The sequence below is a fragment of the Lepidochelys kempii genome, chromosome 9, assembly GCF_965140285.1.
Source record: "Lepidochelys kempii isolate rLepKem1 chromosome 9, rLepKem1.hap1, whole genome shotgun sequence".
Lineage (NCBI taxonomy): Eukaryota > Metazoa > Chordata > Testudines > Cheloniidae > Lepidochelys > Lepidochelys kempii.
This window is the reverse complement of record NC_136388.1, coordinates 91,626,219-91,840,663: the sequence shown is the minus strand read 5'-3', so window position 1 is coordinate 91,840,663 and position 214,445 is coordinate 91,626,219. Positions and strand designations below refer to the sequence as shown.

The window sequence follows — 214,445 nt, the reverse complement described above, 5'->3', positions numbered from 1 at the left end:
AGTGCCTATACACAAATGCAAGAAGCCTGGGAAACAAGCAGGGAGAACTGGAAGTCCTGGCACAGTCAGGGAATTATGATGTGATTGGAACAACAGAGACTTGGTGGGATCACTCACATGACTGAAGTACTGTCATGGATGGGTTCAGGAAGGACAGGCAGGGCAGAAAATGTGGGTATGTGTGGGGGTGCTGAAGTCAGGGATGGGGTTGTGGGGGGTGCAGGGCAGAGGGCTGGGAGTGTGTGTGTGGGGGTGCAGCGATCAGGGACGGAGTGTGTGGTAGGGTGTAAGTGTCAGGGCAGAGGGCTGGGGGTGTGGGGTAGGGTCGTGGGGGTGCTCCCAGCCCCCTGCCCAGAGCGGCTCACGGCAGGGGGCTGGAGGAGATATGCCCCGATTCCACCCCCCTTCCCCAAGGCCTCCTCCCCAGAGCAGCGAGTGCGCTGTGGCTGGCTTCTCCCCCTCCCTTGCAAAGGCCATCAGCTGATCCGGGGCAGGGAGGGAGAGGAGGAGGGGCAGGAACCCAGCACGCTGGGGGAAGAGGCAGGGGAGGGAGGAGCTTGCCTGCCCTGCAGCAGCAGCTGGCAGGACCAAGCTTCTTCATCCTGCCCCCGTGGTAGTGGTGCGGGGGCAGGATTTTTAATGGCGTGCTGCTGCCTGCTGGGGTCCCGGCCCTGCTCAGCCCACTGCCGGCCTGGGTTCGGCAGCTGGCTGAGCGGGGCCGGCAGCTGGGACCCGGCAGGCAGCAGCGTGCCATTAAAAATCGGCTTGTGTGCCGTCTTTGGTACACGGGCCATAGGTTGCCAACCCCGATCTAGACTGTTCTCAGTGGTAGCAGATGACAGAACAAGGAGTAATGGTCTCAAGTTGCAGTGGGTGAGATTTAGGTTGGATATTAGGAAAAAGTTTTTCACAAGGAGGGTGGTAAAGCACTGGAATGCGTTACCTAGGGAGGTGGTGGAATCTCCTTCCTTTGAGGTTTTTAAGGTCAGGCTTGACAAAGCCCTGGCTGGGATGATTTAGTTGGCAATCGGTCCTGCTTTGAGCAGGGGGTTGGAATAGATGACCTCCTGAGGTCCCTTCCAACCCTGATATTCTATGATTCACACTACCTTTTCCTTATTCAAAACTCTTCTAAAAATTCACTTTTTACCCTTGTTGCACATTCTCTGCATCCCAACATCACAATACAGGTACACTGATTATAAACTAACTCCCTCATTGCTGTCTTCTCTGAACCTGTCTTTTAGACTGCTAACTCTTCAAGGCAGAGTCTTGCTTTTGTTTTGTACAGCACTGAGGATATTGGCATTGCTCAGCAAAACATTGATATTTTGAAAATGTAGAGTTTTTAGCTGCTTTGTAAATGGCAAAATTGTTACAGTTCAGACTTATCAGATTGGGTCTCTAGCACACTATAATTCTTCATAATTGAGTGACTTGTAAAAGAGCATAAAATCCAGCTGCATGTATATGAGTAAAAGAAAAAGATGTCAGTATAAAAACCCGACTTCAACATCTGATTAAACCTATCTTGTTAGAGGGTTTTTTAAATACTTTACTCAAATATTGGAATGCTTTTCAATTGGTTTGGTCTCGGCATATTTGAACTAGCATATTTGCTAATTACTAAAGATGCTATTGCTTAAACATGTGTGCTTCTTAAAAATCTGTGTAAAAAGTATGAGAGCATCTCAAACTCCAGTTAAAGTTTATAAGCCTTGTTCTTTTTTTCTTTTCATTTGGCAGGCTACTTGGAACAAATGTTATGCAATCAGACTTTTTAACCAGATTCCTTAGAGTTCTTACTAAATTAAATCTACCACTGCCATTAGTGAAAATCTTTGATATCAACCCTACTTCCTCTTTACAGGAAGAGCTTGCTGCTCCAGTATCATCTTGTAATCTGATTGATAATAAAAGCTATGCCACCAGTTACAGAACAGAAGATCAATATACTTAGCGCAGTATACTCTTCCCCTCTTTCAAAACTGGCCATGTTATCAAAAGGATCAAAGTAAAAAATCTGTATTATTTAGACTCAGTCATCCAGTAGTAACTTCAACACACTTCAAACTTCCCATAGTTTAAACTCCCTGAAATTTTGGGCATAGGCTACATTTGACATTTAAAGAAAAATTAAACCTGTTGAATCACTTTAATTAGCAGGTTAGTACCATAACTAAACAACCCTTTCATTAAAGTGAGATAAATGAGCTCCTCCAAGCTCTATTTAATAGAATCATAGTATATCAGGGTTGGAAGGGACCTCAGGAGGTCATCTAGTCCAACCCCCTGCTCAAAACAGGACCAATCCCCAATTAAATCATCCCAGCCAGGGCTTTGTCAAGCCTGACCTTAAAAACTTCTAAGGAAGGAGATTCTACCACCTCCCTAGGTAATGCATTCCAGTGTTTCACCACCCTCCTAGTGAAAGTTTTTCCTAATATCCAACCTAAACCTCCCCCACTGCAACTTGAGACCATTACTCCTTGTCCTATCCTCTTCTACCACTGAGAATAGTCTAGAACCTTCCTCTCTGGAACCACCTCTCAGGTAGTTGAAAGCAGCTATCAAATCCCCCCTCATTCTTCTCTTCTGCAGACTAAACAATCCCAGTTCCCTCAGCCTCTCCTCGTAAGTCATGTGTTCCAGACCCCTAATCATTTTTGTTGCCCTTTGCTGGACTCTCTCCAATTTATCCACATCCTTCTTGTAGTGTGGGGTCCAAAACTGGACACAGTACTCCAGATGAGGCCTCACCAATGTCGAATAGAGGGGAACGATCACGTCCCTCGATCTGCTCGCTATGCCCCTACTTATACATCCTAAAGTGCCATTGGCCTTCTTGGCAACAAGGGCACACTGCTGACTCATATCCAGCTTCTCGTCCACTGTCCTTTTCCGCAGAACTGCTGCCTAGCCATTCGGTCCCTAGTCTGTAGCGGTGCATTGGGTTCTTCCATCCTAAATGCAGGACCCTACACTTATCCTTATTGAACCTCATCAGATTTCTTTTGGCCCCATCCTCCAATTTGTCTAGGTCCCTCTGTATCCTATCCCTGCCCTCCAGCGTATCTACCACTCCTCCTAGTTTAGTATCATCCGCAAATTTGCTGAGAGTGCAATCCACACCATCCTCCAGATCATTTATGAAGATATTGAATAAAACCGGCCCCAGGACCGACCCCTGGGACACTCTACTTGACACCGGCTGCCAACTAGACATGGAGCCATTGATCACTACCCGTTGACCCCGACAATCTAGCCAACTTTCTACCCACCTTATCATCCATTCATCCAGTCCCTACTTCTTTAACTTGCTGACAAGAATACTGTGGGAGACCGTGTCAAAAGCTTTGCTAAAGTCAAGAAACAATACCTCCACTGCTTTCCCTTCATCCACAGAACCAGTAATCTCATCATAGAAGGCGATTAGATTAGTCAGGCATGACCTTCCCTTGGTGAATCCATGCTGACTGTTCCTGATCACTTTCCTCTCATGTAAGTGCTTTAGGATTGATTCTTTGAGGACCTGCTCCATGATTTTTCCGGGACTGAGGTGAGGCTGACTGGCCTGTAGTTCCCAGGATCCTCCTCCTTCCCTTTTTTAAAGATTGGCACTACATTAGCCTTTTTCCAGTCATCTGGGACTTCCCCCATTCGCCATGAGTTTTCAAAGATAATGGCCAGTGGCTCTGTAATCACAGCCGCCAGTTCCTTTAGCGCTCTCGGATGCAACTCGTCCGGCCCCATGGACTTGTGCACGTCCAGCTTTTCTAAATAGTCCCTAACCACCTCTTTCTCCACAGAGGGCTGGCCATCTACTCCCCATGCTGTGATGCAGCAGTCTGGGAGCTGACCTTGTTAGTGAAGACAGAGGCAAAAAAAAGCATTGAGTACATTAGCTTTTTCCACATCCTCTGTCACTAGGTTGCCTCCCTCATTCAGTAAGGGGCCCACACTTCCCTTGGCTTTCTTCTTGTTGCCAACATACCTGAAGAAACCTTTCTTGTTACTCTTGACATTTCCTCTTAATGTAATCTCAACATTAATAAAGAAAATGCAGCTCACTTCATCGGATGCAGGTGACTAAGGTGACTGGCAGTGTGACAACTAGGGACGGGGGTGAGGGGTAATCGGAGCCTATATAAGAAAAAGACCCCAACGTCAGGCCTGTCCCTAATTGAAACAGCTGTGATCCCCAGCGCGCTCAGCTTTACCAGGCAAGCTGGCGGGGGGCAGGCAGGCTTGGTGCACAGAGGGGAGCGCAGGGGCCGAGGGCGCTATGGGCGGGTGACCCCCTGGCCCCTTTGCAGACCCCCCCGGCCCTGGGCTGTGGGAAGCTCTTCCCCTGCCCCTCGCTGTGACGGACACAGGAGCGTCTCCCCCGCTGCGTGAGAGGGGCGAGCGGCGCGGCTCGGCCCGGCCCGGCCCAGCCCCGCTCAGGGGCGCTGCCTGGCCGCCCGCTCCCCGCCCTCTCGGCGCCGCGGAGGCCTGTGGGTAAGCGCCGCCGCCAGGTGACAGTTCCTGCCGCCGCCGGGGCCGGGCTGGCGGAGTGAGGCCCGGCGGGAAACCGGCAAATCCCGGCCGGAAGGATGGAGCGGGCGCCGGGGCCGGCTCTGGAGGGCGGCGGCGGCGGGGCCCGCAGATCCGTGCGGCCGACAGGGCTGGGGGGCGCCGCCGCCGCCGCGGGCTCCCGGCAGCCCAGCGTGGAGACCTTGGACAGGTGAGCAGCCCGCCCTCCGTCCCGGGGTCGCTCCCAGTCCCGCTCTCCCTGGCGGGCGCTGCGGGGCAAGTCCCCCCCACACTCCCCCCCCAGCCCGGCCGCCGGGGCTCGTCCCGCTTCGCGGGCTCCGGGTCCCCCGGGCACTAGTGCGGGGCCTGGATCAGCCGCCCGGCGGGGCGAGGGCAAGTCCCAGCCGTGCGCGGGGCCGCGCTCTGCCCTGAGGAGACCCGCAGGCGGCGGCGGCGGCGGCAGGAAGGCGGAGACCGGCGGGGGGACGGGGCCCGGGCCTGTGGGGAGCCAGCGCCCCCTTCCCCAGCCGGGCCCCCCTTCGTGGGCTGACCATCTCTGGGAGGAACATAACGGGCAGCCCTCGCTTGCGGTATGGATAGCCGAGGGGGAGAGGGTACAGGTGAAGGAAAAGTAACTTCCCCGTGAGTTAGTGCAGAAAGTTTGGGACTGTTGTTGTCCACCCCGCGGTGCCCTGTAGCTGACGGTGCAGCTCAAGCAAGGATGCGTTTGTGACATAAATCTGGAGATGGGCATCGTCACCTCACAAACAAATGCAAAACCATCCAGTTTGAGGGATGTACTTGACATCTTAAAAATGGGGAAAAGATTTATTCCCTAACTTACCTTCCTTAAGTGGTATCTGAGAGAGCGTTTAAAAGCTTCTAATACCTATGTATGTTACGTCAACAAAAACAAATCTAATATGCACAAACTGATGGATAATATGGGGGGAATGTGAGCAGCTGGAATCAAGCAAAAAGTGCACCAAAATAGTAATAGCATTGGGCTTCATATTAGCTTTAGACTGTGGTATCAGGGTAGTCTCTCCCCCCTTTTTTTTCTCCTCCCACCCTGACACACATTTAATGGGCTTGGAATGATAGGAAAGAATGATTTCTGGATAATATACTATAGCGGATGTTGCTTGATATCAAACTACTTTGTGAAAAGCATGTTGTTAAACTAGCAGTATTTATTTATATAAGGGAAGTGAGGAGCCACTTTCAGTCTTGTTTTCAGACATTTATACATTTCTGCCCAATACCTTTTTGGGATGAAGCTCCTCCTGCTCGTACCTTTCCAAAAGAGAATTTTCTTGCAAGTTCAGTAACATTTCCATTAGCTGTTAGAGTTATCAGAGCATGTGAGGAGAGTATCTTTTCAGTGGTTAAGATGGAAATTTGGAATTTAGATAATTAAAGAGTTGGTTATTTTAAAAATATTTTACCTGTAGTGTTCAAAATATTTTTGTTCAGAAATTGGAAGGGAATAGTATTCCTTTGATACCAGTGGTAGGCTGGGGAGAGGGCATGCTATGCATATGTGAGGAACAGTACCATGGTACCAATAGTGAACCTTGCAGCTCCTGGCACAAAGAGGAAAGATTTTTATGTGCAGCTGCTGCAACATCAAAGCAAGCCTAGCCTGTGCATGAAGTGTGTCTCCTTCCTCCTATGATATTGACATTCATCATTGCTGTGATTCATAAGAACGGTCATACTAGATCAGACCAATGGTCTGTCTAGCCCAGTATCCTGTCCTCCAACAGTGGCCAGTGCCAGGTGCTTCAGAGGGAAAGAACAGAACAGGTTATCATCACGTGATCCATCCCTTGCCACCCATTCCCAGCTTCTGGCAAATAGAGGCTAGGGACACTTCAGAGCAGGGTTTTGCATCCCTGCCCATCCTGGCTAATAGCCATTGATGGACCTATCCTTCATTAACTTATCTGATTCTTTTTTCAACCCTGTTATAGTCTTGGCCTTCACAACATCCTCTGGCAAAGAGTTCCACAGGTTGACTGTGTGTTGTGTGATAAGGAGAGGGCCAGTAAGTAAGATCAAAGAGACAGGTGAGCAAAAGAGAGAGAAATACTATCATTAACTGGACTTGTAGCTAAAAATTCATACACTTCCTCTGTTCCCCAAAATGTGGGTAGAGGTCTCTGCAAAAGACGCAAGTGAAACTAAAATCCAGTTCAAGACTAACTATGGTAAAAGCGACTTCTCTGAAGCAGGAATGTAATTGATTTTTAATAATGAAACCATATATTAAGAAGTGGTGCTATGTAAAGTTTATGCAGCAAGGGAGAGAACTAATAAAATCCATGACTAAAAATTACTTGATGGTCTTCCACTTCAGATATGTAGCTGCTGCAGTGCTCACCACGCTTATCTTCAGCCAGCACCTCTTGAAACCCTATGCTGTTTCTCATTATGGCACAGTGCAATTAGTGTGTGAAAGGCCTCTGAAGTGGTATCTTGTGCTCTTGATGAACAATCTGCCACGCCCCCTCAAATCCCAGTTTTACCTGTTTGTGCTATGTACATTTGTGATTTATTAGTCATTCACTTATACCATTCTGGGAGTATCCCAGAATTCAAAATTAGCGTGTGTGTTTGTTCATTATATACTATTTTTAAAATGTATTGTACTTTCTGTTCCTGACTTCAATTAAAACACTATGTATACAGAAGAACCTCACCTCACTAAAATTCATTAAATTGTTGAAGCGCAATCTGAGATTATACTGCTGTGCTTGGAGCAGGGACAGCAGGGCAATGGGGAGCATCCTGTTACCCCCCCCATCCTCTCATCTGACACTGAAATGTACTGAAATAGACCTAGGGCACTTAAAAGTGGCTGGTGTCCAATTACAGTGGATCCTCCCCAGTCTCCATATTTGTTAGTCTCTGAATTTCACCAATCTGCACTGTCCCAGTCTCACTCACACATTAGTCCAGATGAGTGAAATTCTGCTGTAGACTTGCCTGATGCAGTATCTTTCGGGGGGGTCTTGTGTGCTTGCTAAACTACAAGGTTCAGTAATGTGAAATGGGTCTCCCTGTCGTTAGCAAATGCAAAAAAGAAGATACAGCTAGGTAGAAAATTCCCTTGAGGAAGAGTTATACATATCTTTTCTTATTGTTTTAGAGGTGTTCCCTTAGAGAATATCTAATTTCTTTTTAAATGGCAGTGTTAGAATAGCTTTCTATCTCTTAGGCCTTATTTGAATAATAGTGTCACATATATGAAATTCTTGAAAGCACTTAGGTCCTGGAAGCACTTGCTCAAAATAAATTATTTTTTATGGCCTTAAAGAGAAATATATGAATAGTTTTAACAATATCTGATAAGGGAATCAGGAGCTTCATGTCCCCAGGGCCCTGAACATTTTTGTAGATTAACAGTTGCACGTCTGAATCAAAATGAATGGCAAATTCCAGCAAAATTGAATTCTTCTCTGTAATCTGCTCAGCAAAAAGGTTGTACTCTGTTCTTAAAGAGTATAATGTCATTAGTGTTTGTGTAATTGTTTGTTGGTTGTATTCATGTGGGGTATAATTAAATGTTCTCAGCACTTCCTCAGTGTAAAGTAGTAATCATTGCTAAATACTCTGAAATATTTATTTTGTTCTTGTAGCCCTACAGGATCCCATGTTGAATGGTGTAAACAGCTCATAGCTGCTACCATTTCTAGTCAGATTTCAGGTTCTGTGCCATCAGACAGTGTATCCAGAGATTACAGGGTAAGTGACATCTATCATTTGCGGAATACAAAAATAGTTGTTCAGTCTGTTGAAACGGGTGGGCAGGAAACTTCTTGCTACTTTGATTTATCTACATGGCAAACACTTGAGTGGATCATTGCCCATCTGAGAGTCAAATGTCAGTTAACAGCGAATAGAGAGGTGCAAAGATTTTCTTTGTATTTTCTCTCTCATTTAGAGTAACTTCACTGAGTTCTACAGAACAAAAGGTAGGTAGAAAAAGAAAGGAAACTTTGAAGGTGGTATTTTACAGTCATGGTGTGATTTTCTTCTTTCCTTTGATTTTTGTCTAGAATTTTCTGGAAATTGGTTTCTTTAATTATAGGAATGAAACATTTGTTTCTTGGTTTGGAATCTTGTCTATGCACCATGCACTCAGGAGAAAGAATTGAGCTATGTGGATTTCACAAAAATTAAATATAATTAGCCTTGGTGAATATTAAATGAGCATATCTTCTCCAGGTGTGAAAAGAACATTTACCTATTTTTACTTTTCTTCCTTTGTTTTGATGTGACATGTCACTATTTGTGGAACGATGTCCCTTTATAAATCAGAACAGACTTTCTCTTGTTTGTTTTTTCTCATCCAACAATATAGATGTCATTGAGACAATGATTATGCAATGTCTTAGCTCTGATTAGAATCTTTGGGTTTTTTCCTCCCTCCCTTTTCATGCTCTCTTCTGTTTCCCTACATAGAATCATAGGACTGGAAGAGACCTCAAGAGGTTATATAGTTCAGTCCCCTGTGCTCCTGGCAGGACTAAGTATTATCAGGAGCAGTGTGTATTAAATCTCTCTTGCACTGCAAATTGACACAAGTGTTATCTCTGTTTCCAGTCCCCATAAAAGTCCAAAGTTGCTGTTAAGTTCAGGTCTTCCATGTGCTTTATATTCTCTTTCTTCCCTGGAATTAAAACAAAATTGTGTGTTCTGGATGCAAAGTGTCTAAATAAAGATTTTATCTTGTTTGCTTTAAACTGGAGTTTAAAATAGTCTACCAATGCTTTCTGGGTTTAAAAGGCCTTGAATGCTCTGTACAAACAGCATATTTCCTTAACTTCTGTGACTGCAGGTCAAATTCAGCGTGAGCTTGAAGATGAAGTTACTAACTGTATTTGATCTTAGTCTATTTAAAACTTCACCTCACAGAGTTTGTCACTATGTTGGCACAGTCAGCAACTTGTACTCAGAAAAAGCTTAGCTCTTCTATACTCTGGCAGCTGAATTGCAAATGCTCGCTCTGGGTCAAGGCTGATGTCTTTGATAAAGCATTGTGGGAAACCTTGCATTACAACTGTCTGTTGTATTTGCCCTGTAGATCAAGGACTTCATTTTAGCAGAATCCAAGTCTGCGAGTTTAGTGTTCAATTCACCATTTGAGTTATTATGCATTCCTCCAGAGGAGAACCAGTTTTTTAATCTAAATAGTCTGGTTCTCTATTCCAGACTGATCTTGCACATTACTTAAAAGGGAGAAATATTTTGAGGCCTAATGAGCAGCATTTAAATCCATCTCATTCTCTGTCTGTTACAAATAAAAAAAAATTAAACCTTTCTATGCTCAAAATCCCCCTTGTTTATAAATTGTATTTAACATTACATGTCTATGACAGGATAGAATGAACTAAACTCCCACATTTGCAAATCACATTGCAGAGTTTCTAATCATAAAATTTTATTTACCTATCCTAAATAATAATGCATATTTTTTTTAAAAGCTAAGAAGCTACTATATGGTGTTTTCCAAGTGCTGCTTTGGAAAAGGGCCTCCTTTGCATTATAACCTCTCTTTCAGATACTTAGTTCTACTGTCCTATTGCCTCCTGATTGCCATGGAATATCCAAGGTTTTACGTATTTCCGGAAAATCAGTTGACTACTGCATACACAATATGTTTTAAATGTCACAATTTGTTTTTAAAGTGGGTGAATTTAATGTATGTGTAAGTGAGAAACTTTGTATAGCAGCAACTAAAATCAAGAGCAACATGGGCAGATGCTGTGCAAACTTCTCCACACAGTTGTCAAAGCATCTGAGTCTTTAATTGCAACCTTCCTATTCTGGTCTTGGGTAAATCATGCCAAATAGCACTAATTTTTGTATGGCTTTCTTTAAGGATGAGGTCGCCATGCTTGCTTCCTCCTATGATCCAAGTAAAGTATCCAGAGATACCTCACACACTTTTCATCACAATTTTGATATGCATCTGCATTAGCATTTCTCATTTTGAAAATGGACACGGTACCTTTTAACTAATACAAAGTTAATTAAGTTTAGGCAATAGAATATGTATTGACTTGTGCATTTATCCAATAAATTTAACTTACCATATTTACACAATAGATTGTAATGGTTGTGAAGTAATCTTTCAAGTTGATCAGCTAGAATGTCCGTGTAAAACTGGCCAACATATTAAATGAAAAAGTTGTTATAGATGAGTAAATGGCAAACAAAAGAGAATCCATATGATTATAATATAATAGTGCCTATAAAGCTTTCCATCTGTTGATATCACAGTGCTTTTTGAAGGTGGGTGAACCTCATTAGCCTCCTCTTACAGATGAGGAAGCTGCGGTGTAGAATGGCTAAAAGACTTTCACAAGGTCACCCAGTCAGCAAAGGAAAGCCAGTTTCTAGACTCGCAGACTGGTACCCTCTCCATTGAACCACACTGCATTCAGTGCCTTTTAAAATCTTGATTGGCATTTAAAGAACGTAACACATCAAAGAAACCATATAGGTAGCTGACTTCTAAATTTGTGTTCAGAGTTGTTTGCGTGCGCAAATTGGGTACTTAGTCTGTCTTCCCAATTTGTGAGCAGATTTTTGATTATACAAATGTAAAGGCAGTTTTGAAAATGTGCCCCTAAGTTTTTTGATTTAAATTTCTAGTACAAAAACTGAGACTTAAAGCAGGAATATAGTCCTGAATTGCAGTGCACTGTTACAGAACTTCTGTCTTCAAGGCTGAATAAAACTGTGAGCAAGAGAGAGCAAATATACTCCTTTCTGAATTTCATTCAGTCTTGCTAATTAAAGTTCAGAAGAAGCTTTGAGATGGATACTTGCTCTTCATGATTAGTTTAAAAATATACAGTTTGGGGCCATTGTCGATGTGGATTGCTCAGAATACAACTTGCCTTCATTACAAAAGCAAGCAATTGCTAGACCTGGTTGATCAGGAGGTGCTGTTGAGTCATCTGTGGGAATGAATGCGATAGCTTAAACTGTTCATGTTCAGGTCTAATGGGTAGAGTCTAGTGGCTTATAATTCTTGCTCTTCCTGAGGGTTCTTGCATCACGGTCTCAATACGAAGGTTCTCTTCTGTCATTCCTTCTGCTCAACATGTGTGTGAGATCACTAGGGGCAACAATTCCCCTTTTTGATTGAATCTACATCTTTTAGTCTGCTTGCTTTCCCAGTGTCTGGCCTACTTAGCCGTGGGTGAAAGCTAACTAGCTGGCTTAAGTTCAGCCCAAAAAAATCAGAGGCGAAGTTGTAGTGAAAGCATATCTAGGAATAAGTGTAATGATGGGGTGGGGGAGGATTATTATTGTATCCTTCCTTGAGGGGCTATTCCACCCTTGGTCTTGTCAATATGCACACTCAGGAGTCTCTTTGCTCATTGCTGAATTCATAGGTAACAGGATGCTGCAAAATGCATTCTGCCCTAGCTAAAACTTCTGAGTCACTCTGATGCAGACCTCACCACGATTATCTGTGACTTGGTCACTCTGGTCTGGGCTATTTTAAAGTGCTGTACCCTTGGAAACTGCCTACCTCTTTAGCTAGACAGGCAGATTTGAATACATAACATCAGTTTTCTTGACAGGTTTCAGAGTAACAGCCGTGTTAGTCTGTATTCGCAAAAGGAAAAGGAGTACTTGTGCCACCTTAGAGATTAACCAATTTATTTGAGCATAAGCTTTCGTGAGCTACAGCTCACTTCATCGGATGCATACAAGCATTCTTACAACTACAATACCCACCTGTGGAAGTGAAGAAACAGATTGATAGAGCCAGAAGAGTTCCCAGAAGTCACCTACTACAGGACAGGCCTAACAAAGAAAATAACAGAACGGCCACTAGCTGTCACCTTCAGCCCCCAACTAAAACCCCTCCAACGCATTATTAAGGATCTACAACCTATCCTGAAGGATGACCCAACACTCTCACAAATCTTGGGAGACAGGCCAGTCCTTGCCTACAGACAGCCCCCCAACCTGAAGCAAATACTCACCAGCAACCACATGCCACACAACAGAACCACTAACCCAGGAACCTATCCTTGCAACAAAGCCCGTTGCCAACTGTGCCCACATATCTATTCAGCGGACACCATCACAGGGCCTAATAACATCAGCCACACTATCAGAGGCTTGTTCACCTGCGCATCCACCAATGTGATATATGCCAGCATGTGCCAGCAATGCCCCTCTGCCATGTACATTGGTCAAACTGGACAGTCTCTACGTAAAAGAATAAATGGACACAAATCAGATGTCAAGAATTATAACATTCATAAACCAGTCGGAGAACACTTCAATCTCTCTGGTCACGCAATTACAGACATGAAAGTTGCGATATTACAACAAAAAAACTTCAAATCCAGACTCCAGCGAGAAACTGCTGAATTGGAATTCATTTGCAAATTGGATACAATTAACTTAGGCTTGAATAGAGACTGGGAGTGGCTAAGTCATTATGCAAGGTAACCTATTTCCCCTTGTTTTTTCCTACCCCCCCCCCCTCAGATGTTCCTATTAAACCCTGGATTTGTGCTGGAAATGGCCCACCTTGATTATCATACACATTGTAAGGAGAGTGATCACTCTAGATAAGCTATTACCAGCAGGAGAGTGGGGTGGAGGGAGGTATTTTTTCATGCTTTGTGTATATAAAAAGATCTTCTACACTTTCCACAGTATGCATCCAATGAAGTGAGCTGTAGCTCACGAAAGCTTATGCTCAGATAAATTGGTTAGTCTCTAAGGTGCCACAAGTACTCCTCATCAGTTTTCTTGGCTTTCAGATGGCTCCCCATCAGCTTGTGCACTTCAGATTGAATGATTATCTATTTTTTGTTTCTTAAAATGTCTGTTGGTATGTCCCTGAATCCATATACACAAAAGCAACACATACAGTTGTTAAAAAATTCTGAGTATCATGGCTCCCTCTCCTCTGTGTTCCATGGTGGGAGTTTCACTCCACCACAAAGCTTTTGCAAAAATACAAAGGTCAGGAGGGAACATATTGTGCTGCAAAGGGGAATGTGGAATTTGAAGCATGTTGAGCTTGCTTTTTCTTGTTAGACTTGTACTAATGTGCCATACACAAGCAGCATACTTGGTTTTGGGGGCAATCTAACTCTCTAAATTCATAGTTTCTTATGTAAATCTCACCTGACTGAAAACTTAGTAATAACGTGGTGGCCTTGAATGAGGTGGCATTAGTGGAAAGCACTTAGATAATAATGGCTGCCTAGAAAGTTTTGGAAGTAAGTTAGGGAAAAGTTAGAGCTAACTACACTCCGGTGTTTGACTCAGAAATGTAGGGCCATCATTTGTCATAGCTATTATTGTGGGCTTACTATATACTATCCAAAAGGATTACTAAATTCTTCAATTTTTCACTAGTATGTTGTCACTGAATAAAAAGATGCTTAGGACCTGATTTCAAGAGCTTGACTCCCATGTAGACATTAAAATGAAGTGTCCAGATTTTTAAAAGTGCTCAGCACGCTTTGTTGAATGCATAGGGAGCAGCTGTGTATTGTGCAGTTTTGAAAATCTTGCTACTAATTTAAGTACCAGAGTGGGAGTTGAGCTCTTCTGAAAATCTGATCTGCTGCCTGATGTCGTCTCTGTCACAAAGCAACATCTGAATGCACATTTTGTTGGATAACATTTTGTATTTTAACTAACAGGTATACAAGAGGCCTGATATACGGGTAAGAATACATTTGGCTATTGGCAAAACAGCCTCCTACCTGTTTGTCTTTTGTGCTGTGTTGAGAACTTAGCGTGCCTAGTATTCTTTTTTATGTCATTAATGTTTTTTATGAACCAATCAGACCATTTTGCTATGCAGCTCAACAGCTTGTTTGCCATTGCAATCTTTTCATGAGCAGTAAAAGCCAATGTGTGAGAGAGCCGTATATTTAAGTTATGTTACAAATGTGCAGTGCAAACTTCAGTTTTATTATATTAACTCCGACAAAACGGATGCTCATGACTGATGCTTACATGGTTTGGACTACAGAGCACTGTATTAGTGAGTTTAATGTGTTATCTATGCTAAAGAATTTCAGTAGTAGTTTGTGGAAAAACAGTAAGTCTTTGTTTATTCTATTTAAATAAGATTTCAATTCATGTTTGCATTCATACATGTTTTACCTTAATTGATACAGCCCTTGAGCAAAATAGAAAGTTGGGATTGAAGTTAGATGCAATGACCTACATCTTTTTGATGATAATTTTAGAGGCTGGGTTTTATCCAGTGTTTAATGATATAAAAATTCATAGCTTTCTCTTTCACTTTGGAACATTAATCAATTGAGAAAAGAGAGGGTTAATAGTCTGATTTTATTCTCTAAATATTTTAACCCTGTCATTCAAACAAGGGTTTGCATTTATTAAAAAAATCAGTTAAGCCTGATCCCCTGGTTTGAGATGAATCAATTATTTTCACATCTGAAAGCTACTTGGATTTGTATAATAATTGTAATACACAAAGATCAATATTTTCAAGGGCAAATCTATCAGAAATTGGAATGAAATAACACAAGAAAATATGTTAAAATAATAAAACTTGATTGTTTTCTTTGGTTTTTCACCTTTATCAGTAAATGTTCAAGGATGAAAAACCATCTTCAGTGCCTGTGCATACTTTCTGTCATCCGTAATCTGTCGGTTTAGAGCTCAATTGCCTTTCTTCCAGTTTTTCCTTTTCCTGGGATTCTAGCATCCACCTTTCTTTGGATTTTAAATATAGAAACAGTCTTCAGCCATTTCTCTGGCCTAAGCTTTAAATAACTACTATATTCACTTTAATAAGGTCTAAATGTTGGGAATCCTGTGTCATTTGAAAGTGGTGACTGTTGCACTGTAAATTTTTTTAGAAGGATGTAAAAACAATGGAACCTATGTTTTCTACAAATGTAACCCCTTCTGTTAATTTGTTTTCTTTTGGGGGTTTCATAGAAGTGATTAAAATTATATTTATCAAAGCAGATATAAACTGTCTTTCTTTCAGATTTAAGACAAGAAGTGTTATCTGTTAAACGAGAAGTTTTTGTATTTGTGAATTGGGATTGATCTGGAATGTAATCCAACTCTTTGAAAGATGATGGTGGTTTCATTCCAGTTAATTTTGGAATCAGACTGAAGAATAATTTTGGCTGAAAGTAGTAAAAAACAAAACAAAAAACTTGCATATGACCCAATGACCTTTTGTGTTCTTGCCTGTAACACACAGGGATCTTTTTATGATGTAATTTATATAGTAAAAGAGATCCCAATATGATACAACAAGTGTAAGTACATAGAGATGTGAATCTTTTGGCTAATAGATGTAATTTGTGTATATTTTTAACAGATGTTTTTGATAGTAACATTTAAACATGTGATCTACACAATACAACAGTTCCTTAGATTATCTGAATACTAATGGATATGGAAAATATTTAATTGTTTTCTACAATAAAAAACGCATGAATTTTCCCTTTATACTACTACAACAAGCAATACTCAATTTCTTCTATTTTTAAGCATGTGGCATACATAATTTATATTCTGCATTTTCTCTGCTATAAGGTTGCTTGTTTTAAAAAGACAGTACATACTTTGTGTTCTTTGATACCTGCACTGACTCTTTTCGTGAGACTGCAAATAAATATTCCATTTCATATTGTGTCATAGCTGGGCCTAATAGCTGTGAGTAGTTTATGCAAAGAGTGGAAGGTGTTGAATAAATAAGTTGATGTTGAAGTATCTACTGTCTCTTTAAAAAGTGTGATTCTGTCCTTTCACCTGTTGTCTGCATGTTTTTTTCTTATTACCCCTCTTTTGCCCTACTGCTGTCTCATGCAATGCAGGAGATTCAGGATGGACACAATGGCTATCATTCTGAAGCAGAAGCTGATCAGGTGGCAAGTTTTACTCCTCGTTTGTTCATTAACTGTGTAGTAAATTACTGTATAATAGCCCCATCTACAGTATGTAGAAATCCTCCATTGTTAAGTTCTGGGGAGCAATAGAGAATTTCAGAATATTACCTCTAAACTCCTATCATTACAAACAAACAAACTACACCCAAAAAACTAGAAACAGCCCTCTCCCACAAGCAGAATTTTTAACCCCAGAAGGGAGAAGTGCCAGAGATATCATGAAGACCATCAGGGACTTGGCAACATGCATTGCTTCTGAAGCTCTTTTCTTCGGATTCAGGGTTTATTAAAAGTTTATTGCACCTTAATTTAATAATATTAATGGGTAGCTATAAAAAACCCTGTTTTCTAATACTACGTTTTTAAGGCTCTGAACAAATAACGTGCATAAGAATCTAAAATGGTGGCAACATTACCTCCCAAAAGCTTAGCTATGAATATATTCTTTGTGAGGGTGGGGGAGAAAGCTTCTGCTGAAAATAAACTGTGATTCTAAATGTTTTTAGACAATCAGCTGTGAGAAAACTACTTGGACAGTAATGTGGTTGAACTCTGACTTTAAATAGAATTTAAAGGAAAGCCCCCTCTTAAAATGTAGAACTTCTGATAAATGAAAAGCAAAATACAATGCTTAACTGCTAAAACAATAGAATTTGGTTTTTGGCATACCAGATTGTGTATGAAATAATGTGTTGAAGTTCTTATAAAGATTTGGTTAAAAATTCCTAGTCTTACCTGCATGCATCTCCCCTAATTCATTAAGATTTTCTGCAGATTTTCTGCACTTCAAGAGAAAAGTGACCCTGTGTGGGACTGAGTAGGTGAAGTGTCTTTACAGTAAATTATAAGGATATTTTTGCTTTCATTCAAAAGATGTCTTCTGTGTACTATACAGAAAACATTATACATATTGGTATGTCTAAAAATGTTTGGTTATATCGGGAAATATAAATATAAATGTTGTTCCTACTCTTTATTTTATACTGGACACGTGCATTGATAAATAAATTCTTTAATAAAGAGTACATAAATTATTATATATCTGGGCCTAAGGTAAATTATGTACTTCCAATTTATGCAACTTCTTGCTTAAGCAACTTATTTGCTTCTGAACTCAACAACCACTGTGTTACATTTGGTTGAGATATAGTGCTCTTTCTTAGAGACAAATGTGTCAGGAATTTTTAAAACATAATTTGATAACGATCAGTCAGGACTGGCATTTCCTAATGAAATTAATACATCTTTAAATTACACATACCATAATGATTTTCAAAAATATTTTACTTTGATGTCATTTTTCAAATTAAAAGTTATGTTTCTGACAATGAAGGAGGAATTATATTCTGTCTGGTGCAGGAAGGAAACCCCATTTGCCTAGGTAGCGCTTTTGTGACTGTATAAGAGGTCATGAAATATAAATTATAACACTGCACTTGGACCCCAGTCTAGCAGAGCACTTAAGCATGTGCTTACCTTCAAGCACCTGAGTAGTTCCATTGACTACTACACTACACCCTGTTCCATGATAGAGCTTAGATACCAAATTCTGCTAGTTTCAGACAAAATTAAAAACAAAAAGCCCATATGAATGTATGCTAAGAAAACAATTTAATGTTAAAGGTTTGTGTTTAAAAATATAAAATATCTGATAATCTTATTTCCTTGCTTGCAAGTCAGAAATTTGTTACAAGGGATGAGTATCTGTATATGTTTCTATATACTATGAAACTAGCTCACTGTTTATACTCTTCTAATGTAAAATATTCCAACTTTTACACCAAACACTTAAAATGGAAATCCTAAACTCTCACCAAAACATCCTGTGTTGTCAGCTCCTTTATATGGTCATTAAAAATTTTGTAAACCCTTAAGTTCTCCACTAAAATCTTCTTCAAAACGTTACAAACATCAGCAGAAAACTAAAGGCCCCTTGTTGCAGTATTTAAGGAGGAAGCCATTCACCTGAACATTAGCTTTAAAATCAATCCCTGAATTTATATTGACCGGCTTTTGAGACTCTCTGGAAAACAATGTGACATCAAGCTATAATCTGAATTCTTAGTTCTATCATCTCTATAAAATATCTCCGTCAGACCAAGTGGTGCTTACGACAATGGTACCTTGTCAAGTAGGGTATAGTAGAATGTGTCTGTCTGTCTGATATATATATATATATATATTTACATATAATGTGATTTGATTTTATTTAATGCTAAATAATTAAACTTCTCATACTATTCTCTTTGATAATTAAATGTTAGCTATTTTAATAAGGTGTCGAGAAATAAAGAATATAAATGCTTTTAAATAAACACTTCTAAATCTTCTTGAGTAGATGATAACCTAAAAACACAAAGATTAGCCTAATTTTTTTGGCCTAATTTTGGGCAAATGGTATTGCTTACGTTTTTGTGCACTATATATGTAGCTGGCACGTTAAATTAATCGTGTAAGTGGTTTGTTACTAATATTTAAATGTCTGCATAATAAATACTTTGTTACCTACGATATCAAGCCCTGTTTTCTAATGCAGCATTGTTTAACACAGTTGTGCTTTGGAAAAAGGATACACATTCTCATGCTCCCATAACCTCTTAGCAAAAGCACTTTGCAGCAAAGTGTATCGATGGTGTGCAGATGGAATGTGAGATTTACTCATGGTTTTGGATTTCTGCCAGGCACTGAGGGATGGAAACAAGCTGGCACAGATGGAAGAGGCGCCACTTTTCCCTGGAGAATCAATCAAAGCGATTGGTATGTGTAGTTTTGAATTTATAGTATTAAATCATTACTTTATGAATAAAGATAAAATCAAATGGTTTCTGTATTGGTTTTGTTCTTTCTTCTTGTAGTTTATAATTCTACCTTGAATGATCAAATTTGCTACGGATTTTCTTAGTTATTCAAACCCTAACGCTATGCTATAAGTAAATCAGTTCAACATAGTGTAAACAGATCTGTGTGGTATTTTATTTCAACAAGCAGCTGATCGACATAGACAAATTAGCAAGGTTGGGGGGAGGGTGCATCTGTGCTCAAAATTTCCCCATAGGTCATAAATTCATTCCCGAGTTTCAAGCACTTCAGGATTTAGCCCGGAAAGAAAATGAAAATGTGGTGTTGACTGTCCCATTTTAATTAGATCTTTTGCAGTCAAATGACCTGCTGTGGAAAGTTGTGTGGTGGAATTAGTTTGTAGGGACCACAAAAAGATCACTGACTACCAGAATGGAGATTGTAACCCAGTCTGTAGTGGCAAAAGGTACACAGTCACTCATTCTACTATCAAGAGCTCTAATTGGATACAGTCTTAATGCCAGATTTTTCAAACTGCTCCAAAAACCTGAAATAATCTGTGGAAATCTGATAGCTATATATAAATCCTCTCTGTTTAAGTGTGCAAAATAGAAGGCCTTAGGTTTTAGTTTTTGTGAAGTAACATAGTTTGATCTTGGGGTGTTTTGTTGGATGCAAGTAGAACAGTTATGTGAAACCAGGTTGCTAAACTGTCACTGTTTGTTCTACTGAAATGTAGAAATTATTTTTAAAAAGGTATGCAAAACCCAGATTTGGACATAATCTTTGCTCAGACACATTACTTGAGCAGCTAACTTGAGCATTAGTTTCAGGATGACTGTTGCTTGCCACATGAGCCTTCCCATCTGACTAATGTAAGGTGCAACAAGGGCAGAGAATGCTGTTGTGATTGTCAGAAAAAGGGAGATATGGTGTAGCCTGGTATTTTTGCAATATGAAGACTTTGGGACTCCTCGAATTCTGATTTGAAGTCGATGAAATGTGCACAGAACTCACATATGGATGGTGACAGGACAAATAGCTATTATTCCAAGCCACTCTGGTTTTCTTAAATATAAGATACAACAAACTGGCAACTTTGGAGAAAGGCAAAAGGCTATTTCTCATGTTACATAAAATATTTGTATGCCATTTCATGGACTCCCCACAAAAACATTCTGTATAGTATAGCTCCAATAAGGAGTAATGCTTCATGTCACATCACCATTCTCTTAGGCTGGTTTATGGTGGGGATTTAGCACGTATTGCTTAGAACTGAAGAATTTGATCATTCTCTTTGTAAATACCTTTTTAAAAATGCAGAGGACTTTTTCTTTCAAATCAAAATTTGAGAGTAGAAGGTCAGTTATAGTGGCTTTGAAATAGTTTCATATAGAAGTCTCAAAGATCTCTAGTACATTGGAACTGTAGGAGGTTTCTTGTATACAATTTTTGGTTTTCTATAAAGAGCTTCTTATAGCACAAATGCCTACAATAATAAAATGGAACTTTCATTTCTGTCTTTTTCCAGCTAAAGATGTCATGTATATCTGTCCATTTATGGGAGCAGTCAGTGGTACACTGACAGTGACGGACTTCAAAATGTATTTCAAAAATGTTGAGAGGGTGAGACTTTAAGATCTATGTGCATATTTCTTCCAGCTAGAATCTGAAGTAGATTTTCAGAAGGTGACAAACTTAGTTTAAATTAAATGTAAAGTAGTTCCACAGCAATCAATTCAAAAGGAACTATAAAAAGACTAGTAGAACACACAATTTGACATGAATTATACTAGATTACATATACTTCCCAAGGCAATTAAAAATGTTTTTATCTTATTTTTTTAATCCGAATTTCAGGATCCACATTTTGTTCTTGATGTTCCCCTTGGAGTAATAAGTAGAGTTGAAAAGATTGGAGTGCAGAGCCATGGAGACAACTCCTGTGGTATAGAAATTGTTTGCAAGGTACAGAATGAATTCCTAGGAAATGCAGTGGATGCCTATCTATTACTGTTTAATTGCATTAATTTCATTTTTGTATTAAGGGGAACCTGCACCCACAATGCCTTGTGCTATTGTTCTATCTGATCCCATAAGCATGCTGGGTTTGGTTGGAATTTGGATGGGAAACTTGCAAGAAATGTTTCACCTCATTGGTGAATTCTAGGGTATAATGCCTACTTCAGTGGCATATTGAGACCTTCCTGATTTTTCCAGTAGTCTCATTTTAGAACAGAATTTTGTTAACGACTAGGAGAGTTAGAAAATGTGACTTGCCTTAATGTCAGTAGCCAGTGCTTAGTTTCAGTCAGCTTTGTAACTGCATCTATTTTTTTTTTTTAATTTATCAAAGTGTAAGAGAGTTTGACTTATTTTCTGACAGGATATGAGAAACTTGCGGCTTGCCTATAAACAGGAAGAACAGAGCAGACTGGAGATATTTGAAAACCTCGTAACTCAAGCATTTCCTCTTTCTAATGGGCTGGTAAGTACTAAAATGGGGAAAGGACTGCCTGCCTCTGTTTGTCTTCTTCTTGGAAGTGTAGGGAAATAAGCAAATACTGCATAACAAATATATTAATTTGTTGATTCTAGATATCATGAAGCATTCAGATTACTCTGGCTTGACTTCTTTATTTCAGTAATTTACAGAACTGAGAGCCAGGTGCTGCTACCAGTGAAAACAGTGACTTTATTGGTTTCAGGGTTTGTTGACTTTCATTATAAGCATTTGTCTATAATAAATAATTGGGGAATTTCAGAATGAAGGATAAAGGAGTTTGGTGCTTAAGGCCCAGTTTGGGGACTGTGATGCACAAAACTCCCACTGAACCCTGTAGGTGCCTAATCTCACTCAGTCCCTAGGCACCTATGTTTCTGCCTCTGGGCATGCACCCTGCTTCCTTCCTCTGGACAGCAGGTGGCTTATCTCTCACCTAAACCTCAGACATTCACAAACTGGGGAAGATAGTTGTTCGACCACCTAAGTCTTGTGTTAGACCTGATCCAGTAGGTACCCTCTGAGCACAGCTACCTGATTTGGCTCCTTAGGGGAGTTCAGACAAAACAATTGGAGAGTGGGGAATTATTGGAACTCCCTCATAACTTTTAGCCCAGTGATCACTTGTGATGTGGGAGACTCCTGGTTCAAGTCCCCCCTCTTTCTGAATGGGAACAGGGATCTGCCAACTTTTCAGGGCAGTGCTCTAACCATTGGGCTGTGGGTTTTTCTCAGTCTCTTCTGTTTAACTCTGGATAAATAATTAGTCATTCTGGCCAGAGAAAGAGAGTGCATACAAGGGTGAGTGACTCCATAGCTTGATGGGAGATCCAGGATCCAGTCCTACCGCTCCAGTGACTCTTTAATTATTTATCCAGAGTGGAACAGCTTCAACAGGAGAGGCTGAAGGAGCCCCACATCAGAATATTCCATAGCCCAGTTGTTCCCATCCTCCCAACCCCAGGGCTTCTTGCAAACTCTGAAGAGAATTCCTGGCTGTGACTTGCTAGCAGAGATAGGTGCTTCTCTACCGCCTGGACTTAGGCACATATCATGGTGAGAGGGACACACAACCGCTACTTGGCATCTCCCATTGGCTAGCTTAGGTAGCTCCCTGCCAACCGGGCTGGCTTTTGTGAATTGCAGCCTGTTTATTTACAGGGCAATAAAAAAAAACACCCCATGCCCCAAGTTTCAGAGACCGGGACAATTGACTTGGGCTCGCAGGCTAGGGCTGTAGGGCTAAAAATGTCAGTGTAGACACTCGGGCTGGAGCCCAGGTTCTGAAACCCATTCCCCTTGCAGGGTTTCAGAACCTGGTCTCCAGTCCAAGCCTGAATGTCTACAATGCAATTTTTAGCCCCACAGCCTAAGCCCCGTGAGCCCAAGTCAACAGACACAGGTCAGCCGTGCTCATGTTGTGGGTCTTTTATTGCAGACATATTTTCAGGCGGATCTCTCTCCTCATTCATTGTATAGGGAACCTAAGTGCCTAACTCAGGCTTTGTGAATTGCAGCGATTTTCTAGGGGCCTAAAAGTTTGGCGTTGTGATGCTCAGCGTCAGAATGCCTAACTCCTCTTGTGCATCCAGGCCAAAGTGCTTTCCCGAATTCAATGTCCAGATAACAATAGCTAGGCACAAGTTGCCTTGTTTAGCTTTAGCTATACAATTTCAGTATCATATTAGTATACAATTTCAGTATCGTCCAATGGGTAGGGTACTGGACTGAGAGTGATGGGGCTTGAATTCTATTCATGGCCTTACTGCTGACCTGTGTGACCACGGGCTAGTCATTTTACCTTTCTGTTTCCTTTGCTATCTGAATTGACAAGACACACAATCTCTTTGGGGAAGGAACTGTCTCTTCTTTTGTGTTTGAACAATCACTAGTACAGTGAAGCCCAGTCTTGACTGGGGCCTCTAGGCACTACTGTAAAACAAATGTTGTATATAAGATTTTGTCTTTTGGAAACTAATTGAATCAGCTTTTGTGGCTTTTATTTTCAGAGCTCACCATGTTTACAGGAATTCTAGTTTACTAAATGGCTAAATACTGCATAGTAATTTGTGTTTTAACATTGTTGCTTTCAGCCACTTTTTGCATTCAGCTATAAAGAAAAATTTTCTGTTAATGGTTGGAAAGTTTATGATCCAATGGCAGAATATAAGCGGCAGGTAGGTTATACAAGTAATCCCCTTTTCATTTTGTTTTGGTAGCCTTCTGAACCTAATTTACCTTTTTTTAGAAATGTTCACAGACAATTTGCAAACCTGAGTAACTAAACTTACTCTCTTAAATCCACATTTAGACATCTAAATGCAAGTCACCTGATTTTCAGTAGTGTTAGGCGCCCACAAATCCCATTGAAATCAATTGGGATTATAGGTGAGGAAGTCTCTTGGCAGTTATATAAGGACCTAAATCCGTATTTGGAGACTTAATTTTAAGCACCAGTTCTGAAAAGGTAGTCTGCTCATTTAAAAACAAATATGACCAGCAGTTACACAGAGGAATAATTTTAGTTTGGTCTCCTTAATCCATCAATTTCCTGGTGTAAAATAATTTCTTTCTATTTCACTATAGGCCCATTTTTTACTTTAGTGCAAACCCATCCAAATCACTGTTGCTTTTTAAATTATCTATAGGCTTTGGGGCTTCATACTGCCCCATATCTTTAACCAAAATATTGAGAAATGCTTCTGCTCACATAACCTTTGAAACACTGTGCAGAACAATGTGGGTATGGTTTTTTTAAAAAAAACATGTAATGGATCGTTCTTTTTTGGAGTCACTATACAACACACACATGTAAAGATCTAACTTTTTTAAAACATTGGATAAATGTTTTGCCTCTGCACAGGGTTTACCTAATGAGAGTTGGAAAATATCCAAAGTTAACAGCACCTATGAACTTTGTGATACATATCCTACTATCTTTGTTGTGCCAACCAGTGTGAAAGATGATGACCTCTCAAAAGTGGCAGCATTTAGAGCAAAAGGCAGAATTCCAGTAAGTAAGGCCTCTAATATTCATTATGAATTCTCTCTGTATTTGTAATATAGCTTCCTGAAGAAGAAATGTATTTGTAATGCATCTTATAAGAGATGCCCTTAGGGTTTTTAAAGGCTTCTGAGACAGCTATCCAGCTCCCTTCTACGAGAGAGGGCGAGTATAAATGTATAGAAATACACTTACTGGCTTTGGAGCTGGAGGAAATTTTTAAAAAATTAATGAAGATAGTTATCACAGGGTTAGTGCAATTGTCCAGTGGCTTACTGCTGTGTACTGATCTTTAGTTCAAAGATAGCGTCCGACGCTAGTGGGGAACTGAAAGTGTCCGGTTGTGCTCCCCCTTGCTCCCATGGTGAGTGAGGTTTGGGGGTGAGATGGAACGTGTGTGGTATCATTCTGACACCACATTGTGAGCTTCCTGAGAATGGCAATGTGTTCTTGGTAGAGATTATCCTACTCAGCTGCTCATATAGAGGGCTGTAAATGCAGCCATATTATACATGGGGAGGGTAAACTTTAGAAAAGAAATGACAACCCCAGGAGGGAGAAAGAAAGTGAGGAATTTTAATGTGATGTCATCTTGCAGTAGTTCCTGCCTGGGGCAGGAAGGAATGAGATATGTTCATGCTTGACTGCATAGACCTCCATACAGACGTAGCTTCCCGTTCTCCCCACCACAAAACCCTCTTACTGTATTTAAGCCCGTAGAAAGTATGTAGAAAGTAAAAGTTAAGGCTGTTTCTGAATGCTACGGAGAATAAAGTCATCGTTGTTTAGAACTACTTCACGTTTCAATCTAACTAAATTTGGGAACAGTGATACCATGTCTTTTACAGCCATGCTATTAATCTGCTATTTTCTCATCATCCCACTTTTGAATGTATGTGGTATGAATTATTCTTACTGAAATTTACATTCTCTCTCCCACTGGGAAGTTGTACCATGGCTTATTATGACTGACCAATTGCTCTAAGGACTGTCAATTTGATGCTGGTGCACTATCCTGAAACTAACTTTTTTTTAAACGCAGGTGTTGTCTTGGATTCACCCCGAGAGCCAGGCAACTATAACGCGCTGCAGCCAGCCACTGGTAGGCCCGAATGACAAACGTTGCAAAGAAGATGAAAAATACTTACAAACAATAATGGATGCCAATGCTCAGTCGCACAAGCTTATCATCTTTGATGCCAGACAAAACAGTGTTGCTGATACAAACAAGGTAGGTTGTCATTTGTTAAAATGGAGATTACTTTGCCCATGTACTGAGAAATAAACTTTATTCTGATATTTTCCATAGAAGTTCACTTCTCATAATAAAGTAATATATGTGTAAGCCCCTTGATAGTATCAAAGCGTTTTGTCAGCGTTAACTAATTCTTGCAGCAGCCCTGTGAATTATTGCTATCTCCAGTTTAAAGTTGGGTGGAGACTGAGGCAGAGATTGACTTGATTGCAGTCACAAGTGTTGTCAGAACCAAGATTTGAACTTATTGGTTCCTAGCTCCTTGTCCTGTATTGTAAAAGAATCCTTCTGTCGAGATAGTAATTTACTGAAGAAGTACTTCAATGGCCTGGACATGGGCCAATTGAGTTTATTACAGTTTGAGTCAGTTTTGCAAATAGAAGAAAGCTGTAGGAAGTAGAGATGTGCTGGTAATGATTATGGTGGGAGGAGAGGGGAAAAAGCCTACATGGAGTCCCCTGATTTATTTCTTATGTATATGGCATCAATTACCGAAGTAACTGTGCACTGAAATAGAGTACTTAAAAATAAATAGGGGTGGGGAAGGAACGTAGTAGTCCAAATTAACCCTAACCAGGTGCTTCAGAGGGAATGAACAGAATAGGCAATCATCAAGTGATCCATCCCCTGTCGTCCATTCCCAGCTTCTGGGCAGGGCCGTCCTTATCTGGGCAGGGCCGTCCTTGCCCATACACAAACTATGCTGCGTGCTGCTCCAGCGGCCAGCCTGATCCCCGGCCGGCTGAGCTAGCCAGGAAAGCAGCCCCAGCCCGTGCTCTGCCTCTTTCCCAAAGCCTCCGCCCCGCCTCTTCCCACCCTTGCTCCACCCCAGCCCCACCCCTGCTACATCCCGGGGGACTGCAGCAGGGGTAGCGCACGCCCTGTACTCACCGGGCAGTGGGAAGTGGAGTGACCCAGCCCCAGCCTGCTCTGCTCCACCGGTTCCCAGTTGCGCCGCTGGTGAGTGCTGGGGAGTGGTTCCCCCATCTCCCCAAGTCCCAAGACTGGGATCTAGGGGAGCAGAGAGGGCTGGGGCCAGGTCACTCCACTTCCCACCACACCGTGAGTGCGGGAGGAAGTGGAGGAAGTGCAGCGACCCTGCCCCAATCCACTCCGCTCTGCCGACTCGTGCTGGGGGGTGGTTTTACCCCTGCCCCCCCAAGCCTGCTTCTGCCCCCCCTGCGGAGGCCTGGGGCCAGTCCCTCCCCCCCTCACAGGCCTGGGGCACCAAAATGTCTAGGGACGGCCCTGCTTCTGGGAGTAGTTAAACATCAGTGTTTATTTTTCTTAAAATGTGTTTTCATTTGTTCTAAAATAACCGCCTCTAAAACTCCCTAGAAAGCAAAAATAACCCTCAGGATCTTATCAGAAACTCCTGTACTCTTTAAAATTTTAAATGACAGGCAAAAGGTGGAGGATATGAAAGTGAAAGTGCCTACCCAAATGCTGAGCTGGTCTTTTTGGAAATACATAACGTACATGTGATGAGGGAATCATTGCGGAAGCTGAAAGAAATAGTTTATCCTTCGATTGATGAGGCACGGTGGTTGTCCAATGTGGATTCAACGCACTGGTTGGAATACATAAGGGTAAGAGACTATAGATGTTAAAGACATTGCATGCTTTTTGCTTTTTAAAGCAATGTATTTGCTTGAATTTCAATATACCACACTAGAAATCCTTTCTCTGTGTTTATCATGTCTTTGGTCAGGATAATCCTAAAAAGTAACCCTTTTTACAAGTTTTATTTAGAACACAGTATTTCAGATCAGATAGAATATAAATATATGCCATACTGCATATTATGTATTTCATACTGTAGGTTTTAGGAAGTAGTCAATTAAATCCTGATAATGTAGGATCACATTCAGTTCTGGACAGCACTTAGTTTTCATGAGAGTGTGAATGTTGGCCGGGATACCAGGATTATCCCTGCTTTTTGGAAAAGTGCCATGGGAAATTCAAATTCCACTTAGACAACTACCAGCGGGACTTCATTTTTAAACACCACAGCCCTCCTCATCCTGCCATTCTATGCCATTAATGAAGCATTTGTGGACATGTATATTTCAGTGGGCCTGACTTCAGTGGAAGATGGATTGGTCCCTGTTACCATATGGATTACAGTCTCCTTTTATTATTTAACACTGCATTAAAATAAGTCAGTCCATATCATGTTTAAATTTACTAAGTGTTTTATTAACCTCTAAGAAGCTTTTAGAATGGATGATTTCTCTGCTATTTTCCCTTCTTTTTGGTGGTAAATATTGATGGAATGGCATTTAATGTGGAATTTGCTTTATACAACTTCAAATCAAATGTCACTCATGCAAAGCATTTTTGGATTGTGCACAAAATTATTCATATAATCTTAGCTCTGGTAATTCAGTTTAACTGCTACAGAAGAGCCAGCAGAGGGAGCAAAAATATAAAATATTTGCTATTTTGGGAAGAACTTAACTTTCTTATTTAGTTTAAAATCTTCCATTCCTATCAAACTAGTAAATATTCACAATCCAGAAGCCTTTTTCCATCCAAATTTATGAATTTGATACTTAAGTTTGACTGTCCATTTAAAAAAGAACTGGCTGTAGACCAGATAATGAGATTGAGATGTGATTAACTTCAGTGGGAGCTCTCTGCTTGAATAGGATGGCAGGATTGGACCCTGAAATCTCAATTTTGTAGTTAAGTTTAGAATAGTACCCTGAGAATGTTTAGACTGATGAAGATGGTAGTGGCTGACATATGTTTATCTCTATTTAAAAAAAATTCTGTCTGAGTACAGTCTGTGGATGATGCTCAGAATTTTTCAACTTATTTGGTGCTAGCTCAAACTGCAGCTTAATTGTAAAAGACTTTTTGGTTATGTCTACATTAAAAATGCTACAGTGGCATAGCTTCAGCAGTTCAGTGTAGGCACTAAGGGCTTGTCTATACACATAGCACTGAAGTGGTGAATCTGTATTGGTGCAGCTGTGCTGCTGTAGCACTTTAGTGAAGATGCTACTACGCGGATGGGAGAGCTTCTCCTGTTGGCATGGTTAATCCACCTCTGTAAGAGGTGGTAGCTATGTCAACAGGAAAAACTCTCCCTTTAACATAGTGTTGTCTACACCATGAGTTAGGTCAGTATAACTACCTTGCTCAGGGGTCTGGATTTTTCACACCCCTGAGTGATGTAGTTATACCAGTGTAAGTTTGTAGTGCAGACCTGGCCTCACTATAGCAACCGAAGGGGTTCTCCCATCTCTGTAGTTAATCCATCTCCCCGAGAGGCAGTAGCTAGGTCAGTGGAACAATTCTCCATTTGACCTAGCCCTGTCTACACTGAGGGTTAGGTCGGCACAGCTGTGTCTCTTAGGGGTGTGGCTTTTTCATACCTCTGGGAGACCTAGCAATGCCAATGTAAGTTTTCAGTGTAGACCAGCCCTTCGTGGTGTTTAGCTACCACAATGATAGGTAAGTTAAAAATACTGAAAGAGAAGTTAACATGTCATAAATATAAAGGGAAGGGTATACCCCTTTAAAATCCCTCCTGGCCAGAGGAAAAATCCTCTCACCTGTAAAGGGTTAAGAAGCTAGGATAACCTCGCTGGCACCTGACCAAAATGACCAATGAGGAGACAAGATACTTTCAAAAGCTGGGGGGAGGGCAAAACAAAGAGTCTGTCTGTGTGATGCTTTTGCCGGGGACAGAACAGGAATGGAGTCCTTAGAATTTAGTAAGTAATCTAGCTAGATATGTGTTAGATTATGATTTATTTAAATGGCTGAGAAATTAAGCTGTGCTGAATAGAATGGATATTCCTGTCTGTGTATCTTTTTGTAACTTAAGGTTTTGCCTAGAGGGATTCTCTATGTTTTGAATCTAATTACTCTGTAAGGTATTTACCATCCTGATTTTACAGAGGTGATTCTTTTTATTGTTACTTCTTTTTTACTGTTACTTCTATTAAAATTCTTCTTTTCAAGAATTGAATGCTTTTTTCCATTGTTCTTAAGATCCAAGGGTTTGGGTCTGTGGTCACCTATGCAAACTGGTGAAGATTTTTATCAAACCTTCCCCAGGAAGTGGGGTGCAAGGGTTGGGAGGATTTTGGGGGGAAAGACGTTTCCAAACAACACTTTCCTAATAAAATAAACCCAGATAAACGTTTGGTGGTGGCAGTGGAAGTCCAAGGGCAAAGGGTAAAATAGTTTGTACCTTGGGGAAGTTTTAACCTATGCCTGTAAAAGTAAGCTTAGGAGGTTTTCATGCAGGTCCCCACATCTGTACCCTAGAGTTCAGAGTGGGGAAGGAACCTTGACAATAAATTATTTTATGGAAAAAATAAAATTTAGTTTCTTTAAAATTTTTACAAATGAACCATTTGTCCAAAGTGGAATAAAATGCCCCACCTCATTCCACAAGATGTTGCTAAACTAATACTACCTAGCTTTTGTTCCTTCTCCCATTTTCTATTCACTGCCTGCATCTACTCTTTCTGCAGTAATGCTTGACTGGCATGAGTACCACTCTCAGTGATCTTTCTAGGACATAGAGTGCTGCTATACTTATGTCACATGAATTGTCTTTTTTCATTCCTTTTCAAAGATCATAGAATCATAGAATATCAGGGTTGGAAGGGACCCCAGAAGGTCATCTAGTCTAACCCCCTGCTCAAAGCAGGACCAATTCCCAGTTAAATCATCCCAGCCAGGGCTTTGTCAAGCCTGACCTTAAAAACCTCTAAGGAAGGAAGGAGGGAAGGAAGGAAGATCCAACAACATAAGATGACTTTTTGTAATATTTATAATTTTTCAGTGCAGTAATGCATTGTCTGTGACTTAATAAACATGTGAGAGCTTTAGGACTAACCAGATCAAATTGCACGCCTTTTAATTTACTAACTCAATCTTTAACATTGACCTACAGTAGTTACATCCTTGCATCCTTCAGTTTAACCATAAAAGAACAAAATCTGTGTAGCTTTGTCTCAGAAGCCTGAATGGCTTTCAAGATTGTGTCCTGTGAAAGCAAAGTTGCTCCAGTGGATGCAGGCTTTCCAGCTTTGGAAGTGTCTTTGCATGCCTTGGAAGAGAGAGATCTCAAATGTCTCATTAGATTGTCTTTACTGACGTCAGAGTTGGCTTTGCTGAGGTCAGAATCCGAAGTCCGGAGCCCTTCCAACGGCCCTAGTTCTAGCTGCTTCTCACGTAGTTGTCAGTGCTATCAGGAATCATGTTGTGGACACATCTGTGCCGGAGAGAATACTCCAAGTTAAACAACTGAAGAGCTGCCAAACATGACTGAGGAAATCAATAGAAGGAGTTTCATTGGAAAAAAATAAGTGTAATGCTCTTATGAGTTGCTACCGTCTTGTGCCACTCTGACTTCTGATCCAAGTTATTACTAGTAGAAATAAAGACCCGTTCCCTATATGAACATCATGTATACTCCATGCACCAACAAATCAGGGCAAGTGATCAGCAAGCAAGCACACCCCTTTTCTTGTCTGGGCTTCCCAATAATCTGCTATAGGGTTTGATTAGCTGCACTCCCCCCCTGTACATACTGTTTGAAAACTGAATGCTGAGGAAGAAAGATGATAATAGTTTGCGGGATACCTGAATTTATTAAAAGGATTGATCTTATTCTGTAGTCTTTTGAGTAATCTTTCTACTGAATAGTCTACAGTATATCTGAGTGTTTTCTTTATGAACAGATTTTCAGGAGATTCTAATGTTAATTTACAGTAATTTTGGACACATAATTGGGTTTGAATTCTAATTTTAAAATATAGCATTCTAGGACTAATTGCTACTTTACTACAAGAGGTTGGCTTGATGTGACATTTTAACATGCTACTTTCTTTTTTTTAAAAGATTCTTCTTGCTGGAGCAGTAAGAATTGCTGATAAAATTGAATCTGGTAAAACATCAGTTGTTGTACACTGCAGTGACGGCTGGGATCGTACAGCCCAGCTCACATCTTTAGCCATGCTCATGTTGGACAGCTATTACAGGACTATCAAAGGATTTGAAGCTCTTATAGAAAAAGAGTGGATAAGTTTTGGACATAGGTTTGCAATGGTAAGTTGAAAGAATTAATAAAATTATCTCCTTCAAAGCTTTTTTTTTGATCAGGTGGCTTGTCACTGTATTTTGCAACATTTAGAATAATGTTCCTGCGGTATGTGAAGAAAGAGAAATATGAGTGATTTAGTGTTCCGTTGATGTGAAAATGCTTTGTGTGAACTATTAATACACAACAATTTCTAATATAAAGTTTACAAGAGGGGCAGAGTTTGAGCCAATAGCACAAGACAAATGTCGAGACATTTCTGGAGGAGGGGAGGATTGCAGAGCATGGTGAAAAACTTACAGGAACAGATCTTACTTGAGGAAAATGAAAAGGAGAAAGCTATGGCTGTCATGTAGGTAAAAATCACGGAAGTCATCATCCCACAGCCACAGTGTTTAAAGAAAGAAAAAAAAATAGCTTGAGCTGGAATATTACAAGATTGTGGTGCTGTATGTGGGCTTCTGAACTAGAGAGGTAGCTGTCGTAACATTTAGTTATGGTGAGTGGGTATGGAATAGTCATAGTTTCTGCACAGTCCTCGTAACTACCTTTCGGTTAAAGTTAGTTGATCCAGCATAATATGCCAGATTCACTGAATCCATTCTGCTGTGGAAATGAAGTGGAGGATATATCTCCTGCAGTTCTGAACTATTTATTCTTTCCTCATATATAGGAAGAAGCAGATATCCTTATGTTGAGTCTTTGAATCAACAAGATCATTTGGGGTATAATGGGATGTACACTTTAAAAATAAGTTTAATGTCACTCAGACCACTGGAAAATGTGTGAATTTCGTGGACTGGGTGCTCTTCCTATTCTGCCAGACTATAGGACTATATTTGTGAATGTATTCTGGTGGGGGTTTTTAGTTATAGGAAGGGTGGAGTTTAGCTTGAAGAAAGGTGTGCTGATCACAGTCCTTTTCAAGAACCTGCCTAAGATCTTTGCAGAACTTGTGTTATTGGTTACTGCTTTTAAATGGATTTGACTAAAATGAAAGCATCTGTTTTTCAGCGAGTAGGTCATGGAGCTGATGACCATGCTGATGCAGTCAGGTCTCCCATTTTCCTTCAGTTCCTTGATTGTGTTTGGCAAATGACGAAGCAGGTAAGAAAATTTAATCGGATGTTCATGGGGATGTCTTCCTCCTCTTTATTGAAACTCTGATCCATAGGGGAGGCCCTGTTTTCCTTAAATGTGCACAATTTTAAATTTTGGTTAAAGAATTTTAACTGTGGGTAGGCTACTGAATACACTGGAGGAAGAACAAACCCATTAATTCATGCACAGTTAGTACTGCTTTTTCATGTAGAAGAGATGTGAGATGGGCTAGTGTAGAAATACCGACGTGAAGCCAATGGCCAGGCATTTCTTTGTGTTCTGAATAGACTGTTTAACGTGCATTTCTGCAAATTGAAGCACTGAATTGTCTCAAAGCATTTTAAATTGAAAAATGAATAAGATTAATGACTTTCTTTTTTGAACCTATCCTCCTTAAAGTTTAGTTTTTCCAGTGGTTAGAAACAGATGTGACTAGACCACTGTATATTATGTAGGGTCTTGCAAGCTGAGCATTCAGTTTATTAGTAAGCAGAGATGTAATTCTGTAAATTGTGTTTAAAGTGAAAACTAATATAGAGTCAAATGGCTTTTTACCCAGCTGTTTTTAACCTAATTAAATAAGCAGTGATGACAAATTCAAAAGTTAGATTTTCTTTAAATAAATAAATATGCACAGTGGTCTACCCTGACAGTTCAGTGAAAGTAGAGAGATTCTAGAAGAAAATCTTTCTCAGAATTCTTTGATTAAAGTCAGAAGTAATAGGACAAAGTACCTTTGTTGCTGTTTCACCAATCATTCGGTGTATGTTCACAAGAGATTATCTGTATTTTAAAAATGGCACAAATACAATCTGATTGTGAATCAGGGAGGACTACTTTTCTAGTTGTCTCAAAAACATGCTTGCATAGTTAAGTGTGTGTAATAATATTTCCTAATTTACATATACTCCAATATTTACCTGCTCAAATATGCTTTCCTCCTTCCACCACTAGCTTTAGATCACAGTTGGGAGAAGATCCTTTTTGAAGGGGGTAGTACTTAGGGTATCAAAATGTGACGGTCCTCACAAAATTTTACAGGTTCATTATCGTGAAGACCTATCATAGGCCTAGTTTTCCTCTTACTTACACTTCCATGGGAAATAAATTTTAATATAGAATCTCTTGTAGGATCTTCCATTCTTCTATTCTGCTGGGCTTGACTGGGGCTGCTAAATCAAGTTGTCCAAACTAAGGCCTTGCTTCCAAGTAAATCTAAAATGTTTTACCCCTGAAGTATAGTAGACATCTGCCTCTCTTTCCTCCTGTAACAATACTCTACAAAGAAACTGTTCCTGCAAGACCACCTTCTGGAACATATGGGGGGTGGGGACGCGCGGGAGTGTAAGGTGGAATTAAGAACTTTCTATCCCAGGAGCCCTCCTCCCCTGTCCCTTGTTCCCCCAAATCCTCCATTCCGATTCTGCTTATCTTTTTGAAAAGGCTTCTTGTAAATTCATTGGCATCAAAGTTTCATAAAATGTTTGATTAAGACTTCCTGCTAGAGAATTTCCCACTCTTTGTATACACGTATATTTCGGTATTAATATGCTATAGCAGTAGGGTTGGAAAAACATTTAAAACTTTGTCTCTGCCTCTGAGAAAAGCCAAGAGCAACTACCCAGCAGAAAAAACTCAGTTCTAAACATCTGGAAGGAACAAAAATCCTTCAGGGAGCCACTTAATTCAGAACAGCCTTCTCTATTTTTGTGATCTCCGTTGTTGCCTCCTAGTTTTTGCTATAAACTGTTTAGTTCCCCTCTAGTAAAAGGACTATGTAACAGTTTGCAAATTTACATCTGGGCAAAATCTGAATCCAGCCTGAGTTCTGAATTTCCTGAACAGCCATGGCATTGAAAAAATATTAAGGCTGTAACAGGCAAAAATGAACACATTCATAAAAAAGTCTTATTCACATATTTTTTTCCTTTCTAGTGGACTGCACCACATGTACGTTTTTGAAACATGCACTTTTGGTGAGACGAGAGAATTTCTAGTTTCCCAGTAAGATGTGAATTCCTGAATAGCTCCAGAATCTTAACAATGAACCTCAATCCTTAGCAGCTATACATTTTCCCATGTTTTCCTAGCCTTGATGACACGCAAATAGAATAATATAGAACTTGAGATAAATGATGCTGGCTCTTAATAAAGAACATATGCTTTAAATGAGGGGTTCTCAACCTTTTCCCTTCCAAGCCCCCCCCCCCCCAACACGCTATAAAAACTCCATGGCCAACCTGTGCCACAAAAACTGTTTTTCTGCATATAAAAGCCTGGGCTAGTACTATGGCGTAGCAAGCAGTGCAATTGCCCAGGGCCTGTCGCCACAGGGGGGTCCACACCCCAGAGACCCCTGCAAAGCTCAGTTGCTCAGGCTTCGGCTTCAGTCCCAGGGGGCAGGGCGGTGAAGCTTCAGCCTCCATGGGTCAGTGGAGCCTCCTGGACTCTGGTCCCCATGGGGCTCCAGGGCTTTAGTCCTGGGTCCTAGCGAGTCTGATGCTAGTCCTGCTTGGCGGAACCCCTGAAACCTCTTTGCAGCCCCCAGTTAAGAACTGCTGCTTTAAGTGATTCTAATAATCATGACTGACACAAACTTTAAATCGGAAAGTCCTCCTGTAATCTGTAGTTGTTCAAGGGAGATGAAACAACTAATACTATGAAGTAGCCTGTAAATCTGCTTGGAATCACTGCAGTTCCAATAATATCTTGCCACGTCTAATATTCAGCAGCCCAAATATAAGCAAAATACATTCAAGTGGGTATGAAGATAATGTCCCTCTATGTGGTAACAACCAGGACTTGTCTCTAGCCAGAGATGCACTTTTCATTAATCTTAACAACATACTCTCTTGGGATGTACAGTGCTCAAGCAGATTGTCTCAATCCACTTCCAGGAGAGTGAGAACTAAATCAGTTAGTGTTCCAGCTTAAAATATTACTGCAGTGCAGGGCAGGCCTATTAATCACAACATTTAACAGCAAGCTTCTTTTGTGGGCTTCAGAATCAACTTCAATTCAGCATCATCAGTCACCTTAAATTGAGAAATTTTCTGTAGCTTTCTTCACATAGCTCACTTAGTGAAATAAATAATGAAGTCCAACAGCACCAGATGACAGATTCTAATGGACTGGATATTTTCTCAGAATTAGTGGATTGGAGGGAAATGAAATTTTCACTTGGGGAATTTTTCCATCTGAATCCTCAAGCAGACACTAATGAGCTTGGGAAATTGAGAGCTAAGAATTTTTAGGTCAGTGATTTTTCGGCAACAGGAATAGAAGCTTTACAGTCTAGGTACATCAGCTTTCCAACAGAGATGGGGTTCTATCCAGAGATGGGGTTTCAATAGTACTATCACTTTTAAATAATTAGTCACAGTGCCATCACTGGCTTATGGAATTTTGAATATGCTTCACTGAATCTTACTAGCTGCCATGTCAGTATTCATCTGATTAGTATGGACCCATCACAGCTTAGAACCCTTATGTGACAGTGATGACTCTGTGATGACAGGGCTCATTAAATGCTTTCAGTTAAAGAGAATTCCTTCACGGGATGCTTTGTCTTGAAAGCTGTTTCTATATCTCACTTTGAACCTTTGCACGCTACCTTTATGCATCTGTATCTCGCTGCTGCTATGGGAAGGTGGAGACTGGGTGAGTTCAGGGAACCCGTGGATTTTATTCATGCCTCAGTTTTTCCAGACCAGTTTACTTGAGCTTTTTAAAGTTTATATCAATATTTTCTACACAACACAGCCCTATCACTAACATGGTTAAATGGAACTAGGATCTTAATTCCATTTGTTTAAAGGCAAAGCATTTCTTAAAATCCAGAGACTTCTGTTATTTATAAACCTAAATGGTCTATGTCGTCCAACTCCTCACTTTCAAAATAAATAAAAATTTTCCTTTATAAATCATAGATAAGGCTGAGAGAGTCTTTTTCGATCATTTAGTTTGTGCCCAGTCACAATTGCTGGGTTAGTCCTCTAAGCTAAATCCATAAGTGGGTAACAGACTTTGTAGTCAAGTCCAGCCCCATGCACTGGGGCAGGATAAGGAAACCAAGACCATCCCTGACAGGTGTTTGTCCAACCTGTTCTTAAAAACCTGCAATGATGATGATTCCACAGCTTCTCTTGGAAGCTGATTCCAGAGGTTAATTACCTTTCTAGTTAGAAAGCTTTTCCTAATATCTAACGTAAATCTCCCTTGCTACAGATTAAGCCAGTTATTTCTTGTCCTGCCTTCAGTGGACATGAAGAATAATTGATTACTGTCCTCTTTGTAACAGCCCTTAACATATTTGAAGACTGTTGTCAGGTCCCCACCTCGGTGGTCTTTTGTTAAGATCAAATATGTCTAGTTTTTTTAACCTTTCCCCATAGGTCAGGTTTTCTGAACCCATTTATCAGTTCAGTTGCTTTCCTCTGGGCTCTCTCCAGTTTGTTCACATCTAAAGTGTGACACCCCCCCGCCCTCCCCAAGAACTGCAGATACTGTACTGTGCCAGTTGAGTTCTCACCAGTGCTGTGTAGAGTTTGACAGTTATTTCACGTCTTATATACAATGCTCCAAATTATATTAGTCTTTTTTGCAACTGCCTCTTGTTAATTCATATTCAATTTGTGATCCACTCTAACACCCAGATCCTTTGCAGCACTACTATCAGCTAGCCAATTATTCCCCATTTTGTAATGTGTATTTGATTTTTTTCTTCCTCGATGTAGTACTTTTATCTTTTGTTGAATTTCATCTTGTTGATTTCAGAAGAATTTTCTAATTTGTCAATGTAATTTGGAATTCTAATCCTGTTCTCCAAAGTGCTTGCAACCCTTCACAACTTGGTGAACTCACAAATTTTGTAAACATATTCACCACTCCCTTATCTAAGTCACTAATGAAAATATTGAATAGTACGAGACCCAAGGCTGACCCTGGGAGACCCCTGTAGATTTGCCCTCCCTGTTTGATACTGAACCATTGATAACTACTCTTTGAATATGGTCTTTCGATCAGTTTTGCACCCACCTTATAGTAATTTAATCTGGGCCCAATTTCCCTAGTTTACTTATGAGAATGTTGAGGGACTCTGTTGAAAGCCTTACTAAAATCAAGATATATCACCTCTACTGCTTCCCCCCATCCACTAGGCCACCAACCCTGTCAAAGAAGCAAATTAGGTTAGTTTGGCATGATTTATTCTTGACAAATCTATTTTGGCTATTTCTTATAACCCTGTTGTTCTCTAAATGCTTACAAACTGATTGTTTAATAATTTGTTCCAGTATCTTTCCAGGTACCAACATTAGGCTGCCTGGTCTATAATTACCCAGGTCCCCGTTGTTCTCCTTTTTAAAGATAGGTACTACATTTTGCCTTCTTTAGTCCTCTGGGAACTCATCCATCCTTAATAAATTCTTGAAGGTAGTTGCTAACAGTTCCGAGATTGCTTCAGTTAGTTCCTTAGGTACCCTAGGATGAATTCCATCAGGCCCTGCTGACCTGAATACATCTAACTTATCTAAATATTCTTTAACTCATTCTTTCCCTATTTTGGTTTGCGTTCCTTCCCCCTTGTTGTTAATATTAATTGTGTTTGAGTATCTGGTCACCACCTTTGTAGTGAAGACTGAAGCAAAATAGACATTACACACTCAGACTTCTTGATGTTATTAGCCCTCCTTCCCTGTTAAGTAAAGGACCTACACTTCTCTTTGTCTTTCTCTTGCTACTAATGTATTTATAGGAACTTCTTATTGCCTTTGACAGCCCTTGCTAGGTGTAACTCATTTTGTGCCCTAGCCTTTCTGATTTTGTCCCTACATGCTCGTGCTGTTCTTTTGTACTCCTTAGCAATTTGCCCAGGTTTCCACTTTTTGATTCCTTTTTGATTTATAGGTCATTACAGAGCTCCTGATGGAGCCATATTTTGGCCTCTTGCTGCTCTTCCTGTCTTTCCTTTGCATTGGGATAGTTTATAGTTGTGCCTTTAAAATGTTTCTCTTTGAAACAAAAAAGGAAAAGAAACTTGGAATGTTGCTTGCTCCATGTCTTAAATACTCACTTCAGCTTCCTGCACAGTATGAAGCTAGAAAGCTACCATTTGAGACTCTGCAAAGACTTCTCATTATTGAGATGATGCTTTTTTCATAGAAGAATAAACCACTCTTTTAAAAAAAATTTTCTTCTCCTGTTTAAAAAGTATTTTCCTTTCTCTGTAATTATTTGAATCCATCCCCATACTGTCTAGGGGCAGAATTACTTTGTCCTATGGACGGGGCAGTTGTGGACAGTCACAGAATACTTAATCTGGTTATTGAGAGAATCCTTTCTCATTTGAATAAATACCAGCCTTTGTAGTTTTATTTATTATTTCAATTTGTAGGGCTCCTAAAATTGCAGGTGTCTTGGATTTTTGTTTCATAATTCTTAAACTTTCTGTAATTTTATACGCATACATACATATATGGTTGTTGGTACTTTAAAACCTCTAGTTAGTTATGAAGAAAGTATGTAATGGTGAATATTGACATAATACTACTTTCATTCCAGATGTGAGGGATTTACATTCTAATATGAAAAGGAAGATGGATTAGAGGATTATTCTACATAGTGGATAATAAACTTGAGGGAAGAATTAGGGGACAATGTAAACTGGGTGGAATGAGAAGGGAGTGTTTTTAAATACGTATTTACTATTAAACACGTTGTACATGCAACAATCTTAACTGTTCAATTTATTGTACATTAGTTTAGTAAATAAAGCTCTTAAATGCCCAAAGTGTTTGTTTTTTTAAGATGGCATCCTGTAACAAAAATAACTTGATGCAATGTTTGCAGGACACTGCCAGTCAGGGCTTCTTGGTCCTGTTGCTGGGTGTCACTGTTAACGTTAGCAGATCACTCCATACCTCTGTCTCAATTAACCTCTGTTAAAACAATAGCTATAATAATGCTTACTTTAGAATATTAGTAAAGTGTCATTAGATTTTGCAATGAAAAGCACTATCTAAGTACAATAGAGATGATCAAAATTGCTTAGCATTTCTTAAGATTGTCAATAGATGTAAACCCCACTTTTTGAAAAAATCATCCTTTTCTTGTGAATTTCTTGGTTGTTATCTTATTTATAAGGTTGCTTCTCTTTACTATGGATAACAAAAGTTTAAAATAATTCTAATACATAAAAATCTATACTTTTTTAAAGTTTCCTGCAGCCTTTGAATTCAATGAACTGTTTCTGATCACCATTTTGGATCACCTTTATAGTTGTCTCTTTGGGACTTTTTTATACAACTGTGAACAAGAACGATTGAAAGAGGTAAGTTCTACACTTGCTACTGTTTGACATGTTGATTTCATGCAGAGGTGCTTTGAGTATGAGACAAGAACATTTGAGCCTGTGTTTTAGTGGAATTTGTTGTTATCTAAACCTCTAGAGCTGGCCTGAAAATGAATTTAATGTTATAGATATGAGAAATATGTTCCAAACAGCCCCATAACCAGAAGAAGGGCCACTCTACACCATAGTTGAATTAAAACATTTTTCTAATTATGTCAGGCTCTACACCTTCCACCTCACTGTAGATCATGAACTGCTGTTCCAGATGATGTCCCAGTTCATGCACAAACCTCTAAAACACTTCTTACCAAAATCTTGGCCATCTGTAGAGGAGTTCTATGGTTGATGCAACGTTACCAGTACACTGCAGTCTGGAGCATCATTTGAAGCAGGATTTGATTATTGATGATGGAACATGAGGTTGAAGGATGGAAGAGAATTTAAAATATTTTGGTATTAGGGAGGTTAGCACTTTCACTCTGAAGCACTTTGCACCTTCTATAATATGCTTCATCCAGTCTCAAAGTATTATTACTATGCTGAAAATGTACATTTGTGGTTGGCCTTCTCCTCTCCGTCACACTTCATGCTTTCAGTAAAATAATTAACTGTCCCTTAGTGTTTGTGTTTAGCTTTGGTATTTTTCTGGGTTGGCTGTCTTATCTAGTACAACAAATTGCATGCATACACCACAAGATGGAGCTAAATAATACATTCTTAGCGAGTACGTGATTAACAGACAGTTTTCTTTCACAAATGGATAATTGGATGCAGCTCCCTTTAAAAAAAAAAAAAGAGAGAGAGAGAGCAATTTAACACACAGCTGTAGTAGAAACAGATGCTTTATAGTATTGAAAGAGTATAAAATTGCAAGATAAAACTGATAAGGTTTCAGAATATGAATTCTTGATTTTATGGTTTTATTGTGATTTTTTTTATTATTATATAGTTTTTTAAAAGTGCAGATAAAGCTAAAACTGGACACTTAATTAAAAGTACAATATTTAGATGGCTGTAAGCAGACAGTGGAAGAAATAGATGACACTCACTTTCCTCAAATACTGTTCCGGTTATTTCAAAGGATACATGCTTCTCTTCACTGATTTCTAGTTAATTTAATTTTGTCACATTTTGGGTTGGTCAGTGTGTTGTTATGAATATGACCAGCTATGGTTATCACTGCAGGGTTATAAACAGTGTAACACTGATCAGCTCAGAAAGCAAAATAGCCCCCAAATATACTAGAATCTTCATTCTGCTCCTGAACAGTTTTGTAGAGAAATGACAATCTTGCAACTATGATTAAGTCTTACAGCTGTTCAGTGACATGGATATTGGAAATGTTCTGAGCACTTACTGAATTGTAGTAAATAAAGTTGCCACTAGCTTCCCTGCCCAGTTAGTGCAGTAACTAGTCTGACTTTTTGGAAAAAAATTTTCCCCAAGGATAACAAAAGGAAATCTCAACAAATTAAATTAATGTGCCTTTAAATAAATATTGTGTATCAAATAGTTCTTGGAACAAAAGAACATTACTATGCTAAAATGTAAAGATTTTGAATTACATACATTAGAACGTCAGAGTTACAAACTGACCAGTCAACCAGACACCTCATTTAGAACTGGAAGTACACAATCAGACTGCAGCAGAGACAAAGGAAAAAAAAAAAAAGCAAATACAGTACAGTTACTGTGTTCAACATAAACTACTAAAAAAAATGAAGGGAAAAGCTGTATTAAGTCAATGTTCAGTTGTAAACTTTTGAAAAAATAATCATAACATTTCGTTCAGAGTTACGAACAACCTCCATTCCCAAGGTGTTCATAACTCTGAGGTTCTACTGTATACTAAATGGCATTCTTTTTATTTATTCAGGAGATAAGTACAAAGACTGTATCTTTATGGTCCTACATTAACAGTCAACTAGATGAATTTACTAATCCTTTCTATGTGAACTATGAAAACCACGTCCTGTATCCTGTTGCCAGTCTGAACCATTTGGAACTGTGGGTAAATTACTACGTCAGATGGAATCCAAGAATGAGGCCACAGGTATGGGTTCTTTCAGTTAGCTACTTTTGCCTTAAAGTGAACTGAGCAAACAGACTTTGAAAAGTTTTTAATTAATTAAAGTTTTTAATTTTGAATGGTCTCCTATCTGAATGATAGAGTAGTGCTCTAAAATATGAGGTGGTGGTGTTTATAAAACCTTACTGTCTCGCTGTTTTCATCAAAATCATAAGTGGAATGAACTATGGAAGAGGAGAGTTGCAGTATTCTTTTACTGAAGATTACTGATTCTTCTTTTGCTCCTGGACTGTTTTCCATGGCATGACAAATATCTCAAAATGTTCCACTTTGCTTGTTATGATGATGCTCAGGAGATTATTGCAAACACACGCACACGCAAACCTCTGTGCCTTATGTTTTCCAATATAATCATCAAAGTCCAAACATATGCAACAGCTTCTCATGTTAATAAATATAGTGGACTGCGTAATCACAATTTACCAAGATCACCTTTTCTATATTTGGTCAGTATAGTTTCAGATCCTGTTAGCCTGTCAGTAGAAAAGATCATCCCCATTTTTATTTAATGGACCTTATGTCTTCTTCAGAGATAAAAAATAAAATGTGATGTTCTTAGGGGATCACTGAAGATATTAAAAGAATGGACCTTTCCAACTACTGGTACGTTGGTTTAGTTTAGTGACTCTTCACATGATTCTTTCTTTTGTCCTGTTTTATGCTAGAATAAGAGAAAATAAAGTATTTAACATTAACAGGGAGCCCACTGAGGGGTAGTAGTTGTACAAGGCGACTTCATAAGTTCATCTATCAAACTGCAAAAAAAAATCTTCTTTAATCAAGTGGGAAATGTTTGTAGTGTTTTGGAAGTCCACTGAAAAGAGAAATGATCCAATATGTGGGTGTAATTGAGGATGAAGGCCAGCCCTTTAGCATGTGTAGGAAGGGGTGTTTGAACCCCTTGATGTGTCCATCAACTAATTAATCTTTTTGGTAAGAAGAGAAACTCACAAGAATTAAAGGGCAGTATTTGAATCAGTCAATATGTCAGTTAATGCATCTTTAGTTTTTCTGAATTACGGAGACTTGGATTTTCAAAAGGGCCTGTGGGTGTTAGGCACCTAACTTCCATTGACTTTCACTGGGAGTTGGTTATACAATTACCTTGGGCTCTTATTTGACAATTCCAGAATGAATCTGTTGTAAAATAGTAACTTTCTATAACCATTTTCTTCTTACTCCATTCTTGACCATCTCTGAATATCTGTTAATTGTCAGCTATTCTCTGCTTTGAAGCTACAGGATTCCAACTAAAGCCTGAACATATTGGAAGACAGTGCATGTTTAAAAATCACAACCAGCCAGGGTATTTAGAGTTTATAGAGATTGTGTTCTGTGAACAAGGGGCTACTTATAACTTACTATAGCAAGTGGTGGCTGAGTGCACCAAGGATTGGCAACACTAATTTGATATTATAGTAGTACCAACAACTTCAATAGTAGGATTATGGCCCCATTGTGTCAGGGTCTGTGCAGTTGGGGACAAACAGTGCCAGCCACAGAGAGTTCACAGTCTATGTGTATGACAATGCAGTGGGTGGATGGAATGGACAAATGGGGACATCTTTTGCTGGGAACCTTCTCACTAAATTGTGTTGCAGTAAGTCAGACACTTCTTTGTTCTTGAGCAAAAACCTGTTGCTCCAAATTGAAATTGGGTTGCTTTTAATCCTAAAAACAATTGATACTTCCTCATCCCAACAAAATCAGGTGGCTCATACTGCTTGGTCCTAGAACATTGAATCTGTTGATGAAGAAGAGAATTTCAGAATTATTCTTTCCTCCCTGAATTGGAAAGATTGCCATTTGTACTCAACTTGTGGGAGACCTGCTCGTACATTCTAGGTACTCTATTCTTTCTAGGCTTACCTGCTGCTTTTCACTTCCAAATGCCTCCATGCCAACCCACAATAGGTAGGATAATGCAACCTCCTGGAAAATGCTCTCAGAATTCTCCAATTGAGGTCAGGTCCCTCCTTTTTTCTACTTATTTTTATAGTACTTTTCAAATTAGCTTGGTACATTTCTGGTTTTCAGCTATCTAGCATCTGTAAGTATCCCTTTCTTGGACCCCTCTTGGCTAGATTTTTGTATTTCAGAAGACAGGGCAAATCCTTTAGAAAGACCGTTCTTCCTAGAACATGGCTTCTGTAGATGTAGTATTTCAAGGCATGAACCTTTGTCAGTCATGTCTGCAGGTCATGATTAAAGCCTTGAAACCTTTGAACTGCAAGCCCTACACTGCTGTATGAAAAAGGATTTATTTTGGTCATGAAAATTCCATAATTCCTAATTTTCTATTAGGATGTACTTTAAAGTTTCATTTTGTCACTAGCTAGTATCATCCATTTGTATTTAGGTTGTGACTGTATCTTCTCTTCCAAAAGCAGGATTTTTCTCTAAGGCCAGCTTCCTTTTATGCCTTCTACTATAGCCACCTTATCCCTCCCTCTGGGAACTGTAACAACTTTCTGAATTGTTAATATTTGTCAGCTTTACTTTTCTCGATGACTTTTCTGCAGGCTGTGTTCTTCTGGAAGCGAGGCTGTTATGAATAAAGCAGGCATCTTGAGATCCCTAAGCTATTAATTTGTTCAAATAAGTAGTTTTGCAAGTTTGTTCATCTTCTTATTTTTATTTGTTTAAGCCCTTGGTCCAAATACAAAAGTGACAGTGTTTGTAAACATAGGCATTCAAATTAGATGGTGAAATGTATACTGTGTGCTTGTTATAACAAATCTATCCCCTAGCACTTCTATACTAGAAGCATAGGAGACAGAACTAATCCAGTATGACAACTCATTTGTTCCTATCAGTATGTTTTTACTGAGAGCCCTCGATGTACTTAATTTTGTACAAAATGCAAAAGGTAACACTCTCTCTGAGAGAGAGCTTGTGTTGTAGGCAAAGCCGCTGGTGCTGCCTAAAGTCAGGATTGCCCGACACTTCCCACTATGGGAGGCTGTATTTAGTTGCTTACAGCTTTGCTAAAATGTAAACGTTTGGGCTGAAATTTCTGATATTCTGCATCTATCACCGATTGCATTTTTCCCAGTGCAACCTTTGTGTCTCTGCAGCCTTCATTTGGCCCTTTGTGGGTATGTATTATCATAGTGTGATCATATTATTAAATACTACTTTTTCTACAGCACCGTACCTCATTGAGTGCATAGGATGGACCTGCTCTGGGAATGCTCAGGGTTGTATAGTGAGAGACGGTTTGTTTGTTTGTAGGACGGCTACCTCATTTCTTACACTAGTTGAAAAGAGAAGGAGAAAGGGTGGTCTCATGGTTGAACTGGTGGAATTTTGTTGCCCTGGGGAATTTGAATCTGTCCTTGCCCCTGACGCAAACTTCCTATGTGATGCTGGGCATGTCACTTAAAATCAAACTTTTCATAGGTGGCCACTGATTATGTGTTTGTTGTTTTGTGGGCTTGATACCCCAAGATCCTATTTGCAGAAGTGTTAAGCATTTACAGCTGCAACTGAAGTCAGTGGGAGCGGGAGCAGTGTGAACACAAAGTGCTATGGAATGCTAATTACTATGAAAAATCAGGCCCTAATAGGGTGACCAGGCAGCAAATGTGAAAAATTGGGAGAGGACGTGGGGGGTAATAGGAGCCTATATAAGAAAAAGACCCAAAAATTGGGACATCTGGTCACCCTGGGTCCTAAGCATCTCAAAGTGGGCATCCAAAATTAGTGGACACATTCAGCCTTAATCACTCTGTACCTCAGTTCCCTATCTGTAAAATGGGGATAGTTATACCACCACACTTCACAGGGGTGCTGTGAAAATAAATTCATTAATATTTGTGAAGCTCTTAGATACGTAGTGATGAGCACTACAGAAAAGTACAGGAGGAAGTGAATAATTCTGCCTCCCGAGTAGGGTTTGGATAGTGTACGGTAAATAAGACCTAAAATTGAACAGTGGCAAGCAAACAAAATATTGAACAACTGCTTATTTTGTGCACTGAATGAGGCATCGGTCCTATGGGAAAAATAATATGTGGTCATATAATTAAAGATGGTCATACTGCATATGCACAAGGGGGCTAAACTACCATCTCCTAACTTCCGGATTCTTGACTTTGTGACCCTAGTGTCATTTTGTCATAGTTTGTTAGATGTCATTCTAAACAGACTGTAGATTTAATCAATGAAGTTAACTTTTAGAGCAACACTTGCACTTATGCCTGCTCATGCCACACATAGCACTGAGCAAATGGTGTGCCATCTTCACCCAGTGCTGCCAATTCATATAGGCACGCTCTGACTTGCAGCCCTCCTGCTGTTTTAGGCCCATGCCTCACTTGAGCAGACACTGTCAGTTCTAGATAACTTTGTAACTGGGCGTTAATACGTGCCCATAAAACACTGACCTACTGGTAAGTGCATTTGCACCCAGATGTGGCTCCAGAGGTGTAAGACTAATGCAGTAACACCTTCCTTCACTTGATCTTACCTTCCTTTCCATTTCTTCTTTTCTTTCCAACCGCTCCTTAAACTCTCTGCCACAGCTTTTAAATCTATACAGTAGTTTCCAAGAGCCGTATGTCAGTTTGCACAGACTAAGTTTCAGATTCACTAGTGACTACTTTTCACGTTGGCTTGGTGTAGTTGACACAACTTTATAAAAAGTCTGTTGTGTTGATTACTATTGAAAAATACTGCTCTCATCATGGTAGATGGACTTTACATGTGAGTATGTCGTTAGCGAGGATTTTAAAAGCAGCTCGATCAGACTTCCTGTTCTTTTGTGAAGAACAAAAAAATGAACTGAAAAACATTGTCTTCTTACAGCACGAAGAGTGTATTTTTGAAAAACTGACTGATATAGTCTGAATCAAGCGATGAATTTAAAGTAGTCATTTTCCTCTGCAGCCTTTCGTCCCTGTTGCTAAAATAGATAAAGTATGCTCATGGAAAGAAGAAAAAATGCATTCACAGCTGAACAATTTTCAAGTGAATGACTGTCCTTGAGCTAGTACAATAATGAACTAGATATCTATCCAATTAAGAACTGGTGGTACTGTAAGTGAATAGCTGTTATGACTTCTTTTAAACGACGCCTTGTGCTTACAAATATTGTTATCCAACAGTACTTCAAAATACTGAAGGATTTCATTTGAATGAAAAAATGAATGTCTATAAAGAAAATGGACGCAAAAACTTCAGGAGACCAAGATTTGACATGTTTAAGAAACAAAGTTCTCTTTTACATATGTACTTCAGTGGGGATGGCCCTTTGTTAACTGTGAAGTGGCTGTTCCTTTTGAGTTATTTTGTCTTCAGGACAGTAGACTCTCCTGGAGAATGTATGATGATGATTTTTTTTGAAAGGACACATGTTAATTAAAAGACAGTTAATAGAAATACCTAAATACTTTACTAATATTTTTCAATATAAGAAACAGCAGTGGAAATGAACACAGCTGTTAGTGGGATTGTGATTAGGAAGTTGGGAAGAGAGGTGGGCCACAAGACATTCTCTCTCTCTCTCTCTCTCTCTCTCTCAAGAGCGAATTCATGCTATTAAATAGTTGAAAACCCCTGGGTTAAGCAAACTTCTCCCTTATGTCGTAAGTCAAGTTTCCTTTTCCCCCTCCTACATCTTCAATGTTGCAAGTACATCCTTTGCCTTCCCCTTTGAATTGTCAGTCTGCATAGTGCTTTTAGATTTCATCGGTAACAAAGCATTTAGTACTGACATGTTATAAAGCCACTGCACGGTTGCAAGAGAAAATAGACGCACACCCCCAGGCAGGACAGCAAGAGGGAGATAATGGAACATGCGAGAAGGAAATGGAGTGGGTAGGGGGTACAGAATACTACAGGAGAAAAAGCAGCATCCTAGAGACATAGAAGGGTAGAGTAAGTCAATCATGACAGATAAGGGATATAGACAGCCTCTGAGGGCTTTGAGTGGGTGGAAGAGGAGAAATGGGAGTTAGGGAGGGGACAACAGCATACAGATTTATGACAAAAGGGCTGCCACTTGATTGCTGATGTCACATTATTGAAGGTAAAAAAAGAGCCTTCTGACTAACTTCTGTGGCTGTAGTGAAGCTTCAGGAAGTTCCCTGGACCAACCTTTATGGAGGCAATTAGCTCAATTAAGGGCTAAGGGCCAGTAGTCAATGGTGCTATGTCGACAAACACCAGCCAAAGATCTGGCCCTAAATCTCCACTACTTTGTACTGCTGGCCAACCCCTTCACATTGCCCTACTCTGCTTATCTTTTTAGATACTAAAGGTTTAATTGATGATTTTTTGGTAGTTTATCAGTTTCTAATGTTCTTTTCCTAAGAGTTTAGAATAATTCAAAAATCTGCTTTTATTTCTCATAAATGGTCAAATGAACAGTAAGTTCTTGGATCTGCTTCACACTTTGAAATATGTTAATATGTAATAAAGTAACTATGATATCTGTTAATTTCATTCTTAGTAAAATATTTTGATAAATCATGGAAGTGAAATTGAGAGTGATTTATCATTTGTTTCATCACTTGGGATATTTATTGGTACTAATGGCATTCATATATTTGTAGCTTAATCAAACTACAGAAAAAGGAAGTGCCCTCTTTTCTGCTCAAGAAGAGTTCTGGGACATCAGTCCACGGGAGATACCTTTCTTCTACCTTCGAAGAAGGATATGTTCTGTGTGTTCCCCCACAATGCCGCTGATACTGAGGGTGATGAACAAAATCAGACAGGCCTGGCCAAAGTTCTCCTAACAGTCGCTCAATCTCCCGAACGTTCCTCATCTCCTGTCACAGGATGTGGGTCGTGTGCCTCATCCCATCCTAGTGCTACTCCACCTCAGGATGTGGCTCCTTGATTGTTCATGGGGTTAGAATCCCCCTGCTCTATGGAAGAGCAACAGGAGTCACTGAATAGTAGAAAGAGGTCAACCGGTACTGCTTACCAGCAGAAATGGAAGAGATTCTTCCATTCGGGGGGTGATGTCGCTACCTCCTGCCTGATACTATGCTACTGTTACCTGCACACATTAGGGCACCCCACCTTTTCCCAGTCCATAGGGCTCCAGGCGTAACCCAGTTAATTTAGGCCCCCCCACCTTTTCCCAATTGGTAGGGCTCCAAGCGAAAAGCACCTACCCTTACCCAATCCGTAGGGCTCAGGGCCACCTGTACCCGATTCATAGGGCTCCGGGTGTAACTAACCTGGTTAATTTAAGTACCCACACCCTTTACCAATACGTAGGGCTCCGGGTGCATACTACTTCTGCAGATGTGCAGGACCTTTTACCAGTGAAAGAGCCTTACACAGTAATATCCTGATCCTCTATTAACAATTACCAAGCATACAATGAATAAACATTAAGCATACAATGCCATTCTCACCAATCCTGATCATGCAGGCGGACTTCCCCTGTTGGCCAGGCAAGATTGGTCTCGTCTGAGTCCTAGTTGCTGCATGTCAAGGTCGTGCAGAGGATTCTTAACAGCTCTGGTCTTAGGCTATGTCTTGTGGGTGAGTTCTTCTTCTTCCAGGTCTTTCCTTCTGCTTCTTCTTCTTCCCAGCTAGTCTCCTTCTTGGACCCCAGTTTATATAGTGAAACTTGTCCTGCTTAGCTATACCTTAACCAATCATTTTACTCAAATCTATCTAACATATTGTAACATAATTCTCCAACCAATTATATCCCACTACCCTAATTAACTTACACTGAGAAAAATTAATTATACAGCAGACAGAAACAATTAAACAATAGAGAAGTGGGGACCATAATGACAAAGCAATAAAGAAATGAGAATTTCACAACCACAACTATTGATAAGTGATTTCTTGACGGACAGAAACCTTTAACCAACTTAAGATCTGTTTCTTTATCTGGTGATAGTGGGTGCCATTAGGATGGGGTCTCCTTCTTAACAGCCTGGTTTAATGTAATTTAGATGAATGTGAGGATGTGACTTCTTGTTTTTCAGCTAATGGCTGCTGCTTGGGTGCTCTTTTAATCTGGCTGCAGACAAAGGCCTTATCCTTACACTACTCTCAGTTATCTTGGATTATCTGTTGGTTCTGAAGACATCAGGGGTCTCAGTTCAGTTAAGCTCCTTTTGGCCACAATATCAACCTTCCTTCTTCTTGTAAAAGGATCCTCCATTTTTGCTCACCTGGTATCAATTGGGTTTATTTAAGGGTTTGGAGAATCTCTACCCTCCACATTAGGGACCCTACCCCAATCTGGCACCTCAGGTTGGTACTCAGTTTCTTTACGTGACCTCCATTTGAACCAATGGCAGTCTGTCTTCTGCTCCATTTATATATGAAGACATTCTTTTTAGTAGCCATCACGTTGGCTTGTAGGGTTGAAGAAATGGATGCCTTGATGGCAGATCTCCCCCTTTATGTTATTCTTCAAGGACAGTGTCTTTACCTCCACACAGTGAATCCCTACCTAAGGGTCTGTCGGAATTCCACCTTCATTTTTTCCACCTCCATGTATTCATTTTCCAGTTTTCATGCCCTATATTTTAGAAGAGCACTGGACTTCTACCTAGTATTGAGAAAGTCACCTAAGTGCTTCATTTCCTTCACAGATAGATCCAAGTTGTCCTTGATCTCTGCTCAGAGACTATTGAGATGGATATCTGGATGTATTATCACTTGTTATGTGGATGCAAGCGTTCATCCTCCCCACCCCCCAAAGGTGATAGCACATTCAACCAAATCATAGGCAACATCTACAGCATTACTTAAGTATGTGCCCGTATCTGAGCTGTGTAGGGCTGCTATCTGGGCTTCAATATGTATGTTTTCAAAACATCACACCCTGATTTATGCTGCCAGATCCAATGCAACACTTGTTTCTGCAGTGGTATCTTCAGTTCTGGTCTCAATTTCGAAACTCCCTCCTCCATCTGTGGATTCTGCTTAGAAGTCACCTGAGGTGGAGCATCCAAAGGGACACTGCTCAAAGAAGTGGTAGTCACCTTGTGCAGTAACTATGGTTCTTCGAGATGTGTCCTCCTATGGGTGCTCCACGACCTGCCCTCCTTCCTCTCTGCTAGGGGACGTTTGGCAGGAGATGGAACTGAGGGCAGTTCACCCGCGCACCCCTATAAAGTCTTTGTGTCTGGCATGCGGAGGCCTGGGGTGTATGCATGGGCTGAATGGACACTGCTAACTGAAAATCTCCAATCAAGGGCTTGAGAGGCACATGTGTGCCTAGGGAGACACATTTCTAAGACCTGCAGTTACTGCACAAAGTGAGTAACCTCTTCTGCCCATTACTGGAGCACCATCCCTTCTGTGCAGTGAATGAGGCAGGAAAATATTGGTGGGGAACAGTCTGTGGTAATGTAATTAAAGACTGTATCATACTGCATATGCGAGGGGGCCACAGTACAGTTGCACAGAAAACTTTAATCCTGGCATTACCTAACTTTTGAATGCTTGACTTCGTAACCATGTTCTTTGTCCATATTTTTTTGTGTATAATGTGAATATACGGTGCCTTAAGTGATGTGTTTTAAGTTTTGTAGACTTCATTATTGTGACTTTTACGTAATTTATTAATATACCATCCTTTCAGATTGAAGCATGGAAGGGACAGGAAACTGTGCATGAGATTGTAAGGTGTTCTTTCCTAGTTTAGGTGTTGGGGAGCACAGAAAAGTAATACAGCCAGCATCCTCCCTTTTAAATGCTATACATAATGTCTGTATTCAGCAATGTTCACGCAGTGTGTCCTGCACAGATCTGTAGCAAGGTTCTACGAAGTCTGTTGTCTGAAACTGCTTTTCATGATTCTGGCTTGTTCAGTGGGACACCTAGGTGATATATGTGACAAGGTGTTCAAGTCTGTAAAAGAAAGATGTTGCACATTACAATGGTCCATGATTATGCTGTTCAGAAACCGGGCGTGCAAAGCCCCTGTGACCTAGGGCCCAGTGCAACACAACAGCTAAATCATTCTCTTATGGACCGGAGCTCTAGTGTAGGAAGAGTATCCACAAGGATGAACTCTGGTAGAACAGCAGGTTTTTTCTTATTGAAAAACGTAGTGGCCACTAGAAAAATATTCTTGCTGTCCATTAAATTGAGTTCCAATCTACATGCTGTGGTACAGCATCTCAGTGTTACTTGGCTGTGGAAGTTAATTGTTATAAATGTATTTCTAATATGCCAGGTCAAGAAACCGGTAGTGTGCAGTGACTGTCTGCCTTGTTGAAGGTTTGTGAAGACACCCTCTTTATGTTGACAGGTTTAGGTTGACATCCGATGAAGTGAGCTGTAGCTCACGAAAGCTCATGCTCAAATAAATTGGTTAGTCTCTAAGGTGCCACAAGTACTCCTTTTCCTCTTTATGTTGCAGTTGATATCCGCATGTACATGTGAGTGGAGGATGCTGACCTAGTGACTTCCAGGGTATCAGAAGTGGCATGAGCAAACTTCCTCTTTCCTGGACACAGCCCAGCTCTAGGAGTTTCATGCTTAACCCTGTAGCTCTGGAATCCTTTTTGAGCAGTAACTAGCAGTCAGGGATGAATGCCGTTCTCTCGAGCCAAACGTTTCATAGGTCTAGGCTACCCTATTACTTCTAACAGCCCTAGAGTTCCCCTCTGTTCTTCTGACAGCACTTACAGAATATCTGTCTTCCTTACTCTAGATAGTTGTAAATAGTTCACAGCTTGGTAAAGTACAGTGTAGACTAAGTCTGAAGTTTTGGCATTTTCCGGCTGTTTCATTATCGTTGTCGCACTTTGGAAGATCACCCTGGGCTTTGTCTAGGGCAGCAGATCTAGTGAGAAAAATGGGGTTAAAGGAGTGTTCCTCTTGACCAGCTGTGTTCCACTGCTTCAAACAGACATGAAACAATGCCTTTCATAACTCTAAGAAAATCACTCCGCCAAAGACAGCGATGTCTTCAAGGTTCCCTTCAGAGGCCACTGAAAGGGCAAAAGACACCACTCCTGAACCTGCTTCTGTGAAAGGCTTCTCAGTGCATGAATCTGGGAGGCCTGCACAGACAAAAGCCTTTTTTCTACCTCTGTGATGATGACTGATGCTAAATCCCAGGCTGAGAGGCGTCGAATGCTTGTAAAGCTGCCCTGTACAAAACCATGGAAATATGTTCCATTGGCAAAGGATCCAATTTCTTTGAATGGAGCCAAGGAAAACACTAAGCTGGCTGTTCTCTGGAGCAACACATTAAAAAAAGGCCTTGTGTGATCAACTTCCCTGAAATCTGGAGGTCCTGAGAGGGACAGGACCTTCTCAGACTACAGCCAGTCACTCATGTGTGCAAAGCACTATGGGGCAACTTTGAGGGATATGGCCTCTCTTTTTGTAAATTCCATCTTTGGTATTGATTTGTGGACCAGTGTTTGTATTCTGGTGCAAAATGCTTTTCATTTATTTACTTTTTATTTTTTTTTTTTTTTCAAATTCATATCACCGGAGAAGAGAGACTCCTGGTGAAGGCATTTCATACATTAATTGACAGTAATATTGGTAAAATTGATTAAAAGTACGGTATCAAAGTAACTTGCTTTTCCTTAGTCATCCTTTACTTCCCCCCCGCCCTTGTCTTTGGGTATCCCTTCAATAAATGTGTACAGCCTCCTGAATAGGGCCCCTACAAACTCAGTCATGATTGACTGGGGAGAGAGGGGAAGTTGACTAGAGTATTTATCATTTGAAATGTTAAATAAAGAAATAGTCACTCCAAATATTGAGATGTAATGAAATTTTAAGCAGCTTGGGGTTTCTTATGTCACAATAGAAGAAAATAGCAGATGTATTATTAACTGAGAAATTAAGTAATTATTATAATAAAAATAGGTCTCTTCTGTTAAACCACCAGATGCCAATTCATCAGAATCTTAAGGAGCTACTTGCCATCAGAGCTGAGCTTCAGAAGAAGGTGGAAGACTTGCAGCGTGAAGCTGCTACACGATCCATTTCTTCATCATCAGCTAGAGGGTCGTCATCTTCTCACTCAGCCTCACCGGTGCGCACTTCTGTCTGATGTGCAACAGCCATGTAAAACCATTCCTGTCAGATGATCAGCGTATATATGCTTTGAGGCGGGTGGAATATTTTCCCTGTCTCCCAAGGATTGTGAGTGACTTATAATTGCTATCAATCTACATGCCTTACTCTTTGTGTCTGTTTCTGTTATGATGAGGCCAAAAAGAGCTTCAGTAGTTGTGATGGTATTTTCTAAAGTTGGCAGTTCCCGTATGTGTTTTGACATCTCTTGCTAAATCATCAATTGTAAAATTAACTTTATTTTGAGCAACCAACAATTTAACCATCTTAAAAAGGAACCCATCTGTCAGTCAGATAATGTAAGATGCTTTTTGCTGCCTTGGGTACAGAGGCTGGTTGAGAAACCCAAATGAAATGCCATGTAATGTTTGTGCTGAATCAACATGGAGAGAAATTTACTGAATGGGAGCTCTTTATTTAATGCAGTACATTATTTTTATCTAGCGCAACTGCTAATATTCTTGGGGACATATATAAGTAATGCACTTTGAAACAGATTTTAAATTAAGTATTTTTCAGTGCAGCCAATTTTACATTTTGAGTAATTATGCCATTAAGAATGGATGGTAATGAAGGTAAACAGGATTTGCCAATTAATACACACCTACTGGTACTTGTATGATGTAATATATTTGGTAAAGCATGGATTTTAATTTTTTAATGCCTTTTTTTACAAGTTTAAATAAATCTTTTGACCGTTTATTGTCCTGTTTTACCCTCATCAATAAGGGGTAAGCTTAATCAGGTCTGTCTTGTACTCGGTAACTTGTTTTCTAGCAAGTGGTTACAATTTGGATTAGAACATCGAACCGTGTAAATTGTATAGTCTGTATAGTTCCACATATTTTAAGTGTGTCCTGTTAAATGTATACACACAAAATCCAATTTATGTACATGCATATGTGATGTTAAACATGCATACACTTGATTTGCATGTTATGGGTTCAGAAAATTGATCCAGCCTTTCCAAATGTTTTGGAAGATATAAACTGTTACAACTTTGATGTTTTTAAATAATAGGATCTTAATTGGTTTCCTTGAAATAATAAAGCCTGTTCGGTTGGGTTTTTTTTTTTTAAATGCTGCCAACATTTTCTGTTTTCAATCATTTATCCATATTGTATATAAAATCCTTATTTCTCATTTTTTTCCAATTCCCCCCCCCCCCCCAAAAAAAAACCATTGTTGTTTCAGAACCGTCTGATCAACGCCATTAGTGACATGAAGCCTTTTAAAAAACAATTCTGCAGCTGCTTTCTCAGCAGGCGTGGAAGTAAAACGTGCTTGAAATTCCCCTTTATTTTTTCCTTCCTACTTGACCAACGTTTCACAAGAATCCCAAGCTCCTCCTTTGAGTAGTCAAGATATCGTGACTTCACTTGCTGGTCTTGAACTGTATGATTCAAGTGCTGCTGGGAGGAATTAACCCTGTTTCTGAAGAATCGATTGGTTCTATGCACTAGTTGTAGTTGTTAGTGGATAGCCATTGTCCAGCTCTGCTGGAAGGAGGACAAGAGACCCTGGATGTGGTTTAGGCTGCAACTTTATTCCTCACTGTCCAGGAGTACCTGGCAGATAAAATTGTACAGTGCAGGTAATTCCATACTTGTTTACACACAACCGGGAGGTGAGGGAAGGGCTGCTGGCAGCCCTCCCCCTTTATCCATCCAGGTCCCTAGCCAACCTGCTAGCCGCTCAGTTTAAGGCACCCTGCCTATACCCTGGGACATCAGTACCCCTGCCTCGAATTAGGTGGGGAGGGGGCTATAAAGGAGCAGGGGGTTAAGTCCCTGCTATTCTAATCATCGGAGCCCTAACCTCCCTACCCTCACAGTTTCCACTCTAAATCCTGTACCAGTCCATTTTATCTGATGATGGGATCCCTTCCCTACAGAAAGAAAAGGACGACTCGGATGCATTCAGTGGCTGTAGCTCACGAAAGCTTATGCTCAAATAAATGTGCTAGTCTCTAAGGTGCCACAAGTCCTCCTTTTCTTTTTGTGGATACAGACTAACACGGCTGTTACTCTGAAACCTTCCCTACAGAGTGTCTGCACTGAACATGCACCACAAGGAGGCACCAGCAATTAGCTTGGCTGTGCAGTGGTCATTGTACTAAATATGCCGTTGTGCCACACTCCTTTTCCCCAGTTCTGTGCACTTCTGTACGTAACGATGCCATGTGTAACACAAACTGGTGAGTACTTCTTTTGCAAATGTGAGCTGTGTTGATAGAAGTTCTGTGTCCAGTCTTCTCAGTTCATTATACACAGTGTATGATGTTGCAATGTGTCCTGTTCATTTGTGATGGAAAAATTTTTATAATAGTTTATACACCTGAAGCAGAATGGTTCGAGAAGGACCAAGATGCCACATCTGTTAATCTAAATCGGGCCTTTCATAAGAGATCATTAAGATGGAAGATGGTTTTTATATAAAAACAACACTATAAAACAATATACCATCAGTGAATTTTATACAGTCAAAATATGTTGAGTTGTGAATTTAAACTCCTTGGTACTTCAAATTTAGCCTGGCGTTTTAACCGTCTACTGAAATAGAGCATGCTGTTTCTAAAATGAAACCTAAAGAAAGTAATTTGAAATTTTCTCTTTATTGGAGCTAGTGATCATGAAAGATTGTGCTCCATAATAACTGTAAAAGGGATAGTTGGAATAACTGTAGCACTTTCAGATATTAAACATTATATGCTCACAGCTACAATGTATGGATTCATTTTTATACAGAAAAGTGTCACTCATTCTTACAAATAGTCTGTATGTGCCACAGGTTTCAACATACCCAAGTGACCCTGTCATCGCAAGGATAACATGAGGGATCCTCCTGATACAATAGGAGTAATAAGCAAAATTGACTTTATGTAGACACTTAACTCAGTAGTTTTCAAACTGAGGCTTTTTTGTATTTCTGTTGGTCAAAGTGTGGTTTTGCTCTGGAAAGTGACAAAGTGAAATGATCTCTCAGCTCTGCTCCCTTTGTGAGCATTCAGCATCTTATCCTTCTAAGTGACCAAATTCATTATTACTTTTTACTCCTGTTAACACAGTAGAGCCAACGCCATTCTGTGAGAGGGAGCAAGGTTCAGTTCTGACTGGTGCATCTTCAATGGAATTGTAAACTGTGTTCCAGTAGCTGGATCAAAATCTGTCCTCTGTTACACCAGGACAAATCTACTGAAGACAAAGGAAGTGTGTACAGGCATAGGCTGGCAGATTTGACCAGCAGAATCTTTTATTGCAAATGATGACGTACGAGTCGGGAACCACGTCTCAGGAAATCCCAGAATGGGTCTGAAGCACTGCTAGGTAGTTAAATCTAAACTCACCAAATTTTTTAAGAAAAGGAGGACTTGTGGCACCTTCGAGACTAACCACTTTGTTTGAGCATAAGCTTGCGTGAGCTACAGCTCACTTCATCGGATGCATGATGTGATGAAGTGAGCTGTAGCTCACGCAAGCTCATGCTCAAACAAATTGGTTAGTCTCGAAGGTGCCACAAGTCCTCCTTTGCTTTTCGCAAATACAGACTAACGCGGCTGCTACTCTGAAACCAAATTTTTTAAGGTGTCAGGGCAATACAGAAGTCACATTTCAGAGCTGAACGACACTTTGTGAAACCTTTTTTCCCCCTTGTTGGTTAAGTTTTGTTTTTTAAACAGAATTAAACACCCTTTCATTTTTACTAAACTGATAAATATAGTCTTCTCCAACTGTTCCCACAGCCCTCCTCCCCCGCAGCTATACCCTATCTCCCAGTCAAGGAATTAAGGCTGATATGATAAATGTTTATATTTGCTTCCTTTTTATTTATTTATGTTTTATAAAAAAGCTATTCAGTCTTTCGCATGGATTTAATAAAGCCAGAATGACTGGCATTCCTAGGTGAAAATAAGGGCTAAGAGCTTTCCCAGTCCACAACTAAGACATCCAGCAGAACAGGTAAGGCAAGATGTGAAATTCAGCATATTTGTACACACCAACTTTTATATACAAATTCTAAAAGGCAGAAAAGGGTGCACCCCCATTTTTGTACGTGTCACCTTTAAACCAAAGTAAGTATTATGACTGCGCCAGAATTCTCCTGCCCATCTAATCACCTGCATTTGTTAGGGAGAATGGGCTTCTACTATTCTATATCAAAAATTACTCACAGCAAGTAGTGTCAAATGTGAAAATGGTGATATGCTGAGTCACCGTATCTGGGGCCAAAAAATTTAAGTTTAGAAATCGCCATTGCAGGGGAATTTCACATATGAGACATGGAGGTACAAATCCAAAGTCATGTATGCCAGAATTCTTTGTTCTTCAGGAAAACTCTGGATTCCAGACTGGCTACACTGAGTTGACCAGCAGAACGAGATGGGGCAGAGTTGAGGTTGTTAGCGTGACTTTACCAGTGCTTTTCCATACTCGTCAATTTTATCCTTAATTGCAAATTTTCAAGGTAATGTTTTTCTCGGACAATCAACACTGTTCTTAGTGTGAAAAAAATCCTGAACTAAAGTTGAAGTAGCTTTAGTAGGGCTTTTATGCAGGAATCTGTCTGTGTGTGTATGTATAAAATAAAAATACTTTTCCACCTTTTTCCTATTTTTGTCAAACACACGAACAAAACACACAGTACTAAAATGTCACTGTATGAGTAGTCTGTTTTATTCATAGTTTTCCAATGGTAGTTCAGCAATCAAATTCTGATTTTCCCTGTAAGCCTTATATGTACTTTAGCAAAATGAGTCTGCCTTTTCACAGCATAATACACAAATTTCATTTGGTACAGATCAATTCTGCCTTAGTAAACTGTATGCCTTGCTTTTTAAATGAAGATTTCATTCAAAGAAATAATTTACTCTTTATCTAATTTCATCCATATTGTTTCTGAACATCATTTGTCACAGAAGCAATTTTTAACAGCCGAGACTGTCTTTCCACTTCAATTCTTAATGTTTTCTTAATTTTAAATGTTTTTTCTCATGGACTAATTCCACTTTTACCACAACAAAATAAGTCATTAAGAATATGTACTATTGGGTTACATGAAAATGGGGGATTTTAATAGAGCGTCCGAAGGAGTCGTAAAAAGTGTCAAGTCAAAACCGAATGTCACAATTCTCGGGCTTGAAAGGAGAATTACAACTTTACCAAAAGAAAATGCACATCACTAATACAGTAACAAACCCAAAGCTTTATGTGACTAGAGAGGGCTTCTTGTCAAGGATCCGTTTCATGTATGTACAGAAAACTATTGGACTTTTCTCTAATTAGAAGTGGACTCAGTTAACCTACAAAAGCAGGGTGGGGTGAGCACGTGGCCACAGCCCAGGCACTATGTAACCTTCTAGCAGGGCCTCAGCTATATTTTGGACTAAAAGAAAATTAAATAATTTCACTTAGCATTGAGCCATGTCACACTTTCCCTGTATCCTACCACTTTCGACTTGCAAATATTTTTCTCCAGATACTTTAAAGGGGAATGTGGCTGAGATCATGTTTGCAGCGTTTCAGTGCAGGGCTTTTTTTTTAAGTTGTCACCTGTTTTTAATCATGAAGGTCTTTAGGAGGGAAGGAACAGCTCTATCAAATTCCCCTGGAGTATAAAGTAAAATATAACTTGCATCGTACTGGGAAGTGACAAATAAAAATTATTCAAGGTGCTGTACAAATGGTGGCTGCCCCTCCAGAGATTGAACAGACAAGCCAGAGATGAAGGATTGGGGGAAAGAATGCAACAAAAAATAGAGCGATTGTTCTTTACTTTGATATCTAGTACATCATAAGGGTCCTAGATTTGTTTGGATTTTTTGTCCAATTTGCTAACCTTTTTGAAGATAGGCCTGGGGCTAAGGCTTACCTTTTTTTAATGTAACATCAGGCGGTAGTCTCCTCTTTAAAGCCCTCCTTCTCCTAGACCCCAAATTATGCTATTGTAAACTTGGAACAGGAGTTCGGCCGTGCATATACGTACTTTTTCTGATACATTAAGGCATAACTGTTTACCAGAATCATAGAAAAGGCTGTGGGGGAAAAAGCAGCTTCTGTGCAATCTACTTCTGAGTTCTCAAATCTGGTATTCTTCTCAGAGAAACTACTTTAAAATAGAAAATTGCTCTATCTGTGAATTATTAACAGGTCTCAGATGTTCTAGTTTTTAAACACTTTCCCTGCAAGGGTTAAGTGGTCTCTCCTAAAGTAAGCAATCTTGAATACGTCAGTCCACTGTACAGTAGACACAAACAGGGAATGTACAGAGCAGTAATAGAAATGCAACAAAATATGACAATCTATACTCATCAAACCACTTTCTTTCATCAGTAAAAATGAAATATGGAATTATGTTCACTTGATCTACCCAAGAAAATGGCTCCTGGTGTTGTACCAGTGCCCTATAGTAACATTTATTTCTAATATTATCTAAAAATGCTTTTATACTACAGCTTTCAAACATGTTTGGCTAAGAAAGAAAGAAACTACACTATTTGGAAATATACAGTCATATGAATTCAGCTTTGTGGCTTCGTTAGTGTCTGGGTTTCTTTATGTGCTCTTCGAAATTCTACAAACCACATTTCCTCCATCATAAAACTACTCTAGAGTACCTAAGCAAACTTGAATGCTGTATTCCTTGTCTATTTTTCCATAGAAGCCAATAGTTAAATGAGAACTTTGGAAACCGCTTATTACATTTTGTTTTGTAATACAAACACATTTATAAAACAATACATTTCTGCCTGTAAAGCTATTATAAGGCTTTTGATATGCATGTGTCAAAAAAAACAGAGCATAAGGAATTGTACAGCTGCTGCAAAACATTTACAATGCTACTAGGTAATTTCCTTTAAATTAGATTGTTACACAAAAATGTCCCTAGGCTTATACAAATACCTACAGGCAAGGCCCCATGTAAATCCCTTCATGAAAACTGAGTTTGTACATCAAACTGAAAACTAGACACTCTTACTCAGCTGCTGCTTCCCATTCACATAATGGGGAGTTTTGCAAAACATTACAAAATGTACGCATGTCCTGATTCTATAAACACTTTGTACCTTTTTCACTTGAGAATGTGAAGAGTTTTCCTTTGTTTCAAAGCCTCCTTTTCCTAATTCAGCTAATTTTGAAAAATGTATTGGCATGTAACAGTGTCCACATGCAAGGAGCATAAAGAAAAAAAGAAGTTGTAACAAGTGATAGTCAAGATACCAGAGGCCAGAATCAATCTCAGTTACACTTCAGTTAAACAGGACCACAGAGCAGAGCACTGCTTCAGCTAGAGTACAGTGTCCTGTTAGTGGCCAGCATCCAATGCTTCAGAGGAAGGTGTAAGAAACCCCACAGGATAATTCTACATAACTACCCCGTCAGTGGCAGTTTCTTCCTAACCATTCTCGGAGGTTAGCTTATGCCCTGAAGCATGAGGCTTTATATCCCCCTTTCCCCCTGGGTAAAATAACTATGGATGTGCTCATCAGCCATAATAAATAGTTGGGTTTTTTAATTCTGCTAAGCTTTTAATGGCTATCTTGTGGCAGAGTTTCACAGGTTAATTACCTGATCTTTTTAAAAAAAAACTCAATCAGTTTTAACTTCGCTCTCTCTGAATTCAAGTGGCTCCGGTGTTAATGAGATCTGAACCTGTCCCTAAATCCATACAAGTGTGCACAGTTTTCAGTTAATCTCAGCGACTATGCAGAAGTTTGTGTTGTCATAGCCAAACCCTGGAACTCGAGGCTCAATGCCGATCTCAGACACAACCATGTATGGCAGTGTTACCTGCCAAAATCCCATACCGCAATTATCTGTACTGTTATCTGGTATCAACATCAGGTCCTTAAAGGTGGGTAGAAGCCTAGTACTTTGAGATGATGTGCACTCTCAACTCCATGACTCCAATGAGCAGAGGCATTTGTTACCCCCCCTGGCAGGGCCCCTAAATGAGGATCTACCCACAGGCACTTTATTTTTAGGTGTAGCTACTCTAAGGAGTAAAATCTACCCTCAGCTGCACACACAATTTTCATTGCTGACACTGCATGTGCCTAGCTGATAGCAGAAATTGGCTGGAAGTGATTTACAAAGGTTCTCGCATGGTTTGCTTTGGATTGTTATTTTACAGGCACTTCATCGTCCTCACACCTGTACACTCTGGCACTCTTTGAAAAAGACATTATCCCAGCTACTTGTCCCAAAAGTGAAAATCCTAACTGTCGCTTGGAAGGCTACTGAAGCACCTTTTGTTGTCTTGTACACAATGTGAAATCAATCCTACATTTTTAAATTTGATGTAAACATACAACTCTTTACAAAAAAATAAAAAGACACTGACATTCTAGCCCTACAGCCTATATCAACAAGAAGCCACTTCTAGTCTAAATACACATTAAATAGCTTGGATCCAAATTAAATAAAAAGCTGAATTACAAGCGTGTGTGTGTGTGTGTCGCTGACTGATTCTCTTCCAGCCCAAGGCCATGCTTTAGACCTTCGCATTGTCTTGTGGTGGCAGTGGCTCTGCTGACTGTGTTTCTAGGGCTGAATATTTAACTGGAGGGGGAAAGAAAGAATCACCATAAATACAACAACATACTGAAGTATCAAAATAAAAGGAGTCAATGGAGGGAGGTGCTCTATGGCCTTGGGAAAATCCTTTCACTTCTGTGCCTACGTTTTCCCATCTTTAAAACAGGGATGATGCCTTCCTTTTGTAAACTACTTTAAGAGCCATAGCTGACAAGCACTGTGGCAAAGTATTAAGGCCCATTGTTTGCAGGATCAGGCTCTGAGGCCCCTGGATTTATAAATCTCTTTCGTGAGTGCAGTAAGGGAGCAAGCACTGCTGTGGATGTTTTATGGAACGTGGCAGTGTCTTCTGTTATATTAAATGCTATGACTTGCTTAATAGAGAAAGGAAGGCCTGGCTGACATGTGAGACACTTACAATGGGAGGCATGTACTGATGTTTAGCAAGAGTTGTGAAAGCCAGCATTCAGAAAGATTAAGAGCAATGCCAAAAAAAGCTCTCACCTTGAGGTTCTTCAGTTACAACAGCTTCTGTGTTTTCTCCTTTCACGTACTCTGCGTTAAGACCCTCTGTGAAGTGATGATAAAGAGAGTCAGATGGGGAAGGAGACAGTATGGTATCTTTCTCACCAAATGCTAAATTATGCAGAGGAATGTTACCAACACGTGGGTAAAAGAAGCGGTTTAGAGCAAGCCTGTGTTATGTTTATAAAGCAAAATCGCACTTGAGGTTCCCAAACTTGTGGGAGTTGAGGCTTTAAATGCAAAAAAGTATTCAAAGTTTGCAGCAATTAGTAAGGCTCTTCGTTTCAGTAGCACATCATGCCAGGCTGGGAGCTGAGGTAGGGTGGGGAAGCCAAGCACTGTTGTGAATAAACTGAGGGAGCCAAACTCACCATTGGCAATAAGCCATTTAAATGGCCTTGACTTCAGTGGAGCTGGGCTCACTTCCACCAGTCTGGCCCAGGCTCTCCTAATTTTCAACAGGCTAGAGATACAGTATAGGGCAGAGGGGAACCAGCCATCCCAACCTGGCACTTCACAACTCTTGCCTTTCTGCCCTTTTATTCACAGTGCTTGCGTGAGTAGGTCGGAGGCATGACAGTACTGCAGCACCTACCTACAATATCAAAGGGCTCCATTGATTTCAATGGAGCATCCCCTTCAACTACCAGCAAAGAAATACCCCAGGAAGTCTAGCAGTGAAGGGGTTACTTACCGGCATATTTTCTTTAGGCCTAGTCATTCAGCTCTATAGCTATGTGTGTGTGTGTGTATATACACACGTTGTACACACACCTTACAGGATTTTGCTGTGATGTGAGACCTGCTGAGATCTTAGCTACCCACCTAGTTCTGCTCATCTTTGGTCTAAGGAAGGCACTCCTACTATTTCATCCGCCCTATCCCCCGTACTTCACGTTCAGACGGCTGATTTGCTTTTCTACTATACACAAGCTCAGTTAAGGCGCAGTCCATAAGAGCGCTGCAACAATCCCCCTGCAGCTGAATGGTGACGGTCGAACTGAGCAGCTTGCACTGGGAACAGAGTTGCAAGGGAGGAAACTGCCAAACATGCTCAGTGGGTGGGGGAACAGGGTAAAATGAGGATTTCAAGGCTTAAGCAGGAGAGCAAACTGGGCGGAGATGCAAGGCCAGCTTTACCTTGCCCCTCTGCAGCTTTGAATGACAACAAAGAAGTCTTACCACAGAACACAGCCTCTGGAACACAACTCACACAACAAGCAAAGCTACACCCTACGGCCCTGGCTGCATTATAAACTTTCACCCAGTTTGTAACCGGGCACTGCTGTCATTTGTGTTCATGCACAATATGGTCATTACATGATGTAGGCTGGGATCAGGCTGTAATGCTGGTTTTAACCATACTTATGTCACCAGTTTGGCCAGCCTTCCTCCCTCCCAGTGCTTGTGGCAGGACATCCCAGAGCACTGCTTCTTCTGCACGTCCGCTGGGCAACGCGGACCAACTCGCCATCTGGTCCCGCAATGCAGTGGTGGGGTGGATGCACAGTCATGGCTGGATATATAGTTGTGTTACTCCACCCTGTTCATTGGAACTGGATCTATGCCTGTCACACTGTGTACTTAGTGTAGACGGGGTGTCACATACAGCAACTAACAGCTTGACTCACTCACCTGGGATTCAGAGTAGGAAAATAATTCAGCGGGGCCTGCTAGGAGTGGCCGAGTCATTGCAAAGCAACAGTGAGGTCGCCCTGGTGAACGTGAAAGGCATGCCTGGGCTGCTGTTTAACAATGGTTTGAATCCACATCAGGGTTAGCCACCCTGACAACAAGGGACAGTAGATCCCGGAGGCGTGGAGTTTCGGGAAAAGTAGATTCTGGGGGCCTGTCGGACACTGTATGGGGAACTAGCTTCTTTATTGGCCTAGTTCTATTCCCCTTGTGTCATAATGAAGTTGACGTGACTACTTGTGGGGGGTCAGGAAAATGGGATTTAGCCTATTACTACAAATGGCAGAAAGCAATGGCTGCAGGGAACAGGACACACAAAAACATTTCAGTGTCTGCTGCCGGTGAGCAAGAGTACATGCTCATGGCAGTAAGAGCAGAGCAGAGCTAACATTTAAAGACCCCATAGCTCTGTTCTTCCCCAGTGCCAGACCAGACATGCAGTGGCTGCCTGGCCAATGCCTCTGAGATAAAGTCTTGTCACAGCTGAGGGCTGGATGGTTTTATGGTTAAGGCACAGGCCTGCACCATGTAGATGTGGGTTTAAGGCTGAGCTTTTCCACAGACTCCCTATGTGCGGTGGGGCGGGCAAGACATTTAGGCCCAGAATCTCTAAGGCATTTAGGCACCTAATGCTCACTGAACTCTTGTGCCTAAATCACGCTCTGCCTCAATTCTCCGTCTATAAAATGGGGATATATTACTTCTCTAGCTCACCGAGCAGGTTGCAAGGACAAATGCACCATTAGGCGTAATAGTATACCCAGCACTAAAGAAACTATACCATATTAAATGGATGTGAACGGAAATATGGCTAAAAAGGTGAAGGCATGTACACTGCAGGCGTGGGGAAGCCAAAATGCACTAACTTGGCAGATAGGATGGGACCCTTACACCTGGTCTGGTACTAAGGAAGATAGAAGTAGTTGCCAAACCAAATGGATGATCAGGTATGTGAGTTCCCTATCACTCGATGGAAAACAACTAAGGCACTCTTACCACTATGTGTGGATGTTTGTTTCTAGATTCTGTGGGAACAGTTAATTCATCGCAGGGGGCGGAGGGGTGTTCTTTTAATGCTTTTTGGGGAAAAGCAGGTCACAAGCTGTAGGAAAGGGGAACAAGAGCTACCAGCAAAGTAAACATTTTCTTCTCTGCTGCTGCAGGAGGGCTACAGAATAACACAGCACAGTGTGTAATGGGAGGTGAGTCACAGCTAAAGTCAGTACTAGCCCAAGCAGCTACATAAAAGCTCCCACAGGTGAGCAGTGGGCATTCGCTCATGGGTCAACACAGAGGCCTGGGAAACAAGACTCTTAGGTCCTTCTGTTCCTTGATCTACCCCAGCCTTGCAGTGTGATCTTAAGCCAATCAATTAATCTTCCTATGCCATAGCGTACATTGCCGGTAACAGTCACTGGCTGACAGGGTGGCTCAAAGCATGTGACACGTTTTGAGCCCTTCCCATGGAAGGTGTAATGTGATTACTGCTATTGGTGCGAATCACTAGAAAACCAATGACCAAGGGGGCTGGGGACAGGGGGCAGGGAAATAGAGTCTGAACCTGTCACTGCAGAGCAACCTCCTTTCCTCCTATTTGCTTCAATGGGAATTGCGGGCTCTCTGTCTCAGGCCCCGTGTGGACAGGAAGCTGTACAAGTGCAGTGTGCTGGCGAAAGAAAGGCCTTGCTCCAAATGGTGAAAGAGAGGGCTGCGAACAATGCAGGTGGTGCTTTTCAATGGAGCCAGGTGCCCAGCTCCCATTGGGGGTATGGCACCTAATTCCCTTAGGCTTCTTTGAAATTCCCAGCCTTACTCTCAGTCGCCTCTCGATAAGCGTGACCAGTATGTGTGGAGTTTTCCCATGTAACTGCTCAGTAGCACAGAAATACCAACATTGCTCTGCTTGACTATATCCTGTCAGAACTCTCCTAAGACATCTTGATGCGCCTAAATACCAAGGTGATGGATGTTAAAGGACAGAAAGGGGTAAAGGATATGGGGAAAACTTTGCATGAGTCATTGATAAAAACATGAGTGTATGAATGTTCCAGTCCAAATGAGATCAAAAATGCAAACTGAGCCCACCCCCCTCACCACTGGACGGGCAGAGAGACACACACAGACAAACAGCCTAGTGTTCCTTTGTGCTACCAGCACATGGTCATTCCATAGCACAGCAGCTTCCCCCAAGACATGTGTTTTGCTGGGATAACACCAAACACAATTTATGTTTTTCAATAAAACGCCAGTTCTGCCGCAGCTGACTGCTCTCAGATTTCCGTCATTCATTGCAATGCATCTAAGGCCTGACATTATCCCAGCATGCCATGTCTGATGGCTTAAATTAATCCTCCTTTATAATTATCTTTAATTTCCTGCTGCCTTTCTGGGCTTTGCTTCTTTCGGCTTCCCTTTTATCAAAGCTCCTTTTTTTATTATTTATTCTTTCCAAAATATCATTTAAATGGTGGGGGGGGGGGGACAAACAAGGGCATTTTATTCTAACACATTCATTCGACTTTTCCTGCTGATCTAATTTTCCAAAACTCTCACCTGTTTGTTGAAGCCCCAGCCAGGAAAATAGCATTGTTTCAGTATAAGTTTCTGCCCCAATAAGTGAAGGAGACACTCAAGGGATTTTAGCTGATGAATTTTAAATTAGCTTTTCTGGCTATTTATAATAACTCCTTGGAAGCCCCGGGGCAGCGAGTCCCACCCTGTGGGCTCCAGACTACCAGTGTTCAAAAGTCAGCCCACAGGTGGTTAGGCTCAGTCCAGTTGCTACATCACATTAAAGACAGCTACTAAAACTACACCAAGCACTTTCCCCAGTGCTCTTCTCTATGTACACAACTGCTGTGGGGATGTTACATGACGGAGTGGGAGAGGGAGGCGGGTCAGGGGCCGGACAGGTGCATACAAACACCCACTCCTGTGACTCACACTATGGAAGGGTTTGAGAACTGTTGCCTAGGCCAGGCTCTTGCCACCTCTTGCCTTGGATTCTGCATCTCTGTCCTTTACCATCTCCCATTCCTAGGTCTCCAGCAGCTGCAGAATGCTGCAGCTCACCCTCTCTCTCACAAACAAAGGAACTCGCCTGCCCAGCCTCAGAGACAGCTGCATCCCTTTCAGAATCCCCCACGTATTTCAATGTCCTCCATGGACCTCCCCATTCTCTCAGTGACCTTGTCTCCTCTCCTTCCTCCACCTGTGCAGTGCAAGCCCCTTCCCGACAACCTAGCTGTGCTTGGTGCAACTGCCTTCTGGACAGCAATAGCTTCTTTCCAAACCTCATTGCAAAGTTAACCTATATTCCCCTGCCCCCCACCCCAGTAGCTACATCTCGGTACGTTGCTCGCTGCTATTACTTAACTCTACAACTGTGTTAGCTAAGGAGCAGATCCTGAAAAGTCTGTCCAGATGAAGGAACTTACAGGATCAGGCCCTAATACTGTGAAGTGTTCACAATAAAGATGCTTTACAGAAACAGAAGGTGTTGAAGTGTAATCCATTTCCCCCCTGAAATCGTCTCCTTCCGCTTTGCTTTTTTTGTAGGGTTGCTTGCGACTGCTGGCTTGCTACATTTATTATTTTCCCCATGGGAAAAGAATGGAAACGTTTATTTTGAAAGGCAATCTTTACAACTGGACTATACGAACAGATGCCTGAAAGGAGGAAGAACTGGAGGCTATTAAATACAATTACGTGGCAAGCAATACTGCTATAACTACTTCCTTTATGACTCCCACTACAGGCTTTTTCCTTTTATAGGAACTTCTTTTTCCCAGCATGCCTTTCTGGGGCTAGTCCTTTAAATATGACAGAGGCCATTTTGGAATCAGCTGCTGCTTGCTGTATCTCCCTTCTCTACCTACTGGTAAGTTTTCAGTTCCAGTTATATTTACTCTTTCTTATTCCTCAGTCCATGGTATGTTCCTACGTCATTCATTGGACACTACAGTCTGGACAGATTCTACCCCAAGATAGTCTTAGACTGTAATGAAATGCTGTAGAGCCATCATTTTAAGCTGGAAGAAACTTCTGGCTGTTTGGCTTATGCTGGTATCCTGCAATTGAGTCAGGACTAATGTGTGTGCGTGTTCAGTCAATAATTCCATGTGCAGAGGCAAGGGAGCAGCTGAGTCCCCTCATTTACACTGGCGAGGGGTGTAGCTGCTGGAGGAGCTGCTACCTTTATCAAATGGTGGGTTTGAATAGTTTGGTCAATTAAATGGTTAATGTTATAAGAAAAAAACCCTTCAGATCCAGAGTTCCTGCATGGGGTGGAACAAAGCCGCCCCTTGCAAGAGCTGGAGCTGATACATGCTGTTTCAATTTAAAATGAATGCTTTATCCTTACAAAATTCCTCTGCCTGCTAGTGAGCCAGGTTTGTGGGGTGGGGAGGTGTCCTCTCCCCCTCCACAGGGATAATTTCAGACAATAATAACATTTCAGACAATAATAGTATCCAGTCTACCCCACCACTCTTCTTGTTCCTGAACTTCCCAAGGTACAGCTCGGCTCCTGATGCCATGCCACAGAGAGATTGTGGAGGAGGCCTTGGGTGTATCTCACCAATTATGCACAGAGGCTTGCTTCCTGCATAGACCCTCTCGTGTTGCCTCTGCTCCCCACTCCTGCCTTTCCCCCACCCATCTCCAGTGTAATGAGGGAAGCCCCTTCCCACAAACCCTGGGTCTTTTAGCTACCTAGCATGGAGAGCCGCAGCAGGGGCTGACAAACAATTTGGGCCTCCTGGCTAGGTACACAGCCAAGCAGCACCATCACTCCCATGAGCTGATGCTGCTGGAACTCCCGTGCAAGGTGGGTACCACAGCCCTGAGATTACTGCAGCCTCAGGGTGCGTTAACGTCTCAGAGGATTCCTAGTGGGGCTGTCCCACGGCAAATCCCTGGAGGGTTCTCCCCGGGGGCCGCAGCCCCCTTCTCTTGCACAGAAAGAGGGAGGGTCGCTGCACCCCATGTGGACCCTCAGGCGAGGTGCTCAGGACTGTCCTGAGCACCATCCCCCTCCAAGGGGCTTTCCTCCTCTTTCCCCAGCAGGCTCTGTGCTCTGCTCAGAGTGTTTGAACCACTTACGTTGTATGCTGAAGCAAAACTTCTTTTGCTGATAGGAAATGTAACTAGAGACAGCACCGATCAATGCCATGGCAAGAGCACTGGCTATTCCTGCTATTGTCCCAGTCTCGGCGGTGGTGCCTACAAAGCAGAGGAGCAGATGTGCTTAAATACGTCTCAGGGTCCAAAATGATTATCTCCCGGGTCTAGCTGTTCTCTCCCTTCCCCCAGGTCACCTGGGCTATTCTGCAGACTCTAAGACTGGCCAGGATTTATCATCCGTAGCCTCTCAAGCAAACTAGTCTGGGAAATGTGGTGGGCAGGGGGTGGGTGTTCATGCGTGTCCATCGCTCAGAGATGCTGTGGTAGCACGGTCGGTCTGGGGCTGAATGGAGCTGGGCTTCTGTGCGCCACTACCTACCTGCATCGTAGTCGCTGCCACCTGAAAGAAAGACAAGGGTCATTAGGGCTGATGCTGCCAGGATGGGATCCACATTCATTGGGGCCTGTTGGGGATCAAAGCCAACAGCAGTGCTTTTCCTCATGCGAGGGCCTCAGGTCTGCCCCCCATCACCTGACTGAATCCACTGCTGTAACCCACAGCTGCGCCCTGCAGCCTGCCCCACCCAGGGTGGGAGAAAGGTGGACTCGCTCCACTCCCCCCACACTGCAAATGCATCCTAGAGCTGCACATAAAACAGTGGCTGGGCTCTCTGAAAGCTCCCCTGTTCCGGAAGCGGCCAGCCAGCCAACGCGGCTCTTGAGTACAGACTATGCCCTGGTCTTCACTAGAGTTAGAAACTGCTTACATCAACCTAACTCTGTAAACATCTACACTAGAATTTCGCTCCCGTGGACATAACTCGCCCGCTACACTGACTTGACTCCGCCCACGAGCGGCGCCGAGTCAGTGTCTACGTAGTTAGGTCAACGACACTGCCTTGGTTACAGCCACTGTTGCTGGCTTTTAGAAGCCATCCCACAACGCCCCACGCTGAGTGCCGTCAGTGCAAGGGCTCCCGGTGAGGACCTGCACCGCCGACACACAGAGCGAAGTGTAGACACGCACAAGCGATGTAATTACTGTGGTGGCTGCATGCCGACATAGGTTAAAGCGACAATTTTGAAGCGTAGATGTGCCCTTAGAGACCCAGGACCAGACCAGTTTGCTCTTTTGTGTCCCTGTCCCCGCGGAGCCAACCCCCACCCCGAGACATGTGGACAAGAGAACCTGGGACAGAAAGACACAATGGGACAGGCAGGCGGAGTTGGGGGGAGGAGGAGAGGAGACCGAGAATGAGAGAGGAATTGAAACCAGGCTGAGAAGAATAGGCCAGGCCCAGTTGCCAGCCTGTCACCTACTTAGTCCTCGCCCTGCAGCACCAAGCCCTTTCGTGCCAGGGCAATGGGGGCAGAGTGGGCAGCAGGGTGCTCTGCTGTCACCGCAGCCCTGCTGCACTGGCTCTGGTGGACAGGCAGGTATCAGGCACTGCGGCGATGCCAGCAGCTGCTCTGGGGGGCAGATGCCTGGTGCTTGCTCCCCAGCACAAACCGCTCCCCACCCCGCCAACTGCTTGCGCTGGCTCCTCTGCTGAACCTGTGTAGCATGCATGGAGGAGACACCCCCCCACACACCCGCTCCGCCTTCTCTCAACAAACCAGCCGCTAGTGAAAGCACAGCCCACACGCAGACACAGCTACCTTGCTGTGCTACGGCTGGCAGAGCCAATGTAGGCTGTCTTCACTCTGACAAACTGTGGGAAAAGTAGCATACAGTAGTGACTTTGCTGCACAATCCTAGTGGAGACGTGGTCCTGTAGTGTTTACTGAGCGGCAGCTAGGCGAGGCTGACCTCATGGTAAAGCCACAGGTGCCATGTCTCCATTAAGGTTTTATGTGCATGAGTTGCCCTGGCTGAAAACACACCTGTCTTGGCAGTGAAGACAGTCACAGAGAGGAGAAGAGCGGGGTAGTACTTTCTTACTACCATCTCCTAGCACAGCAGGGTAAAGGGCTGCCAGCCTGGCCCAGGATCCTCAAGCTGACAGCCACCTTCATGATCCTACTGTGACTTTAATGATTTTCTCAGTGTCGGTGATGGGTGGGAGTAGGGGGTAACATTTGCAGGAAAGCTGCAGTACAGAACATGCTGTTGTATGACTGTAAACCTGCACACTAAGGTAACCCTCGTATTTAATTAAACAGCTGCTGGCTCAGTAACACTGTGTTAGGCTGTAAGTGGAATTGATTATAAATTTAGAGCTGTGCCATCAAAGGCAGGCTTTACAATTGCTTGTGGCTTCATTTATGTGTATCTGCACTTGAGTCTAGAAATCCCGGCTTCCTTTGAGACAACGCCAGGGTCACTCCAATAAAGGCTTTTTGGTGCCAGGCTGTGGGCGGGCGATGAAAGAGGGACCTGCATAATGAGAGATGCCTGCAACACACGCAGCTTGAAAATGTATACACAGGGGAAGGGGCATGCAGGAACTGATCACCCTCTGTTCTACTCCACCCCTCTGGTGACAGGCTGACTTAAAACAGTTCAGCCCATTAATCAGCCTCACACCTCTCTTTCATGGTACCTCCATTTTCTTATGTTCTGAGAACTAAGGCACTATGAGTTATGCACGTGTGCAATGCGGGTGGGAAGAGGGCAGTGTGTGTGTGATGCACATGAGTGTAATAATTACTGGCTCAGTGGGGCCAAAGTCTGACACTACACTGGGGCCGTAAATCTCTAGTCAAAGGAGAAGATCTGGCTGGAGGTATGAAGAGCTAAGTGGCTTCCCCCTTTTTCCAAGGATTAATTAGGTCCCCACACTGACATAGGTACATGCAGCAGAACCTAGTCCTACCAAGGTCTGAGTACCCTAAAGCCTCATTGCCTCCAATGGGAGCTCAGAGTGTTCAGCACCTTGCAGAATTGGGCCCATAGCAGCTGCTCAGAGATTTGACAAGCTGTATTTAGCAGGCATTTATACCAAAATGAGTAGACTCTCACATTCGTTTATTCCAGTCGGAGCCAAACCAGTGACATGATTCAGTACCCAGGCAGGAATCCTGGTGAGAATTCTCACATTCCAGCAGAGAATCCCAGCTGTGATGATCCTTGTTGTTTTATTGCATCTTCTACAAACTGTGAAGCAGTGACCTTTATTCAGGATGCACTTCGGTACAATGGGACCTGTGCCACAGACCACAGCTCAGAACCAGAACCTGGCTTGCCAGGCCTATTCATTCTTTCGCCATAAAGTGGGATCAGTTCCAGGGATTTGATGACTCTTCCTCTCCTTTCTCTTTGCTTTTGTTGTGAAGACTTAAGACATCATACATATTATCAGAGGAGCCGCCTTAAGTGGGTAGTCCTTTCTGTAGGGCAGATGAGCTCTCTATATCCTATTCCTGTACTAAGCAATGGTTTGCGAAGTGACGACAAAGGGCTGATAACTGACATGCTGTATGGAATCACACGGCACACTTGCACTGTCAATAGAAAAATGTGCAACTAAGCTCCATAATGCCAAGCAATCTCTACTTCGCCTGACACCTATTTAAACCCCCTGCTTTCCCTGGAGAAACAGGGTTAGGAGGAAAAGTTCCCTCCAAAATCTACAGTTAAATCACTCTAAATAAATCTTGAATTTATGGAAGCGGGTCAGCATAATATTAATTACTCCAATGCAGTTTGTCTTTAGCGCAGTTTGTTGACTGGGCTGGTGGTATTCATTTTTTGAATTTCCCTATTTTAATATTGTGGATCTTCACAAACATGCAGCCTGATGTCTTCATCTTAACTCTCAATAACCAGTAGTGAGTGGTAGAAAGTTGAGGGAAACTTTTATCTTTTCTACCATGAGAGGCAAAATGTCTGTATTTTCAAAATACTAGTCATGAAAGCCAATTCCCCAAACCAGTTCCCAATGCTGTGGGACTCTTGTCCTTGACTACACTAGAAGTTGGATCATTCCTCAGAGGACTTTCCAACCCATAGGTGAAACCAATACTTCCTAACTGATGAAGAAGGCCTCACCCAACACCTGCTGACATTAAGGAACATTGACTTCAACAGGAGCAAGAGCACATTCTGACAGTAGGTCATTGCTTGGGGTTCATCCTAGAAGGAAGATGCTATCTGGTAAAATGCAACTTTTGGAAGTTTAGTTGATATCCATTAAAAATAAAATAATCACTCCTCAAATAACTTAAAGCTAATTAACGAAACTAATTAGTTGGGGGCAATGGGGGAGGGGGAGCTAAGTCATAAATTGTAACTGTTTTTGGAGTTAAAGAAACCAATGGTCCAAAGGTTTTCTCCTTCCTGCCAGTGGGCTACAAGTTTGTTCCTTGCCATTTTCCTCCTCCAATGTCTCGGTGGGTAATCCAGATTCACGTTAAAAAGGCTACTCTGGAATCATGCCACAAAGGAGAGGTGGCTGAAGTGACCTGTGGACAAGCTTAGGGTGGCATCCTTTATCAGCAGAGCTGCTTTTCCCTCCTGTACTGCAATCGATGGCATCCATACAGGACACAGTGCTAATAAGGGAACAAATTCATCTGCATAGGTTTCTCTTCCTTGCATTCCTAAAACTTCCCCTGGTCTTGGAGGCCATAAAGGCTGCAGATACCCTGCGTTCCTCTCTCCTTTGCTTTGCTGGGATGAAGCTAATGTGCCTCTTTGCCAGAGCAAGCCATGGTCTTTCCCCGTGGCCATAATACAGTTCTCCTTTGGCAAATTTCCTAGCTTCAGGCTAGTTCTATTGGGAGCAGAAGATTCAAAAAGGAGTCACATGCCTTTCTGGAAAGTCTCACTGCAGAAGTTTTCAGCTTCTGAAACTACCTCCCCATCAACTTTCTATAAGCCTTGCTGGCAGTAATGCTTTTCCATCTCCGTTCCATGAAAGGCCTTAGCATGGTGCTTGATCCTAGTCTCTGTTTCCACCCACATCTCTTAGCTCAAGGACCAGGACTCGCTTGTGTTGTCTGTTAGTGATGCAAGGCTCTACTGCAGTGATTTAAGTACAAGAATTTACGCACGTGACTCCTTATCAGTCTCATTTTCCGCTCCAATTTCTCCACTGCCTTTTGCGCAGGGTGCTATACTAGATTAGCTGCTCAGATTATATTACAACTGCTTTCAGTGGAGCAAGAGAACTGGGGAAGGCTGGGGGGTGGAAGTGGGTGTGAAAGTCTTGCACCTGGATTTGGCTGCCAGCTGCTGAATGACAGATTCATCCATACTGGTAGCAGCCACATCATGGAAAACAGATGATTTGGGGACTATAACCAGACACTGCAGATGTAATTATAGGTGACTATAGCACACAGTGCAGGTAATTATATCCGGCATGAATACACCATGGTACCTGAGCATAAATTAATACCTAGGCCATTGTGTTGCTTAACATAGTAACAACAATGAAAGAACTGATAAATGAATCCATCTTATGTCTTTTGAGACTAGTTATTCTGGATTTAGATTGACTTCACTTTGTTTCTCTCACAAACAAATGAAAATGAATGCTGTAGCAATATTTAAAAGATCTATTACCGCACCTAGCACAATGGGACTCTGATCCTCATCGGCGCATGTAAACGCTACCACAATGTAAATAACGATGAAATACCAGTCTGTCCACTCACTACACCCTCTATCTCAGTTCTATCACCATTCCTAGTCTCCAAATGGAAGGGTCATACTGTGTATTAACTGACCTGGGGTATAAACAAACTATAATGGACTTGGTCAGCAGAGTGTAAAGACCTACCTTTCTTCTTATCAGGACGGTACTCCCCATCGTCCAGAACCCCAGCCAGATCGTCATCTGAAAATGCTAAAACAAACAAACAAAAAAAAAAAACCGCAAACAAGATGTGCTGACTTCCTGTAACTTAGATATTGCAATATGTTACATATTCAAGGCCTTTTATTGAGTAGTTCAGCTATATCTACTAACCCTGGTAACCAGAAAGCTCTCTGCAAAACCATCCAGAAGGGTTGCAGGTGGCACTGTTGTATTTGTAGAGAGTAGGAGAGGGTGAGAATCTGATAAGCATCAGCAATTAGACATCTTGCTGCAATGTTACTTCCCTGACAGTGCCCACATTGTGCTTTGGGACTGACAGATCTGCTGGGACATGCAAAAGGGACAGTGTCTCTTGCTTACAAATCTACCATCTACTACACAGCTATTCACTTAATGCCACATTTGACCTGCATCACTTCTATCTAGATAATATAATTTAAGTGCAGTCTGTCTTCTGAACTGAACTCCATAAGTATCCCAACTCTGAATTCAAGAAGAGCTCCCATCTGTGTGGACATCTCACCGTTTCACTGTACGCCAAGTTCAGGAATGGCAGAGATTAAGAGAGTCCCACTGGTCTATTGTCTGTTCATACTTTCTATTGGTAGTCATGCAGTACTTGCTTGGGTCTGGTACATAATTGTATTCATAGAGGGGCAGATTTTCTCATTTAACTAGTAACTGAAAATATCAATACTGGTTAGTATGAAACCACAAGACATGGGGGGCAAGCATGCAATGGGAGGACAGCTGGTCTGCCAAAAGGATTAGTTCAGCAATTTCTCTATCTACTCCCAGATGCCTTTCATTGGCTTTATCCAACTTAAGCACTAGGGCCTTATTTTTGGGCTGATCCAAAGCCCATTGAAGTCAATGGCACTGACTTCAATCACTTTGATTCAGTCCTTGCAGAAGTCTTGAGCACCTGCTGTTTGCGGGCAAGGCCAATGCTCAGCTCCTAGAAAAAGTCAGGCCCGTAGCTCTTCCGAAAGGTTCTCATTGCACTCGTATCAGCTGGTACAAAATGGGCTCTGGACCAATTCTGGTTTGTGCCACCCCTGGCTGCCTATTGAAAAAGTCTCCTATGGAGCAATGAGGAACCCACTTTCAGGCATACCAGGTCTGCATAATTTATATAGGAGAGGTGCATAAAGTCTCTCAAAAATCAATTGTAAGTGAGCTGTCTCTGAAACAGCCTCCTCATCCAAAAGTCCAGAGGGGAGTTCCCAGACCACTAGGGTGGGGATGTCTCAATCCCTTTTGCTTGAAGTTCCACTCTGTATAATTAATTCAATATTCATTGGGACAGAGAAGGACAATGAATGATTCTATAACCCAGTGGTCAGGGTACTTCCGTGGGATAGGGGACACCTAGGTTCAAATCCCTGTTCCAAACCAGACAGAATAGGGACGTGAACCCAGATCTCTTGCACTCAAGAGAAGTGCTCTAACCACTAGACTATGGAATAGAAGGGTAGCACCACCATTTTTTGTGAGCACAGACTGAATGACGGACACCGGACTCCGGGAGAGGGTTCATGGCAGTGAATCCAGTATTAGGCATTTAACTCTCTCTTGAAGGGTTGGGCTTAGGCCCCAATTCTCTCCTCCTCCTCATTTCCTATTGGCTACCTTAGGCAGCTCCCCGTTCAGTATGCTGGATTCTGTGAATTCTTTTGATAGGTGTCCAACTTCCCTGTGCATTATTTGCGGAGTCTGAGCACTTAATTTGAGATTGTGAATCTGGGTTCCTAAGGCTTTGTCTACACTACAGGGAAATTTAATCTAAGCTACGCAATTTGAGTTACATGAATAGCGTAACTCAAATCGACGTAGCTCATATCTACTGACCATGGGATCCACGCTACTTCTCAATCCGGTGGCATACAGGAGTCGATGGGAGAGCGATCTACAGTCAATTTAGCAGGTCTTCACTAGACATGATAAATCGACCGCTGATGCATCAATCGCCACACGTAGATCCCCCGGTAAGTGGTAGACAAGCTCTAAGTTAGGCGCTGCACTGTTCAGTATTACAACACCTAAATCCCCCTTGTGAATCTAGTCCTGATGGCTCCTGAAAAGTACAACATGGGAACTGGAAAACAGATGGTTTCCTCGAAGAGTTAAGAATATTACATGTAAGCTACAAGCACATACTGAGCATCCAAATTGCATCCCACAGGCTTGGCAATATTTAAGGAATATTTTCTCCCTCAAACAGGACTTAACTTCCTTGCTTGTTTCAGTTGATGATCTTTATTAAACCTCTCTTGCTTAAAAGTACCTCAACAGACAGTGTTTAATGAAAATAAATATGGAGCCAATTTTAAGGGTCACGAGGTCTGTATTTCACAACATATAGTCAGCAGACTTCATGTACAAGGGCAGCATAAAAAAGACCTTCAACCAGACTCCAGGCATTTTATTTAAGGAATAAGAGCTGGAGGCAAGAGGGAGCTTTCAGCAGGTTGTTACACTATCCCCATTCCAGCCCTGGTGGAATGCTGCTGTGTTCCTCTAGTTCTCAGCTGGTGTACAGTCCCTTAGGAACTATTGTCAACTGACATAGATTAGAACAACCCCTAGGCTGCTCTAACCAATGTGGCTGTGAAGGGCAGAGCATAACGACTCCCTGAGAGCCCCACCTCTCTCTTGTACTGAGCAGATCTTGACAGAAAAGGGTATCTGGCCTCTCATCATGGGATGTTACTACATTTGGCTTTTTTTTTTTTTTTTTTAAGTGTTACTGTAGTATCTCCAGCAGAAGGACTGTGCATGAACACATTTCTAACACAAGTAGGTGAGATAAAATCACTGAGAAAATAAGTTTAATACATGCAAAATTGAAATGGAGAACTACAAGACAGTCCTGAATTAATAGGAAAAATAGTGTAGATATTCAAACCATTAAATTCCCAATTTATTTTGCAGATAGAAGAGGAGTAACAGAAGTTTTCAGTGCTTAGTAAAGCGCGTGGCAGAAAGCTGAGATTCATAAAAGGAAAGAGGTACGGCTGGGAGCCAGTACAAGACTCCTTACCCTGTTTTCCACCTCTTGAAGGGCTACCTTTACCTTTCGAGCCTGGAACAGGATTCTCTATTCATTAACTGATCACAGAAAACAGCATTTATGGATTTAGGATTTGCAATAAGATTAAAAACAAAACTAACAAATTGAATGGAGGCCAAAATGTAAGTTGTACCAATGCTGATTAAGACTGGGTATACATTACCATGAGAGCGTCTAGCTTTTGATACTTGGTACTGACACACTGACTCTTTAAATTTTCCTGAACAAGTCTAATATATTTAAACAAACCTTGAAATCTAAGTACTTGCAAGACACCTAGCTAATAAAATCTAATTAATTACACAAGCTGTACAGTAGTATTCTATGCAAAGGCTGTGCAAGTCTTTTCTAGATTGGTGCTCAAGGAACAATAACTGCAGACAAATGAGTCTCCACCTGTAATATTTTGGGAATGGAAAGAGGCCTCCCATCCCAGTTAAGTCCAGCCCATATTCTACATTGGGCTGGGAATTAAGACTGCTCTGGATTTCTGTGTCTTGGTAATGACGAAGAGTCACAAGAGCATGTACCATTCAGCCAATAAACTATCAGGTAGAGACAACATAGCAGACCTGCCAGGAGCTCATGAGTCAGAGGGAAAATAAGAAATAAAACAAGGGGACAAATACGTAAATGTGTAAATAGCCAATGAAAAACTAGGCAAGTCCTTTAATACAAAATATATTATCTCCCTTTAATTAACTCTGCAATAACAGATGTTTCCTCTGTTATGGGCTTGATCCTTTGTTATGGACTTGATCCATTGACTTCAGTGGAGAAAGACCTGAATTTGCAGAGCCCTATTTGGTCTTCAGGTATGTGTGTGCCATTCTAAAGAGGGGGAGGGCGAGTTTGTATACTCTATCCAAGGGAATAACTTGGCCTGTCATGTTTAAGGGAATGTCAGGGAAATGCCATAAATTTACATGAGGCTAGAGGAAAAACTACTGCTTTGAAAAAGTCAATCTCCAGCTCTTGCAGCTTTAAATCTCTCCACTTCCTCCGCCTTTGTCATTTGCAGCAATTCATTGCTTAAATGAAAGGATGCACTAAACAATGAAAACTACATAGTGACTTGATGGAGGGATGGGAAGGGTTCTTCATCTAATGTAAATCAGCACAGGCTCCACCGTACTCATCTGAAAGGGAGGTGCCATCCCAGGGGGTCTATTCTGTTCTTCCCCACTGTGTTTTGCATTCCCCCGAGTCATAAGAAAAAGGATAAACAGCTTTACGCTGCAGGATCTAGAGCAGAGTAAGAAAGTTAATCTACATACCTTCACCAGGTTTTACATTTGGTTTCCCACCGCCTTTCCCATCATTCTGATCATCTAGTGCATCGGATAAGTCAAAGTCCGCAGGATCCTTTGCTATAAAATACCATAGTGGTTACTATCTTGGACCAAGCGTTCCAAGGTACTTAATTCAACACTCCTTGATCTAATCCCTTAGTTCTGACAAAGGTTCTTAAGAAAGAAAATCCTCAACCCTGTCAGACAGTGTCAACGGGAAAGATGAAGTAACTGACTTTTTTTATTTATTTTTTTTTTCAGTTTAATCATATAATATCATGGGATAGGGTGACCAGATGTCCCGATTTTATAGGGACAGTTCCGATATTTGGGACTGTATCTTATATAGGCTCCTGTTACTCCCTACCCCCTGTCCCGATTTTTCACACTTGCTGTCTGGTCACTCTATCATGGGAGATATTTGCAATTCATTTGGTTTTGTGCTCTCATGCTGGTGTTGTGATAAATGTCATGTTCTTCTTGCAGAAATTGTCTTGCATAGTGGATCAAATGCCAGGAAATCATATAAATCAAGCAGGAGAGAAAAGGGCAGAACGAAATAGACAATTCTATGTGTTCAGAGTGTGGAAATAAGGTGGAGGGGGGAATCTTAAAGGGAAAGGAAGTATTTTCTGAGATGCACCTTTTCTGACTGAAATAGTCAGTAATGGGGGAAAACACACTGCTGTATATCCTGAGAATTTAAGTTTAAACAGAGAACAGCCTCTTACTATGTTTATTAAATGACTACTGCACAAATGTAACTGAGCTAATTGAATTTCTTGACTCTTTCACTGGCGGGAAAGTAAGATTGTTCTCTCAAAGCAGAGCAAGATTTAAAATCACCAAAACTCTGCCCACATCGCCTGGCAAAATGATTAGCTAAGAAATAGTGCTTGGTGTCCATTAGGTTCCAGAGTCAACACCTCATTGAAACGCATGGGAGAAAGTCTCAGCGATAATAATGTTTCAGATTATCTGTCTAGAATCTTGAAACTAAATTCACTGCTGGAGTAACCAGGTACAACTCCACTGACGTCTCCACTGACTTCAGTGGGGCACCTGAAACAGCACTTCATTGCTTTACGGCTGGAATGTTTTCTTCACAGCAGTCAGGGCTATATACAATTTGTTAGTTTTGTTTTAAAACGCAAAGTAACTCTTCCAAAGTAGCTGGTGCTACCAGAGAAGTGCTGCTTGAGCTACCCAGCCAGGACCAGCTCAGAGTGTCCATGGGGTAAAGGTGGATACACCAGACCCCCTACTTTCCAGGACTATTGAATGAACAAAATAAAAGTAGGATGAAAATAAAAGGGGCTGGGTATAAGTGAGGCGGAAGGTGATTGCTGGGAGAGGTTGTGGCTTCCACCATTTCTCCAGTTTGTGCACTGCTAGCTTCTCCTCCTTTGGAGCTAGCTCTTGATGCCCCATGTACCACTCAAGAACTAGCACTTACCTGGATTCTTTTTGGGTGGGGCCTTGGTGGTTTTTGGCTTCTTGGTTGTGGTGGTGTGGATCACATCCCATAAACTAATATCATCTGAAGGAACAAGACCACAACAAAGTTACATTACAAAAGCCCACCACCTAGCAGGCCTTTGTAGCTCCAGCACATCAGACTGGGGGAGAGGGGTGCTAGTACAAACCATGGGCCTGTGCTACAAAGTTAGGACCCTCCCATAGCTCTAGTGCTCTGGGGTTTGCTCACTTGAGATTAGCAGACACTCCTCCCTGCAATCCGTTCTGCGGAGCTACCTTCAAGTACCCATGTGCACAGAACACACTGGTACGTATGTCTATTAGAACACATGCCATGATGGCTGTAATTGCTAAGGTCTGAGGACACTGCTGAGTATCACAGGACTGTTGTTGTTGCATACATCACTCCTTCTATGAATTCTGGGAATGGGTAAGGGAGGCTCATTTTAAACTCCAGAGGAGTTTGGCTAGTTCTAGTTTGGCTCATTAGCAATTCAGTAACTCCTCACTTAACGTTGTAGTTATGTTCCGGAAAAATGCTACTTTAAGCAAAACAATGTTAAGAGAATCCCATTTCCCCATAAGAATTAATGTAAATAGGGGAGGGTTAGGTTCCAGGGAAAAAATTTTTGCCAGACAAAAGACTATATTTTATTTATTTAAAACTTATACTCTGTGTGTGTGTGTGTGTGTGTGTATGTGTGTGTGTGTATGTATATATATATATATATATATATATATATATATAAAATTAACAATTTAATACTGTACACAGCAATGATGATTGTGAAGCTTGGTTGAGGTGGCAGAGTCAGAAGGTGGGATATTTCCCAGGGAATGCCTTTCTGCTAAATGATGAACTCAGCTGAGCCCTCAAGGGTTAACACGTTGTTAATATAGCCTCACACTCTACAAGGCAGCAAGAATGGAGGGAGGGGAGACAGCATGGCAGAGAGAGACAGAGACATACACCGTGTGTGTGTGTGAGAGAGACATGCGCATTGCCCCTTTAAGTATGCTCATGCCACTCTAAGTACACTGCCCTTTTAAGTAGATCAGCAAGTTGAGACAGCAACTGCTGCCAGCAAGCTCCCTCCGTTCTGAGCCCTGTCGTGTCCCTCCCACCCCGCTCTATGGAGATGGGATAAACGGGGGACAGGGGGGAGGGGAACATCCTGACATTAGCACCCTTCTTCTCCCCCCCCACCACCACCCCAGCTGCACAACAAGCAGGAGGCTCGGGGAGCAGCTCCAAGGCAGAGGGCAGGAGCAGCACACGGCAGAGGGGAGAGGGACAGCTGAACTGCCCAGCAATTGATAGCCTGCTGGACGGCTGCCCCACAGGGAACTTAGGGGAGCAGGGAGCTGATAGGAGGGCTGCCGGTCCACCCTGGTTCCAAGCCCCCACCAGCTAGCTCCAACGGGCTGCTTTTTCTGCAAGCAGTGGACAAAGCAGGCGGCTGCCAAACAACGTTATAAGGGAGCATTGCACAACTTTAAATGAGTGTGTTCTCTAATTGATCAGCAACGTAACAATGTTAACCGGGACGACTTTAAGTGAGGAGTTACTGTACTGTGCACTTTTGTCACCCAGAGTATAATGATGATGATTATAGTACATGGGCACTCCATCAGTAGAGATTAGATTCCAATGTGAGTTGCATTCAGTGCTGGAATATCCATTATCTTCTGCCCAATGAGGAGGGACTACCACACTTAGTTAAAAAGATTATCCAATGGTTAATATTGTGCATTACTAAATCTCTCTTGTAAGGGTGTTTTAATAGCCAGAAAGGACTCAGTCATGGCCCCAAAGCACTGTACGGACACTAAAACTAAGTCTCCATCCCCCTTCTAGGTAGGACTCTAATGCCAGCATTTTACAGATTAAGTGATAACACAATAAGTGTTTGTGCGAGCCAGGTCTCCTTGCTCTGAGTCCTGTGCTCAAAACACTAGGCAATGCTTCTTATGGTTACACTGACAAGCAGTTTCCTTCATTCACACCCCAGAGAGGAATCTTGAGCAGTGGGATGGTCTGTATGCATTCCTACAGTGCCTCAGGGAATGCGGTATTACCTGGCTTCTTTGGATAGGGTTTAGTGGTTGCCTTTCCTGGTTTTGTTGTAGTCTCCAGTGGGGTGTCAAAGTAGTCAGATAAATCGAAGTCCCCTATTTTTAAAGGGAAAAAACAAATCTCACCATTGTGTAAACAGCATGATTCTGTCAGCATGTCTCTGCTGTTGAAAAGCTTTCTGTGACTGCACCATTCAACATCAACGTGAAGCGCCTGCACTGTGCAGGTCTATTATCTGCAGAACCTTATCAATGGCCCTGAGCTCACATGTGGCCCACTCCTGTGGCCAGCCTCCCAGGAGCTCTGCAGTCTTAATTCCCTTTCTTAAAGGCAGCATTAGCAGCATTAGAACAATTACCTGTAGTGCCTGCTGGGAAACATGGGCTCATGGCTGCCTTGTCATTTCTCACACAGAGAAATTGTACATAGAGATCAGTGTATCTTAATCAGTAAGATACAAAGATTCACAATAGGTCAGCTGAGAAAAGGTGTCTAGATACCCCAGAGCTCTGCTTGTTAGAATACAATCCCATTGCAAAACTTTCAGATTAAACTGACTACAACCTAATTTGCCACCTTATCTCCTAGATCTGGACCTTTTGTGCGTCCTGGACCCATTGTACTGCAATGGGGGGAGGGTTGTCCCCTTCCTCCCACCGATGGTCTCTTACAATGGACACACAATGCTGTGAGAAGTGTTAAGGAAAATGCTTGCAGTTGTCAAGGCAATACTGGAAATGCAATACAAGGAATAACTTAATTGCATGCTTTCCCAGAAAAGGGCTTTCTTTAGAACAGAGCCATCTTGCTCATTAGAGCCAGAAATGTGGTGTGTGTGTGTGTTGTCCCGTCCCCCGCCCCTTCTAGGGTTGAGCAAGTTACATGTTATCAAATTGGAGTGAGGACAGAAAGGGATTTCAGAATCTAATCCACTAGAGAAAGCTCAGAGCACAGGACAAGCCGGAGAATGGAAATGGCACTTTAAAGGGAGGGCTGTCCAAGAACATGAAGTGCCTTGGCACATCTGCCAGGCTGTGTTCTGAGGGAATCTCTGAAGGGCAGAGCTCACTAAAGGGAATTAGTTGTAAATGCCCATCTAGCTTCTGGAACAGTGCTAAGAACCTTGGCTGTGTGAGCGATTTCACAGCAGGAAAAGCATGCGGAAGCTAGACATGGAAACTGGAAAGACTCAGGTCAGAACAAGAAATGACACCAACTGAATAAGAATACTTTTTAAAAAATGTTCTGGGGCAAAGGAGACGAGTTCAAGTTCTCAGCAAGGCATCTTGAATTAGACTTCTCTCACCAGGGACTGAATCCAGAGCAAGCACCCCGTGTCCGCATGTTAAAGGCATGTTGAGATATACAGCTGGCTGAATCCCAGTGTTCATAGTTCTTATCTACAGTGCAATTGCTATTTACAGAAGTGCACTGTATGGGAAAGCCAGATGTGAACTGTCAGCTGAATGCTAGTCAGTCTGCTAAGCGCAAATCCTACCATGCAACTAGCAGTTCCCTGCCACATATGAAAATAAAGTTGGCAGACTGCTCCTTACTACCAACCCTGCACTTGCATCCACTGACCAAAAACACGCGGATTTATGGGGTCAAATCCTAGCCACATTAAAATTAATGGAACTTTTGCCATTTACTTCAATGGGGCCAGGATTTCATACCATGGTGTCTTTTTCTAATGTGGAAAACTTACTGACTTTGAAAAATGGAACATGGTGTGACATTTCTGGATCATGCATGGCGATTTATTATGCATGCCAGGACTGGTGCTGGATCATAGGCAGGGACCAGTGATAACTGTCTATCTAGGTTCTTGTAAGGTGCCTATCACTGTAGATCTGAGCTGGCTATTGTGAGCTTCTGAACCTTCTCCTCCCATTTCCCATTAATACACGCCTTGTGCATCCGATGAAGTGAGCTGTAGCTCACGAAAGCTTATGCTCAAATAATCTTGTTCTCCCTGTATATCTCTTTGCTCACGAACAGTTAAATGCAGCTGAATTGTTCCCCTCTACGCAGTGGTTGGCTTTTGTTGGGTACTAGCTTATGGTGTAGTTCTCTTCTGGCTTTTTGTTCCTCCTTTATTTTGAATAGAGGAGAATGAAACTGAGCAGGAGCAATGGCTTCTGGCTTCCTGATCCTCCACAGGTTCTGTGCTAGCCCTGACCCTGATACATCTTAGAGCAGTGTCAGGGGCTATGGCTGCCAGAAGTCTGTCTGGGCTTCCAAGGCTTGCCAGAGCTCAGACCACACCCCAAGATACCCGTTCCACAGGGGGACATAGGAGCCAGCTATGTTGCTTTCCTGCGATTCCCTCATCCTGGGGGAACCACTAGATGGCCAGTTACGCTAGCTTTCCCATTCCTTTGCACCACCAGAATGGAGGGAAGGATCTGGCTCACAATTTTTCATTCCGATAGTTTTGATGTCCCCCATCACAAAGTTTAATCTCTTTATTCTGCTGGAGTTGTTCTTGAAGCTCAGAAATATAGTTAACACTCAGCAGATGTTACATGACATTGTTTCCACCTGGGTCTTCCTGGCATTCCTAATGAAAGCCATATTGGCCAAAGGGTTAGGTTGGGTTTGCTTTGGCTAGTGAGTGTGTTCGTTTCTGGAGCTCTCTCGCTTGCTGCAGTTTATTTTAAGCTGACGGGCTGAGCTGTTACTCAACTGGCCCGTCTACATTTCAGCTGACATTTGGCTGGAATTGAGCTGGAGAAATTGCAGATGGTAAAACTTTCACTTCATTATGAAACCAAGCAAGTTCCCTCAAATGGGTCCTGAGCAGATGCTCAAAGGTGTCTGTATCTAATCAGCAAGGGCTTTTGAAAAGGCACAGAGTGGGGGAAGTGTCTCCTCACAGCTAGTTAGAACTACACTGTTTCAACAGAGATTTCCTGTGTCAGGGATAATCAGAAACACGTACAAGAAAAATGAAACTGAGAATAGTTTGTTGTGTTTACACACGGAAGGAAAGAAAGCGGCTGTCATTCTTCGAGCAGGGAACATATGAGGCAGTAGGGCATTATTACTGTGGAAACAAAGGCACAAAACAGTTGAGAGACTTGCCCAAGGTCACAAAGGAATCAGCAGAAGGGCTGGGAACTGAACCTAGATTTCCTGAGTCCCAACCCAGGGCCTTACCCACACGTCCATCCTGTGCTACAGAAGCAGATTTCAAAAAAGCTTAGAACAGTTTTGAAAAATGGCATCTATTGCACTGTACGTTACACAGTCCCTGCCCAAAGAGCTTGCATGTTCTGTGTTTGTGCAGCACCACACACTGTGGGGTCCTGGGCCAAGACTAGGGCTTGCAGGTGCTAAGAGAACACAGATAACATAACCGCGTCCTGCTAGCACAGCTCTTCTAAACCCTTGGTAATTGTAGTCTTGATGTGTTAATGTAACAAGTCACTGAAGCCTCTGAACATGGTAGTTCCTGTCATGTGCACAGGGCTTGGGGCACATCTCTTGCATGTGCACAGTTCCTGTGGTAACTGCAACTCTGACCCCCTTCCTGGCTTGCTTGAGGGGGACTCAGGTATCAGGCCTCCAGCCTGAGACAGGAACAGGTCTGTCTCTTTCCCTCCAGATTGAGGATTTCGGCTGCAATTTCCTCCTGCTGCTCCCTCTGATCATCTAAGGGCTTGTCTACACTTACCATTTAGAGCGCTCTAACTTGCTGGCTCAGAGGTGTGAAAAATCACCCCCATGAGCGCAGCAAGTCTGAGCACTTTAAAGTGCTAGTGTAGACAGACTCCGAGCACTGGGAGCCGTGCTGCCAGCGCTCTGAGCTAATCCCCTCGTAGAGGTGGATGACCAGGAGCGCTGGGAGGGCTCTCTCCCAGCGCTCATGCGCGACCACACTCACGCTTCAAAGCGCTGCCACGGGGGCGTTCCCGCAACAGCGCTTGGAAGTTTCCAGTGTAGCCATGCCCTTAGCAAGCCTGAACTTAGGGCAGCACCTACAGTCCTGTTCTCCTGCAGAGACTAGAAGCGGGTGCCCAGCAACCACCCAGCCCTCATAAAGCAAAGGACTTATTCAGAACCAACAGCAATACAGAGAAAACATACCTTAAAAACAAACAGCTTATTCACATGGCTTACCAGATAACCTCCATCTTCCACCTGGAGCCCCTGTCAGTTCCTGGTTTGACCCTCCTCTATGTAAGACCAGCTACCTCCTACCACTCTCAGTTCTTTGCTTGCTAGGCCCCTTGAATCCACTTAAGTATATGCAATTTCACCCAGAGAGCGGTACAAGGTATGGGGAAACTGAGTCACGTATTCTTTCATAAAAAATAAATCTGAGGTTTCCTAGTTCTCCACAGCAGCGAATTAACCCATTGGTTAACATGAATGTATTCATTATTTTGTTTGAATAATAAATCAATAAGGATCCTCACCTGTTCTGCCCGATGGCTTTTTGGGCAACTTGGGAGGAGCTGTGATTTAAAAGAAAGAGGGGAAAAACTTAGTTACTAGGGTTACTTGGAAATTTGTCAACTATAACTTAGAAATAAACTACAAGAGCTTATTCATCACAGGATCCTTATGCCCCATGTGTGATGTGGAAGATTACAGGATGCTTAAACCACGTGCTTTTCAACATTAATTAAATCATGGTATGAACTGAAAACCATTGTTTTAGCTCTCTTTTATACTTCATTTGCAGACCTCACTCAGGCTCTGATCCTGCAAAAATTCATGCAGGTGCTTAACTCTAAGCATGTGAGTAATCCCACTGAAATCAACTGGACTGTGTACAGTTAAGCACCTGTACAAGATCGGGGCCCACGTGCTGTTCACACCAATGATAGCATTGCATGCACACAGTCAAATTCTGCCCTCAATTGCCCTAATGCATGCTGCTGTCCACTGTAGCAGAGAGCGGAATTTGATCCCCTGTCAAACCATGTACTTCAAACAGAGACTAGGCAAATCAACTGCTAACAGTAAGCCCACCCCGTGCCATCCTGCAAAGCCGGCTCCTGTCCCACAGGGCTAAGCCTGGCTCTCCACTCCAGGAATCGTGAGGTCGTGGTGTCACTCAGGTTTGGCCTGGGCACCCCTCTGTCATGGCATGCAGGGAAGGGGAAGAGGGGAGCCAGCCGCCAGGCCATATTTGAGTGAGTGGTGGTGTGACCTGGTATATGGGCTCTCCGCAACACTCACTCAAATTTGGCCTGGCCACCCCTTCACCCTAATGACAGAAGAGCAGGTTGGCCAAACCTGAATGGTGCTGTGACCCCCATGTGCCAGGTCACCATGCCCAGAGTGGGAAGCTGGCCCAGCCCTGTTGTGCAGGAGCTGCATCTGAGTTTATTAAATCATGGACACACCAGTCTTGGACAAAATGAAGAATCATAGTATCTGACATTTTGACCACCTCCCACTCATCGTGATTTTCCTGTCAAAACGTTACTTACGTCGCTTGGTGGGAAGGTCATCCAGTGCATCTGACAAACTGAAATCATCCAAACCATCCCCATATCCTACAGACAAAGAAGTGGTATTGGCTTTACTCGTTACGCCTGACGTACGGGCCATTAAGCAGTACAGAGCCATTTGACATCCAACCCATCTATTTTTCGCCTTCAGAATCTCCTAGGTGCATTTCTAGGGAGAGCTCTCATTTGCTCATGCTTACTCCTGTCATCCCAGAACTTCCACTCCCACCTCTCATCTGGCGTCTATGAACTCAGGATGGCAATCCTTTGTTCCTCAAGGGGTTGGCTGCCCTGGTGGTGCCTTGGAGGTTCCCCCACTGGGGAATTATAGGAAGTAACTCCCTGGTCAGATAGGCCTGGCTCCTCGCAAAGCTGCTTTTTAACCATGCAATGCTTTTAGCCACTGAGGGACCCCAAACTTTTCGCAAGCCAGAATCTTCAACCCTCCCCAGAGCCAAATTCCTTTCTATGCCCAACCTCCCTGTGGGACAGGGACTCCGGACCCCATGGCATCACCTCCAGCTCTCTGTGGGGGAGAAGGCAGAGCCTGACCCCATGCCCCACTAGGTTTGCCTTTAGTTTGCCAAATGCAGAGACTAGGTGGGTGGCGATTCCTCTCCCATCCTGTTCAGTCATTCACATTCTCACAGCCCATCAGGGGGTTACAGATGGGAGAGAATAACTTGCTTCCCCCCTTCCTGACTGTAGTCACCTCTGCAATCTCCCAAGCAGCTGTGGTGTGCTTTACTTGGGTGCTTCCCATCCTGGAGTTGGTATCATTGCTTTGGAGCTGCTCCTTAACTGCCTCAGTTTCCCTTCTTGCAGCTGGGGACTCAGTCACAACCATGCTCTGCGCTGCCTCAACTTCCTTGGTGTGGGCAGGCAAAGGGCTACCCTCCCTCCCTAGCCTGGGGGACAGGACTCAGGCACTCAGTAAGACTCGCCTCTTAGTGGGAGTGGGTGGTGGCCTCGTCTCCTCCAGGTACCTGTTTTCATACACTGGGAACCTGAGCTTAACCCTGCTTTCCCTTTGTTATAGGCAGGAGGAAGGTGACTAACCCCCACCACGCCCACCCTTCTCCCTGTCAGCTACTCTGTTTGCATTCTGGCTGATCATTTCATACACATTCTTATGTACATTCCTAGTGAATTGTACGGGTCGGATTCAGACACTCTACCATCCCAGGAGAAAGCTGGATGGGTTCTAACCAAGAAGTACGTCAAAAGGTGTTTCATTCAGGATCCCAACCAACAGCACTCCTGCCCCTTCCTGTGTCTGCACCGAAATCTGGGCTGCAGGCAGTGCAAAGGGCTTCACACCAGGAATGGTCACCCTTTCAGCCTGTGATGCGGTTTTGCTACACAGGGTTTAACCGCTATGCTCTCTGTTCCAGAATCTCTCCATCCCGTCAATGTCTCTCCATTAACTCCCACCAAGTTTCGCTCCCACTGGGAACCCAACGGATCTGCACTGAGGAGAATAGGACTCTGTGTGACTCCTTCCCTCAAGGGGCTTGTCTGAAACAGGACTATATTAACGTGAACTCAGTACCTTTAGTTCATGCTCGCAGGATCTGTGCAAGGCTTCAGTGCATTAGCAATTCACATCCCCGTAGGCTCACTGCAGGGCCATGTAGACAAGCCCTCAGCCACACAGTTATCTGCAAGGTTTAGCTACCAGTGGCTTTTCCAGGACCACACTGGGCCTCACTGGGTGCATTGGGCAATCCTGGAGGAGGTGACTCAATGCTTTTCCCCACTCACCTTGGGGTCCTTCTGAGGTGGCCTTCCTCCCACTCGAGGAGGTCTCCCAGGTGGGGGTGGATTGCTGCTTGACCCTGACCCCTTTTCCCTGGTCCCATTCCCTCCCTGTTAGATTTTTTTTTTTAATTAAACCCAAGCTATCTAGTCACATGATCAGCCAGTTTCTCACCTACACATACTTCCCTAGGATTTTTGTCTGTTAACCATGATTTCACATCCAGGGAGCAGAGTTTATAGAACTGTTCCAAACTCATTAACTCATAAGCTTCACTATCTGTGCTAATTCCCCCAACTAGCTCCCATTTTCTTATATACATCCTAATTTGGGTTGCAATATCAGCACAGTTCATACCCTCTTTTTTTTTTTTCTGAATTCCCAAAAACTTCCTTCGTCACCATGTTCAATTCACACCCAATTTCAAGAGCATTTAAAAATAAATTCATGTCAACTTCTTATCTAAAATAAGATAAGACGTTGGGGTACGTCTCTACTGCAATAAAAAAAACAGGGGCATGGCTGCGGCTGGCCCAGCTCCGGTGCCTCTGGCTTCGACTGTGGAGATGAAAATTGCAGTACAGATGTTTGCGGTCAGGCTGCAGCCCCAGCTCTGGAACCACGCAAGTGGGGTGGGTCTCAAACTGAGGCTCTAGCCCTATCTTGAATGTGTATGCTGCGATTTTTCAGCCCGGCAGGCTGAGCCCCTTGTGCCTGAGTCATCTGACCTGGGTTCTGAGACTCTGTCTAAACTTTTGTCTTGCCTTATTCCAACTACAGTGGTGTCTCCACGACTTCCTGGGCCTGCTGGACTCTGTCAGTGATCTGGGTGTCCCTGATAGTCCTGGATCATAACTCCTTTTCTGGTCTTCTAAGGCACAGCTAGTTGACCTGCTCCTGAGAGTTTAGCTGTGTCCTTCTGCATGTCTCAACCAGCTGACCTTTCTTCAACTGTTCACACCTAACCTTTTCTATTTGTCTCTCCCTATTCCTATCCTAAATAGGCTATGGGACACTCTGTGCTTTTTTCTTCAACAGTACTTGCTGTCGGGGCTGTTGGCGCTTACTGGAAATTCACCACTGTCCTTGATCCCACTTCTACTACCATATATGTCACAGATCCCAAAGTAACTGTACTGCTGATCCCTTCATGGCCTCTTTGCGGATGCCCCATTCAGGTCTCAGGCCTTTAGCCATCACCTTTCTTTGGGTAGGAACAGGCATTCTTCTCTTTTCAGACACTGGATTTATGCTGCAATTTCCTCCTGAAGCTGTGTACACCTTAGCAAGTCCAAATTTAGCTCAGCACCTTCCGTTCCCAGAAGCTATGATACGGCTCACCAGTGACCAGCCAGCCTTCATAGGCAAAGGATTTAGTCAGAGCCAAAAGAATTATAGGTTTTCTCTATCTTGGAAACCATGAACAGCTTATGTGTGCCTGTCTTACCAGGTGTCCCCATCTTCTACATAGAGCTCCTGGTAGGTTTCAAAGTCCTTCAAACCCTTTCAGGAGCATCCGTCCCTCTTGGTTACTATGTCCTGTTGGTTCTTGCTTCAGATGAGTGACACTGCCCTATATCAGACAGACCACTTCATACCACTCTCAATTCTTGGTTTTCAGGGCCTCTTGATCCCAGGCAAAACCAGTATATGCAATTTCCCCCAGGGAGCAGTACTTCCGCACACCTATTTAACTGTCTACAGATTTGCATTAATTACTCCTATAGTAATTTTAATTTTTGATAATTCATTCATGCTTTAGGTGACTTTCTCACCTTAACTCCACCGATTGTCTTGTTTCAAGAAAGAAATTAATGCCTTCATTCCCAGGATGGGTGGGTGGATGGATGTACATGTGCCAGTATGAGGTATGGGGAAACTGAGCCACGTTCTCTCAACAGTAAACCAGAAGTTTCCCAGTTCTTCACAGTAAGAGAATAACTCATTGCTCACCATAAATGTTTTCAAGAGAAACAACCCATTACTCTGAATGATAAATCAATAAGGATCCTCACCTGTTCTGCCTGATGGATTTTTGGGCAATGTGGGAGGAGCTGTGATTTAAAAGAAAGAGAAAAAAACTCAGTTACTAGTGTCACCTGGAAATTTGTCAACTATGATTTAGAAATAAACCAGAAGGGCTTATTCATCACAGAATGCTTATACTCCATATGTGACGTGGAAGATTACAGGATGCTTAAACCACATGCTTTTCAACATCAATTAAATCATGGTATGAATTGAAAACCATTGTATTCACTCTTTTATACTTCATTTGCAGAACTCACAGGCCTGATCCTGCAAAACTTCATGCAGGTGCTTAACTCTAAGCATGTGAGTAATCCCATTGAAATCAACTGGACTATGTACAGTTAAGCACCTGTGCAAGATCGGGGCCCACGTGCTGCTCACACCAATGATGGCACTGCACACACAGTCAAATTCTGCCCTCAATTACCCTAATGCATGCGGCTGTCCAGTGTGACAGAGCAGAATTTGACTCCCCTCCCTGTCAAACTATGTACTTCAAACAGACTCAGCAAAACAACTGCTAACACAACAGGACTCATTCAGCACATAAAGCAAATAATCATCCTGAGAAGATGGAGGGGCCCTAAGTTTTATTCTCACCTGCTTGGGTCTCTCAAATCAATGACATTAGAAGATCTACAGTGCACCATACCACATCAAGTAACAGATGGTTATGTTTTAAGGAAAGAATTTATCTTTCATTGATTTCTGGTCAATGAAATATCTGGTCAATGAAAATATCACAACTCCTGATACTGTCAATATTGTGGCAAGATGCCAAAGTGTGTGTGTGTGTGTGTGGGGGTGGTGGTGGGGGGAGGTTAATACTGTAAGCCACTGATGATATCTGTTAGTAGTAATGGGCCATGTTACCTTGAGTATGAATAAAATATGAACAAAAGATGTGGTTACCCTGTTCCTATTAATTTCTGCCTCTGATCTGGCAATATTTCCAATGGTGTGTCATGATTTAAGTCAGCTAGCCGCTTTCAGGTGCTTGCTTTCTGCTGCTTGATCTGTTCAAATCCAAGGACACAGTTCAAGATATGTCTTGACTTAATAGCCCTGGGATTTTGGGAGGTTTGCTCCCTTCTACCAGAACGACAGCACTCCAGGTCTCAGCGTTTAGTCTGTAGGCTGGAGCAGTGTTCTCCTGCAGCAGGTGTTAAGGGGTCATTGTGTAGAGGTCTGCAGGGATAGAAAATCACACAGGGGAGAGGTCCAGGGCTTGCTACATTCAGTCCTCGATCAGTATGTGATAAGACTTTACAGTGATCACTGGTCTAATACCTCATTATCCGTCATCTTTCTAGTGGGATGAAGTATTCATTTCTAGCCCTGGCAGATTACAGGGTATCTGATCTGAAAATTGCCCCATTCAAATTATGTGCATTTTTTCTTCCCCATGTGAATTCCAGTACAAGAAAGCAGAAGCTAAAATAAGCCCTGCTAGAGCCTGAAATCTGTTTTATGCTGTAAAGCAAGGGATTTCAAATCTTTTCATAGCTTGGATCACATCTTTAATGGGGTGTCACCAGGGCACATCACATCCCATTCACAACCACATGGACCCACCTCCCTTTCAATTCTCAGGGTGTAACACCTGCCCTCCTCTTCTCAGAGCTTGTCTACACTTGAAACACTACAGTGGCACAGCTGTGCTGCTCGAGTGCTTCAGGGTAGACCCTACCTATGCCAATGGGATGGATTCTCTTGTTGGAGTAGGTAATCCACCTCCACAAAAGGCAGTAGCTAGGTCAATGGAAGAACTCTTCTGTTGATCTAGCGCTGTCTACACAGGGATTTATGTCATCTTACTGTGCTTCTCAGGGGTGTGGATTTTTGACATCCCTGAGAATGTAGTTAACCCAGATCAGGCTCAGTCATAATGACAACTTGAGTGATTGTTTAGATGGCACAGTGATAACAGGAAGATATTTGATGTATTTTCAGCTGACTTTAGTGTGACATTGCTACAGGAAACTAGCAGAAGCAGCACCATGTGAGCAGTTAGCTGCCTCTGAATCACCAATATGTGGATCAGCAGTGGTCTAAGGACTATAATGTGGGAACCACTGCTTTAAAGCATGTGTGTGTGATGGGAAGCAACACATTAATAGGAATGCCATGATTTTGTAGTAGTCTTGTATCTGACAACTTGCCTTGGCTTGGACTAATACAGATGTTTTCAGGACTTGGGGATTTTTTTCAAGTGCTCCATCTGGAACACTGATCAGAAAGGGGAAAAAACTGACCCCTGAATTCTGGATATCTTGATGGGTTTCAAGGAGACCTCTGGTAAAAGTAGAGCGGTCTTTTCCTCTGTAGGCCAAATCCTCTGCTGGTGTGTATCTGTGTAGCTCCATTCACTTCAAAGGAGCAAACTATTCACATCAGCTGAGGACTTGGTCTACAGTTTCTGCACATCATGGGATACATTCTTGTATATTCAGGCAGTTGCTACTGAGGTCAGTGGAAGCCACACAAACCCATTCCAGGAGAGAATATGGCTCATCACAGTTGTGTTCTGAGGGCTGTACAATAATCTATGCTGGTTAAGGTATTAGATATAGACTTATTTTCTTAACATGTCCATAAATGCGTGGAGAAGAAATGAGAAGTCCTTGTAGCAGACAGGATCAGGAACACAACAGCCTTTCACGCTGTGATTGGTTCCTTGTATTTATTTATCAGGGCAAAGACTATGGTCCAGAGTCTGTTCTGGGTAAATCAGAAGTGCTTCCACTGAATACCAGAGTTGTTTTGGGGCAACACTGACCAGAATCTGTGTAACTGTCTATTCTGTGTAAAATAGTATCTAAGGATTAGCACTGTCAAACACTGTGCTCCTGCAATAGTGTCACCTAGCCATGAAAGATATTAAGCCATACCTTAACATAAAAATAATAAATGAGTTTTCTTTGACTTGTCAAGTGCTAGATAAGATCCCCCCCTCTTAGAAGTGATCTGCTCTTAATGATGAGATACAGCAAAAATAACTAAAATAGGTTATTTTCCCTAGATCCTGATTAGCAATGGTACTAATGGCTCACTGGATTTTTAAACGGGATTTGGAATCCCAAGAAAAACTTAATCTACAGAAGGAAGCTTTGCCTGTTCAGATTTTTTTTCGTGTACAAAAGATCTATGGCATGTGTCAAGGTTCCTCCCCCACTCTGAACTCTAGGGTACAGATGTGGGGACCTGCATGAAAAACCTCCTAAGCTTATCTTTACCAGCTTAGGTCAAAACTTCCCCAAGGTACAAAATATTCCACCCGTTGTCCTTGGACTGGCCGCTACCACCACCAAACTAATACTGGTTACTGGGGAAGAGCTGTTTGGACGCGTCCTTCCCCCCAAAATACTTCCCAAAACCTTGCACCCCACTTCCTGGACAAGGTTTGGTAAAAAGCCTCACCAATTTGCCTAGGTGACTACAGACCCAGACCCTTGGATCTTAAGAACAACAAACAATCCTCCCAACACTTGCACCCCCCCTTTCCTGGGAAATGTTGGATAAAAAGCCTCACCAATTTGCATAGGTGACCACAGACCCAAACCCTTGGATCTGAGAACAATGAAAAAGCATTCAGTTTTTTACAAGAAGACTTTTAATAAAAAATAGAAGTAAATAGAAATAAAGAAATCCCCCCTGTAAAATCAGGATGGTAGATATCTTACAGGGTAATTAGATTCAAAAACATAGAGAACCCCTCTAGGCAAAACCTTAAGTTACAAAAAAGATACACAGACAGAAATAGTTATTCTATTCAGCACAATTCTTTTCTCAGCCATTTAAAGAAATCATAATCTAACACATACCTAGCTAGATTACTTACTAAAAGTTCTAAGACTCCATTCCTGGTCTATCCCCGGCAAAGACCCAACATACAGACAGACACAGACCCTTTGTTTCTCTCCCTCCTCCCAGCTTTTGAAAGTATCTTGTCTCCTCATTGGTCATTTTGGTCAGGTGCCAGCGAGGTTACCTTTAGCTTCTTAACCCTTTACAGGTGAGAGGAGCTTTTCCCTGGCCAGGAGGGATTTCAAAGGGGTTTACCCTTCCCTTTATATTTATGACAGCATGAAACTACATCAAGAATATTAGAGTGCTAAGCTAGTAAAAGTACTTTGAATGCAGCCCAATTGGAGTGCTCTGTAGAGATGGTATAAATAGGGTAAGAACTTGTCACTGGATAGTGCTCTCCCACTGCTGCATAAGCTTGAGTGAAAGTGGTGCTTTTTTTGGTGACTAATTTTTTATTGATTTTAATAAAGAAACATACAATGAAAAGTACAAAAAGTAAATGACTTATGTTTCCTGTGGTACACGCAGTATTTGGATACCAAACAGAATTAGGCAATTAGGCAATTTTACAACTTGTCAAAGACCAAACACCACAAAACCAGACAATATCACACAGACATAACATGTTAGGGTGAGGTCACAGTAATAGACTAGGAGAAGTCATGGATGAATAGCCAGGAGGGAAAGAGAGATGGGGGGAAGACGGACATGGAAAGAGGCAAAGGGGTTACGTGGAATGGAGGCCTCTCATGCTTTGAGCCGTCTTAACACTTCTTTTTTTTTATCCAACTGTATCTAGAGACAGGGTCCAGACTTCTTTGAATTCATATAATTGCTCTATACAGCAATCAGCTAGTCTTTCTTTGGCTGTTAATTAAAATAAATCTGAATACTGCTGCTCTATTCTGGATATGTCTACTCTTCCATTTTTGTAATATTATGCCGTTGATCATCTATTTCAATTAATGAGACCTGGATCCTGTGACAATGTTCTAGAAAAATAGTTTTCATTATACCCAATGAGCACTATCCTCCTCTACAGCAGAGGTCCCCAAACCGTGGGGCACATCCCCCTAGGGGGGCACGGAGGAACATTCGGTGGGGTGTGGTGAGCCCCAGCTTCAGACCCCTTACTACTGTCTGCATCTCCCCAGCATAAGCCATGGCCCCATTCCTGGCCCTGGCTGGGCCGGGGGGCGGAAAGGCACAACCCTGAAAAGTTTGGGGACCACAGCTCTAGAGATTGCCTGGTGGACAGTTGTGCAATGAAATGACTCTATTGGCAGGACACTCCTTTACACTATGCAGCATGATATGGGACATGCCAATGCAACTGAGCCAGTCATGTCACATTGTTTCATCGCAACTGACTTGGAAGGGCGAGGTCATATTTTTACCTGGAATCCTTACAAAGGAAAATAATTTGTGCTTTATGCTGTTCGTTGTGAGATAAGTCTATCTGAATTATCTGGACAGAATTCAGAAGGTTGCAAAGGGGGTTAGGAATAATCAGCCAGGTGCAGAGAAAAATGTGAGGTTGAAGGCAGTATGAATATTTCTGAACACCTCTACTCTGTGAACAAGCAGAATCAGGAAAGGAGAACAGCATATCGTGTGCGCAAAATGCTTCTTCCAGCCATTCATAAATTCTCTACAACGAATGCAGCCACATAGTGTTCATGGGTGAAAAACTGACCAGAATTTGTCCCCAGGCCTATTCTGTGTAACAGAGTACCTGAGAACTGGCTGTGTTAAACAGCTGGGCTCTGCAATGTCACCTAGCCATAATAAATATTAAATAATTAAGTAATTTATACATTCTTTATTATACATCTGGCCACTTACTGTTCAAGGGAAAATCATGGGGCCATGGCAGAAAGGGAGCAGGGTTGCAGCTTCCCACTGCATATGCCAGCTTCAGGAGGGACTGGCCAATCCTCAGGGCAAACCAGGTGTGCAAAGGAGGAAGAGGGCATCTGCACCTGCTGCACATCTGGGTGCTGCAGAACTGGTTGGCTATCCACCCTCCCCAAAACACTTGGCTGTGGCCCCTAACCCGTCTTCTCTCCCAGGTCTCAGGACAGCTATGTACATTTAACAGGGCTGCAGGAACCCATGTGGCACTCATGGAGGGAAGAGGTGAGGGGCTAGTCTCCGTAGTGCTTTGGAGATAAGTGGGAGGATCTCCTAATCCCTGTTGTTTCAGGAAGGGATTAACTAGGAGCTTGCTTTGTGGTTGCAAATAGGGTATTTAGCCATTGAAATGCTCCTGGAATCAACTGTCAAAGCAAAACAATACAGGCAAGAGGGAGAGTCTTGTGAAAGTCTCAACCATGGGGTATGTCTACACACCAATTAAAAATCTGCAGCTGGCCCGAGGGGGCTCTGGCTCATGGGGCTGCCTAATTGCAGTGTAGACATTCAGGCTTGGGCTGCAGCCGGGGCTTGAATATCTACACTGCAATTAAACAGGCCTATGAGCCTGAGTCAGCTGGCCTAGGCCAGCTGCAGGCTTCTAATTGCAGTGTACATGTACCCATGGAGGGCAAGCAGAGAATGGAGAAAGGTAAGAGTCAGAACATCACAATCTCAGAAATAGTGCTCACACCTGCTGGAAGAGAAAAGCATTACACAATGCATTCCAGGCAAATATGGGAATGAATGAATGACCACACAAGTGATTAGGAACACAGAAGCATGTATTCAATACTAATAGGCTGTCAGAATGCTAAATCAATGTGACTTGCTAACCAGCATCACAACATTAAGAAACACGAGGTTAGAAACAAATTTTACAGGAGGAATGTTTATTTTAGCTGTCGACAATTAAGGAAACTGGATCTGACCAGGAAAAGATGACTGGGTCATGTAAGCCCCTCATCTTTTACCTGCGTATAATCCACACAGGTAGTTACACACACAATCGCTATTTGCTTTTTCCTGTAAACTGTACTTACGTCGCTTGGTTGGACTGTCATCAAGTGCATCTGCTAAACTGAAGTCATCAAAATCATCGCCATATCCTAGAGATAAAGAATTGGCATTGGCTTTACTCATTACTCACTGACAATGTAAAACAACTTTCAATACAGCATGGCTGGACTTGTTCCCTTAGATTGCTTTGGTTTTAGAGATTTTTAAATCTGACCCATTACCAACAATGAAGAAGACGACAGCCTTCTCAGAATTCTGTGACTGTGAAATTGCAGAGCAGTCATCTCTGGATTTTCCATTTGTCTGCTCTAATGGATTTGGTATAAATATACATGCTACACTTAAATTTGTCAAGTGGAGCCTACCAATTCATCTCTCTAGTTGCCACTCATCTGTGGATGTACTCACGATTATGTTTGCTAAACATCATAAAAATATTGGAATGGCTTAGATAATGTTTGTGCAAAACACACACACTCTCTCCACTCCGTTCCTAAAGGTACATTCAAATCGTAAAGGTTTTTATATTAAAAAATAAAATTTGCTGTTGTGCCTGCTAAACATACAACTTAACATTCACTCTGTCCAGGCAATATAAATTCTGGACATACCCATATTCAAAGAGTATACCTGACAAACAGAAGGTATATTTATTAAGGATGCCTCACGACATCTTAGCTATCTCCTATCATTTAACATCCCAATGATGCCCCTAAACTATATGCTATTCTAATGTGGTAGGTCCACTAATCCTTCTTTTCTCTGTCTTTTTGCATCACATTAATTACTGTTGACTTAGCCTAGTTCTGAATGCATTTGTCTTGATAAATTCATGCTTTTACATCTCAGAGCATGCTGAGTAATTAATATCCTTTGGGTTTGCTAAGTACTGCAGCACTGCAAGAGAACATTAAAATGGCTTTCCTCTTATTCCTACTGCTAAATGGATTTAGCTGTTGCCACCTGAGCTCCAGCTTGCTTCATGAATAAATTTAAAGCTTTACTGACAAGGACAATAACAATGAAAAGGCACTAGTCCATCAGAAAGCAGGTATCAGCATTTCAGTGAAAAACTTTTGCACACGGTGGTCACAAAGTATTATAACCCATTCAGCTCTGATTTCAGTTATTCACACATCACATCTTGTTTCATCTACCATCTATTTAAATGTAAACGTGGCAAACAAGGGAACGATTTAAATGTAGGGTCTATGGTTTTTAAGTTACTTTGTATTTCTGTACCTTCTAGGGAAGCACTCAAGAGTATTATGCTGCTGCTTGGGCGATTTATTTTTTCTTAGATCGGTCCATAGATGAATTAGAACAGACTATATCCTCCTTTGTTGTATGAGAATGGAGATGTCTATGGTGGAAAGCAAGCCGTGCGAGACAGGCAGGGTGCAATAAGGTATTAGATACAACGCCACAGATGAAGTGGAATCTTATCAACAAATCCTTTTGTTTAGAAAACTGATACCAAGGCCCTCTAGTCTGGGGGAATGGAATACAACCTCAAACTCCAATCCACATCCTTGCTCCCAGCCTACAGTGCTCCTGCTTGTACCGCACCTTCCACTGGATACAGCACATTTCTCCTCTTCCCCTCTCCTCACCCCTCCTCCCCCCGCAAAAAAATATCCTGTGCCTCCTGTGCCCTTCTACCAGTAAAGTCTCTGCAGCGTGAGACAGGAAATGCTCTCACACTCCAAGTAAATGGTACTTCAGCAGTAGAAAGCATCCATTGCTGAACACATCAGGGAACTGAGCAGCTGGAGACTGAGGGCCTAATTCATCAAGGTATACAGACAAATGCCTAACTTCAAGCAGGTGAATATTCCACTGAAGTCTAAGTGTATAAAGTGGTGTATAAAGATGATGCAAACTGAAGACCTTTGAGCATGTGACCTTTAATTCCAGAATGTTAAGGAAGAATAACTAGTCTTCAGAACTAATCTGCCATACTGGGACACAGAATGTGTTACAACTGACAGTATTATTATAGGTGGCAGTATTGGAACCACAATGTTCCCAGGACATTAGAGAGAGAGAAGGTGGGTGAGGTAATATCTTTTATTGGACCAATTTTTGTTGGTGAGAGAGAGAAGCTTTCGAGCCAAATCAAGCTCTTCCTCAGGTCTGGGAAAGGTACTCACAGAGTATGTCTACACTGCAATTAAAAACCCACAGCTGGCCTGTGCCAGCTGATTCAGGCTCAGGCTAAGGGGCTGTTTTAATTGCAGTGTAGATGCTTGGGTTGGAGCCCAGACTCTAGGATGCTGTGAGATGGGAAGGACTCAGAGCTTGAGCTGTAGCCCAAACCCCTACCGTCTACATCTCTATTAAATGGTCCCTTGTCCCAGGAGCCTGAGTCAGCTGACGCGGGCCAGCCATGGGTTTCTACACTCAAAAGGTAAATCAACCCAGCTACATTGCTCAGAGGCGTGAAAAATCCAAACCCCTTAGCAATGTAGTTAAGACGACCTAATCCCTGGTGTAGACAGTGTTAGGTCAACGGAAGAATTCCTCTCGGGGGAGGTGGATTATCTACGCTAATGGGAGAACCCGTCCCATCAGCGTAGGTAGTTTCTACGCTGAAGTGCTACAGCGACGCAGCTGCAGCAGTGTTTCAAGTGTCGACAAGCGCTAACACTGTGATTTTTACTGTCTAGCAGTTATCATCCATGAGTACTTTTCATAAAACTATCACTCCGTATCTGACCTCTCAATCCTCATCCTCAAAGGAAACCCGCACAACACCTTCAAAGCACGAGCTTGGAAGCTTCAATAAACAACTTTGCAAGACACTAAAAAGCATGGTCTTAAAGATACTGGATTTATGGTGTATTACAACAATCTGTAACCCACTAACTCTGCTGCAGACACGCCACCCGTTTTTGTTCCATGACTGCAGGGGTGTTAACGGGCCACTTCACCTTGAATGGTTCCTTAGAATGTGTTTTAACTACTTATGCTAAACAATCTATTCCACCTTGTGTTTAGCTGTGACTCTGCATACCTTTCCCAGACCTCGGTAAGAGCTCTGTATAGCTTGAAAGCTTGTCTATTTCACCAACAGAAGTTGGTCCAATGATATTACCTCACCCATCTTATTTTTAGTAATATTATAATAGCATGACGTGTGTGTGTGTGTGTGTGTGTGATCAAGGCTCCAATGTGGTAGGTACTGTACAAACAACACTGCCTGCTCCAGAAAGCTTGCGTTGTAGCTTAATGCAGAGAACATCACCGCCTTGACCTTCTATATCTTTGAGTATTGTATGGATTTGCCTTTCCCATACTGTATGTCTCTCTCTAGCCTCCATTCTGTCTACAGGGGTTCACTTCTTCCCAATGTTGCTACATAATCCTTGATGTCTGTGTTTTAAAGGAAACATACAACAAAGAGGAAAGAAAAAGGTCCATAAAAATCTCCAGAGTGACAAGGGACAAAAATGAAATGCTGCAAACCTCACCCAATGGGACTGCATCATCTTAAGGCTTATCGACATTGGCACTTTACAGCGCTGCAACTTTCTCGCTCAGGGCTGTGAAAAAACACACTCCTGAAGGCAAGCAAGTTTCAGCGCTGTGAAGTGCCAATGTAGATAGTGCACCAGTGCTGGGAGCCACGCCCCTTGTGGAGGTGGGTTTTTTTACGAGCGCTGGGAGAGTGGCAGCACTTTAATGTTGCCAGTGTAAACTAGCCCTTAGACTCTACTTGAATTCCCTTTTAACACAGCGGCACTTTGTAGTAGGTGCAAAGCTAATTGAAGGCTGGAATATGGTAGCAATACTAACATTCATATTTGTATTCCAAAAGCCTCTCCCTGCCCCTCCTTTTTTTCTTCCCCCCCCCCCCGTCCCCCCCATTCTCAGTGATTAAATAAATGTTAAGGGCACTGATTCGCTGTACACCAAGGCTGTGTAATTAACAGGTCCCGGCAGGATCTTTTGTTTTTTACATATGATAATGCAGTTGGTGAAATGTGCCATCAGAGGCAAATTGCAGCTCCTCCATCAAACTGTTACAAATACGTGGAAACACAATACCATATGTGTCCAGTTACAGCTTCCTTTTCTTTTAAAGAACATAAAGGGGCCTTACTTCCATGCAATATGCTCAGCTACCCCAGGAATGCCGAGAATAACCAAACTCCTACTGGAAGAAAAACAGCTAAAGCTAAGGAGGCATGATGCACCCTCAGGCACTGAAAACTATTTGAGAAATGTGCATATTTCCACTGAGTCTATTTCACAGCTTTTCCTTTGCAGTGTTGCCAACTCTCATGATTTTGGCATGAGTCTCATGATAATTATTGTTTTCTTTTAAAGCCCCAGCTCCTGGAGTCAAGTGGGTATGTGATGATTTCAGTCTTTGTTCTTAAAGAAAAAGTAAGTGTCTCACCCTCTTGGTTGTGAAGAAAGCTTTAAAATGTGACTCAAGTGCACCCTAAAAGCTCAAAAAGCAGAAGGCAAAAAACACCAAATCTATTAATCTCATGATTTTAAAGCCAATCGAGATTTTTGGTGAGCCTGACTCATGATTTTTTGAACATTTGGGGTTAGCAATACTGACTTTGTCTGTGATTAGGGGAAATTCTCTAGCAGAAAAAGGTGACCAGTCCCCACAAATCTTGTGGCCCTCCTATCTTTGACGCAGTTCAGCTAGTGAATCCTTGGTTAATTATTTTTGATGGCTTTTTACAAACACAAATAGGTCAATGGCCAGGAGGGCTTACAGTCTCAGCTCAGCCAACAAATGTTGGCTTTTCAAATGTCCAAATTTTAGTCTATTCAAGGGCAGTTTAATCTCTGCCTCTTCCTTTACCACCCCTTATTTTACTACAGTATTGTGGCAAAGTGATTGTGATAGACACCGATCCGTATTCCTGGGTGCCGGTAGCACTGGGGACTGTCTCAGGGTGTGTCTACACTGGCAGTTACATCGCCAGCAGTTACATTGCCACTCAGAGAGTGCTGAAGGGAAACTGCGGTTGTGCGTTCACACTGTCAGCTGCCTGCGCAACAGTGTGTTCACACTTGTGGCACTTGCAGTGGTATTCAGAGCAGTGCACTTCTGGGCAGCTATCCCACAGAGTATCTCTTCTTCTTCTGCCGCTAAGAGGAAGGGGGTGGGGGTCGTGGGGCATCCTGGGTCCTGTCCCAATGCCCCCTTATGCATTACTATGTATCCCAGTAATCCCTGTGCTTCAGTCTGCATTTGGCGCCGTCTTTCAACAGTTTGTGTACTGCGCACTCTGCCTCTTCAGTCTACAGGAATGGATCCTGTACTGTTGACCAATATGCTGCTCCCTCTCGCTAACGCGTCACGTGTGGCAGTGGAGTTATTCCTTAACCTACAAAGGCAAGAGGAGTTTGACACTGATCTCGTCACGCATACTAGCTACGACACGAGATTGCTTGTGGCATTCACGGAGGTGCTGACCACAGTGGAACACTGCTTTTGGGCTCGGGAAACAAGCACTGAGTGGTGGGATCACATCATCCTGCACGTCTGGGATGACAAGCAGTGGCTGCAGAAATTTCAGATGAGGAAAGCCACATTCATGGAACTGTGTGATGCGCTCACCCCAGCCCTGCGGCGCAAGGACATGAGAATGAGAGCAGCCCTGTCATTGGAGAAGCACGTGGTGATTGCACTGTGGGAGCTGGCTACTCCAGACTGCTACCGATCAGTCACTAATCAGTTGGGAGTGGGAATGTCTACCATTGGACTTGTGTTAACAGAAGTGTGCAGGGCTATTAATTGCATCCTGCTCTGAAAGACAGAGACTCTGGGCAACATGCATGACATTGTTTCCCTAACTGCGGAGGGGCAATAGATGGCACGCATATTCCAATTCTGGCACCAGACAACCTAGCCACTGCGTATATTAATCGGCTGTGATATTTCTCTATGGTTCTCCAGGCACTTGTGGATCACCGTGGGCATTTCACAGACATTAATGAAGGCTGGTCCGGAAAGGTGCATGACGCATGCATCTTTCGGAACACTGGCTTGTTCAGGAAGCTGAAAGCAGGGACTTTCTTCCCAGACCAGAAGATCACCCTAGGGGATGTTGAAATGCCCATTTTGATCCTGGGAGACCCTGCCTTCTCCTTAATGCCTTGGCTTATGAAGCCATACATGGGGAGCCTTGACAGCAGCAAGGAGCAGTTCAACAAAAGGCTGAGCAAGTGTAGAATGACTGTATGAGTGTGCTTTTGGCCTTTTAAAGGCCCACTGGTTCTGCCTATATGGGAGGCTGAACCTGGCCAATGACAATATTCCTATGCTTATAGCAGCATGCTGTACGCACCATATTTGTGAAGGGAAGGGTGAAAGCTTCACTGAGGCTTAGTAGCCGGAGGCTAGTGGCACCTTAGAGACTAATCAATTTATTTGAGCATGAGCTTTCGTGAGCTACAGCTCACTTCATCGGATGCATACCGTGGAAACTGCAGTAGACATTATATACACACAGAGACCATGAAACAATACCCCCTCCCGCCCCACTGTCCTGCTGGTAATAGCTTATCTAAAGTGATCATCAGGTTGGGCCATTTCCAGCACAAATCCAGGTTTTCTCAAATTCAGGTTTTGTGCTGGAAATGGCCCAACCTGATCACTTTAGATAAGCTATTACCAGCAGGACAGTGGGGCGGGAGGGGGTATTGTTTCATGGTCTCTGTGTGTATATAATGTCTACTGCAGTTTCCACGGTATGCATCCGATGAAGTGAGCTGTAGCTCACGAAAGCTCATGCTCATATAAATTGGTTAGTCTCTAAGGTGCCACAAGTACTCCTTTTCTTTTTGCAAAGACAGACTAACACGACTGTTACTCTGATACCCGGAGGCTGAATTTGAACAGCCAGAAACCAGGGCTATTGGAGGGGTGCAGCGTGGGGCCATAAGGATCAGGGATGCCTTGAGGCAGCAATTTGAAGCTGAAAGCCACTAATATTTGTTGCTATTCTTGGGAATGCCGTGCTTGTAATGCTAATGCTAGGAGGTGATTGTGATTGGTGCAGACTATACACTGTAAAGGTTTAAGAAAACTGCATGTTGTTTTGCAGGGCTCTGGTGGCTTTCAATTAATGGAATAATATTGCTTTCAAACCAAAACCATTCTTTCATTAAAAAACAACAACCAGAGGAGAGAGAGACACAAAAACTCATCAGAACTGTGGGGGAGGGGAGGGTCCCAGGATGGTTAAAGATTTCTGTATGTCCAGGTATCATATGCCACCTTGTTTTTTGGAATATAGTGCAGAGGGTACTGTACTTCAGCGGGGCTAAACTGCAGAGGGATGGGTGTTGAGTGCAGTGTGTATTGGGAGTCTGCAATGCTGGACTGTGACGGGAGAGGAGTGGAATGCTGCGGGTAGAGAGGGGAGCCAGGAGGTTGATCAGAGTGTGCTGGCGGTGTCTGGGGGGTGCATGGAAAAGAGTTTTGCAACAGCAGCTGCAGGGAAGGGCAGGAACAGAGCTACTCGGTTTGCAGTACTAGAAGCGCCTGGAGCATGTCCGTTTGGTGCTCCATAATGTTCAAGAGTCGCTCCATGTCTTCGTTCTGGCGTGCTGCATTCTCCTTTCAGTTCCTCTTCTTGCTGTCCCACCACTCCTTCAATTCTTGTTTTTCGGCCGCAGAGTGTATCATGACATCACACAGAAAGTCCTCTTCAGCTTTTCATGTCCGCTTCCTAATTCTGCGCAGCCGTTCAGCTGGCGATAACAAAGAGGGAGGCTGGACTCCCAAGGTCATATCTGTGAAGCCAAAATGCAACATTTTACAGAAGCAACACACAGACCACTGAATTAGTGATTTAAAACACAGCCATACGCCTGTCACTAACTGGCTGACCCCAGGCAAGCATTGATCCACAAGACCCCCAAAATGGTGAGTAACCAGGGGCAGGGGAAATCAGTGTTCCAGGACTGTACTGTCCACTGGGTGGCTCTTGGGGAGAGCCGGAACTGTAGGCATGGCCTTATAATCATTACTGTCTCCACATTTTCCACAGGCTGTGTTCATTATGGAAGATATCTCGCTGCTGAGGGTGAGCAGGTAATCAAGGGAGGGTCTTCTTCAAGACTGCAGCTTCCACTCTGGTCCTTGCCTGTGTGCAGCAACGGTCCCCGGCCCCCGTAGTGACAGCAGAGTGGCACGGGAAATGGGGCGAGAAACCCTTAATGGGGCAAGAAACAAAGAACCTGAGGCAGCAGATTGCCCAGTATCTCCATGAGAGTTTCGTGGAGATCTGAGGCAGATTCCCATGAAGTGAGGGAGTCAATGAACACCCCATTCCGCCGCTCAGACTAGGCATGTGGTGTTACATGCATCACACAAACACAAGCCTGCTTTCTGCAACCCTCCTGCCCCCAACAACTCGCTTCAGTGATTCCCAAAATCAAATCCACTTACCAGGGCCTCCTCTCCTCTTTGTGCTTCGCCAAGCTGTGACTGGCTAGCCTTCTCTGGGGTAGAAAAGAGCTCCTGGCTGCACGCATCTCTGACCTCCAAGTTGTCCTCTGCCTCTGGGTCCCCCTCCCTATCCTCGTCCAAGATTTCCTCCTCATGACTCAGCCCACTCTTGACTGGCACGCAAACCAACGAAGTATCCACAGGGGCCATTGCTGTGGGGGCGGGGTCACCACCGCGGATCACGTCCAGCTCTTTGTAGAACCAGCAGCTCGTGGGCGCAGCCCCGGAGCAGCAGTTTTCCTCCTGCGCCTTGTGGTAGGCGTTCCACAGCTTCTTCACTTTGACCCTGCACCGCAGTGTGTCCCAGTCATGGCCCCTTTCTGTCATGCATGGTGAAATCTGTCCGGAGGTATCATAATTCCTATGGCTGGAGCGCAGCTGGGACTGCACAGCCTCCTCTCCCCAAATGTTGCTGAGGTCCAGCAGCTCAGCATTGCTCCAAGCGGGGGAAATCGATCGCGTGGTGCATGGAGCAGGCCTGGTCACCTGGAAAGATGTGCTGAGACCACTGCACGTGTCACCAAGCAAATAGGAAGGGGACTTTCAAAATTCCCAAGGAATTTAAGGGCTCACGGAGTTCAACCGATGACCAGAGAGAGAAGAACAGCCATTGTGGAACACCTCCCGGAGGCCAATTGCAGTGCTCTGATTGACCACGCAGGGCCAGTGCAATGTTGTTTCGCACCGCAGGCGAAACTTCCACCTTGTGCCCGCCCCTCATCCCCCCGAGGCACACCCCCCCCACGGCAGCTCCCCGCCCCAGCTCACCTCTGCTCCGCCTCCTCCTGGAGCACACCACCGCTGCTTCTCCCGCCTCCCAGGCTTGCGGCGCCAATCAGCTGTTTGGTGCGCAAGCCTGGGAGGGAGAGAAGCAGAGCAGGGCGGTGCTCAGGGGAGGAGATGGAGTAGAGGTGAGCTGGGGCGGGGAGTGGTTCCCCTGTGCGCCGCCCCCTCCCCGTTACTTGCTGCAGGCGGCCCTCCCCACGCCCCCCTGCCCCAGCTCACCTCCACTCCTCCGCCTAGTTTGCCTAGTGGTTGCACCGGCCCTGTGACTAGGGTGTCTACACTGGCATCGCAGCACTGTAGCCCCAGTGCAGAAAGCTGTATGCCTCTCGTCAGGTGGTTTATTTACAGCGCTGCAACTGCACACTAAGTGGCTTTGTAGTCTGTACACCTCAAGAGTTACACCGCAGAAAGCTGTTTTACTGCACAGAAAACTTGCCAGTGTAGACAAGGCCTCAGCATCGGGCTGTACTGGGCACTCCCCAACCCTAGCATTTGCAAAGCTCAGAGTGGCAGGGGCAGAGGGAAACTGCACCTAACATGTAATAACTATGAAGAATGCCCTAGTCTCTGAAATGTCAGGGGAGGGTTTGGGGGGGAAGGGATTTCTTTAAGCAGCTGTTCCACAGCTGAAAATGGTTAGTTAAATCCAAGCCATGTCTGAGTAAGAGCCCCCCTGACCCTGCACAAAGCACCTGGACAATGTCTTTTTAAAAACAACACCTTTATATTTTCCTCGTCATCCTGTTCATTCCGGCTGGGACTTTCAAAGAGGCCTAAGGAAGTGAAGCGTCTGTTGCAGCTCCATGTGTTCTTGCCATGAGAGTTTTATTAGCATCCTCACTGCTCAAGTACTGGTTTCCAGTTAAGTGACCAAATGTTCTGGATATTGTGATTGTTTGGACACGTGCCACACACTCCATTCCCACAGCCAGGTTATCCATCATTGCAGACTGTGGAATGAAAGGAGCGATAGTCAGTGAAGTCCAGGGCAAGCATTTAAACTGTGAAAGTTAACATGCTGCCTCAGCAGGGTAGGGTCAGCCTCCCCAGGAGATCAAAGAACAGAGCATAACTGACTTGAGATGGGAATGTGGATATAAACTCTGACTGGCAAGAACCATCAGCTGAACAATGTTCATACACCTACTCAAGTTTAACTAAAGATCTGCTGCTGCACGCTTCTTGGCTGCTGCCCTAAAGCATTAATATTCTAGTAGAAACATAACCTGGTATTATACCCACCACTGAGTCCCATGCAGTAGTAACAAGCCAATGAACAATCCCGCCTTCAGAAAACCCAAACACCGAACACCCAGATGCAAAAAAATACAGCGAATAGAGAAGGTGACCCAGATAGGGAAGAAACAGCCTTTCCAAAAATGCTCCCCACCCCCCATTACAAATAAGTTTCAATTCAGGAAGGTGCTCCAGCACTTTAAACATGCCATTTACACAAACTCCCACCTATGATGGGATTAAACAGCAGGGGAGCTGTGAGCTAGTGCTGCAATCTCCAAAATCTGGAGGGCTAAGTGCCCCATTAATTGGAAGATCTGTAGTAACACTGGGCTGTGTTCGGCTATGTCTACACTACAAAGATAGGTCAACCTACGTTAGGTCTACTTACAGCCACCGCATTAATTACTGCAGTGGCTGATGTCCACACTACCTTTCTTAGGTAGGTGGTGCGTCCACCAGGAGCGCTTCCACCGACCTTGGAGGGGCACCCTCAGCTCCACTGGCAGCTCCCCAACGGGAGCCCAGCTGCCCCACAAACTCCTGGCAGGCTGCTTCCTCCCCCTCTCGCCTCCCCATTCCCCACCAGGAGTGGAGGAAGCTGCCAGCAGCTCCTCACTGCCCACCAGGAGCTGGGCAGCCTTGTCAAAATTTCACAGCTCCAGAGCCTAGTGAAAAGAGGATATCTCCATGTTGGGTGAAATTCACCCAAGGGAGATGGCTGCGTTATGGGTATAAGTGGTACATGAACCCTGCATCAGATCCTTCACTGAAGTGACAAAGAATGAAATCAGGACACTTTTTTGGTTAAAAATCAGGCTATTTTTTCCCCAAGTTTCCATGAGGATTTGGGAAGAGCCAATATATGGAATGTCTTTATTCACTGAAATCTTACCTATGAATTACTGTATTTGGCACAATCCATTTCACAGTGGTTACCCAATGCAAGTCATCAAAGATCACTTTCCAGGGCAACTTAAGCAGAGGAATTCCCTGGGTGTTGGCTAGATTAATAATACATTGCCAGTTAATTAAAGCTGACAACATCTTTGTTTCACCCAAGGAGGATAACAGAGACATATTACAACCTTATGGATCAATACGCAAGCACCTTGTCAATACACTACACACACCTGTGTGCTCACCCTAATAGATAAAAACACTACTCTCATTCTGTTATTAAACAGTAATTAACTTGGCAGTTCCCAGCCAAATGCTCAAAATCCAGCTCACACACACACATGCATATTTTTTACCTTTGCCTGGTATTTAGTGCAGGTAATTTGTACTCAGGAGAATCTGTTCTATGCCTGACTCTAACAGACTCCCTGCTGGCTGCCTCAGCATCTCCATCCACATAATGCAACTGCAGTAGTACTTCCACAAATCTGTAAAGTATAAGTTCAGATGAAAGGTGCTACATAAGCACAAAGTATTATTATATTAGAATTTGTTTCTACTCTTCAAGGAACCTTATGATATGTAGTTTTATTCCTAAGTCTTAGAAATGCTTCTGTTGGGGCCTGTCTACACTTACCAGATGATCAACGCTGCAGCAATCGATGCATCAGCGGTCAATTTAGTGAAGACCTGATAAATTGACCGCCTATCACTCTCCTGTCAGGTCCTGAACTCCACCTGATCGAGAAGAGTAAGGGGAGTTGACGGGAGACATTGCATAGAGTGGACCCCGTGGTAGGTAGACCTAAGCTACGTCGATTTGAGTTATACTATTCACGTAACTCAAATTGCATAGCTTAGATCGACTTTTCCCTTTAGTGTAGACAAGGCCTTGAGCACACACTAAATATATTTAAGCTGTTTTTCCTTTAACCATACCCCCGTTGCCCGAATTTTGTTGGTCTAAAATCTAGTTTCTCTTCCAGCTCCCTCCCTCATTGCCATTAATAGAGCTCTGTGCAGGATTCCTGATGCTAGATATTTAGGTTGCTGTCCTGCCAAAAAAAATCCAGGCCTTAGAAGCTGTGCTTGAGTGATGTTCACTGCCAATTTGTTCCTGCTTACAGCAGATTGAAGTCGTGCCCGACGCCTTTCCCCTTCAGGCGCAGTTTTATCATTTGCCGCGTGCCAGTAAAAGAAGGTTTTCCGTTGTGCCTCATCCTGTCCCCATCTAAGTCAATGGGAATACTCCAACTGAAGTCAAGGGAAGCGAAAGTGGACTTGTTAGTTTTTGCAGACACTTTGTGGCCTGCAGTACTGAAATGGAACAAGACAAATAGGCACTGCTTTGCAGAGTGGCAGAGCAAGGCTTGGAGACAGCCACAGCTATATCCTTTATTGATGTTCAAAGGCTGGTTGAAAGGGGTACAGTCCATTAGGATTTGGGGACAATTTTTATAAATTTTACACAAACCTGGTCTCCACTGATTTTTGTCCTTCTCCTTCCCTTCCCGCACCATACCAGTTCTGGAGTGTGGCTTGGTTACTAATTAATTCCATCAAGGAGATCCTTCAAACAGAACCCCGAAAGTGTTGGTGTCCATTGTATGGAAATGTTTATTCTGCTATTCGGAAGCTGTTTTTGAGCCATGTCCTTTCATCATAATCTCCTTTTTCCAACACCAAGGTTGGGTAGGTCCAACCATGCCGTATTTCTTATGCCATATCAAGGTTTTACCATAAATGGGCACCAGCCTTTACAACTGCAGTTAAATTTAAAAAGCAAAGCCTTAGATTGCAAGCACTGTGGGGCAGGGACCATCTTTCTGCCCACTGTTTGTATAGCACCTAGCACAATGGACTCCTGAGCCATGACTAGGGTGCTGGGGCTGTACTGTAAAACACCTAATAAATGTACAGCATTTAGTACAATGAGGTTCATGACTGGGTCTCCTAGGCACTACCAGGATACTACTACTACGACTAATAAACTACTTAGCACTCAGAGAGCTGGATTTATACACCAGCAGTGGCTCAGCACCTCCTGTTTGTCTATCCAGCAACCCATAACCTCAGTGCTCTCTAAGCAGGCTGACAGCACAGACTACCAGACCACAGAGGCTATTATCTGCCCTTTCACACGCATGTATGGAGTAACACAACAGAGCAGAACAGCTGCTTTAAAGCCGTTGTGGTCAGTCTTTAAATTAAAATTCTATTCTGGATCAAAAAATTCTCCCCCGCAGGAATGAACCATTGAGCCTGCCTGGCCTGGAGAGTCTGCATTTTAGTCACTCCCTTGTTCCAGAGTAACCCGATCGGCTGAATAAAAAGCATTTTAAGAAGAGCCTGAACAGGCATTTCTCCAGGAGTTTGCAATGACTTCTTCCACTCCGACAAATAGGCAAAATGAAAGACATTTTCTACACTGCTATAACAATTACAAAATCAAAGGATGCTGAACTGCAGTATTAACTCTAAGAATTCCAGGACATTTAGAGAGAAAAAGTGGGTGAGGTAGTATCTTTTACTGGACCAACTTCTGTTACTGAAAGAGACAGACTTTTGAACAACAGAGCACTGTGTAGCTCGGAAGCTTGTCTCTTTCACCAACAGAAGTTGGTCCAACACAACTACCGTAACACTGTAAAGGACATTTAGAGTTAAGGTAGCAAATCGAAGCCAACCCTGCTGTTGCAACTTAGTTAGTTTTAAAAAATACAACCAAAAGACATGAGTTAAGTCTGATTTGTCACAGTGTTTCTCTACCAGGGGTACACATACCCCTGGGGGTACACAGAGGTCTTCCAGAAGGTACACCAACTCATTTAGACATTTGTCTAGTTTTAGAACATGCTATATGAAAAGCACTAGCAAAATCAGTACAAACTAAAATTTCATACAGACAACGCCTTGTTTATACTGCTCTTATGCTATATGCTGAAATGTAAGTACAATATTCAAATTGTAATCAATTTTTTAAATAATTATATGGTAAAAATGAGACAGTCAGCAATTTTTCAGTAATAGTGTGCTGTGACACTGGTATTTTTATATGTGATTTTGTAAGCAAGTATTTTTAAGTGAGGTGAAACTTGGGGTACACAAGACAAATCAGGCTCCTGAAAGGGGTACAGTAGTAGTCTGGAAAGGTTGAGAACAACTGCTTTTGGCTTTCAGTGTGGTCTCTGATCTCCCTTGCTTTTCTACAATATTTTTAATCAGAACTCAATGCTCTTTAAAGGTGGAAGCTATTTCGTAGCTAATGCATTCTGTTCTCATTATTTTCAGTAGCAGGAGGCCTCAAACAACCAATTGTCCTAGTCAGCTTTTTTTCCCCACAATTATATATATTCTAATTAAGCACTACTATTTGACAAGGGTTGAATTATAGCATTGTAATTCACACCTAGCATATTGTTATGGGACCTATGCTACTAGGCATGAACCGTATTCTGCTATAGCCCAGGCCCTCCCATTTCAGTGACAAAGTTCCTCATCTGCCTTGGTGGGTCCTGCGCTTTTTGGTGGATTTGGTCACCTCAGAGGTTCATGGCAGCTCTCAGTTTGGCCGCTTCTGCTAGAGACTCAAACCTGCTGTTCACTCAGCTAACCTCATCACTGGCCAGCATGGGGGAAAATAGAGAACAATTCCACAGTCTCTGTTTTCCCACCTAGTGGGTCAGGGACTGGCCAGATCCCTTTCCAAATTAGACCTTCCCTTCTGGTGTTGCTCACAGATCAGGCCAACTCCTCTTGTGTCAATCAGGAGTTGGGGGGAACCCAGGCCCGCCCTCTACACCAGGTTCCAGCCTAGGGTCATGTGGATAGCAGCTGTCTACATCTCCTGTATCATCTAGGTGACAGCTACAGCTACAACTCCCTGGGCTACTTCCCCATGGCCTCCCCCCAGCACCTTCTTTATCCTCACCACAGGATCTTCCTCCTGATCACACTTGTACTCAGTCCTAGAGCAGCACACCTTCTCACTCTCTGCTCCTTACACACACTCCACTAACTGATGGGAGGTCCTTTTTAAACCAGGTGTCCTGATTAGCCTGCCTGCCATAATTGATTCTAGTATGTTCTTAATTGGCACCAGGTGTCTTAATTAGCTTGCCTGTCTTAATTGGTTCTAGCAGGTTCCTGACTGCTCTCGCGCAGCCCCTGCTCTGGTCACTCAGGGAACAGAAAACTATTCATCCAGTGGCCAGTATATTTGCCTTCGATCAGACTCCTGTACGCCACTGGGTCTTTCACAATATATAGATATATATAATATGTTCAGCTTCTTTTCAAGGGCTTTGGAATTTAATGCTTATGAAGGTACTAAATTGATGGCCCCAGAGACTGAGAGGTGCCTGCAGAATAGGTACAGAAAATGCAGAAAAAGTGCAAGCTTCCTTGCCTTGCCCACAGGTCAGTCCTCTCAGGGATGGGATGAAAGTTGTTCAGTGTTCTCTATATGGTGCTGCTCCTGCGAATAAATGCATCAGTGCAGACATCTGTGCTATGTGTAGGCACAGATACAGAGGTCCAGCTACCCCTATCTGTTTCCAGGATGGCCTACATCTTTCTGCACTGTTAGCTTCTCTGCGGACACTGCACACCAGGGAGCAAACGGGCAATGGGGACTTACACAATTTGGTCCCTTGTCCAGTAGAGACTGAAGACCAAGGTGAAAAGACCTGGCAATACAACAGTCATCCGAGAAGATGATAACTTCCAGACCTGGCACAGAACTGAACAGGTGATCTTAACATGAAAGACTCTGTATTGTATTACCAACCATTTGGGAGACTGCCAAGCCACTGTTTATAGCAGAACTGTACTAAACTCCACCTGTATCTCTCTGACACACTCTAGGTTCTCCCACTTTCTCAGCAGAGGTAAAACTGCAGCATTCTGCAAGGACCACCCATTACCAAAACATCACTCTTTTCACAGAGTGGGGTTCAAAACATTTACTAAGATATTACTGGTAAACAAGCACCAGCTCTGGCCAAGGCCATAGGCATTAGCTAAGAATTGACAAACTCATAGCTGGAAACCAAACCAGCTCACCTGTATGTTATTTTTATTCAAAATAGGTGTTTGTCTTATAAGAATGTATTCAGTGTTTAGACCGGGGTGGGCAAACTTTTTGGCCCAAGGGCCACATCTGGGTATGGAAATTCTATTGGGGGGGGGGCCATGAATGCTCACAAAATTGGGGTTGGGGTGCAGAAGGGGGTGAGGGCTCTGGCTGCGGGTGTGGGCTCTGGAGTGGGACCAGAAATGAGGAGTTCAGGGTGAGGGAGGAGACTCTGGGCTGGGGCAGGGGGTTGCGGTGAGGGCTCCAGGTGGGGATGTGGGCTTTGGGTTGGGCCTGGGGATGAGGGTGCTCTGGGCTGGAATCGAGGGGTTTGGAGAGTGGGAGGGGGATCAGGGCTGGGGCAGGGGCGCAGGACGGGCTCAGGGGTGCAGGCTCCGGGCAGCGCTTACCTCAAGCAGCTCCTGGAAGAAGCAGCATGTGCTCCTTCTGGCCCCTACACAGAGGCGCCACCAGGCACCTCTGCGCTCTGCCCCGTCTGTAGGCACTGCCCATGTAGCTCCCATTGGCCGCAGTTCCTAGCCAATGGAAGCTGTGGGGGCAGTGCTTGGGGTGGGGGCAGTGTGCAGAGCCCCCTAGCAGCCCCTAAACGTAGGAGCCGGAGGGGAGACATTCCGCTGCTTCCGAGAGCCCTGCAGCGGGATGGATTAAAGCATCTGGTGGGCCCACGCCTGGTTTAGACTCTATGAAATGCTTTTAAGTTGCTGTCTGCATTAATCTACCTTGTACTCAGCGCTATAAGGAAATATGTAAGTTTTCCTTTAAAACTTTGAAAATGTTTGCTCTGAACTTGTGACCCCAGGCACAGGAATTGTCCCCTCGCCCCATTGAGAAGGCCTATCAAGCTCAAACAGGCCATTAAAGACCATCACAATATAAGGGACAGGGCTAGTCACCAATCACACCTTGGAAATGCTACCAGCAAGGGAGCTCCTCTCATGGACTGGAAGGCCAAATGTAAAAGATAAAACGGGGTCACAAGAAGTTTTTTTCATCTCTTTGCTGTTTGAACTCTCACAGGGCCAGAGACACTAAACTAACACAGAAATCCACAGGGTCAACCTGGGTCTACCCTGAAAGACTATTTGAATTTACAGATTACTCCATCTCTGTCACCTTTTGAAACCATGGATGTTAACTTGTTTGTGTGTATGTGTGTGCTTGCTTTCACCTGTAAATAACTCTTATTTTTCTTTTTGCTAGTTAATAAACTTTAGATAGTTTATTACAGGACTAACTATGGGCACTGTCTTTGGTATAAGATCGAGGGTACCAACTGATCTGGGGTAAGTGAGTGATCTCTTGTTACTGGAAGCAACCTGAATATTTTGTGATTTTTTTTTTTTCGTTTAAGTGACCATTTATCACTGTCACATTCGTATGGGTGGCATGACAGCCTGGAGAGTCTAAAGGGACTCTCTGTGACTTCGTGGTAAGACTGTGACCCAGGAGTTCATATTTTGTTACTGGGTTGGTGAAATCTAATTATCGAATAGTTTGGGATGTCTGTCCTGCTTTTGACAGTCTGTCCTGAGGGAGGCACGCACAGTTGTGAATTCCAGACAGCGTGACAATTATGAAGTAGACTGTAAGCTTTTGGAGGCAGGGGACATCCTTTTGGGATAAGAGTGTACAGGGCCTAGCACAATGGAGCCCTGATCCATGGACCTCTATGTGCTGTCATAATATGAGTTATAATTAATAAACCCTGGACTACAACTGCCAAATACGTGTAATTTTGTGACATTCCCCTTACTTTTACTGGTGTTTGGAGTTTGCTTACTCATTTGCAAATTTTCAAAATCATGTGTTCAGTACTTCCTGACTTAGTGAGGATCTCTTCATTTGGCCTCTAACTTGTAGGGACATTCCTTTGACGGGATCTCCGCTCTTTGTTCTACCACGTCTAAGAAATATGTTTAGCCTAAGACCATGTTTTACATTCCCAAGGCCCACCTAGTTTTACAGAGTCTGTAACATGGCTGAGTTCCCACATGGGTCTCAGTCCTGTAATCTGATATGTGTAGATGAATCCCTGCACCAGCATAGAGCCCCTTTGACTTCAATGGGCCTCTACATGTGCTCACAGGACAGCCTATGCTGATCTGATTGCAGGGCTGCTGACACAGCCACGTTGCATATGGAGTAACAACCTAACTCGCAGTTTCTAACTGCGCGCCTGCACTGCGTTTGAACTCTGATCATGAGCAAGGCTGTAACATGACAGGCTATAGCTGGCTCTGCTGTACAGAAGGTCACTCTTACCTGTCTAAGAAAGTACTGGTGGGATAGCTAGTGTCATGCCTTGCAGGACATCTCTGTGCTGGACAGCAACCCTAACTGGCCGCTTCCCTAGGCACTACCAGCCGTGGTACAGTGGCTGTCAGTGGTCACCCTGGGCTTGAGACAAACACTATCAAAACTTTGGTTTTGTCAGACCCAACCAAGAAAGGATTTATCTGGCTATTTCTCTCTTGCGGTGGAGATACCCCCTGCCCCACTCCTACCCCACAGCAGCAAGCAAGGCACTGGTAGCAAACAACTGTCTCATGTCAGGCCTACCCTCCTTCAGGGAGGGTATGGCAGGCAGCAGGCTCTCAAGGATGTAGATATCTCTCCTGCCTCAGGGAGGTGCTAACCAGCAGCAGTCTCTCAAGCAGTTCCTGGCCTCAGCGAGACCTCTCGCAGAGAGCTGGTGGTCTGCTCTCCTTCCCGGTCAACCCCTAACCTGAGCTGTGCTCTCCCCTTTAACCTCTCCCTCCAAGCCTGACACCTTCTGCAAGGGAACTGGGAGGGGGGGGGCACTGTAGCTTGTTAACTCACTCCTGGGCTCCTCCCCCAGGGGGGGTTTACCTCATCACGCTGCCCAAACATTCCTGGGTGTAGGCCAGACCACAGCTTGCAGTGCAGAGGTGTGGCGAAGCTGAGGGCTTGTCTATGCTGGGAAACTCTATTCCAGAGTAAAAATCACTTTGTTCTGCAATGATTAGTGCGCTATAAAGCAGAATAATTATTCCAGAAAACCTTATTCCAAATAGTTATCCCAGCCAGCTTCTCCGCATAGCTCAGCACTGACAAGCTGATCCTGGGATGGGACGCAGAGGAGAGGAGCATGTCCGAGCCTGATAACATTTAACAGGTTCTATCTGGGCTTTTAGCCTATGGATTCTCCTCCCATATACCAGAGCTTGATGACAGTCACATACACACAGGTGAGCTCAATCCTATAATAATATAGCTATTGTATTTAGGGATGATCTTTCAACACAGTAACATGGGAAGTGTGCATGGGGGACACCTACATTCAGGAAAGCGTTGAAGGAATCAAACTTTTCGAAACATTTTTATGGTCTTCACTTCACTTGAAGTTTTCCAAATGGAGATTTGAAATGCATCTCCATTTTAAAAGCCAGAAATAAACGTGGTTTGCTTTTCCTTTTGAATTCTGGTGGATCGGTCTAATCTCAAAGAGCTGCCAAGGAAATGCAGTCCCTTAGATATAAACTACAAGCTCTTGTAACCTTTTCTAGCATTGCAGTCTTAGAGTCAGCAGCATTTTCCATTCAAATATAAATCAATAGCTGGCGGAGGAATTAATTTTTGCCCTTAGCCCCTTATGAATATATTGACCTAGTGGAGAGGGATGTATCCAATGAGTTAGATATAGGCCTGATTCTGCTCCCAATAAAATCACTGCAGGTCTTAACCATTGATGTAAATAAGAGACAGGAGGGGCCCATAGTCTATGGAATGGTACGTGCTGGGTAGAATGTGAGCTAAATCGTCTCAGATTCACGTGGCAAACTGGGATGAGTAGAACTGCCACAAAATAGAGCTGAGTAGTCGCTTTAAGGCAGGTTTCACTGTATCCAGGGAACTGGAAAAAACTGATTGTCTAGTGTAGCTGGGTCTTTAACTGGAGGACTAACACAATTGTACTGGAAACCTTGGGGTGACTTTGAGGTAGTCACTTAAGAGGGAGGTGGTGAGGAGGTGATACCTGCTAGATGTGTCCTAAAGGCTTCAACATTTCCTCCCAATCCGCAAATCATCTGCCATATTGTGAGGATACTACTATGACAAGTTATCCCCAGAAGGCCCCCAGGCACACCCTTCTTTGCACCTTCCTCTTCAAACTATTTGGGGTAGAACTGGAGAAGACCAGAGCCAAATATGTTTCTTACCTACACTGGTGTAAATCCAGACTAATCAAGGCAGTTACTCCAGATTTACACCCACATAAGAGAAAGGAGACCATTTCCAGAGGAATCTGCTTCTTCTCCAGAAAGAGATTAATTTTAAAAACTTTAGCACCAGATTAATGTGGTTTAAGAGCCTCTGACTATTTAGGGCCAAATATTCCAATCCACTAAACTTACTCTGTGCTGCTCACGTGAAGCAAAGCAGATTTAGACTGGGCAGAAAGGGACAGCAGAAAATTCCACCTGTGCAGGGGAGATATGTTGGTGGAAAGCTGGAGAAGGTTGCGAAGCTTCCCACCTCTTGTTTCTTGTAGGGGAAAGGGGCGTGCTGGAGAGAAAACATGATGCAGCAGAGCTCCTCTACATCCAATTTGCCACTGGCATAAGGTTACAGAAGGATCAGACACCAGCAGCAGCTCAGATCTGCAGTGAGGCTGGGAGGTGTGTGGTCAGGGCATCACTGTTGGCTCCTGGACAGCTCCCTCCACCCCATCAGGGAGACTAATCCAACTCCCCGCCTTGGGGTGGCGGGGGCTGTACTCCTTCGCACTGCCACGGGAACATTTGACTTCAGAAGTATTCATCAAAATTACTCTTGATTATGGCAAAAACAACCTTTGCTATAATTTTTTTATGCAATTAACAAGGGTGTATGGTAATTCCAAGCAATCTTGCTCTTGAGATTAACAGAAAAGCCTGCCAGGAAACACATGAATAAAGCTTTAAGATCAAAATTTGCATAATGAAGACTTTTTCTTCATGGATAGGATAATGGTGGTTCTGTTTCAAGCCTATTAACAGCAATGCTTAAAAGCCTGTGCTAAAGTCAGCAAACTGACAACTGGAAGCTGTGACCTAGACAGTCTCCGTGACCTTTGGATTCTCCTCCAGTCTACCAGCTAAAGAGCACAGCCTGGGTTTGAGTTGCTGAGCCATGTTTAATGAATCGTAGCTGTGAAAATACATACATGGCAGTCAGCAGCAGCGACTGAAATACAGGATTTTCAGCATAAAAAATCTCACCTGTCTGAGATACTGAAAACTTCCTTCAGCTCTATGTAGCTGGCAGGCTGTTACATTCACTGGGGCTAGCCACTAGAGGGAGACATGATTACACAGACTAACCCAAATTATTGCACACATCTACAGAAAATCTCTGGCAACAACAGTGCAAACCGCAGAGCCCCCACATGCAAGTGACCTTTTCTGTGTTATTTTATAACCATGCACTCATGTCCTTTGCATTTAATTCACAGGGCCCTTGTAGATTTTGTAAGTGTGGGTAACTGGACTGAATGCAGTTCCCTGCTACAATTCATTCAATGCTTGCCGTGAGTAAATTTTTAAACAGGGCTTCGTCCCTATCCCTAATAAGCATGATGGGTCTTTGTATAGTTACAACAATGTTTGATGCAGATTATTTACATTAAGGGCCTTCACTTATAGACCCAGCAGCCACATAATGCTTTGTGCATTGAAAGCCATAGTTAGGCTGCTGCAAAATATCTGGCTGGAACCCAATTGAGGCAAGGCAGGTTCTAGCCAAGCATGCGAACACCAGCACACCAAGGTTTGGCTCCATTCTCTTCCCCTGAAGGACAAGGACCACAACACACTTTTACCTTTGCTGCCTCCTGGACAAAGGTAGCTGGTGATCTGATCCTATCATGCTTATTTATTGCTAGGACTCCCCTGTCAGGGATTTTCAGAGGAGGTAGGTGGCTGTTCCCCCATCTTCCTACCTGGGGGGGGAGGGGGAACTGGAGAGTCCAATTGCCTCCTGCCAAACTCACCTGTTCTGTAGGCAGCAAGAGAGGGGAAACACGCTGGGTCTGAGGAGGGGACTCATCCCCCTAGCTCATAGTGTAGCTGTAGTCCCAGTGAAGCCTCTGTGCTAGTGATATTCCCACTAAGGCAGATCCACTTCCTTTATGGTCTCTTTGTGCTACCAAAGCACCCTAAAGGAGCCACTAGATATTGAGAATGGGGCCTTTCCTCCCTGTTGCTAGCCACAGCTAGTGCGACAGGCAGAGCTGAGAGGGTGCCAATAGGCGTGGGCTCTGTCTGCCCTTGCCTCTCTATCTGGCAGTGGCTGGTACTGGACTGTCTCCTCCTCTCCCTGATGCTTATCTGCAAAGGACAACAAGCTGCTTTCTAACCCCTGTGGATTTGGGAAGGGCAGGGGACACACACACACCCCCAGCGGCCTGTGAAAAAGCAGATGTGGCACTGACTGTTTGATCCTTGAGACCACCTCAGGAAGAGGGTGCTGGACTCTGGCCAGGAACAGGATGGGGGGAGTCAGGCCACTGTCTGTCTCCCTCACAGGACAGCAAAGGCAACACAGGTAAAGCTGCAGGGAGAGCCAGTAATAGAGTGTTTGGGTTTTATCCAAACCTCCAATGAGCCTCAGGGGCTGGTCCTGTGACAGAACCTTGCTTTCCTGGGCTGGCTCAGCCCTAGCCATGATTCAGAAATACACCTGCCATTATCATAGCTGGAGGCCGTTGTGCAAGACTTTCTTTGCAACTGAGTGTCTGATCAGGTAACTCAAGTTGCCATTCACATAAGGGCTAGGCTAAGGCAGCACTTGGCATAGTCTGATGGATTGAACGACTGGCTGATGTATGATTTCAGAAGGTGGCTGGTGGCACACTGAAGAGGAAAACCAGAACAGCAAGGCCATATGTCAACAGACAATACTGTACATGAACCTGCTTGTCAGTTAGTTTGGAGTTCCTCTCCCAGCGGAGCCCAGGAGCATTAATAGGAAACTATCCATATAAACCATCATCCAATGAGAGAACAGATGGAGGCAAATCATCCCTCGGAATTTCCCCAGAAAGTGTTTAAATACTCCAGGTAAACTGGCAGATGAGGCCTTCCAGACACCAACCTATATCTGCCTTAAATTTTGTGAGACATCAGCAGATGGTCCTCTGTTTCCCAGCAAAGTCACTCCTCCGCCCTCCTGAAAACATCTTCAGTTCCTTCCAGGCAATCTGGAACAGATACTGTCCCTCTCAGATTCCTTCACTACATAAACCATCTATCGGTGGAATGAGCCCACCCTCCGAAATGGGAATATTCAGACAGCTCATCCTCTGCCACCCAAGGCATTCTACAATAACGTGGTGTGATGTACCCAATAATATCATGGATGTTAACAGCTGAAAAGCCAAAATCTACTTACCTAATTTCCAAGCCTTGGTTTACATCCAGACCCAAGTACCTCTTCCTGCTCACATACAAAAGTCACATATAGAGGATAGGTGCTATCTGCAGATCAATGACTAATCAGGCTCCTCTATAAACCTCCCGAAAGTCCAGACAAAAACAGTGCAGTGAGTTGCATACACTACTCACTGTCCTGCCATCTCTCTCTCTCTCGCTGTGCTTTGTTCACAGAAGTGCTAAGCTCCTTGAGGGTAAAGGCTCCCATCTCTTTTTGTGTACTGCACTGAGCATATCATTTGTATCCAACAAATAGTCTGCAGTGCAACCCACAGGTTTTTACTGGAGTTCGCACAGACGTCACAAGGCAAAATGTACAGACTCAGGTGAATGGTGGAGATGCCAGCACTCCCCTCCTGAACTTTGCCTTATAACATGGGCCCACAAAAAGATCCCCTGCTCAAAACCATGGTCTGTACTAAGGTCAGTTTTACTGCTCTGTCCTACCCCTAAACTCTGCCTTGAAAGGACCAATTAAAACAACTACAGTTCCCTTTCTGCCCTCACAAGAGTCAAAGGAATCCTAGCCAGACAGTGGGAAAAGGAAAACCCAGCATCTACCACCCACCAGAAAAACAAAGAAGCCAACCTATTGCTAATGAACACCTTAAGCTACATCTACACTGCAGACTTCTGCCAGTCAGGGGCGTGAAGATGTGTGACCCCTGACTGACACAGCTGTGCCGGCAAAAGTGCACACTCACTCAGCCAAACCAGCAAAACTGGGTTTTTATCAGTATAGTTTGTTTCGCTCACAGGTGGTGGAATAAACTATACCAATAAAAGCATAGCTTTGCCAATATAGCTGCATCCATATTAGGAGCACTTTGCCAGTACAGGATTCCAGTATTCCTATACTGGTAAAGGACTCCTAGTGTAGATAAGGCTTAAGACAAAAGCCTGCCTAGAAACCAACAGAGGCAGTTTGTTCAGAATACACACTCTTTTCTCTACCACCTCTCTCCTATGTCTCTGTTCTTTCTGCTTTAAGACCTGAAAAATGTGAAATATTTGCTGCTTGGAAACAACCCATATTCAGTTTACTATATTTTTATGTTTAAAAACAACTAGAACAATGAGGAAGTTAAGTGAATGGCTTGTTTGCTCCAGGGAATAACTCTAGCGATTGACTCCATGCCAAATTCTTTTTTTCTTTTTTAAAGCTAATGTGCTTGTTTCCCACCCAGAGCTTGACTAAAACCATTTCCAATCTTAGTGAACAATTTTTGTGTAAGCTTCCGGACTTACATGCTGTGAACCAAATTTTCTGTTTCAAAGAGATGATGCATTTAGACAGAGTTTGTATCCCTCACAGTGTCAATTTCAGCATGTCAGTATATTAAACCTCAGAAGTGGAGGGTTTAGAATGAAAATGCCACGTGGCTCTTAAAAACAGTGACATGCTCCTCTAATAAATATGGTCTAATGCAAGAGATGACATCCTCAGTGCTCTTGGGCAGGCACAGAACATCTGTTTCTTGTGGGTACCCAACCCAGTGCCACTCACAAGGTAGAAGGAGGAGAGAAGCCAGCTTCATATGTCACTTCACATTGGCTTAGGTCACTTGATGTGACAGAACTCTGTGTAAAAAGCAGTGATGCAATGGAAGCATCTTAATGTATCAGAGACTGAGAAAGACAGTATTCCCCCTGTAGGCAGGCGGAAAGTTGTACAATAGCCCTGGTACTTACGAACTTGCAAGAATATCTGTTGATCACCACCTATGCAAATACTAGCCTGGAGTATGTGGGAGGACCAAGGGATAAATATGGATGCACTGACACTGAATGCTAATCACAAGGATAGGATCTAGTTTAACTAGAAGGTACAAACTTGATACAGGAATTACTGGGTGAAATTTTGTGGCTTGTGTTATGCTGGAGATCAGACTGGAGGAACATATTGGTTCTGTATGGCTTTAAAAAAAAAAAGAATCTATGACAAATTGCAACTGCTAACAGAGCACCTTTCATGTGATAATCTTAAACTCTAGACAAATGTTACCAACTGGTGCACCTGCTTTGCCCATCACTGAAAGGCAGCCATCTCTGGGGTGTGGAAGTTCATATCATTGTACATGGTGCATAACAATGCTGCACAAATAGTTCAGGACAGAAAGCAAAGAACTGTTATTGGGAAATTTAAGGAGGCAGAATGTATCAGTTGAAATATTAACAAACAGGGCTATGTGAGGATTTCCCATATTATGCTCTGAAAACAAACCGCTGGGGTCTGGTTCTGCTCACTCATGCTGCCACAGATAAAGTGGAGTGGTTCCTGATTCACACTGATCTGAAAGGTGTCTTTGTTTGCACTTATTCAAAATTACCCAGTGCTGTTCAAATAAAACAAAATCCCAGTCAAAATGATTTTCTTCTGTATCAACATTCAATTCTTTCAGGATTTTTCAGACTCTCTTATGTCTCCAGACTAAAAGTGGGTGACAAATTTCTAAGCAACTTAAATCTGAAAGAACCATTATCATATTAATGTCAAAAAGACATCTCTGCCCCAGTGTTTCATCTACTCTGAAAACTGCTTCCAATTAAAGTGACTAAATCAGTCAGTCACATGAAGAAAGAAGGATCAAAAATTCTCAGCACAATTTTTAAGGTTCCTCATTTTTAGAGGGATGTGGGATTGAAGACCCACCCTGAGGGCTTGTGAGATTGACACAGGTGCCACTAATGCTAGTGTGGCACAGGCGGGAAAAACAGAGGAGTCCTATTTTGGGCTCCTTGCCTTTTTTTTTTTTTTTTTTTTAAATAAGAGAAAACAAATAATAACAATGTGTAACAAACAATTTGCACTTAAAGTACTTTTCATCCATAGCTTTCAAAGCACTTTGCAAAGGCGGGTAATTAACATCATCCCCATTTTGATAGATCAGAGCAAGAGGCATAGGGAGGGTAAGCAACTTGCTCAAATCAACTGAAGATACATGAATATGCCCAGTCCTGGCTCCTATTCACTAGACCATGCTTCCTCTGGATAATAGAGAATTCTGATGGTCTCATGAGCCCCTGGATTTTTATTTTAGGAAGCAGAGTCTGCTGGCTAAAGCAGCGAACTAGGAAACAGGAGATCTAGGTTTTATTTCTGGTGCTGCCACAAATTGGTGTGTAACCTTCAGACTGTAAACTCAGAGGCAGGGACCTTGTCCTAGGTATCTGTTTGTAAAGCACTGTTAGCAACATACAAATAATAGCAGCAGTAATTTACCCATCTTTAAAATGGAGAGGGCAATACTTGCATCACAGGGAAGGCCTGGGGCTTAATTCATTAAAGAGACAGTTTGAGATCTCTGGATGGAGAGTGCTAAAAAAGGGTAGAGAGATTTTTACCATGACTCCATTGGCAATACTGAAAATGTGGGCATTTAAACATATTTCGCACATACTGTCCAGGCTTATAAAATGAATTATAATCAGTACTGGGTGCGCAATAAGTAACAACTGTGAATTTCCCTATACAATGGGGTGTATCAACCCCACACTGGGCCTGAAGGAGTCAATGAGAGCCTGTGGGTGCAATCAGCCTCGCTCCCCTTACAACTGCAGTCTGTGTCAAGCCTGGAGGGAGGAGATAAAGGGCTGACCCTGGCTCAAGCTGGGCTGAGCAGGAAGGAGAGTAGATTTTACCAATTCACTCACTGAGCAACCTGATGGTCGATACAGTCTCTCTGATGGAAGGTACATCTACACCTGAGAGCCCAAGGAATCTGGGAAGGAAAGCAGTGGGAAGTGAGTCCAGCTGGGATTGTGTGAGCTGGTGGAGGGGCCTGCAGGGAGCAGGAAAACTGCTGCTGAGTCAGGGACTGCCCAGCCCAGGAATGGAGAAAACTCCTCCAGCAGAACCAGATGGATACCAGAAAGTGCTAAAAAATTCTGCTGTGAGCCAATGGAAGGGGCTTACAGAAGGCGGAGCTGACAGATGGGAGAAGGTGTATCAAAGGCCCAAGACAGGGAGAGGTAGGAAGAGGACTAAGAAGGTACACCAGCCCTGACTACCTATTCAAGGGTGCCTAGACTGGAACCCAGTGAAGAGGGAAGGCCCAGGTTTCCCTATCAGCTGACTGAAGAATGTGGGGAAATGCCCTCAGCAAGGAGTTAGGACTAGTGAAACTTCCCTGATGCTATAGGTAAGGGCTAGGGAGACTCAGACTGAGAGTCCACTAGGAAGTTGATTGACTACTATGTGTTGGATTTACCCCGAAAGGGGTGGGATTATATGTGACCCAGGTAGAATAGCAAAAGGGAGACCACAGTATGGCTGGAAGAGCTGTCAGCAGGGGGTGCTACAGGAGGCCTGCAAAGTCTCACCCCACCATTAGGAGGTCTGCATTGTGCTGGCTGGTGAGTCACACACTTACACCCTTCAACCACGGAGGACAGTTTATAAAACAGATGACAAGTTGTGACACAAATACACTTCTTTCAGCCAGCACAGAACAGCCAAAGAGAGAGCCTGAGGTGTTACACAATGCAGGAGTGTGATGGGGGTGTTCACCTCACACTTCCCTGGAGGCTGAGAAAGGGCCAATTAACTGGATAGGCCCCATCTGAGGGAAATTAGATGGGGATGGAGCCCAGCTGAGAAGGAATAGGTGGGGCTAGTATAAAGCCAGGAAGCTGGCAAGGGAAAAGGGGCTGGAGTAAGGGAGTCTGTACCCACTCTCTAGACACTAGAGCAGGAAGGAAGGATGCCTAAATGGAGATGTAGGAAAAGGCTCAGGGAAATGGCAGTGATGTTTAAGACCTTGGCTGCTGATTAGAAGGTCCCAGAACTAGAACCGAGAGGGTGGGCCTGGTTCACCTCCCAGCCACTGGGGAAGTGAGGGAGAAGACTGACATTTTTGGATGGAGCTACTTTGAGAACCCCTGGAAGGGGAAAATGCTCAGTGAGGTGGCTGGAGGACCAAGCCACAAAGAGAGATCACCAAGTCACAGAGAGAGGTGGCAGGGCACATGAACGAGTGACAGAAGGGAGCATTGGATCGAAGAGGAGCTAATCCCTGAACCACCAGGAGGAGGTACCCTAGTGGTGAGTGGACCCTGTGATTAAATGCTTATCACCAGATTCCTAACAAAGAGATTGTACTCAGTAGATAAAAATCAAGAGAAGATACTACAGCTAAAACTAGGCAAATAGGGAATTACACAGTGAAAATGCTGGCTCATCACTTGGAATGCAGTGTTCCTGTCTTCCTGCACTATTTCAGATAGGCAATAAGTCAGTATTGAGGCTCAATCCAGTTAAGACTTAGGTGATGTTGATGGAGGGGGAGATCTTAGGAGGCACAGAAGGGCTTATATCTACCTGTAAGGTTGAAGGTATGTTTCTGTGGTCTGTCACTCAAGTTTGCTATGCAGGGGTCTGCTGTGATTCCCTGGCTGCTGTAAGATGCATCCAGAATGGGTTTTTTCCTCCCCATCTGTGTCCAGCCAAGAGGTTGCGACTGATTCTTCTGAAGTAAGACTTTGCTGCCATTGTACATGCCCTTATCGTGTTGGGAACAGACTAGTGCAACTGAAACTACATGCAGCATCCGTAAATCCATTTGAAGACTGAAACTAGTGCATAGTGCATCCTCCTACTTTTTGGACAGAGTACACCATCCTTATGGGCACATATCACTAATGTGCCAGGATCTGCCCTGGGTGCCTGCTGGTTACAAGTAGTGGTGGTTAAGGTGCTGGCTTTGGAATATAAAGTACTAAACACCTAATTGATAGACCCTCTCTTTCCCCATGTGATACTGCCGAAGCTGTGGAGGGAGGAGTTTATGCTGGATTTCCCCATTTAGAGGGGAAGGGGCTGATGGCAGGGCATTCTGTGAGGGAACTTTAGATTTCTCTCTCCTCATTGGTCTGAAATAGCTCAGATCCTCTAGGACATGCTGCACAATCTCTCTAATGGTGGGGACTTAGGGGAACCAGTAATCTGAGAGAGGGCTGGTATTGCTGAGAAGTGTGGCATTTTATCCCTTAACCTCCTTGGTTAATTTTAAACTACACAGGTGAAATGATACTGTTAAAGCTGCTATTTCTCCTGATTGTGATATAAAATGCTGCATCGATTACAACATCAAACCTTATTTTCAACTAACAGTACTACGGATTATGAACACGCTGCAAGCAAACTGCAGCAGCTAGATTTTTACCAATTATTTGTAAATGCTACTCAAGTTGTTCAGTTTAATGCCAACACTTTCAAAAAAACCAGAACCCTAAAGTTAGACTTCTAAATCTTGATTTAGGCTTCTGTATAAGTGAGCTAATTTTTCACAAGTGTTGGGCACATACCAGCTCCTAGGGAAGTCAATGGAACAGCATAAAGTTTGTTACTGTGCAAATGTACCAGGCTTCCGAAATATGAGAAAGTGACAGAATCCACGAGTGCCCCCTCCTTGGATTGTGGATATCTGCTAATTTAGAAGACTAATCCCTCTGCCAACAGCATGATTCAGGGGAAATTCCAAAGCCTCAAAGCCACCACATGTCCTGCTGACATTCCTGTTGCAGATTTTGAACAGGAGGACAAGATTTTGCTTTTAAACAACATTTCTCACATTTGGGTCAAACGCTTCTAGCAATGTTGTTAGCTACAGTTATTAATGCTTCGGAATCCAGAATTCCTCTAGTTCTTCATAGTTTGAAAGAACACTGTTTATCTACCAGGATGTTTGCTGATTTTCCTATAGTAGTTGTCTTTACAAACCTGTTCAGCACAATGTTACTAATTAGTGTTTTTCTGACAACAGACAATTCCCAACACCTAAATTACACACACAGAGGCAGGAGTAGAATGCTGGAACACAGCCCTCTGACGCTGGAACTAAAGGGGAACTCCGCTAGTTGCTATTAGTAGTAGGTCTCTTATCCACTTTCCAAGCCAGCCACTAGAGGGCAATAGGCATAAAGACAATTGCCCTCTACCTTACAAAATCGTTAGATGAAAACCCAAAAAAATCGAAATGATCATTGTTCTGTACTTTCTGCCTGTGAAATGATGTAACTTATTCTCTCAATTAACTTCAGATTTACCCCCAAAAAGGAGGTCTTCTCTCTTTAAATGTGTACAGTTTAAACCAGTTTCAAAGTGCATTATTTTTCTAAGACCAAATAAATGGTTAAAAGTGCAGGTAGGCTCAACACAAAGTTTGAATCTGTCCTTCCCATGAATTTCAGGGCTGGCTAATACTGGTCGATCTTGTTAAAAGTAATTATTCAAATGATACCACACCTTTTTGTTTGTACCTCTTGACAGTGGGTGCGATGGAGTGGTCCATAAGTGGGAGTGACTGCCGATTGGCTGGAATTTGGTGGGGAGTATAAAGCTGGCCCTGACTTTGAAAGACTTAGTTTGGCCTGGGTGCTTCAGTCAGACAGACCTGCTCATGTTTTGGAAGACTGAGTTTAGCCAAGAAGCCTATCACAGGCCTACACCAGCCCAGAAAGATTTTTATCCAGCCTAATTAAAGGCTTGTTCTAAAGGTGGGGGGTGGGTGGGGGCTTTTACTTCAGCTGGGAGTTAGATTGTCATCAAGTTGTAAAGAATCTTTCTAATCCAAATAATGTCAGTTCCTATGGGACTTAACATTCCAACATTGTATGTTTTCTCCTATATTCTTACTGCTCCTGAGTGTGTGTCTCTCTCTCTCCCTTCATGATACCTGAGTCTACATCCCACAGTTCACACACTTAGCGGCTTTGTATGTGCTGATGCCATACAATGGTTCACAGGCACTGTGCTCATTCAGGCCTTGATTTGGTGTGTGGAATTTATTTATGGCAGGAATAATATAAGACGATGCAGGGGACTAAAGGTTTTTGTTGGGTAATTTTTTATTTTGAAAAAAAAATGCCCTGTTCACAAAACCAAACTTTTTACAAAAAAATTTCAGTTTTTTGCTGAAAAATGTCCATGTTCTGGCGGAGAAAATCCCAGAGATGGCTTCTTGGCTCCCTGCCAGCCTAGAAAGCTCTTGTGAATTTCAATTTCTGCTCTTTGCCCCTATTTTCCCTTAACTCCAGGAATGGAGAGGCAGACAGCCTCATGAAGACAAAAAATTCCATTTTGGAATTTGGGATGAAAATTTTTCCCAAAATGCAAAATTTTTCTGGGAGATTTCCATTTTTTTGGGGGTCAACTTTACAGCGGACAGAAAAGCATGCTTGCATATATATCACCAACATTTATACGTCCTGGTTGGTTTTCCAGTTCAGACCACAGTATCACTCTACCGTATGTGAAGCTACACAGAGACTAACCAATTTATTTGAGCATGAGCTTTTGTGAGCTACAGCTCACTTCATTGGATGCATTCCATGGTATGCATCTGATGAAGTGAGCTGTAGCTCACGAAAGCTCATGCTCAAATAAATTGGTTAGTCTCTAAGGTGCCACAAGTACTCCTTTTCTTTTTGCGAATACAGACTAACACGGCTGTTACTCTGAAACCATACACAGAGATTGTTTTTTCCAAGTACTATGCATGCCACATGCCATCCTGAAGGTTTTGGCTGTCAGGGCTGAAAAGGGAATAAACCTACCCTGTTGCTTGAAATAAGAGAGCATCCTGCAAAGCTGTACAGGCTACGAATCCTAGAAATGTAGGGCTGGAAGGGACTCCCACAAAATCATAAAGTCCAGCCCCCTTGGTGTGGCAGGACCAAGTAAACCTAGACCATCCCTGACAGGCATTTGTCCAACCTGTTTTTAAAAACCTCCAATGATGGACACTGCACAATGTAGTGTTTTAACCACAATGACTGCACAATGGTGATTTGTTTCTAGTAATGGCTGTTCCAATGAATGATCTACCTGCAGGAAGAGGCATCAGTTTTCATCCTTGAGTGTGTGTGTGTTTGTTTTTTTTCCTCCTCCCCCACACCCTTTTGGGAGAATACCTGTAAATGTCTCCAATTAGCCAGATGAAACCTTTTGGTCCATTTGTCACCTGCCTTGCATAATGCACGTTTCACACAAGGCTGCCAGGCCTCCAAGATGCACAGCATTTTGTGAACGACCAAGTGCCATTTTCACATGAACTGACCAACAGCTGTGCAATGCGTCTCAGCAATGTAAATTATACAAACCTCTATGATAAACACTGTGTGTAACTGATGGAAGAATGGAACCCTAAAAGGGTTTTTTATTCCAAATGGGATAGATTGGGTCAGACATAGCTTCCCTCACAACATCTTGCATTGTCTGAACAGGAGATGTAAATTCAGAGTTAACTGGGATGCCTAAACACAGAAAGAACGTGGCTGGTCATTCAGGAAATCAACACTTAACCAAAGCACTCAGAAGCAGCTTGAGTTGAGATTTCTACTGGCAATGACTTCCTTGCAAACATGCAGGACTAAGGAGGTGTGAAAGCCCTGCTCCTGCAAGAGAGTTGGACCTGCTTTACTTGGGAGTTGCTTCTGACCGGGGCAGAGATCTGATCATATCTCATGACAGGTAGAACCCATGTCTAATCTGGTCTTCAGCAGCTGGCATAACATAGGAAACTGATAAATCCAATCTCAGAGCAACCCAAGCACTTCAAGGAAGGGGCTACTCTTCCAAGAAATCAGTTAGTACAGTAAGAACCAATAGCTTCTTTGAGGAATGCTTCTTAGAAGCTCTATGGTGTTGATTATGATTTCTATCCCAGTAGCCCCATTCTGCTAGATGGTGTACTATGTACCAAGGCAGTCCCTGCCCCCAAAGAGTCCACTGTTAAGACAAGATACAACTGATGGGGTTGAGGAATAGATGGAAGTATGGGGAGGGGATAGAGGCCAGGGTATGGTTGCAATAGTAATAGGAGCATGTTTTGCACATGTTATCAACCCTAACCCTAAGTTGCAGTCTAGACACATCCACAACTCCCCCTCTTGCTCCTGGTCCTGAGAGCTTTGGAATCTGCAAGTTCTCCAGGTCCTCAGCTTTGTCCAGCCTACATTCCCCTATTAGAGCAATAACTAGGCTTGGAAGGATTAGAATTTTATCAGTAAATGTCAAGTCAACATCTATTTCACTGTACACATAGACGCTGCCAAAAAAAATTCAATTGATGATCATCAAATTGACAGACAAATTAAGAACATTGCTGCTTGAGAACTGAATTGATTTAAGGATATTTACTTTATATTTTGATGTGTGATGTTGACAATTTGTGTAATGGTTATAAAGCTTTAATTTTTGAATCTTAATGTCCGTTATAAAATAATAATCTGACCCCCCATCCCTAATTATGAGCAACTGTGAACCTTTAAATCAACAACAAAAAGGCTACATTGATACTATCCATCAATATTACTCTTAAAAAAATCCAATTCTGCCAAGCCTAATACTAAGGCTTCTGGTATCACTTTGTAAGTGTGCTCTTACTCGGCCATAGCTTAGCTTGATCATCTTTTTTGGCTTTTGTTCTCATTTTCCCAGAGCTCCCAGAGAGCTGCAATTAGCACTGAAGGGTTTATCACTGGGCGTGCATCCTCTTTGAAGCAGTTTTCCAATAAGATCTCCCAACTCGGACACTTTCATCCAGATTTCTTTGAGCATAAGCAGAAAAGCATTTCAAAGAGCTTGAAAAATGCTGAGCAGTACTTTTTTTTTAAACCAGCACTTCATTCTCTAGGCCTGTTCTCAGTTCTAGCTGCATACTCCATCTTGTGCTGAGGTTTGAGAACAGTGCACTCACTCTTCTCCCCTTGTGTGGATCCTCTGAGGTTTCTTTCAAAAATCTTGCAGAGTCCTCTAGTTCCCTGTCATCTAAACCTGAGACTCCATGCCATGATCTGGAGACCAAGGACTCCATTCAGAGAAGGGTGGGGAGGCAGCTGTTGAGTGGTGCAACCCCCTGTCTCCCAAAAGAAGAAAACACTGCACTTACTGAACTACAGTACGTGATCTTGCATCTCTGGAAGTAAAGATGTGGGATGAGACTCAATGCCTTGCATAGCAGCATTCAACACTGCCACTAGGTCAGGCAGAGCCTGTCCATTTGCTTCCAAGAATTTCCTTTGCACATCCTGAAGTCTCCTGAGGAAGTGACCATATTGTAAGAATGCACTACCACAAGGTTTATCTAATAGGCAGCTGCAGCCTGCGCAGTGACAGGAGGGCTGGATCATATCTGACCCTGGTGTAACGCCTGTGAATTCAATGCAGATACATCAAAGATTAATTTGGCTACCTTTTGGTCAACAGACCATTTGCTTCAAAGAGTGGAGCAGAGAGGCACCCAGTATACACACGTTCTTGCACCCACAACCTAAGTCACTGCTAGTAGATCAAATGTCTGGCTCACCAACTTCAAAATTCTCTTTTGGAGAGAAGTTTTGTCATGTTTGCTTTTTGATATGGAACATTCATCTTCTCTAATTTTGTTCTACTCAAGTTCTTTCACTGGCTTGTGAATTACACCAGTTGACAAAATAGATGACAAAAGAAAACCTACAAAGTTATTAGCTAGTTTATCAAACATATAGTTTGTTATTGAAGTGGCTTCAGAAGCAGTATATAGTCAAACCAATTTTTTCTGTTAAATCATACCTTCAGGATATATTTTCTGAGGAGAAACACATTTCTATTTCAAACCTAGCAATGCTAAAACTTTATTCTAGGCAGCGTTGGAGATCAGTGGCTTGTTGTTGTTGTTTAACATGCTTTAGGGGCAAAATCTGTTGCAACAGATGTAGAATAACTACTCTTAGTACCATTTCTGCCACAAAATCCGTTTCAATGCCATTTCCAAGTGTCAATATTATTAGCTAGAGGAGCAAAAAGAAATGACTGTTCAAAATTGTCAATTTCAGTCCTTCCACTTCTATTTCCACCATTTTGATTATTTTGCTGCAGTGCACTGACTAGTGTGCATTTGGCTACAGATGAGACAGCTGAAAGAGAGAATTTGCTTTTGTTTCTCTCACTCTATCATCTAAATTAGACACTGACAAGGTAAAATAAAATCTAAAAGCAAGATCTCTAATCACTAATGATACTAACCAATTACATGGTTAATTTAATGTTAACATTTATTAAAACTGAAAGACGTTAATGAAACGTTAATTAAACTGCATTGTGAAAATTAATTTACGTGTTGCACTTCACTCAGCTTTGACAATGAAACCAGAATGGATAGTTTTGCTTTCCAATTCTAGTCTTTCACTTTCTGGTTCTGATTTCTGTACTACAGTGGGTATCAGACTGCAGTGAGTACCTAATTGAACAATTTATCAAGGGTTGTGGTGGATTCTCCCTCGCTGACCATTCTGAAAGCAAGACTCTGTTCTAAAAGATCTGCTCTAGGAATTATTTTAGGAAAGTTCTATGCCCTGCGTCATACAGGAGGATCAGACTAGGTGATCAGTGGTCCCTTCTGGTCTTGGAATCTCTGAAGCTTGAAGGTAATCTGTGCAGCTCTGGCAGGTCATGTGGTGCTGGCTCCACCCTTGCTTGCAGCTGCTTCCACTTCTGTCCATGGCAAAGAAGAGCCTGGACACCTGTAAAAGCATCTGAAAACAGGCTAGCTCCTCTCTTCATCTGCCTTCCTAAAAAGCCAATGCTGGATAAGAGAGCATAAAGAGTTGCTGCCTGGGGTGATGGGAGCCATCTGTGCAACAGTTATAACTAGCTAATTACTTCCCTAATATTACTTTCCTATAGTAGTAATTATAATAATTGCTACCAGGATATTATGTTCACATTTGAGACGAGAGGTGGTCCAGGAGACATCACCCAGTAAGGCATAGGCAGCTATCACAGGGTGACTGGCCCCTTTAAGGGGAAATGGGACCAGCCTCACTGTGCCATAATTAATTAGCTGCTTCCCAGACGGTAGGGATACAGTGTCATGCACACTTGGGCCTTATAAAAGTGCTGAGTAGGCTCCGTCTGTCAGTACAATCACGGGGTAGGAGAAGGCACCCAGCCTCCTGGCTTAGGATTCCAGATGAAGCAGCCCAGGAGAAGCAAAGAGCTCTAAACTGGAGCAGGGAAGGATGTGAGGAAGATTGATACCCCAGGGAAATATTTTGCTACAAAAGCCGAAGCATAGGCCTGACCTGCTTAACAGGGTTCCTTTAAAAACAAACTTGCAGTTCATTAAGACAAACTCGTGATTCAGAATTGCTGGGTGTCCACATACCCCCTGATTAACACACATCAGCCTGTTTATATCCATCTATACTGTTGCGGTCAGAGCAGGGAGAGAGTCAGGGGTGAGGAATACCTCACTCTACCTATGTGAATGTCGAGAATTCCTTATTATCTAGCAACCCAGGACAATCTTGGTGCTTAGGCTAGGTGAATGAAATATAATTTGCTGCTTTTCAGACACTTGAAAATCATGGGTGTGCTGACTGGCCAATGCAGTCTGACCTGACCTGAGACTGAAAATTATATAATGCATAACCAAGGCTGCAGTTAAAGACAGCCGATGTGTGAGAGTGGTATGAAAATGTAAAAAGAAAAGGAGGACTTGTGGAACCTTAGAGACTAACCAATTTATTTGAGCATCCGATGAAGTGAGCTGTAGCTCACGAAAGCTTATGCTCAAATAAATTGGTTAGTCTCTAAGGTGCCACAAGTACTCCTTTTCTTTTTGCAAATACAAACTAACACAGCTACTACTCTGAAACCTGTATTTAAAATGTGGCTGCCTTGGGATGGAAACTATGGCATGCTGCTTCATTTGTAATCCTGTGGTTTGGCGTTTGTATTTTTACAATGTGAGGCAGCAGAACCCACTGAGCTGATTTTTACACTGCCTGCAGCTTCCTTAAACAAGCTACTGAGGGGTATAAGAAATGTATGATTTCCCTGCCTGGCACTTTTCTGGCTTGATACTCTGCCAGTTGTGCCCCATACTGCACTTTGGTAATACTTTGTATTTACATGGCACTCTCAACTTAAAAAAAGAGATCTCCTGGCAGTCTGTAAACAATTCATTAAGCCTTTTAACAAACCAGTAGAGAAATATTAGCCCAACATTACAGAAGAGGAATCTGAGATGCAGTGAGTTTAAAGGCCACAATTTTGAAAGCATGCATACATGCTGAGCTCTGCATGCTTACAGATCTCCATGCACAAGCATCCTCAACTTGGGCATGCCCAAAAGACCTATGCAGTTTTACATGACTGGGCACAGGGAAAGGCCATGGCAAAATCAGGAACAGAACCCTGAACTCCCAGATCCCAGTCCCTGCTGCCTCATCCCAAGAGTATCCCGCCCTGTTGAGTACTGCTCAGCCTTCTCCCATGGCAGTATCATGTGTTTTACCAAGAAACTGGAGAGGAAAGTCTGTCTTTGATTTTCAGCCTCATGCTTATGACATTTTGGTGAGTCAGCTTACCCAGCACTTTGGAGTGCAGAGCAAGTAAGATTCTTCTTGCGTGAAGGGACTTAAAGCACAATTTGATCTAAAACAAACTAAACTTCATTTTTAGCTTCTATATATTGATACATTATGGCAGGGGTGGCCAACCTGCGGCTCCGGAGCCACATGCAGCTCTTCAGAAGTTAATATGCGGCTCCTTGTCTAGGCACCGACTCCAGGGCTGGAGCTACAGGCGCCAACTTGCCAATGTGCCGGGGATGCTCACTACTCAACCCCTGGCTCTGCCACAGGCCCTGCCCCCACTCCACCCCCTCCCCACACCCTTCCCTGAGCCTGCATGCCCTCCCCCCTCTCCCCCAGAGCCTCCTGCACGCCACGAAACAGCTGATCAGGAAGTCCGGAGGGTGAGGCGCTGATCAGCAGAGCTGCCGGTAGATGGGAGGCACTGGGAGCGGGGCAGTGGGAGGGAGCTGCTGATGTATTACTGTGGCTCTTTGGCAATGTACATTGGTAAATTCTGGCTCCTTCTCAGGCTCAGGTTGGCCACCCCTGCATTACAGGCTGTCCGCGTCTGAGATCCAGGTTGACCTTGAACAAGTCACCTTAAATAACTTTTGTAGCCTGGGTTGTTCTCTTTTTAGCTTCTGAAAAACGGTGGTCGACTCCCTGGATTGTAAGAGGCTGGCAAGGCCTGGTTTGCACCCAGCTTCAGCAGGTGTTAGATGACTGTGTAAAGCTGTTGCTATTCTAATGAGTCACTAAGGCAGGTGCAGGAGATAGGATGGAGGAGCTCTAGTGGAGCTCTAGTGAGAGGGGCCTGAGCTGGATGAGGTGCTGGAGAGAGATCCTAGGGACAACTAAACCTCATTCTAAGTTGCCTCCCTGAATTGGTGGTGATGCTCCCTGAATTGGTGGTGGTGATCCAAGTTACCAAAAGGCCAAACCTCAGGAATGGAGTTAGTTTGGACACTAGCTCAGGGTCTGTGTGGCCTGATGAGGACAAGCTGGAACTCAGCTCACTTGTAGGGATGGGGTCTTTCATCTCCAGGTGACCTGTTCAAATCCAGCAGGTGAGTAGTGACAGAATTAGCCTCTGACAGCTTTGAAGTGGCCTATGTAAAATAACTTTCTTCAGTTCCCAGTAACACGCCTGTGTCACATAAGCCATCATCATCATGTGATGCCCCTCAAATAAACATATTAATAATGTTTCCCATACAGACTTAAAATTTCTGGAAAATCAAAACAAAATGAAAAAGCCACAAGTCTCACTCTGCAGCTGCTGTACATGCAAGTAGCCCTGCTGGGACTAAGAGCCTAGTAAGGTTTGCAGGACTGTGTCCTTTGAGTAATGCACAGCCAAGGGTGCAATTACAAACTGCAGACGTGTAGGAAAGGCACCCAAATCTGGCTTTCTCTGGGCAGAAACTATGGATACTGCTTAATTTGTAATCCTGTAGTTAAGATTTGTATATACTCTTGAGCTGAGTTTATTTTCCTTTTGTTAATTGCAATACACATTACAGATAATTGTAGACGGTGTTGCTACTTTAGCTAAAATCACATGATATTTAGTGTCTTTTCTTAAAGCCCCAGCTCCTCGAGTCATGTTAGTGTGAGAATCTCCGCTTTAATTTTTTAAGGGGAAAAAAAGTGTTTCATTTTCATGGTTGCAGAGAGAAGCTTGAAAATGTGACTTCACAAGGGAAACTTAAAAAAAAATTTTTTTTTTTTAAATCATAATTGTCAGTCATGACTCAGGGGAGGGCGGCAGCACAGTCATGATTTTTGAATACTTGGGGTTGCCAATACTGAGATCACTGAGCTACAACAAACGACTGCGAACCCAATCCTAAAGTGCTTAGTGCCATCAGTTGTTATCATCTATGGCAGCTGCAGCTGCCATGGAACTTCCAAGCACAGGCCCTGTATGATAAAGCTACATATTTTTGTCATTATTCATCTATTCTGTGTTCAATAGGATGAAATTTCCTATGACAAGGAGGAGGCTCCGACCTCATCCTCCCAAAAACTGCTACCTTTTTTAACAAAACTTGGTCAATGATTTTTTGAGTGCCCAACTTGAGACTCGTGGACCTGATTTTTTTTTTCCCATAATGCTGCGGACCCAGGGGAAGCTGAGGTGTTGACTTTATAGAGTGTTTATTGTTGTAGTATCCTAGGAGATGGGCCAAAATGTTCAATGTGCTAGGATACTACAATAAGTGCCCTATTAACACAACAGACAAACATCCCAATAGCAAGCGAGTATCAGACCTAAGTGAACTACAGCTTTTCTCCATGAAGTGCCTACTCTCACTGTTGTGAATTGTGGCTTTAGTTTTATTCTCTTCATTTAGTACATTAATTTGTGTTTGTGCCCCCACACAAACTTGAACTGTGTACATGGCCAAGGAGCAGTGGAACAGTTTCTCTTGCTGTTAATTTTAAGAATGGATTCTAATGCTGGATTTAGAAGTTTTATAAGGACACTGTCAAAGCAAGATCTAGCAGCACTAGTGGGGCAGATGCTGCAGAAGCCTGGAAGAGAGACCAGGGAGGACAAACCAAGGGAAAGTGAGAAGGTGTGGGAAGGAAAAAAGAAAAATATGTGGGAAGAAGGGAAAGTGATAGATAGATGAGTGAGTGGATGGAGAGAGAGATCTATCAGGAAAGACTAGCATTTGTTTTAAAAAATGCTCCACAGATTCCAATACCAGAAGGGACCATGGTGATCACCTAATCTGACCACCTGTACAATACCTGATTTTTTTTTTTCCCCCAAAACATTTTTCCCCTCAAACATTCTAGTATTTATTAAAATCAAGTAATATAAGCACGAATGGGAGAGAAGGGGGTCTCATCCTGAGTCTGTTTGTGGCTTTGGCTGGGGAAGATATTCTCAGTAACTTATCCCACAAAGCCTCTCTCAATGCTTGCAAGGTATAGATCAGGATGACCTGCATCTCCTATACAGTAGAACATCTACCCTCCTTTCTCAAGTCTTAGGAAAGAGACCTAATCTCTAAAAAGACTGTGCTGCACAAGGACTCTCTCTATGGATGTCAAAAGGTCTTGCCTTTTAAGTGACACATCAGAAGGAATGAGACTATATGGGGAAAAACTCTGACCATGACCCTGCAACTAACTCTGTATGGGGTTTGAAGTCAGTGGGGCTTTGTGTGGAGGAATTTGCAAGATCAGGGCTTATAATTAAGTTTGGAAAGATCAGATTTGTATTGGTAAATGTTGCTTTCACCACACACACACACAAATCAATCAAATATTTCCACTGATGATAGAAATTTACAGATAAGCAAAGTAACAAATGCTGTCTGAGAACTTAGTTTGATCTAAGAATATTTACTTTATAGATTTTTGACATGGGAGGTTGACAATTTGTGTTAAATTGTAGAGCTGTAATTGAGTCAACATCTGCCATTAAATAATTGCTGACCCCTTTCTTGTTTTCCCACCCCATAATTTCCTACAACTATGAAAATATAAATAAAGCTTAACTAATCAATATCATGTGCTTAATTGAAGAAAAAATCTGGCAAGCCTACTTATAACTCCACGTACTTTTATATGTTTACTTCTGAAAGACAAGACATTATTAGGTGAATTAGAACTCAAGTTAAAGATTAAAACCGCTGTTCCAGCACCATTGTTTATGAAAATTTCAGTGACAGGTGTTTTGATATAAATATTCTCCTGCCACACTTGTAATCCAACTACTGCAGCACTGTGCTAGGGCATAAGAGCCAAGAAATGAAGCAGGCTGGTCTAATTTCTCTGTCCATACAGGAAAAAAGCTCAGAGTGTAAACAAACTACATAAGTATGGTCAAATAAGTCAAGTAAATCATTAGAGTTCTTCCCATTTGAATAGTAAGATGTTTAATAGCACAGGTAAAGATATGTTGTTTTTAAAAACTGTTAACCTGACAGCATCTCTTTAAGAGGGACATCTTGCTTGTATCATTTAGGTGGCTAAAAAGGATTGTGAGAGTAAGGTTAGATATTTGAATTATCCATACACTCAGAGTAAATAAACAAATGCATCACCTTATTCACAGAAAGCTATAAGCCTGTGGCATTATTTGCAGGACAAATACCTAATAATGCTGAAAGCAGAACTACAAAAGACATACTGAGCAGAAAAGACTACTGTAGAACTAGGTAAATAGCTAAAGTGAAGTCACTTGGTTTTCAAGCCTGATTTAATTTTGAGTTTTCCTATAGTCTTGGTCTCCTCAATGACCTTCTGTTGGGTGTGATGTTGGACAGTGGCTGGGTTACTGAACTGTGTGATGGACCCAGGAGGAAGGCGCAAAACCAAAATGGTGCGAGACAACCCCAGAAGAAAGGTAAACAGAATACTGACTAGAGCTCCTAGGCGCTACAGTAATACAAAACATTTGTAATGTATATAGTGTCTCTGCATCACATCCTTGAGGATGCCAAAACACTCTGACATACTATCAGAAAATTCTCAAAAGTATGTAAGGTAATTTAATTTCTATGAGTCTTAGGCTCCTAAGTCACTGAGCACTTTTGGAAAAACATTATACTTTATGTACAGAGCATCACTGAAAAGCAACTGTCTCTGTAGCAGAAAGCTGCAGCCAGACACCTGGAAAACTGCACAGCTGTGGAATGAGAGGGAAATTTTGCCCGATGACACTGGCCCAACAGGGGAAACCTATTCAATGTAGAGCAGAAAGCAGCTCAGGTTTTAATCTCCGCTCTCCTCGGAAAATAATTGGATGTTGTACAATTTATCTACCTTAGAAGAATCAAGAACCAAATCAGTTATACAGGGTTTTGAACCTAAAGTTCCAAGGAAATGAGACCCTTTTAAAGTGGTGCTTACATCACTACTAATTTTTCTCTACGTTTGCCCTACAGCCTTGATTTAACATATAGTATGTTAGCTGTCTGCCAAATTAAATTAATATTGTCCAGTTTAAAAGGTAGAGATGGGAAGGAAGTGAAGTAGCAGGAACTTTTTAAATGATTTGAAGCCAGCTATAGCAGGCAGCTGTGTACCTAAGGCAAATGGAGATTAAAACCCAGACTGATGCATGGTAATATTGTGCGCTATTAAAAGAAAGGCTTTTTAGCTTGGTTTACTGAGTTGTGGTATCACTGATATCCTATCAGTCCTGTCTGTGTTTGGCAGGTGCATACTATACAATAACAATGGTGGTTTTAACAGATTTTTCCCATGTTCATTTACATGTTGTCCTATTGCGATTTGACAACAGAAGTTGCAAACTGTTTATAAATTACACTATGACTTCTGATTCCTCTTAAAGAGGAGCTTTTTTTTCCCCCAGTCCCCATCCACCTCTGCCATTATTCACTGGCGCAGACTCTGAGGTCAGGCAGTTGTCATGCAGAAACAGCAGAGAATGAAAAAGCTATTTTATTCATTTGTCTCAAGAAATTTGGGTCATGTCTGTAGACATTCCGAAATCCTCAAGAACGCAGTAAGCTAGACTCTGGACAAAAGTTTGAGGTCATTTTCTTACTGTCCAGATCCTTTGTTCTGGTATATATTTAGGCATTGGCTCCTATGAAGTTTAATACATTTAGCATCACATTTCTGTTGACAACCCCTCACTGAGAACATTTTTGTTTAAATTTAAACAATGGACTTGTTTTTTATAATCCTACTTTTCAACTATGAATACCTCTACAGTCTGTAAAGCCCTGTCGGTTACTGAATAGTTGCATTAAGCTGATACTTCAGTACCTGCCCAGAAGCTGTTCAATCCAATTTTCATCTCTAGCTGTTGAATAAAACTATCTGTTAAAAGGCTGTAAAGCAAATACCCCAGGAGTTTTTAACAGAAGGTAAAAAATATTAAATGCATGGCTCCTTGCCTCTGAACTTTTTGGTTTAGAAGGGAGATTTCTAAACAAAAGAAGGGGAGCTGGGGGAAGGTATAATAAGCTAGTGGTGGTTTTGTTGGTAGGGCTTATTACATTTGTTACCGCTGCGTAACTGCTGGACTGGTATGCTGATATTTTGGGGTTTGGCTATGGTGGCCACAGCTTTGACAAACCAAAGGAGAGAGTGGCCTCGAGATCTCTCTCAAGGGAGACACGGTGGAGATGCAGCCTGTAGCGGCTACACCCAGCTGTAGGGTGGCAGTAGGACAGCGGGGTATTTGTCTCATTCCACCCCAGGCCCCCTCCAGCCGGCGCAGCGCGGCCCGGGGCAGCAGGGACGTGCCCCACACCCAGCGGGCGAGCGGCCGCCGGCACGGGACGCTGCAGCAGAGGAGAAGGGCCGGCTCCGGGCAGCGCCGTGGGCTGACGGGGCTGGGGGGCGCGGCCCGGCCCGGCCCGGGGGGCTCCATTGTGCGATCCGTCGCCAACGCCGCTGGCCCGCCCCGGAGCCGGGACCCGCATTGTTCTCGCGGGGCGGCAGAAGCGGGTGGGTGGGGGGGCGGTTTGGTCCCCTTTTAATCCTGTCACGAGCCGGGCCCGGCCGGCTTTAGCGGCCCCTGCTGTGCGGGGGCGAGGGGAGCTGGTGCGGCCGGCCCCGAGCCCTGCGCGGCCCCAGGGCGGGAGCGGGAGCGGGCCGGGCCGGCACAAAGGCGGCGGCGGCGGCGCCTGGCGCTTACCTCTCCCGAGCAGGGCGGCGAGGGCGGCGGCCAGCAGCAGGAGCGAGCGGCCGGCCATGGCCAGGCCGGGGCGGGCGGCGGCGGCGGCGGGACCTCGGCGCGAGAGCTCCTCTCAGCCACCCGGCCAGGCGGCTGCCGTCAAGGCGAGGGGCGGGGGCGCGAGCGGCCGGGGCGGCGCAGCCTCCGCCGGGGAGGGCGGGAAGGGGGGCGGCGCGCGAGGAGCGGGGCCGACCCCGAGGGGAGGGGCTGGGTGGATAAGGGGGAAGCCAGGAGGGGCGGGGTGCCGCAGCTGAGGGGCTTCCGCGCAGGGGGGTCCCCAAGGGGGCCGGATCCGGCTGGGGAGGCCAGGAGAAGCGGCCCCGTGCAAGGCGCCCGGAGCCGAGGCGGATCGGTGGGGCGGGGATGCGTGAGGAGGAGGAGGGCGGGGCGGGGCGGGGCGGGGGGGTCCCCGGGGGTGGGCAGCGCTCCGCCCGCTGCGAGGGCTGTGTGCCTGGAGCACGCACAGGCGGGGACCCCAGAGCAAGGGGGCTTTGGGCCGGCCCGAAAGATCCGCCCCGCCTCCCCCACACACTTTCTCCTGGTGCAGTCCCAGATTTTGGTTTTTGAATCCAAACACGAATAGGACCCAGCTTTGTTTTGTTTCACTGTGTGTGGGAGTGTGCGGGGAGGGGGAGGGGGATGCAGAACATACTGGTCATCAGTCCCCAAATATGAACCTACGGGATGAGGCCCGGGATTTTCAAGGGGTCTAAAAGTCACCACTGTCCACAAATGAAACTTGTTACTGAAAGCTGCTGACCTCATCAAAGCAGATCCATACCATAACCAGGCCAAAGAAAATAAAGAGCCCACTCTCCCTTCGCTATTCAGAATAAGAATAATGGTAGAATGGGCTGCTGTACTTATATCAGTAGCAATGGATGAGCAGGAAGTATGGTCTCATTCTAATTTTAAAACAAAACAAAACAAAATCCAGCAGTAGGAGTGCAATGCAAAAATCAGCATCTGAAATCTTGTCCCTTTGCAACCCTCATAAAGAAGCTGAACAGAAGCTATAGAAGGAAGTACAAGGAGTAGCCTAAAAGTTAGCATTCATGGTTTGCATGTTAACACATGTATGCTTTCTGACCCCCCTCTGCCTGCTACATGCAGCCCCTCTGCATGACCTATTCCTAGTGCTTATCTGGGGTAGAGGATTGGAATGTGGGTGCATGTCAATACTTCTCTTGCAGGGTGCTGTGACCATTTGCCACTTTCTCCACACTTGCCCTGTGTATTTGATGATAAGGGTAATGAGTTCTAGGTATTGGCACTGTCAAAATAAACACAACATGAAAACTGAAAACAAGAAATGAAGGACTGTCATGATTCTGTGCTATTTAGTTGAATTTGTTTAATTATGGTAAAAAGATTAAAAATACCTGTTATGATCCCTCAGTGCAGAGATCAGTTCTTTGGGAAGCCAGAGCTGTCTTGATGGTTTGCTGTTCTTTGCACAGCAGTCAGTGCATTCATACTGTCTGTCAGGGACTCTGTGTTGTGTGTTCTGCAGCTTTTGGGTTTGCTTGTGTGTGCGGCCCAGGAACATATTTAAATAATTGTTCTGGGCACAGAATTTCCCTTTTAGTTAAAAGGCCAGTCACATGGGTGCAGCTGGAATTTGAGTGGGATGTTAATAGAGCAAGTCTGTAAACATAAAAATTCTGACACACTTTTAATATGTGGCACAGACAGTGCAGCCACAATGGGGCGATTTCAGTTGTGTTGGAACTTTAACCTTTATTCTGAGTTCCTTGGCTTTGGGGTGCATTTGTACTACACGAGCTTTGGGGGAGGCCTAGCCATGGAGCAGAACCCCACTGTGTTAGGAGCTGTTCAAATATAGAACAAAAAAACAGTCCTTTTTCCAAGAAGCTTACACTCTAAATACAATATGAGCCAACAGGAAACGATGAGACAGTACAGGTCTGCATGATAGGCAGTGGAGTCAGCGCACCAACAGCCTAACCATTGTCAAGTTTTTTGTAGGCACCATGGCAAAGGAAAGTTTTGAGGAAGGATTTAAAGCTGGATAATGTTCACAAGCTTTGTTGTAGATTCACTCCTACAATGAGTGTCTTCTTTACTGGTGTTGTAGCATAGCTTGTTTAGAGCTGAATGAATGAAACTGGTATGAATGAAAAGGAGCTCTCCACTCCCCTGTAAAAGTGGGTTGAGAGGTGTTGCTAGGGCAGCATGGGGAATCTTGCTCTACCATTGCCCTTAGTCTAGAGAGGATTGCAGGTTCTGTGGCTGTCAAAGCAGCACCTTTTATGAGTGCTCATTCACACAGGAAAAACGTGATAAAGAAATGCTGCTCAGGCAGCTGTACCCAAGTGTATGTTTCGTTAAGTAAATGCGATGCCGTGAAACGTGTATTCTGACTGTTACCGTTGCAGACTCTTCTCTACTGCTGCTGTAGCAGAGGTGGAAAGAATCACAGTGACGCTAATGTGAGGAGAAAGAAGGAAGCAGGGAGGAAACCACAGAATACAGAGTAGCCACTGTAAAGAAGATACAATTCAGCTGCTGCACAGAGCCTCATATGCCTTGAATCTCTGCCTCGTTTTCTTTCACCTCTCCCCTTTATGGAAAAAAGGAGGAAAAAAAATTTTTTTTTCTCAAGAGAACAATCACACCCTAACTAACAGAGCAGCATTTGTATTACCACAGTCTGGTTCCCCAATAATCTCTCCATATACTATTTGCATTTCAATAGACCTTCAAGCTTCCCGTAATTGTTGTGGAGGGTAAAAAGGCTATTATATTAGACTTACATCAGCTTTTGCAAGTCTGAGAAGATAACAGTAACATTGATAGCAGCTGACCTGAATCATGACAGCATATTGTTTGCAGTTCTGTATGAGTCTGGGGTTTGCACCATTGTTTTGTGATTTGATTCATAATTATGACAAAATAAATGGATTTAACAGTTTAATTGATGGGAAACACAGAAGCAATGCAATGATGCATTGTGGGGCCAGAATGGAACAGAGCAATGCAGTCTAAGACTGCATCAGGTCTACTGAGCTAGCTAAAGAACACTATGAAATCACATGGTGCATTGCTTGAATAACCACTTCAGCAGAGACCCAAAGACTGTCTTTTATGGATCAGAGGGACTCTTTCCATGGGAAATGTCATTACTGTGAACTAAAAGTTACAGAATTGTAAGAGTAGATTTTTCTCTCCTGGTACTGTGTTCTGATGGACACAGTTCTAACTCCTGAAGATGGAATGTAAGTGCCCACTCCAAAGCACATCAGAGTCAATTGGAGTCTTCAGTGAGCTTTGGCTCAGGCTCTATGTGACATGAAAAGTAGAGCAGTAACACATAACTTGATCAGCATGAGTACTGGATACTCTCAGGCTGAAACTATCTCAGGATGTGCCCACATCACATTGGATGAATCATGTGTGTAGTGGCTCTGTGCTCATTCAGGTTTTCCACTCTGAGATATTTTTGTTTGCAATTTTCCAAGTACAATCCAGTAACTGTTGAAGAGGTGGAGACAGCAGTTTCTCTTTAATTCTCTCTGGGAAGGCATTAAAAGTATAATTTTTAAATAGTGAAGTGAGCTGAGCAGTGATGAGGGGAAAATTTTCAAAGGCACAGATAGGCGTTGACTTTCAACAGGAGTTAGGAGTCCAACTACCCTTTGTGCCTTTGACAATCTTCCCCCTTGGAGCCTAGCACATTTTTGGCTGCTTGGAGAATAATCAGGAAAATGCTGCTCTCTTAGGATATGTTTGGCATCCTTATTAGACCAAGCAGGCTATTTCCATTTTCTCCCTGGGCTCATTTCTATAATAATAATAAAATTAGTTGCACTTTTAGAATCTTTCATCCCTGGATTCCAGAGCATGTTAAATGATGGACATGTGTAAGCATTATTTGAGCCACCCCTGAAAGGCAGGAGAATGGGCTGCTGTGTGACAGTGCAGGGTATCACTATGCAGCTGTTTAGAACAGGAAGTGAAGTATATTTGTAGAAAATGCTGGATGATTTTTAGTAAAGGGGGTAGGACAGGATCACATGCAGCCTATGATCACTAGATATTTTCCTCCTCCCAGAAATTCTTTCCTGCCCTAGACACAATATCCCCAACCCCAAACTTCCAAATCTCATGATTTGTTTGAGCCTGATTCATGATATTTGAACAAGACTAGTTTTTGGGAGGTTCTTTTTTAAAATGTCCCTTCTGATGTTGGAACACTGAGGAGGGGGTCACATTTTCAAAGTTTTTCTCTACAGCTGTGAGGGCTAGGGAATTACAGTAAATCCCCCTCAGAAAAAGAGGGATTCTTGGATTATTATGACTGCAGGAGCTGAGGCTTTAGGGGAAGCATCCTTTATTGTCAGACTCTCAATAAAATTGCGAGCAATGGCAGCACTCTTAAGATAGCCATCAACGTATGCCACACCCAAAGGCTGCATTGGAGTCATGTGACTCAGATATTGCCGGCCTCTCCTGTGATCATGGGACAACGGAGAAGAAAGTAGAAAACTTCCCTGGGTCCTCTGGCAGCAGTGGCCAGTCAGCAGGACGTAGCTGTGCTGCCCGCTGTACAGTGAGTCATTGCTAAAGCAGGACTCAGATAGCAAAGATCCTTCCTTAATCTTCTCCTGTGGTGCACATTGAGTGGCTAGAGCTAAGGAAGGAGACTCAGGGCTGGTCTACACATGCAGTTCTGCAGCGGCGCAGCTGCACTGATTCAGCTGTACCACTGTAGCACTTAGAGCAGCAGTCCTCAAACTGTGGGTCGGAACCCCAAAGTGAGTCGGGACTGGGACCCCATTTTAAGGGGGTCACTAGAGCTGGCTTTAGAATTGCTGGGGCCCGGGGCCAAAGCCCGAGCCCATGCCTAGGTGGTGGGGCTCGGGCTTCGGCTTCAGCCGTGGGCGGCAGGGCTCAGGTTGCAAGCCACCTGTCTGAGGCTGAAGCCCTTAGACTTCAGCTTTAGTCACCCCCACCCAGGGCAGCAAGGCTCGGGGCAGGTGGGAGGGTCAGGCTTTCGTCTCCCCTCCTGGGGTCGTGTAGTAATTTTTGTTGTCAGAAGGGGTGTGCAGTGCAATGAAGTTTGAGAACCCCTGACTTAGAGCTTCTCCTATCGACATAGGTACACCACCTCCCCGAGAGGCCTCCTGTTGACATAGTACTGTCTCCCCCAGGAGTTTGGTTGGTATAGCTGCATCGCTGAGCTGGTGTGGATTCTCCACACCCCTGAGTGATGTAGTTTTACGAACATAAGTCTGTAGTGTAGTAGACCAAGCCTCGGGAACTCTGCTGGCTCTGTCACAAGCTCACTGATGCACCTTTGACAGTTCAGTTCATCTCTGTGCCTCAGTTTCTCTATCTGCAAAATGGGGGTAATAATATTTCACTACCTTGAATGTGGGCATGAGGCTTAATGTTTATAAAGCACGCTCAGCTATTCATATGGAAGGAACATAGCAATGCAAAGTACTATTGTTATATTAATCTGTTTGGAGTTAGCTCAGGACACCAGACTTAATCCTTCCCGCTTACTCTCTGCATGGACTCTATAGAGACTGTAGTAGTCAGTACCTTTTTGTTGGGTCTTATCTAAATGATGGGATCTCCAGCACCCCAGTGCTCCTCGGCACTATGCAGGGGCATTGGTTTCGCAGTGACTCAGAGGGAAAAGTTCTATATGCTGACTCACCAGTGCTACCTCCTGTAGTATCCCAGTATTCCTTGGAGATCTGCCAGCTGCCACCAATCTAGTCAATTTCTGAACTGATACAGCATGTCTATTAGAGAGACAAGCTGGGTGTGGTAATATCTTTTATTGGACTAACTTCTGTTGGGGAGAGAGACAAGCTTTCGAGCACCTCTGTGCTCTCTCTCTATTTAAAATAAAGGTAGATCTTTGGCACTCTGCATTATTCTGATGATTCATCCGCATTTGTAAAGGAGAAATGTTAGCGATAGTAGGATGGAACTTAACTGGAGGGGTGTATTTATTTATTAGTTGAGTCAATATCCTGGCTGCAGCTACCAAGCATTACCTCCCAGTTCAAGTCTAACTGTTCTTGCTGGGTAAGTCCAGTGAAGGTTTGAGTCTGGATCCAGGTGAGTGCCTGGGTCTTTGTCAGCTGTCTGCATGTAAATGGAGATGGGAGAAGGAAAGCTAAGCAATAGCTTTGGGGAGAAGAGCAGTGCACTTGCATGCAGAAGACAACAGGAATGAGAAGGAGCAGAAGTAGCAATGTACTTTTAAAATGTATCTGTGAGTCTCTAGGCACTTGCGTACAATTAAAATAAATAAAACAAACTGACTCTGTCCTTGTCTACCCTGGGTCTTAGACAGCTGTTTAAGCCCCTAGCACAGACAGGATGTGCATCTATGTGAAACCCAGGGTAAGTAGCACTAATGTCTAAACGAGAGGTGTGGACTAGTAGCTAAAGTCCCAGTATAGAAAATGCCCCAGTGTCCACTAGGGGACTGGACAATCTCCTCAAAAACAGGCCTCCACCTTCCCCTACAACATCACCTCAATAAGAACCTAGACAAGCCTTGCAGTATATGCCCTGAAGGTCAACGAGCTCCAGTTCTGTTGGATCAATGTGGGGAGCGATAGTGGGAGTTGAGTCCCTTTATTTCCAGCCTCTGAACATTTTAATTTTGGGGGGAAAGGGGGGAGTCTTGTTCATTTTGTATACGTTGTCTGATTGCTGCTCTCATGACAGAACTTGAGGGCAGAGAAGGTATCCTCTCAGGTAGCCAGGATCTTTTCTTCTCAAAATAACTGTGATTTCCAGTGGGAACAAGCAAAGGCAATGGAACTGCGTGGGAGGACTCACGCTGTTTGCAAATACAGTGTGAACTTGTGTTTCTCTGCAGATTCCTGGAAAGCAGAAAATCTGGTGTTTTCATCTTACATTTTTCAGCAGGGAGGGAAATAGGTGGATGAGAATGTTAGGCCTGAGCCCAAAGAAAATGTTTCTGAAAAGCCAGTAAAACCACTTTTGATACGGTTGCTATTCCTTCTCACACTCAGCCTGTTCCAGAAACTCACATAAGTGGTTATGAATGTATGGTGGCATCAAGTGGTTCAATGAACTGCTGAAAGGGAACTTTTCTGTATGTCCCAGCAGTTAATAGACTTACTTCCACAGAACTTTATTTAAACAAGGCCTGGTGTGGTTTTTGGTTGGCTGAGGATTAGAGGAGAGAGGTCAGAATTACTAATGGAGAATTTATCTTTAAAAAATCCCTCCCAAACTTGCTTTTAACAAAATCTTTGCTCTTGCTGTGAGTGTCGGGGATTTCACTCAGTAATAACACACAGCTTATAACATCTTTATCCAGAGCTGGGACATGTAGAAATAAGAGTGCCAAATGGGCAGTACCAAGCCATCAGCATGTGTGTTTTTCCTTGAAGGGCTGTTGATGTTTGGCTGAGTTCACCCCATGCACGTATCTTAATGTTCTCATTGAACATATTTAGCTGAGTCAATGTAGTGTCAGGGTGGGCACTGGCAAGGACTGCAGAGAATTCACACACTGCACTAATCAGGGATGGAGATGCTGTTGCCAAAACCTGGATTCTGAGCCCAGGAGAGCAGAGCTGAATTTAATTTTTTGGCTCTTGAATCTATGCTCTAAAGCAGCTAAATTGTGGATGCCTCATGGGAGCTTTTGAGGCCAAAACTGCAAAAACCACAATTTGATCTAAATACTGCCTGAGGAAATTGTGTTGGCCCCTAGATAATATGTGGCCTGTATTTCACAACTTAATCCTTCTTTCTTAATTTTCATAACTAATTTTTACTGTATTAGTCAATCTATCTTTAAGGCAAAGTCCTGTAAAATGTAATAGATGAATAGAAATTAAGCTACTAGGGTTGTATAGACACTTACTCAAAAAAAACCCCATCTATAGTTAAATAGAGAATGAGATTTTCCCTAATGTTTTTAATGTCCTATGAAATTCTCGAATTGGAGTATAATTTTATATTACATTCTATATTGTGGTTCAAAAGACCGATAGAAAAGTGATAATTTTATATTAAAATTGTGTAGGACTGTTCCATGATGGCGAAAGAGGTAAAAAAGCAATAGAAATTAGAGATGGACAAGTTTATCTGGGGCCAATTCACAGTTTCCCCCTAAACTATATCCTCAGTGCTTCTTGGGCCAGCCTCTGTATACATATTTAATGAACTGAATAGTTATGAATTTAATTTTTGAATTTTGATGTTCTGGGGCTTCATTTATTATTAAACACCAAGTGCATGTGTGAAAAGCTATTAAGTATGACTAAAAAAATGCAATATAGAAAAACTAAAATTCAGCTAAGGTTCATGTTAGTTCTATTGTTGTTCTGGCTATTGCCATGAAATGTGTAATATGTCGTCTGACCCCTACTGGTGGGATGGAGTAACAACACCAGTAGATATTTCAAGGTTCAAAATAACTGTCACCCAAGGTGATAAAAATCCACTTGTTCTCAAGGGTTGAACTGTAGGCAGGAGCTCCAGCTCTTGAGGGATATGCCAGCAAAGCCAGAAATTTGTGGGTGATTGAGGTCTGACACAGCGACACTGCATTTTGTTGTATGCCTCAAGTGGTTTTAGTTTTACAGTTACTTGATTTTTACTTAATTTTACACAAACTTTATTTTTAACTACTTTCATTAACTTTACCACTCTATTGTTGCAGTGATCTCACTTATTTCATTTTGTATTTTAATCTAAATCTTATTGAGTGGAAATGAAATTCAACAAACTGGTTATATGCAATCCTGGTCTACTCTTGAATAGTATATACGAATATCAAACAGATAAGTCTAAAACATGGGACACACCCCAGAAATCCATAATTTGGCCGCAGTGTACAAACCATGCAGAAACTGTGAGGATAAAATAAGCATAATCTAATGTGGCATAGGAACTGATGGTGAATACATGCATGTATGCAGGTGCACACCCAGAGGTGTCTATTGGGATTACAGAGATTTGACCTTAGTTTTATTATTTATATTCCGCTTGCATCTATAGGCCCCAAATAAGATCAGAACCCCACTGTGCTAGTTACTGTACATGCACATAGTGGGAGACAGTCCCTGCCCTAAAGATACAGTATAGCAATCTAGTTAGATTGTAATACTGTATTTTTATTACTCTGTGACAGTGTTGCTACAGAAGTCCCTGCCTAGACAAAACTCCCATTGGTGTCGAGAGGGATTTTTCCTGAGAAAACCGTAAAGACTGCAAATTTTGAACCATTATCTACATTAACACACATAGTCACACCTCTGTCTGCTTGTTTTATTACCTACTATTGTTACATGGAATACCTAGAGTTATTATAACTGTAAGATCAGGTGGGAGGGAAAGTTTTGTCTCCAATTTATTTTCTTTGTGCATTTGATGGCACTGTGTCAGAACCACTGTCCAGTTAATCTGTTTCTTCTGCTGTTTGTGTGGGCCTGTTTGTGAGAAGAAAATATTTTAGAAAACAGGAAAATATGACTTTAAAACCACAAAAATTTGCAGAGAGACGTGGGAGTAGGTGGACTTCAGTGGTAACAGGATCACTTTTAACTACAGTTGTTCTTAAAAATAATTTATATAGTGTCACAAACATATGGGAACACTGGAGAATCAGGCCTGTGGATGCCATAGCAAATGATCTCCTTTGTATAGGTTCTTTGAAGCATCCTAGAATTCCATGATAATTCACTATAAACATCAGGCTGGTTCATAAGAAGTTAGAAAAGTTAGAGAAGTTAGCCTTTTCCATTCAAATCTATCGGACTTTTTCCATAAAGCTAAGGAGAGCGTCCCCACCTCCCCTCACAGCTTTACTGTGTAAATTCAGTTTCATGTGTTCAGGCTTTTATTCAGACTGTACTAGGCTGGTTTTCCCCAGTCCCCCAGGGTTTGGGCCCGCAGGTGTTCCTTGCAGAATAGTGATAATATTTAGCTCTTACATAGTGCTTTTTATCCATAGGTGTTGAACCATTTTGCACCAGGGTAAGTATAATCATCCCTATTTTACAGAGGAGGGTTCAGAGATGCCAGCCTTGTGGTAGGTACATGAGCCAACCTGCTTGCAGAGATCAGATGGTTCAGGACAAGCTGGAGAGAAGGCATAATGTGGCATGTCTTTTTATTGCTGCTGAAAAGGGATTGTCAGGAACTCACCTTCTCCATTGTGGAAGTCCAACTGTAGCATACATGCAGGAAGGTGTGCAGAGTGTGACTGCTTAGGGTCATGCAACTTGATCCAGTGCCACTCAAGTCAATGGAAGAGGATCAGGCCCATGTTGCACGGTCAGATGTAGTAGGGGGCCATAGACCTAGATTTCTCCTATGCTAAATCAGGCTGGAATCCTGTGCTGTTGCTGATCACTACACAGCATCTATAAAATGACATTTTTGTGCGTGGAGTATTTACACATGTAAACTGGTTTTACCTTCTTAGTCAGGCTTGTGGATGTCTGGGGCTTGTTCCTACAAACTCCCTCCTACCAGATGCATTGTGGACAGTGAGTAGGTCACCTAGAGAAGCCAGCTCTACACCCGATAGCAAATGTTTGCAAGATCAAACCCATGGTTTGCATACGGTTGATTTATACAGTTTAAGTGGACTTGCAAGGAAAGATTTTTCTCCTTTTAAACAATATAACGCTTCCGTTAGTGGATGTGCTAACCTGTTTGTATGCCATTTTCACAGGGATGTTTACAGAGTAGTGAGAACTGGCTTTACGTGTTTTAATTTCTGTGTCCTTTTAGACCAGTCACAGTTTTCAAAAGCCAGTTCTGATTTTCTGGAGTGTAGAGTGATTTTGTCACTGAATCCTGTTGACATCAGTGTGAGTTTAATAAATTACCTTCTATTTTTTTGTTTTGTTTTGTTTTTAAACATCTTCATCCTTCAGCTGGAGTTTGTTCCAAGCTGCTCTCTCTGGCAAGGTGCCATTGAACCCATACACATATTCTAGGTGATTCTAATTTTTTTCAGCGTAACAATTTTAATTAAAATTACACACACAAAAATACACAAAAAGAATGTTAATGTTGCAAAGTCAAGTACTCAAAAGTTAGGAAATGCCAGAATTCAGGTTGCCTGTGCAATTCACCCACCTTGTGCATATGCATGATAATCCAGTCTTGAATTACATGATCACATACAGGGTTCCTGCCTCATTCAGTGCACAGAGTGAACAGTTATTCCATTTTTTAATGCTCTTTGTTTACTTTGTGGCCGTAGGTTTTATGTACTGTACACTATCCAAACCCTGGTCCAAAGACAGAGTTAATTAATTTCCTCGTGGGATTTTCTATGGTGTTTATCACTATGGTATTGGAGTACTTTACAACCATTAGCTGATTTATTTTCACAACACCCCTATGAAAGGGGAGGCTATTATTATCCCAATTATATACATGGAGAATGGAGGCACCAAGAGATTAAGGTCAAAATTGTCCACTACTTTAGGGTGTCACATTTCAGATGCCTATCCTCTGACTTTTCACAGCACTTAGCATTATGTGCTACTTCAGTTGCTGCGGAGTGCTGCAGCTCAGACCCAGACTCTCAAGTCGGGCACCCTGCAAATGAGGAATGCCCAATTAATGATCACCTGTGAAAAGGTTGGTTTAAGTGATTTGCTCAGCATCACATAGGAACTATTTTTGGCAGAGGCAGGGATAGAATCCAGTTTTTCAGGGCAACATTCAGCTGCCTTAACCATAAGCCTCTCCTATATCTTCCTATAATTCCCTGCCTCATTCACTGCACATCTTCCAACGTCTGTCCTTGGGACAGCAACCTCATTCACTACACACCCTGCATTTATATCCTTTCCTCCAAGACCTAAGGTCCGGCCCTTGTCCCCTCCGCATTAAAGTCAGGCTCCTCCTCCTCCTTCTCCATGCTGCTTTGGCAGCAGCAGGTGGGCATTGAAAGCCCAGGGGAGACAGTCTCCTTGCTCTGTTCCTCTAACTGGTACCACAGCAGGCCCTGGTAGCCAGGAGGAGCAGCTGGAGGGAAAGTCCTGCTAAACTTCAGCAGCCTGGGAGCATACGCAGTGGCTCTGTGGGACTGGTGCATTCGCAGTCTCGTGGACATGTAGGAGTTGTGAGCAGCTGGAGCACACATGCAGCACTCTCTGAATCCTGAGAGACAATAGCTGCCAAACTCTAACAAGTCCACTGAGCATGTGCAAACTGCAGTTATTCAGAGGCTTATAACTTGGCCAGATTTGGATATTTTGGATGTCACTGGGACATCAAAAGGTACATCCCTGACACCAAGGCTACCCTCCTGCCAAATGTAAAGTCCCTTCTCCAAAGCATGGAGGTGCTAGAGCTTCTCAACAAAATGGCTGTAAGAAATTTTTTAACATGGCCAAAAAACTTGTTTTTCCCTAATCATATTCTCAGAAGTGGCTGAACCATTTTAGTTGTATTCTCTCTCTCCCCCCCCCCCCCAACAAAAAACTGGCCTGAGGAAGACACCTGCTATGGACAACTTCAGCCTAAATGGGTAAAAATAGATAAAACTATAAGCAACTGAAAACAGGGTCTTACAATAGAAACTGTCAGATGACCTTAACTGTAAGTGGTGCTACCAGCTTATAGGTGGCTATAATGTAGGCATGCTTGTCAATACAAATGACTGTTCACTCTACCAGAAGAAAGCACGTTGGTCCATACTGAAGAGCTGTTTAAACTCATGGGCCAAATTCACTGATCTGAGGAAACACTTTGCAACAAAAATAATTTGCTCTTTAAACTGTGATTTGTGACTTACAAAGCAATGTCTTGTCTCAGATTTATAATATTTACCTAGGGTTAGATTCAGCCAGACTATTACATTTCTGTGCAGTGTAGGAGAATGGGGTCTAGTGTAATCGCAGCCTACTATAGAGAAGAGTAGCTTGGGCATGAGAAAGCTGGTACAGCAGGGGTTGATGACAGCATACAGGTTTTCACTTTGTTAATGTGCACATCTTCTGGAATTTAATTTTTTCCACAGTGTCTTGGTCTAGGCAAGTCCTTCGTGGGCATCCAGCATTTAATTTTCCGGTGAATCAGGTAATCTCTTACAGAAACAAGTCCTGTGTTAACAAACAGAACATCTGGTTGCATGCAACGCTTAGGACCTACCTGGACCAAAAGGACTTGTGTGGAGTAATTACCAGCTGAGCTGTTCCTCACAATGACCTTTCCATCACACACTGAGTGCAGTTTGTAAGCTTGAAAATAAGGGTGTGTTCTTGTTTCAGCTACTTGCCCTGCCACAGCTGTTGGATTTGGCCATTGATGAGTTATAAAGTTAAAGGACAGTCAAACAGTCCTTTTCAGTAATGAAAGGAGTGCAACCGAGATAGAACTTGGAATGAGGAGATCTGCTGTGTAGCTGTTGCGGAAACTATCAACTATCCGAATCAGTGTGGAGACACTTGTATTTAAGGGTCTTCTGAAGTAGAGTACAAAAAATGCTTAGAGGAATGGCTTATAGAAGAACATGATCATCCAGACCTCATCTGATACAACAGCATGTAAATCTTAATGTTCCATCTTATCTCTTTTCCCTCAAGAGATTGGTGCTGATAATTTTTAACCTTTAACTTGCCACTTCAAATCAAGCCCACAGTGATAGTGACTGAAAGTTCTTGCCACACGATAACTGCTCAATAGCTTAGGTGAAATAAAGTCTTGGGCCCTGCTCTATAGGGCAGAAGTAAATCTCCTCAAACCACACACACCGTTAGCACTAAGGGGCACCTTTGTTGGAAACTTTGAGGGAAGTCATGGACTGTGCAGAGATGGGGATGGAATTTTCTTTTGTCCCTAGAGGTCATCCCTGTGGGTCAGGATTTAGGCATGTTGTTACCATGCTGTGCCTGGCTGGTAGATAAGGAGGCCTTCCACTTCCAGGACTGTCAGCATGATACTGTTCACAAGCAATGCATTCACTTTTAAAAACTGGGCCCTGATCCTGCTTGGAGCTCCTGCACCTTCACAAAGCCCTACTGACTTCAGTGGGGCATGGAACCCTGACCTAGTGGAGACTGTTTGAACTTACTGGGGCTCAAGGTAGGCCCAGGAGTCTGGCTACACGGAGCTCTTTGCCAGATCAGGGCCTTAAGCTGTGGTGTTTTCTCACACTTGGAGCTTGTACCCTTAAAGCATATCAAGAAACAAATGTAGCAAAGAGAAAAACATTGCTACAGCCTGTATTTGGCAGAGAATCAGTGAAGATAAAATGTTCTATGAGCTGTACTCCTGCACGAGTGAGTCATTCACTGGGATACAGTTGGGGTCAGGCACCTCCAAGAAGAAGAAATGTAAGTATTTGTGTTTCCAAAAAAAGCACAGTTTATTTTACTACAGTCAAAATAAGCTATGTTTATATCGTCTTACTTTTTAAGATAAAAAATAAAATTCACACAGATAACAGCAACACTGTGTGAAATATACAGGGGCAGAAGACTTAATTGACAAGCTATGTCCCAGAGAAAGAAAAATGAAAAACCAAAGATTATCTGCTATTCACCATATTTCCATTCAAGTCTGTTCTATAAATTGGGAGTGTGTGTTTTGGGAATCACATTATTTCAAAGTATCAAATTGCTGAATAAAGAAACCTCAAAATATAATTTCACAAAAAGCAACATACCCAGTAGGATAATAGTAGCCGCTGTTTCTTTAATGAGGTTCTTTCCAGTTAGATCTTACAGTAAGAATGCAGCCATTCACTTAAAATATTATAAATCACATGCATATTACTTATGATACAGTATTAACATAAAATACAGTGATGAACCATAGCATTAGAAAAACGTTCCTTGTATAGCTATTAGCAATACTATTCCTGTAGACAAAAGCCTGGGAATAAAGATGTCCTGTTTCTGGGACAGACCTAGGAATGAGTGTAAATATGTTTACTTTGTTAGTTACTGGGCCTGATTTTTCAGAGGTGCTGGGAAACCAGGCCTCCAAATGAATTCAATGTGATGTGAGGGTGCTCAGCAAGTTTGATGAGTGGCTCATGAATACATGGTGGTAATATTGCTATTCCGTGTAGCCGAGCACTGCATGCTACAAGTGTAGGTGAACATGTGATTGTATAGGGTGAAAGAACTCTTGTGTGTTAAAGTAATTCTCCCATAATATATTTAGTTTTTCTACAAAATACTAATAGTTTGCGACATTTAAATACGGAAGAAATTACATGAAAGAAGCTATGTACAAAAGAGGTGATGAGATGGTTTAGGCAGGGGATGAGACAAGTAAAAAATGGTGAATTTTGTAGGAGACAGAGAAATAGATAGGGCTCCTCTTCTTCCCTTTCATTGTGTCTGAGGCTGGGTTATTCAGATTCTGAATACAAGTAAGTAGACATGATGGGTTGGATTTTCAAAAGCACTTAGGTGGCCAACTCCAATTGACTTTCTATGGAAATTAGGTGCTTTTGAAAATCCTATATTACAATTGTGGATAATCTCTAACAGGTTCCCATTTCATTTACTCTCCTTGTTGTTAAGTTTCCCACTCACTAATATCCTTACTTTCCATTATAAAGTATCTAGCGATTTTAGTACAAGCAAGCATCCAAATCATAGAGCAGGGCAGCCTCCCACTGAGTCCCACTAAAGCAAGAGATCTCCTCATTGGATTGGATTGGTTACTTGGTGTTAAACGAGGAGGCAGAACTCATGAGTCCTTCCACTTTAATCATGTAATCTAGCTGCATATCTAGCCAGAGACCTGTAGCAATAATTATTCTTCAGTTGTCTTAACAAATCCCTGACACCACCTTTATGGTTCTGAATTATTTGACCTCTTCCTTATCCGCAGACTCAATAATAATTCTACTATTCGGAGACAACTTCAAAATCACTTTGGATAACTCTTCCAAAATCAGCCTTCACATCTAGGCCCTGACTGCAATAGGTCATACCAGTGCTTGCTACTATGACTCTGACACAATTTCCCTGATCACATGGACATTGATTTTTCACCCTATTGCCGTGTAGACAGCTGTGTTTAAAAACCTGGCTATGGGCCACCTACGGGGTAGACTATAGCCTAGTTTGGCTATTTATTATCATATAGTATGAGTATTGCAAAAGTGTCTAAGGGCCCCAGTGTGCTAGGTGCCGTACAAACACAACAAAATGATGATCCATGGCGGAAGAGCCTACAATCTAAGTAAGCAAAAAATCCCATGTCCGTCCTGGTCAATAAACCATGGTAGAATGCTGCTAGCACCAAGTTTAAAGAGCAGTTGCAGCTTGTATGGGTCTTAATAGCCTGATCTACATTAGGAAATCGACCAGTCGCTGAAAACGATTAAAGCCAGACGCTCATTACTTCAGCTCACACACCCACAAACCAGTAGGAGGTATAACTTATGCTAACTGCCCCATGTGCCCTTCTGGTATGCGGTGTTGTAGCCATGTCAGTCTCATGTCTCTCTCACCAACAGAAGTTGGTCCAGTAAAAGTTATTACCTCATACACCTTGTCTCTCTTACGTGACATTAGTCATTGGAGCTGATGGATCGTGAGCCCTGACATCAGACAAGGGTATAACCTTTTGTTAGCCTGGCCCATGCCATGCGGCTGAAGCCAGGGAACAAAGATCAGTCCCTTAGCAGCACTCGTGTGTCACAATCATATTGCACCTTACTCACAGGCAAGGAAGAGATTAAAGAGAGTCTAAAAGATCCAACTTGTGCCACTTCATCCATCATCTCTGAATCTGGTCCTTTGCATCGGACTCCTATCTCTGTATAATGGGCCAAACCAAAACCCCAGATCAGAATACAGCTGAAGTTTGTGGCTTCAAAAATCTAGATTGCATGCTGATATCAGCTTTGCATATTGGACCCATTGTCAATGGATATTTAAAAAAACCTAAAACATCCTGAATGCATCTGTTTCAGGGCAGGAAAAAATACAGGGGCAGAAGACCCTGATCGGTCTGCTTGGCCAGTATGCCTTATTCCATCTCCCCACCTGTCTTGTGTCCTTATCTCTTTAGAATATGCAGTCCTGGGGCAGGGGCCTGGGTTTCCCTCTGTGTTTGGAAGACACCTAGCACATGCTGAGTATGCCAGTCATATTAATGCATCATGACCAGGGGAAGGATGGGATGTGTGGGAAGAGGGGAGCTGCTAGTGAGAAGCATCGAAAGCCATGGGGACCCATAATTAAACACAGAGCTCTCTTAAAAGGAAAAGGAGTACTTGTGGCACCTTAGAGACTAATAAATTTATTTATTTATTTATTTACTGCATGCATCTGATGAAGTGAGCTGTGGCTCACGAAAGCTTAAGCGCAAATAAATTGGTTAGTCGCTAAGGTACCACAAGTCCTCCTTTTCTTTTTGTGGATACAGACTAACACGGCTGCTACTCTGAAACCTGTCAGAGCTCTCTTAGACATAACTTTGCTGACTATGGTTCTCCCTCCCCTCTCAGTCCTTACAGAGTGTTACTTTTTGCATCTCGCTGTATTTATTCTCTTCCGTATCCAGCTCTAATTAAAATTACTTTCACTTCCAAAAGAAATATAATCCAATGGAAAGAAAACAAGCTGGTAAGTCATCATTTTTACCAGTTTGGCAATAAATGCATGTTACGTCTGGCACTCTCACCATCAAGTCAAAAACTGAATCAGCATCTGTTGTGGCAAAAGCTTCTTCTGAATGAAGAAAGAGAGGAGACAAAAAGAAAAGAGGCCAAAGAGAGGAGGAGGTTCTTCAGATACGGTGTCACTGGTAAACCTACCCCGCACAACTTCCAGTGTGCAACTTGCACTTATGTTGCAAAAGTAAAGCTGATCTGTTCCAGAGTCATTCATTCATACTGCTGTGCTGCTCGCAAGCCAGAATTATCCTCCGGTGAAAACCAGAAGCCATCTGGCATACCAATTAATTGATCAAGGTCTCCCTTGAAGTTGTGCTTAGGGGAAACAGCCTGTTACAACACCCTAGGCAAGCTCTTGAGCTGACCAGAGATAAACCCCAGGCCTGAATTATTTTTAAAATCTCTAGCTTTGGGCTCAGGCCTGGAAGTCTGAGAGCTGTCAACTCCCATTGAAGAACATGGGAATTGAGAGCACTCAGGACTTTATGGGCTCTTAGACAGTAAGCATTTGGGCTGTGATTTGCCAAGGTACTTAAGAACATATCTAACTTTTAAGATCCGATGCAGTGAGCTGTAGCTCACAAAAGCTTATGCTCAAATAAATTTGTTAGTCTCTAAGGTGCCACAAGTCCTCCTTTTCTTTTTGCAAATACAGACTAACGCGGCTGCTACTCTGAAACTTTTAAGCTGTTAGGCATGTGCTTAGGTACTTTGCTGAGCCTTTGTGACTAGATACGCTTTGCAGAACGGCTTGGATAGATAGCATACAGAAAAGAAAGATACTAACACACCAGCAGAAGCTGAGAGCAATGCCCTTATCCAAGGGTCATCTAAACTGAGTGCTTCTGCATTTATAGCACTACTTTATGCCTTGTTTAAATGTTTGTTTGCAAAAAAACAACCAAACCAAACGTATTTTCCCAAATCCCCCCCGGAGTGTCCTTATTTGTGCTGTGTGACTTTCTCCACCTTGGGACGCCACCCTGACCAGCCACAGCAATTGGCATGTGAGGGTGACAGGCTGGCAAGGAATTTGATCTTCCCCAAAGTACAGAAGTGTCTCGATCGATTAAGAGTTGGTTTGGGCCTTTCTCTTGTTGTTTAATTGTATTAAAGCAGAATTAACGGAGTCACAGAATTTTAGTTTTAAATTTAAATTTTCATGTTAAAGTTTCAAATGTACCTGATACGTTCATGTGGCGACAAATTAACTCTGTTAACTACCAAGACATTGCACTAGGCAAAGTGCATATAGGTTTCCTTATATAGAACAAACCTGACATGCAACAAAATGCCCTCATAAGAGGCTAATGGTGGAAAGCTGATGGTATGTAAACTCTTTTTTTGTTTCTTAAAGTGACTAGAGTGGAACCCAAAACTGCATCCCAGTAAACAGACCTTTACCAGAACTGCAGTGGCCAGTTTACCTGCAGTGATGACAGTAGAACGGCACCTCTGTCATCTGCTAACTAACAAGGACTTTTCTTTAGCTCTGGCAATGGCACATAGGAGATTTCCCCATTATCCCATCTCTTCTCCCGCTTGGAATCCTGTTGCTGTGGCTGAAGACGAAAGGAGGATGTAACATAGTGATTGTAAGGAGGACAAATGCAGGTCTTTAATACATTTAGAAGAAACAATTTCACTTTGTAACTCTGAGCACATAGTGTTTGAATCTTGCTGGTTCCTGCTAGAATCCAAGTGATAGAGGAAGACAGATAAAGAGCTTGGCTGACACAGTCGCACTGATAGAGCAATTAGACTGCTAGAATGTTATCTTATCCTCTGTGGCTAGATATCTTTCTGGTGACTTGCAGAACAAAGAAACAGATCTATGTGTTGAGTATGAATTATGCTATTGTATAAGGGGCTAGGTATTAAGACCCTTGAAGTGTTTATTATTCTTAAAAGTTGAGCCCACTTCTAGTAAATTTAAATATCTTGTATAGGTAGAGGGAAGCTTCATTATCAGGGCAATGAAAGTCCTTTGCACTGCACTGAAGGAGCTGCAGGATTTAGAGGACTTACATTCCATGTTACTGTAGACCTTGATCTGAAGCCCATTAGAGTGAGTGGAAAAACTCCCAAGGCCCTCTGAGCACAGTTTCACAGTCCACGGTAAGCAGGCTTCGCTGTACATTAAATATCTCTAGCCACATCACATTTTTAAAGAAAAAGCATAGTTACAAAACTCATATAGGGCCTTTTTGGAAAGTCACATTTCAATATATGGGACAGATATTTCACCAACCATAGGGATGAAGGAACATTTACGTAATAAGCCAGTTCAGAAGCGTACACAATCAGTCTGGTACAACTAAATTGCCATTTAGTATCCATTTACCTGACATCCGAAAATCAGTTCATCAATCTGACATCAACGTGATGAATGATGCCATGTCACTTACAGGAGCATTCTGGGAATTGTAGTCCAAACGATCTCACTAATTTTAAAGGGGGTGTAAAATCACTTTGAAATCATTAAAGTAATCATTGCCTGTTCATATATAGTTTCAGGATACTGTAGCTAAAATAAATATTTAAAAAATCATCAGATTGCCCTAAAATATAGATTACCTTGTGCAGACTTGTCTTGGGAGCTGGATGGATTTTGTTTTTGGCAGAGTCAGGCCCATATTTAATTGTTTTAACTGATAGCATTGTATATATTCTACAAATAAGCTAGCTTGCTGTGAGTTGCATGGAGTTATTTCATTCTAAAAGTTTGAATAAAAGAAGTTTGAATGGTTTATGATGCCCCTTGTTTGTTCTCATCTTATATTCTATATATAACAGTTAATGTCTCATAAAGACTTTATTTAATTTGTGACCTTTGGCGTCTGATATTGCTAACACTCTGCCAAGTCACTGAAAGGCTTGTTGACAGAGGTTTATTATTCTTTATCCAAAGCTCTAGCAGAAGTCCCTCTATAGTAGGGAACTTATAGGATCAAATATTGAGACATCCCAGCAACTAGAATGCTAAAAAATGGAGCCCAAAGTATTAAAGTGTGTGGTATGTTTGATGGAGGAATTTTAGGAAGACAACAGTGCTATAACATATCTTGTATTTTTATTTATTTTTGGTATATATCTATATATAGTCTTACAGTTGGAAGCACTTATTAAAGTGAATTCATTATTTAGCACTTGAAATCGATAAGATAGTATTTTATAGGAAAACTTCATTGATTTTCTATATTTGAACTTTGTCCTCAGTCCTGCAAAGACTTACATATTTAAATGTACTTACATTATTACTGTTATTTATTATTTGTATAGCGGCAGTTCTTAGGAGCCCCAGTCATTGACTAGGGCCCTATTGTGCTAGGCTCTGTACAAGCCCAGATCAAAATGACAATCCTCGCCCACCTCAAAGAGCTTAGCATAGCCCAATGAGTCATGTCACTTAAGTCACTCCCACACAGGATCAGATCACTCCGTCTGTGGGATGAAGATCTTTATTTTTTTCCTTTTCACCAGGAAAGGTAATAAAAAGAATATTTGTCATTTCTATTGAGCATGTGTAGAGAAGAGACACTTTTCAAACCAACCTTACGTGTATAAAAAGTTTGGGTGCGATTCTCCTTGTTTCCACTAGTGTGTCTCTAGGCACCTCAGTGGAGTCATTCCTAATTACAACCCATGCACTTCAGTGGAGTCACTCTTGATTTACTCTGGGATGAGATTATGGGAGAGGAAAATTGGGCCCAGTGAGTCTCTAAAGTGAGAAAACCAAACCCAGCGCAGGGGAAGATGGATCAAACTTTCAGAACTGGTCAGTGGACAGTGCAAGCAAAGGCATCAAACAACCCATTTGCATCTACTAGTAAGGGCCCTGTCCTTCCAATGCTTACCAGGCATAATGTTAACTACCATGAAAACACTGGGACTACTCACAGCTGTAAGTTTTGCAAGATGAAGCCCTAGGTGCCCAGTCATACAAGCCCTCCAGGCATGTAGGACCAGGCAATTAGGCACTCAACTCTTATTGATTTCAGTGGGAGTTAGGTGCCTAACTACCTGTGGAGATCTGGGCCAAAATTCCCATTGGAGTTCTACACATGAGGCCTTGCAGGATCAGGCCTGTGTGTGAACAGGGCCCCAACTGTGTGCAAAACCACAATTTTATATATCCTAAACGATGTTTAAGTGGACTTCAGAAGCCATTAGGAACCTAAATGTTGATTTGCACTTGCAAAATGTTTCTGGTTAATGTTTGACTCTCTCCCTTGCTTTGAGCCTGCCAGAGCTTCCTGTGACCTATTTGAAATACCACTCTCCCAAGCGAAAATGTGCCTCTTTTTTCCAGACCTACAAAGCTCACAAAAATAAATAGCTTAATTTGGCCAGTTAATAGCCCTCATCTGTGGCTTCTCTCAGCAACTAAGAGGCCTTTTAAACACACCACTTGCAATTGCGTCATTGAGGCCCTGCAGGATCCAAGAAAACACTAAATCAAAAAGAAAAAAAATGCTTTATTTGATCGACATAAAAAAGGAAAAAAAACCTGACACTACAACCCGGTTATATTTAATCCTACAATTACTTTATAAAGGGTCAAATCCTGCCTTCCTTAATCATCGCTCAGGCAACACTCCCGATGCCAGAGTAAGGACTGTGGGATTTGATCCTAAAATAGGGCAACTGTCCCATTTCAAAAAGAGTGTATTTATTTTCGATTTTTTTACCAAGTCAAATAATTCTTTACTAAACTTTTAAAATATTCTTGGCAACTTATTTTTAGGTTTTTTTAATAATTAAAAGAAGTAAAGCAGTCACTCAGAAAACTAAAAACAAGTATATTATCCTTCTGATAACAGGGTGAACTGCATTGGTTTAGTCATGTTTTTAGGAGCCAGTCTGAATTCATTTGTGTAGCTCAGTCTGTATGAGGGCTAGATGTTGCAAATGGATCTACCCTGCCATATCCCTAAGCCCACTGAAGACAGATCTTTTGCAGGGTCTCTAGATCTAGCCCTCAAACAGATTCTGTAGAGACCAGCTGATAAAGAAAGGACATTGGGATAAATAACTTGTTTAAACTGATTCAGGACCTGTTTCCTGATCCAGCAAATGGACAGGACCATGGGTGCATGGACAGCCCTTATATCTAGCCGTTAAACAGACAAGACTTTATCAAAGTAGATTATATACTTAGATGGCACCCCTATTTAAGTTCTGTGGTAATGGGCCACCTCACAATCTTTAATGAGTTTAATTTCATGACACCCCTGAGATTGGGGAGGATTCAAATGGGGCACAGACAAATGAAGGGACTTGGCCAAGGTCACACAGGAAGTATATGGTAGAGTAGGGAATAGAACCTGTATCTTCTGTGTCAGATACTCATGTCTTAGCTGAAGCCCCACTCTGCCACTCACACAACTGCAGTGATCCTATTACGTAATAGGGTTTGCCTTGATATGTTAAGTATATGCTGCAGGTGGTAGGGGAGGACAGTGAGCTGACCAATGTATATGGATTTCAGATAGCTGGTTTATACTCCTGGTTACAGCCGCAAAGCCTGAAATTTTATTATCTAAATCAGTAATATTTATATCTTGGTTCTACACAGAGGCACCAGTCTGGACTGGGACCCTGTTGTGCTAAGTACTGTACACTGCCAGAGTGGGACACAGTCCCTGCCTGGAAAAACTTACAGTTTCTTACCTTTATTTCTCCAGACAATATCATTACTCTAACGGACACCGAGCATTCTCCTGTTCAACGTCAGAGGCCCATTCCTTGGTGCTGGCTGAAATGGCAGTATTAGCACATGGCTCTACACAAGTGGGAAGAACAGACCTAAAACCAGCCAAGTCATATGTTTATGTTAAGATTGCCAGCTTCATGGAGTGTCATTAAACTTCATGCAGGGTTTTACAGTACAACATCTGGTGATATATGGCTTTATTACAAAGATTGAATAGTGAGTGTGACTAAACAAAAGCAATGGAAAAAACAGACAAGTTAATGAAACGTCAAAAATGCATAAATGGAAACTATAGCCAAAGGAAAGTGGCTTTAGCTAGCCCCAGGAAGGCCCTAGATTAGTGAAGGTCCAGTTCTTTCATTCTACAGATCACCTCATAAGAAAAAGATGCTTTGCCCATCCCCTATAACTTCCCATCCCCAATATGTGGTTCATAAACTCTTTCATTCCACACACCACCAGGAAAGACTTTGCAAACCACTGATGATCTAGAGACTACAGGTTAAGAACCCCTAGCCTGAGCCTCACCAGCTTTTCTCTCCACAGCCTACATACTCTCAGGCCAAGAGCTATATATACCTTCGTACAGGGAGCCCTCATTGGTATAATCCCACCCCTGGGAGGGGCTGACTCTTTAAAAGCATTGCTCTTCCGTTTCAGCTTCCTTTTCCTAGACTCATGCAGACCCTGACGGATGCTATCAGCCACCAGAACCAGGTAAACTTAAACCAGGGAAGGAATGGAAAAAAGGGATTGAAACAAGGAACTTCCCTCCAGGTCTAGGGGCTTTTTGTGGTTGAAGATGGCGACTGCTGTTAGAATACATTCATCTATCTAGCCAGTGCTCTGACTCAATTTAGTAGAGGAGAATAGAAGGAGAAAAGAAAGGAATAGAAGAAAACCAACCAAAATCTTTATCCGTGGAGGCCTCTGAGAGACGGGCACTTCAGGCTCGGCTTTCCCAGCCCCGAAATGCAGTTTGCAGGTGTTTATTGGCTTTTCTGGGGTTTTTGTAGCAGCACACAGATGCTTTGTGGAATCCATGCTGCGTTTTAGGGTAATTAATTTCACAAACTTCTCAGCAGACGGCACTGTATGTAATCTCCACATGCAGGCAGGAGAGTAGTGGGTAAGAGGTCCGTGTTCTGCTGTGCAAATAATCTGAAAAGCTGCAGAAGCTAAGCAGGGCAACAGGGCTGTTTTGTAACATATGCTAATATCTAAAGGCATAAATATATGAGAGAAGGTGAATGTCAAAAGAATGGGCAATAAGAGCTCTGCTAGTGATCCAACCCCCTTCTGGAGAAGGAAGACTTGTACAGTGATGTAGGGGCAACTTCTGAAGTGCAGGCATTCTTGACTGACCTACTGAATAAAGATTTTCAAACAGGATCTACTGGAAGCAGCACAGTGGGACCTCAGGGCCAAGAGCAGAAGGTGAACTCCACTGTGTAGGCAGCCACCAGCACTGAGTGTGAGTCAGAAAGAAATCAAGCAGGGAATGAGAAGTTGTAGAAAAACTCCTAAACATGCTGGAGGCGCTGAATTCTCAAAGTCCCTCATAAAACCTGTCGGACCTGGAGAAGCATTTTGAGCTCTGTCAGAGTCCACACAGGAATGTTTGCAAGCACAGGGACAGGATTCCACTTATTTTTCTCTTTTAGTGCTGATTTTGAGGTTCCCTCTGACCTTGTCTTTCACAGTCAGCCATTGGGGACCAGTTTTCTTTATCCACACAGTTGTTCCTCATAATCTTCCTTCTGACTCCCACCCAGGAACACAAGCAGCACTTAGAACAATTAAAGCCTAACTCTCCTAATATCCTATCACTTACAAGGTAGTTGGTTGCTAGGGAACCAACGGAATTTCTCCTTCTCTTACAGCATATTTACTAACAAAACCAACATTTTATATTGACGGAAAAGGAAAATAATATACTCTCGAGCAGTGGTGAGTTATTACGGATCTCTCCTACAATCCAGCTAGCACTGAATTCTGGTACCATAAACAAACACACCTGATATAACTGCAAATGCTGCAGGATATGTAATACACTGGCAATATATTTAAAGTGAGAAAATCCCATTTTATTCTGGAGGTGAGGGGGAAGTAGGGAATTACAACAACAAATTGACCAAAGTTTTAGGATGAAGAAGCAATGTAATTCTGTCAACTTGACTGGAACAAAGCTATATGCAGTCTGAGGAAGATGAGAGCAGGACCAATGGTTCATGAGGTAAAGATACAGGGCCTGATTCTCTCACACTGGTATAAATCAGAAATAACTCCTTTGAAGTCAATGGAATTACTCTGCTGTGTAACTGGTGTAACTAAGAGGTGAAAGTGATAGTATAACCATAACATATAACATTAGTGCTCTATATTGGCTACCTCTTCGCTTCCAGGTGTAATTCAAGGTAATAGTTATGATAATTACAGCAGCGAATGGTCTAGGATGTAGTTAGTGGGAGATGAAGTCTCTTAGAAATGTCCCATTGGGACTGTTGAGATCTGCTCAGGTACTTTTGATATTGATTGTTGGAGCAGGGCATTCTCAGTTGAAGGCTCTCACCTGCTTCCCCAGTGGCAAACTTTGGTGAGCTTGAGTGCACACTCAGGTAAGAGCTTCCTGATGCAGTAAGGTTTTAACTGATGGTGTCTAATTCAAGGCAATTTTTGGTACTTCTTGATTAGATCACTTTCTTATCTAATGGTGTTTCGTATCAGTTCTGTTCTGTTATTTTTTGTTTAGTGGTGCCTAGTTGTCAAAGGATAAGTGTTGGAAATATATATATCTGTAAGATGCCAGTTGGAGATCCATAAGCTGCAACAGACATAATATTGTGTGTGTGTGAGTAAATTGCAAAAATTAATTTCTCAGCTGTAATGTTTACTAACACTGAGCATTCAAAATCTGGAAAGTCCAATGCTTAAAGTTTATTCACAATGTTAGCTGGGCCAAGTTGTGCAGACCATGTACTTTATAGAAAACATTCATTATAAACCTAGTACATCTAGGTTTACTAGATATGGGCCCAAACAAAAATACAGGATATGAATGGCCCCACACTTTGGAATATGTGGATCTAAACTTGTCTATAATAATGAGCCAAACCAAAGACTCAGAAGAGAGAACCCCTGAACTTTGAGAAAATGTGACAATCAATCCCAATTTTGCCGCTAATCTGCAGTTCAAATTTTAACAAGGAAAACAGGAATAAAAACCACTGCACATGTGCAAGTCGTCTGAGTTAACCTTGTGGGAGAGAACATTCTCTACCACTTCTGGGTGCTGTGTTTCTCAGACTCATCACTGCATTCACGTTAATTTTAATTTTAAGTAACATCAGAGGGAAAATATAAAGCTCAGAGCTCTCCTATTATCAGAGAGTACAAGCCAGTTCTAAAATGCCTTCAAATGGAGCTGTTCAGCTGACAGGCTTCTGATGATTTTGTTTAGAAGAGCTCAAAAGTTCTTTTAATTACAGCCCAGCTGCAGTTCCTTGTAAACTCTGAGCATCAGACCTATTTTGCTTTTGAAGCAAACAAATACATCTTTAACTGAGATTTCACCAGATAACCTTCTTTCAGCTATCTTTAAAAATATGTCCCAAAAGACGTATAGTGATGAGGGGAGGAACCATTATTTGAAATCCTTTTAACAAAACTCATCTTTAAATATACGGAACCAATCTTTTTTTAAAACTGGGCTTGTTTCATAAGTCTCAGTGAGAACATTTGAAGTTTATAATTGCAGCCATTTGAGTTACTAGTATGCAAGTGTAAAATTTCTGCTTGGAACACGTGGGATCAGAGAGGATAAGGGGGAAATATCTGATTGTTTATGCCCCCAAAACTCAAAAATTAGCTGACCTTAAATATTTTTCTCAGACTTTTGAATTTGCTCAAACTTTGTGCAGGAGGGAATAAATCACCTTTGAGCTAAGACCAACATTGAACACTCCTAAAGGAAATTATTTGAGAAAGTTATGAGTAGCTGAAAAGGGAGAACAGAAATTGCATTTCAGACTTAACTATGGCATCTGCTATTGGCAGCCCTTGTTATAATCACTAATAGCAAAGAGAACCTCTGTAACTTCCTTGCTACATTCTGATGCTTGATTTGATGATGCAATCAAAGCCTGTGAAAACAGTGTTTGGTATGAAAGGAGCAATTATTCAGTGACCCTGATGAAGCAGGGGCATGAAACTTCACCTACATAACATATATGCAGTTCATAATCAGCTGCGTTGTTTGCTCAGATGCCTGCCCCTGATAAAATAGCCCTGTGTAATCACACGAGATACTCCTGTTAAATGTAGAATGTCGTGGACATCTATCACGTAACCAGTCGAGATGACCACCTGCAGTGCCAAAGGAAACCTACAGATCTACTTGCTTTGATGGTGGATATATGGTTCAGGCTTTCACAATGCTCTTCAGCTATAGACACTGCCAGACTGGATCAGACCTGAGAGCCTTCTAGCCCAGTACCATGTCTGACAGCGACTGGAACCAGAGAATGAACTCAGTAGTAGACAGGTGTGGGGGTAATTTGCCCCCTATATTAGATTTCATCTTAATCTCCAATGATTAGAGATTTACTTAACTTTGCAGCAAGAGGTTTAATATCCCTTTCAGAATGGAGGGCAGGTCCATCAATGGTCATTAGCCAAGATGGTCAAGGATGCAACCCTGTGCTCTGGGTGTTGCTAAAGTTCTGATTGCCAGAAGCTGAGACTGGATGACTGGGGATGGATCACTCGATAGTTGCCCTGTTCTGTTCATTCCCTCTGAAACATCTGGCATTGGCCACGGTCAGTAGACAGGATACTTGGCTAGATGGGCTAGATAGACCATTCTTATGTTATTAATTTTTTGTTGGCATTAATTTAACTGTATATTCTTGTTATCTGTAGAAATGTTCCATTCCTTTTTTGAAACTTGCTAAATTCTTGGCCTCAGTGTATTCTAGTTAAGTCAGTCTTCACAGATGGATCCAGGCCCGCCAACGGGGGGGGGGGCCAAAGGGGGCAATTGCCCCGGGGTCCGGGCGATTTAAACGGGCCTGAGGACTGTGGTAGCAGTGGCCGGAAGCCCAGGGCCCTTTTAAATCAGCTGGGTGGGCCGCAGGGCTCCTGGCGCGCGCAGGAAGGTACCAGCAGCGGTGAAGACAGCTCAGCAGGGCAGCCGGCAGCTCGCTGGGCACCAGCCAGCACAGGCGCAGTAGTAGTGTTGTAAACCTCAGCCGTCCCTTTCTAGGGGGCCCATTGACTGTTCTGCCCTGGAGCCCGGAATTGCTCTCGACTGGCCTGGATTGATCCATTTGCCCCGTTGCAGTGGAACTTTGGCATTTATTTTGTGTCGCTCCCTTGGTTGAAGTAGAGGGAGCAATTGTCCAACTCCTTTGCTATGGCAATGGAAAATCCTACTTCGCTTTCCTCCACCGAACAGGCTGATTGTCTAATCCACATATCCAGCCAGATGGTCAAATGTAGGAGGTATCCTTTACATTCATCTGATACCTGTGGCAAAACAAGAACAGTCCTTGGGAGTTTTGCTGGTATAAAAATTTGAGAATCAGGTCCTTCACCCACAGTATTGATGGCTGCAGTGTGCCTTGGACAGAGCCTCATTAAGCTCCCCTGAGAATCAGGCAGAAAGTTTTGGGGTCGGGGGGTGGAGCAGATGTTGGAACTGAAAGCATCTGTGACAATTTGGAGAAACATTTGGAATTGGGCATTTGCAGGGAGTGTGATGACAGCAGCAGGACTCCCATGACAAAAGAGGGTCTGGAGGAGTGTTAATAGAGAGCTGAGCAAACAGCAACAGTGTCAGGGAAGAAAAGAGGAAAGGAAAAGGGAGAGAGAAGACAGGCTGTGGGGTCTGTCTAAAAACACAGATGTGACCTAAAGCCTGACCTGCTTAAATATGCAAGTAAAACTGTGTATTCTTTCTCCTCCAATGAGTTAATTCTTCTTCTCCATTGACCAGGCAGTCTGATCTTGAGAAGGGTAAAGGGGTCCTATGTGTGGTACTCTCTGGGGGCCACAGTCATGACTAGCAGACTTAGGTGACTTTTGGTCATCTGTGCCTTCTGATTTGTTGGCATCGCTGCACAGCCTTGTAGTCCTTACCTTGGGATTTAAAAATTTGGGATTACAAGGAAAGGGGAGTGGTTGCAATTTTATTATTTGCTTCTTGTTTGAAAACTTGTGCTTATACTAAGGAAAAGAGACGGACAATATAAACATTGTCTAGAAATAGAAAGTTTCCCCTGCAAGTGAGAGAGGCCCCTGTTACGTTAACTAAGGGCTTGTCTAAAACCTGGGAAGTAAGTCCCCCCCACTGCAGTTCCCACTTTATACTTGTGCAGCACATCTGCTCTGGGGCAAAAATCCCTAATGCAGGCATGTGGAGTGATACGCTTGCTCTTCCGCTGCTGTTCAAATAGTGATGTCTGTTTAATAGGAAGAGGCATGTAACCATTGTCACTAGAAGACTGTGGAGTAGGAGAGGTGGTGGGAGTGACAACTGGATGTGGCAGTTTATTTAGGCATAAACCAGGGGTGGGGTGGAGGATACAAAGTGGCTGAGTGATTTACAAGCATAAATCCCATTGACTTTCAGTGGGACTTGTGCTCCTAAATCACTGTGGTGCTTTTGCAAATCCCATCCGAGTGAAACAGGTATAGATACGCTGAAAATAAATGAGGTTAAAGAGAAGTTTGTAAATCCACTTCCTAAGCAGTTTCTGTTGACTTCTCTCATTTTAAAGCATACCATACAATCTCAACTGTGTTTCGCTAATTTGTCCTATGAAAACTGGCCTCTCAGAGGATTGCATATATGGTTGGTTTTCTCTCCTCTCTCTCACTTCAGCACCTGCCCTGTGTGAAACCTGGCTAGTAGCCAGCCAGTGGCGACAGTGTTTGCAGTGACTTAGTGCCTGAAAATGTCCTTTAACTCTTACTCGACACACCTGCATAGCCACATCTTTCCTGTAGTTGCTATTATGCAAATTCATTCACTTTCAAGGCGCCCGCAGGAATTGGCTCCTAGACTATACGCCACGTTCGGCACTTCTGAGCCGTTCCTTTCGGTGATTTTTCAACGGGAGGAGAATTCCTCAAGTCTTGGACTCTTCAAGCAACTGGTTGATCATGATTCCCCTGATGCCAGCCAGGGCCTGACTGCAGGTTTCAGGGGGCCTTTCAGATGAATGGTGTGCAGCCCACGCACCTGCCTGCAACCTCAGCAAATGTGTGTGTAAACAGCAGCCAACTGAGGAAAGCGTCCATAGCAGCCTATGAAAATCCCCCTAACTAAAACATACCGGATGAGGAATAACGAGGGAGCAGCATTAATCTTCTCTAGGTTTATTTTAATGATTTCCTCTCGACTAGAAAATTAAGCTTTCCCCTCTAAATAGGCCAAATCCTGCTCCGAGTGGAGTAGATGGGTCTTTGGCTGGAGTAGGGGAACCCAAGTGTTATAGGCTCCTGGCTGGCAGTGGCAGCTGGGGCCTTTGATAGGAGAATGGCTGTATGAGAAGCAGCAGCATAGTGCTTGGGACGTGCAAGTTGTGTGGTGACCCCACAGAGGCCACAGCTCTGGGCTTCGGTGCAGCATCAAAAAAAGTAATTATTGGGGGTGGGGAAAGCTAGCAGGCAGACGAGAGGGGTTCGAGCGGTGGACCCTCCTGGGGAGAAAGGGGGAGTGGATTCTCTGGGTTGGATGAAAGGAAGAGGGAGACTGAAGCATCCACCTGTTCCTCATGCGAAGGAAAATACAGGACTCGGAATGAATACAGAGGTGATTATTTACTGAGGCTGCTGGACACAAGCAGCACACTGAAGTCCTCTTGTCTCTCTAGGTTGACGCAGCATGGGATGCCTCAGGTGGCCATGCAGAGTCCCCCTATGTTCTGGCCTGGACGATGCAGTCATGGAAGTGGCGGCTTACTACATGACACTTCCTTGGTGATTCTTGCACCGGGTGAGACTGGCACGGGATTGAAGCTGGAGCTGGGAGAACAGGAGTGGGTAGGCTCCTCTTCCCACAGAGGCTGGCGTGTGGGAGCGTTGCTATAAGAGGCAGTCATTGGTCTTGTGAACAGTGGAGTTGTGGGCTTTCAGCGACACATGCAGCTGGGGCTGGGCATGGCGGGGGGCGGAGGCGGTGGTCTCAGAAGATACAGCAGCAGTCAGCTCCAGCATTTCCTCCCAAGAACAATAAAATGGGGATGTTTGGGGTGGAGGTTTAGACTGAGGCTTATGTTGCATTATTGTTTCTGAGTTAATGAGGGCTAATTCCTCACAGGGGTGATGAGTTTGGACACCAGAGTCTGTGTTCTCCATCAAGGACTCAACTTGCTCACGATGACAACGCTATTAACTAAATCACACAGAGCCAGGCCAAAAATACAGAACAGACGACTCCACAAACGAACTCTAATCCGCTATTGCTATATTCCTAGCCGGTAGAGATCCCTTCCCAGCTTCACCTATTCAGAACTACTGAGCGTTACACATTTGTTGGCCCACTGGCCTGCAATGCTTACCACTACTTACCCTTTTCGATTAATCACACCCTTTATAACAGCTCTTGCAGCCTCATGTTTTACAGTGAAATGTGAGACGGCATGAATAACTGTAAGAGCATCAGGTAGCGGCACTCCCACACAAATATTGTATAAAAGGGAAATGTGTGCCTACCAGCTCCCCATTTAAATGTATGGTGATTACTTCCACACGGTAAACGAAAAAATCCCACAGCCTTCCTTTGAGATGTTTCTAGTAAATTAAAAGGGTCAAGGCTCACAGGTGGGCCCCCAAACCTGTCATCTCACCATAGAAGAATGAGACTTTAGCTTGCCATTCCCAGGCGCACACAAAATACCAGGTGGGATACAGTACAACTGCAATGAGACTGGGCATTATAATACTGGGGTAAATGAAGCCCTCTATTCAAGTTCAGGCTAGATATGGCTGAGACAGAAATCATGCAAGCTCACCTCTAGTCTGCTCTGCAAATGCCTCTCCATCTTCTTTATCCTGTGTTTGACTAGGCCACCGTTTTCCAGGTAAAAGTCAGCATAAATCTGTGTCTAAGTGATTAATTTTGTACTTAGCACTGTAACTGTTTTGAACGAAGACTGCCAACTGCGTCAGATGTGGTGAGGCTTGTATGAATTATTTTTTCACAAGGAGCACAGACCTTGAACAGGTTGTTAAAACATCGCCAGAGATTAAAGGCCACTGCATTACTCTGCATTTAGACTTTTGGAACATCAGGCTTGTATTTGTGTGTGCACGTGTGCTTTTACATTCAGTAACTGTATGAGTAACTGAGTTGTATGTATGTGATAAAGTGTGTGTGTATGAAACATACATGCTAGGTGCCTGATCCTGCTCTTATTGAAATCAATGGCAAGTCAATGAGAAAAAGATCTGGCTCCTAACAGACAAAGCAAAGCAAAAATATAATAGTGCAGAGTACTATGCACATGTGTAATGCTCAGTAGTTCTGAACAGGTGAAGTTGGGAAGGGTTATCTACTAGCTAGGAATATAGCAGTAGTGAATTCTAGTTAGAGGCTACGTCTACACTGTGTACCTTACTGCGGCACAGCTGTGCCGCTGTAAGATCTTCCATTGAGCCACTCTTTGCTCGTAGGAGAGAGCTCTCCTGCCTGCAAAATAAAACCACCCCCAACGAGTGTGGGTAGCTTCATTGGCGGGAAAGCGTCTCCCGCCAACAAAGCGCTGTCCACACTGGTGCTTTTCATCAGTAAAACTGTTGTCAGTCAGGGTTGGTTTTTTTTCACATCCCTGCCTGACAAAAGTTTTACTGACAAAAGAGCAGTGTAGCCTGTTCTGTATTTTTGGCCTGGCTCTGCAGTGATTTAGTTAAGTGTTGTCATTGTGAGCGAGTTGAGTTTTTGACAGAGAACACAAACTCTGGTGTCCAAACTCATCGCCCCTGTGGGGAATTAGCCCTCATTAACCCAGAAACAATAACACAACGTAAACCTCAGCCTAAACTTCTCAAAAAGTCAAGATTCTTAGGCTTCACCTGTAGGATCTCCTCTGTCCTAGCTCTCTAAGCTCCCGTCAAGATACTACGAGGAAGCAACTGGATTCAGAGCAGTAGTTGCATTGAATCTTACACCGGGTTGTAGCATCCAGAGTGACCCTACACGGGCTCTCAGTCTCCTGTCCTGTTATATAACATTGGGCTTCAAATTTATCACCCATGGAGCTGAATGAAGAAGTTCACCTTAACCTTGCTTAGCCACATTGTGGTAAAAACGACAGGCCCTTGTCTTCACTAGGATTTTACAAGGAGATAGCTAACGTGCATTGGTTATCTTGCTGTAAAAGAACACCTTTGGTTTTTTTGGCAATGAAGGTGTATCCAAAAGGGAAGCAGTTGATGTTCCACTGTGAGAGTTCCTCCAAATGGGTAGTTTTGGGTCTCTCTCTCTTTCAACCCCTTGCCAGCTGATTTTGTGGCTGGGAATAAATCCTAGGGTATAACAATAATGTCCAGCATATGACAACCAGGGACAGTGTATATGTAACCCAATGGAAAACAGAAGAGCTGATGGAGAGACAGAAAAAGAATGAATGAGATGAGCTAGAGCCCAAGTCTGCAATGTTCACAGTGAGACCAAATCATTTTGTCATTTCCATATAACATCAAGGAAGCAAAACGTTGAGAAACATTCCTCCTTGCTGAATTTTTGTCTGTGATCATTGTGCATAGCCGTGGGGGAAAATCTGCTAACAACGCTGGATGCTGTGGGCTAATTAGACTTAAATACATACGGTCACAGGCTTTCCTTACTTTCACCTGTGTAACTCCTTTGACTGTAGCCAGGTTCCACAGCAGTGTGATCAGAATTTTGACATGGATGTGTTAATTACAGGACAACATGCCAGAGTTTCCCACTATATATGGGAGTTGTATGGATTTTTTTTTTTTTAAAGCCTAATATACTATACAGCTGTTGATGACCTGAAGGTGTGGTGTGCTTGGTGGGCATAAGGGAAGGGCTGGGTAAGCCAAAATTTGTTTGGCTTTCTGTTGTTGTTGATCTTTTCTTTATCTTTCTTTGTCTTCTCTCTTAGTGTTTTGTTAGTTGATGGATAAGAAAACAACTTTTAGGTGAAGACACAAACTATAAGAGATAGTGGGTTACTTTATTAAATACCTTCCATTGCAACAAGTAAATCTTTAATCAAGAAAAACCTGTATTGATTTCAGTGGGAGCTTTGACAGAGGATGGCTTTGGGCCCACAGACAACAGTCATGGGTTTGGAGGAAAATTTGCCTTCAAGCTTGAAACGGGTTTGCAAACCTAGAAAGTAGGCTGGGAAGTTTGCAAAATCTTTAAGTACACCCACCTCTCAGGTTTTCTATGGCAAAGTTACATTCACATGTTAACACACCACATAGTACATAACTTTTTGCTTATTCAGGATTGATCAGGTTACTAGTCAAAGAACCTGGCTAAAGATTTTGGCATGCTAGCTCGCGAGCCCTCCTCTCGGTATGCTAAATGACCAAATTCCTAAATACCCTCTTTTCTTTAAGTACATCGGCAGTATTTGACAGCCATTCATGTTAAATACAACTGCATACAATGGCAATGTATCTAATGTTTTGTGTGAAGAGAAATAATGGAAATATGATTTCAAAAAATATGTCTGTATACGTTTAGGCCCCAACCCTGCATTCATTATGACCCGCCCTCTTCTTGACCATTCTGCTGATTTATCTTTTGCTCCAGTTATCTGGTGGTAGACCTGGATGCAGCACTCCTTCCTAGTCGGGTGCTGTTCCTATACACAGGCCTATCATGGAATTTACAAGACTTGGAAAACTATCAACAATTTTATGCAAATTCTGAAGAATTGTAGCCTGTGGTGAATGTGTGACACCCTTTAAAGAAAAGGAATAGAATTCTAATGGTTGATCAGGACCCTAACCTGATCCCAGCTCTGCTTGTTTTCTCTGGATTACACATCATACTCTAATCTGGATTAAACCCCCACTCCAAATCTCTGCAGCTGATGACTCCTATTCTCAGTACTTCCTTTTCTCCTTGCTCCCTTTCTCCTCTTCCTTCCCAGCTCTCCCCTACCCTGCAATGTGCTGTCAGTGTTTTAACAAGGGTCTCCTCCCCATATATCTTGTGATATAACCCCAGCACCAGGGGTGCATATAACAGCTTGGAGAAGAAATGAGAGTGATTTGATCTAACTACTTATTTTCCCATTTAGGCAAAAAATGCTGTCTCATACCCATGACCAAGTAGGGGGAAGCAGCACCACTGGGCAAAATATACTAAAGTTTATTGGTAGCATTTATTATTTAATTAAGGATATTTTGTCCTATTTTCTATGCAGAACTCTAAGCCCCTCCCAATACTTAAAACACACAATTAAAAATCTACAGTTATCCAACTCATCAATTTTTTCCAGTTACAAAGTTTCTAATGAAGACTCCCACAATAACTTGAGCTACTGTACCCAAACGTATCATGAGGCCCCACCTAAATCATTGTACAGCCTCCAGTCCCCTCACCGACAGACATGCAATCGCCCTAAAATGCCTGCTAGGAAAAATAAGCCTTTCCATGTGCTCGGAAAGTTAACAAATCAAGGAAGGAACAGAATTCCAGAGTCAAGTCTCCTCACAAAGAACACCTGCTCTAGCTTGTAGGGCCTCCAGTGATCTTAGCTATGTCAGTATGGCCCAGCGAGAGAGGCAGTCCCTCAGGTAATGGTTTCCAAACCATTCAGGGATAAGACCAGATTCTAGAACTCCATCCAGAAACCTATCATGAGACAGTGCAGCACCCAAATGTATCCATGTTACAGGCTTCTTGTATGATACACTTTCTGCACTAGCTTGCACCTCCAAGTGATCCCAATATGCAATCTCCATGTGCTGTGCATTACAGCAGTCCAGTTTTGAAGTGACAAAGGTGTGGATGATGGTAGCCAGGTCTACACCAAAGGAAAAAGGCTACATTCTTCTGGCCAGATGTTCAAAGAGGGGGAAAAAGAACCTTTTTGGGTACAACTGTTGTTTGATCATCTAATAACATCTGATCCTATACTCCAGGAATTGGAACCTGATCTGTGAATGGTAGGTGCACTGCCTCAAATAAAGGTGTGGTTATTTCCACTGCCACTTCTGATTGTTTCCCCTAATACTACTTCAGTCTTATCTGAATTAAGCCTGAGCCAACTCAGCACCATCCACACTCTGAATCTGGGTTATTGGTTCCTCTGCACCAGTCAGATCCAATGTGGTGGAGTATCCTCGGCATACTGAACATATTGCAGCCCATGTTTCCTTACTAATTCTCCTAACAGCCTGTTATCAATGCTGAATAGGAAAGGTGATTATGCCAAGTCATATAGGAGAGAGCTTTTGGGACAGAAGAATTGTCCCAAACCACCCTTTTGGATCTCCCAAGATGAATGGTTTCATTGGGAGCCAAGAGCAATCCTGTCCATTCTTGTTAGTTACTGAAGAAGTCGCAACAAAACTTCATGGTTAGAGATATCAAAGACAGCTGAGGTTACATGCTGCAGCTAATCAGATCCACCTCAAGACTTCTGCCACCAGCACTCTCACCATTTCCCTGTATGCTTCATCCAGCACAAGTGATCTGTAAATCATGGTGAACTGTGGGAGCAAAACCAGCAAAGAGGGTATTTAGGAACCACTTATAACTATGATAATGGACTAATGATTTATGTAATCCTACCAAACACTTCCGCTGAAAGCCAGTGGAGACTGGCCATTCTTAGTAGCCAGTGCCTTTCTTCTGGAATTCTCTCAAACATGTCTCAACCTGGTTACCTTTAGGGGGATTGATCCATCAACCAATAAAATCAATGGGAAAGTTCCCCTGACCTCGCTGGGTGTGGGAGCCAACTCTTAGAACCCAATTGTCTTTGTCCAGGCTTTCCACTAATTGTGAAGTCTCCTGTAATTTATCCTACTGATTGGCTTCTCCCTCGCTATCCTTTAAGGCTGATAACTTGATGCCTCAGAACATGAGTATATGCTACATGTTTGGGAGAAGTGTTCATGGATGCTATGATGATTGATGACTGGCTATTTGTTGCCATATGTAATGTTTTTAAATGGACAGGGAGAGACTAGATGCCCCAGACCTTAGCATGGCTAGGGAGCACACCTCAGGTTCTGTCTACACCAGTGTTTCCCAGACTTGGGACACTGCTTGTTCAGGGAAAGCCCCTGGAGGGCCGGGCCGGTTTCTTTACCTGCCGCGTCTGCAGGTTCGGCTGATCGTGGCTCCCACTGGCCGCGGTTCGCCGCTGCAGGCCAATGGGGGCTGCGGGAAGCGGCACAGTGGGAGCTGCAATCGGCTGAACCTGTGGACACGGCAGGTAAACAAACTGGCCCGGCCCACCAGGAGCTTTCCCTGAACAAGCGGCGTCCCAAGTTTGGGAAACACTGATCTACATTACAAACTCCAGAAATCTTGTAACCAAAAGAGTTGTCAACTGTATTGTCATGGAGTCTTCAACACAGTTGTATTTATAGTATGGATTGTTTCATACAATAACTTGAAAAAACCTGATCTTATCCACATCTTTTTTTTAAATTAAAAAAGTCCCTTTATCATTTATTTTCATTGGGGAATTTAATTCTAGGTGAATGACATTGATCTATGATAGCTGACCTTTAGCTCAGTCTGCACAACTCCCATCGTGATCAATTACGGGTTAGGCAGGCCCTGACGTGATGAAAACTACTGCTTTGTGGATTACTTGTAGTCTACAATTTACAGTTAATTTATGGATTATTTTCAATTTGCTCATAGGTGCTGGACTACTGTACAGGTGTAGTTGTATCAGATGTCCAGTAGAGTTACATTAGGTTTGGATTGGTTCATTGGGTTTGCTTCTAATAAGAACCTTAATCTGTTAGTTTAAAAGTCTGGATAACCCGCCTATAAACACCTGAATTTCTGGGTGCTAACCTGTACAAACCTTTTGAGATGGCCCCATTGTGGGTTGCTGGTTGTGTCCATTATAGTACATCCCTGTGGTGCAAAAGATGTACACACAGGTTATGCCACAGAGTACACAGGAGCCGTTGAGACAATTTACAGAAAGAAATATACTATAGGGTACAGACAAGAGGATACCAATGTATTTCCTTGCAATATGGAATGCTATGAACCTTGATCTGGCGTAGTAGCTGGATCATAATGACTATTATTAAAACTGAATATGGTCTGGATTAAATTAAAGTGCTTGGAAACCTTGATATTTTAGTTTTCTCTTTTAGACATGCATTAGGACTGGATCCTCACATAATATAAGTCTCTGGGAAATTGCAAAGGTTATTTCTGCTGGTCATATCCTCCTTTTTTTTTTTTAAAAGGGTCTACATATTATTTAAAGCAGTAAAAAATGGCATGGATTTTTTTAGATTATTTAATTTGTGTTACATGGTTCTTTTCTTCTCTATTTTGGTCATACACCAAACTGAGAGACAAGTTCTCTGCTAGTGTCAGTGGGCACAACTCTACTGACTTCAATGGAGTTTCATCCATTTCCACCAGCCTAGAATTTTGGTCCAGAATGTTTTAGATAATGTCCCATAAAAAGAAGGGATGGAATATTGGAACCAGAAGCTTCCAATGACTGCTGGAAGTGGCAGGTGGAACTGGATAGTGGGACATAAGAAATCTGAAAGAAATAGTCACAGCAGAACGACCTGCTTGAGGAAGAGGGAGGGGAGGACAGAGTAGGACAATGTATATGGATGAAGAACCATGGTGGGGGTGTGAAACTGAGCTAAATAAAGAGCAAAGGAAAAATCAGACACAACTAGAGAGAAAGTGGCAGAGAAAAACTGATGGTGAATTCAACCTATACCTATATATAAAGATAAGTGTCAGCTTCTGTTTATCTCTCTCCCTCCCCCCTGTTTATGCTGGAGGAAGGGTTTGAACTGCTGCCTAATCTGTCTATTGATTAAGTATTTATTTAAAATATATATTCCTTTCCACCCCCCAGTTAAATTCATTTGACAATAATTACTTCTGAGTGCCAATGGGGGTAATGCGGAGGTGTTTATATATTGGGACCTGCAGTCACTGCTAAAACTATCAGAATAGGGTACTCAGGGTTATCTATTCAGCTGGACTAATATTTAATTGGTGCAATATTAAGTTTCCCATAGAGTTAAATTAGGATCATAGTAACCTCTGGCTCTCTGAACTTGCAGGGACAGGCATGCTCTTCAAATACCATTGCAAATTGCATTTTCTGTTTTCAGCATGTATTTAGGATAACTCTTTTGTTTTACAGGTTAAAGTGGAAATAGTCTCACTGGCTGAGATACTATAGTTTCTTGGGTTGGAATTCAGTCTCAAAACCACAGACACCAAATCAGTGTATGTGGAATTTCCACATATTGCAAGAAATTAAGGCCTGTATATAGATCTTTGGAATTCTGTTTTCTACACAATTTGAGCTTTCAATTTAAAAAAATAAGTTTTAAGGCACTGAAGTTGCAAAGAAAGCTTCAAAGTGTGAAGTGATACTGGGTTACCCATAAAAACAACAAGGAGTCCAGTGGCACCTTAAAGACTAACAGATTTATTTGAGCACAAGCTTTTGTGGGTAAAAACCCTACTTCAGATGCTTCTTCAGTACTCAGTAGGTAACTCAGTATCACTTCTTTAGGTGAAGTGATACTGGGTTATCTATAATCAGCATTAAACAGCAGCAGCAAGAGATGTGTTAATTGTTTCAATTCATCTCACTAGCATGTTAACCCAGGAGTCCATTGACTTCCACCGGAGCCCAGTTCGGCCAGAGCTGAGTGCTTTTGAAAAATCCCACCCTAAACTGCCGTAACTGAATTTTTGAGTTAATGTGCTATTGAAATGAACAGGGTCAATGAACACTTCATTTGCTGCTATTGTTAAAGGCTGTTTCCAAGTACTTCTGCATCACTCTGCACTCTGAAGGAATCAAAAAAAGTTAACAGTTCAGGGTGGGAGTTTCAAAAGTCCTCAGGTTTGGCCTAATTCTGCTCCACAGGACCAGAGTTACACAAAGCTGCGTCTTTGAACCTCCTACTCTTAAATATGTTTTCACTGCACAGTTAAACTGAGTGTTAGCCCAAATCCCCCTTACCACCATCCTACCACCACAGGAAGTCCTTTTAATTGAGTTTGTAGGTGCTTTAACCCTGGGCTAGTTTACCTAACCAGGGCGGGTATAGGTTGGAGCCCAAGCTACACTTTCACTTGGGCTGGAATCTGCTCAATGTGAAGTAAGGATGCAGGCTAAATAACTTGAATGTTGATAGTCCCCTCAGGCCTTCCCACAATTCCCTCAAAGTCTCCTGAAGTTGACATAACTGGCTGGGAAAGAATCGTATAGCGTTTTACCACAAAGAACCATGGGATATATGCCCAGAGACTACATGTGCAAATGCAGAAACAGTGAGGATACAGAATAGTCTCACCTGGGTTAGCCTATCCCAGGTGCTGAGACCCATGTACCAGTCACCCTGGTTACCTGTGCAGTGAAGACATACCCTAAATGCCAACTCTTTTGTTGTCAATGCTAGTAGAGTCATGTCTGTTTTCCCAGAGCCTTTAGGACACACTTGCTTGCCTCTGATTCTTCCCTGGTGGTGACTTTCCTTGGCATGGGATGGGCTCTTTGGAGACCATCAGTGCTGCTCCTCGCTTGGCTATAGAGGTCATGTCAGAGACGTTAGTCGTGCCCTCCCAGCAAGGCCTCCTCATGCTGCCTCCATAGTGCTCCCAGCCTGTACTGGCCTTGGCAGTGAGAAAGGGAATAAAGCGCGGCATGAAAATTCAAAACACAAATCCCACAGCGTCATGTTGTCATCACCAAGACTGAATTCTTAAAATGTTTTGAGATACCAGTAACTATCCTTAACAATAGGTGAAAGTGTTGCTTATCGTGTTGTCAGCTAGAAAGGGATTCTGCTGTGGTAGTGTTGTTTGCCTTATATTGTGAGGTTTCTCCAAAATAATGGTCACTTGAGTAGCCTCATTAACATTTATGAATGGATCCCTTTCCCTTGACTTATGCCCTTTGGTTTTAAAATACAGAAACAGGGCAGGGGCCAATTAAAGCCAAAAATGAATGAGAAATCAAAGCAGAATTTTGGCCAAAATCTTGAATGGAACTTAGCAGCTTTGGGGAGAAATTCTGTGTAGGTTTTGCTAAAATTCTCTGATTTCTATTGTCCTTCCTTAAAACACCAGTTAAACTACAGTAGAACCTCAGAGTTACAACCACCTCAAAAAGAGAGGTTGTTTGTAACTCTGAACGAAACATTATGGTTATTCTTTCAAAAGATTAGGGCTGAACACTGACAGAATTGAAACTTTACTATGTAGAAGAAAAATGCTGCTTCTAACTATCTTAATTTAAATGAAACACAGGAATTTTCCTTATCTTGTCAAATCTTTGTTTATAAAAAAAAACTTTCCCTTTATTTTTTTGGTAGTTTACTTTTAACACAGTACTATACTGTATTTCCTTTTTTTGTCTCTGCTGCTGCCTAATTGTGTACTTCCAGGTCCAAATGAGGGGTGTGGTTGACCGGTCAGTTCCTAACTCTGGTGTTCGTAACTCTGAGATTCTATAGTATCTTTAAAAGGGGATGTTGGGGAAAGAGTGGGGAAACAGGGCCATTCCTAAAGACCACCCATCTATCCCATCATTATTTTTATTTTGTTGCTCACAAAAAACCACTCTGAGTGTACTGTATGTAGTGGTTTCTGAGTCATACCACGCCAGCCTTAAAATAACAGATCTGTTTTCTCACCCAGCCAACCTGCGGTAGGCCACTAGTACCCAGTTTAACCATTTGGCAGATGCTCTGTAGGAAAATTCTCTTTCAGGTGATCCAAAAGGGAGGGACTTTTCCTGTCTGAGTCACAGAGCTGTGTTAAGATTGCTCAGCTGGAAGGTGCTGTCTACAGGTTTCATAAAATACAACATGCTCCACTAATAAAAGCTAAATCCCAGAATATTTTATACAGACCAAACTGCAGAAGCAGGTCTAGTTCTTGGATTCTTTGTATTTTTTGTTTTTGGTGCAGTTTATATGAATAATTTAGATGAAACTCAGAGTTTTTTCTTGTTTAGTTCTTTTCTCTATTATTTATAACAAATGCCATCAGAGTTGATTCCAGACCCCCAGTTCTGTTACTAAAAAGAAAAGATTTCAGCATCCGATGAAGTGAGCTGTAGCTCACGAAAGCTTATGCTCAAATAAATTTGATAGTCTCTAAGGTGCCACAAGTCCTCCTTTTCTTTTTGCGAATACGGACTACACCAGCTGCTACTCTGAGTTCTGTTACTGTTTACAGTGGGTAGTAACTAATTATTCTGCAAATACTCATTGAAATCACAATCAGGCCTTTACTGGTTTGGGGCAGAAATTACCAATAAATGGCTATTAAAGGCCAGTTGTTTCCATCCTGTCCCCTGAAATGCTTTTTCTGCTCTCTTCTCTCCCCTATCATATTCTTTTATTTCTGTCAGCTCCTACCTCTGGTTCCTATTTCCTCTTCTCTTCGTTTCTCTCATCTTCTTTTTTGAATCTTTCTCCTCCTTTGAATTCTTTCTTTCTGCATTTAGGATCCCCCGCCTTCTGCTTTTCTCTCCGGTCCAATCTCATTTTCAACTGTATGCTCCGTGTATAAAATGTATATCGTGTCAAAATAAAGAATGAGCTCCTCCCAGCTGTTAAACCCACCAGTTGCTGGATTTCACTCATCCCAGTGGCGGGTAAAGATCTCACTACAACTGAAAGCCCCGTTTCCTTTCGCACGGAATGTTGCCACTGCAAACTCTTGTCTTTCCAGGCCTCGCTTTTGCTCCGCTCCGCATCGATTCCCCCAGAACGCAGCAATCTCAGACTTTGTGCAGGGAGGGGAAGCGGACTCATTCAAGGCAAGTCTTCTGTGCAGAGAATGCCCCGAAAGCGCGGTTGGCAGGACGTGGGATTTGGAGTCATTTTTCCTGAGCACACAACGTGAGTATTATTTATTTGAAACCACGCTGGGTTTCCCCGTAGTTAACAGGGGAGCGGATTCCCCCGCCCCAGGCCCGCCAGCTCCGGTTTTTACGCTGCCTGGCACTGCCCTGACCCTGCGGCTGGAGTTTGACACATGCACCGAAGGCAGCCGGTCGCAGGCCGGAGGCTTTAGACAGCCCCTGGACTTGCGGGCAGATGCCGGCTAAGCGGAGCGGGGCTGGGCGCACAGGAGCGCGGAGCAGAGCCCATGGTCCCGCAGATGGGGCCGATGCAGAAGTGTGGCGCTGGGGCAGCGGGCGCCGGCAGGCCGGGCTGTCCCGGGCAGCAGCCCCAGCTCACGCTGTAAACTTTTCCCCAGCTGCCCAGCGCCCGGCTCCTCTTCCCCAGGCGGGTGTTCTTTTGAATGAATGACCCGGGCCGGCGCCGGCCAATCGGTGCCCGGCCTCGATACATATTCATGAGCTTGCCCGCCAATGGCGGGGCGAGGAGGTTGTTTTAAACGGCGGAGCCCGGCAGCCAATCAGGCCGCTCTCGGAGGCAGCCAACGCGAGGCTGAGCCCGAGCAGTGCTGAGCCCAGCGTCGTGCCCTGCGCTCCAGCTACTGCCCAGACTAGCGAACAATACAGGTACGTTCGGCTCCGCCGCCGCTCCGCCGGGCAACTTTTCGGGGGGCGGCTGCCCTCGCCCCTCCCCCCCGCGCCCGATCCCCCTTTTCTCTTCCTCCTCCGCTGCCTTTTCTCTCTCCCTTCCCTCTCCGCGGGCTTTCCCCACTCCCCTGCTTTATTAAAAAACTTTTCCCCCTTCCCCCGTCTCTCCGCTCCCACGGCAAGAAATGCTCCTGGGTGCAGCTCCAGCTGTGCAGGGGAAGTACCGGGGAGAGGGGCGCAGCACCCTCCCGCCGCCCCCAAATCCCGTCTTCTCTCCCGGATCCCCCCCCCTCCCGCGGGGCGCCCGCACTCCGCGGAGTATCCCGCTCGGGCGCGCGAAGTGTGGAGCGTTTCCCCCGGGTCGCGCTGCCCGGAGCGATGGGGCTGGTGCGGTGACTGCACCGGGGCGAACTCTGGGCTCGCCCGCCCGCCCGGCCCGGCAGGGATTTTTTTTTCCCCCTCCCCTCCTCTTTCTCCTAAAGTGACTGGGGTGGGAAATGCGCGGCGCGTCTCTGCCGCTGGCCCGGGTGGCTGGCGGCGATGGAAGTTGCCGGCCGTGCGCAGTGCTGAGCCCGCTGTCTGCTCTGCATTAATATGGCTGTCGCTGTAGCATCTGACAGGGATAAACCCTGCGCGCTGCGCCCGTGCGCCGCGGCGAAGCCGTTTTTTACTCGCGATCCCGCTAGCCCAGCTCCCCCGATTCATTCGCTTCCCTTCCCGCTCCTCTTCCCCTGCCCAGGGAGGTGGGTTTGGTGCCCCGGTGCCCTGGCTGAAGCCCCAAGCCGCCTCTTCCTCGCGCCGCTTTCCCTCTGCTGTGGGCATTAATATGGCTGGCGCTTGAGAGCTCCGGCTAAGGAAGAAAGACGTGTAAGCAGCACCGCGATCGGGAGGGGGGCTCTAGGCGGGGGAAATCTCCGCTCAGGAGCCCCGCAGAGCGCCCAGACCTTTCGCTTTCGCCCCGGTTCCTTTCCCCCTATCCCCCCTTGTGCTTGGCGGGGTGGCTGGGGGTCGGTTGGGGGCTTTTTGCACTTTTCCCCCTCGGCGCGGCTGAGCGCAGCCTGGGCTGTAATGGCTGCACGGGAGTCTTTGTTATACAGAGTATTGCGCTAGGCAGGGACATGGGAGGAGGGGGGGGGTGGCGCTTTAACTCCCTCTCCTGCCCTTGCCCCAGCCCCCACGGCCCCCAGCCCCCCCTGGCAGGACCGAGCGGAGGTTTTTCTAGGGAGAGGGGTCGTTGGGGGGGCGCTGGGGGCCCGGGAGCCCCCGCGGAGAGGCGTTAGTTGGGCAGAGGGGGGTGTGCGGCTTTGTTAGGCATAGCAGCCTCACTGCCTTAGAGAAGCCATTTTAGCGAATGGAGCCGGCTATGGGCGAGGAGAACAGCAACCACTTCTCTATATCCCTGCCTAGCACCAAGGCTATAGATACTCCTATGGCACGGGCGAGAGCCCCACGCTCTGCCCCAGCCCTGCCAGGCTGTGCCCCCCGCCCGGGGCCACCCCCCAGGCCAGCACAGGGGCTCATTTCAGGGGCACTTTCTTTCATGAAGAAGCATTTCACAAAATGGAAGATGAATTATTGGTGTCTTGGTGACCTGTCTTTTTTTTTTTTTTTTTTTTTTTTTTTCCCTCTCTCCCTCCTTCCACTGGAGTCTCAGGCAAAGGAGCGCGCTGCTGAGCTGGGCACATCCAGGCTGCACTGGCCCCATTCACAGCAGCCGCAAATGCCCCTTGCCCTGGGCAATATGCAAAAAGGGGGTTCTCCCTCAAGTTTTGCTCTGACCTTGGCAAAGGGGGGGTGGAAGATGGCGGGAAGCAAAGGAGGGGGAGTGAAAACAGAAAACACCCCTGCCTTTTAATCTGAAACTTTGCAAACAGATTTGCAGCCTCTTAATATGTGACCCAAACGGGAATTTCTCTCTCCTCTTCCCCCCCCCCCCCCCCACACTTTTTTTTTTAAAGTGTTTGGAGGGGATGAAAATGTATGTCTGTCAGCAGCTTACAGAATGGGGGGGTGGGAATGATTCTGGAAATTCACTTTTATTGCACATGTGGGATTAGGATACACAATTAAATATTAATATTAGTCCAATAAAAATTAAAATTTCAAACTCTTAAAAGGCTGCAAATGAAAAATATTACTGCAGGAGGCTGGGGAAATAATTTTTTTTATTATTATAGTTTTTTTTTTTTTTAAGAACACCACCCAAAAGTTAGTGTTGGTAACTTGTTAATCGCATCCTTGCACTGACCATGTCACTTGGTGGAGAAAAAGCAAATCCTTCTAGTCTTGCTGAGCTTGGCAGGTGATATTATGTTTAAAACTGGCCCTTATTTGCACACCTTTGTAACCAAAACTGTTGTATTTATACAAGGGGAAAATCAGTGGAACCTTTCCTGTTGAGTGACAGCTACTTACATGTGAACTCTAGCTCTCCTAAAGTAACTTTCTGACATACTACTTAAATCTGTGACCCAGCTCTTGAGGCAGCACCACATAGTTCTGTCCATATTCAACCTGAGTGGTTACTTAATACAACAGTTTATATTTGTGATTTATCTTTTTCTCCTCCTTAGAGTCAAGATGGCTAAAGGTGACCCGAAGAAGCCTAAGGGCAAGATGTCTGCTTATGCCTTCTTTGTGCAGACATGCCGTGAAGAACATAAGAAGAAGAACCCAGAGGTTCCAGTCAACTTTGCAGAGTTTTCCAAGAAGTGCTCAGAAAGGTGGAAGGTATTTTAATTCATTACTTTCTTGAAGTGACAGCTGTCTTTCTAGAATGTAACTTCTTGTGACACTTGTTTAAATCAGGGATTAACTTTCTTTTCAACCCACATCCCAGTCTTAATTTTTGTCTCCGATTTCTAGGGATCGGGAAAGTTCAGACTGCATTGGAAACTTAGGCTCTCTCTCCACCATACATACTTTCTTTCTTTTTCCTGCACACCTCTACCAAGAGGCCACCTCCTGCTATTTTAATAGGCTAACTGTAGAAGGAGGAGGCTTTAGGCCAATTCAGTTATTGGCCTTTGCTGAGACTGCCGCTTGTGACAGTGAGCTTAGATGTGAACCCTTGTCTTCCAAGGTGAAGGACAAGTGAAGACACCATAAGCACGCACCTCCAACTTGAAAAGGGAAACTCACTAACTTGAGTGCTCATCTGCTGTGTATCTTCTTTCAGACCATGTCAGGCAAAGAGAAGTCCAAATTTGATGAAATGGCAAAAGCCGACAAGGTACGATATGACAGGGAAATGAAGGATTATGGACCAGCTAAGGGTGGCAAGAAGAAGAAGGATCCTAATGCCCCAAAACGGCCACCGTAAGTAACTTTCTCACAGTACTGTTACATATGAATAGCTCAACTCAAAGTTAGCTGTTGCAGTTGTAGCTTTCTCTAGATGAAAATTTAACACACAATCATTATGAGAATCGTGATAACATGGAATAGGTTTATTAGTAGCCATTTATAAGCTCTGACAGCTGAAATCCTCAACTTGCGGAGCACTAAACGTGACTAAAATAGCTGGACAGTTGCAAAACTCATGTCTTCTATCAACTAAATCTGAAGTAATAGAAAGGAAGTGACAAATTGGCACCTAAAACACTCTGCCTCAAATAATGCAAATGGAAAAATGTGCAAGATTTTAAACACTTTTTTCACTAATTTATTATATAATGTCTCACTAGTTTTTAAACAAATCTTCCCCTTACTCAGAAACACTAGCTGTTGATGGTCTCCAGTCCTGTGAATCATTTGGGTGGATTGATGGCTGAAAGAGCTGGAAGTCTTGCCTACTTCTAATCTTCAGTTTCAGATTCTGAGATGCTCATTTTAATATGAAACTTTTCTCCAAGGTCTGGCTTCTTCCTGTTCTGTTCAGAATTCCGTCCCAAGATCAAATCCACAAATCCTGGCATATCTATTGGGGATGTAGCAAAGAAACTTGGTGAAATGTGGAACAACCTCAGTGATGGTGAAAAGCAGCCTTACAATAATAAGGCAGCTAAACTGAAGGAGAAATATGAAAAGGTAAGGCTAGGTTGTAGCTTGAGTGTCTTAGTAACATTAGAGCTGATGTGGGCATAAACAATTTGTTTTAATGAAGAGATCCATATTACACAGGGGGCATGTTTATAAGGCTTCTGTAACATCTAGAGACTGGTTAGCAATGAGATGTATGCTGGATACATGTATAGTACACTTAAACTTCCATATAATGACTGAACTTACCCTTTGGGAAACTTCAGGCAAGTCTCTTGCTCCCTGGGATACACAGATAGCAGTCCCCGTTGCCTCCCCTTCTGAAGTGTAGTGTTTTGGCTTTGCTGAAGAAATCTATTTTTTTTTTTTGTAATAGCACTATAAAATTACATGAACATCTGTAACATGTGAATGTCTTTTAAAAGAAATTCTAAATTATGAACCCAGGATGCAAACCTAATGCTTAGACTACTCAGGTACACTTTGGTATCCACAAGCCCATAGACTGTTGCTCCAGCAGCCTTTCCCTTGGGGAGAAGGCTGCTGAAAGCTAGTATCTCTACATTTCTACTATTGCATAGATCACTTGTACATTTATTGCTTAGAGCAAATTAAGACATCCTCTTGACGTTGCAGGATGTTGCAGACTACAAGTCTAAAGGAAAGTTTGATGGTGCAAAGGGTGCAGCAGCCAAAGCTGCTCGGAAAAAGGTAGAGGAAGAAGATGAAGAGGATGAGGATGATGAAGAAGAGGATGAAGAAGATGAGGATGATGAATAAAACTGTACAATATTTGTCTGATGTGAATACCATAGAGTAGGGGAAACACCATAAATGAAGCACCTCTTATTTGAGATGGTGCTGTTGCCCTCATTAGGCTTAATTACAAAATTTGGATTCTGATCACCTTGTAGTTTCTAAAAGTGCTCTAGAAATTGTAACTGGTTTACATGAAGTGGCCATGGGTGTAGTGAGCACCCTGAAACTGTATCAAAGTTGTACATATTTCCAAACATTTTTAAAATGAAAAGGCGCTCTAGTGTTCTCCTCACTCTGTGCACTTTGCTGTTGGTGTAACAAAGCATTTAAAAATGTTTCAAGCATTTTTTTAATTTGTAAGGTGGTGTTACTATATGGTTATTGGCTAGCAAATCCTGGGTTATAAACTGTACATATCTATAGTTTGTAAAAACTAGACAAATTCTTGTGGTACATGCTTAGAGTTGTGATGCCTTGAGGGAAGGGTGATTACTTTGGAAGGCTGTACCTTCCATAGGGTGCCATGGCCCAAAGCATGCACTGTGAGGGTAGATCTATTTACACTACAGTGGGCGTCCATTTAGCTTAAAGTTGTCTTTCTGTATATAGTGAAATTAGCATTCTGCTGCCATTCTTAGTTGTGGAAGGGGGTTCAGCTGGCATGAGAAGTGTATGGGTTTTTTTAGTTAAGTGCGGTAGTTTTTTAAACTGAAACTGTAGACCTCTCTTCATTGTCAATGGAGTGAAGAGCAAGTGCAGCAACTGACGTTCAAAAACACTCTGTACTTAAACAAATTTGCATCGTTACGTTGGTTTTTTTTTGTATGTTTAGAATGCTGAAATGTTTTTTGAAGCAAAATAAACAGTATTACGTTTTTAAAACTGTTCTTGACAACATTCTAAATTTCTGGTTGAAGAGTACCTTAACAGCAAAAAGTTCATTTTGAAGTTTGTGGCATCCCTCAGGGTGGGTAACTTAGGAAACATTCTGTCTCAAGGATAAAAATGGTGGCTAGCTAAAACTGGCTGAATTGAAAGAGATGGCTACTCAAGCTAATATGCAATCTTACCTGTTTATGGCTGAGTAGCATAAGATGCTATGCAAGTTTGAATTTTATTACTTGAACATGGGAGCCTAAATGAACATTCATGACTAATTGTGTGTGTGTGTGTATATAGCAGCATTCAGAGATGCAGAAAGGTAGGTGGCTAGGAATGAGGCTGATTCCATTGAACAATTATAAAAGCATACGTTAAATTGGATTTTTTTTTTCCAGTTGTGTTGGGTACATTTATAGCCCAAATGCATTGCTGTACATATTAAAATGTGCCTTTTTTGTCCTGTGTTAAACTGTTTCAGACTTGTGGTTTTTTCTAGCATTCTGCTTGTTGGCAGAAGAAATACTAGACACTCGCCTAACTTCTCTGCTGACCTAGAAGTGGTGGCACAGGCACCCAATACACTTGCCTTTCTTTAACTACATGTGTGAATCGGATCCGGGGAGGTGGGTTGAGGTTCTGTAATTACCCCTCTGTGAATACCTAGACCCATTGTGTCCCCTGGCACACGACTCTCTGAACCATTCCACACTGGGGATATTTTAATATCCTTCATAAAAGAGAAGAGTAACTACTTAATTGAGCTAGTGCTACTATTCTGAGCACCAAAAATGTGTAATTTTTTTTGAAAGAATAAAACTAGCATCCCCTCGCTACCTGCTATCTGTGTTCCTTCTTTGCTCTGTCCACAGAGGAGAGCAGAGTGTAGCTCACAACTAGAGAGGTGGAATTTTTGCATTAATTGTGGTGAAACTTCTAAATGACCATAGGTGGCACGTTTACAAGAGTACAATGAGTTATGATAAACTACCTAGCTACAGGCTGTTTGCATTGTGTGCGCAAACTAAATTACAGGTCTACAGTTGTTGACAGTTTATAAGGCTTGTGATGTGACTAAAATATCACTCCGGACGACTGATAAAATGCTGTGTTAATTGAAATAGTTCTATAAAGCATTTCCTAGACACTGCAAGTGGTTGAATCTCAAACGTTTACCACTTTTAAATAATCCCAATTACAATTGGATCACTCATCTCTTGTAGTGATGAATTGTGACTAAGACCTGGTCTATGCTAAACAGGTTGAAACAACAACATTGCTTGGAAGTGTGGATTTCCCCCCACACACACTGTTGAGCAATGTAGCTAGTTCAACCTGACCCCTACCGTAGACAGTGCTAGGCTGATGGAGGAATTCTGTTGAGGTAGCTACAAGCTCACGCCAAGGGGGAATTCCCTACCCGTGACAGGAGAAGCCTCCTAGCGGCAGAGGGAACATCTATGCTGAAGCACTGCACCTGTGCCGCTAGCATTTTCAGTGTAGACAAATACTTAGTGCTTGCATTTAATGCAGAGGAAGAAGTGTTAAAGTGGTTTCTCTTTCATGGAAGCAAGTTAGAACTAAAAGTTCCAATAGGTGTGCATCACCAAAAAAGTAGGTACACTTCCCCTACCCCCTCTCCTATTCCAAGATCCTTCTGCTGGAAGGAAATTATAGTTCCTAGAAATGCATGACTCACAATACACACACACTGGGCTGGTGGGTACCCTTCAGGAGCTGGAATACTACCTTCGCTGTTCAATTGGTATAACTAAGTGCAGCAATGTATCCGTAACTCCATGTGGAAGTTGGTGCCTATTAATTCAATGTAAATCAAATAGCTCAAAGTCATCTGAGCAAACAGAATAGCTGACTGCTGATGCTACCAAGAAGTGCACAGTTAACACCTGGTTTTAGCTACACTCAGTCTTCTGAGTTGCCACAGTTGGTCACAATCTTGCAGTATGCATTACTAGCTATTCCAAACCATAATACCATCCTGAAAAGTCCTAGGATATATCATGCTTTGGGATGATACAAAACTGAATTGCTTTTGTAAGGGTCTTGCAATAGATAAACTTCCATGCTTCAGGTTTGTTTTGACAGTAGTAGTAATGATACGTCTCACGGTTTGTTTCTGTACTGATAAATAGTATGGGGGGAATGAACATAACATTTTTCCCTGTGGCTTTTGTTACATTTAGGTGCTATCACCTTGAATTTTTTGAAAGTGCATCACTTCAGGAAGCTCTAATGGCTGTTAAAGCACACTTTTAAATAGTATGTTCTAAACTTTCTGAAATGCTTGGTTTTTTTAAAAAAAGTAAAACAGGTGCTTTTGCTTTTCCAGTTACTAGGGTGGCTTTTCATTCAAACTTGAAGCTGTTTAAATTGACTTGAAAACCAGACTGAACATGGTCAGGGGAGAGAGATGGGACATTTTCCATTAACTTCTCTGTTACAGTACTTGAGTGTTAGAAGTAGATAATAGTAACTGTAAAATAGACAGAAAATTGTGTCTTTCAAGTTGTTGTCCCTCTAATCTGCCCTGGGGTTAGAGCCTTAAATCAAGGTCAAATGTACCGGCGGGGGGGATAACTTTCTAAATCAAATGGAATTAAATTCTGACCTCCAGTTCCATCCATGCCACCTCACTGTAGAGGGACAGTGTTAGGAGCACAATGTTTAACAAGAGAGGGGAATAGTTTATCTAGTAGTACACAGTGGAAGATGGTTGCCAGACATACCAGGTCCCTTCATCAGAGGACCTGCAATCTAAAGGCACAGATGGAGATATGTTACAGACAAGTGTGTTCAGAGTGGGGTGTGACCACTGAAATTTGAATGCTTTGGGCAAAAAGTACAGAGGAGTTGCTTGACAGGGAGGACTGTGCATATTAGTGTCCTGTGCTGCTATTTAATGGTGGTCTAAGAACATTTGCTTTTTGTATTTGGATTTTAGGACAGCTGTCATTAGGGCCTGAATCTACCTTTTTAGCAAAATGTACATCCTCCTTCAAAAACTACACATTAAGGGCAAGGTTGTACTATGAACTAACCAAACAGGCTCCACCGATGTGGAAGAATCATGCAAATATAGCCCTGGTTTTCAAAATACTGAGCACCCACTACCCCATTTAATTATACTGGGAATGGCCTGTACACAGCACCTCTGAAAATCAGACCCAGATCTGTATTAGAAGGGCCCAATGAGGCATGTTAAGCTGATGTCCCAATGTACTTGAATACAGAAAGGTTTACTTAAGTTTTTTGATGGAAAACCTAATGACTATTTTTGTATGAACTGAGAATTAAAAAAAAAAAAATTAAAAAAACAGTAGTGTGTTATAGCCTATTGATTAGCCCATGTGATTCTTTGAAGTGCCAGTCTCCACAAAAAGCTGTATCGGGGCAGGGGGGGCGGGGGAGGGAAGGTCTCGCTGTTGTATTTGTATCAATGCATCTATGGGGCTGCTACTTTCATTAATTACCTAAAATACAGTGACTTAACAATTGTAGCCCAAATACATATTGAATCAATTAAGAGCAAACAATATAGACCCTAATGCAGCTCCATGGTAAAGTGGGACCCTGGGAATCTGATCGCAGATGTCAGCATATTTAAAATGTGTTTTCTGTAACTGCTACATTTGAACAGTTAATTTCTTGGTAGTATTTAAAACAAAATCTAAAATTATAAATGGGCACCAGTTTGGATTAAGCACTTCCTGGGGCAAGTTCCGTCTCTTATCACAGGAGGATTTTTTGGCTATAGGAACACCCTTGAGATTCTGGGGCCTGGTAGGTCAGCCTTTCTTGTCTATTGACGCAGGATCATGGTGAAGCTCGGCTGCTGGTGTTCCACTTCTGTCAAGCCCCCTTTTAATTACCTTCTGATCCTTTAATTAATATGTCTGCACCGGAGCTGGAAAGTGGAAATTCCAACTTGTGGAGACATCCCACAGTATTTCTGATTGAGCTAGCATGCTAAACATAGAAGCGTATCCTTAGGAGCAGGAGGCGCTCGAGTGCATACCTGGATGGGATCCAGTGTAGACATAGTGACAGAGACCAAACCCACCTCCCGGAGGAAGTACTTGAACGGACACTAGTAATTAGCAAGTCACTTGTTTGTCTTTTTATTAGAGCAGCACATCAAACTGTAAATTGCAACTGAACTGTAAAATCTGTTCCAGGGACCTGGTTCCAATACAGTTATTCCTTGAACATACTCCAACATGCAGTGCAAAGGGGACCAAGTCATGAACATCCTCACCTGAAGTTTTTAGGACCTATGAAGTACCCTTGCCCCTGTTTTCCAGAGTTAGTTTGTAATTTGGCATTCTGCATGCTAATGTGTGAGGATTTAGCAGAAGGTTCAAAGTGCTTTGCAAACATCTATTCCTCGTAATGTATGTAATACACTGGTGCTAGCCTCAGAGCAGGCTTCCTGGTCCTACTAATTCTGACACTGTTGTCCTTCTATAAGAACTTTTTTCCAGCATGCCTTTCAGTGGCTGGCCTTTTACGTTTGACAGAGCTAAGTAGCTACTCTAGAGGGGCCATTTTGCAACTACCTGGTGCTTGCTGCATCTCCTAGTCTTCCAGCTAGTAAGTATTTTTCCCTCTCTTATCCCTGAGGAGAATGGCATATCCTGACCAGCCCTACAAGGTAGCTGAGTAAGGCTTATTCTCTTAGATGGGCTGCTGAGGCAGAGAGGATAAGTGACTTGACCAAGGCCACAGAGTGCATTGGTTGGGGCAGGATAAGAACTCAGGAGATGGAGAATCCCAGTTCTACAGCAAAAAGTTTAGCTCCTTAGAGGCTACGGCACAGTACATGGGAGCAATTAAAGCAAATCCCCGTCCTGTCTGCACTGCAAGGTGGAACTGTTTTAACCACATTGTGGAGACTGCCCTCTTGTAATTGTGTCCCCTGACCTGGGTGATTTCATGTGATTGACCAAATCGAACACTAATAGCCAGGACAATAGTAATTAAGCCTTGTGATGGGACTGGGAAATTTTAACACAGGCACTGACATTTGAGATATTAAACAGTGTGCAGTTGCATTGCTTTGAACTAGCACCTCATTCTTTGTTGTGTATAAAGGTTTTCTGACCATATTTTAGGCTCAGTATTCACTTCTGAATTCTGGTGTGAATCTTCTATGGATTTGGAAGCACTGTCATGATAGTGCTGTATGCCTACACAAACCTGCATTGACTGAAGAATTTTTTAGATCCTGTATAACGAGGTACATGATGTAGAAAATTCAGGGTTCCCCCCCCACCCTCCAACAAAACACTCTCAAACAGTTCACGAGGGGAGCCCAAATATATTGTTGGTGTAAGTTGAAATTAGATCATAGTAAGCCCACTTCTATTTTTGCTCAAATTTGGTTTGGCTTTCAGGTTTTAAGAGTGTGTTATTTATAAATACTTTTGACTTTTTACTTGCAAAATGTAATATTTACTTCCTGTTAATTTAGAAAATTAACAAAAATGAAAGGCTGAAATGTTATAAAGTACTTTGGGATCATTTGTGATGAAAGGCAATTGACAAAAGGAAAGATATTTGATTGCTTTTGCCTGCCTACCATACATTTCTTGAGGATGATTTATGAAAGACTGAGTGCCTTGCAAAAGAGAGAGAAAAATTATTTGCATCCTTTTTTGATTTGTGACCTATAAAGGAAGCCAGAAAGGTTTAAAGGAGAAGGGTACATAGGGTGCATTTTATTTCCTTTTTAGCTTAGGAATAGAGTTCTGTCTTCCTGCTTGTTTTGTTACAGGTGTTGGTGACTGGTAGAAGCTCTCTCAGCTTTTGGTCAAAGTGTGTTTAAATCTTCCACAAAGAGCTTTTTCTTTCAAAGGCTTGTCAGGAATTTGTGTAAAATATATATTAAACCCCCACAAAACAGCATTAAGCAGTTAAACTAAATATCCCTTGTTCCTCACTATTACTTAGGTGTTTTGCTCCATTGCAACACCACAATCTAGAAAACTCCCTGGTAGTCCGTAGTCTTCCAGCAAAAGAAGATAGACCAGACCTAATATTTCTAATCTAAAAAGCCTTAGAGGTGATCTGCAGAAATGCTTGGCTCAACCTTGCTTCTTTAGAATTTGTGAAGGTCTGATTTTTTTTAAATGTATACATTTAATTTTGTATTTAAACAAAAAGTTGTGGGCGGGTTTTTTTTGGGTTTTTTTACTGAAAAAATGCAGCCTTCTCTACCCTGCACGAATTTATGGTGACTAGAGAACCAATACAACTACACCAATATAAGAATTAAGAGACTGAACAGGGTATCTCAGAGAAAGAGATTTTGATTTATTCCTGGCAGAGTAGAGAATAAAACCCAGATCTGCAGTTTCCCAATCAAGTGGTCAATGCCCTGTTAAAAGCTCTGGGTTTTGTTAACACCTCTCCAACTACGCTCCCTAATGAATACACACCACTTTCGATTTAAGTGTGAGTGCTCACCTGAGATCACCATGAAGTTCTCCAGCAAAGCCAGGGAAGATCAAACTTGACATTCCTAATATATTGAAGGTGGTAAAACAAGCAGGTTAAAAAAACCCCAAACCCTTAAACAACCACCGTTCAGTCTTCTATATGCCCTAAAGAAACAAACAAGGGCATAAACCAACTCCCCCCACTTTGTAGGTCACTTTTAAATCCAGTTACCCAAACTTTCTCTTCCTTTCCTCCTCTCTATCTCCCACTCCATTCTTTTTCTCTCCAATCTTTAGTTCTTTGCAAGACCTTGTTAAGGGGCGCTAATGACCCTCTCCAAAACTACCAGGGAACAGGTGGGGGGGAGGGGGAAGGAGGTGGAGCATGGAGATGAGATACAATTAGTACTGCTGCCAGTTTTACATTGCATGGCACTGTGCTGGCTGTAGAAACCCAGTACGATACAGATCCTGGCTATAGGTGAGCTAAGCTTATCAGAAACCACTAACTTGCGCTCTTCCAAATTTTGGGGAAAGTCTGTAACTTTTTGTAGCAGCTTTCTCTTGGTTAGAAGCATTGGGCAGATCCTCAGCTGGTGTAAATTGCTGGGCTATGACAAATCGACACCAGCTGAGAATCTGCCCCGGTGTAAGAAGTCCTAACAAAGAGGAAATTATTTTTTATTATAGGTTTAGAGCAGTAATTTTCAACCTGTGATCTGTAGACCCCTGTGGGTCCGCATACTATGTCTAAGATTTCCAAAGGGGTCCACACCTCCATTTGAAACTTTTTAGGGCTCTGCAAGTGAACAAAGGTTGGAAACCACTGGTTTAGAAGATATGGAAGAAAAGCTTATTACGTGAAACCTTGTGATAGCAGCTGTGTGTGAACTAGCCTTTTTTCTCTAAAAATTCCCACTGTTGTTTCCTCTGGTAGTAGCAATGGTGGGAGCGTTAGTGTAGACAGTCACAAGTGCTTACAAGCATTTTAAACGCCATGTTGTCTCGCTTAACGGGGCTTGGAGCAGGGTCATGGATTGGGGCCAATTGCTTAAAATGCTGGCAGTTGCTAGCCTCTTGTATATGCTAATCTAGATCATGTGGACTTGAACTGTTGGTAGCAAAGATGAGAAATTCTAGGAAAAAAACATCCTAGTGTAGGCAGAGATCTGCTTTATCCACAAAATCCCAAATTCAGTGCTTACAGCATAAGGGCCCTATCATACAAGATCTCTTTGTGGTCCTGTTTAGACTGGAAAAAAGCATTGTTACAAAATGCCTTAAGCAGCACCTTGTAAATAGAACCTAGCAACTAGACAAGAAAACGTGGTGCTGAAAAATGTCTGAGTTGTGATTCATAGTCAGGTACCTTCTCGAGATAACCACGGCCAACGAATGTGTTTTTTACAGTGATTGTCCTTGCCCACAGTAAGGGCAGAACTTTCACATCATGCTAATTCAAACGGGTTAATTAATGTTTTTGTAACAGGCTTCCTTCCCTGCCCTCCCTACAGACAAGGCTTTAGTTGAGCTTGCAGTAGTGTCGATGAGAATTTGGGGAGGGGCAAGCATTTGGCAGAACGGGGCTCTTAAAAATACAAATAATGAAAATACGCCTCATGAAATCTTAACATTTTGCTTTTAATTAGTAAGCAAATCAACTGGTGATAGGTAATTTGTGGTTTTTTTGGTGTGTGTGACACAAACATGCACAGGCTCTCTTTCTCTCATGGCTGAGAGACACATTCAGGAAGAAGCAAAGAACCCTGATGGCAGGAATCAAGTGTTTCTAAATATGGACATCCCTTTTTGGACTATAAAGTCTCTTTTGTACCATGCATGTTTCCCGTTAATCATTTCCTTTTGTTCCTTGCAAACTTTGGTCCTCAGATGTTAGAAAAGAAATTGTATATGATCTGTTCATGAACTTTTTCTTTACATTACGTGACCAGATCTCCATGTCAAATGTATGTACGCTAAGTTTATTTTTAATGCTGTCAGAAAATCTAATGCTTTGGTTCCTTAAGGCACTGGTTACTGTTTTTACAGCAGTATTTGGCCTGAGATCATTTTGAAATATTGAGGATTTTACAGGCCACTGAGCGTTGTGTAAGTGAGCCCTATTCATTGCTTTTGTGTTAAGCTAATTGGCTTGATAAAGAAGGCTCTGAGCCCAATAGAGCGCTGCTCCTTCAAGGTGAAATGTGAGATGGAAGGGTGAAAATTTTCAGATGTTTGCTAGCAGTTATGCTAGCTGGATAATCTGAATGCATCAGAAATCAGCTAGAGCTCAGACTAAGTAGAGGATTAAGAGTCTGAGATGGGAGAGCTGGGTGGACATCTGGAAGCCTGCTGTTTAGCTAGCTTGTCTGCTGGGTTTTGTTGTCGTTGTTGTATTCATTATATGGGTTATGCTCACCAAAAAATTACAGTACAACGGGATGGGAATTGCTTTCTAAGGATGTCTTATGTAATGATATTTTTATTTATGAAGCGCCCCTCCCTCACCCACACAGCCAAAGCTCTGTGTATTGTAATGAAAACCCAATTAAAATACAATCAAAACATTAAAAGACCACCCTCTAAAAGCTTAAGAAATAAACCCAGGTTTTATGACACTGGTTTTCACAGAGCACTGCTGACTGCAATCCTTGATTTGAGGCTTCGTAGCACAACGTTACACACATTCATGCTAGGCATTATGCAAATAGGAATTGTCACTTTTCGTAATTTTAAGCATGCAATCAATTCATGGTCCCTCACCTATGCTGCTTTTCTGTTGAGAGGGACCCCAGACAGTTAAGCATATACCTCCCTCCGGCATCTCACCTTCATTTGCTGTTTAAAAAGCTGGTCCCCGGGAGCACAATTTAGAAAAATTATTAATGCACTCTATCTTCTTGGTCCACCAACATATCATATTTAGGCCTCCAGTTCTTTCTAATTTAGGCCTGGAGACAGCATAAGGACCTTATAGAGCTGTGCTTGCATATTTGCCACCGAGAGATGGATTTTGGATTGCTGAATAGACTCTGGAGATTTGAGGACCAAATTCAGACCTGATGTAAGTGAACACAGGCCTTAAGTGGAACTGCACTTGCTTACGCCAGGTATGAATATGGTCCTCCGAGCCCATCTGTGAAATGATGATCCACCAAGATCCACTACTATGGGGATGTACAATCTGAAGGCCATTCCTGAGTTATGTTCTCCTGGGTGATGGCATGATGTGTTAATGGCCAAGCTGCAGGAGTAGATTCTTGTCCAGTTTCTTCACCTTGTATCTGCTCATTAGCCTGTCATTTATCATGGAGACAGAAGCTGAAATGTTGTCAGTTTCTGTTTTCTATCAATGTTTCTCTGTAACATGTTCAAATGTGTGGCTGTAACGGGGAGGAGGGCTGTAGAGGGAAGATAAGTATCTGTGTGCTGTAAAATACATGTTTGTTAGGAATGGCAGCCTTGCTCAGCAACTTGTGAGTTAACTAGAGAAGCAACTGTTTTGAGAATGGCCATCGCTAGCTAATGAGTCACAGGCCCACCTACTGTACAAAACAAGCCTCTTGGGTAATGCAACTGCAACATGTTCCTCCCCCAATGCTGTTATAAAACATAATTCCACTTTGCTTTGGTAAACTGGCCTTTACCAATGACACTAACGTGTCAAATCCCTGGATTGTAGTTATTAGTATAACTAATATACCAGTGAGGGCACAAGCCACTGCAGTGCGATTAAGGTTTTGTCTAAACTATCTAACACGTTTTAATTGCAATCAAACCTGTTGCAACTAATTCCCCTTGCAATGTTGAGTTTGTAGTGTAAACTCGGGATCAAAAGCGCCTAAAGTGACTTAGCAGCCTAAGTCCCGTGACTTAGCCACTTAGGAATCCAAGTTCCACTGACTTTCGTTGATGCTTAAGCTCCTAAGTGCCTATGTCTCTTGGAAATGGGACTTAGGCACTGAAAAAACCCTGAAAAACAAAAAGCCACAGCAGCAAGTCACAGAGCCTGGGTCAATTGACGGGCTCATGCTCTGGGGCTAAAAATAGCAGTGTAGATGTTCCCGCTTGGGCTCTGAGACTCTGACACTATTGCCAGGTTTCAGAGCCTGAGCGGCAACATACACACTGCTATTTTTAGCCCTGTAGCCTGAGCCCAAGACAGTAATGCCTAGAGGCCCCAGCTAAGACTAGGGCCCTGTTGTACCAGGCTGTGCGTGCACATAGTAGGCAATCCAGGCCCCAAGTAGTTTACAGTCTAAATAGACCATGCAGACAAAGTGGGAGAAAGTTAGGACAATTACTGTCATTTTACAGAGGCAGAACTGTGGCCCAACAGCTCTTCAGAGGAGAACTGAACTTTTGATGTAATTTTTTTAGTAAAATATGAACTGACATTTGCAGAGGGGCTGAGTGGAGCTGTGCGACGGTGGGGAGGGGGAAAGAGGGAGGAGGTGAACGGGGTCTGCAGGGGGCCTGCAGAGGGAAAGAGGCTTGTTGCACAGAGGAGCCTAGGCTGCGATGTACGTGGCTGGGCAGGGGGGACTTGGGGTGGAGGAGCTGAGTGCGGGAGTTGAGACGAAGTATACTAAATCAGCAGTGCTGTAGGGAGCCCACGATGCACCCATGCTTCAGAACAGAGGCACCCTGGGATCAATAGAGCAGTGTAGGGCACGAGAGGAAGAGTGGGGCTGGGGTGGGGTCAAAGGAGGTAACAGGTGTCTGCAGGGGAGCATACAGGGATAATACAATTGTTACTGAGAACCTTCTGTGTGAATAAACAGCAATGCTGATGAAGAGCTTACCCCACCCACCTTGTCACACATTAGTTAGGAAAATATGGGAAATTTCCACTCAAAAACCCTGTGTTACCACTGAATGAAGGGCGCTAGACTGCACAGCTCCCCCCTACAGGCTGTCAGAAGTGAGGAAATAAGCAGTCAAATCAAAAAATGGTCAATTTTTTTTGTGAAAAACTGGAAAGAAGTGTTTCATTCCCCCGCCCCGCTTTTTGATTAAAAAAAGTCTAAGAATGAAAACTGAAAAATTTTCAGTTATTGTCAGTGTTTGAAAACAAACAAAAATCTCAGGTTTTTGTTTTTTTCACTGGAAAACCCAGAAAATTTAGAAAGAAACATTTTCATTGGGGGCAGGGGAGGTTAGTTTGCTGCAAAAAAAGGTAAGGAATGACATTTTTTGACTGACTTGATTTTATCCCCTGTTTATGCTCCATTCATCAGTTACTCTTCTCAGGCTTCTCAGTCTCCCTTATACCACTCTCATAGCTCCAACATCTGCCTGGATAACCAATGTGGAGCCTTCTATCCTGCCATTAACATCATACACCGGTGCTCACATATGCAGATTTCATTGCTGTAATTTCTACGAGCCATTGCTCACATGGATCACCCACTCACACCATTTCCTAAATGTTACAGCAAAACATTTTGCAGTTGCCACTTGCAATCAGATGTTCTACCTCACTTTCCTCTTGCTGGGTTCCATGGAGTTGAATCCAGGCGTCTTCCAGTCCCCAGCCCCATCTCTCACTGGGCCCAGGGTCTACCCCACCACCTCAGTTTATATTCCCACTGGTGCTGGGGGGATCAATGGGTGTTCAGAGTGCTCAGCACCTTTCAGGTTTGGATTCTGAGACAGAAGCTCTCTCCTCAGCTATTCGTGGTCCTTCCGTACCAGTTACATGATGCACATCTGCTAGAGCCCATGCAGATCTTTGCTCCTTCGGCAGTAAAACTTCCCTATCACATCACAGCCACATGCACTTTCACTCACTTTATGCGCTGCTGATTCCCGTTTCTAATTTCCAGTCTCACTCTGCGGTGTCCTCTTGGGGCAAGAACTTTCTGAGATCCCTGCACTATAGATTCATAGATACTATGTTCCAAGCTGCATCACACTAAATCTGTTTGAAGAGGATAGTCGATAGAAATCTGTGAGCCAAAAAGGCCCCGGCAGCCGACAACATTGTACCGTGTGCGATCATTTTCTCAGGGATTGCTAGCATCTTGTAAATCTGGGCATTTGCTCCCTACCCTCCAGTGTTTGTAAGTAGCAATGGAGATGTGTGGACTGCAGCCCAAACCTGGCAGGCATTGCTTACACAAAACTCCCAGTGACTCTCTGGGAGGTATGGTAGAGTAAGGAGTAAAAGAATTGGCTCTTATAAGCATTCAGAGATAAAGGTAAGGGCTGTGTATGTTTCCTGTCTCTGAATCAACCTGGTCCATACAGGGGTACATACGTATGCTGCTGCAGAATCAGCTCCAGTATAAAGTGGAATGATTTCCAATATGACTTAGGACAGTTATACAGAGACTGAGGCTTGCAAGCTGCAAGTGCCTCTTTACTGTGTCTCCTGCGGCTCTATGCAGCACGTGATATTAAAGCGCTCTGATTTAATTATTAACCAATCAGGATGCTTTTACTACGTTATCAACAAATACTTGGCCAGTCATTTTGCTTTGGGAATAATATATGTGTGTGTGTGTATATATATATATATATAGAGAGAGAGAGAGAGAGAGTAAATGAAACAACGAATTCACACTTACTGTCTCTCTTTTGGTTCATGTTGATCACTAATTTGGCTCCTGAACCTCTGAGGTCTGAGTATCACTGACTAAGGATGAAGTCAGGTACGCCCAAAGATAAAGCAGTATGACTTTCCCTCCAACCTTTATCACTGTAGCAAAATAAGTATTATTATCAAACTTCAGTAGTTTTGTTTGTGGATGGCCTAGTTTTATCTTTGGCTTCCTTGATTCAGATTGTTTTGCTTATTTGCTTTCTTGGTGGTGTGGTATTGATGTAACTGGGGTAGAAGGACCATAAGTAGTTGAGGTGGAAGCTGCAGTCTCAGGACCCAAACTTGAGAAGTGTCGACCACCCATTGACTCCACATAGTTTGCTTTGGGGTGACTTAATTATGCCGTCACTACATCTTCCTAAGATGCCCTTGTTACCCTGATTTTTGCCTGACTATTCTTGTTGCTGCTGTTCTACCCATTAGCTGTCATTAGAAATGTAAATCTGGCCATTCTGGATCAGACCAGCGGTCCATCTAGTCTAGTATCCTGTCTTCAACAGTAGCAGTTGCTGTTGTTTTGCTTTATTTCGTCATTTGTTTTCAAACTGTCCTGCTCGTTTGCTCAGGGAAGTTGCTGTAATACAGACAGAGATGCAAATTTTTCCCTCAGAATATATATTTTTTGCATAGAAATATACACATTATTAAAGTCTGGAGGAGTGTCAGAAATCATACTGGAGTCTTAACAAAGTTTAGGCATATGTATTTTAAAAAAATATTTTGCATAATTTTTTTTCAAAAGTTGATTGCATTTTTCATGCTTCCTGACACCGCTGCTGTCAGCTGATTGGGTCAGGAAATCAGGAGCTAGTCTGATGTCAGAGTAAGAGAAAATAAAAATCACCTTTATGTTAAAAGGAAAAGAACTGAAGTAAGTTTGAAGCCACACCAAAAAAAAAAAAAGGCTTCTTTGACTGCCGTTTGTTAATAACCTGCACAATTGGAGGTTCCTATTGGATCATCAGCTACTTTTGGAGGTCCTGGCAGCAGCAGTAGTTCTTGCTTAAATCTTGGCTTGACAAGAAGGTTGTGAACTTTTTCTATTCAGGTTTTTTTCTATTCAGATCTTATCAGCTCTCCATGCCTCTGCCACCTCCAGAGTGGATTAGTGCAACATGGTCTGCTTAGGGGCTGCACTTGAAGGCCATTCAGAAATTCAGCTCGTAATATTCTGTGCCTGAGTGCTTGCCTTGTGGTTGTTCTCCGAGACCGTGTTTTACACAGCTGCTCCTTAGCTCGCACTGGCTTAGAGTGCATTCAAGATGTTGGTCTTAATCTATTAAGCCCCATATGGTTTGGGGTCTGACTATCTGAGAGAGAGATGACTTCTCTTTTCATACTCCTGCCTGGTAGTTGTGATCCGCTGGGATGTCCGCACCTACACCGTGGGGCTGGAGACAGGGCATTCTCAGTGAATGCTGACATTTGTTTTCCTTATTGGTGCAACAGCTTCTACCAACTTTCTTTTTAGAGCGATTTGGTGTCATGCGAGGGTTAATCTGGATGTCATCGTACTGCCTGTACATGGGCTTGGATATAGTGATGGACACATTTTATGCAGAGGAATGTACATCAGTTAATAAATAACACTTGGGAAATCTTGTAGGTAGTGTAAAATCCTGCCTATATTCCAGGATTACAAAATTGGTACTTTTCCTGACTGCAGACTTACACTATTAAGATCCAAAGGCCGGGACGTTTTGTTCAGAAATGCAGAGTTAAAAGCATGTTGCAACAATAAAATAATAGAAAGCTGAACTGAAACATTACAATTTTTCTGCAGTTTGCTTTTCCTCGGCTGTTATATTGTTCCTCCAAATGTGCGTGTGTAACGAGGAAGCTATATACTGTACCCCAAAGACATCACGTGTAGTTGCTGAGATATTGGGCTCTGAAGACAGTGGTGCTGTCAGCAAACACTGAAGTGAGCTATCACTGCAGGTGAAATAGCTGAGCTTTTGCTAAGATAACCATAGCTGGGGCCTCAAATAGGCAGTCTGGGATTTACAGTAGACCAATAACACAGTAACCCACCCAACTCCTTCCTGCCTGTCACTTCCTCCCCAATTTCTGCTTATCCAAGGCACCCTTCCCAGCTCCCCTGAAGCAGTAGGAGGCAATCTCTTCCTTTATATTTGTGTGAGGTTCCATGGCCTCTGGTAGCTTCCCCGCCATCTCTGCGGAGGCCACGAGGTGGGGCTGACCTACAGCATTTCAACAGGAGAAGGGAAACAGGTGGGGAACTTAGTTTGCCAGTCCCTCTCCCAGGCGATGGAATTAGACCGCTCCATGGATAGGGAATGGGGAAGGCAGTTCTGGCTCCAGGTTCAGATGCGCCTATCTTGTGCGAGGCTTTGGGAAACTGGGTACCATCTGCAATGGCAGATGCCGTAGTTCATTACTGTGGCTTCAGAGAGGTGAACTGCCTCAGACTCTTCATATGGGTGAGGGAATAAATCAGTTGCTATACTTTACCTGCTTTAGGTTGGATACAGGCTGGGGTCTGCTCTCACCCCATCTCTGCCCCTCTGTGAGATGGACTCCAGCAAAGCGACGACCATAATATTACTAAGAGGCAAAGGACCCAAGCACGGGTTATGAAAGGAGATCTTTTCTGAAGCAGTTCCAGATATCTCCCGCTCTGATTGCCACATGCAGCAGAAGAGCATTTAAAACGCACAATAAATGCCCTGGTAATGTATCTTTAAAAATCCCTGAGACTGTGGATGCTGGAAAGGTGCATGGCAGGACCGCAGGCCCCTATTTACAATCCCCGTTATAAGGATGTGAAAGGACAATACTTTTAATAACCGCTCCTATCAGAGAGTTGTAATGGGAGCTAGCAAAGCTATTGTACATGATGAAAAGAGTCAAGATTACTGGACTCAAACCATTTTAAGCAGACTCAATAATGTTAAACATTAGGGCCCTGATCCTCATCTGTGCTGAGGGCACTTTAAGAAGCCCCTCTGGCAGAGAAAGCAGCAGAGCCAGCAAGCCCCTGTGGTGTAGAGCTGGCATGAATACGTCCTACACCACAAGCTCTCAGTGCCAGGCTAGGAGAAAGGGGTGTAGTTGCCAGGATCCCTGCACACTCCTGATCCCTGGCTGCGGCCTTGCACATCCCTTTGGCAGCTCCAGGTTATATTGGAGGACCGACACGGCATGCGCCAGCCACATTTGTCCCTCCCCCTGAGTTGTGCTGTGTGCTCAGGATCAGGGCAGGGAAGCCTTTAGTCTGAGGAAGATGAGATGCAGGTTTGGAGGCGACAGCCCAGAGCATCTAGTTAGTCCCAAGGCCTTTTGTGGGTTACCTTTGACAATGAGCTGTTGAGAGCCTGAATACTCTCCTTATCCTCCACCCCCAAAAGGAAGCTAAAGCCTCTATCAATAATAAGCTTAGAAGACGGTAAATCTTGGTAATGAGAAAAACAGAAGACAGCATCTGCTCAACGCAACAACCGTGTATATGGTCTGGTAAACAGCTACTGGAATTATCTGCCTGTTATTACATGGGGTGCATCTGAAAATTTCCCTACATAAGTAGCAGACTCCACATTATTTTTTTAGAGTTGCTGCAAATTCTAATATACACACAGTCCTTTGTCAGTAGAGGCTTTGGCCTGGTACTTACAGCTTAAATTTACATGCAGCCTTAATCACAAAACTAACAACTAGCTGCCATCTTTGTGTGTGCGCGAAGTGTAAAATGCAAGACAAGAAAAAAAGGCCACAATAGATACACTATCCCCCAGCAACGCTTGGCATTCCTCCTTCCTACTCCTCCCCACTCTAATTTCAATACCTTCTTTTACAGATCTGGTTAAAGATTTAGGCTTCAGAGATTGCTTGTTCGTCTATTTATCAATGTGCAGGAGAACTGGAAAATGTGTGTTTGTTTTGATCTGTGAACATGAACTGAGCTGACAGATTACAGGTGTACTGGTATTTTGGATAAATGTTTTGGACAGATGGTAGTTAAAACACTGTGGTACGTGGAGTGAGTTGGGAGGGGGACACACTAGATCATCATCTAACACAACTGCCTTTCATTCTTGGGCACCTCTAGGTGATGGTGCATAGCAGAGGGGTGGATATTTAGCTACAGCGAATAAAGTGGAGGGTGGCTGGACTGCAGAAAGTCACAATTTTGCTTTAAAAAGTGCATAAAGCCACATCTGCAAAAAACGGGAGGGTTCTGGAGGAGGAATCTGCATATGGTGTGTAATGCTTTTATGAATTGGGTCTTTAATAATTTACATTACCAGTTTAATACTTTGAATACAAATTATCTTGCCCATATGCTATGCTGACAAATATAAAAATGGAGTAATCAAAGCTGTAATAGCTCTACAGCAAAAAGACATAAAATGCCACTAGAAGGCTTAGGATAAATTATTACAGGCACACACTAGCTATACGGCTCCCTGGTGCCATTGGATGCAGTGCAATTTCTTTCTCAGTCTTTGCATTTAGGTTCAAAGGCTGCTGCAGTACAGTAATATGACCACAAAAAAAAAAAAATCTTTGAGACAGACAGTGTTCTTAAAAAACCCCAGACCTGTTTCATAAACACTGCAATTTAAATTCTGCTCTGGCATTACATGGGCTGTAAAGAAAATATAGTCCTGCTCTTATTTGTAGGGAGTACCTTATTTTTCAGACATGGTTATTTGCATGTATGATAAATCACAGTGTTCTCTTGCCATCTTCAGGGAGCTGGTGTGTACTGCAGGTCATCGCTGGTTCATCAGCAACATTGGGGGCCACAGCTACATTCTGTTACAGTGCAGCATGATGCATTAGTGCCACTTCTGTTTTAACCTCTCTCCTGGGGAATACGTAAACCAAATGTTGTGGGTTTCCGTTCATTGCTGTCAGCCTCCTCCTCTGTCTCTGCTGGAAGAGCGCCTAGCCATGCTGCCGTAGGAGAGGGCCAGTTGGCTTTCCTTTCAGGGAGTTTCCATTGTGGCTCTTGCAAGTAAATCTGGACCCCAGAACTGCACAGGCTGGGTTCCCATGTTTAGATGAACGCTTGATTTAAATCAGTACAGGAGTTCTGGGAGAGTTTCCTTCTCATCATTCCAGCTTAGTGGGAGAGATTCCCCTGCAGAATAGGCGGAGGATTTTCTCCCTGAACTACAGGCTCTTGGAACATCCATGGAGGCCTCATGTCTCTGGGCTGCTGCCGCTGCCTTCCCCCAGGGCAGTCCCCAGTGGTTAAAGTAGACTCCAACAGGAGGAGAGCTCTCCCTGCTCCAGCCAAGAAGGGGGAGCTGAGGGCAAGCTCCAAGCCAGGGAGGGCAGGAGGAACTCCCCCTCTTCAATGAGAAGAGGAGGCAGAGCTGTGCTCCCCACCGTTTTGCCTGACTTCAGACCCCACGTGCCATGCAGCCATTGTCTGCCTCCCACCTCTGCTGTGCAGAGCCGAGGGGACCAAGTGATAGTTAATGCTGCTTAGAGTCTGGAGGGGACTACGCTGTGGAAAGTGGCTGCTTGCTGCTTCCATCTGATCCTGTCTCCCTGCTCTCACTCCTTTAACCACAGAACCCAAACCCCACAGAGCTTGCACTGAAGGGCTTCACCAAGGATCCAGGGAACAGGGAACCCAGCTGTGAAGCTGGCTCTTCCTGGCTCAGTGCTCCTCTGGTGGGGTCTGACAGCCCCTTGTCTTCCTGTGAGCAGAGAGGGGAGCGCAGCCTATGCCTAGCATGAAGGGATGGTGGGGCCTCTTTCATCGCCTTGGTACATCTCATTTAATCCTTTCCATACCACTGTGGGGGCCTGGAGCTCTGGTGCACCTCGGTCCTTCCTTTTCTCTGCCTGTGGCCCATAATTGTCTAATTTCCTGAGGGTCTCATTGACTTCAGTCTCCTTTCTGGTGTTGGGATGAGTGGGCAGGCACTGGGTGGTGTTGGGGGAATGACAGACAGGAGGGATCTTATGGTACATAAACTCTGACTCTAACAGAGTGCAGCAGAGGGCTCTGAGACTGTGTTGTTAGCCTGCTATCTTTCAGTTGTGTAGCCATTGCTTAACTTAACTGGCACTGTAAGAAAATGAAGCAGCTGTGGAGAACAGAAGCACAAGCTGTACTCAGTAGGAAAAAGTAGAATAAAGAGATGCTCTTATTTGTTGGATAAAAATGTAGACATCAGGAGTGTGTATCATGGGAGATAGCAGTTTGTTTTGTAAGAACCACTCTATTCACTGCTGCCAACTCATGTCCCTCCCCAACTTAATCCTCCATAGAAGGAGCCAGTGAAGACTTCCATTTGCACTCACTGAATTTCTTAGCTTTCAAGGTTACTCCATACAATGATTTATCCTAGGCTTCTGATATGACTGGCTCTAAATAAAGCCTCTCCCAGACTAAATCATTAAGGCATGGCTGGAATTGCTGTTCTTCTGTCCAAAGTGAGGCTGATGCAATAACTTATTTCCCAAAGGATGGGATCTTTCTTATTGTATACAGCTG

At 43.1% G+C, this 214,445-nt stretch overlaps 3 protein-coding genes across 15 annotated transcripts; 2 read left to right on the top strand and 1 right to left on the bottom strand.

Annotated features, from left to right (window-relative positions):
* The first annotated feature begins 4,489 nt into the window (after window positions 1-4,489).
* On the top strand, window positions 4,490-57,376 carry MTMR1 (myotubularin related protein 1). Of its 9 annotated transcripts, none has more exons than XM_073358358.1 (17): window positions 4,490-4,726; window positions 8,160-8,265; window positions 14,217-14,240; window positions 16,386-16,439; window positions 19,139-19,214; window positions 20,788-20,882; window positions 21,117-21,224; window positions 21,643-21,744; window positions 23,853-23,936; window positions 24,623-24,772; window positions 25,806-25,994; window positions 27,422-27,607; window positions 31,887-32,093; window positions 33,100-33,192; window positions 40,403-40,516; window positions 42,414-42,590; window positions 54,450-54,580. In XM_073358358.1, exons 1-17 carry the CDS (start codon window positions 4,596-4,598, stop codon window positions 54,492-54,494), a joined length of 1,941 nt encoding a protein of 646 aa, XP_073214459.1. In that variant the 5' UTR covers window positions 4,490-4,595; the 3' UTR covers window positions 54,495-54,580. The 9 variants fall into 9 exon arrangements, with proteins under 9 accessions (XP_073214459.1, XP_073214452.1, XP_073214451.1 ...); XM_073358351.2 differs by having other exon boundaries at window positions 4,491-4,726; window positions 16,386-16,436; window positions 54,472-57,376; XM_073358350.2 differs by having other exon boundaries at window positions 4,491-4,726; window positions 54,472-57,376.
* Window positions 57,377-59,310: 1,934 nt separating this feature from the next.
* On the bottom strand, window positions 59,311-145,298 carry CD99L2 (CD99 molecule like 2). 5 transcript variants are annotated; one of them, XM_073358346.2, is made up of 14 exons: window positions 145,141-145,294; window positions 100,249-100,314; window positions 93,466-93,504; window positions 89,671-89,736; window positions 88,648-88,686; window positions 84,226-84,318; window positions 82,124-82,207; window positions 80,653-80,745; window positions 79,346-79,387; window positions 76,264-76,329; window positions 70,917-70,937; window positions 70,517-70,636; window positions 63,698-63,763; window positions 59,311-63,217 (listed from the first exon to the last, which is right to left on the bottom strand). In XM_073358346.2, the coding sequence occupies exons 1-14, from the start codon at window positions 145,196-145,198 to the stop codon at window positions 63,150-63,152; spliced, it is 921 nt and encodes a 306-aa protein (XP_073214447.2). In that variant the 5' UTR covers window positions 145,199-145,294; the 3' UTR covers window positions 59,311-63,149. The 5 variants fall into 5 exon arrangements, 3 of the variants coding, with proteins under 3 accessions (XP_073214447.2, XP_073214448.2, XP_073214449.2); XM_073358347.2 differs by lacking the exon at window positions 79,346-79,387 and having other exon boundaries at window positions 145,141-145,293; XR_012160616.2 differs by lacking the exons at window positions 59,311-63,217; window positions 63,698-63,763 and adding an exon at window positions 73,500-73,981 and having other exon boundaries at window positions 70,566-70,636; window positions 145,141-145,298.
* A 43,857-nt stretch (window positions 145,299-189,155) lies between these two features.
* On the top strand, window positions 189,156-195,374 carry HMGB3 (high mobility group box 3). Its single transcript, XM_073358349.2, has 5 exons — window positions 189,156-189,262; window positions 191,857-192,013; window positions 192,462-192,601; window positions 193,138-193,312; window positions 193,901-195,374. The coding sequence occupies exons 2-5, from the start codon at window positions 191,864-191,866 to the stop codon at window positions 194,042-194,044; spliced, it is 609 nt and encodes a 202-aa protein (XP_073214450.1). The 5' UTR covers window positions 189,156-189,262; window positions 191,857-191,863; the 3' UTR covers window positions 194,045-195,374.
* The last annotated feature ends 19,071 nt before the right edge of the window (window positions 195,375-214,445 follow it).

Excerpts from the sequence above, each read along its gene's own strand:
- MTMR1 (XM_073358350.2), top strand. The coding sequence starts at position 4,596 with ATGGAGCGGGCGCCGGGGCCGGCTCTGGAGGGCGGCGGCGGCGGGGCC. Across the intron at positions 8,266-14,216 it reads GTGTATCCAGAGATTACAGG|GTATACAAGAGGCCTGATAT; the intron begins GTAAGTGACATC and ends TTTAACTAACAG. Across the intron at positions 16,440-19,138 it reads AAGCAGAAGCTGATCAGGTG|GCACTGAGGGATGGAAACAA; the intron begins GCAAGTTTTACT and ends GATTTCTGCCAG.
- CD99L2 (XM_073358346.2), bottom strand. The coding sequence starts at position 145,198 with ATGGCCGGCCGCTCGCTCCTGCTGCTGGCCGCCGCCCTCGCCGCCCTG. Across the intron at positions 82,208-84,225 it reads ACCCTATCCAAAGAAGCCAG|ATGATATTAGTTTATGGGAT; the intron begins GTAATACCGCAT and ends TTGTTCCTTCAG. Across the intron at positions 70,637-70,916 it reads TGGCAGCGACTACGATGCAG|GCACCACCGCCGAGACTGGG; the intron begins GTAGGTAGTGGC and ends TCTGCTTTGTAG.
- HMGB3 (XM_073358349.2), top strand. The coding sequence starts at position 191,864 with ATGGCTAAAGGTGACCCGAAGAAGCCTAAGGGCAAGATGTCTGCTTAT. Across the intron at positions 192,014-192,461 it reads AGTGCTCAGAAAGGTGGAAG|ACCATGTCAGGCAAAGAGAA; the intron begins GTATTTTAATTC and ends ATCTTCTTTCAG. Across the intron at positions 193,313-193,900 it reads TGAAGGAGAAATATGAAAAG|GATGTTGCAGACTACAAGTC; the intron begins GTAAGGCTAGGT and ends TTGACGTTGCAG.